This window comes from Mobula hypostoma, unplaced genomic scaffold, assembly GCF_963921235.1.
Source record: "Mobula hypostoma unplaced genomic scaffold, sMobHyp1.1 scaffold_56, whole genome shotgun sequence".
NCBI lineage: Eukaryota > Metazoa > Chordata > Chondrichthyes > Myliobatiformes > Myliobatidae > Mobula > Mobula hypostoma.
This window is the reverse complement of record NW_026948269.1, coordinates 15,639-261,128: the sequence shown is the minus strand read 5'-3', so window position 1 is coordinate 261,128 and position 245,490 is coordinate 15,639. Positions and strand designations below refer to the sequence as shown.

General features: G+C 47.9%; 5 protein-coding genes, 1 non-coding gene and 1 pseudogene across 10 annotated transcripts; 4 read left to right on the top strand and 3 right to left on the bottom strand.

Moving 5' to 3' along the window:
- Positions 1-21,134: 21,134 nt before the first annotated feature.
- LOC134342276 (zinc finger protein 214-like) lies at positions 21,135-21,752 on the bottom strand (the record flags this gene model as incomplete). The annotated part of the gene is made up of 1 exon (XM_063040244.1): positions 21,135-21,752. A coding segment is annotated over exon 1 (618 nt), but the record flags the coding sequence as incomplete, so codon positions are not given.
- Positions 21,753-48,247: 26,495 nt separating this feature from the next.
- Positions 48,248-51,011, top strand: LOC134342286 (zinc finger protein 239-like). The gene has a single exon (XM_063040259.1). It carries the CDS (start codon positions 48,650-48,652, stop codon positions 49,613-49,615), a length of 966 nt encoding a protein of 321 aa, XP_062896329.1. The 5' UTR covers positions 48,248-48,649; the 3' UTR covers positions 49,616-51,011.
- A 14,731-nt stretch (positions 51,012-65,742) lies between these two features.
- On the bottom strand, positions 65,743-79,618 carry LOC134342274 (zinc finger protein 420-like). The gene is made up of 3 exons (XM_063040242.1): positions 79,517-79,618; positions 78,443-78,605; positions 65,743-68,046 (listed from the first exon to the last, which is right to left on the bottom strand). Exon 3 carries the CDS (start codon positions 67,635-67,637, stop codon positions 65,994-65,996), a length of 1,644 nt encoding a protein of 547 aa, XP_062896312.1. The 5' UTR covers positions 67,638-68,046; positions 78,443-78,605; positions 79,517-79,618; the 3' UTR covers positions 65,743-65,993.
- A 9,874-nt stretch (positions 79,619-89,492) lies between these two features.
- Positions 89,493-176,091, top strand: LOC134342287 (zinc finger protein 850-like; annotated as a pseudogene).
- trnas-gcu (transfer RNA serine (anticodon GCU)) lies at positions 138,889-138,970 on the top strand. Its single transcript has one exon. It is a non-coding gene; the product is annotated as a tRNA-Ser (tRNA).
- LOC134342285 (NACHT, LRR and PYD domains-containing protein 3-like) lies at positions 142,705-167,577 on the top strand. 5 transcript variants are annotated; one of them, XM_063040257.1, is made up of 11 exons: positions 142,743-142,787; positions 146,286-146,350; positions 147,946-148,038; positions 149,126-149,292; positions 152,553-152,724; positions 152,823-152,888; positions 161,518-163,255; positions 164,854-164,940; positions 165,096-165,266; positions 165,421-165,588; positions 165,752-167,576. In XM_063040257.1, the coding sequence occupies exons 3-11, from the start codon at positions 147,978-147,980 to the stop codon at positions 165,837-165,839; spliced, it is 2,718 nt and encodes a 905-aa protein (XP_062896327.1). In that variant the 5' UTR covers positions 142,743-142,787; positions 146,286-146,350; positions 147,946-147,977; the 3' UTR covers positions 165,840-167,576. The 5 variants fall into 5 exon arrangements, with proteins under 5 accessions (XP_062896325.1, XP_062896327.1, XP_062896324.1 ...); XM_063040256.1 differs by lacking the exon at positions 142,743-142,787 and adding an exon at positions 143,004-143,259; XM_063040255.1 differs by lacking the exon at positions 146,286-146,350 and having other exon boundaries at positions 142,705-142,787.
- Positions 176,092-191,276: 15,185 nt separating the features above from the next.
- Positions 191,277-196,925, bottom strand: LOC134342275 (zinc finger protein 239-like). Its single transcript, XM_063040243.1, has 2 exons — positions 196,790-196,925; positions 191,277-191,860 (listed from the first exon to the last, which is right to left on the bottom strand). Exons 1-2 carry the CDS (start codon positions 196,811-196,813, stop codon positions 191,489-191,491), a joined length of 396 nt encoding a protein of 131 aa, XP_062896313.1. The 5' UTR covers positions 196,814-196,925; the 3' UTR covers positions 191,277-191,488.
- Between the last annotated feature and the right edge of the window lie 48,565 nt (positions 196,926-245,490).

Genomic DNA, 245,490 nt, shown 5'->3' with positions numbered 1-245,490 from the left:
ATTATATCCTGTTTATCTGAGTGAGTGATGATTAATTGCGAAATGCATAATGTTACAATTCTACGTGTAGTTTTGAAACAAGTAAATTATTATGAATATTATTATTGTGGTTGCATTTTTTTTCTTAGCTCAGGTTGGTAAATCCTGAGCTACAGGGATAACCTTGCACAGCCACTTCTCAGTTACAAGAATAGTCGTGTTGACTATTGTATTGTGGGTTTCTGAATATTTACATATGTACTGTTGTTTCACCTAATTGTTTAATGCCCTTATGTACTGACTTTCGGATGGCGTCATTTGTAGATATTGTTATTGAGACAATGCGTTACAAGGATTACCCGTTAGTAATAATGAGCATTTCAGCACAGAAAGAGAATTTGTATTTACTGACAAGTCACTTTATTTTCTCAACTAAAAATAAAGTTCCACAACCGAATATCTGTCTGCGCGCCTACTATTTCCCTGTCATTCCATGAACAGTCAAATAATGGTAAAGGTAATACCCTGGGGGGGGGGGGGGGGGAACGGTGCCTACGTTGGCTAGGTGTTCCCGATCTAATGTCCACGTATCCGACGTGGGGTTATTTTCTTCAACTGTCTCCGATTGTTCTTTCTCGGAGAGTTGTCACAGTTTTGCATTCGAAGATCCTTACTATTAAACAGTTTGTATCAGTTCAAACGCTACGTTTGAACGTCGTCTCGAGGTCATCTGCCTGACCTGGGTCACCTTCGTTTGGCCGTTGTCCAAGCCAGGATCTATTTATTGTCCTCTACCATAAGTGCTGACTGGTAATTTACGGCTTTTTGTTCGAAATCAGTTACCAAACCAGTAACCAGCCCGAATCCCTCAGAAGAGACACAGATCGCACCATTCACAAACCTGCGTGTTATATTATACAAAGGAATACCTCTCAAATAACTTATCCTTTGGAAATGATCTCCAGACCATCAGATTACCAGGAGCACTATTGTGTCCACCTCAAAACACTGACTCAGCCGAGCAAGACCAGTTCAGATAATGGAGGATACAGGTCAGCTTCTCAGAATAGCAGCCTCCATTCCTTCGACCTCTTGGCAAGAACAAAGACAATTGGCTTGTCTACTTCCGTTGTCCTTGATCCAATTGAACTCGCTGATTTGTATTTCTGGCTAACAACCGTCTGAACGGAGATAGGCCACCTGGAACAGATGTACTATAAACTAGATTTCGGAAAGGGGAGGCTGAATACACTTAGGGGGTATTCGCACTGCTCTTTCAGGAATAACTGGATTCTGCCGTGTTTCTTGAGAACTGAAAATCTGAAAATGTTACATCACTACGGAAGCAGAAGAAATGAAATTATCTGCCGCTTATCCTAACTTGAGAGGTTGGAAAGGTGTTGGAGTCTATTATTAAAAATGAGTTTTCAGAGAGATTGGAGGCACATGATAAAAATGGACCATAGTTGTCTAAAGGAAAAGTCTTGTCTGACAAACCTGTTGAGGAGTTAGTTGAGGAGTTAATGGGCAGGATAGACAAAGGAGAGTCAATGGATGTTGCTTATTTGTATTTTCAGAAGGACTTTGACAAGGTGCCCACATGCGGCTGCTCAACACGATAATAACCGATGGTATTACACGAAAGGTACTGGCTCGGATTGAGTATTGGCTGACTGGCAGAGAGTGGGAATAAAAGGATCCTTTTTTGGTTGACTAGTGGTGTTGCGAAGAGGTCGCTTTTGGGATGACTTATCTTCACGTTATATGTCAGTGACATGGATTATGGAATTGATAGCTTTCTAGCCAAATTTGCAGATTATACCAAGATAGGTGAAGGTTCAGTGTGACGGCAGAAGGAATTACACAGATTGTGGAATGAGCAAAGAGCTGAGAGATGGAATATGCATCAGGGAAGGATATTGTCATATAATTTTTCAGTTTGCAGACTACAGGAAGATAGGTGGAAGGGCAAGGTGTCTGCAGAAGGAATTAGTAAAATTGCGAGAATGGGAAAAGACCTAGGATATGGAAAGTAGTTAGGGAATGCATCGTCATGGAAATTGGCAGAACAAATTCAGCTGTGGATTATTTTTTAAACGGTGACAACATTCAAATATCAGAGGTCCAAATGAACTATGGAGTCCTCGTGCCGGATTCCCTGCATTTAAACTTGCAGACTGACACGGTGGTAAGGGAAGCAAATGTAATATTTTCATTCATTTTCAGAGGACTAGGATACAAATACAAGGATGTAATACTGATTCTTTGTCAGCCATTGGTCGGACCTCATTTGGAATATTGTGAGCAATTTGAAGAGAATCTAAGAGAAGATGTGCTTGCTTTGGAGAAGTTAGAGAGAAAGTTCACGCGAATCACCCCAGGAAAGAAAGGGTATACACTATACATCCTGAAATGCTTTGTTCTTCGCAAATCCCTGGGGATTGCAAAAATACTTGGGGATACGAATTGACAATAAGCTGGACTGGTCAAAGAACATTGAGGCTGTCTACAAGAAGGGTCAGAGTCGTCTCTATTTCCTGAGGAGACTGAGGTCCTTTAACATCTACCAGACGATGCTGAGGATGTTCTACGAGTATGTGGTGGCCAGTGCTATCATGTTTGCTGTTGTGTGCTGGGGCAGCAGGCTGAGGGTAGCAGACACCAACAGAATCAACAAACTCATTCGTAAGACCAGTGATGTTGTGGGGACGGAACTGGACTCTCTGACGGTGGTGTCTGAAAAGAGGATGATGTCCAAGTTGCATGCCATCTTGGACAATATCTCCCATCCACTACATAATGTACTGGATGGGCACAGGAGTACATTCAGCCGAGATGCAGCACAGAGCGTCATAGGAAGTCATTCCTGCCTGTGGCCATCAAACTTTACAACTCCTCCCATGGAGGGTCAGACACTCTGAGCCAATAGGCTGGTCCTGGACTTATTTCCTGGCATAATTTACATATTACTATTTAACTATTTATGGTTTTATTACTATTTAATTATTTATGGTGCAACTGTAACGAAAACCAATTTCCCCCGGGATCAATAAAGTATGACTATGACTATGACTATGATTATAAACATTCAGAAAAACAGAAAGGTGCTCCAAAGAATGAAGGACAGCTGAACATAAGAATCCCAAATTCCCCGCTCCCCAGCTCGCCCCTCCCGTGCGTAAACGGCAGCAAGCAACAATCCCCCCTCCCGCGACAGGCAAAAAAGCATCGGCACCGCCACAGCAAAGGCACAGACTTGCACTTACCCCAAAGACATCGCGTTTCACCCGGTATTTGACATATCACAGGTTCCCTCTCTCCCTAATATGGGAGAAGGTAGTGTCTCCTTTTTCCCAGCGAGCGGGGAGACACGACAAACAACTCGCCGGTTTACGGTGTTAAAAGTCCTTACGTCGCTTTTTTCGAGCTCCGTGCCTGAAGATTGCACAGATCTCGGGTCTTCGGGCCCACAGCAGTAGATTTTCCGACTCCCACAACGACACATGGGTCTCCTGCAGAGACACCGACCCTCGATCAGCCCATCTCCAGAGCCCCGAGATCTTGGCTTCCAAATCCGAGCCGGACTGTCAGGCCGAACCCTTGGCGCGCCGAAAAACAGCCAGTCCATAAACCCCAAGAACGGGCCGGCAATTCCTAAGAACCTTCTACAGGGGCACAACTGAGAGCACCCTGACTGGCTGCAGCACTGCCTGGTATGGGAACTGTACTTCCCTCAATCGCAGGAACCTGCAGAGAGTGGTGCGGACAGCCCAGCGCATCTGTAGGTGTGAATTTTCTCACTATTCAGGACATTTACAAAGACAGGTGCGTAAAAAGGGTCCAACGTATCACTGGGGACCCGAGTCACCCCAACTACAAACTATTCCAGCTGCTACTATGCGGGAAAAGTTACAGCAGCATAAAAGCCAGGACCAACAGTCTCCGGGTCAACTTCTTCCACCAGACTATCAGACTGATTAATTGATGGTGACGTAACTGTATTTCTATGTTATATTGACTGTCCTGTTGTACATACTATTTATTAAAAAATATTATAAATTGCACCTTACACATTTAGACGGAGGCGTTACGTAAAGATTTTTACTCCGGTATATGAAGGATGTAAACAATAAAGGCAATTCAATTCAATTTTTCTACATGTTTTTTTTTCCGCTGCCTTCATTTGTTTTTTAAAATTCTCGCAATCCTCTAACTTCCCATTAATTTTGATATTTAATACACAAGTATATCCTGCTTTTCTAAATGAGTGGCGATTAATTGCGAGATGCATAACGTGACAATTCTGTGTATAGTTATGAAACAGGCACATTATTATGCATATTATTTTTATTACATGTTTACTTTGACACCTATTTCTCAATTGCTACGATTTTCCGCACTATTATAATCGTGTATAGTATTGTGAAGTTCAGGAGATCTGCATGAATATCGTTTTGGTCTAATTGTTTAATGCAATAAAGAACTGACTTTCGGATGACGCTATTTGTACATATTACTATTGAGACAATGCGTGACAAGGATTACCCGTTAGTAATAATGATCAGTTCAGCACAAAGAGAGAATTTGTATTTACGAAGAAGTACCTTTAAAATCACGTGAATTTGCACAACCGAATAGCTACCTGCCCTCCCTTTTACAGTTGTTCTATCTTCGACTTCCCTTATCAGCCACGCTTCCCACGCCTGCCCTTTAGAATACTCCTTCACTCTGCTTTCCGATTTACCCGCAGAAACTCCAGCCATTGCTGTTCTGTCGTCAACCCTACTCGTTTCCCCTTGCCAGCAGCTTTGACCAGCTCCTCTCTCATGTCTCTGTTATTATCTTTATTCTACCGTCATACCGATATATCTCAGTTTAATTTCTCCCTCTCAAACTGCAGGGTGAATTCTGTCATATCGACTTCGGTCTTCCTCCCTTCTCCCACCACACACCTTCCATCCGTAGAAGATGCAAAAGCCGGAAAGTACTTTCCCCTCGAGTCAAGAACAACAGGATAGCCCTTTAATCTCCCCTCCTCTTTTAACCTTTCTGACTGACTGTCTCTCCCTCTCTCCCCGTTCTTTCACATTCTCTCTCGTTCTCTCCCTTTCCTACTACAATCTCATATCCACTGGGAAGACTGGCCCCTCGTGTCACCACCTTCCCCTCCCCTGTGCCCCCGAGATGACAGATCGTGCTCGAACCAACATTGGCCTTACACTCCCCATCGCCACTGCAGAAGATCATTTCCAAATGAATGATCGGCGACTATCTCTCTCTCTTCGTCTTCCCCACATTCGTTTCGGTTGCCCGGCCTGCTGAGTCTGTCGAGGATCTACCACCCATATACACCCGTGCTTTATTCGGAACCTGTCAGCAAACGGTCCGCCAGTTATTCTCCCCAACACCTCCCTTTCCCTCCGCGCTCTGCTGCTTCCTTTCGTTCTCCCGTCTGTTGGATGAGTGGCTACTCCGATCTCACTGAATCTCACCGATTAGTTTGTTCCGTCGAGCGGCGTCCTGTTCCCTTCACCGGCGTCACTGGACCTTTGTGCCAAGGGTGGAGCCTGCGAAGAACGAAGGTGCTGTCCGAGGGGGTGCAGAGTTAGTTTCCTCTCTCCTTTCTCTATGTCGCCTGCGCAAGCGTCCCTTCTCTCTCCAGTTCTCCACAACTTCTCTTCTTTCTCCTACTCACTCTCCTCTTCACTCCCTTCCCCATTCTGCACTCTCCCTCCCCTCTTTCACTGTTTCCTCCATGTATTTCTACGTGTCTCACACCAGTCTCTCCACCATCTCCCCCCATGACTGTCTTCCTCCCTCTGTCACTCCACCCTCCCTGTATTGGCCCCGGTGAAAACAGACAAGTCGGAAAGCCACCGTTCCCCGGAACAGGTTCCCAGGAATGATTCCCACATTGCGAGTATTGACTTAACCGGAAGAGTTCGGACAAGCCAGACTTTTATCCCCTGGGGGTGGGCAGAGTGAGGGGAGGGAGACCAAAAGGAAAGGAGGGGTGAGAGGGATGGAGAGGGAGAGTGGGCGGAAGAGGGAAAGAAAGGAGCGAGCGAAATGTGAGGGATCTAGAGAGGGAGTCGCAGGAGAGATGGGGAGAGAATCAGAATCTGAAATTGTATCGCATAACGTGATATTTATTGTTTTGCGGCAGCAGTACAGCGCAAAGGCATAAGACTACAATAAAGTACAAAAATAAATCGATAGTTCAAAATGGAATGAATAGGTAGTGTTCACGGGTTCACGGGCCTTTCGGGAATTTGATGACCGATGAGAATAAGCTGCTCCTGTTACACAGGCGTGGCCGTGGACGAACCCAAATGTAGAACAGGGCGCGGAGGCAGATTCGGGAGGCGTTATTGCCGTAGCAAACGTGGAATCGGTATCCAGGAGAGTCTTTGGTTTGGAGAGAATCCAGGAGCGATACTGCACTTAAAACTGACAGTCCTAAGAACCATGAAACGAGGTTACTCACACTGGAGTCGACCAACGAACTGACAGCACCTTTTTGTGATCACAGGGTCTTTATCCTGCATCTTCTGATGGAAAGCAGGTGTGTGTTAGGTAGTGGAACCTGGGAATGATTGGAAATTAAACGAGGGGATTGAGGCCCAATTTCTGCGCTAACGAGCAAGCAGGGGGGTTGTCATCAGGGACCCTGACAAATTCCCTTCCTCAACGGGAGCCTCCAGGCGATCCTCCAGGCCTGTCCGGATTGTCCCGGTGAAAGTCTTGGATGAGGGAAGGGTCTGGGATGAAGGAGCGAGCGACCCAGCAACGCTTTTCTGGACCGCACCCTTCCCACTCCACCAGGTAATGGAGACCCCTGCCCCGAAGGCCCACATCGAGTAGTAGTCGGACGGTGTATGCCGGATGGTTGTCGATGATACGGGCAGGTGGGGGAGTCTCAGCCGGGGGACACAAGGGGCTGACGGAAAAGGCGTTTAACTGGGAAGCATGAAAAGTCGGGTGCATGCGCGTAGATCTTGGCAGCTTTAGGCGGACCGCTGTGGGATTGATAACACTTTCGACCTTGAATGGTTCAGGAAGCGAGGGGCGATTTTCCTATTCTCGTTCCTGAGCGGTATTTCCTTGGAAGAAAGCCACACCATCTGCCCCGGTCGGTACTCAGGCGCTGGAGTCCGGTGTCGGTCGGCCGTCTTTTTATTGCGATTTGCTGATCTGAGTTGGGCCATGCGTGTCTCCTCCCAAACCTTAGGGCACCGATCGATATGGTCCTGAACCGACGGTACCGCATTCTGCTCCTCTTGCACGGGGAACAGCGGGGGTTGGTACCCCAGGGAGCACTCGAATGGAGAACTTCCAATGGGACAGCACACCAGAGAGTTGTGGGGCACTCAACCCACGGGACGTGGTCGCTCCAGGTCGACGGGCTCTTTGCCGTTACACAACGTAGCGTCACCTCCAAGTCCTGGTTGACCCGTTCCGTCTGCCCTTTCGTCTGTGGGTGGAAGCCGGATGACAAGCTGACCGATGCACCTAAGGCTTGACAGAAGGCCTATACCCTAGCACTACAGGGGCTTGAGGTGAACGAATGCGACTGAATCGTACCTCCTCCCGATGGTTGCCGGATAGGATCAAGGTCAGTGGCGGCGTACAGTGGGTCACCCGAGCCAGCAGTTTTCCGTCCGGGACCGGGCCTCCAGTGGGGTGGTTAGCAGCTCACGAGGTAGTCCGGCCTGGGTGGCTATCTCTTCGTCCAGCAGATTGCCCTCAGCACCGGAATCCACTAAAGCGGGTAGGGACAGGGACAGTTGTTGGTAATTCACGGTAGCCGGGATCTGCATCCGGGTCTGGGGGTGGGGGGCTGAAGGGAGTATCGTCCGGCTCACCAGGGCTCCCTTTTCACTGGTGAGCCTTCCCTTTTGGCCCGTGAAGACTGCTATCCCGGGAATGTCCTGGCTGGCCACAATAGTAACAATCCCCAGCTCTCCACCTCCGAAGTCGTTCGACCCGGGAGAGACGGTTCTGTCCCAGCTGCATCGGTTCCTCCCCCAGGGGGGTGGGGACGGTCGGAGTAGGAGCTACACTTGGAGCGGCTGGGTAAGGGAGGCTGGCTGAGAGTGATAAGGTGGACGGTGGGCTTCCCCGAGGAGCGGGGCGACTGGTTCTTTCTCTCAGCCGCTCTTAAAGTCTATTATCTAATCTAGTGGTTAGCGAGATCAGAGAGTCCAGACAATCCGGGTCGTCCTTCGTTGCCAGCTCATCCTTTTTCTTGTCCGAGGGACCCTGTCGAAACACCCCCTGTAGGGCCTCGTCATTCCACCCTCAGTCTGCGGCTAAGGTCCGGTACTCGATGGAGTACCTCGCTACGCTTCGCGAACCCTGACAGAGTCAGGAAGCGTTCAGCAGGGTCCTTACCGCGAATGGGTTGTTCGAAGACCTTCCTCATTTCAGCAACAAAGGAAGGGAAGGAGGAACAAACCTCTGGTCGACTATCCCATATCGCAGTTGCCCAAGCCAAGGCATCCCCTCATCACAGCCCCATGATGTACGCAAACTTGGATTTATCTGAAGTGCAGGTGCGTGGCTGTAGCTCAAAGACTAAGGAGCATTGAAACAGGAAGGCCCGGCACCTCCCTTGGTCCCCAGCGTAGGGTTCGGTCTCGGGTACGTATGGCTCTCGAGGGGACTGTGTTCCTGATCCCAGGGGCGACGCCATCCCAAGCTGTACGGTTTGGGTAGTTGTGGTTCTTGGAGGGGACGGAGAAAGGGAAGTGGAAACTCGGTCCACCTGCTCACTGACCTTCCGTACATTCGTGGACAAAGTCCGAAGGATTTCCGTGACCTCCCTAAGTAGCTGGACGTGGGCGCCCGGTAGGTAGCCCTGGCTGGCGAGGGCCTGTTGTACTGGATCCGTGTCCGCTGGGTTCATTGTAGCCAGTTTGTTCTGTTACACGGGCGTGGCGGTGGACGAACCCAAGTGCAGAACACGGGCGCGGAGGCGGAGTCGGGAGGCGTTATCGCCGAAGCGAGCGTGGAATCGGTTTTCAGGAGAATCTTTACCCGAAGTGTTGGGTTTGCAGAGAATTCAGGAGCGATGCTGGACTTAGCACTGATAGTCCTAAGAAAGACAGAAGACTGACTCTCATAGCTATCTGAACTATTCCTCTTCTCACCCTGTCGCTTGCAAAAATGCCATCCCCTTCTCGCAATTCCCCCGTATCCACCGCATCCGCTGTCAGGATGAGACTCTTCAGTCCTGGACGAGGGAGATGTCCTCCTTTTTTAAAGAAAGGGGCTTCCCTTCCTCCACTATCAACTCTGCTCTCAAACGCATCTTTCCAATTCACGCACATCTTGTTTCACTCCATCCTTCCGCTACCCCACTAGGAATAGGGTTCCCCTTGTCCTCACCTACCACCCCACCCGCCTCTGGGTGAAAAAAAATTACACTTCCTCCCTTACCAGCATTCAGGGCCCCAGACAGTCCTTCCAGGTGAGGCGACACTTCACCTGTGAGTCGGCTGGGGTGATATACTGCGTCCGGTGCTCCCGATGTGGCCTTTTATATATTGGTGAGACCCGACGCAGACTGGGAGACCGCTTTGCTGAACACCAACGCTCTGTCCGCCAGAGAAAGCAGGATCTCCCAGTGTCCACACATTTTAATTCCACATCCCATTCCCATTCTGACATGTCTATCAACGGCCTCCTCTACTGTAAAGATGAAGCCACTGTGAGGTTGGAGGAACAACACCTTATATTCCGTCTGGTAGCCTCCAACTTGATGGCATGAACATTCACTTCTCAAACTTCCGCTCATGCCCCACCTCCCCATCGTACCCCATCCGTCATTTATTTATATAAACATATTCTTTTTCTCTCTCTCCTTTTCCCCCTCTGTCCCTCTCACTATACCCCTTACCCATCCTCTGGGTTCCCCCTCCCCCCACAATTTTCTTTCTCCCTGGTCCTCCCGTCCCATGACCCTCTCAAATCCCTTTTGCCAATCAACTGTCCAGCTCTTGGCTACATCCCTCCCCCTCCTCTCTTCTCCTATCATTTTGGATCTCCCCCTCCCCTCCCACTTTCAAATCTCTTACTAGTTCTTCTTTCAGTTAGTCCTGACGAAGGGTCTCGGCCCGAAACGTCGACTGTACCTCTTCCTAGAGATGCTGCCTGGCCTGCTGCGTTCACCAGCAACTTTGATGTGTGTTGCTTGAATTTCCAGCATCTGCAGAATTCCTCGTGTTTGCTTTTATTTGTTCAACAGTTAACAAACATCTGTAATTGCAATCACACAACATTTAATAAAGCCTGTCGACTCCAAGACAAAAAGACGCAGAAAATAATGCATCGTGCACGAGGTAATATTCAACACAATTAAAATATGATGTCTCCACAACTCCAAGAATCCAACGACTTCCGAGATTTCTCACCTCCAATTTCTAACCAAGGATAGGATTCGGATTAAATGACCCCTTTGTTGTATAGTATCGGGGCGAATGATCCCCATTACACCGCGGCAGCAACAGATTGGTTCACTGTACTGGGACCACTGACACACCCACCTCCAGCCCGGAACTTAAAAACGCAAATAACAGGAATGCTGCAGATGCTGGAAATTCAAGCAACACACATAAAAGTTTCTGGTGAACGCAGCAGGCCAGGCAGAATCTCTAGGAAGAAGTGGAGTCGACGTTTCAGGCTAAGACCGTTCGGCCTGAAAGTTCTCGGCCTGAAACGTCGACTGCACTTCTTCCTAGAGATGCTGCCTGGCCTGCTGCGTTCACCAGCAACTTTTATGTGTCCAGCCCGGAACTACTGTCTTTACCGCCTTACTGAAGGAGTGAAGGTATATTCCTGTCGTGTAACACTCCCTTTATCATCTCACTCCTGCGCTTCCATCTTCTCCTGCCATAACCATCCATTTCACTCAGTCTCCATGCTTCAGTGTGTGCAAAGACGGAGGGATCGAACAGCAGCAACGACTTTCCAGATTGGTCGGTGTTGTTGGACACTGAAGTTCTAACCCAGATTTACAGTCAGACAGCCACAGGAAACCACTGCACAGAAACAGGGTCTCCAGCCCTTCAGGTCCGTGAGGAATTATTTAATCTGCCTACTCTCATCGACTGCACCCGGACCGTGGCCATCCATCTCCCTCTCATCCATGTACTTCTCCAATCATCTCTTAAACGTTGACATCAAAATCTCAATTACTGTTTGCGTTGGCAGCACTGTCTACACTCTGACGACCCTCTGGATGAAGAAGTTTCCCCTCATGTTTCCCTTAAACATTTCACATTTCACCGTTCACCCATGATCTCTAGTTGTATTCTCGCCCGACATCAGTGGAGAAAGCCCGCTTGCATTTACAGTCTCCATACACCTCATAATGTTGTATACCTCTATCAAATCTCCCCTCAGTCTTCTACCTGCTCGGGAATAAAGTGCTGACCTATATAACCTATCCTTCTAATTCAAAACGCCCAGTCCCGGCAATAGCCGTGTAATTTTTTTTCTTCATTCTTTCAAACCTAAATACATCTGCCTTGCAGGTAATTGAAACAAAACCGTACACAATATGCCAAATTCGGCCTCAATAAGTGCTTAAAAGGAACAGCAACATAACATCTCAACTTCTGTACTCAATATTTTGGTCTACGAAGGCTAATGTGCGAAAAAAAATAACGACCCTGTATAACTGTGCTGCAACTTTCGTTGAATTATTGATCTGCATTCCCAGATTCGTTTGTTCTTTCGTATTCCTCAGTGCCCTATTAGTCATTGTGTCAGACCAATCCGGGCTGGTCCCACCAAATGCAACATCTAACAATTGTCTGTGTTAAATCTCATCCGCTATTTTTTCAGCCCAGATTTCCAACTGGTCCAGATCCCGTTTCATGCTTCGGTATTCTTCCTCGCTATCAACTACACCCGTAATGTTGTTGTCATCGGCAAATTTGCTGATCAATTGACTGCATTATTATCCAGATCGTTGATATAGATGACCAATAACAACGGACACATCAGCGACCCCTGTGGCACTCCACACATCACGGGCCAACAGTCAGGCAGACAACCATCTATTACCACAATCTAGACTCCCCAACACAGCCAATGGCTAATCCAGTTAACTACCTCATCGTGAAAGTCATGCGACTGAACCTTCCCGAGCATCCTCCCATACAGAAACTTGCAAACTCCTTGATTTAGTCCCTGTAGACGGCATCCACTGCCCTTCCTTTCACTCCATTCCTGGTAACTACTCGTAAAGCTCTGTAAGGTTGGTTAGAATTGACCTACTACGGTCTGGCCCAGACTGACTATCGTTAATGTTCCTGTTTGTCCGTATACTTCCCTTCATACCCCATGACCAGCGTAGTCTGAACACCGAGGGCAATTCCTCATTACGTAAATCTTGACGAGTTCCCTCCGAGCAAAGCTATCGATATCATCCTGTGGCCGTCACTGACATTCATGGCCGATTGTTGTTAAATTCTCCCGCACATTATTATCAGGCGCATTGAGAGTAGTCTGGAAAAGGAGGGTGTCGTAGGTGTAAACAATTAATCGACTGGGCTTTAATAGCAAGATATTGCACACTAGATATAGCATAGAGCACAGAATATTACAGCACAGTACAACCCATCATCTCCCGTGGTTCTGATAGCCTTTCAACTATTTTAAATTCAATCTAACACAACCCTCCTGTATCTGAATCGGAACCAGATTTAATATCACAGGCATTTGTCGTCAAATTTGTTAACTTTTCGGTAGCAGCAAAATGAAATACATGATAAATTAATATAGAGAAAAAAAGAACTGAGTTACAGGTGGTGGAGGGAAAGAAGCTGTTCCTGAATTGCTGAGCGAGAGCTTTCAGGTTTCTGTATCTCCCTCCCGATGGTAACACTGTGCAGAGGGCAGTCCTGGTGGTGAGCAACTTTAATGATGGACGCCACTGTTACAAGGATCATCGCTTGTAATAATGATCAGTGAGGTACAGAGAATCTGTATTTACCAACAAGTAAATTCTACTATTTCAACTATAAAACACGTAGGTTCACACACTATCTACCTGTGTGCTTTCTACTAGAACCCTTGACACTCCACGAACAGTCAATGATGAGAAAAGCTATTACCCAGGACAGGAGTCCACGCTGGCCTCGTGATCCCAATGTCCACGTCTCCGTGGGGTCCTCCCTAGTCGCGATGGTTGGTCTCTGGCTGCTGGAGAGTTATCGCCCCTGTCTATTTGGAGCTCCTGAGTCTTATACTGCCCCTCACAAATTGAACCACTGGATCTCTATCTTGACCTACCTGGGTCACCTTCTTCCTGGTCATTGTACAGGGAACAACCAACATTGTTTCATGGCTCTGCGCATCCCAGCCTTGTGTATTTGGCTCTTTACATCCAGTTTAATGAGGCAGCCCAGACAGACAGAGGCAACCGAAAAAGACTACAGATTGCTTGTTTGGTAGGTCTGGCATTTTACATAAAAAAATAGCGACTCCTCTGTGAATGATCTCAGGTTTATTGTCCTGATTAGATTGTCCCAGAGTCAGGAGTCAGTTCAGAGTCCACGCCCTTTACATAACAAATGGCTGCTTGTTTAAGAATGGTCTCAGGTTTAACAGATCATCACCTGAAGCTTCCTGTGTCCACATTCACCCAGTGTCTTTCTCAGGTCAGCTGTCGTCCAAATGCTCCAGGGTGTATGCTCTGATTAGATTATCCAAGAGTCCAATTCAGAGTCCACGAACTGGGGGGAAACAGAGAGAACCGGTTTGTCTGCTTCCCTTGCCTTGATCAGACAGTAGTTTCTTCTGGCCAACAGGGTGTTTTATGATCCCTGCCATCCGCCATGGACAGTGTCTTTCTCGGGTCAGCTGTCGTCTGAATGCTCTAGGGTGGATGGTGGAGGGTTTTACAGAGATGGCGAGTGCTGTTGAGATCGGAGAGGTTTACAGAAATGGGGATTGATGTAGGGGTTGGAAGGGTTTTCTTTTTTCAATGTTAATTTTATTTGGATAAGGTATTTGCAAGTATTACACAAACTTTTTTACATATAAAACCTTTTCCATTTTTTATATATTTATATATTCCCAAGTACACACTGAGATGATATAAAAATACTTAGGCATTTAAACACATATTTATGTGCAGTTGTAATTCCACTCTATTAAACTAAATAATAATAATAGTTGTTAAGAAAAATAGTAATAATAGTGGTTGAATAATAATCTCCATATATCTCGTCTGGTCCATTTCTTTCTGGTCCAAAATATCATGTGTAACCCTATGTAGCTTCCTTCGTAGGTTTTTATGTTTGTTCCTACCCACAAACATACCTATCCAATCTCTGTGTACTTATTTACTTCATTTTATCATATTTTTTCTCAAATCTTTTTCTTTGTTTGTGTTAATTCCTCGTTTTCCAGAAATAGAATAGTGAACATTTGAACCAAGGGAGCTTACGTTAACACTATTACTATGTTGATAAGGAAAGCAGTATAAACCATTAGGAGAGTCATTTAAAATTCTGCTTGCTTTGGCGTTATAAATTCAATCCAATTATTCCAAATTTGAGATTTATTTTCTTTTTGAATTCTCAGAGAGTAAGATATCTTTTCCATTTTAAATATTTCCCAAATAATTTCATCCCAATCTTCTAAAGTAAGTGATGTTGGATTTAGCCACTTTTTGGTGATTGATTTCTTACTTGCCGCGAAAAGGGCCTGCAGCAGCTTTATACCTTCCTTCTGTTCCAAAAACAATGCATGTCCCAAACAGACAGTCTCAAAGTTCAGGGGTATCTGGGTCTTAAATACCTTAACTAATGTTCTGTGTATACCTTTCCAATATAAAGTTAATTTAGGGCAATCCCAAAAGATATGGAAATGATTTGCCTCCTTGGAGCCACACCTTCTCCAACACGCCACGTTTGTGTCTTTATATTTTTCTTGATATGGGGTCTTGAAGAATCTTATAATATTTTTCCAACGATGTTCTCTCCAAATCAAAGAGTTAGTCAAAGACCACCAAAAGCTACATATTTTCCCCAAGCCTCCTCTGAAAGTACCAACCCCGCTTCTTTCTCCCACTTCTCTTTAATATGAAATGTCTTTTCATTTTTGGTATGAGGGAGGGAATTGTGTAATCCAGAAAATGATTTACTTGGTATTGAGCTGTAAGCTGAATTCAGAATCTTGAAAAATTCTAATTCTGCTGTTGGTAAGTCTATATATCTACAATTCTGGTTAAAATGGTGTCGTACTTGAAGGTACCTAAAAAGTCATTGTGTTCTAGGCCATGTTTGTCCTGCAGGGATTGAAAACTTTGTAATACTTTTATGTGTGAATGAGAGGTAGGTTGTAAGATCTTTCTTTATCCATAGTTCAAATCTTTTATCTCCTCTGCTGGGAAGGAATTCGGTATCATAAGCACACCATCTGAAAAATTTTAACATGTTATTGATTCCACATGAATTCGCCACCTTCTGCCATACATTTAGTGTGACATTTATCCAGCTATTTTTAAATCTTTTCCAATTTGGCCATCAATCCTTTGTCAGCAATTGAGGCTTGTAGAGGAAAACTGTCGATCATTCCAAATTCTATTTCCTTCCACCAAGCCTTGTATTCCTTGTTACACCAACCTAACAGAGGGGTTCTCTGTGAAGCATAAAAATAATTTTTCAAGCAAGGAAGTGCAATACATCCTCCTTTCTTTCCTAACTGTAAGGTGTTAAATCGGGTTCTAGGTTTCTTTTCTTGCCAAATAAAACAGGAAATCCATTTGTCCCATTCCCTGAATTGATTATCGTCTACCTCCACAGGTAAAGTCCAGAAAAGGTAAAATAACCGAGGGAGAATAGTCATTTTTATGGCATTTATCCTTGAATTTAAACTATAGAAGGGGATAAGATTCCATCTATGTGGAAGGGTTTTCACAGATGGCGCGAGGTATTTGGAAGCTTCTCGATGACTGTGGAAATGTTCTTTACTTGTAGTACCAAAATGGCATTGTTGTCTGTAACAAAATAAAACCGGTATTGTATCAGAGTGTTTTGCTAATAATGTTCATGCAACATTATGCTGAGTGAACCTGAGAACCTGACTGTAGACAGCAGTCCCTACACTGTATTTCACCTGCCACTTCATTGTCTGTTCTCCAAACCTGTCCGAGTCCTTCATTAGACACCCGCTTAACTCTAAGCTACCTGCCCGGCTCCTATCTTTGTATTAACTGCAAAGTTGGTCACCAAGTCATCAATTCTGTCATCCCGATCGTTGATATCTAACACGAAAAGAAACAGACTCAATATTGACCCCAGCGGAATGCCATTATTTACTGGCAGCAAACAGAATAGGCTCACATTGTTCTGACTCTTTGCCTCCTGCCAGTAAACCAACCTTCGATTGATGGTCGTATCTTTCCTGTAATACCATGAGCTGAGATCTTGTTAAGCATGCTCATGTGAGCAAGAATTTGTTAAAGACCATCTGAAAATACAAACAAACAACATTCACTGCCTCTCCTTTGTCTATTCTCTCATCAAAGAATTCCAACAGATTTTCGAGACAAGATTTTTCCTCCAGGAAACCATGATGACTTTGGCCTACTTTATCGTGTGACAAGTACCCCGAAAAATTATCTTTAATGGACTCCAACCACTGAGGTCAGAAACTGTCATATAATTTCCTTTCTTCTGCTTTCCTCCCTGCTTAAAGAATGGAGTGTCATTTGCAACTTTCTAGTCCACCAGAACCATTTCCAAGTCTGGTGATTCTTGAAAGGTCATGACCCATTCTTTCAGATAGACACGAGGGGGAACGTCTTCCCTCAGAGGTGGTGAGAATATGGAATGGGCTGCCAGAGCAAGTGGCAGGGGCGATTTCAACATTTAAGCGAAGTTTGGACGGATGCATGGATGGTTGGGAATGGAGGTTGCTGGAACCAGGCAGATGAATAATTTGGCACAGACTAGATTGTAGTGTTCTATGACTTTAATGCCTTCACAATCTCTTCAGCTGGCATTTCTGAACCCTGGGGTGGACACTATCTGGTCCAGGAGTATTACCTATCTACAGGCCTTTCAGTTTCCAAAGCAAATTTTCCCCTTAGTAATAGTATCTATACCCACTTCTACCCCCGATACTCTTGAAATATTGACATTTTTTGGGGAAAAGAAGATGAGAAATGAGAGAAAGAAATGTAAGGGTGTCATAAGGAGGGGTGGCAGTGAACGGACCCAAGTGCAAGTCACAGACACTGAAGTACTAGGGACAGGACTGGGATACAGGGCAATGGCAAGGACATGGACGGGAAGACCAGGAACCTGGTATAGGACTTGACAAGAGAGCTAGGAGCCCGGGCTTGGTCTCCGAGCCAGAGACTGGACAAGGACCCAGTACCTGGGTCTTGCCTCTGGCTCGGACCCCAGAACCCGGCAAGGATGAGGCTTGGCAGGCAGGCAGGACGAGGCTGGAGTCTTCAGGCTTGAGGCTAGAGGCGATAGTTGGCAGGAGGCAGGAGGCTGGAGTCTTCAGACTTGAGGCTAAAGCCGAGGCTTGGCAGGAGGCAGGAGCATGGAGTCTTCAGGCTTGAGGCTAGAGGCTAGAGACTTGACTTGGCAAGAGGCTAGAGGCTAGAGACTTGGCTTGGCTTGGCTTGACAAGAGGCTAGAGGCTAGAGACTGGAGTCTTCAGGCTTGAGGCTACGCAGGAGGCTGGAGTGTTCAGGCTTGAGGCTAGGCAGGAGGTTGGAGTCTTCAGGAGAGGCGAGGCTGGAGGCAGGAGACTTGAGGCAAGGCGAGGCTGGAGTCTTCAGGCTTGAGGGTAGGTAGGTTCCTTCGGGGCAGGGCGCGGATCACCACCCGACGGAGGTATGGGACAGGAAGGGACAGAACCAACCGCAGGTAACAGGGAGATGGCCTGGCTTACCCGACGGAGGCAAGGGATAGGAAGCGACAGAACCAACCGCAGATAACGGCGAGACGGCCTGGCTTACCAGACGGAGGCAAGGGACAGGAAGGGAGCTAGGTACAGGGCGGCTCCAGGACAAGACTGCAGGGGAGACGAGGCGAGAGTTACCGGCAAGACAAGGCAGGGCTTTTGACGAGGAAACAGAAGGCAGAGCAAGGGATACAAGGAGTAAGGACAAGAACAATCCAGCAGCCACTCCTGGGTCTCTGAAGATATTCACGCAGCCAGCCCCAATGAGCATCAGCTCCCTCAATTAGAGCTCAACAAGAACAGAAACAGGTTAGATAGAAAAACCTGGAGCAAGGGTCGATGGACCAGACCGTGAACTGGAATACGGACTTCACGGACACGACCATGACAAAGGGCAGGGCGGGTGGGGAGGTGTGGAACGAAGTAAAATATCTCCTAAGAATCTATTTTCCTCAACGAAACGTATACTTTCAGAAAAATATCTTGGTCCCATTCCGAAATGGAACTTTACGAAGAAAAATAAGAACTGAAATGACAAATTTAGAAAACAGTATATACACTGAAACAGAGTTAGATCAACGCTACCTAGGACAGAAAGAGGACGAGGAATTATAGACATTAAAAACTTACACAACAGTCAGATAAAACTCCTAAATATATACTTTCTTCAAAAATAAGCAGGATTCATCACTCCATGCAAGCATATGCAATTGTGATATGAAGTACACACCAGAAAACTTAAATGAGCGGCCAACTCAGAAAAATGAATCATCAGTATTGAAGCAAATGTTAACCAGTGGAATGATTATGGCCCTCCATGGAAGACACCCCAATGATCTGAGCAGACCAGATGTTCGTCAAGGAAGCATCGAACGCCCGACTCAAAGTGGGAGATGTCTTCGCAGAAACAGAGGTTCCTTGCAGGAATACAGGACAGGGTGGTGAACATAAAAATTAACAAAAATGCATAAACGACTAACAAACAAGGTGATTAATGCAGAAAATGCCAAGAGAAACCATACACTATCCGAAACTTTCTGGGATCCTGCAGCAGTTTAACTCAATCTGATCATTTACAAAGGTACAATCAAGTGGCAAAGATCATTCACCAAACTCTTGCTTTAAGCTCATCAAAGACAACCATAACTTCATAAAGGCACCATAAATTCAAACCTGATCCAGTTTTAGAGCCAAAATGTTACAAATTATACATAATCAATAGATTATTGCAGATAGGACAATCCTTAAAACCATCGGAATATTGCAGGATAAACAAGCAGGAACAACTCCCTCAGTTGATAGAACTATTTCCAACACACACATGTCCCTCGACCAGTGGAGCACCTCACAACAGGCATTGTTTGTGTCCTCAGTCAAACAATGGGATTATTTTCTGTCAATAATCTTCCAAATGTTGCTACTCTGTCATTCATTGTCATGCCCCGCTGCTGATTCCCATCTCCTCATCATACACTCTTACCCCGACCATCGTCCAGATCCCCAAACTCTACCTGTGCAGATCCGCCTCTGGTTTCTGACCCTGCCTCGTTGAACATCCAACTGAAGGTTTCCCATTCTGATTTCAGTCTTTAGAGGACAGTACTGTTTTCTAAGAACCCTTTAGAAGCAGGGAAAATGACCCATAACGTGGAAATGAGTAGTGATTAAGGAAGTTAACTACCAATGTCATTCTTCCTCAGCCCAGAGATTTGAGGGGCGAAGAACATGTCAGACAGAACCGCAATCAGTTCGACTTCTTCAGTCTGCAGGAAATTTACGGAAACCTCTTCACCCACAGAGTGGTGACTGTTTGGAACCCATCACCACAGGGAGAGCGAGAGATGAACAACAGGGAGAGAGAGAGATGAACAACAGGGAGAGAGAGAGAGATGAACAACAGGGGAGGATTGAAAAGGACCATCGTGGAACAGAATCACTGGCAAGGTCCAGCCGGCCTGAGTTGACTCTCCACTGTACACTAGGTGTATTATAAATTCACTAAGTACTGGAGACAGAGTTTAAAATAAACATATTTATTTGTCTCAGATCCAGAATATTAAACTCCAATCCCATTAAAGGTGAATACGCAGCAGAAGAAACTCCTCCCATGCCCAGTGACCAGGGTGCAGAACTGGGTGTGGTGAGCACCAGCAATAATTGCAGAGTTCAGCACCGACAGTCACTCTCAAAATTGCATCAGCAACGGTGATGGACAAATATCCAGCTTGCAGCTCATGGAAACTTTCTCCCCAGTGTGAACCCGGTAGTGTGTCATAAGTGTAACACGCTGTAAGGTTTCACTGCTCATGTAACGACCTCTGTGCAGTGTTTCACTGCTGAGGTAATGGTTTCTCTGTAGCAACAATGTTTAGGTAACGACAAGAGATGACAGGGTTTTGGAGTGCGGTGCTATCCAATGACAGAAATGTTCTTCCTTGTGAGTCTGGAAGAGAGATTTTCATAGTCTTTTGCTGGGGAGAGATGAGAAGACGCGAATAGAGAGAGTGGGCCCATTTTCTTTCTTTTTCTCTTTTTGTTTACTTCACTAACCACATAGTCAAAGTAAGAATTATAAAGCTCAATTGTTTAATCGCATATTGCCTACTGTTTGTTATTTCGGGTACTGATTTGTAACAGGGGACACATCACGCAGCATCCACCCAAAAGGGATTTCTTAAGTTTGGCGGGCTGGGGGGCTGTCACCCCCTATATTAGGTTGCTAGCCGAAGCGAGAGTTATACAGGGTTCGATGACTGAGTGAATCGCTTCCCACATTCAGAGCATATAAACAGTCACTCCCCAGTGTGAACCTGGTAGTGTGTCACAAGGATAGATAACTGAATGAATCCTTCACCACATTCATAGCAGATGAACAGCCTCTCCCCAGTGTGAACTCAATGATGCACATTTGATTGACTTGGCTGAGAGAATCTCCTTCCAAAGTCTGAGCAGGTGATCGGCCTCTCTCCTGTGTGAACTCGCTGATGTCCCTTAAGTTGAGATGACGAAGTGAATCCTTTTCCACACTCTGAGCAGGTGAACAGCCTCTTCCCAGTGTGAACTGACTGGTGTCTCAGTAGTAGAGATGAAAAAGTGAATCCCTTCCCACAGACTGTGCAGGTTAATGGCCACTCCCCAGTATGAACTGACTGGTGTCTCAGTAGTTGAGATGACAAACTGAATCCCTTCCCACAGTCTGAGCAAGTGAATGGCCTCTCCCCAGTGTGAACTCGCTGATGTACCTTAAGTTGTGATGACGTAGTGAATCTTTTCCCACAGTCTGAGCAGGTGAATGGCCTCTCCCCTGTGTGAACTCGCTGATGTATCTTCAGATCGGATGACTGAGTGAATCCCTTCCCACAGTCTGAGCAGGTGAACGGCCTCTCCCCAGTGTGAACTGACTGGTGTCTCCGTAGTTGAGATGACAAAGGGAATCTTTTCCCACAGACTGAACATGTTAATGGCCTCTCCCCGGTATGAACTGACTGGTGTCTCAGCAGCTGATATGACTGAATGAATCCCTTCCCACATTCTGAGCAAGTGAATGGCCTCTCCCCTGTGTGAACTGACTGGTGTCTCAGTAGTTCAGATGAGCAAGTGAATCCCTTCCCACAGTTTGAGCAGGTGAACGGCCTCTCTCCAGTGTGAACTCTCTGATGTACCTTCAGGTTAGATGAGCAAGTGAATCCCTTCCCACAGACTGAGCAGGTGAATGGCCTCTCTCCAGTGTGAACTCGCTGATGTACCTTCAGTTTAGATGAGCAAGTGAATCCCTTCCCACAGTCCGAGCAGGTGAATGGCCTCTCTCCGGTGTGAACCGGCTGGTGAGGCATTAGGTCAGTTGACTGAGTGAATCCTTCCCCACAAATTCAGCAGATGACCAGCCTCTGCCCAGTGAGAACTGACTGGTGTGTCCACAGGTGGGAAGACCAACTGAATCCCTTCTCACCCACAGAACAGGTGAATGACCTTTTCCCAGTGTGAACTTGCTAATGTACCTTCATGAGATGACATTGCACCCCCACAGTCTGAAAAGGTGAACGGCCTCTCCCCTGTGTAAACTGACAGGCATGCCAATCGGTCAGATGATCAAATGAATCCCTCCTCACAGTCTGAGCAGGAAGGATGATCGAGTGAATCCCTTGCTCCACTTCTTATACACATGGACAGAGACAGCAAAACTAGCGTGCTGTGCTCGAGATTCCCGCAGATAAATTCCTTGTCATTTTTAACCTGAAAAAGAAAGAGTTATAAAATCCATCAATGCGTGAAGGACAACATTTCAGATGAGATCACTTGATTTGCCAAGGTGTGATCTGCTATCACACTGTTACAGTGTGGTTCAACACAAGTTGGAGAGAGAAATTATTTTCTAAATGGGCACAGTACGAGCATCTGGAATGACCATCAAACTCTCTGATGCTCTTCCTGTCTCTATGAGAATGGGGCATTTCTGCCGTCTCCAATCTGTGACCTGGCTCAGCTTGATACTCTCCATTGGTATTATTCCCTGTTCCCACTGAGCTGCATGGGTGCCTGGCCCGACAGTATCTGAAACACTCTCACACAAATAGCCTTTGTTGACGTGCAGCTGTTTTTTTTTTCATCTATTGTCAACTTAAAGTGCCACAGTTTTAAAGCCATGTAAACATTTCCTGCTCAGATGAATGGTTGGTCCGCACAGCTGTTAAAAAGAATTAAATGAATATTAGTATTATTTCAGGTTCTTGTCACAGAGTCATAGTAAAGTACAAAACAGAAGCATCTAGTTTGTGTTGAACTATTTAACCTGTCTACTCCCGTACCCCTACCACCCAGGTACCTATACAAACCTCTTCAATGTTGAACTGGAGCACGCGTGCAGTAGTTGGGCTCTCTGCTCATTCCACACTTGGATGACCGTTTGTGTGAAGAAGTTTCCCCTCATGTTCCCCTTAATGTTTCACCTTTCACCCTTAATCCAGGAACTCTAGTTGTATTCCTACCAAATCTCAGTGGAAAAAGCCAGCCTGCATTTACCCCATCTACATATAACCCTCATAATTTTGGTACCCCTCAATCTTCTACATTCCAAGGAAGGAAGCCCAGACCTGTTCAATCTCTCCTTATAACCCAAGTCCTCCAGACCTGGCAACATCCTTGCGAATTTTCTCTGGACTCTTTCAACTTTCCTTTCCAGTCTTTTTATTAATTTTCAAAAGTTTAAACATAAAAATAATATTGATAAACAGAGAATGGGATGACCTTATTGATAGCTAACATTTGCAAATATAAAATTGCTGATAGTACAAGTATGTTAGATCTCCCCAACTCTAAATATAATTGAACATGGTAAAAGATTGATGGAAAAAAAAACTAAAAAAAAACAAACTGGAAAAGAAAAAAAAACACACTAAATTAAGCTAAGCAAATCTAGACCAAACTAAACAAAATTAAAACAAAGTCCGGCTAACATATTACATTAGGTACAATCAGTAATGTTGTTAACTCCACTCTTCTATCTGTATATTTTTAGTTAAAAAAGGGATTTGAAAAAGGTCAAACTACATCATATAAAATGTTGAATAAATGATCTCCAAGTTTCTTCAAATTTAACCGAAGTCAATTTAGTAATAATAGTTTATTACTAACATCCTCAATCGAAAATCAATTAATTAAAACTAGGAGTCAGTTCTATATACATGGTGATAAATCTGGTAAATTGCTGGCCAATCGATTGGTCAAACTGCTTTGGTCAAACGTCAGGTTCTTGAGGTTCGTAAATGAGATGGTACCTTGACCGTTGACCATGATGAGATAAATAAATCCTTGTAAGAATTTTACCCTTCACTACACCAATCAGAATTTCCTGATGATTCTACTAAAATGCATGAATTTTTAAGGAAACTGAATTTCCCGAAATTATCATTCAATGAATGTTTGGTATTAGAAGCTCCCATTACTGAAGATGAAATTAGAAGTGTTATTTCTTCAGTGAATTCAGGTAAAGCACCTGGTACAGGTGGTTATACTATAAAAAATTTTAAATCCTTTTCTAATATTCTCTCACCTTGGCTATATAGAACTTTTAAGGATGCATTATCTAAAGGTAAACTACAACAATCCTTTTATGGCGCTACTATTTCTTAAATCTTAAAAAAGATAAAGACCCTACTGAATGTGTATCATATAGGCCTATATCCCTGTTGAATGTGGATTCCAAGATTTTTTTCTAAAATGTTAGCAGCTAGATTAGAGAAGGTATTGCCTCGAATTATTTCTGTTGATCAGACTGGATTCATTAAAAATCGTTATTCATTTTTTAATATTAGGAGACTAATGAATATTGCTTATACCCCTTCATCTAGAATTCCAGAATGTGTGATTTCACTAGATGCTGAGAAAGCGTTTGACAGAGTTGAGTGGACATATTGATTTACTGCGCTTGAGAAATTTAATTTTAGTTCGATATTTATATCTTGGATTAAATTAATATGTCTTACCCCTTCGGCGTCGGTATTTACCAATAATCAAAGATCTCCCTTTTTTCAGTTGTTTCGCGGCACCAGGCAAGGTTGTCCTCTTAGTCCACTGTTATTTGATATTGCTTTGGAAACTTTGGCCACTGCTGTTCGTGAATCATCTAATGTATTTGGTATCACTCGGGGGAATGAAATACATATTTTATTTATACATAACTTATTATACATATTATACATATGCTGATGATTTATTACTATATATCTCTAACCCCGAAAATTCTATTCCGGCAGTAATATCCTTGCTTGATCAGTTCAAGTAATTTTTCTGGCTACAAATTGAACCTGAATAAGAGTGAACTTCCCTTTAAATATGCAGGTTCCAATTTATAGATGTTCACCATTCAGATTGGCTACTGATTACTTTACTCATCTGGATGTTAAAATTACTAAGAAACATAACGATTTATTTAAGCATTTTTTTTATCTTTAATCCATCAGGTTAAAAAATTCTTTATTAAATGATCCCCATTGTCTCTATGAATGCTTGGTCGAATTAATGCTATTAAGATGATTGTCCTACCTAAATTTTTATACTTGTTTCAAGCATTACCAATTTTCATGTCTAAATCCTTTTTTTGATGTTTTAGATTCTAAAATTTCTTCATATATATGGCAAAATAAAAATCCTATATTAAGTAAAAAAATATTTACAGAAGTCTAAAAAGGATGGTGGTTTATCATTGCCGAAGTTTAGATTTTACTACTGGCCAATTACTGTTCGATATTTAATATTTTGGACACAAGATTTGGATATAACTTTGACCCCACAATGGGTAAACCTGGAATGTAAACCGTACAAGGGTTTTCTCTGACTTCCATTTTAGGGACTTCTCTTCCATTTGTTCTTTCTAAATTAAATAAACAAATAGTTAATCCAATAATTAGCATACGCTACGAATATGGTTTCAATTTTGTAAATTTTTTGGTTTGAACCAATTAATTTTATCAAACCCTATTACATCTAAATTTTTCTTTCAACCATCTGTTATAGATCAAGCTTTTTTGGTATGGAAAATGAAGGGTATATTAAGCTTTCGTGATTTATTTTTCGATTGCTGTTTCATGTCTTTTGAACAGTTATCTAATAAATATAATTTGCCTAGATCTCATTTTTTCAGATATTTACAAATTAGAAACTTTTAAAATACCAAGCTACCTACATTTCCAATTTCATATCTATTTGATATCATGGAAAAAATGGATTTATATTCTTATCAGAAGGCTTTAATAGCAATCATTTATGATTTGATTATGAAAATAAATTTAGGTATATCTGATAAAATTAAGACAGAATGGGACAGGGAACTTCAACTTGATTTACATACTGAAAAATGGGAAAAAATTTCAATTAGTTAACCTGTCCTCTCTATGTGCTAAACATACATTGATACATTTTAAAGTGGTACATAGGGATCATGTGTCTAAAGATAAATTAGCTCGTTTTTATTCTCATATAAGCCTTATTTGTGATACATGTCATTCTGAAGTTGCTTCCTGGACTCATATGTTCTGGTCTTGCCCTGTTTTGGATAAATATTGGAAAGATATCTTTGATATTATTTCCACAGTTTTGTGTATTGATTTACAACCTCACCCCATTACTGCAATTTTTATGTTACTTATCCCCTTCAGCCTGCCGGATGATTGCATTCCTTACATTAATGGCTAGAAGATATATCTTATTGAATTGGAAAGAGGTCAATCTTCCCACTACATTTCAATGGTTTTCTCAAACTATATGTTGTTTAAATTTAGAGAAAATCAGAAGTAGCACCTCTGATCCTTCGGTTAAACTTTCTTCTACATCCTCCTGTATGTTGGTGACCAAAACTGCACACAATACTCCAAATTAGGCCTCACAAATGTCTTCTACAAGGTCAACATAATATCCATCTCCAGTACTTAGTACTTCAGTTTATGAAGACCAATGTGCCAAAATCTTTCTTTCCGTCCCTATCGAACTGTGACACCACTTTCAGTGAAATATAAAACTGTATACCTGATAGAGGTATACAAGATATTAAGAGGAATAGATAGAGTGGACAGCCAGCGCCTCTTCCCCAGGGCACCACTGCTCAATACAAGAGGACATGGCTTTAAGGTAAGGGGTGGGAAGTTCAAGGGGGATATTAGAGGAAGGTTTTTTACTCAGAGTGTGGTTGGTGCATGGAATGCACTGCCTGAGTCAGTGGTGGATGCAGATACACTAGTGAAATTTAAGAGACTACTAGACAGGTATATGGAAGAATTTAGGATGGGGGGTTATATTGGAAGAAGGATTTAAGGGTCGGCACAACATTGTGGGACGAAGGGCCTGTACTGTGCTTTACTATTCTATGTTCTATGTATTCCCAGATTCATTTCTTCTACAACACATCTCAGTGCCCTACCAGTCACTGTGTAAGACCTATCCTAGTAGGTTCTACCAATGCACAACACCTCGCACTTGTCTGCATTAACATCCATTTTCCATTCCTCAACCCATTTTTCCAGCGGGTCCAGATCGCATTCCAAGCCATGTAGTCTTCCTCGCTGTCCACTACACCACCAATCTTGGTGTCATCCACAACTTTGCTGATCCAGTTAACCACACTATCATCCAGATTACTGATATAGATGACAAACAACAACAGGTCCAACACTGATCCCTATTGCACACCACTAGTCACAGGCCTCCAGTCAGAGAGGCAACCATCTGCTACCACAGTCTGGCTTCTCCCAAAGACAGTGTCTCATTCAATTTACTATCTCATCTTGAATGCTGAATGACTGAACCTTCTTGACCAACCTCCCATATGAGACTCTGTCAAGTGCCTTGATAAAGTCCATGTAGACAACATCCACTGCCTTGCCTTCATCCACTTTCCTGATAACTTCCTCGAGAGACTCTCGTTGGTTAGACATTTGTTAGACATGAACTACCATGCACAAAGCCAAGTTGCCTATCCTTCATCAGTCAACATCTATCCAAATACTTACACATCCGGTTCCTGCATATAAACTTTCAATAACCTTTCCCCTACTGATGTCAAGCTCACCAAAGTACAATTTCTTAGTTTACTTTCAGAGCCTTTCTTGAACAAAGGAACAACATTGGCTGTCCTACAATCCTCCAGTAGCTCACCTGTCACTAAGAATGATTTATATATCTGTGCTTGGGCCCTGACAATTTCTGCACTTGTCTTCCGCAGAGTCCCAGGGAACAACTTGTCAGGCCCTGCGGATTTATCCACGCTAATGTGCTTTAAGACAACAAACACCTCCACCTCTGTAATCTGTACAGGGTCCATGAAGTTGATGCTGCTTTGCCTCACTTCTACAGACCCTCTGACCATCTCCTGAGTAAATACAGGTGCAAAAATAATATTTAAAATCTCCCCATATATTTTGTCTCGTCATATGGATTAACATCCTGATCTTGAAGAGGATTAATTTTTTCCCTTGCAATCTTTTTGTTCTTAACATATCTGCAGAATCCCTGAGGATTCTCCTTCACCTTGTCTGCTGGGGCAACCTCATGCCCTCTATTATTTCTTTCATAAGTGTTCACTTGAATTTCCTGTATTTCTATTTGTTCCTATCTGCCTGTACCTGGTGTGCACCTCCTTTTTATTGACCAGGGAGATGAAGCACAAAGGGGTGATAGAGCTGCATGCTGGGAGGTGGGGGAAGGGGGAGTTAAACTAAAGTTGCAGGGGGAATGGAAGCATGAATAACAGAACAGATAGTGGAGGTGTTGTGGAGACAGATGTTGTTCAGTCCTCAGACAACGTCAGGAATGAAAAAGTTGAGCATGGTACAGTGAATATGCTCAATCCTGTATATTTCAATACAGGGAACACTGTAGGAAAGGCGGATGTGTTCACGGCATGGAACAACATTGGAATTATGACACTAGGATCTGGCAACTGTGTACTGGGACAGGCTGCTTTATGGCAAAGGTGTGCTTGGTTAATGGGAGGCCTTCAAAGCGAAATTTTGAGAGTACAATGCGGGTATGTGCTTGTCAGAATAAAAGGTAAAGTTAGAAATTGTATCTCTTGGTTTTCAAGAGATATTGAGACCCTGGTGAAGCACAAAATGGAGTTGCATAACAGGGATAGGCAGGTAGATTCTTATGGAGTATAAGAAATGCAAGAGAACAAGTAAGAAATATATCAGGATGGCTAAAAGAAGGCATGAGTTGTCCTCACAGAAAAGATGAAGGATAACCCTTAGGGATTCTACAAGTAGATTGAGAGCAAAGGGATTGCAAGGCACACAGTTGGTCCTCTGGAAGACCAGAATGGCAATCCACGTGTGGAAGCAAAGCAGATGGGGTAGATCTCAAATATTATTTTCATCTCTATTCACTGAGGAGATGGGTCTATGGGAGTGTGGAAAAGCGGCAATAAAATCGTGGACCATGTACAGATTAGATAAGAGGAGATGTTTGCCATTCTGAGGCAGATTAGGGTGGATAAATCTCCAGGGCATGACAAGGTGCTTCCTCGGACACTACGGGAGGCAAGTGCGGAAAATATTGGGGCCCTAGCATAGATAATTAAATCATCCTTTGTGATGGGGGAGTTATCAGAGGATTGTGGAAGAGCCAAAGTTATTTCGCTGTTCAACATAAAACATAGAAACCTACAGCATATTCCAGGCCATTCAGCCCACAATGTTGTGCCAACCACGTAACTTACTCGAGAAGCTGCCTAGAATTTCCCTAGCACATAGCCCTCTATTTTTCTAAGCTCCATGTACCTATCTAAGAGACTATTAAAAGACCCTATTGTATCTGCCTCGACAACCACTGCTGGCAGTGCATTCCACACAGCCACCACTCTCTGTAATAAAACATACCCATGACATCGCCTCGGTATCTATTTCCAAGCACCTTAAAACCGTGCCCTCTCCTGTTAGCCATTTGAACCCTGGGAAAAAAACCTCTGGCTATCCACACGATCAATGCCCCTCATTATGTTATACACCTAAAAAAGGCTGTAAACATAAACAATGAAATTATACATTGCTTTGAAGATTTGTCAGACGTACACAACAGTATAAGTGTATAGATAGGGTAAATGCAAGCAGTTTTCTCCACTGGGGTTGGGTGGGACTACAACCGTAGGTCATGGGGAAGTGGGGATGGTGAAAATTTAACGGGAACATGTGGAAAAGTTCTTTACTGAACTAGTCCTGAGAGTATGCAATGAGATGTCAGCACAAGTGGTGAACATGAGCTCGATTTCACCATTAAAAGAAGTTTGATAGGTACCTGGATGGTAGGGGTATGGAGGGCGATGGTCCCAGAGCAAGTGGTTGCATTAGACAGCTTAAATGTTTTTTTGGCATTGACTAGATGGGTCAAATAGCCTGTTTCTGTACTGAACTTGCGCCATGTTTCCATGACAGAGAAGCTGGACAAACTTGTTTGGAAGGGATACGGTAGGCGTGACAACGGAGCAGCAATGGTTGGCGTTTCTGGGAGCAATTCGGGAGCTGAGTGATAGATACATCCCAAAGAAGTGGAAGCAGTGGAAAGGCAGGACGACACAACCGTGGCTGAAATGAGAAGCCAAAGCCAACATCAAAGTCAAAGAGAGGGCAAATAATGAGCAAAAACTATTGGGAAGCTTTTAGAAACCAACAGAAGACGACCAAAAAAAAAAGTCAGATGAGCTCAGGGCGTGAAATGATGATATTATAGTCATTAATGAGTCTTGGTAGCACCTAACAGTGTGAGGCATTTAGAGGAAAAAAATAATTGGGGCCTCGACATCGCTTGAAAATCAAGTTTCCTTGCACCAGTAACCTTTCAACTTTTATTTTGACAGGCACATACAAACTGTACATCCTCAAAATTTCACTTCTGAAGGCCTCCCACTTACAAAGTACTCATTTGCCAGAAAACAGCCTGTCCCAATCCACACTTGTCAGATCCTTTCTGATACCGTCAAAATTGACCTTTCTCCAATTTAGAAACTCAACCCATGGTCCAGACCTCTCTTTTTCCATATTTACTTTGAATCTCATGGCATTATGATCACTAATTTCTGCCACCAGCCCTGGATCATTTCCTAACAGCTTACTGCACATTTCTACATCTAGTCCTTTTACAGTATGGGAGTCCCAGTCAATATATGGAAAGTTAAATCACTTACTGAATCAACCTTTGTTTCTTGGCATCGTCTGCAATCTCTCTACAAATTTGTTCCCCTAAATCCCTCAGACTGTTGGGTGCAAGCAAGTACCAATAATCCCCTGTCCTGAGCTCATCTGGCTTTCCTACGATGCTACTTGCATTGTGATATACACAGCTCAGCACATTCATCGCACCATGCTCAAACATTTGATTGCTGACTCTATCTGAGTTCTGAACAACATTTGACTGGTGTCAAGAAAATAAACTCTCCCTCATTGTCACAAAAACAAAGGAGCTGATTGTGGATGACAGGAGGAATGGAGACAGACTAACCCCTATTGACATCAGTGGCTCTGGGGTTGAGAGGGTGAACAGCTTTAAATTCCTCAGCATAAACATCACCAAGGATCTCACACTGTCTGTGCATACCGGCTGTGTTGTGAAAAGAGCACAACAGCTCCTCTTTCACCTCCGATGGTTGAAGAAGTTTGGGATGGGGCCCCAAATCCTCAGAATTTTCTACAGGGACACAACTGAGAGCATCTTGACTGGCTGCATCACTGCGTGGAATAGGAACTGCAGTTGTGAACTTCCCAATATTCAGGGCATTTACAGAGACAGGTGTGTAAAAAGGGCCCAAAGGATATTGGGGACCCGAATCACTACAACCACGAACGGTACCACAGCAAAAAGACCAACAGGTTCCGGGACATCATCCTCTACCAGGCCATCAGACTGATTAATTCATGCTGATACAATTGCATTTCTATGTTATAGTGACCGTCCTATGTACAAACTATTTCTTATAAATGACTATAAATTACACATTGCACATTTAGACAGAGACGTGATGTAAAGATTTCTACTCCTCATGTATAGGAAGGATGTATCTGATAAAGTCAATTCAATTCAATTCACCCTCTCCTCTATCTGTTCTCTCATTCTGGCTCCCATTCCCCCAAGAACTTATTTTAACCACATCACCCCCCTCCCCTCACACTAGCACTAGCAAGCCTTACCACTGGGATATTAGACCCCTCTTGTTCTGTTCCCCTTATTAACGAATCCCCTATCACCACCTTGACTTTCCTCTGCCAGGTAATCCCCCCCGCAACAGTTTCTGAAGTGGTCCACTTGTTGTTGTGTGGGATAGCAACAAGAGTACTCTGCAATGGCTATTTAACCTCATTCCCCTTCCTGACTCTCACCCAGTTTCCTGTGTCCTGCACCTTGGGTGTAACTCACCTCTCTTCATGTCATATCTATCACCCCCTCCAACTCCTGGATGATCCAGAATTCATCCATTTCAAGTTCCAACTCCTTAAAGTGCAGGGTTACAAGCTGCAGCTGGATGCACATCTTGTAGGTGAGGGCATCAGGGGCACTGGAGGTCTCCCCACCTTCCCACCAATGCCCCCTCTAATTTGTAATTACCAGTGTGCACATAAAACTTGTATTGTGTATTTTTTTTACCCAGTGACAAAATGTGCCCAGTGAATTTTATATAGAGAGGTGTTCGTTTTAATAGCTAGCAAATCACTATCAATAAGAACTTTGATCTTCTCTGGGTTTGATCAAGTTCATCTGCACTCTCACACAAACCCTGTAACAGGCCTATAGAGGGTATTGAAGGATTTTCTCACCAGAGCTTTTGCACACGTTCCATGTATGATTTGCTTGCCAAATGACGCTTAAAAAATCATATTTCCAAATATCACTCCACCTATTCCCACTTGCAAATTCTCCAGCAACTTTTGCATCACTGCAATGAACACAGGTAACACCAGTTTCTGTATTGTACGAGTGGTGATTGATAAGGTAGAATGAGATCTAAGGTACAGCTGTCATTACATGCACAACTCTTTGAGTGATTATGCAGAAAGTTTGAAGTTAATAACTCATCTCCTTCTACCTTAGGCCACGAACTTATCAATAACCCCTGCTGTCGACTACTTCTGCAGGTCCAAGACGCCGACTTCTACAAAGAAGGGATCGTATCCTCCACGACTGCTGGACTAAGTGTGTAAATGTAGGATGGGACTATGTAGAAAAATATATGTGCTAGGTTTTCTAAGGTTGACTCCTTCTAGGTCACAAACATATCAATCACCCCTCGGATGTAAATATTTCCCCTGAACCCTCCCCCAAGTGCCTGACGGTGGTGAACTCATTGATCGTAATACCAAAGAATATGAAGGGAAGGGCACATTTGTGATATGAAAGCTATTTTTCCCTCACGGTAAAGATGTTTGATATCATTATCTTCCCAGAGAGAATGAGTCAAAACTTGTCACTTTGCCCGGACCATTGGCCCCGCTTGCAGGGCAACAGTCTGCCGGTGTTTGCCCCCCAATGTGGTGAATCGCCACCACCGTGGGCTCAGACATTTCCACAGATGAGCCCCTCCTGTCCCCACCGGGACAAACATCCTGTCCGCCCCCTCTCTCACCGTCTTCATCCTTTCAATAAAATCCCCCTCTCCCTCCCCGGGGAACCGGCATCAAACCGACGGGCCGAGCGGTCTCCTCCTACCTCTCAGCGATACATCAGACTCCGGCCGCAGGAGACGCTTCACAAACGCCCCAACTTCCCTCGGAGGGAAATGGAAATAAATCAGAAAGCGGACATTTACTTTGGGATTTGTTCCGCTCTGATGAGGAGTTTGACTTTTGGGCGGCGAACGGAGTCAGCGGGGTAACGCCCTCTCTGCTGGTCCGCCTCCGCGACTGGTTGTAACCAGTGATTGACATCGCTTCGCACCAATGGGAATAGCGCAACTCCTGAATCCTCTGTTGACAGCGGTGGGGGAGGAGGATGGTCACGTGATTAGTAGCCCAGCCGTTAAACCGATAAAGCTCGAGCACAGCAGCGCGTGGGTGACGTAAGACACCGCGCACGTGAGGGCAGATCCCGGTGTGTGGAGCCCATGTGTGACGTCAGGCGCGTGGGTGCGCCTGTGTGACGTCACCTGTGGGGGAGCGCTCATATTTAAAAACACCTTAATGGACGTTTCTTATGATTTCAGTGGGACAACAACATTAATCACGGGTTTCATCACTGAATCCAGTGTTGTGAGATGTAAAGTCCCCAGTTATGTGTCCGGCTGTGCCGTGTTGTTGGTGGAGTGGGCAGCGTGGTGTTTGTCTCGATTCGGGTCACAACACCAGAATTGCCAGCGGGGTCCACACACAGTGTATTAGTGAACAGAAAACCTCTCGTCCCTGCAGTCTCTGTCTCCTGGTAAACTCAACACCCTGACAATGTGGACCATAGATACCCCTTCCTCTCAGAGTCAGGGAATCACTCAGACAGCTGATCAAAGAGAGGAATTATATTTATTGGTCATTAATGCTGCCCGGCCTGCTGAGTTCCGCCAGCATTTTGTTTGTGTTGCTCTGGATTTCCAGCATCTGCAAACCTGGTCATGTTTGTGATTTACCTCTCCGTTGTCACTCCCGCCTCCGGCACTGGTGGCGCTGCACGGACCTCCGGCCACTAGTGGCGCTTCCTTGACCTCCGGCCACCAGCGGCGATGTGCGGACCTCCGGCCACCAGCGGCGATGTGCAGACCTCCGGCCACTAGTGGCGCTGCAGTGACCTCCGGCCACCGGTGGCGCTGCGTGGACCTCCGGCCGCTGGTGGCGCTACGTGGATCTCCGGCCACAGGCGGCGATGTGCAGACCTCCAGCCACCGGCGGCGATGTGCAGACCTCCGGCCACCGGCGGCGATGTGCGGACCTCCGGCCACCGGCGGCGATGTACAGACCTCCGGCCACGGGTGGTGCCGCGGCGAATATCCTGCTGACCGTCGGCCCGGTGCCCATCACAGTTGTCGCCGGCGGTTCTGCTATCGGGGAGTTGAGTAATGGGGGTTTGTGTAAATCGGGGGTTTGCTGCAGTTGGAAAGGGCCGGGACCGAGTTCTGCCGGACGGCTGCAGACTCCGGGCTCTCCGGTCCCGCAGCCCCGGTTTTAGCTTTGCGCCCGAGCCCGGGCTGTGGGATCAGTTAGTTGTGGTTCCCAGGCTGGGAGGGGGTTTGGGGTGAAGGGGATCTGTCTGTGTGTGGGGGTAGAGGTTACGGGTGGACTGTGGGTGTGGGGTGAGTGGTCGGAAAGATGTGGGACCCCAGGCCTGAAAGGGGGCGGTTGTTAGAAAGTGGGATGTCCTTTCAGCAGGGGTGCAGTGCTAATGTTTTTAGGTGTCGGAGCTGACAAAATGCTTGTCATTTCCTATATCCCTTCTATCTATATATATGTCACACCCAGTTTGTGTACCTGCTGATTTCATGTACTGGGCAACTTCTGCCCCATTCGAGTAATGAACAGGTAAACAAATTGAGTGTGGTGTGTATATATATATCTTATTATATCAAAATCAGATTTATTATCACAGGCAATTGACGTGAAATTTGTTTGACTCAGCAACAGCAGTTCAATGCAATACATAAATACATATTCTGGCATAGATAATAAATAAATTAAAACATAATAAATAAAAAAAACTAAATCATTATGCATAATGAATAGATTGTTAAAACTGTGTAAAAACAGAAATGATGTATATTAAAAAGTGAGGTAGTGTCCAAAGCTTTCAAAGTCCATTCAGGAGTCGGATGGCAGAGGGGAAGAAGCTGTTCCTGAATAGCTGAGTGTGTGCCTTCAGGCTTCTGTATCTCCTGCCTGATGGTAACAGTGAGAAAAGGGCATGCCCTGGGTGCTAGAGGTCCTTTGTAATGGATGCTGCCTTTCTGAGACACAGCTCCCTGAAGATGTCCTGGATACTTTGTAGGCTAGTACCCAAGATGGAGCTGACTAGATTTACAACGTTCTGCAGCTTCTCATGGTCCTGTGCAGTCACCCCTCCGTACCAGACAGTGATGCAGCCTGTCAGAATGCTCCCCACGGTGCAACTATAGAAGATTTTGAGCTTGTTTGTTGTCATGCCAAATCGCTCCAAACTCCTAATAAAGTATAGCTGCTGTCTTACCTTCCTTATGACTACGTCAATATGCTGGGACAACCAACAGGAATTCTGCAGATGCTGGAAATTCAAGCAGCACACACCAAAGTTGCTGGTGAATGCAGCAGGCCAGGCAGCATCTGTAGGAAGAGGTACAGTTGACGTTACAGGCCGAGTCCTGACGAAGGGTCAACTTCAATATGCTGGGACCAGGTTAGATCCTCAGGGATCTTGATGCCCAGGAATTTAAAGCTACTCACTCTCTCTACTTATGATCACTCTATGATGATCGGTACGTGTTCCCTCGTCTTACTCTTCCTGAAGTCCACAATCAGCTCTTTCGTCTTACTGACATTGAGTGCCAGGTTGTTGCTGTGGCACCATTCCACTAGCTGGCATATCTCACTCCTGTACGCCCCCTCGTCACCACCTGAGATTCGAACAACAATGGTTGTATTGTCAGTAAATTTGTAAATGGTGTTTGAGCTGTGTCTGGCCACACAGTCATGTGTATACAGAGAGTAGAGCAGTGGGCTAAGCACACACCCCTGAGGTGTGCTAGTGTTGATCGTCAGTGAAGAGGATATGTTATTACCAATCCGCACAGACTGTGTTCTTCTGGTTAGGAAGATGAGAATACAATTACAGAGGCCCAGGTTCTACAACTTCTCAATTAGGATAGTGGGAATGATGGTGTTAAATGCGGAGCTGTAGTCGATGAACAGCGGCCTGACATAGGTGCTTGTGTTGTCCAGGTGGTCTAAAGCCGTGTGAAGAGCCATGGAGATTGCGTCTGCCGTTGACCTATTGTGACGACAGGCAAATTGCAGTGGGTCCAGGTCCTTGCTGAGGCGGGAGTTCATTTCAGTCATAACCAACCTCCCAAAGCATTTCATCACTGTCGATGTAAGTGCGACTGGGCAATAGTCCTTAAGGCAGCCCACATTCTTCTTCTTTGGCACTGGTATAATGGTAAACCAAGATGAAAGAAATATATCAATTCCAGAGCTCCACAGAAATATAGTGATAGTTAAAACATTCACAGGATTTTATCCTATCAGTACATTTCAATGTATAACTGGTACAATAAAACATATAATACTTAATTTAATAATATGACAAAGTATTACTCAGTTGCACTCACTAATTTATCGTAAAATATAATTATCAAGCGAGTAAAGAAAAGAACGGTAATCATGTATTTTACCATTTAAAAGTAATTACCTACTTACCAAATGGCACCAATGAGAAGTTTCGCAATAATTTCCACAAAGGGTCAGGCGTAATATGTGTTCGGGGGTCTGAAGCAACTCTTGTCCTGGTGTCATCTGCTGATCTGTGGTACTGCAGCCATGTTGTGACGTACGGCTCAGGATTCCACTGAACTAGAGGAGGTCTGTGTAGTTTAACAAACATAAGTGCTGATACATGATCGTGTTGTTGTTATTATCAAGTTGATGTGACTGAATCCTCTCTCACACTCAGCAGTACTAATAGGAATAACTTGTGAACAGCTCAGCAATGGGCGTAAATCTTGGGGGATGCGGAGTGCATGATCCTCCATGTAATCTCTGAAGGCATTTATTACAGAGGAAGAAGAAAGCTTAAACCTCTTACAGAAAGATGATATTGCAGCTTCTCCATAATTCTCCATCAGGCGGAGGGTACCGAAGCATCCGGGCTCACACGACAAGACAGCTTCTTCCCCCAAGCCATCAGACTCCTCAATACCCAGTCTAGACTGACATTCACATCATTTATTATTATATTGTATTTTGTCCGCTACTGTGCCTATTGATTTGTTTATAAATTATTGTACTGCCCTGAACTGTTTTTGCGCACTTTATGTAATCCTGTGCAGTTCTATAGTCTAGTACATGTTTTTATGTTGTTTTTACGTAGCCTAGGGTAGCCTTGTGCTGTCTCACATAGTCTAGTGTAGTTTTGTGTTGTTTTATGTAGCACCAGGGTCCTGGAGAAACGTTGTCTTGTTTTTACTATGTACTGTACCAGCGGTTTATGGTCGAAATGACAATAAAATATGACTTGACTTGAAAAAAAAATTAAGCGGTATTTCAGCAGGACAGTTATCTTTATCAAGGACACACATTTCATTTAGCAGGGAATTAATACATACTTTGAGGTTTAGAAGTTTGAGAACCTTTCAAGGATATTGCTGTGAACATAAGGTGCTGCAAATTGTTTATAGGACGAGTAAGAAACTGTCGATAATTAATGGAGACAATTTTGTTGTTGCTTGTTAAGGTAATTTCTCCACATTTCCCCTTTTCAACTGCCTCTTGAGTTTCTAGAGTTTTTGTACCAGGTTGGTCTTTCAGTCCATGCAGTTGGGTCAGTTTGTCTGCATAAACAGTCGTAGTAGTGCGTTTCTGTAAACACTCTGACAGTAAACCAAGTTCATGCAACGTGTAATACGTTAGAGCTCAGTCCAATAGAAACTGTTCTGAAGAATCTTTTCAACAGACCTTCACAGGTTTTTCTGTCACTCCCAGATCTTGTTTCATTCTTCATTGCTTTCTCAAAATGAAAACACAGTGCTTCATAATTTTGCCAGACTGCTGAAACTGTTCAAAACGAGCTAGCCACGCACCTGGTGCCCAGAACACAGCCTAGTTTGCAAATTTGTTGTTCTAGTTGACAGGCACATTCAGACAGTCCCTTTTGATTTAGAGGTGATCTACTGTAAACAGAGTACAATTTATCCATAAATGATTGAAAATGATTTATTCTATGAACTTCTCTCACTGAATCACCTACTGCAAGTTCTAATCTGTGATTAAGACCATGCCAATTTGTCACATCAGGGTAATGTTCCTTGAGAATTGTAGCAACACCAGATTTGACACCAGGCATTATGTTCTCCTGATCACTCGCAAATGCTACAAGGTTCTGTTTCAAGTAAGAGTCATCAAACCCATGGTTCTTGAGATAATTCAAAAGATGCTTAACAATAGTTGCAGCTTTCTGATCAGGCAGTTCAATTAGATCTAAATACATAAAATGGGGGTCACCTTCCTTATCACATTTCAAATAAACTATTCGGGCAGTCTTAATGCTCAGGATTGTTGATTCATCAATGAGAACAGAAAATTTGCCATTTTTTCTGCTTGATATGCTAGCAAATTTTCTTTTTCATGTTAATGGCTACTGTTGAAGTCAGAAGTTTACAGACACCATAGCCAAATACTCAGTTTTACACAATTCCTGACATTTAATCCAAGAAAGATTTTGAAGAAAGACTGGATGAACTGGGCTTGTACTGGTTGGAATTTAGAAGATTGTGGGGGGATCTGATTGAAACATATAAAATCCTAAAGAGATTGGACAGGCTAGATGCAGGAAGATTGTTCCCGATGTTGGGGAAGTCCAGAAAGAGGGGCCATAGTTTGAGGATAGAGGGGAAGCCTTTTAGGACCAAGATTAGGAAAAACTTCTTCACACAGAGAGTGGTGAATCTGTGGAATTCTCTGCCACAGGAAACAGTTGAGGCCAGTTCATTGGCTATGTTTAAGAGGGAGTTAGATATGGCCCTTGTGGCTACGGGGGTCAGGGGGTATGGAGGGAAGGCTGGGGCGGGGTTCTGAGTTGGATGATCAGCCATGATCATAATAAATGGCGGTGCAGGCTCGAAGGGCCGAATGGCCTACTCCTGCACCTATTTTCTATGTTTCTATGTAAAACATTCCCAGTCTTAGGTCAGTTAGGATCAGTACTTTATTTTAAGAATGTGAAATGTCAGAATAATAGTAGAGGGCGTAAAAGAGGTTTACCAGGATATTGTCTAGATTATAGGGCATGAGCTATAACGAGAGGTTGGACAAACTTGTGTTGTTTTCTCCAGAGCGGCGCAGGCTGGGGTGAGACTGGATGGACGTTTATAAGATTACGAGAGGAGTGGACAGAAGATATATTTTTCCTGGGGGTTGAACTGTCTTACACATTTAAGGTGAGAGGAGATGTGAGCAGCAAGTTTGTTTCTTTCCACAGAGTAGTGGGTAGCTGGAGTGCTCTGCCTGGGGTGATGGGAGACCCCACCAGTCACGTGATCCCCTTTGCCCCTCCCATTTAACCACAGATATAACAAGCTCTTCGCACATGCTCACAGTCTCCGGGTGGGCGATGTTTTCCTTTCCGCTCAGTGATGAAGTGGGTCGTCTGCAGGATCAGGAAAGTGTCCTCGACTCCTGGGTCGGGGTGCCGGGGGTCGGGATCACTGTCTGCGGGCCAAAGATATCATTTTCCCATCGGTGAGTATTGAGACCGATTCTGAGCGGTGAGTTCTAATGTTGGCCGTGAACCTTGAACTGAAGGCCTATTACTCACTTAGTACCCGGTTATCTGGGCTCCTCAAAAAATGTGTCGACTTCACTTAATCTGCATTGAACGATCCAAACCAGGAGCCCAGGCTGTCTATTTCCGCAGAATTGAAATGGGAGTCCCGCCCACAGGTCACGTGAGGCTGTTTACCGCAGATCTGCCCCGCCCTCCGCTTTGTGACGCAAGATCACGTGCTGTGTGCTACCGTCCCCGGATGGGTGGTAATGCTTCCTGCAAGTTGTGTTAGGGAAATCTGATGTTGGCCCCTGAGTCCTGTTAACTTCCCCTAACTCGCCTCGCTTCCTGAGGCTCCTCGCATTTGTCCTGAAGCTTTATGGCTGTCGTGTCTTCTCCCCGACTGGGGTGGGTGAGAAAGGAGAACGTCCCAGGTTTTGGGGATCTTTGATTTCACTGCCTGCTTTACCCAGGGACTGGGAAGTCTAGCGGCGAGAATGGTTTCTGTGATGTGCTGATCTGTATCCAAAGTTCTCTGCCGTTCCTCGCAGTCACGAGAAGAGTAGTTGCCATACAAAAGCATGAAGTGTCCGGATGGAAACTTTCTATGGTGTGTTGATAAAAATGTGGTGAGGGTCAAAGGGCATATGCCAAAATTCTTATTGTTTGTTCTAACTTTGACATTTTAGGATCTTTTATTCAGGAGTATGTACGATTAATTCAGTATCTGTGTATTGCTGGAGGACCATCAGTGATTGTCCTTGATCTCTTCTCCCACCTGGTTCCATCTGCTCATCCCTGCCCATCTTGTTCAAACTCTGTCCAGTCTCCGAACCCACTCCCCCACCCCACTTCAGTAATATGCATCAACCATCTGGGTCAACCTCAGTTCACCCTGTATCCCACCACCTCAATGTTATATATCAGCAATCTTTCTTCTAACCTTTGTCTTCATTGTGAAGTGTTCTTTTACACCTTTGGCCTCGCTGTGTTATTTCCAGAATCAGTTTTGTTAGCTGGAATGCCAGTGGGTCATCAGGTACCAGTTCTGTTGTGCATTGGTGTGGAGGTGCTAGTTTCTGAACTGTGACTGGCTGACAGACTGCAGCATTTTACTGGCAGCAAAGATTACTGGGAGAGTTGGTGCTTGGGCTACAATCCTGTGATCTACATTCCAGGCATATGGAACTGTTGGTGTTTTGGCTATGACTTTGGTTAGTGCTTCTACAGAGGGGGATGGATGGTCGTCCTTCTGCAATGAAGCAGAAATTTCGAGCTGCTGGACATTGATTGTGGGGAAATCCTGGATTGCACTACCCAGTCTGAGATGTGGGGATGATGTGTGAGTCTGTCAGGGTCGGTGAGTGGCAGATTCAGCTGTGTGACTCTGTGAGGTTGGGTCCTGGGATATCACAGTTTCTGATCCAGGTAAATTGGACCCGGGGTTCGAGCTGCCCGAGTGTATGAGGCGCTGAGTGAGTATTTCTGGTCTGTCATCAGATGTTTGTTTCTGGAGTTCCTTTGGAAGCAATGACTGCTAATCTGAGGAGAGGATGAGTTCCCATTCCATCCTCACAGGGAGAGGCTGCTCTGTGTTTGCATCAGTAAAAATAGACCAGTGTTCAAACAGTGTTTGGAAATTCCCCCTCACTGTCACCCATGTGTCAGGCAGTGGAAATCAAACAGAAACTCAAGATGCAGGAGATCTGCACTAAAACTGAAAATGTTTGAGGCCATTCTGACAAAACATTATTAACCTGAATCGCAAACAACAGGAATTCTGCAGATGCTGGAAATTCAAGCAACACACATCTAAGTTGCTGATGAATGCAGCAGGCCAGGCAGCATCTCCAGGAAGAGGTACAGTCGACATTTCAGGTCGAGACCCTTCGTCAGGTCAGTCCAGACGAAGGGTCTCGGCCTGAAACGTCGACTGTACCTCTTCCTAGAGATGCTGTCTGGCCTGCTGCGTTCACCAGCAACTTTGAGGTGTGTTGGTTAACCTGAATCATTAAGTTTGTTCCTCGCCCAACAGCTGTTCCTTACCTACTGAGTGTTTCTGGTAATTCCAGTTTTTTTTTATGAAACTCACTGGTTTATATTTCCTGAAATGAACCTGTTTTAACCTGGGAATGGAAATGGCTCATTCTGTGATAATAGAACAGTAAAGAATCCACAACTTTTCCCTGGTACCAATATGTCTGTTATTCCTGGAAATGTGTTCAGTACAGTTGTTGCTGACAAGGTTTACAAGAATAATCTCAGGAATGATCGGCTTTAAGTATTGTCACATACCCCGTGATGGGTTAAAGAACCAGCAGAAATGGAAAACACTTTGAAGTCCAGTATTGCTATTAACTAATATTATTTATAATAGTAACTATGCAATATGTAATATAAATGCAGCTATGTCAAACAGGTTAGCAATGAATATATATATAGGAATATATGAAAACCAAGCTTCTTCAAGTCTAGGGGTAAATAGATCGTCTTACAAGATGAGCAAAGTTCAGTTCAGTTCGTGGTATTGAGTTGAGTAGTGATGGAAAGAGAGAGAGAGGGAGAGATTTGAGTCTTCAGGTGAGCTGATGCTGTCGATCTTCCCGTTGTCCTCTGAAATCCTTTTGAAGTCACTGACTGTGACCACAACAAAGGGGGTCGTTCTTCTGTGGTGGAATTATCAACCCACGCGAGGGTTGGACACACAAATAGCTCCCCACCGGTCACACCCTTTTCACACTGCAAGAGCCACTGATCGATTCTCCAAAATCCACCTTTTCTATGGGCACAACAAAGCTCATTCAGTGTCCAAAACCATTGTGTCTGTAGGTCTATCATCTGACCTTCTATTTATCTCACCGCACTGAATACCAACTGCCTATCAAGTCGCTCATCCCTTCTCTCTGTAAGAGTACAGAAGCTGAGATTGTCCTTGCAAAAGTGTAAACATGCTGCCGAAAAACCATAACATCATCTCAAAGCAGTCTTCGTCTCTCTCTCTCCTTCTTTCTCTCTCTTTTAACAAGGTGTCTGGTGTTGAAAACCCCTCTATCTCTCTTTTCAAAAGCACAGTTCATAGGGGAAATTCATTTGATGGTTCTGGGCCTGTGCTCAATGGAGTTCAGAGGGACTGTGGGGGTGCTGGGGAGATGTACGGTTAAGTAAACCTACCGAATGCTGAAAAGCCTGGATACAGTGGACATGGAGAGGATGTTTCCATTAGATATTAATCTGACAGCACAGTCTCAGAATAAAGATGTTTCCCTTTAAAACTGAGGTGAGAGAATTTTTTTGGCGAAAAGCTGTCTGATGTGTGTGCGGGTTTCAGTTTACCAACCATTCCCTCCTTTCCCAGGTGTGTACAATTATGTTCCCATCATTAAAGGTTTGGTCTCCTGCGAAAGTGCTGTAACAGGCCACAAATCGCTCCCAATAGTCTGGTCCCGATTCCCCAGGCTTAGGTTTTTATTAAAGTACCTTAGTGATATCTACAGGTTGGTGGAGAGCCCTTTCCATTGCTTGAATTATCTGATCTGTCTGTTCATTCTCATTATGGTTTCCCGCCTGTAACTCCTGATAGGTTTGGTATCTCAATTCTGCCTTCTATTTCCGCCCCTCATCAGCTGAGAGAATCATGCAGCAGAGACTGAATAAATCTTGCGGGGTCACTTTAAGCATTTGTGTAGTACTGCGGACATACTGAGGAAACTGTGCTGGTTTTTCTTTTCTATGTGGGGCCTGATTCATGATCATTATCATTTCTTAAGGCTTCCAGGGTGCATACACAGGAATCACTGAGTGCTGTCCCTCCTCCTGCTCGTGGACTGGGCATCATTCGGGTCGGCAATTGTCTTTGTGGAGCCATTAACTGTGGGGTTTTATTGGATTCTTCCCTCCCTGTCTCGGAATAATCCTCGGTATTCCCTTTCTGGATCTCAGGGTATAGGGACCTCCCCTTCCCTGATGCCGCTGTTTTACCTGAGCTGCCACTGTATCTGAGTACTGTGAGGATTGGGGTTCGGGAGCACTGAGTGCACTTGGCCCCTGGTAAGGTGGGTGCCCACTCCTCATCACGGTGACTGCCCTCAAACAGGGTCGGTATGCCAGACATGTTTTCGGGATCCCTTGTTTCCCGATCAGTTCGAAGTTTAGTGTGACGTTCCTGCCCTTCTCTCCTATCTAGGCCAGCCTTGGTTTGCTTACGTTGTTTTTCCTGCTCTCGTTTTCAGCGCCCATCCACCTATTCACGCTCCGTTTTTAGTGTCTCCCAACCTTTGGCATTCCTTCTGCAGTACATACCTCTGTCCCTTTGTCACATGCATTATTCCTCCAACTTGCTAATAATATACTGTTCCACTTTACATCTGCCTTTTCCTTCCATTCCCTTTTCAACAGTTTCAACTTCTTTCCACAGTTCTTTTTCCATATCAAATTTACTGCTTTTTCTCATGAGGTAATATCCCACCACAGTCTGCTTGGCACTCCCGATATTGGGATCCTGTTTGTGACACCAAATGTTAAAGTTGAATCTGAATAAAACTCGGGAGACCAGCTTCTTATCTTCACCACAGTTTATTGCGCATTCTCCTGCAGGAGTTTGAGACCCAGTTGTCAAAGGGAAGGCACGTAAGCACTGCCACCAACTGACAAGTAGAATGAGTTAGTCAGGTTACAGCCGTATATTTATACATAGTAAGCCCTATACATTACTATTGGTAGATGTTATTTGAACTGGTACAGCCATCATCTCTGTTGGTGCAAAACTTAATTAATTAGATAAGAGAGTTCATTAAATCAAGGTTTTAGTTACAGAAGAATGTACCATCCAGTCCTTAACCGTTGTTCCCTTTGTAAGGCCCTGACTTAATTACAGACAGATGTTCATTCCTGTCCTTATCAGTGAGGCCTCCTCCCTTTACTCAAACGAGGGTACAATGTATAATGTTATCAACTAACGAAGGTAGAATGTGTAATATTATCAGCTCTCAGTCTGTCTCTCTGCAAGCTGCAGAGAACTGGTAATGAACATGTCTTAGCTAACTGCTGATGACAGAGTTTACTTCAGTTCAACATTCCTGTTCAGTCCCAATTATTCTTTTAGCCAGAGGTTACATAGCTTCGAAATGATTTTTTAATATATCCTCAATTCCTCAGGAGGATTCAGGGAAAATATTTATGTACGATACAGAAACTAGTGTTACCTGTGTGTATTGTGGTGATACAAAAGTTGCTGGAGAATTCACAAGTGGGAAGAAGTGGAATGATATTTGGAAATCTGACTTTTTAAAGTGTAATTTAGCAAGCAAACCACAGATGGACAATGTGCAAAAGCTCTGGTGAGAAACGACTTCATCACCGGTAACAGGCCTGCTACATAGTTTGTGTGAGAGTGCAGATGAACTCGATTGAACCCAGAGGAGATCAAAGTTCCTATCGACAGTGATTTGCTAGCTGTTAAAATGAATACCTCTCTATATAAAATTCACTGTGCACATGTTGTCACTGGGTAAAAAAATGCACGGTACAAGATTTATGTATACGCTGGTCATTAAAAAATTAGAGGGGACATTGGTGGGAAGGTGGGGAGACCTCCAGTGTCCCTGATGCCCTCACCTACAAGAAGTTCATCCAGCTGCAGCTTGTAACCCTGACCTTTAAGGAGTTGGAACTTGAAATGAATGAATTCCAGATCATCCAGGAGTTGGAGGGGGTGATAAATATGACATGAAGAGAGGTGAGTTGCACCCAAGGTGCAGGACACAGGAAACTGGGTGAGAGTCAGGAAGCGGAATGAGGTTAAATAGCCATCGCAGAGTACTCTTGTTGCTATCCCACACACCAACAGGTAGACCACTTTTGAAGCTTTTGGGGAAATTACCTGGCAGAAAAAATTCACAGGGAGGACAGCAGATTCATTAGTTAGGGGAACAGAACGAGAGGGGACTAATACCCAAGTGGTAAGGCTTGCTAGTGCTAGTGGGGGGAGGGGGTGATGTGGTTAAAATAGTTGTAGGGGGAATGGGAGCCAGAATGACAGAACAGGTAGTGGAGAGGGTGAATTCAATTGACTTTATTACATACATCCTTGATATACATGATGAGTAGAAATCTTTACGTTATGTCTCCGTCTAAATGTGTAATTTAGAGTCATTTATAATAAATAGTTTGTTCATAGGACATTCACTATAACATAGAATTGCAATTGTATCAGCATGAATTAATCAGACTGATGGCCTGGTGGAAGATGATGTCCCGGAGCCTGTTGGTCCTTTTGCTGTGGTACCATTTCCTGGATGGTAGCAGCAGGAACAGTTTGTGTTTGTGGTGAATTGGGTCCCCAATATCCTTTGGGCCCTTTTTACACCCCTGTCTCTGTAAATGTCCTGAATAGTGGGAAGTTCACATCTACAGATGCACTGGGCTGTCCGCACCACTCTCTGCAGGGTCCTACGATTAAGGGAAGTACAGTTCCCATACCAGGCAGTGATGCAGCCAGTCAGGATGCTCTCAATTGTGTCCCTTTAGGAGGTTCTTAGGATTTGGGGCCCAATCCCAGACTTCTTCAACCATCTGATGTGAAAGAGGTGTTGCTGTGCTCTTTTCAAAACACAGCCATGTGAGATCCTCGGTGATGTTTATGCCGAGGAACTTAAAGCTGTTCACCTCTCAACCCCAGATCCATTGATGTCAGTAGGAGTTACCCTGTCTCCAGTCCTCCTGTCGTCCACAATCAGCTCCTTTGTTTTTGTGACAACAATGAGGGAGAGGTTGTTTTCTTGACACCAGTCAGATGTTGTTCAGACCTCAGACAGAGTCAGCAATCAAATGGCTGAGCATGGTGCGATGAATGTGCTGAGCTGAGTATATCACAATGCAAGAAGCATCATAGGAAAGCCAGATGAGCTCAGGACAGGGAATTATGATGTTGTAGCCATTATTGGGATTTGGTTGCACCCAACAATCTGAGGGATTGAAAGGAACAAATTTGTAGAGAGATCGCAGACCATGCCAAGAAACAAAGGTTGATTCAGTAAGCGATTTAACTTTCTATATATTGACTGGGACTCCCATACTGTAAAAGGACTAGATGGGTTTGAGTTTGTTAAATGTGCCCTTAATCAGTACGTAGAACACCCGACATAGAAGTGTGCAATGAGCTGTTAGGAAATGATTCAGTGCTGGTGACAGAAATTAGTGATCATAATGCCGTGAGATTCAAAGTAAATATGGAAAAAGAGCGGTCTGGACCACGGGTTGAGATTCTAAATTGGAGAAAGGTCAATTTTGATGGTATCAGAAAGGATCTGACAAGTGTGGTTTTGGACAGGCTGTTTTTTGGCAAATGAGTACTTGGTATTTGTGAGGACTTCAGAAGTGAAATTTTGAGGGTGCAGCATTTGTATGGGCCTGCCAAATTAAAAGTTGAAAGGTAACTGGTGCAGGGAACCTTGGTTTTCAAGAGATATTGATGCCCTGGATATTTTGTTCCTCTAAATGCCTCAGACTGTTAGTCAATGCCGAAAAAACATTTAAGCTGTCTAATGCAACTACCTGCACCGGGACCATCGCCCTCCATACCCCCACCATCCAGGTACCTATCAAACTTCTTTTAAATGGTGAAACCAAGCTCATATTCACCACTTGTACTGGCATCTCATTCCACACTCTCACGACCATTTTAATAAAGAGCTTTTCCACATGTTCCCGTTAAATTTTCACCTTTTCCACATGTTCCCGTTAAATTTTCACCTTCCCCTCTTACCCATGACCTCTGGTTGACATCCCACCCAACATCAGTGGAAAAAGCCTGCTTGCATTTACCCTATCTATACCCTCATAATTTTGTATACTTCTAACAAATCCTCAAAGCAATGCATAATTTCCTTGTTTAAGTTTAGAGCCTTTTTAGGTGTATAAGATGATGAGGGGCATTGATGGTGTGGATAGCCAGAGGTTTTTTCCCAGGGCTGAAATGGCTAACACGAAGGGGCATAGTTTTAAGCTGCTTGGAAACAGATACCGAGGGGATGTCAGCGGTAAGTTTTTTTACACAGAGAGTGGTGGGTGTGTGGAATACACTGCCGGCTATTTGTGTGAGAGTGTTTCAATTACTGTGGGGCCAGACACCCATTCAGATCACTGAGAACGGGGAATAATACTAATGAAGAGAGTCAAACTGAGCCAGGTCACAGATTGGAGATGGCAGAAGTGCCCCATTCTTATAGAGACAGGCAGAGAATCAGAGAGTTTGATGGTCATTCCAGATACCAGCACTGTGCCCAGTTAGAAGATGATTTCTCTCTCCAACTTGGGTTGAACTTCACTGTAACAGTGTGATGCCAGATCACTCCTTGACAACTCAAGTGATCTCATCTGAAATGTTGTCCTACACCCATTGATGGATTTTGCAATTCTTTTTACAGGTTAAGAATGACCAGGAATTTGTCTACGGGAATCTTGAACACGACACGCCAGTTTTGCTGTCTCTGTCCAGATATTTAAGAAGTGGAGCAAGGCATTCACTTGATCATCCTTCCTGCTCAGACTGTGGGGAGGGATTCACTTGATCATCTGACCGACTGACATGCCCGTCATTTTACACAGGGGGGAACCCGTTCATCTGCTCAGACAGTGGGAATGAATCAGTCGGACATTTCAACTGAAGGTACATAAGCAAGTTTGCACTGGGACAAGGCCATTCACCTCTTCTGTGTGTGAGAAGGGATTCAGTCGGTCTTCTCACCTGTGGACACACCAGTCAGATCACACTGGGCAGAGGCTGTTCATCTGCTGAATTTCTGGGGAAGGATTCACTCAGTCATCTGACCTAATGGCTCACCCGCGAGTTCGCACTGGGGAGAGGCTATTCACCTGCTCAGACTGCGGGAGGGGATTCACTCGGTCATCCGACCTACTGGTACACAAGTCAGTTCACACTGGGGAGTGGCCATTCACCTGCGCAGACTGTGGGAAGGGATTCAGATCGTCATCTGAACTGAAGGTACATCAGCGAGTTCACACTGGAGAGAGGCCATTCACCTGCTCAGACTGCGGGAAGGGATTCACTCAGTCATCTCATCTGAAGGTACATCAGCGAGTTCACACTGGGGAGTGGTTGTTCACTTGCTCAGACTGTGGGAAGGGATTCACTTGCTCATCCCAACTGAAGGTACATCAGCGAGTTCACACTGGGGAGAGGCCATTCACCTGCTCAGTGTGTGGGAAGGGATTCATTCTGTCATCTTACCTACTGACACACCAGTCAGTTCACACTGGAGAGAGGCCATTCACCTGCTCAGACTGTGGGAAGGGATTCACTAAGTCATCTAATCTGAAGGATCATCAGAGAGTTCACACTGGAGAGAGGCCATTCACCTGCTCAGACTGTGGGAAGGGATTCATTCAGTCATCTAAACTGAAGGTACACCAGCGAGTTCACACTGGAGAGAGGCCATTCACCTGCTCAGTTTGTGGGAAAGGATTCACTCCGTCATCCGGGTTACAAGCACACCAGTCAGTTCACACTAGGGTGTGGCCATTAACCTGCTCAGACTGTGGGAAAGGATTCACTTTGTCATCTCAACTTAAGGTACATCAGCAAGTCCACAATGGGGACAGTCCGTTTACCTCCTCAGACTGTGGGAGTGGATTCACTCAGTCATCTAATCTGAAGGAACATCAGCGAGTTCACTCTGAGGAAAGGCCGTTCTCCTGCTCAGACTGTGGGAAGGGATTCACTCAGTCATCTGACCTTGTAATACAATACCGGGTTCACACTGGGAGAAACTTTCAATAAGCTGCATGCTGGATATTTATCCATCACCGTTGCTGATGCAATTTCGAGAGTGACTGTCGGTGCTGAACTCTGCAATTATTGCTGCTGCTCACCACACCCAGTTCTGCACCCTGGTCACTGGGCATGGGAGGAGTTTCATCTGCCGCATATTCACCTTTAATGGGACTGGAGTTTAATATTCTGGATCTGAGACAAATAAACCAGTTCTATTTTAAACACTGTCTATGGTACTTAGTGAACTTATAACACACCTGGTGTACAGTAGAGAGTCAACTCAGGCCGGTTGGACCCTGCCAGTGATTCAGTTCCACAACAGTCCTTTTAAATCCTCCCCTGTTGTTCACCTCTCGCTCTCCCTGTGTTTAATGGTTCCAAACAATCACCACTCTGTGGGTGAAGACGTTTCCCTTGAACTTTCTGCAGACTGAAGAAGTCGAGGAGAAGGGAATCATCAGTGGGGCGTGGCAATGAATGACCGAGTAACAACACTTGGAAGCTGATTGACAGAGAAAATCTTTCGGTTGTCTGACTGATGACACAAACAATACCCATGGTGAGGTGCTCCACTGGTCGAGGAACATGTGTGTGTTCGGGAACGTTTTAATCTATTGACTGTTGTGATTTTATTTTTCACATGTGTTATTTCTCTTCCTCCTTCTATCCAAGGTAGTGTTAATCTAAGTGGGTTTGAGTGTAAATAGACTTTTCTAAACTTTTCTAAAGTTCTTATTTATCTTTGTAAATTTTACTGATTGAAATGGGACCAAGATGTTTTTATATAAAAACAAATCAATGCCGGTATTGATGAAAGTGTTTATTGCCTTTGTTGTATTTGTTAACTATTGAGCTCTGTTTGGCAGGTTATTTTAAGGCCTTGAACTAAATTTTGTCAAAGGTTTTCCCTATTTTGACCTACTTTCTATTTTCTTTGCTTGTTGATATTCCAGATATGTGGGTATCAAGAGTCCCGATGAAGGGTCTTAGCCTGAAATGTTGATTCCCATCCATAGATGCTGCCTGACATGCTGAGCTCCTCCAGCAGTTTGTGTGTCGTTCTCTAGATTTCTAACATCTGCAGGTCCTCTTGTTTCCCAGATACTTATGTTTCTTGAAAGAACAAGCCAAGAACAAGCTGGTAGTGGTGTTGTGTGGATCTGTTGGTAAAATATTAAATAAAATTCTGGAAAGAGGTGGCATAGGGTTGGAAGGTGTAGAATCTGTGGGTAGAATTAAGGAATAGCAAATGTAATAAAAAAATCCCGGATGGGAATTGTATAGAGACCTCCAAACAGTAGTAAGTATGTGGTCCACAAATTACAATGGGAGATAGAAAATGCGTGCCAAAAGGGCAATGTTACAATAGTCATGGGGAATTGTCATGCAGGTGATGAGGAGAATTAGGATGGTGTTGGTCTCAAGAGGAGGAATTCCTAGAATGCCTACAAGGTGCTTTTTTAGAGCAGCTCGTGGTTGAGACCACTTGGGGATCAGCTATTTTGGATTGGGTGTTTTAATGAAGCGGAATTAATTAGGTCACTTAAGTTCAAAGAACCCTTAGGGGCAAGTGATCTTAACATGATCAAATTCACCATGACATTAGAGAAGGAGAAGCTAAAGACAGATGTGGAATAAAGTGAATTAGAGAGACCTGAGAGAAAAATTGGTCAAAATTGATTTGAAAAGTACATGGGCAGGGATGAAAACAGAGCAGCAATGGTTGGAATTTCTGGAATCAATTCGAAAGGCACGGGATAGACACATCACAAAGAGGAAGTAGTATTCCAAAGGTGAGGTGACAAAACCGTGGCTGATAAGGGAAATCAAAAACAACATAAAAACCAAAGAGGGGGCATGGAGCAAAAATTACTGGGAAGTTAGAGGATTGGGAAGCTTTTAAAACAACAACTGAATGCAATTAAAATAATTAAGTAGGAAAAGATCAGATACAGTGGTGAGCTAGCCAGTAATATTAAAGAGGATACCAAATTTTTCTTCAGGTACATATGGTGAAAAAGAGAGGTGGAAGTGGATATCGGACCACTGAAAAATGATGCTGGAGAGGTCGTAATGGGGTGGGGGTGCAAGGTGATGGCAGATGAACTGAATAAGTATTGTACATCACTCTTATCTGTCGAAGACACTGGCAGGAATATGGAAGTCCCAGATGTCAGTGGTCAGAATGTGTAAAGTTACTTTACTCGGGAGAAGGTTCTTGGGAAACAGAGATGGTCTGAAGGTAAATAGGTCACCTGGACCAGATGGTGAACACCCCAGAGATCTGAAAGAGGTGGCTGAAGAGATGTGGAGGCATTAGCAATGATGTTTCGAGAATCGTTAAGGAAATTATATCCTCAGAAGTTTTTTCCTTCACTACTCCCCCTCTCCCAGTTTCACCTATCACCTACCACTTATTCTACCCCTCTCACCCCCACACTTCTTCATCTGACGTCTCAGCTTTTATCCCCCAGTCCTGATGAAGGGTCTTGGCCCGAAATATCGACTGTTTACTATTTCCTATATATGCTGCCTGGCCTGCTAGGTTCCTCCAGCATCTTGTGTATGTGTTGCTTGGATTCCCAGCATCCACAGATTTTCTTCTGTTTCTGATAAAAACAAAAGTGGGGTCATATAATACAGCAGGAAAATGGTGGGAAGTTGAAGGATTGGAAAGCTTTTACTTAACCAACAGGAGACAACTGAAAACAACACACAGGAGAGACAAGATGAATAATTAAGATATGTGAGCCAATGATATCAAGTATCAAAAGTCCAGATATATAAAGAGTTAAAGGGAGGCAAGAGTTGATGAGTTGATGTTGTACCGCTGGAAGATGATGCTGGTGAGTCACTAATAGAGCAAAGAAATAGCGGCTGAATGTAATAAGTATTTTGTGTCAATCTTCACTCTGTAAGACTCGAGCACTATAAGACCCTAAGACACAGGAGCAGAATTAGGCCATTCAGCCCCATCGAGTCTGCTCTGCCGTTCTATCAAGGCTGATCCTGGTTCTCACTCAACCCCATGCACCTGCTTCCTCGGCATATCCTGTAATGCCCTGACTGATCAGCAAACTATTAGCTTCTGCCTTAAATGTACACACAGACTTGGCCCCCACCGATGCCTGTGTCAGAGAATTCCACAGATTCACTGCTCTCTGACTAAATAAAATCCTCCTTAACTACTCTAAAAGGTCGCTCCTCAGTTTTGAGGCTGTGCCCTCTGTTATGGCTACCCCCACCATACAAAAAGTCCTCTCCTCATCCACCCTATTCAGAGCTTTCCACATTCAGTGGGTTTCAGTGAGATTTACCACCCATCATCTGCATTTATTAAATATAGGTCAGTGCAGGGTACAGGCCCAAGGCTGGCAAACACTCCTCATATCTTAACCCCTCATTCCCGGAATCATCTTCTTGAACATCCTCTGGACTCTCTCCAACGACAACACACCTTTTCTGAGATATGGGTCCAAATAAGTGCGGCCTAAGTAGTGTTGTATACATTGTCAGCATTATCTCCTTGCTTATATTTTCTACTTCACTTTAAATGCCAGCATTGCATTTGCCTTCTCTACCACAGGCTCAACCTGTAAATTAACCTTCTGGGAGTCTTGCCTGAGGACTCGTATTTCCTTCTGTAGTTCTGTTGTTTGAACCTTCTCCCCAATCAGATAATAGTTCACTATTGTTCTTTTTGCCAAAATGCATTATCCAATATTGTATTTCATCTGCCAACTTTTTGCTGTTCTTCTAATTTGTCTGTGTCCTTCGACAATCGCATTGCTTCCTCAGCAGTACCGACGCCTCCACCTATCTTTGTATCATCCGCAAACCTTGCCAAAAAGCCATCAGTTCCATTATCCAAATGATTGACAAACAATGTGAAAAGTAGCAGACTGAATACTGACTCCTGAAGACCACTAGTCACTGCTAGCCAACCAGAAAAGGCTCCTTTTATTCCCACTTGCTGCCTCTTGACTGTCAGCCATTCCTCTATCCATGCCAGTATTTCTTCTGATTTTTATCCTGGTAAGCAGTCTCATGTGTGACACCTTATCAGATGCCTTCTGAAAATCCAAGTGAATGATATACACTGCCTCTCATTGGTCCATCCTGCTTATGACTTCCTCTAACAGATTTGTCTGGCAAGATTTCCCTGTACAGAAGCTATGCTGGCTTTGACTTATTTTATCATTAGTCTCCGAGTACCCCAAAACCTCATCTGTTATAATAGACTCAAACACTTTCCCAGCCACTGAGGTTAGTCTAACTGGACTATAATTTGCTTTCTTTTGCCTTCCTCCCTTTTCAAAGAGTGGATGACATTTGCAATCTTCCTGTCCTCCAGGACCATACCAGGATCAAGTGATTCTTGACAGGTCATGACCAATACATCTGTTATCTCTTCAGCAACCTCTCTCAGCACTCTGGGATGTAGTCCATCTGGGGCAGTTGACTTATCCACTTTAAGAAATTGAGTTTGACTGAGCTCATTTTCCTTTGTAATAGCAATGGCACTCACTCCTGCTCCCTGACACTTACGGATCTCTGGCACACTGCCAGTGTCTTCCACAGAGAAGACGGATGCAAAGTACCTATCAAGTTCATCTACCATCTCTTCCCCATTTCTACCCCATTAGCATCATTTTCCAGTGGTCCAATATAAACTCTCACCTCCCTTTCACAATTTTATAATGGTTTATATTATTGTCTAGTTTGCTCTCGTATTTCATCTTTCCCCTTCAAATAGCTTTTTTTTTTAGTTGCTTGTTGTTGGATTTTAAAAGCTACCCAATTATCTAACTTCCTAATCACTTTTGCTACCTGATATGCACTTTCCTTGACTTTTATACAGTCCTTAACTTCCTTTGTCAGCCACGGTAGCCTAGCCCCACTGTTTGAGAACTACTTCTGCGGGACATATCTGTTCAGTACATTATGAACTATTCCCGGAAACGTCAGCCATTTCTGCTCTGGCATCATCCCCACCGGTGTCCTTCTCCAATCCACCTGTGGAATCACCTCTCTCATGCCTCTGTAATTCCCTTTGTTCCATTGAGATACTATGCATGTGACCCATGCTCCTCTCTCACAAATTGCAGTAGGAATTCAATCATATTATAATCACTGCCTTGTAATGGTTCCTTGACACTAACCTCCCTAATAAGATCTGGATCATTACACGACACTCAATCTAAGATAGCAGTTCCCCGAGTAGGCTCAACCATCAGCTGCTCTAAAAACCCATTTCATAAGAACTCAATACATTCCCTCTCTTGGGATCTCACACAAATCTGACTTTCCCAATCCTCCTGCAGATTGAAGTCAATTGTGTCATTAAACTTGTGTCATAAATGCCTAACATTCAGGAGTATCTGGGGCAGAAGTGAGGATACATGCTTTTACCAAGGACAGGCGGTGTTTTGGAATCTGAAAGGCCTGAAGGTAGATAAGACTCCTGGACCGGAAGGTGAACACCCCGGGGTTCAGAAAGAGGTAGCTGAAGAGATTGTGAAGGCATTAGAATCATAGTACACCACAACACAGGAAAATGCCATTCGGCCAATCTAGTCTGTGCCAAAGTATTAATCTGCCGAGTTCCAACAACTTCCACCTGGACCATGGCCCTCCATATCCTTCTCATCCATGGACCAAAGCAAACTTCTCTTAAAGGTTGAAATCATCCCTGCCACTTGCTCTGGCAGCTGGTTGCACACTCTCCCTGCCTCTGATCAAATAATTTCCCCCTTAGTTTTCTGTTAAAGTAATGAGTCACTACTATCATGAATCACTGGATTTTGGAACAGTTCTGGCAGACCAGAAAGTTGCAAATGTCACTCCACTCTTTAAGAAGAGAAGGAGCCAGAAGAAAGAAAATTATAGGTCTGTTAGTTTGACCTCAGTGGTCAGGAATATGTTTGAGTGTATTAAGTGTGAAATTTTTGGGTACTGTAATTGGGGACGAATGATGATGGCAGTTATATACAGGACAAAGTCAGCAGGATTCCTTTAGAGGAAATTGCGTCAGACAAATCTTTTGGAATACTTTGAGGAAATAACAGGCAGGATAGATAAAGCAGAGGCAGTGCATGTTGGTTGCTTAGACTTTCAGATGATCTTTAACAAGGTACCCCATGCAAGGCCTATTGAGAAAGTAAGGAGGCATGGGATCCAAGAGGACATTGCTTTGTGGATTCAGAACTAGCTTGCCCACAGAAGGCAAAGGGTGGTTGTAGATGGGTCATATTCTGCATGGAGGTCGGTGACCAGTGGTGTGACTCAGGGATCTGTTCTGGGACCCCTACTCTTTATATAAATGCCCTGGATGAGGAAGTGGTAGGTTAGTAAATTTACTGATAACACAAAGGTTGGGGGTGTTGTGGATAGTGTGGAGGGCTGTCAGAGCTTACAGCGGGATATTGATAGGATGCAAAACTGGGCTGAGAAGTGGTAAATGGAGTTCAACACAAATAAATGTGAGGTAGTTCGTTTTGTTAGGCCAAATATGATGGCAGAATATAGCATTAATGGTGAGACTCTCGGCAACGTGGAGGATCACAGGGATCTTGGCGTCGAGTCCATAGGACACTCAAAGCTTCTACGCAGGTTCACTCTGTGGTAAAGAAGGCGTACAGTGCATTGGCCTTCCGTGGAATTGAATTTAGGAGCCGAGGGGTAATGTTGCAGGTTTATAGGAACCTGAACAGACCCCACTTGGAGTCCTGTGCTCAGTTCTGGTCGCCTCACTGCAGGAAGGATGTGAAAACCATTGAAAGAGTGCAGAGGGGATATACAAGTGTGTTGCCTGGATTGGGGAGCATACCTAATGAGAATAGGTTGAGTGACCTCTGCCTTTTCTCCTTGGAGCAACGGAGGATGGGAGGTGACCTGATAGAGCTGTATAAGATGATGAGAGGCATTGACCATATGGATAGTCAGGGGCTTTTTCCCAGAGCTGAAATGGCTGCCACAAGAGGACACAGGTTTAAGGTGCTGGAGAGTAGGTACAGAGGAGATGTCAGGGGTAAGTTTTTTCATGCAGAGTGGTGAGTACATGGAATGGGCTGCCAGCAACGGTGGTGGAGGCGGATACAATAGAGTCTTTTAAGAGACTTTTGGATAGGTACATGGAGCTTAGAGAGATAGAGGGCTATGGGTAACCCTAGGTAATTTCTAAAATAAGAACATATTCGGCACAGCATTGCGGGCCAAAGGGCTTCTATTCTACTGTAGTTTTTCTATGTTTCTAATTTCAATTCAACATTCCTCTGTCCTCACTGACAGGAACACTGAAACAGCAGGAGGTGGCCATTCAGCCCCTCAAACCATCAACAAGATGTTGGCTGCTCTCCCATCTCAGCTACATCTTTCTGTCCGATCCTCATTTCCTCGATCCCTCCGGTCTCCACCCATCTGCCGGCCTCTGTTTTATGTGAGGACGATCACCGACTATTCACCACCCTCTGTGGTGTGGATTTACAGACATTCACCACCCTCGGAGTGGAGACATTTCCCCTCATCTCAGTCCCGGACAGTCCACCCCCTTTTTCAGAGACTGGGATCCCTGGTTCAACCGGTAATGATGTTGTGCATTTCAATGTGTTCACCTCTCAGTCCTCGATTCTCTAAATGAAAGGGTTATCACATTTGATATTTCTTCATATGATGACCCCACCACTCCAGGGATCAGTCTGGCGAATCTTCATTGCACTCTCTATAACAAATACTCTCTAACCTCTTTGTTAACCCTCTATGGAATTAATTTCTATCTTCTGCAGCCCCGTGTTGCCCCAACCACTCACCTCCCACCCCTGTCACTATTTCCACCTTCCCACCTCCCCCTCACCTGGATCCACCTCTCACTCCCCAGCTCTTGCCCCATCCCCACCCCTCACCTCTTTTCTCGGACTATTTCCCGTCCACTCTCAGTCCAGAGGGAGGGTCTCGGCCCGAAATGTTGACGGTCCATTTCCCTCCACAGATGCTGCCCGACCCACTGAGTTCCTCCGGCAGTTTGTTCTTTGGTCTGTATAACCCGTGTTAGTGTGGGGAGCGGGATTTTACACCATATTCCCGGTGCAATCTCAACAAAACACAAATAATTGTCACTTTGCCCGGACCATTGGCCCCGCTTGCAGGGCAACAGTCTGCCGGTGTTTGCCCCCCAATGTGGTGAATCGCCACCACCGTGGGCTCAGACATTTCCACAGATGAGCCCCTCCTGTCCCCACCGGGACAAACATCCTGTCCGCCCCCTCTCTCACCGTCTTCATCCTTTCAATAAAATCCCCCTCTCCCTCCCCGGGGAACCAGCATCAAACCGACGGGCCGAGCGGTCTCCTCCTACCTCTCAGCGACGCATCAGACTCCGGCCGCAGGAGACGCTTCACAAACGCCCCAACTTCCCTCGGAGGGAAATGGAAATAAATCAGAAAGCGGACATTTACTTTGGGATTTGTTCCGCTTTGAAGGTGATTTCGAGCTTGAGCGGGAAACGGGGTCAGCGGGGTAACGCCCCCTCGGCTGGTCCGCCTCCGCGACTGGTTGTAATCCGTGATTGACATCGCTGTGCACCAGTTGGATTTAGGCAGCTCCTGAATCCTCAGTTGACAGCGGAGGGAAGGGGCTGATCACGTGATTAGCAGCCCAATCGTTAAACTGACCAAGCTCGCGCTCACCAGCGCGTGGGTGACGTAAGACACCGCGCACGTGAGGGCAGACCCTGGTGTGTCACGTTAGGCGCGTGGGTGCGCCTGTGTGACGTCACCTGTGGGGGAGCGCTGGTATTTAAAAACATCTGAATGGACGTTTCTTATGATTTCAGTGGGACAACAACATTAATCACGGGTTTCATCACCGAATCCAGTGCTGTGAGATGTAACGTCCCCTGTTGTGTGTCCGGCTGTGCCGCGTTGTTGGTGGAGTGGGCAGCGTGGTGTTTGTCTCGATTCGGGTCACAACACCAGAATTGCCAGCGGGGTCCACACACAGTGTATTAGTGAACAGAAAACCTCTCGTCCCTGCAGTCTCTGTCTCCTGGTAAACTCAACACCCTGACAATGTGAACCATAGATACGCTTTCTCTTTAAAGTCTGTTATTCATTCAGACAGCTGATCGCTGAGAGGAATTATATTTTCTGGTCATTGAAGTTCGCACAGATTCGTGTGTATGGATGTGATGCGGAGTTCGGGGGTGTCACTCTCTCCGTTGTCCAAACAGTCTTTGCAGCTGAGGCAGCAATTCACAATTTACTTCCTCTGACCTTTCATTCCTCTCACCTGCTTTTCACTTCTCCCTGGGTCTTCTCCTCCATCCCTTTCTCCTATTCTCTAATCTCCTCTGCTATTAGATGTTTTTACCTTCCTGCTTTTGAGGTTTCCCACCGACCTGGCTTCAACTATCACCTTCGTGCAAGCCTTTTCCTCAGCCGCCCAGTTTTTATTCAGATATTTCCCCTCTTCTTTCTCAGTCCTGAAGAAGGATCTCAACCGGAAACGTCGACTCTTTTCGATAGATGCTACCTGACCTTCAGCATTTTGTGAGAGTTGTTTTGGATTTCCCGCATATGCAGACTTCCTCGGGTTTGTGATTTACCTCTTAGTCGTCACTCCGGCCACCCGAGGCGCTGTGGAGACCTCCGGCTACCAGTGGCGCTGTGGAGACCTCCGACAACCAGCAGCGATGTGCAGACCTCCGAAACCGGCAGCGATGTGCAGACCTCCGGCTACCAGTGGCGCTGTGGAGACCTCCGACAACCAGTGGGACTATGGAGACCTCCGACAACCGACGGCGATGTGCAGACCTCCGGTCGCCCCTGGCGCTGTGGAGACCTCCGACAACCGGCGGCGATGTTCAGACCTCCGGCTACCAGTGGGGCTGTGGAGACCTCCGACAACCGGCGGCGATGTGCAGACCTCTGGCTACCAGTGGGGCTGTGGAGACCTCCGACAACCGGCGGCGATGTGCAGACCTCCGACACCCGGTGGCGATGCTCCGGCTACCGGAGGCGCTGCGGAGACCCCCGACAACCGACGGCGAGGTGCAGACCTCCGGCTACCAGTGGCGCTGTGGAGACCTCCGACAACCGGCGGCGATGTGCAGACCTCCGACACCCGGTGGCGATGTGCAGACCTCCGGCTACCAGTGGGGCTATGGAGACCTCCGACAACCGGCGGCGATGTGCAGACCTCCGGTCGTCCGTGGCGCTGTGGAGACCTCCGACAACCGGCGGCGATGTGCAGACCTCCGGCTACAAGTGGGGCAATGGAGACCTCCGACAACCGGCGGCGATCTGCAGACCTCCGGTCGCCCGTGGCGCTGTGGAGACCTCCGACAACTGGCGGCGATGTGCAGACCTCCGACACCCGGTGGCGATGTGCAGACCTCCGGCTACCAGTGGCGCTGTGGAGACCTCCGACAACCGGCGGCGATGTGCAGACCTCCGGCTACCAGTGGCGCTGTGGAGACCTCCGACAACCAGCAGCGATGTGCAGACCTCCGGCTACCAGTGGCGCTGTGGAGACCTCCGACAACCAGTGGGACTATGGAGACCTCCGACAACCGACGGCGATGTGCAGACCTCCGGTCGCCCGTGGCGCTGTGGAGACCTCCGACAACCGGCGGCGATGTGCAGACCTCCGGCTACCAGTGGGGCTGTGGAGACCTCCGACAACCGGCGGCGATGTGCAGACCTCCGACACCCGGTGGCGATGTGCTCCGGCTACCGGAGGCGCTGCGGAGACCCCCGACAACCGACGGCGAGGTGCAGACCTCCGGCTACCAGTGGCTCTGTGGAGACCTCCGACAACCGGCGGCGATGTGCAGACCTCCGACACCCGGTGGCGATGTGCAGACCTCCGGCTACCAGTGGCGCTGTTGTGACCTCCGACGACCAGCAGCGAGATGCAGATCTCCGGCTACCAGTGGGGCTGTGGAGACCTCCGACAACCGGCAGCGAGGTGCAGACCTCCGGCTACCAGTGGGGCTGTGGAGACCTCCGACAACCGGCGGCGATGTGCAGACCTCCGGGTACCAGTGGGGCTGTGGAGACCTCCGACAACCAGTGGGGCTATGGAGACCTCCGACAACCGACGGCGATGTGCAGACCTCCGGCTACCAGTGGGGCTATGGAGACCTCCGACAACCGACGGCGATGTGCAGACCTCCGGCTACCAGTGGGGCTATGGAGACCTCCGACAACCGACGGCGATGTGCAGACCTCCGGTCGCCCGTGGCGCTGTGGAGACCTCCGACAACCGGCGGCGATGTGCAGACCTCCGGCTACCAGTGGGGCTATGGAGACCTCCGACAACCGACGGCGATGTGCAGACCTCCGGCTACCAGTGGGGCTATGGAGACCTCCGACAACCGACGGCGATGTGCAGACCTCCGGTCGCCCGTGGCGCTGTGGAGACCTCCGACAACCGGCGGCGATGTGCAGACCTCCGGCTACCAGTGGGGCTATGGAGACCTCCGACAACCGGCGGCGATGTGCAGACCTCCGGTCGCCCGTGGCGCTGTGGAGACCTCCGACAACCGGCGGCGATGTGCAGACCTCCGGCTACCAGTGGCGCTGTGGAGACCTCCGACAAGCGGCGGCGATGTGCAGACCTCCGGCTACCAGTGGGGCTGTGGAGACCTCCGACAACCGGCGGCGATATGCAGACCTCCGACAGCCGGTGGCGATGCTCCGGCTACCGGATGCGCTGCGGAGACCTCCGACAACCGACGGCGAGGTGCAGACCTCCGGCTACCAGTGGCGCTGTGGAGACCTCCGACAACCGGCGGCGATGTGCAGACCTCCGACACTCGGTGGCGATGTGCAGTCCTCCGGCTACCAGTGTGGCTGTGGAGATTTCCGACAACCGGCGGCGATGTGCAGACCTCCGGCTACCAGTGGGGCTGTGGAGACCTCCGACAACCGGCGGCGATGTGCAGACCTCCTGCTACCACTGGGGCTGTGCAGACCTCCGACAACCGGCGGCGCTGTGCAGACCTCCGGCTACCAGTGGCGCTGTGGAGACCTCCGACAACCGACGGCGATGTGCAGACCTCCGGCTACCAGTGGGGCTGTGGAGACCTCCGACAACCAGCAGCGATGTGCAGACCTCCGGCTACCAGTGGCGCTGTGCAGACCTCCGGCTACCAGTGGCGCTGTGCAGACCTCCGGCTACCAGTGGCGCTGTGGAGACCTCCGACAACCAGTGGGGCTATGGAGACCTCCGACAACCGACGGCGATGCGCAGACCTCCGGTCGCCCGTGGCGCTGTGGAGACCTCCGACAACCGGCGGCGATGTGCAGACCTCCGGCTACCAGTGGGGCTGTGGAGACCTCCGACAACCGGCGGCGATGTGCAGACCTCCGACACCCGGTGGCGATGTGCAGACCTCCGGCTACCAGTGGCGCTGTGGAGACCTCCGACAACCAGCAGTGAGATGCAGATCTCCGGCTGCCAGTGGGGCTGTGGAGACCTCCGACAACCGGCGGCGATGTGCAGACCTCCGGCTACCAGTGGGGCTGTGGAGACCTCCGACAACCGGCGGCGATGTGCAGAACTCTGGCTACCAGTGGGGCTGTGGAGACCTCCGACAACCGGCGGCGATGTGCAGACCTCCGACACCCGGTGGCGACGTGCAGACCTCCGGCTACCAGTGGCGCTGTGGAGACCTCCGACAACCAGCAGTGAGATGCAGATCTCCGGCTGCCAGTGGGGCTGTGGAGACCTCCGACAACCGGCGGCGATGTGCAGAACTCTGGCTACCAGTGGGGCTGTGGAGACCTCCGACAACCGACGGCGATGTGCAGACCTCCGGTCGCCCGTGGCGCTGTGGAGACCTCCGACAACCGGCAGCGATGTGCAGACCTCCGACAACCGGCGGCGATGTGCAGACCTCCGGCTACCGGAGGCGCTGCGGAGACCTCCGACAACCGACGGCGATGTGCAGACCTCCGGGCGCCCGTGGCGCTGTGGCAAACTCCGAGCTTCCTGCTGGATGCAGGCGCAGTTCCGAGCCCAGGTGTCGCCGTGGCTCTCTGGTGAGAAAGGGGCTGATGTCGGGTTCGTGTAAATCGGGGGCCGGTTGCAGTGGAAAATCGTCGGGACCGAGCTCTCCGGTATCGTAGAACCATTGAACATTACAGCTGTGCCGAAACAATTTTCTGCCTAATCCCATTAACCCGCACCTGGACCATATCTCTCCATACACCTCTCATCCATGTACCTGTCCAAGTTTTTCTTAAATGTTAAAAGTGAGCCCGCATTTACCACTTCATCTGGCAGCTCATTCCAAACTCCCACCACTCTCTGTGTGAAGAACCCCCCCCCCCATATTCCCTTTAAACTTTTCCCCCTTCATCCTTAACCCATCTCCTCTGCTTTTTTTTTTCTCCCCTTGCCTCAGTGGAAAAAGCCTGCTTGTATTCACTCCATCTCTACCCACCATAATTTTATATACCTCTATCAAATCTCCACTCATTCTTCTACGCTCCAGGGAATAATGTCCTAACCTATTCAAACTTTCTCTGTAACTGAGTTTCTCAAGTCCCGGCAACATCCTTGTAAACCTTCTCTGCACTCTTTCAACCTTATTAATATCCTTCCTGTAATTTGGTGACCAAAACTGAACACAATACTCCAAATTTGGCCTCAGCAATGCGTTATACAACCTCACCATAACATTCCAACTCTAATACTCAATACTTTGATTTATAAAGGCCAATGTACCAAAAGCTCTCTTCGCCACTTTTAGGGAATTTTGTATCTGTATTCCCAGATCCCTCTGTTCTACTGCACTCCTCAGTACCCTACCATTTACCCTGTATGCTCTACCTTGGTTTGTCCTTCCAAAGTGCAATACCTCACGCTTGTCTGTATTAAACTCCATATGCCATTTTTCAGCCCATTTTCCCAGCTGGTCCAAATTCCTCTGCAAGCTTTGAAAACCTTCCTCACTGTCCACTACACGTCCAATCTTTGTATCATCAGCAAATTTGATCCAATTTTCTTTTGCCACATTTTCATCCAGATCATTGATATAGATGACAAATAACAATGGACCCTGCACTGATCCCTGTGGCACACCACTCATCACAGGCCTCCACCCTGAGAAGCAATTCTGTACTACCACTCTCTGGCTTCTTTCATTGACCCAATGTCTAATCCAATTTACTACCTCTCCATATATAGCTAGGAACTGGATCTTCCTAACTAACCTCCCATGCGGGACCTCGTCAAAGGCCTTACTGAAGTCCATGCAGACAACATCCACTGCCTTCCCTCCATCCACTTTTCTGGTAACCTCCTCTAAAAACTCTGATAGATTGGTTAAACATGACCTACCATGCACAAAGCCATGTTGACTCTCCTTCATAAGTCCCTGTCTATCCAAATACTTGTAGATCCTATCTCTTAGTACTACATAAAATAATTTACCTACTACTAACGTCAAACTTACTGGCCAATAATTTCCCGGATTACTTTTAGACCCTTTTTAAACAACAGAACAACATGAGCTATCCTCCAATCCTCCGGCACCTCACCCATAGATACCAAAATTTTAAATATATCTGCCAGATCCCCTGCAATTTCAACACTAGTCTCCTTCAAGTTCCGAGGGAATACCCTGCCAGGTCCTGGGGATTTAACTACTCCAATTTGCCTCAAGATAGCAAGCAGCTCCACCTCTTCAATCTGTATAGTTTCCATGACCTCATTACTTGTTTGCCTTATTTCCATAGACTCCATGCCAGTTTCCTTCTTAAATACAGGCACAAAAAAAACATTTAAGATCTCCCCCATTTCTTTTGGTTCCATACATAGCCAACCACTCTGATCTTCAAGAGGACCAATTTTATCCCTTATCACCCTTGCACTTTTTATACTCCTCAAGCATCTTATTTGCTCCCTGTTTCCTATACATGTCATACATCTCCATCTTCATCTTTATCAGAGTTCCAATATCCCTTGAGAACCAAGGTTCCTTATTCTTTTGCACTTTGCCTTTAATCTTGACAGGATCATACAAACTCTGCACTCTCAAAACTTCACCTTTGAAGGCCTCCCACTTACCAATCACATCCTTGCCAGAGGACAACCTGTCCCAATCCACACGTTTTAGATCCTTTCTCATTTCTTCAAATTTGGCCTTATTCCAGTTTAGAACCTCAACCCGATGACCAGATCTATTTTTATCCATGATCAAGTTGAAACTAATGGTGTTATGATCACTGGAACCAAAGTGTTCCCCTATACACACTTACGTCACCTGTCCTAACTCATTTCCTAATAGGAGATCTAATATTGCATCCTCCCTAGTTGGTACCTCTATATATTGATTCAGAAAACTTTCCTGAATACATTTTACAAACTCTAACCATCTAGACCTTAAACAGCATGGGAGACCCAATCAATATGTAAAATTAAAATCCCCTACTATCACTACTTTATGTTTCCTGCAGTTGTCTGCTATCTCTTTGCAGATATGCTCCTCCAATTCCCGCTGACTATTGGGTGGTCTATAATATAACCCCATTAATGTGGTCATACCTTTCCTGTTTCTCAGCTCCACTCACATGGCCCCTAATCTGTTCTGCCTGAGCTCTGCTGTAACATTTTCCCTGACTAGCAATGCCAACCTGCCACCCTTCATTCCTCTGCCTCTATCACGTCTGAAACATCGGAACCCTGGAACATTAAGCTGCCGGTCCCGACCCTCCTGCAGACAAGTTTCACTAATGGCTATAACGTCGTCATTCCATGTGTCAATCCATGCCCTCAGCTCATCTGCCTTCCCCACAATACTCTTTGATTGAAATAGACACACCTCAGAAGATTATTACCACTACACACAACTCTTCTATTTGTGACTCTGCATGAACTTTGGTTCCCATTGCCTTACAAATCTAGTTTAAACCCTCCCCAACAGCACTAAAAACCTCCGCGCAAGGATACCGGTCCCCTTGTAGTTCAGGTGTAACCCGCCTCTCTTGTACAGGTCCCACCTGCCCCAGAAGAGATCCCAATGATCCTGAAATCTGAAACCCTGCCCCCTACACCAGTTCCTCAGACTCAGTCAAAGTAAGAGTTAAAAATTTCAATCATTTAATCACATATTATGTACCGTTTGTTATTTCGGGGTACTGATTTGTAACAGTGGACACATCATGCAGCATCCACCCAAACGAGATTTCTTAAGTTTGGCCGGGCTGGGGGGCTATCATCCCCTATATTAAGCTGCTAGCTGAAGCAAGATTTACATAACGATAGATGACTGAGTGAATCCATTCCCACATTCACAGCAGGTGAACAGCCTCTCCCCAGTATGAACTCAGTGATGCACATTTGGTTGATTTGGCTGAGTGAATCTCTTCCCAATGTCTCAGCAGGTGATTGGCCTCTTTCCAGTGTGAACTGACTGGTGTCTCTGTAGTTGAGATGACCAAGTGAATCCCTTCCCACAGACTGAGCAGGTGAACGGCGTCTCCCCAGTGTGAATTCGCTGATGTACCTTCAGATTAGATGACACAGTGAATCCCTTCCCACAGTCCAAGCAGGTGAATGGCCGCTCCCTGGTGTGAACTCGTTGGTGTGTCATTAGGGTGGATGACCAAGTGAACCCCTTCCCACAGACTGAGCAGGTGAACGGTCTCTCCCCAGTGTGAACCCGCTGATGTTCCTTCAGTTTAGATGACCGAGTAAATCCCTTCCCACAGTCTGAGCAGGTGAACGGGCTCTCTCCATTGTGAACTGACTTGTGTACCAGCAGGTCAGATGACCGAGTGAATCCCTTCCCACAGTCTGAGCAGGTGAACGGTCTCTCTCCAGTGTGAACTGACTTGTGTACCAGTAGGTCAGATGACTGAGTGAATCCCTGCCCACAGTCTGAGCAGGTGAACGGCCTCTCACCGGAGTGAACACGCTGATGTACCTTCAGTTGAGATGACGAAGTGAATCCCTTCTGACAGACTGAGCAGGTGAACGGCCTCTCCCCAGTGTGAACACGTTGATGTACCTTAAGATCAGATGACGAAGTGAATCCTTTCCCACAGTCTGAGCAGGTGAACGGTCTCTCCCCAGTGTGAACTCGCTGATGTACCTTCAGTTGGGATGAGCAGGTGAACCCCTTCCCACAGACTGAGCAGGTGAATGGCCTCTCTCCAGTGTGAACTCTCTGATGTACCTTCAGTTGTGATGAGCAAGTGAATCCCTTCCCACAGTCTGAGCAGGTGAACGGCCGCTCCCCAGTGTGAACTGACTGGTGTCTCAAGAGGTGGGATGACCGAGTGAATCCCTTCCCGCAGTCTGAGCAGGTAAAGGGCCTCTCTCCAGTGTGAACTCTCTGATGTTCCTTCAGTTTAGATGACTGAGTGAATCCCCTCCCACACACTGAGCAGGTGAATGGCTTCTCCCCAGTGTGAATTGACTTGTGTACCAGTAGGTGGAATGACTCAATGAATCTCTTCCCACAGTCTGAGCAGGTGAACGGCCTCTCTCCAGTGTGAACTCGCTGATGTACCTTCAGTGTAGATAAGCAAGTGAATCCTTTCCCGCAGTCCGAGCAGGTGAACGGCCTCTCTCCAGTGTGAACTCGCTGATGTACCTTCAGTTGAGATGACCAAGTGAATCCCTTCCCACAGTCTGAGCAGGTGTACGGCCGCTCCCTAGTGTGAACTCGGTGATGTTCCCTCAGTTGAGATGAACAAGTGAATCCCCTCCCACAGTCCGAGCAGGTGAATGGCCGCTCCAAGGTGTGAACTCGCTGGTGTGCCATTAGGGTCGATGACTGAGTGAATCCTGTCCCACATTCTGAGCAGATGAATGGCCTCTCACCAGTGTGAATTCGCTGATGTACCTTTAGTTTAGATGAGCAAGTGAATCCCTTCCCACAGTCTGAGCAGCTGAATGGCTTCTCCCCAGTGTGAACTGACTTGTGTACCAGTAGTTCGGATGACTGAGTGAATCCCTTCCCGCAGTCTGAGCAGGTGAACGGCCGCTCCCCGGTGTGAATTCGCTGGTGAGCCATTAAGTCAGATGACCGAGTGAATCCTTCCCCAGAAATTCAGCTGATGAGCAGCCTCTGCCCAGTGTGAACTGACTGGTGTGTCCACAGGTGGGAAAACCAACTGAATCCCTTCTCACACACAGAACAGGTGAATGGCCTTGTCCCAGTGTGAACTTGCTGATGTACCTTCAGTTGAAATGACCGACTGAATCCATTCCCACTGTCTGAGCAGATGAATGGGTTCCCCCCCCGTGTAAAATGACGGGCATGTCAGTCGGTCAGATGATCGAGTGAATCCCTCCCCACAGTCTGAGCAGGAAGGATGATCGAGTGAATCCCTTGCTCCACTTCTTAAATATCTGGACAGAGACAGCAAAACTGGTGTGTTGTGTTCGAGATTCCCGTAGACAAATTCCTTGTCATTTTTAACCTGTAAAAAGATTTACAAAATCCATCAGTGGGTGAAAGACAACGTTTCAGATGAGATCACTTTAGTTGCCAAGGTGTGATCTGACATCACACTGTTACAGTGAAGTTCAACCCAAGTTGGAGAGAGAAATTATTTTCTCACTGGGCACAGTGCTGGTATCTGGAATGACCATCAAATTCTCTGATGCTCTTCCTGTCTCTATAAGAATGGAGCATTTCTGCCATCTCCAATCTGTGACCTGGCTCAGTCTGACTCTCTCCATTGGTATTATTCCCTGTTCCCACTGAGCTGCATGGGCTCCTGGCCCCACAGTAACTGAAACACTCTCACACAAATAGCTGGCAGTGCATTCCACGCACCCAGCACTCTCTGTGTAAAAAACTTAGCCTGACATCCCCTTGGTATTTATTTCCAAGCACCTTAAAACTATGCCCCCTCGTGTTAGCCATTTCAGCCTTTGGAAAAAAAACCTATGGCTATCCACACGATCAATGCCCCTCATCATCTTTTACACCTGAAAAAGGCTCTAAACATAAACAAGGAAATTATATGTTGCTTTGAGGATTTGTTGGAAGTATACAAAATTATGAGGGTATAGATAGGGTAAATGCAAGCAGCTTTTTCCACCAAAGTTGGGTGGGATGACAACCAGACGTCATGGGTACGTGGGGAAGGTGAAAATTTAACGGGAACATGTGGAAAAGCTCTTTACTGAAATGGCCGTGAGAGTGTGGAATGAGATGCCAACACAAGTGGTGAATATGTGCTCAGTTTCACCATTTAACAGAAGTTCGGATGGGAGCCTGGATGGTAAGGGTATGGAGGGCAATCATCCTGGTGCAGGTAGTTGCATTAGACAGCTTAAATGTTTTTTTCAGAATTGACTAGATGGGCCAAATAGCCTGTTTCTGTACTGAATTACTCCATGTTTCTGTGACAGAGAAGCTGGCCAAACTTGTTTGGAAGGGAAAAGGCAGGAGTGACAACGGAGCAGCAATGGCTGGAATTTCTGGGAGCAATTCGGGAGCTGAGTGATCGATACATCCCAAAGAAGTGGAAGAATTAGTGGAGGACACAACCATGGCTGAAATGAGAAGCCAAAGCCAACATAAAAAGCCAAAGAGAGGGCAAATAATGAGCAAAAACTATTGAGAAGCTTTTAGAAACCAACAGAAGACGACTAAAAAAAAAGTTAGATGAGCTCTGGGGTGGAATTATGATATTGGAGTCATTAATGAGTCTTTGTAGCACCCAACAGTCTGAGGCATTTAGAGGAACAAAATATCCAGGGCCTCAATTTCTCTTGAAAACCACGGTTCCCTGCACCAGTTGCCTTTCCACTTTTATTTTGGCAGGCACATACAAACTCTGCACCCTCGAAACTTCACTTCTGAAGGCCTCCCACTTACCAAGTACTCCTTTGCCAGAAAATGGCCTGTCCCAAACCACACTTGTCAGATCCCTTCTGATACCATCAAAATTGCCCTTTCTCATATTTAGAATCTCAACCCATTGTCCAGACCTCTCTTTTCTCATATTTACTTTGAATCTCATGGCATTATGATCACTAATTCCTGTTTTTACTCCCATATAAATCCTATTTGTGACAGATGTCACTTTGAGGTGGCTTCTTTGACTTATATGTTCTGAGCTCGCCCCTCTTGGAAAAATTCTGGAAAGATTTTTTTGATATTATTTTAACAGTTTTGCGTTTTGATTTACAACTCCATCCAATTATGGCAAGTTTTGGTTTGTCAATGACGGAACATAGATCTTTATCCTCTTCAGCTTGTCGGATAATCCCATTTGTTACATTAATGGCCAGAAGATCCATTTTATTAAATTGGAAAGAAACCAACCCCCCCCCCCCACCTACTACATTTCAATGGTTTTCCCAAACTATATCATGTTTAAATTTAGAAAAAATCAGAAGTGTCATGTTTGATCCTTCGGTTGATGACATTAATGAATGTATTCGATCCAATATATTGGTTCAACCTTGTTTTGTTCTGTTTGCTTTTTTTAGGGTTTAGCAATTAGTTCTATTTCTCTTTTTTTGTTTTTGGGGTTTTTTTGCAATATCATTTTCTTTTCATTTCTTTTTTCTTCATGATGAACTATATCGAGAGTTTGGAAGTCTATTACACTTGGACTATTTGTAGTATTTTTTGTATATGTTTAATAACAATAAGGTAATTCCAATCTTTGTATCACTATTGTTAATATGTTTATGAACTTGAAAATTAATAAAAAGATTAAAAAAGAAAAAAGATCACTAATTTCTGTCACCAACCCTGGATCATTTCCTAACAGCTTATTGCACACTTCAATGTCAGGAATTCTACGTACTGATTAAGAGCACATTTGACAAACTCTTCCCCCTTTTACAGTATGGGAGTCCCAGTCAATATATGGAAAGTTAAAATCACTTACTGAATCAACTTTTGTTTCTTGGCATGGTCTGCGATCTCTCTACAACTTTGTTCCTCTAAATCCCTCAGACTGTTGGGTGTAACCAAGTCCCAATAATGGCTACAATATCATAATTCCCTGCCTGAGCTCATCTGGCTTTCCTACGATGCTTCCTGCATTGTGATATACACAGCTCAGCACATTCATCGCACCATGCTCAACCATTTGATTGCTGACTCTATGTGAGGTCTGAACAACATCTGACTGGTGTCAAGAAAACAACCTCTCTCTCATTGTCACAAAAACAAAGGAGCTGATTGTGGACGACAGTAGGAATGGAGACAGGCTAACCCCTATTGTCATCAATGGAGCTGGGGTTGAGAGGGTGAACAGCTTTAAGTTCCTCGGCATAAATATCACCAAGGATCTCACATGGTCTGTACATACCGGCTGTGCTGTGAAAAGAGCACAACAGCACCGCCTTCACATCAGATGGTTGAAGAAGTTTGGGATGGGACCCCAAATCCTAAGAACTTTCTACATGGACACAAGTGAGAGCATCCTGACTGGCTGCATCACTGCCTGGTATGGGAACTGTACTTCCCTGAATCGCCGGAACCTGCAGAGAGTGGTGCAGACATCCCAGCACATCTGTAGATGTGAACTTCCCACTATTCAGGACATTTACAGAAATAGGTGTGTAAAAAGGGCCGAAAGGATATTGAGAGACCCAATTCACCACAAGCAAAAACTGTTCCTGCTGCTATCATCCAGGAAACGGTACCACAGCAAAGGACAAACAGGATCCAGGGTATCATCTTCCACCCGGCCATCAGACAGATTAATTCATGCTGATACAATTGCATTTTTATGTTACATGGACTGTCCTATGTACAAACTATTTATTATAAGTTACTATATTTAGACGGAGACGTAACGTAAAGATTTCTACTCCTCATGTATATGAAGGATGTATGTGATAAAGTCAATTCAATTCAATTCACCCTCTCCACTATCTGTTCTCTCAGTTTGGCTCCCATTCCTCCTACAACTTACTTTAACCACATCACCCCCTCCCCCCACGCGAGCACAAGCAAGCCTTACCACTGGGATATTACTCCTCTCTTGTTCTGTTCCCCTAACTAACGAATCCCCTATCACTGCCTTGACTTTCCTCTGCCAGGTAATCCCCCGCAACAGCTTCTAAAGTGGTCCAACTGTTGTTGTGCAGGTTAGCAACAAGAGTACTCTGCAATGGCTATTTAAACTCATTCTCCTTCCTGACTCTCACCCAGTATCATGTGTCCTGCACCTTGGGTGTAACTTACCTCTCTTCATGTTATATCTATCAACCCCTCCATCTCCTGGATGATCAGGAATTCATCCATTTCAAGTTCCAACTCCTTGAAGTGCAGGGTTACAAGCTGCAGCTGGATGCACATCTTGTAGGTGAGGGCATCAGGGATACTGGAGGTCTCTCCACCTTCCCACCAATGTCCTCTCTAATTTGTAATGACCAGTGTGCACTTAAATCTTGTACTGTGCATTTTTTTACCCAGTGACAACATGTGTACAGTGAATTTCATATAGAGACCCTGACGAAGGGTCTCGGCCCGAAACGTCGACTGTACCTCTTCCTAGAGATGCTGCCTGGCCTGCTGTGTTCACCAGCAACTTTGATGTGTGTTGGGTAAATTTATCTGATTGTTAATTGAGCAGGAGGCTTCATGCCGGGTAAATTACTAAGAGAACATGGGTCAATTGCAGTCGATTGACATGAGTGGGCCAGGAGCAGCCCTACACAGTATGTGTGAGAGTTTTCCAGACAAGGAAAAAGATTTGCGAATGTTGAGTGCAGCGCTGAATAAGAAATTGGGGGAACAAAATGTGGCCACTGGGTGGGGGGGGGGGGGAGGAACCTAGGATATTACCTCATGAGAACAAGCAGTAAATTCAATATGGAAAAAGAACTGTGGAAAGAAGTGGAAATTGTTAAAAAGGGAATGGAAAGAAAAGGCAGATGTAAAGTGGAGCAGTATATTATTAGCATGTTGGGGGAATGATGCATGTGACAAAGGGATAGAGGTATGTACTGGAGTAGGAACGCCAAAGGTTGGAGGACGCTAAAAGCAGAGCGTGAATAGGTGAATGGGGCCGAAAACAAGAGTAGAAAAAACAATGTAAGCAAACCAATGCCGCACTAGATAGGAGAGAAGGGTAGAAACATCAGTCTAAAGTTCGAACTGATAGGGAAACAAGGGATCCTGAAACCGTGTCTGGTATACCGACCCTATTTAAGGACAGTGACCGTGATGAACTGCCCACCCGAATGCTGCCCAATCCATGAGCAGGAGGAGGGACAGCCCTCTGTGATTCCTCTGTCTGCACCCTGGAAGCCTCAGGAAATGATAATGATCATGAATCAGGCCCCAGATAGAACAGAAAATCCAGCACAGTTTGTTCAGTATGTCCGCAGTACTACAGAAATGTACAATGCGACCCCGCAAGATTTATTCTGTCTCTGCTGCATGATTCCCTCAGCTGAGGAGGGGTGGAAATGGAAGGCAGAATTGAGATACCAAACCTATCAGGATTTACAGGCGGGAAACCCTAATAAGAATGAACAGACAGAATGGATCATTCAAGCCTTGGAGAGGGCTCTCCAACAACCTTCAAACATCACAAAAATACTTTAATGCAAACCTAAGCCTGGGGAATCGGGACAAGACTATTGGGCATGATTTGTGGCCTGCTACGGCACTTTCACAGGAGACCAAGCCTTTAATGATGGGAATCCGTCCCCCAGTTTAATGCCTTACTGCTCCAATGCTTACCAACTAAGTTAGCCAACATGATTAAAACAAATAACATGGATTAGACTGATAATGACCGAAATCGAATGCGACGAGCTTTGACATATTATTGGGACCCGGCTTTCAAATCCCGATCAACCCTGAAGGGAACTAATATTAAAAGTGAATATGTTAGCGGAAGAAGAACGCGAGCAAGCTATATCTGGGGATCAAAATGGGAACAAAAACCTACCAAGGGACAGGTGGGGACAACAACGTGTTCAGAAATTGACAAGCAAGGAAGCTTCCTAACATGAGTACCACCCCTCGGGAAGAGCCCAACATAATATTGCAATTTGCCGGAATTCCAATTCCGTTTATGATTGATATGGGGGCAACCACAACCACTCTCAATCAGGAAATAGTATCAGAAAAGAGATTCCAGCTATCAGATTCTACAATCACTCTGTCTGGGTTTGAAGGCACGGAACGTACGTATTCACGTACTCGGCCACTGAAAGTGGAATTCCAGGGGGACCCAGTGTGTGGTTTCATTTACAGTCACCACCAGTCAGGGGTGTAATCTAGCAGGGAGAGACTTGCTCTGTCCGTTGGAAGTTGAGATTCTATGCATGGACAAGGGTATCACCCTGGTACTAGCGAACAATCAACTGCTTCCCCAGTTTCCGCCCTCCCCAGTGGTGGGAACTTAATCTGAACTCCACTGCGTTTGAACCCCTTCTGCCAGCGGCCAACTCTCATGTGACTCTGTGCTATGACCCTACGGGGTGCTCAACTGAGGAAAGCCAATATTATGCACCCCTCGAGGGACAGACGTTCCCAGTCATGGTGATTGGAGAGGTCAAACCAAGAGAGGGCAGTGCATTACTTGCCGAAGTTCCGGATTTCCTTTGGCCACAGACAGGACTGGTGGTTCCCCATACCACCATTAGGGTTTGCCCTGGGTTCAAGCCAAAGAACCTAAGGTTCCTTGCCATCACCTTGACGAAACAAACCTCCAGCAGCAAGGGAGACTGGCAAGACTTGGCCACGGCCAACTCTGATACTGGAAGGAGTCGGAGGTGAAGACGGGACATCTGAAGACACTCTTTTAATATTGACTGAACTCAAGACTCATCTCTGGGCAATTTCCGGCCATGAAGTTGACCACACCAACTGCCCCCCTGTCCGGATCACCGTGAATGACAGACTTTCCCATCCATTCCGCAATACCCCCTCAAGACCGAGGCAACGTTTTATGAGGATGGAAGTTGTTTTGTGGATCCAGCAGGAAAACGATATTCTGGCTATGCGATAGTGACAGACAGTGAAATAGTTGAGCAGGCCTCTTTTGAAGCAGCTGTCTCCGCCCAGAAGGCTGAGCTGCTTGCTCTGACTCGTGTCTGTATCCTAGCAACAGACTAAAGTGTGAACATTTTCACAGACTCCCGTTATGCATTTGAAGTTGCACATGACTACGGGGCTCTCTGGGAACATGGGGATTCCTGATTCCTCTGGCCACCCCATTAGTAATGCCGCTCTACAGCTACCTCAAGTTTTGGCTATTACTAAATGTGCGGCCTACACCCGCATGTCCGACCTGGTCACTAAAGGCAATGCTTTAGCAGATAAGACAGCAAAAATTGCAGCAGAATCCTCGGTAGTTGTAGTTCCCTTGGATTCCCGTCAAGCAACCCTCCATGACTTAAGCAGGACAGGTTTGCCAGACATGCGGGAGGTACGTACTTTTCAGGGGGACGCCTCTGAGGAGGAGCGCAAACTGTGGTCCCAGGTGGGGTGCCAGAAAGACCCCGATCTAGGTTTTTGGATCAACCCAGTGGGACAGGTTTGTGTTCCTGCACAGTTTTTACCAATATCGGTCGATTATATACATAATTGTACACACCTAGCAAGGGAGGGAATGGTTGGTAACCTGTACCCTGCACACCAGGTACGACTCCCTTGACAGGTGGACCTATTTTATGTCTACAAGTTGATTATATTGAATTGCCTAGAGTACATTGCTATCGATACTGCTTAGTTATTATAGATGTGTTTAGTAGATGGATTGAAGCTATTTCAACTACTAATAATACTGTTATGACTGTTGTGAAGGTATTATTACAGGAAATATCTCCCAGGTACGGCCTGCCAGAGATGCTGAGCTCTGACAATGGCCTACACTTTGTGGCAAAAGTAAACAAAGGAGTATGTAACGAACTAGCTAACAAGCAACAATTCTACTGTGTACACCACCCACGGGCCGCTGGCATAGTGGAAACAGCCAATGGCACTCTGAAGAGTAAATTGGCCAAACTAACAGCAGAGACTGGACTCACTTGGTGAAGGTCCTACCGTTAGTCTTATTCCACATGAGGGTTACCCCACAGGGGGAAACAGGGTTGTCACCAGCTGAAATCATTTATGGACAGCCCATGAGGACACCCTGGGGACCAAGACCTTGTGTACCATTGCTCCCAGAAAGTCTACCAGCAAAATTGGATACGCATACCCTCGGGAAAGAAATGGGGAATTATATATGCCAACTAACCAAAATTTTCTAAGCATTACATTCACAGGTACGACAGGCTTACAAGGAAGAGAACTACCCCGCAGAGAGGAGTGACTATCCCACCATAGAACCTGGGAATTTTGTTCTGATTAAGAACTGGGATTGAGGGAAACTCTGACCTCGGTGGAGAGGACCATATCAGCTGTTACTGACCACTACCACGGCTCTGAAACTGAAGGCGCAATCTCGGTGGATACATCGAACAGACTACAAACATGTTACTGAAGGAACTGAGTAGTAGGACTCTCTCAGACTAAAGGAAAATGTCTTGGTTGATAGTGGTGTGATTAACCCCTCAGTTTCTTGCCGTGGACTGTCATTTTAGGAGAGAGTGCCTGAGTGACGTCAGCCGTCGGCTTTCTCGGCTCCTGTTTGAGAGAGAGAGAGTGAACTATTTGACTATACAGCATGTTTACATTGCATATGTGGATTTTGTTGGAGCATCCTGTGGCTACCACTTTTGTTAACCCTTAGCTGGTTTCGGGTGTGTTATGTGGTAACCACTTGTGAGAAGGGATATTCTGTGGAAATCACTGTCGGTAATACCTTGTGTGTTGGATCTGGATTGGGAAAACCTTGTCACAAGACAAGATCACAAAACAAAGGAGCAGAAGTAGGCCATTCAGCCCATCGAGTCTGCTCCGCCATGTAGTATCCACCCGTGTGTTCACCCTTGCCTGGTTGGTAGTTCCCTTTGAAGATGGTACCCCTGTGATAAGCTACTTTTGGTGATAATTCATATGTGGATTTGGGACAACGATGGATAAGACCTACGGCAACTGTTAGCCTGTTTTACCACTGTGGAATTCGACGTAATTGCCTTCTCTTGACATTCACCTTGGATTACAAATATCTCTCATCATTTATTCCGTGGATGAACTGAACTTTCATACTTTACCATCTAAAGGCTTTAAGCTTGGTATTCCCTGAGCTCAATGGTTTGGGAGTTATATTTACACATATCTATACTTATAACACTGTTAACTTTAGATTATCTTGCTTAAGTTGTTATATTATAAGTAGATACTAATAAAGATAGCGGTTTGAACATCAAAACCAGACTCCAGATGTCGTCTATTGCTGCTGGTTCATTTGAACCATTACGGGTACGTAACAGTGGTGTTCGTGTTTATGACTTTGAGAGGGCTCACCCCAGCATCTGGGGGCACCCATGTTAACACCTTTCTGTCTCTCTGTCACACCTATGCCAAACAGGTAGAACTAGGGGCACGCTAGGTTTGTGCCGAAATTCCCCAGCATAGTAAAACTATGATTCCAATGTCAGTAATCCTGCTCAACCAGAGTGAGGAACTCTCAGCCTGGGCTTTCTCAAAAAACACACGGGGAAGTGAGGTGAGGAACTGTGGTCCAGTCAGAGATGATTGTGGCTGTCAGTGTTTTGAGGGATGGTATCTCAGGCCCCCACCAAGTGGAAATTCCGATACTGGGAATCATGCATCCTGGCCATACTTGCAGGTGCCCAGCAGCGGAGAAGCTGAGACTGAGCGATTTTGGATGATCGCTTTTCTCTCCTATGGAGTAGCCAGGAATTCAGGAGAGATAATCAATTTGGCTACAGCACTTGAGGAGCTGGCCACAATACTGCAGGGGCCCTGACAGAAACACAGGCCCAAGTAACAGAAAAATCCAATGAAATGTTTGCAATCCGGCAAACAGTCCTACAGAATCGTATGGCTTCAGATTTTATCCTAGCTGAGAAAGGGGGAACCTGTGCTATTATTTACACAGAATGCTGCACCTATATCCCTGATGAGTCTACTAACATTACATCCCTCTCCGAGCACACTGCCAAGGAGATTGACAGTATCAACAAAGTAGGGCAGGATTTACACAGGTTCACCAAAGGATCAAAATTGTGGTCTTCGAAGGCCTGTCCGGTAATATGTGGGGCATGATATTGCATTATGCCCTGATAGTTGTACATATCATTGTAATAATTACTGTTGTAGGCTGTTTTTACCCACTGATGTCAATGCTGTACTCTATTAAACAATAGCAGTCTGTTTTTCTGAAAGAAACTGCTGATGATCAACAAATGTGCTAAGCCATGCTGAGCCATATTTCTTCTTGAGGGTAGCTAGCTAGGGTTTCAGGATGCTTATCTCCTTTTGCACTCATGCATAGAGATAGGACAGCTTCAGTCTGTTCTATGCGTGTAAGCCATTATGACTATTTTGTAATTAGGGGCTGTATAGTAAATAACTTTGGCTCCAGCCTGTCTTGTGTGGGGGGTATCTGGATGGATATACCTGTGGTGTAAGGGGAATTGTTAGTCAGTTAGTGGATTGGGCAGGACAGTCATAGACTGTTCCTGTTTGAGTGACTGACTGAGTAAGCCCCGGGTGCTTGGAATAAAGAGTTTGTACTTATACAGCCTCTGAGTGACTTTATCCGGATTCCAGTTCCACAGAATGGGAATTGTTTTAAAGGGCTGGGCTGCTGGAAACACATTACCAGACCTGGAGTGATTACAACTGGGTCTGACAGAGGCATAACTGGCTCTTCTGGGCACATTCAATCTCACTCCAACTATTTCCTACCTTCCTTTGTACAGGTATGTAATGTCTAAAGGACCAATGTTTGAGTAAATGTAACTCACCAAACTTTCTCCTGACTGAATCACTGGTTTCTCCAAATCAGAAGGATTCTCTCCAGTTGATGCTCTCAATCCTCGGGCTGGTTCAGTTGTTGTTGTTCCCTCGTCTTCAGTTGTGGTTTGATTCCAGTTGTGGGTTTTTCTTCCAATTAATGTCTCACTTTAACTTTAACATGAAAGATAATGAAGCACATTAACAATAAAAAGGAGAACCAAACATTTCTGCTTAATGTTACTAAGAACAAAACTCGCTGAAATTTAAACGTTGAAGGCAGATATAATGATCTCAGTGAACAGTCTTTTATTGTCCCTCACACATCACAAAACGATATGGGATAAGAAGGAGCCATCAGTCAGTCATGGTAAGACATCAGACACAGGAACAGAATTAGGTGATTCAATCCATCTGGTCTGCCCCACCACTCAACCATGGCTGATTTTTATTCCAACACCATATTCCTGCCTTCCTCCTGTAACCCTGGAGCTACTTAGCAATCATCTTTATACTGAAACTGTGCTGTCAGATCACAGACTCTATGTCTAATGGAAACATCTTCTCCATGTCCACTGTATCCAGGCTTTTCAGCATTCGGTAGGTTTACTTAACCATACATCCCCCCACCACCACCACCATCCCTCTGAACTCCATTGAGCACAGGACCAGAACCATCAAATGCTCCTCATACATAAAGCCGTTCATTCTTGAAATGCCGAGGGGTGATCGGTAAGTTCGTGGCCTGAGATGGAAGGAGTCAATTTTAGAAAACCTAGTAATTTTCAATTATCTGACACAGAAATACCACAAAAGTTATTAACTTCAAACTTTCTGCATAATCACTCAAACAGTTGAACTACACATGCATGTAACGAGAGCTGTATAACTCTAGGCCTTCTAACTTAGGCCACGAATTTATCATTCACCCCTCTTACAGCTCCGGCACCTAAAACATTGGCACTGCACCCCTGCTCCAGCCGTCCGGCAGAGCTCGGGCCCGGCCCTTTCCCAACAATACGACGGTCCCCTATTTACAGAACTACGGGAGTGAAATGGAAATAAATCAAAAAGCGGACATTTACTTGGAAGTTTGTTCCGCGCTGCCGGAGAGATCGTGACTGACGGGGGACGTTTCAGCGGGGTAACGCCCTCTCGGCCGGTCCGCCTCGGCAACTGGTTGTAACCAGTGATTGACATTGCTGTGCACCAATGGGAATAGCGCAGCTCCTGACTCCTCTGTTGACAGCGGTGAGGAAGAGGCTAGTCACGTGATTAGTAGCCCAGCCGTTAAACCGATAAAGCTCGAGCTCACCAGCGCGCGGGTGACGTAAGACACCGCGCACGTGAGGGCAGATCCCGGTGTGGGGGGGGGCCATGTGTGACGTCAGGCGCGTAGGAGCGCCTGTGTGACGTCACCTGTGGGGGAGCGCTCGTATTTAAAAACACCTGAGTGGACGTTTCTTATGATTTCAGTGGGACAACAACATTAATCACGGGTTTCATCACTGAATCCAGTGTTGTGAGATGTAAAGTCCCCTGTTATGTGTCCGGCTGTGCCGTGTTGTTGGTGGAGTGGGCAGCGTGGTGTTTGTCTCGATTCGGGTCACAACACCAGAATTGCCAGCGGGGTCCACACACAGTGTATTAGTGAACAGAAAACCTCTCGTCCCTGCAGTCTCTGTCTCCTGGTAAACTCAACACCCTGACAATGTGGATCATAGACACCCCTTCCTCTCAGAGTCAGGGAATCACTCAGACAGCTGATCAAAGAGAGGAATTATATTTAGCTCCTCCGCAGTTGTGCGGGGTCGGGTTGTTTTTATTTGGGAGGGGGGTCGATGTTATTGTTGCGTTTTGTGCGGAGAGACTTTTTTTAAGGTGCCGTTCTTTTTTTTATGCTGGGGGAGCTTGATGTTTCTCTCTGAACGGCGTTCATATTCTTCCTTTGTTCCGTGGCTCTCTGGAGAAGAACAAAAACTCAGAGTTGTATATGGATACCTGCTTTGATAATAAATTAACCTTTAAACCATCCGCTCCGAGCGGGACTTCCCGGTGTCCAAACATTTTCACTCCGATTCCCATTCCCGTTGCGACGTGTCAACCCATCGCCTCCTCTTGTGCCAAGATGAGGTCACCCTCAGGGTCCAGGATCAGCACCTTATCTTCCGTCTGAGTACCCTCCAACCTGATGGCATGAATATCGATTTCTCCTTCTGGTGAACAAATCTCCCCCTCACCTCTCCCTCCCACTCCCTCTCTTCCTCTCTGACTTTTCACGTCCTCTCACCTGCTGATCACTTCTCTCTGGATCCACTGCTCCATCCCTTTCTCCTATTCTCCACTCTCCTCTCCTATCAGATTCTGTTTTCTTCTGCTCTTGAGTTTTCCCACCTACCTGGCTTCACCTATCACCTTCCAGCTCGGCATTTCCTCGCCCGCCCCGATTTTATTCAAATATTCCCCCAATTCCATGTCCGTTCTGAAGGAGGGTTCAACTGGAAACGTCGACTCTTGACTCTTTTCTATAGATACTTATGTTACGTATCCCGCAACTGGGTTGCCAAACCAGCAGAAATGGATCACTCAGTTGGAGTCTGGACTACTAGAACTAAGAAAGTTTTATTAAAGAAACAAGCAACACAGTACTCTAATCAAAAGGATAATAAATGCAACAGTTCAGCAATGATAAACACACATGTACACAGAATTAAGATAACAGGATCAGTCAAGCTGTATGGTCGTCTAGGGGTAAATGACCAGTTTCAAAGTGACGCAAAGTTCAGTTCAGTTCGCAGTAATCACTGCCATGGGGGATGGACAGTGGGGGGAAGGAGAGAGAGAGCAAAACGAATGAATATTCAACACAGCTTCCACACAGACCTTCGCAGTCAGCTTTCGGGCGAGTCCTTTGTGATGTCATCTGAGGTCACCGACCGTGACCCCTCCGTTTCCAGATACGATCGTTTCTCTGGGGTGAACCTGGCACCCAGGCAAGGGTGGACACACACCAGGTTCCCGCTGATCGTGCCTTTCCACCCTGTGCGTCTATGGCTTGGTCCCGCGACCAGCCCTCCAAAACTTCCCACCGACTTGTGGGAGACGCACCGCTTCCAGGGTCTCGTTACCTCGGGGTGTCGTGTGTGTCTTGCCTTAGCGAACCTGTCCCTTTTTATTCTCCTGCTGGGGTATCGCCTGTCCATCACTTCAAACAGTTCAGGGTTCAAAGGGGGAGCCGATCTTGACAGCTCTCCTTCCGTTAAACTCTCCCGTCCCTTCATTAACATCTCCAAATGCTGCGCCATTGTTTTCCTTATCTCCCTTTCTCCTGAAGACAGGTGGCAGTCCAACTGCTGATCCCACTGGTGCCAGCACAGGACAGCTAACATCTTAATCCATGTGTATTCTCCTCACACTTCCCACCTTTAAGAATTTTTACCGGGGTAAAAATTACAAACATGAATACATTATTTGATACACACAAATATACATCTTCATCAGCTATTTGGCTAATACAGCGAATTTTAAGTTGTCAACGCCTGACAGACAGTCAGCAATCACATTTTCTGTTCCTTTTGTATGTCTTATTATTAATCCCTTAGACCAGGCTCCAATTTAGCAAACTTCATAGTGGCCGAAAACACTGATGAATTGCGATCAATGTAACCTCTCATTGGGTTTCGTCCCGGACCACAATAACAAGGGTCGTCCCATTCCGACTTAGTTTTCTCTCGCAAGGGCTTAGTAGGAGGGGGAGGGGTAGCAACCGCAGAGTTATTGCAAAACTTCCTGCAGTACCCCACCATCTCCAAGAGCCTTCCGAGGGCCCTCTTGTCTGTCGGGGTTGGGATGTCAGAGATAGCCCGCACCTTAGCTTGCATCGCTGCCAGCTGCCCCTGTGTCACCACAATTCCCAGATACGTGACCTTCGTGTGGCCGAACTCATTTTTTTCAAGGTTCACTATCAAGTTCGCTTCAGACAGCCGTATTACATCGCCGATAAACACCTCTGTGTTCGTTAGCCCTTTCGTCACTGAATTTTTCATTCTATAGGGCTATTGCTCACTAGGCTGACCTAGCGTAACAAATACCACCCAACGTCCCAGTTCTTTGCATCGCCTCGGGACAATCAAACACACGTGTGCGAGTCGTTTAATTACTTCTCCTAAAGAGTCGCTTTGTTCGGGGATTAAGGGACAGACCTTATCAGCAGAGCTGGCCAAAACAATAGCCTTCTCCCATCTGGTCGGTACCATACTCATCTTTTCAAAATGTTTTTTTTCTCTTATCAGGGGGACCCTAGCTTCATTGATTTCTGCGCTAACACCGACTAGGTTTGTTAGCATATCAAAAGCCTGTGACCGTCTCAGTTCCTGTCTGCCATAATCAATAACATTCTTCCAACTGTTCAGCCGGTAAACCTCTTTCGTGATTCCACCAACTGTTTCCTCCAGCACCGCAAAATGTCCACCGGGGGGGGGGGTACCTTGTGGGCCAGGTTAAAAATCTCATCCCCATAACTCTTTTGCACCACCCCCCATTCCTCATCGGCCGGTACTGTACTTGGTCTCCCTTTCTTCCTTAGCACTTCCTCCTCCACACAATAGCCGACTGGTTCCCTTTTTAATTCTGCGTCAGAGAGAGCTGTCTCCGCCAAAACCATCAGCCCCTCGTCTCGCTCCTGCGCCTGCACAAATTCTTTCCTGGCTAATGCTAAGTCTGTCTCAGCTCCCTCACTACCTCTTGTTTCACTACACTCCTTCTTCACACTTTCTACCCCCTTCTCGTACAAGGCTGGCAGTAACGTCTCAGCTAAATTTACTTCGGCAGTCCCGGGATGAACCTGTGAGTCCATGGGCGGGGTCTCAATGCTGGCAGGCTGACCTGTCAATCTCACGACTGGGAACACGATTCCCCCAGCGAGGTCATTACCGAGCAAGACTGCCACGCCTTTCATCGGTAATTCGGGCCTCACCCCGATCCTGACTAGTCCAGAGACCAAGTTGCTTTGTAGGTGTATCTGGTGCAAAGGGACTGACTCTGTCCCTTCCCCAACACCTTTGACCTCTACCTTCCCAGTCTGGGTCTCTGAGCTAAACTCTAATACACTCTTCAGTATTAGTGACTGACACGCTCCCGTGTCTCTCCAGATCCGCACTGGAACTGGTTTTAACCCCTCCTTCACTGACACCAGTCCGGCCGAGATAAACCTCTTGCGCCCTTCCTGGACTTTTTCAGACCTGTCCTTCCCTAGCGGTTCGCTTAACAGCTCGATACAGCCATTCAAAATTTCCGCTTTTCCTTTCCCCGTCTCCTTCCTTGGGGCAAAGCACCTGGACGCAAAGTGTCCGACTTTCCCACAATTATAACAGACGACCCCAGGAGACTTCCTACCAGACTGCTCCCGGTCTACCTTATCCTTCTCAGTAGTCCCCGGCTTACTTTCTGACTTTTCCGGCGGACTCTCCCCGCCGTCCTGACTACCCTTCTGGTAGCCTTTACTCGGGGCAAACTTCATTTTATGCATCAACGCATACTCATCCGCTAACTTAGCAGTTGCAGCTAACGTGGCTGCCTCTTTCTCATCGAGGTAGGGTCTCAAACCCTCAGGGACACAACCTTTAAACTGCTCAATCAGGATCAGCTGTAGCAATCTGTCATAATCCCCCTCTACCCCCTTCGAGGCGCACCAACGCTCACAATATATCTGCATCTCATGGGCAAACTCCAAATACGTGTGGTCCCACTGCTTCCTCGCATTCCGGAACCTCTGCCGGTATGCCTCCGGGACCAACTCATAAATCCTGAGGATGGCCTCTTTCACCACCTCATACCTCTGGGCATCTTCCGCGGACAAAGCTGAGTAAGCTTGTTGGGCTTTCCCTTTCAGTACGCTCTGAAGCAAAACAGCCCACTTATCCCTCGGCCAGTCCTGACTTGTAGCAACTTTTTCAAAATGGAGAAAGTACCGTTCCACATCGGTATCGTCAAATGGGGGAACCAGCCTAACCTCCTGGGTCGCCCGGAGCCCTCCACCTTGGTTCGGCACGGGCCCCTGCTCTGCCCTTATCTTTAACTTCTCCAGCTCAAATTCCCTTTCCCTCTGCCTCTCTCTCTCTTCTCGCTCCCATTCCCTCTCTTTCTCTTCTCGCTCCAACCAGAACTCGTGCTCGAGTCTCAGTTTTTCAATCTGTACCTGTACTGCGCCTCCAGCAGGTTTTTCAATAGACACCACCTCCAGCTCACCTTGGGGAAACACACCTTTAGATACATAGTGCTCTACGATAGCTCTGTGTATCTCCTCTCTCCTCATTGTCGACTTCACCTTAGCAAGATTCAACCGTTTGGCCACAGCTATCAATTCCGCTTTCCTGGCATCCTCTAATGCCTCCAAGGTCGGCGCCTTTATAAGTTCCTCAACCTCCATTTCTGCCGTTTGTCTTTTCTTTCTTTCGGGAATTTTAACCCAATCAATTTACTCCGTCCCAAATTTAGCGTTCAAAATCGCGGACGAGAGCCCCACTTATATTACGTACCCCGTAACTGGGTTGCCAAACCAGCAGAAATGGATCACTCAGTTGGAGTCTGGATTACTAGAACTAAGAAAGTTTTATTAAAGAAACAAGCAACACAGTAATCGAAAGGATAATAAATGCAACAGTTCAGCGATGATAAACACACATGTACACAGAATTAAGATAACAGGATCAATCAAACTCTATCGTTGTCTAGGGGTAAATGACCAGTTTCAAAGTGACGCAAAGTTCAGTTCAATTTAGTTCAGTTCAGTTCGCAGTAATCGCTGCCGTGGCGATGGACAGTGGGGGGAAGGAGAGAGAGAGCAAAACGAATGAATATTCAAGGTTTCCACACAGACCTTCGCAGTCAGCTTTCGGGCGAGTCCTTTGTGATGTCATCTGAGGTCACCGACCGTGACCCCTCCGTTTCCAGATACGATCGTTTCTCTGCGGTGAACCTGGCACCCAGGCAAGGGTGGACACACACCAGGTTCCCGCCGATCGTGCCTTTTCACCCTGAGCGTCTATGGCTTGATCCCGCGATCAGCCGTCCAAAAACTTCCCACCGACTTGTGAGAGACGCACCGCTTCCAGGGTCTCGTTACCTCGGGTGTCGTGTGTGTCTTGCCTTAGCGAACCTGTCCCTTTTTATCCCCCTGCTGGGGTATCGCCTGTCCATCACTTCAAACAGTTCAGGGTTCAAAGGGGGAGCCGATCTTGACAGCTCTCCTTCCGTTAAACTCTCCTGTCCCTTCATTAACATCTCCAAATGCTGCACCATTGTTTTCCTTATCTCTCTTTCTCCTGAAGACAGGTGGCAGACCAACTGCTGATCCCACTGGTGCCAGCACAGGACAGCTAACATCTTAATCTCTGTGTATTCTCGTCACACTGTCAGTTCACCAGCGCTTGAATGCCGCCGATCCTTGAATGTGGAGGTGGAGATGCTGGAGAAGACAGCGCCCCACTCGCTACAAGGAGAGTCCGATCACGTGTCCATGTCCGTGATCTGATTGGATACATCGCCATGACGTTATAGCAGTGTGATGTCATTCACTGGCTCTCACTTTGGAAGGGATTCAGTCGGCCATTGCAGATCCATCCTCCCGCCACCCCACTAGGAATAGGGTTCCCCTTGTCCTTATTTACCACCCCACCAGCCTCTGGGTCCAAAATATAATTCTCCTTAAGTTCCGCCACCTCCAACGGGATCCCACCTCTAAGCACATCTTTCCCTCTCCCCTCTCTCTGCTTTCCGCAGGGATCGCTCCCTACGCGACTTCCTTGTCCATTCGTCCCCCCGCCCCCCACATCCCTCCCCACCTATCTCCCTCCTGGCACTTATCCTTGTAAGCGGAACAAGTGCTACACATGCCCTTACACTTCCTCCCTCACTACCATTCAGGGAACTAGATAGTCCTTCCAGGTGAGGCGACACTTCACCTGTGAGTCAGCTGGGGTGATATACTGCGTCCGGTGCTCCCGATACAGCCTTCTACATATTGGCGAGACCCGACGCAGACTGGGAGACCGTTTCACTGAACACCTACCCACTGTCCCCCAGAGAAAGCAGGATCTCCCAGTGGCCACACATTTTAATTCCATGTCCCATTCCCATTCTGACATGTCTATCCACGGTCTCCTCTACTGTCTAGAAGAAGCCCCACTCAGGTTGGAAGAACAACACCTTATATTCCTTCTGGGTAGCCTCCAACCTGATGGCATGAACATCGACTTCTCTAACTTCCGCTAATGCCCCACCTCCCCTCCCCGTACCCCATCCGTTATTTATTTATATACTCACATTCTTTTTCTCTCTCTTCTTTTTCTCCCTCTGTTCCTCTAACTATACTCCTTCCCCATCCTCCTGGTTCGCCCCCCGCGTCCCCCTTTCTTTCTCCCTGTGCCTCCTGTCCCATGATCCTCTCGTATCCCCTTTTGCCAATCACCTGTCCAGCTCTTGGCTCCATCCCTCCCCCTCCTGTCTTCTCCTATCATTTCTGATCTCCCCCTCCCCCTCCCACTTCCAAATCTCTTATTAGCTCTTCTTTCAGTTAGTCATGATGAAGGGTCTCGGCCCGAAACGTCGACTGTACCTCTTCCCAGAGATGTTACCTGGCCTGCTGCGTTCATCAGCAACTTTTATGCGTGTTGCTTGAAATTCCAGCATCTGCAGATTTCTTCGTGTTTGCAGATACACCAACAGCTTCGCACTGGGAAGCGGCCGTTCACCTGCTCCTTGTGAACGAAGAGACTCATTCAGTTAACCCACCTTGTGATGCTCCGGTGAGTTCACTATATGCAGAGGCCAAATTTCTGTCCGGAGTGAGCAAAGAGTTTTACTCGATCATCCCATCTGCTGCAGCACCAGAAACTTCACATCAGAGAAGTTCAAATCAGCTCCGTGTTAAATGTTTAACCATCACGGTGAATAAACAAATTCCCCTTTTTAACTGTGTGGAAACATTAGACAGACTGAGCTTCTGTTTTGGAACCTCAGAAGGAAACTTAACTGAACTGTTGTCATTTCTGAGGAATGCAGATAAATGGAAAAGGCTTCAATCTCGCATTACGATCTGCGGTAACTGGGATCAGGTGACCGGTGGGGGGTCTCCCATAACAATATCAGAATCAGGTTTAATAGCACCAGCATCTGTCATGACATTCGTTGTCTCTGCGGCAGCAGTAGAACCTAATTCATAACAATAGATTTTCTCACCTATGTATCACAATAATATACATATTATATTATTAAATTATAAAAATAGTGCAAAACTAAAAATTAAAAAAAATGTAGTAAACTCTTAGTTGTGTGGAAATTCTGGAGCAAAGCTTAACCAAACTGTACACATTTATGAGAAGCTCAGAAAAATAGAAAAGGCTAAATTCTCATATGAATGGCTCTGTGTTAAAAGTTTAATCAACATGGTGACTGGAGGCAGCTGCAGGTTCATGAGGGGCTGTTACTGTCAGATTCTGCTGTTCTTGCGGCTGCTCGTCGCTCCCAGGACTGAACCCTGGTCACTGAGCATTGGAGGAGTCTGTTCTGCTGATGTTAGCCTTAAAGTAGTCTGGTGTTTAATATTGCGGATCTCTGAAAGATAAATCAGTTCTATATCAAATCCCGCGTCTCAGGTACATACTGTATCTACCACACTCACAATGTACACGAGAGAGGCCACTCAGCCCATCTGGTCCCTGCCCATGTTTCTGTTCCATATCAGTATATCAAAATCTATCCCTGCCGTTCACCTCTCACTCTCCCTGTGATGACAGGTTGCAACCAGTCACCACTCCATGGGAGAAGAGATTTCCCTTGAATTTCAGAGAATCATAGAAATCTACAGCACGTTACAGACCCTTTGGCCCACAGCCTTGTGTCGACCATGTAACTTACTTTAGAAACTGTCTAGAATTACCCTACTGCATAGCCCTCTATTTTCCCGAGCTCCGTGTATCTGAGAGTCTCTTAAAAAACCCTATTGTATCCGCCTCTACCATCGTCGATGGCAGTGCATTCCACACACACACTAATCCTTGTTTTAAAAAAAAACTTAACTCTGAATCTCCTCTGTGCCTACTTTCAAGCAGCTTAAACCTGTGCCCTCTCGTGTTAGCCGTTTCAGCCCTGGGAAAAAGCCTCTGGCTATCCACACGACCAATGCCTCTCATCATCTTATACACCTGCATGAATTTCCTGCATGATTATCTCCAGGCTGAATAAGACGATGTGCTCACTGTGGTTTTGACGTTCTTCAAGGCTCTGGACGAAGTTGGTTAAACTCCTTCCCCGCTCTTTCCAACGTTTTGTGTCATTTTCACTAATTTCAAAGGACTGTGCTTCAGACAGCTGGGTTGTTGCAATGCGCCTCTCAAGCCTGACAGCAGACTAGCGAATGAATCTTCGATAGAGCGGAGTCAGAAAGAGTTGGCAGTGTGAGTCAGGGCTTTGGGGCTGCAGAGAATGATGGGGTCTAGAGTTTATGAGGAGGAGGAGAAATCAGACCAGCAGGATAAGGCTACAAATGAAAGATCAGAAACACTTGGAAACTGGTTGAATGAAAAAAAAGGTGGTTAATTTCTGCAAATTACTGGTGGAAATCAACAGATCAGGCAGCAAGTGTGAAGAGGAATAAATAGACAACGTTAAGGCCGAACTCCTTCAGTATGCTTAGCCTGTGAACTCCGCTGCTTATTTGCTGCCTGAACTGCATTGTGTGTGTGTGTGCGTCTCTGTATTTCCAGCAACTGCAGAATCTCTTGCATTTGTAAGAGGATTGTACTTTGGCATTAGATACACGGAATACCTGTTGATATTGAGCAAATCGTTTATGGGAGCCGCTTTCTGTGTTAAGACAGCTACTGAGTACTCTACACAAAAAAAAACTGAAGTCTGGACATGGAACGAGTGCTTGCCCAAACTTTTAATGGCACCGTGATTACCGAGAAAGCTCTGCATAACAATTTTCGCCGTTGCCGAAGCACCGATCAAATGCGCAGGCGTCAGGGTTCATGTTGGTTCCCGATATCGCGCATGCGCGCAGTACACCAAAGGCCTCCGAAAATCGGATCCAGGTGAGAGACGGTTTGCTGGTGGGGTTTTCAACACCGAATTCAGGATAATTACTGTGAGCTCCGGACACCGTGACCCGCGATCCCGGGACAGTCCTGTTCTCTTCCCTCTCTCTCAGCCCCACGATCCGTACACGGACCCCGGGGAGCTTCCGGCTGATGAGGGAATGGGAACCGATGGATCTCTCAGACAGAGCTGAGCTCCAGCTGTCTAAATACAAGGATTGGGAACTCGGAGAAACGGAACAAATCTTTTAAATCACCTTTGTTCTACCTCCTATCACAAACGAGAGAAAATCTGCAGATGTTGAAAATCCAAGCAACACACACGAATTGCTGGAGGAATTCAGCATTAGTACTGTTCCTTAGATGCTGCCTGGCCTGCTGAGTTCCTCCAGCATTTTGTGTGTGTTGCTCCTTCTACCTGCTCTTGTTCTGGACTTTTCTACTCGTGAGAACACGTTTTGACCCATTCTGTATGGGTACATAATTATATCAAACACCTTTGTCCTGGGCAACAAGTAGCTTTCACATCACAAATGTGCCGGACAGACTACTGCCTTTCCTTTCATATTCATTGGCATTGCCATCAATAAACTCAGCGCCGTCAGTCACCTGGGGGGAGGGTTCAGGGGAAATATTTATGTACGATACAGAAACTGTGTGTATTGTGGTGATGCAAAAGTTGCTGGAAAATTTGCAAGTGGGAAGAAGTGGAGTGATATTTGGAAATCTGACTTTTAAAAGTGTCATTTAGCAAGCAAATCAGATATGGATGGTGTGCAAAAGCTGGAGTGAGAACATTCTTCCTAACCCTCCATAGGCCTGCTACGTAGGTTGTATGAGAATGCAGATGAACTTGATCAAACCCAGAGGATATCAAAGTTCTTATTGACAGTGATTTACTAGCTGTTAAAATGAATACCTCTATTTAAAGTTCAGTGTGCACATATTGTTGTCACTGGGTAAAAATTGCACAGCCCAAGATTTTTTGGCATACTGCTCATTACAAATTAGAGGGGACATTGTTGGGAAGGTGGGGAGACCTCCAGTGTCCTTGACACCCTCACCTGCAAGATGTGCATCCAGCTGCAGCTTGTAACCCTGTACGTTAGGGAGTTTGAGCTGGAAATGGATGAATTACAGATCATTTGGGAGTTGGAGGGGGTGATGGATATGACATGAAGAGAGGTGAGTTACACCCAAGGTGCAGGACACAGGAAACTGGGTGAGAGTCAGGAAGGGGAATGAGGTCAAATAGCCATCGCTGAGTACTCTTGTTGCTATCCCACACAACAACAGGTAGACCACTTTAGAAACTGTTCGGGGGGATTACCTAGCAGAGGAATGTCAAAGGGCTGATAGGGGATTTGTTAGTTAGGGAATTAAAACTAGCAGAGGTCTAATATACTAGTGGTAAGGCTTGCTAGTTAGTGCTAGTGTGTGGCAGGGGGTGATGGTTAAATTAAAGTTGCAGTCGGGATTGGAGCCGGAATGTCAGAACAGATGGTGGAGAGGGTGAATTGAAATGACTTGTATCCTTAATATACACGAGGAGTAGAAATCTTTACATTAATTCTCCATCTAAATGTGCAATGTGTAATTTCTAGTAATTTATAATAAATAGTTCAGTCATTATAACATAGAAATACAATTGCATCAGTATGAATTAATCAGTCTGATGGCCTGGTGGAAGTAGCTGTCCAGGAGTCTGTTGGGCCTGGCTTTTATGCTGCGGTTCCATTTCCTGGAGGGTAGCAGCTGGAACAGTTTGTGGTTGGGGTGACTCGGATCCCCAATGATCCTTCGGGCCTTTATACGCACCTGTCTTTGTAAATGTCCTGAATAGTGGAAAGTTCATATCTACAGATGCTCTGGGCTGTCTGCACCACTCTCTTCAGGTTCCTGCGATTGAGGGAAGTACAGATCCCATACCAGGCAGTGATGCAGCCGGTCAGGATGCTCTCAATTGTGTCCCTGTAGAAAATTCTTAGGATTTGGGATCCCATCTCAAATTTCTTCAAGCTTCTGAGGTGGAAGAGGTACACAGCCACATACCACACAGCTGGTGTGCACAGACCAGATGAGATTCTCGGTGACGTTCATGCCGAGAAACGTAAAGCTGTTTCCTCTCTCAACTCCAGATCCATTGATGCCTCCATTCCTTCTGTAGTCCACAACCAGTTCCTTTGTTTTTGTGACATTGAGGGAGAGGTTGCTTTCTTTACACCCAGACAGATGTTGTTCAGACAAAGTCAGCAATCAAAAGGTTGAGCATGGTGTGATGAATGTGCAGAGCTGTGTATATCACAATGCAAGAAGCATCGTAGGAAATCCAGATGAGCTCAGGACATGGAAGCATGATATTGTAGCCATTACTGGGACTTGGTTGCATCCAACAGTCTGAGGGATTTAGAGGAACAAATTTGTAGACAGATTGCAGACTATGCCAAGAAATATGTGTTGATATAGTAAGTGATTTTAACTTTCCAAATATTGACCGGGTCTCCCATACTGGAAAAGGGCTATCTGGGGTAGAGTTTGTCAAATGTGTCCATCATCAACATGTCGAATTCCCAATGTAGAAGTGTGCAATAAGCTATTAAGAAATGATCCAGGGCTAGTGACAGAAATTAGTGTATGCGAACACTTTGTATCTGGTAATCATAATGCCATGAGATTCAAACTAAATATGGTAAAAGAGAGGTCTGGACCACGGGTTGAGATTCTAAATAGGGGAAAGGTCAATTTTGATGGCATCAGAAAGGATCTGACAAGTGTATTTTGGGAAAAGCTGTTTTCTGTCAAAGGTGTACTTGGTAAGTGGGAGGCCTTCAGAAGTGGAATAGTGAATGTGTAGAGTTTACATGAGCATGCCAAATTAAAGAGAGAATATCTTTATTGTCATTGTTGTGGAGCAATGAAACACAGTTTAGCAGCTCAACGTTTTGCAGCATGACAAAGAATAAATACATAAAATAAACTCTAAAACCTCAGGAATGCAGTCCAAAATTAATAATATATGGATGGGGGGGTAGGACTATTGCACACCTGCCAGTCCTGGAAGTGTGATGCATTTAGCTGCTGCAGTCTTGGGGGGGGGGGGGGGGAGGGCAGGAGAAGGGAAGGGGGTGTTATACATTTCACTGCTTGTGGGTAGAAGCTGTTAAGGAGTCTCTTTGTTTTCGTCCTTAATGCTCTGTATCTCTTCCCAGAAGGGAGAGGGGAAAACAGGTGATGTCCAGGATGAGTAGGATCCTTTGAAATACAAGTAGCCTTCTTTTGAAGTCTGCCAGTATAAATGTCTCTGAGGGAGGGTAATGTTGTGCCAATAACCCACTCTGCTACCCTCACCACCCACTGCAAATCCTTCCTGTTGTGTTCTGTGCAGCTGGCAAACCACACTGCACAGCAAAGTTGAAAGGTAACTGGTGCAGGGAACCTTGGTTTTCAAGAGATACTGAGACCCCGGAGATCTTGTTCCTCTAAATTCCTCAGACTGCTGGGTGCTACCAAGACTCATTAATGACTGCAAATCATAAATCAATGCCCTGAGCCTATCTGATTTTTTTTTTAGTTGTCTTCTGTTGGTTTTAAAAACTTTCCAGTAGTTTTTGTTGTATTATTTGCCCTCTCTTTGGCTTTTATGTTGGCGTTGGCTTTGGCTTCTCATTTCAGCCACGGTTGTGTCCTCCTGCCTTTCCAATGCTTCCACTTATTTGGGATGTATCTATCACTCACCTCCCGAGTTGCTCCCAGAAACTCCAGCTATTGCTGCTCCATCATTATTCCTACCAATTTCCCCTTCCAATCAAGTTTGGCCAGCTTCTCTGTCAAAGAAGCATGGCGAAATTCTGTGCAGAAACAGGCCATTTGTCCCCTCTAGACAATGATGAAAACATTTAAGCTGTCTAATGCAACCACCTGCACTGGGACCATCACCCTCCATACCCCTACCATCAAGGTACCTATCCCAGATTCTCTTAAATGATGAAATTGATCTGGTATGAATCACTGGTGCTGGCATCTCATTCCACACTGTCACAAACATTTCAGTGAAGAGTTTTCCCAAACATTCCCCTTAAATTTTCACCTTCACCACTTACCCATGACCACTGGTTATAGTCCCACCCAACCTCAGTGGAAAAAGCCTGCTTGCATTTACCCTCGTAATTGTGTAGACGTTGAACAAATCCTCAAAGCAATGTATAATTTCCTTGTTTATGTTCAGAGACTTTTTTACGTGTATAAAATGATGAGGAGCATTGATCGTGTGGATAGCCAGAGACTTTTTCCCAGGGCTGAAATGGCTTACACGAGGGGGCCCAGTTTTAAGGTGCTTGAAAATGTGTATCAAGGGGATGTCAGAGGTAAGTTTTTCACACAGAGAGTGGTGGGTAAGTAGAATGTACTGCCAGCAATGGTGGTAGAGGTGGATACAATAGGATCTTTTAAGAGACTCTTCGATAGGTACATGGAGCTTAGGAAAACAGAGGGCTATGCATTAGGGAAATTCGAGGCAGTTTCTAGAGTAAGTTACATGGTCGGCACAACTTTGTGGCCTGAAGGCTCTGTAATATGTTGCAGATTTCTATGTTCTATGTCAAACAGCGAAACAACATTGGCTGTTCTCCAATCCTCTGGTTCCTCCCCCTGTCACCAAGGATGATTTAATTATCTCTGCTAGGGGCCCCGACAATTTCTGCACTTACCTCCCGTAGGGTCCGAGGGAGCGCCTTGTCATGCCCTGGAGATTTATCCACCCTAATCTGCCTCAGGATGACAAACATCTCCTCTTATTTAATCTGTACAGTGTCCATGATGTTACTGCTGCTTTCCCACACTTCGATAGACTCTGTGCCCATCTCCTGAGTAAATAGAGATGATCTTCCCCGTCTGCTTTGGTTCCAAACATGGATTACCATTCTGGTCTTCCAGAGGACCAACATTGTCCCTTGCAATACTTTTGTTCTTAATCTATCTCTGGAATCCCTTAGGATTATCCTACATCTTTTATGTGAGGGAAAACTCATGCCTTCTTTTAGACATCCTGATTTATTTCTTATGTGTTCTCTTGCTTTTCTTATACTCCATAAGAACCTGCCTGCCTATGCCTTTTATGCAACTCCGTTTTGTGCTTCACCAAGGTTTCAATATCTCTTGAAAACCAAGAGATACAGTTTCTATCTTTACCTTTTATTCTGACAAGCACATACCCACTTTGTACTTCCAAAACTTCACTTTGAAGGCCTCCCATTTACCAAGCACACCTTTGCCATAAAGCAGCCTGTCCCAGTCCACAGTTGCCAGATCCGAGTGTCATAATTCCAGGTGTTGATCCATGCCCTGAACACATCCACCTTTCCTACGCTGCTCCCTGTATTGAAATATACAGGGCTCAGCATATTCACTGCACCATGCTCAACTTTTTCATTCCTGACTTTGTCTGAGAACAGAACAACATCTGTCTCCACAACCCCTCCACTATCTGTTCTGTTATTCAGGCTCCCATTCACCCTGCAACTTTGGTTTAAACATCCCCCCCTACCCCCGCCTCTGGACATGCAGCTCTATCACCCCTTTGGCTTTCATCTCCCCAATCAATAAAAAGGAGGTGCATACCAGGTACAGGAAGAGAGGAACAAATGGGGAACTTATGAAGTTCGAGCCACAGCTGTGGCAGCATGTTAGTGTCCTTGAGCAAGGCACTTAACCACACATTGCTCTAGTGTCTGTGCAAGGAGTGGTGCCCCACACAGACTTCCAACCTGCGTCTTGTAAGGCATGAAAATGCCCAATGCAGGCCTCTCATGGTCTGAGTCGACGTTTCTTCCTTCCTTCCTATGAAGTACAGGAAATTCAAGTGAACATTTATGAAAAAAATAAAAGAAAGCATGAGGTTGCCCCAGCAGACAACGTTTAGGAGACTCCTCAGGGATTCTGCAGACATGTTAAGAGCAAAAACGTTGCAAGGGAAAATATTAATCCTCTGGAAGATCAGAATGATAATCCATATGAGGAGACAACATAGATGGGGGAGATTTTTTTTTGCATCCGTATTTACACAGGAGATGGACACAGTCTATAGAAGTGAGGCAAAGCAGCATCAACTTCATGGACCCTGTACAGATTACAGAGGTGGATGTGTTTGCTGTCTTAAGGCAAATTACCATGGATAAATCCCCAGGGCCTGACAAGGTCTTCCGTGGGACCCTGTGGAAGACAGGTGCAGAAATTTTCAAGGCCAAAGCACAGTTACTTAAATCATCCTTAGTGACAGGTGAGGGACTGGAGGATTGGAGGACAGCCAATGTTGTTCCGCTGATCAAGGCAGGCTCTGAAAGTAAACTAAGAAATTGTATGTTGGTGAGCTTGACATCAGTAGTGGGAAAGTTATTGGAATGTATGTGCAGGAACCAGATATATAAGTATTTGGATAGATGTGGACTGATTAAGGATAGACAGCATTGCTTTGTACATCGTAGGTCATGTCTAACCAATCTTATAGAGTCTCTCGAGGAAGTTATCAGGAAAGTGGATGAACTCAAGGCAGTGGATGTTGTCTACATGGACTTCAGCAAGGCACTTGACAAAGTCTCATATGGGAGGTTGGTCAAGAAGGTTCAGTCACTCAGCATTCACGATGAGATAGTAAATTGAATGAGACACTGTCTTTGGGAGAAGCCAGACTGTGGTAGCAGATGGTTGCCTCTCTGACTGGAGGCCTGTGACTAGTGGTGTGCCACAGGGATCAGTGTTGGATCTGTTGTTGTTTGTCATCTATATCAGTAATCTGGATGATAGTGTGGTTAACTGGATCAGCAAATTTGTGGCTGACACCAAGATTGGTGGTGTAGTGGTCAGCGAGGAAGAGTATCATGGCTTGCAGTGAGATCTGGACCAGCTGGGAAAATGGTTTGTTAAATGGAAAATAGAATTTAATGCAGACAAGGGTGAGTTGTTGCACTTCAGTATGACCTACCAAGGGAGATCTTTCACAGTGACTGGTCGGGCACAGAGGAGTCTTGTAGAAGGAAGGGATCTGGGAGTACAAGTCCTTAATTCACTGAAAGAGGTATCACAGTAAGATAGAGATGGAAAGAAAGATTTCAGCCCATTGGCCTTCATGAACCAAAGTACTGACAACAGTAGATGGATGTTATATTGACTTATAGAAGACATTGCTGAGGCCTAATTTGGAATATTGTGTGTAGTTTTGGTTACCTACCTACAGGAAAGATGTAAAAGAGGTTCAGCGAGTACAGAGAAAATTCACAAGGATGTTGTCAGGTCTGGAGGACTTGGGTTATAAGGAAAGTTTGAACAGGTTAGGACTTCATTCCTTGGAATGTAGGAGATTGAGGGGAGATTTGATTGTGATAGAGGTAAATGCAAGCTGGCTTTCTCCACTAAGATTGGGTGGGTCTACAACCAGAGGCCATGGGTTAAGGGTGAAAGGTGAAACATTAAGGGGAACATGAGGGGAAACTTCTTCACGCAGATGGCAACCTGGGTGTGGAATAAGCAGCCAGCACAAGTGGTGCATGTGAGCTCAATTTCAACATTTAAGAGGTTTCTATAGGTACCTGGATGGTAGAGGTATGGGAGTGGGCAGTTTAAATACTTCAGCACAAGCTAGGTGGCCCAAAGGATCCTGTTTCTGTGTTGTATTTTTCTACAAGAACCTGAAATAATAGAATAAATACACTCTATGTCCTTTTAACAGCTGTGTGGACCAACCATTCATCTGAGCAGGAATTTTTTATATGGCGTTAAAAATGTGGCACTTTAAGTTAATAACACATAAAAGAAAATCCCAGCTGCACGTCAAGAAACACTATTTGCATGAGACTGTTTTAGTTACTCTGGGGTCAGGCACCCATGCAGCTTAGCAGGAACAGGGAATAATACCAATGGAGAGAGTCAAACTGACCTAAGGCACAAATTGGAGACGGCAAAATGCCCCATTCTTACAGAGACAGGAAGAGCATCAGGGAATTGATGGTCATTCCAGATACCAGCACTGTGCCCAGTTAGAAGATAATTTCTCTCTTCAACTTGGGTTGAACTTCACTAACAGTAATACCAGATCAAACCTTGGCAACTCAAGTCGTCTCATCTGATATGTTGTCCTACACCCATTGATGGATTTTGTAAATTTTTTTACAGGTTAAACACAAGAAGGAATTGTCTACAGGAATCTCAAACACGGCGCGCCAGTTTTGCTGTCTGTCTAGATATTTAAGAAGTGGAGCAAGGGATTCAATCAACCATCCTTCCTGCTCAGACTGTGGGGAGGGATTGACTCGGTCATTTGACCAACTGGCATGCCAGTCGTTTTACACGGGGAGAGGCCATTCACCTGCTCAGACAGTGGAAATGGATTCACTCGGTCATCTCAGTTGAGGGTCATCAGCAAGATCACACTGTGCAAGGCCATTCATCTGTTTTGTGTGTGAGAAAACATTCAGTCGGTCATCCCACCTGTGGACACACCAATCGGAGGCTGGTCATCTGCTCAATTTCTGGTAAAGGATTCACTCGGTCATCTGACCTAATGTTACACCAGCGAGTTCACGCAGAAGAGAAACCATTCTCCTGCTCAGCCTGTGGGAAGGGATTCACACTGTAATCCACCCTACAGAGTCACCAGCGCGTTCACACTGGGGAGAAGCTGTTCACCTGCTCAGTCTGTGGGAAGGGATTCACTTTTTCATCTAGCCTAATGGCTTACCAGTGAATTCACACCAGGGAGCAGCCATTCACCTGCTCGGACTGTGGGAAGAGATTCACATTGTCATCTCAACTACTGACACATCAGCGAGTTCACACTGGGGAGAAGCCGTTCACCTGCTCAGTCTGTGAGAAGAGATTCACTGATTCATCCACCCTACAGAAACACCATCGAGTTCACACTGGGGAGAAGCCATTCACCTGCTCAGTCTGTGGGAAGGAATTCACTCACTCATCCAACCTGCAGAGTCACCAGCGAGTTCACACTGGGGAGAAGCCGTTCACCTGCTCAGAATGTGGGAAGGGATTCACTCAGTCATCTGACCTAATGGCTCGCCAGCGAGTTCACACTGGGGAGCAGCCGTTCACCTGCTCGGACTGTGGAAAGGGATTCACTTTGTCATCCACCCTACTGAGACACCAGCGAGTCCACACTGGGGAGAAGCCGTTCACCTGCTCAGTCTGTGGGAAGGGATTCACTCAGTCATCCACCCTACAGAGTCACCAGCGAGTTCACACTGGGGAGAAGCCATTCACCTGCTCAGAATGTGGGAAGGGATTCACTCGGTCATCTACCCTACAGAGTCATCAGCGAGTTCACACTGGGGAGAAGCCGTTCACCTGCTCAGTCTGTGGGAAGGGATTCACTGATTCATCCACCCTACAGAGTCACCAGCGAGTTCACACTGGGGAGAAGCCGTTCACCTGCTCAGTCTGTGGGAAGCGATTCACTCACTCATCCACCCTACAGAGACACCAACGAGTTCACACTGGGGAGAAGCCGTTCAGCTGCTCAGAATGTGGGAAAGGATTCACTCGGTCATCCGAACTACTGGCACATCAGTCAGTTCACAGTGGGGAGTGGCCATTCACCTGCTCAGAGTGTGGGAAAGGATTCACCAATTCATCCCACCTACAGAGACACCAGGGAGTTCACACTGGGGAGAAGCCGTTCACCTGCTCAGAATGCGGTAAAGGATTCACTCAATCTTCCAAACTACTGGCACACCAGTCAGTTCACACTGGGGAGTGGCCGTTGTTATGAATCCCTTGGTTTTGTTTGCTATGGACATTCATTTTAAGAGAGAGAGAGAGAGATTAAGAAGGTGAATCAATCTGACTTATAGCTTGTTTACATTGCTCGCAGCTTGTTTAGTTTTAACTGAGGACACAGACACTCAGAGTCAGACAGAGACGAAGGAGGTAAAATGGAAGGATTGAAACAAAGGAACTAGTGGCCAAGGGTCACTGTTTAGAACTTTCCTATGCCCACAAGGGTGGGTTAACTATTGATTCAGTGAACATCGAATGTGTGTTTGTCACCTCTTTTGAACTATAGGAGTGGATCGGATTTGGGGTATCCTGTGAAGACCACTTATGTGTTAACCCTTGCCTGCATGTGATGTGGGAATTTACTTGAAGATGATACCCCTTGTGACAAGTCACTTTTGGTGATAATTCCTATGTGGATTTGGAACAACGACGGATAAAATCTACAGCGACTGTTCTCTTGTTTTACCACCATGGAACCTGTGGAATTCGACATGATTCCCTCCTCTGGACATTCACCCTGGATCACAAATATCTCTCTCTCATCACCTATTCCATGGATGAATTGAACTTTCATACTTTATCATCTCAAGACCCTAAGCCTTGTTTCCCCTGAGTTCAATAGTTTGGGAGTAATATTTACACACATATATACACGTTACACTGTTAACTTTTGTTTATCTTGCTTAAGTTATTATTTATAAGTAGACACTAATAAAGATAGTGGTTTTCACATCAAAACCAGACTCCAGTCTATTGCTGCTGGTTTGTTTCTAAAGCATTAGGGTTCGTAACAAAATTAGGGCCTGTGTCTGGGATATGAACAAATTTGGGGGCATATTGATGGATTAATTATCAATTTCATTGGGGAAATCCCTTTTGATTTATTTGTGTGTGGAAAATCATCAGCAATGGATGTTGATAGATTTCTGGAAGCACCAACCTCTGAGGCATTAGAGGATGCCGGAAAGATTGAGTTGTTGAGTATTGCTAAAAGGTTAAAATTTGCTAAGGTGAAATCGACAACAAGGAGGGCACAGATGCAGAGGACAATAGCTGAACATTATGTATATGAGGGTGTGTTTAAAGTGGAAGAGTTGGAGGTGTTTCCTGAAAGTAAACTTAGTGAGCTTGAGGTCCCGTACAAGTTAGAAAAATTAAATATGGAGGCTGCGGAAAGGCAGAGGCAGTTTGAGGCTAGAGAGGCAGAAAATCAGAGGGAGGAAGCAGAAAGACAGACAGAGGCTGTTCGAGCTGGAAAAGATAAGAGAGATTGCAGCAAAGGGGTCTAGCATTACACTCTGGAAATAAGTTTGAGTCGAGTCGGCGTTAAATTGGTATCTCCATTTGATGAGGCAGTGGTTGATAAATACTTCCAGCATTTTGAGAAGTTTGCTCAGAGTATAAAGTGGCCAAAAGAGGGTTGGCCTATTCTCTTACAAAGTGTAATTCAGGGGAAGGCTCAGCAAGCCTATTCTGCTTTGACAGTTGATGAAGCAGCTGATGATGACATAGTGAAACAGGCTGGGCTGAAAGCTTACGAGTTGGTCCCAGAAGCACACAGGCAAAAGTTTAGAAATTTGAGGAAATCTCTGAACCAGACTTGTATGGAATTTGCTTATGAGAAGTTTGTGTGTTTTGACCACTGGCGCATATATAAAAATGTAAATGATGATTTTAACAGCTTGAAAGAGTTGGTTTTAATTGAAGAATTCAAAAGGTGCGACCCTGATGACATAAAGACATATTTAGATGAAAAGGATGCTGCCACTTTGCAGGAGTCTGCTAGATTCACAGATGAGTTTGCTTTAACTTATAACTCATGAGTTTACCCCGAATAAGAGCTTCCAAAAGAGTAGCAGGGATAACCAGGGTAAACCAGAAATTAATGCTGGAACTAATAACTAGGGTAAGGATGAAAGGAAGCAGTTGAAGGAGAAATATTCTGGTCTTACTTGTTACAATTGTAAGAAAGCTGGTCATATGATGTCTAATTTTTCCCATCCTGAAGCAGAAAAAGGAAAAGGAGGCAGTTCCAAATGCCTGTGATCAGTATGTTGAAGCACCTATAAACCCACATTCATTCTGTTGAGGGTCAGTTAAGGACTGAGAGGTCTGACTGAGTTTAGAAGGTATTCAATCATTTTATGTCAGATGGGTTTGTATTAGTAAAGGAAGGGTCAACCCCAGTACCTATGAAAATTCTTTGAGATACTGGGGCTTCTCAGTCACTTATATTAGACAGTGTTCTAAAATTTGGTGATGAGACTGACATAGGTGAGGTAAATCTTATGAAAGGCATTGGGGGCGGCATGGTTTCTGTGCCATTGCACAGGGTAACTTCAGTCAGGGTTGGTTTCAGGACCTGTTAAGATAGGATTATGCTGCAGTTTACCGGTGAGAGATGTTACATTGCTGTTAGGAAATTACCTGGCAGATGGTAAAGTTGTTCCTGCAGTGCAGTTGACAACTAAGCCAACCACTGACGACCCACAGATGGATTTTAACATTTATCCTTCCTGTGCAGTAACTCGAAGTATGGCTAAAAAGTCTGCTAACGCAGACAGCTCTGTGCAGCATGATTTTGATACCCATGACAGCCAAAATCGGGATTCAGGGTATGATGACATGTCAGGGACTTTTCTGCCTTCATTGTTTCAACAGAATTCAGGTAGTAAGTCTTCTGAGAAAGATTTATCCCTGTCTCGGAAGGAGTTTATAGCAGAACAGAACCAAGACCCTGAGACTGAAGCTTTAAAAGAAACAGCTTTCTCAGATAATGAGACTAAGAAAGTGCCAGTTGGCTATTATTTCAAGGATGGAGTGTTAATGAGGAAGTGGAGGCCACCTGCTATACCTGTGAGTGAGGAATGGGCAATTGTTCACCAAGTTGTCCCTAAAGTTTATAGGACTAAAATTTTAGCTTTGGCCCACAGTATGCCCTGAGGTGGCCATTTCAGAGTGAATAAAACTGTAAACAGGATTATGAAACAATTTTACTGGCCTAATTTGAGGAAAGATGTTGTGATCTTTTGCAGAACCTGTCACACTTATCAATTTGTGGGTAAACCTAATCAGGTCACCCCAGTGGCCCCACTCCAGCCTATACCTGCATTCGGTGAACCCTTTTCCAAAGTTATAGTGGATTGTGTTGGCCCATTGCCAAAGACTGAATCTGGCCATCAGTATTTGCTAACTATTATGTGTACTGCATCCAGATTCCCAGAAGCAATAACTCTCAGAAATATTAAAACTAAAACTGTGGTGAAAGCTCTTAACAGATTTTTTACTTTATTTGGTTTACCTAAAGAAATCCAGTCTGATCAAGGAAGTAATATTACACCTGGATTGTTCCAGCAGGTATTTTATGAACTGGGAGCTAAACAAATGACATTGTCTGAGAACCATCCGGAACCACAATGGGGTTTAGAAACATTTCCTTCTACCCTCTAAACAATGATTAAGACATACCGTGTTGAAAATGGAAAAGACTGGGATGAAGGAATACATTTGCTTTTGTTCGCAGTAAGAGAGTCGGTACAGGAATTACTGGGCTTTAGTCCTTTTGAACTTGTATTTGGTCATAGAGTGAGGGGAACGTTGGCCTTGTTAAAGGAACAGTGGTTTGATGAGGATGTACTTGTTAACTTGTTAGACAATGTTTTGAAGTTCAAAAATAAAGTACACCAAGCCTGTAGTCTAGCGAGACAAAACTTAAAGATTTCTCAAAACAAAATGAAGTGTTGGTTTAATAAGTGGACTTGCAAAAGAAAATGTCAGGGTGGGGGATTAGGTGCTTGCCCTATTTCCAATGTTGACAAATCCACTTCAGGCAAAATTCAATGGACCATATGGAATAGTTTTTCAAAGTAATGATGTAAATTATGTTATTAAAACACCCGACCAACGTAAACTAACACAGGTGGTACACATAAATATGATAAAGCCTTATTGGACAAGCAGGCACCATCTGTGTGTGTTGTCAAAATATATGAATCTGGCAACCCTGAGAATGAAACAATTGACTCGTCTAAGGCTACGTCTACACTAGACCGGTTAAATCCGTAACCAAAGCTTTTTCTCTTCGTTTTGACCCTCTGTCCACACTGAAACGGTGTTTTCCTCCCTCGAAAACAGAGATTTTGTACAACGCCCTCCAGAGTGTGTAAATTTGAAAACGCCGATTGTGCAGTGCAGTGTGGACGGGCTAAACAGATATTTTTGAAAACGCTGTCATGACGTGCCGGAACAGATGGCGGCAGTGTGGCATTTCATTGTTTTCTTGAACGCAACCCCCCACACAACCTAACAATTTCAGAACAGACAGAAACAATACTGAAGCCAGAAGAGTTAGAAATGTACTTACCTAATACTTTGACCCATAGCTTACTGAATAAATAAGTATACTAACTTTGCCCTGTTTTCTGTCCTTGCTTGTGTGAAGGTAGTTTACCTATTTATGCAAGTACTTCTTTGACAATAGATGTGTAATGGCCCAATGTAACATTGTATGGAGATACAAGATAACACTGATGCAGACATGTTTTATACATTTAACAAGGCGCTTTATTTGTCACGGACCCTTCTGGCAATCCCCCACCTTACTATTTACCTCAGGAATTGGGCTTCAATCCCCTCGTTTAATTTCTAATCATTCTCAGGTTCCACTACCTACACACACCTGCTCTCCATCAGAAAATGCAGGATAAAGGAAGGATGTGGAAGCATTGGAAAGAGTACAGAGGAGATTTACCAGGATGCTGCCTGGTTTTGAAAGTATGCATTATGGTCAGAGATTAAGGGAGCTAGGACTTTACTCTTTGGAGAGAAGGAGGATGAGAGGAGACATGATAGAGGTGTACAAGATAATAAGAGGAATAGATAGAGAGGATAGCCAGCGCCTCTTCCCCAGGGCACCACTGCTCAATACAAGAGGACATGGCTTTAAGGTAAGGGGTGGAAAGTTCAAGGGGGATATTAGAGGAAGGTTTTTTACTCAGAGAGTGGTTGGTGCGTGGAATGCACTGCCTGAGTCAGTGGTGGAGGCAGATACACTAGTGAAGTTTAAGAGACTACTAGACAGGTATATGGAGGAATTTAAGGTGGGGGCTTATATGGGAGGCAGGGTTTGAGGGTCGGCACAACATTGTGGGCCGAAGGACCTGTACTGTGCTGTACTATTAAAATGTTCTATGTTCTAAAGACCCTGTGATCACAACAAGGAGCTGCCAGTTCATTGGTCGACTCTGGTGTGAGAATCCGCATTTCATGGTTCTTAGTTCATTAGTTCTAAGTCCAGCATCGCTCCTGGATTCTCTCCAAACCCAAGACTTCAACTAAAGACTGTCCTGGAAACCGATTCCATGCTCGCTATGGCGATAATGCCTTCCGACTGCCCCTGTGCCCGTGTTCTGCATTTGGGTTCGTCCACCGCCACACTTGTGTAACGTGATTAATGTATTGCTTCTGCAAACAGTCAATAGATGCAATTATCACCTTTGCCCAGTAACTCGTTCTATTGCACATGTTAAATACAGAAAAAAATAATACACAAAGACATGGCCAAGGTAAAGGCAAACAAATGAGGTAACAGCAAATTTCACTTTTGCCCGGTAACAAGCCTTATTGCATTTAGTTGTAGCTGTCATCCCTTACATCGGTGAAGAGACTATGGCTGCAGAAAATGTTTCTGGACAAATGCGCACCAAGTACACCTTTTCCTCTCCGCTTGTTTTCTGTGTGTCTTGCGCATGCCCAGAAGGAGGAGATTCACCCAAGTATCCATTCTAATGTGGACAGAGATATTTTGAAAATCGCCTGGTGTGGACGTCTATTGTTTTTATGCCAAACCGACGTTTTCAAAATTATCCAGTCTAGTGTGGACGTAGCCTGAGACTTTTTACAAGCCAAACATGGTCCCAGTTAGGCTAATGAACTCAGTTGTTCTAGAAAACATTGATAACAAGTTGGCTCATCCGCAGCCAAAGCAAGAACAACAGCTGAAGGAATTAATTCTGAAGTTTATAGATTTATTTCCCGATGTTCCCAAGCAAACCACGGTCGCAGTACATGACGTAGATATTGGTCAAGCCAAACCGACTAAACAACACCCATATCACATGAACGTAGAAAAGTGTAAATTGGCTGAGCAACACATTGTATATATGCTGAAAAATGGTATTTTTAGGCCTTCAGAATCAGATTGGAGCTCACCCTGTGTTATAGTGCCCAAACCTGATGGTAGTGTTAGATTTTGCACTGATTATAGGAAGGTAAATGCAGTAACAAAAACGGATGCCTATTCTATCCCTAGGGTGGATGATTGCATCGATAAGGTTGGAAAAGCTAAATTTCTTACAAAGATTGATCTGTTGAAAGGGTATTGGTATGTTCCATTGACAGACAGAGGTAGAGAAATTTCTGCATTTGTGACAGCTTCTGGGTTGTATGAATACAATGTTTTGCCATTTGGAATGAAAAAATGCTCCAGAAACATTCCAGAGAATGATTGATTCTGTAATTCAAGGGTTAGAACACGCAGTTGCCTATATTGGTGACTTAGTCACAGGGAGTGACATTTGGGAAGAGCATACCTCTGCAGTAGAAAAGCTGTTTGACAGGCTTTCCCAGGCCAACCTTACAGTTAACTTAGCTAAGAGTGAATTTGGCCATGCCACTGTGACCTATCTTGGCTATGTAGTAGGTCAAGGCAAGTTGGCACCTGTTCAGGCAATTTCTGAAGTTCCTATTCCAACTGGTAAGAAGCCTCTTAGAAGGTTTCTGGGAATGGTTGGATATTATCATAAGTTCTGTAAGAACTTTGTAGATATCGCTCCTCCTCTGACTAATCTCCTGAAGAAGAGTGAAAAGTTTGTCTGGACCGAGCCTTGGCAGGAGGCATTTGATCGATTGAAAGTTATTATTTGACATTAGGCCAATCAATGTAGTGTCATCAGCAAATTTAATTAGCAGATTGGAGCTGTGGGTGGCGACGCAAGTCATGGGTATAAAGAGAGTAAAGGAGGGGGCCAAGGAGACAACCCTGCTGGATATGAGTCCTGAGGGTCAGAGAGACAGAGGTGAGGGAGTCCACTCTTACCACCTGCCGGCAATCTGACAGGAAGTCCAGGATCCAGCTACACAAGGCAGGGTGAAGGCCGAGGTCTCTGAGCTTCTTGTCGATACTTCATGCCTTCGTACGGCTACTGCTCTGCCCATGACTGCAAGGAACTGCAGAGAGCTTTGGGGAACAGAGAACATCAGAGAAACAAGCCTCCCCTCCATGGACTCTCCCTACACTTCCCCTGCGTCGGAAAAGCAGGCCATGTACTCAAAGATCCTCACAACCGGCACATTCTTGCTGCAAACCCGCTCCCCCATCGGGGAAGAGATACAAAAACCTTAAAGCCCGTACCACCAGGCTCAAGGACGGCTTCCTGTCTGCCGTTATAAGCCAAATGAATGGTCTCCAGTCCGATAAAATGGACTCGACCTCACAATGTAACTCACCGTGACCCTGCACCATATGTCTATCTGCACTGCACTTTCTCTGCAGCCATAATGCTTGGTTACAGTTATTGTTTTGTCATATATCAGCTCAATGTACTGTCGTAATGTATCAATCTGTGTGGATGGTATGTCAGGCAAGATTTACACTGTAGCTCAGTATGTGCTGATAACAAACAAATTCCCCATTTTAATTGTGTGGAAATATTAGACAGACTGAGCTGCTTTGGAGCCACAGAAGGAAATTTAATTGTTGTCATTTCTGAAGAATGCAAACAAATGGAAAAGGCTTCAATCTCACATTACGATCTGCGGTAACTGGGATCAGGTGACCGGTGGTGGATCTCCCATACCAATTATCAGAATCAGGTTTAATAGCACTGGCATATGTCATGAAATTCGTTGTCTCTGCGGCAGCAGTAGAACCTAATTCATAATAATAGATTTTAACAATTGTGATTTAAAATAAGAATATATATATATATATATTAAATAGTTAAATTATGTAAGTAGTACAACATAAAAAAATGTAATAAACTATTTTAATTGTGTGGAGCTATTTGACTGACTGGGTTGTTGCATTGGAAATTCTGGAGTGAAGCTCCAGTACAACTAAAGTGTACACATTTATGAGAAGCTCAGATAAATAGAAAAGGCTAAGTTCTCACATAAATTGATCATACACCCAGAAACATTGGCTGCACTTCAGCAGGTAAAAACAGTGGAATGAAACATGATGAAAATTTTGCAGATAAAAACATATTGTCCACCCACGAGAGGACGTGACAGATCCGGATCTCACTGCCTTGTCTGAATGGGCGAAAGGTGAAGCTACAGGGACACGTAGAGCAGTGACCGGCAGATGCTGCAGATCTGCGGGAAAACGTGAACAGGAAACGGGATCAGGTAATGGGTGGATGGTCTCCCACCTGAACCGGTGACTCTGCTCCTTGCCCCTCACATGCTGTCCGACCCATCCGCTGCATTTCCCACATTATTCCATATTTACAACAAATACATAGTTACGTTTTCTCTCCATATATTCTCTGTCCCTTTCCCTCCACCTCCAGGTCATAGAGTCACGGGCTCGATTCCCATCCCGATCCAACACACAATTCAGACCCAAACAGGAAATGTGCAGGTTTCATTTAAATCAGTCCATGTTTATAAACACTCATTTCTATTCACATTCCTCCAGCCTCACTGGACAGCAACACTGAGAAACAGCAGGAGGTGGCCATTCAGCCCCTCGAACCATCAACAAGATGGCGGCTGCTCTCCCATCTCAGCCACATGTTTCTGCCTGATCCTCATTTCCTCGATCCCTTCGGTCTCCACACATCTGCCGGCCTCTGTTTTATGTGAGGACGATCACTGAGTCTTCACCACCCTCTATGGTGTGGATTTACAGACATTCACCACCCTCGGAGTGGAGACATTTCCCCTCATCTCAGTCCCGGACAGTCCACCCCCTTTTTCAGAGACTGGGATCCCTGGTTCAACCGGTAATGATGTTGTGCATTTCAATGTGATCACCTCTCAGTCCTCGATTCTCTAAATGAAAGGGTTATCACATTTGATATTTCTTCATATGATGACCCCACCACTCCAGGGATCAGTCTGGCGAATCTTCATTGCACTCTCTATAACAAATACTCTCTAACCTCTTTGTTAACCCTCTATGGAATTAATTTCCATCTTCTGCAGCCCCGTGTTGCCCCAAACACTCACCTCCCACCCCTGTCACTATTTCCACCTTCCCACCTCCCCCTCACCTGGATCCACCTCTCACTCCCCAGCTCTTGCCCCATCCCCACCCCTCACCTCTTTTCTCTGACTATTTCCCGTCCACTCTCAGTCCAGAGGGAGGGTCTCGGCCCGAAATGTTGACGGTCCATTTCCCTCCACAGATGCTGCCCGACCCACTGAGTTCCTCCGGCAGTTTGTTCTTTGGTCTGTATAACCCGTGTTAGTGTGGGGAGCGGGATTTTACACCATATTCCCGGTACAATCTCAACAAAACACAAATAATTGTCACTTTGCCCGGACCATTGGCCCCGCTTGCAGGGCAACAGTCTGCCGGTGTTTGCCCCCCAATGTGGTGAATCCCTCTGCTCGCCACCACCGTGGGCTCAGACATTTCCACAGATGAGCCCCTCCTGTCCCCACCGGGACAAACATCCTGTCCGCCCCCTCTCTCACCGTCTTCATCCTTTCAATAAAATCCCCCTCTCCCTCCCCGGGGAACCGGCATCAAACCGACGGGCCGAGCGGTCTCCTCCTACCTCTCAGCGATACATCAGACTCCGGCCGCAGGAGACGCTTCACAAACGCCCCAACTTCCCTCGGAGGGAAAGAGATAGAATTCGGGACATTTTCTTTAAGATTTTTTTCCGCTTTAACGGGCAGGTCGAACGACAGCAGGAGACGGGGTAACGCCCACTCGGCTGGTCCGCCTCCACTATTGGTTGTAACCAGTGATTGACATCGCTTCGCACCAATGGGAATAGCGCAGCTCTGCAATCAGTTCAATTCCTCTGTTGACTGTTCGGGGGGGGGGAGGGCGTGGCTCGTGCTCGGTAGCTCAGCCGTTAAACCGAAAAAGCTCGAGCACAGCAGCGCGTGTGTGACGTAAGGCACCGTGCTCGTGACAGCAGATGCAGATCCGGGGAGACCATGGGTGACGTCAGGCGCGTGGGGGTGGGGCTGATGTGTGACGTCACGTGAGGGGGAGCTCTTCAGTTTTAAAACACCTTTTGTTGGGTCCGATCTGGAACAACAAAATTAAATTCGGGTTTCATCGGGACCGGATCCGGTGTTGTGAGATGTGTCCGGCTGTGCCGTGTTGTTGGTGGAGTGGGCAGCGGGGTGTTTGTCTCCGGGCTCTCCTCAGCCCCGGTTTTCACTTTGCGACCGAGCCCGGGCCGTGGATCAATTCCTTGTGGTTGTGCAGGGGGTTTGGGGCGAAGGGACAGTCTGTCTGTCTGTGTGGGTCGGGGTTATGAGTGGGTGTGGGTGTGGGTCCCGGGACAAATTAACTTGTAAACACCGGACCATCTGGTGAATTGGATCAGACAGCTTCGCTCGCCTGTCCTTTCAGGAAACAACAATTCTCTCTTCATATTAATGACTGTCTAAACTTGCTGTGAACAAGATTCTGTGTTACAAGATTGTGAGTTACAGAGTCCAGGACAGCTGTCACCGTCATGGGCTGCGAGTGCAGACAGGGATTGGGGTCACTGAGCTGTGCATCAGAGAAGGACACGGGTTTGTACAGCCTCCTGTGGGGTAGAAATGTCCACACGGTGAATTCGGATCTGCTGGCACATCGGGAGTCTGAAAGGGAAAGGGAATAGGGAAGGGGCTGAGCAGAGAGTTGTAACAGGGGAACCTGTTCAGGGGTGGAGGGGTACAGGAGCTGTCTGATAGATCGTTTTAATTGTTTTTTATAATCTGACAGATGGTGACTGAGGAAGAAGCTTGTTGACGGAGGATACCCGGAGGCGAGCAGCTCAGACACGGAATCAGGAATTGAATTGAATTGACTTTATTTCTTACATCCATCAGGAGTAAAAATCTTTACGTTACGTCTCCATCTAAATGTGCAACGTGCAATCATAGTAATTTATAATAGTTTATAATAAATAAAACAGACAATGTAATATAGAGTACACTCAAATCAGCGTGAGTTCATCAGTCTGATGGCCTGGTGGAAGAAGCTGTCCCGGAGCCTGTTGGTCCTGGCTTTTATGTTGCGGTACCGCTTCCCGGATGGTATCAGGAGAGTGACAGTGATGTGATTTCCTGTGTCACGGGTACAGACAGTCGTCTCAAGTGAGGGGTTTGTGTGGAGATGCAGCTTCCCTGGAGGTGGAGGAAAGAGGACACACCAACAGGTGGAACCAGCTGTGGGAAGACATGGTTTGTCAGGTCTGACGATGAGCTGAATGTACCATAACCTTCAGACTGAATCAGAAAACCATTCTGAGGGTATTTGAAATGTCAGAAGCAGGGGAGATGTGATCACATGTGCAGAGGGCAGAGGTCGTGTCTCCATCAGACCCTCGGTCAGATGGTTCAAGTTACAATGTGCAGGGATGAAAGCACAGTGTTTGGGGCCAGATTTAATCACTGATTCTGACACAGTGAGAGGGTTAGTTTTGCCATAAGGAGGCAACATTAATGGAAGAAGAGACAAGAACTTCATCAATTCTACACTGGTCCCATTTATCAGCACTTGGTTCATAGCTGACTGTATCTCGGCAGTTTCTTTCTTTCTTTTCAAATCTGTTTATTATTATTATATTATTCAAAAATAACACAGGTACATCAAAGTAAGCAAAAGCAACCAATTTGTATGTTACCTCGACAGAAACAGATATTCAGAGTGGTGACAAAGGGGTTCAGTCTGGTTTATTTCAGGTTGGAGAGGGGTGTGGAGTTTTGAAATCAATGCCGTGCGGTGTCACCATCGTTAATTTGTCATGTCCGGAGTGGTGGATCACACAGCACGGAAACAGGCCTTTGGCCGGCCGTACCTGTTCTGACCATCCACTCACTGTCTACACTGGTCCCATTTATCAGCACTCGGTTCATAGCCGACTGTATCTCGGCAGTTTCAATGCTCACGCACTTCGTAAATGTTGTGAAGGGACCTACCTCCACCACCACCTGGGGCAGTGTGTTCCAGATTTCAGCTACCCTCTGAGTGAAAAATCTCTTCCTCAGATCCCTCTAAACCTCTTCGTCCTCTTTAAATCTGTGCCCTCTGATCAGTGACACCTCTGTCCCAGGATCGTGGCCGACATGGGCATCAGTGAGGCCTTTGACAAGGTTCAGCATGGTAAGTTGCTGTGGAAAGTTAGATCACATGGGATCCAGGGAGAGCTGGCTAACTGGATGCACAGTTGTCTTGATGGTAGGAAACAGAGAGTGATGGTGGGAGGCTGTTTATTGGACTCATGGCCCGGCCCAGTGGGGTTCCCCAGGGTTACAACCCATTGCTATCACTATTCATTGATATTTACTTATATTTGCATTTACACAGTTTGTTGAATTCTATGCTCTACTTGATCTTTCATTGATCCTGTTACTATTCTATCGATTTGCTAAGTGTTCCTGTAGGAAAAAGTATCTCAGGGTTGTATGTGGTGACATATGTACTCTGATAATAAAATTTACTTTGAACTTTGAACATTGCTACTTATCATCTCGATCAATAATTTGGTTGCGAATGTACAGGGTATGGATGGTAGGTTTGCAGCAAGTAAGTTTAGACAAGTACTTTTTCTGAAAGATATTAAGTATAAACTCTCCGCTCTGTTTCCCTCTCCGCACTCGACCACCCCCTCCCCTTACAGTCTTCCCTCTCACCCCCACATTGGACATAAGTTCAGGGTGAAAGTGAATTCTTTTAGGGGAGTCTGAAGGGGAATTCTTCACTCAGAGGTTGGTGGAAGTGTGGAATGAGCTGCCTGTGGAATGAGCTGCCAGCGGAAGAGGTGGATGTGGGTTCGATTTAGACACTAAAGAGACATTTGGGTGATGACATCGATGGGAGGTGTATGGAGGCTATGGTGCAGGTAGATGGAAATAGGCAGTAAAAACATAAACAGGTCAGCATTGACTAGAAGGGCCGAAAGGCCTGTTTCAGTGCTGCTGGGTTCTGTGACTCTAATAATATTCTGATCTGTAATTTTCACAGTCAGTGCTTTGCTGCTAATGACTGAACCCAGAAATTTACCCAAGCAAGAATTGAAAGACTCTTAGCTGGTGACAAAAAGCGTTTACAAGCTGTGATACTTGCCAAAGGGGGTGTTCCTAAGTACTGACCATGCAGGTTGCCCAAACTTTTGCTTCGGGCCCTTTTCCTTTTTCATTATTTTGAAACTGTAAAAGGTGGAAATAAAAATGTAATCCTGCTTAAAATATTAAAGAAATGTGCTATATTTAACTTTGTGCCTTTTGGAAATCAGGTCATCTTTTACTCGCTTAGCTATTCACAGTAACAGAAATTTTGACCAGGGGTGCCCAAACATTTACATGCCACTGTATATATCCTGTGCCTTCCGAATTGCTTCCAGAAATTCCTGCCATTGCTGCTCTGTTTTCATCCTGCCCATGTTCTTTTCAAATCAATTTTGACCAATTTTTCTTTCATACCTCTCTAATTCTCTTTATTTCACATCTGACTTTAGCTTCTGCTTCTCCAATGTCAGGGTGAATTTGATCATATTAAGATCACTTCCCCTAAGGGTTCTTTGAACTGAAGTGACCTAATTAAATCTGGATCATTACAACACCCAATCCAGAATAACTGATCCCCAAGTGGGCTCAACCACGAGCTGCACTAAAAAAGCATCTTGTAGGCATTCTAGGAATTCCTCCTCTTGAGACCAACACCATCCTAATTTTCCTAATCACCTGCATGACAATCCCCCATGACTATTGTAACATTGCCCTTTTGGCACGCATTTTCTATCTCCCATTGTAATTTGTGGACCACTTACTTACTACAGATTGGATGTCTCTATACAATTCCCATCAGGGATTTTTTTTTTACGTTTGTTGTTCCTTAATTCTACCCACAGATTCTACATCTTCCAACCCTATGCTACCTCTTTCTAATGATTTTATTTAATATTTTACAAACACAGCCACAGAATGCCACTACCGGCTTGTTCTTTCAAGAAGCATGCAAGTATCTGGGAAACAAGAGGACCTGCAGATGCTAGAAATCCAGAGAACTACACACAAAGTGCTGGAGGAGCTCAGCATGTCAGGCAGCATCTATGGATGGGAATCATCAGTTCGGGCCAAGACCCTTCATCGGGACTCTTGATACCCACATACCTGGAATATCCACAAGCAAGGAAAATAGAAAGTAGTGCAAAATAGGGAAAACCTTTGACAAAATTTCTTTCAAGGCTTTAAAAAACCTGCCAAACAGAGTTCAAAGTTAACAAGTACAACAAAGGCAATAAACACTTGCATCAATACCAACATTGACTTTTTTATGTAAAAATATCTTTGTCCCATTTCAATCAGTAAAATTTACAAAGATAAATAACTTTAGAAGACTTTACAAAAGACTATTTACACTCAAACACACTTAGATTAACATTACCTTGGACAGAATAAGGTAGAGAAATAAGACACTTGAAAAAAAAATCACACAACAGAAAGTATATATTTTCATCAAAAATGAACAGAATTCAGCACTCCATTCTCAATCGTGGTAAAAAATACAGAGCAGAAAACTTAAATGAGAGGCCAACTCAGAAAAATGAATCACCACTATGGAAGAAAACATTAACCAGTGGAATGAGTATGACCTTCCATGGGAGACATCCCAATGATCTGAGCAGACGAGATGGTGACAAGGAAGCATCGAGCACCTGACTGAGAGTTGGAGAACTCTTCCCAGAAACAGAGGGGGTCCCAGCAGAAATACAGGACAAGGTGGTTAACAAAAGGAAAAAAAAAATCAAAAATACAGGAAATATAAATAAACAAGGCAGTAAGTGCAGGAAGTGCCAAGAGAAACCAGACACAATCCAACACATTCCAGGGTCCTGCAGCAGTTTAATTCAATTTAATCACTTACAAAGGTGCAATCAAGTGGCAAATATCATTCACCAAAATCATGCTTTAAAATACAAACTCATGAATTCCCTCCATCACTTCATAAAGCCACCATAAATTCAAGCCAGATCCAGTTTTAGAGTCAAAATCTTACAAATTATATGATAATCAATACATTATTTCAGATAGGACAATCCATAATAACCATCTGGATATAATATTACAGGATAAACAAGCAGGAACAACTCCCTCAATAGATAAAACCATTCCCAACACACACATGTTCCTCGACCAGTGGAGCACCTCACCACAGGTATTGTTTGTGTCATCAGTCAGACAACCCAAAGATTTTCTCTGTCAATCAGCTTCCAAATGTCGCTACTCTGTCCTTCGTTGCCACACCCCGCTGCTGATTCCCTTCTCCTCATCATACGTTCTTACCCCGACCATCGTCCAGAGCCCCAAACTCTGCCCTGTGCAGACCCGCCTCTGGTTTCTGACCCTGCTTCATTGAACATCCCACTAATGGTTTCCCATTCTGCTTTCAGTCTTTAGAGGACAGTGGTGTTTTCTAACAACCCTTTAGAAGCAGGGAAAATGACCCATAATGTGGAAATGAGTAGTGATTAAGGAGGTTAACTACCAATGTTATTCTTCCTCAGTCCAGAGATTAGAGGGGCGAAGAACATCTCAGACAGAACTGCAGTCAGCTCGACTTCTTCAGTCTGCAGAGAGTTCAAGGGAAACCTCTTCACCCACAGAGTGGTGACTGTTTGGAAACCATCACCACAGGGGGAGTGAGAGATGAACAACAGGGGAGGATTTAAAGGACTGTCGTGAAACAGAATCACTGGCAGGGTCCAGCCGGCCTGAGTTGACTCTTTACTGTACGCTTCGTGTGTTATAAATTCACCAAGTATCGGAGACAGAATTTAAAATAGAACTGATTTATTTGTCTCAGATCCAGAATATTAAACTCCAGTTCCATAAAGGTGAATATGTAGCAGAAGAAACTCCTCCCATGCCCAGTGACCAGGGTGCAGAACTGGGTGTGGTGAGCACCAGCAATAATTGCAGAGTTCAGCACCGACAGTCACTCTCAAAATTGCATTCAGCAATGGTGATGGACAAATATCCAGCATGCAGCTTATTGAAACTTTCTCCCCAGTATGAACCCGGTAGTGTGTCACAAGTGTAACACGCTGTAAGGTTTCACTGCTCATGTAACGGCCTCTGAGCAATGTTTCACTGCTGAGGTAATGGTTTCTCTGTAGCAGCAATGTTTAGGTTACGACTACAGATAACAGGGTTTTGGAGTGCGGGGCTATCCAATGAGAGAAATGTTCTTCCTTGTGAGTCTGGAAGAGAGATTTCATGGTCTTTTGCTGGGGAGGGATGAGAAGACGTGAATGGAGAGAGTGGGCCCATTTTCCTTTTTTTTTGTTTTCTTTACTAACCCTACAGTCAAAGTAAGAATTTTAAATCTCATTCCTTTAATCACATATTGTGTACTGTTTGTTATTTTGGGGTACTGATTTGTAACGGGGACACATCACGCAGCATCCACCCAAACAAGATTTCTTAACTTGTCTGGGCTGGGAGACTATCACCCCCTATATTAAGCTGCTAGCCAAAGCCAGAGTTACATAAGGTTAGATTACTGAGTGAATCGCTTCCCACATTCACAGCAGGTGAACAGCCTCTCCCCAGTGTGAACTCAATGATGTACATTTGATTGATTTGGCTGACAGAATCCCTCCCCAAAGATTGAGCAGGTGATCGGCCTCTACCCAGTGTGAACTCGCTGGTGTCTCTGTAGTTGGGATGACCAAGTGAATGCCTTCCTACACACGGAGCAGGTGAATGGCCTCTCCCTTGTGTGAACTCGCTGGTGGCTCAGTAGTTGAGAAAACCGAGGGAATCCCTTCCCACACACTGAGCAGATGAACGACCGCCCCCCAGTGTGAAGTAACTGGTGTTCTTGAAGGTGGGATGACTGATAGAATCCTTTCCCACAGTCTGAACAGGTGAATGGCCTCTCCCCAGTGTGAACTCGCTGATGTACCTTCAGATGAGACGAGAAAGTGAATCCCTTCCCACAGACTGAGCAGGTGAACGGCCATTTCCCAGTGTGGTCTGACTGGTGTCTCAGTAGCTGAGATGACTCAGTGAATCCCTTCCCGCACTCTGAACAGATGAATGGCCTCTCCCCAGTGTGAACTCTCTGATGTACCTTCAGTTTAGATGACTGAGTGAATGCCTTCCCACAGTCTGAGCAGGTGAATGGCCTCTCCCCAGTGTGAACTCGCTGATGTAACTTCAGTTTAGATGACTGAGGGAATCCTTTCCCACAGTCTGAGCAGGTGAACGGCCTCTCCCCAGGGTGAACTGACTTGTGTGCCATTAGGGTGGATGACTGAGTGAATCCCTTCCCATAGTCTGAGCAGGTGAACGGCGTCTCTCCAGTGTGAACTCGCTGATGTACCTTCAGTTGAAATGACCAACTGAATCCATTCCCTCTGTCTGAGCAATGTGTAAAATGACAAGCATGCCAGTCAGTCAGATGATCGAGTGAATCCTTTGCTCCACTTCTTAAATATCTGGACAGAGACAGCAAAACTGGCGCGTTGTGCTCGAGATTGCTGTAGACAAATTCTTTGTTGTGTTTAACCTGTAAAAAAGATTTACAAAATCCATCAGTGCGTGAAGGGCAACATTTCAGATGAGATCACTTGAGTTGTCAAGGTGTGAACTGACATCAAACTGTTAAAGTGAGGGTCAACACCAGTTGGAGAGAGAAATCATCTTCTAACTGGGCACAGTGCTGGTGTCTGGAATGACCATCAAATTCTCTGATGCTCTTCCTGTCTCCATAAGAATGGGGCATTTCTGCCGTCTCCAATCTGTGACCTGGCTCAGTTTGACTCTCTCCATTGGTATTATTCCCTGTTCCCACTGAGCTGCATGGGTTCCTGGCCCCACAGTAGCTGAAACACTCAAATGCAAAATAGCCAGCAGGCATTCCACGCACCCACCACTCTCTGTGTAAAAAAACTTACCCCTGACATCTATTTCCAAGCACCTTAAAGTTATGCCCCCTCATGTTAGCCATTTCAGCCCTGGGATAGAAACCTCTGGCTATCCAAACGATCAATGTCCCTGATCATCTTATACATCTAAAAAAGGTTCTAACCATAAACAAGGAAATTATACATTGCTTTGAGGATTTGTTAGAAGTATACAAAATTATGAGGGTATAGATAGGGTAAATGCAAACAGCTTTTTCCACTGAAGTTGGGTGGGATGACAACCAGAGGTCATGGGTAAGTGGGGAAGGTGAAACTTTAATGGGAACATTTGGAAAAGCTCTTTACTGAAATGGTCGTGAGAGTGTGGAATGAGATGTCCGCACAAGTGGCGAATATGAGCTCGGTTTCACCATTTCAAAGACGTTTGGATGGAAGACTGGATGGTAGGGGTACGGAGGGTGATGGTCCCGGTGCAGGTAATTGCATTAGACAACTTAAATGTTATTTTGGCATTGACTAGATGGGCCAAATAGCTTGTTTCCGTACTGAACTTCTCCATGTTTCTATGACAGAGAAGCTGGCCAAACTTGTTTGGAAGGGAAAAGGTAGAAAATGGAGCAGCAATGGCTGGAGTTTCTGGCAGCAATTCTGGAACTGAGTGATCGATACATCCCAAAGAAGTGAAAGCATTAGAAAGGCAGGAGGACACAACCGTGGCTGAAATGAGAAGCCAAAGCCAACATAAAAGCCAAAGAGAGGGCAAAAAATAGAGCAAAAACTATTGAGAAGCTTTCAGAAACCAACAGCAGACGACTAAAGAAAACGTCAGATGAGCTCAGGGGGTGGAATTATGATATTGTATTCATTAATTAGTCTTGGTAGCACCCAACAGTCTGAGGCATTTAGAGGAACAAAATATCTGGGGTCTCAAGATCGCTTGAAAACCAAGGTTCCCTGCACCAGTTACCTTTCAACTTTTATTTTGGCAGGCACATACAAACTCCACACACTCAAAATTTCACTTCTGAAGGCCTCCCACTTACTAAGTACTCCTTTGCCAGAAAACAGCCTGTCCCAAACCACACTTGTCAGATCCTTTCTGATACCATCAAAATTGACCTTTCTCCAATTTAGAATCTCAACCCGTGGTCCAGACCTCTCTTTTCCATTTTTACATCGAATTTCATGGCATTATGATCACTAATTTCTGTCACCAGCCCTGGATCATTTCCTAAAAGCTTATTGCACACTTCTACATCGGGAATTCTACGTACTGATTAAGGGCACATTTGACTATCTTTACCCCATCTAGTCCTTTTACATTATGGGAGTCCCAGTCAATATATGGAATGTTAAAATCAGTTGCTGAATCAACCTTTGATTCTTGGCATCGTCTGCAATCTCTCTACAAATTTGTTCCTCTACATCCCTCAGACTGTTGGGTGCAACCAAGTCCCAATAATTGCTACAGTATCATAATTCCCTGTCCTGAGCTCATCTGGCTTTCCTACGATGTTTCTTGCATTGTGATATATACAGCTCAGCACATTCATCGCACCATGCTCAATCATTTGATTGCTGACTCTATCTGAGGTCTGAACAACATCTGACTGGTGTCAAGAAAACAACCTCTCCCTCATTGTCACAAAAACAAAGGAGCTGATTGTGGACAACAGGAGGAATGGAGACAGGCTAACCTCTATTGGCATCAAGGGATTTGTGGTTGAGAGGGTGAACAGCTTAAGTTCCTTGGCAGAAACATCACCAAGGATCTCACATGGTCTGTCCATACCGGCTGTGTTGTGAACAAAAGCACAATAGCAACTCTTTCACTTCAGACGGTTAAAAAAGTTTGGGATGGAGCCCCGAATCCTAAGAACTTTCTACAGGGACACAATTGAGAGCATCCTGACTGGCTGCATCACTGCCTAGTATGGGAACTGTACTTCCCTCAATTGCAGGAACCTGCAGAGAGTGGTGTGGACAGCCCAGTGCATCTGTAGATGTGAACTTCCCACTATTCAGGACACTTACAGTGACAGGTGTGTCGAAAGGGCCCAAAGGATATTGTGGACCCGAATCACCACAACCACAAACTGTTCCTGCTGCTACCGTCCAGGAAATGGTATCACAGCAAAAGGACCAACAGGCTCCAGGACATCATCTTCTACCAGGCCATCAGACTGATTAATTCATGCTGATACAATTGCATTTCTGTGTTATATTGACTGTCCTATGTATAAACTATTTATAATAAATTACACATTGCACATTTAGACGGAGACATAACATAAAGATTTCCACTCCTCATGTAGAGGAAGGATGTATGTAATAAAGTCAATTCAATTCAATTCACCCTCTCCACTATCTGTTCTGTCATTCTGGCTCCCTTTCCCTCTACAATTTATATTAACCACCTCACCCCCTCTCCCAGACTAGCACTAGCAAGCCTTACCACTGGGATATTAGTCCCCTCTTGTTCTGTAACCCTAACTAACAAATCCCCTATCAGCCCTTTGACTTTCCTCTGCCAGGTAATTCCTCCCCCCCCCCCCCACCGCAACAGTTTCTAAAGTGGTCCACCTCTTGTTGTTTGGGGTGGCCACAAGAGTACTCTGTGATGGCTATTTAAACTCATTCCCCTTCCTGACTCTCACCCAGTTTCCTGTGTCCTGCACCTTGGGCGTAACTCACCTCTCTTCATGTCATATCTATCACCCCCTCCAACTCCTGGATGATCCGGAATTTATCCATTTCATGTTCAACTCCTTAAAGTGCAGGGTTACAAGCTGCATCTGGATGCACATCTTGTAGGTGAGGGCATCAGGGACACTGGAGGTCTCCCCACCTTCCCACCAATGTCCCCTCTAATTTGTAATGACCAGTGTGCACATAAATCTTGTACTGTGCATTTTTCACCCAGTGACAACATGCACACAGTTAATTTTATATAGAGAGGTATTCACTTGAGCAGCTAGTAAATCACTGTTGATAGGAACTGTAATTTTGTCTGGGTATGATCGAGTTCATCTGCACTCTCACACAACCTATGTAGCAGGCTTGTAACGGGTAATGAATGACTTTCTCACCAGAGCTTTTGCATATTGTCCATATGTGGTTTGCTTGCTAAATTACGCTTTAAAAAGTCAGATTTCAAAATATCACTCCACTTCTTCCCACTTGCAAATTCTCCAGCAACTTTTGCATCACCGCAATACACACAGGTAATACCAGTTTCTGTATTGTACATAAATATTTCCCCTGAACCCTTCCCCAGATGACTGACAGTGGGAAGCTCATTGATGGTAATGCCAATGAATATAAAGGGAAGCGCAGTAGTCTGTCCCATTGGAGTCTGGTACATTTGTGATGTGAAAGCTATTTGTTGCCCAGGGCAAAGGTGTTTGATATCATTATCTCCACAGAGTGAATGGGTCAAAACATGTCCTCACGGGTAGAAAGGTCCAGAACAAGAGGAGGTAGAACAAGCAACACACACAAAATGCTGGAGGAACTCAGCAGGCCAGGCAGCATCTATGGAAAAGTGTACAAATGCTGAATTCCGGCATTTTGTGTGTGTTGCTTGCATTTCCAGCATCTGCAGATTTTCTCTTGTTTGTGATCGGAGGGAGAACAAAGGTGATTTTCTCCAACAGCTGATGTAAAAGATTTTGTTCCCTTTCTCCGAGTTCCCAATCCTTGCATTTTGACAGCTGGAGCTCAGCTCTGTCTGAGAGATCCATCGGTTCCCTTTCCCTCATCAGTCGGAAGCTCCCCGGGGCCCGTGTACGGATCGTGGGGCTGAGAGAGAGGGAAGAGAGTAGGACTGTCCCGAGATTGCGGACACGGTGTTCGTATCTCAAAACAAATGCCCCTCAGTCGGTGTTAAAAAGGCTCCCCCCTGAGATTCTCTCTGACCTGCGTCCAATTTCCGCCAAGGCCGTTTGAATACTGTGCGCATGCGCGATATTCGGGACCATCCGCAGCCTGACGCCTGCGCATTCGATCGATGTTTCAGCGACAGCGAGAATTGTTACGCAGCGCTTTTTGGGTAATCACGGTGCCATTTAAAGTTTCTGCAAGCACCTATTCCATATCCATACACTTTTTCTTTTGTGTGTAGAAAACTCAGCAGCTCTTTTAACGCAGAAAGCAGCTCCCATAAAATAATACAATTAATAACAGCAAACTTTCCGTGTGTTTAATGCCACAGTAGAACCTTCTTAAAAATGCAGATATAAAACACAAGAGATTCTGCTGTTGTGGAAATGTAGACACATTCACAGAAAATGCTGCAGGAACTCGGCAGATCAGGCAGCAAGTAAGCAGAGGAGTGCACAGTCTAGATATGCTGAAGGGGCTCGGCCTAAATGTTGTCTCCTCTCCACATTTGCTGCCTGATCTGTTGATTTCCACCAGTATTTTGAAGAAATTAACCACTTTTTTTTCGATCAACCAGTTTCCAATGTGACAGGATCCTGCATTACCCCTATGAACTGTATTTCGAAAAGAGAGAGAGAGAGAGAGAGAGAGTTATTTAACACCAACAGCTTGTTTGTAAAAGAGAGAGAGGCAAAGACAAACGGTTGGACTGTCACCTTAAGGCAATGAAAGTAACTTTGGATTTCTACTGAGTTGGAGTTGGAGACAGCACCAAGCAGCTCGTAAGTTGCCATTGTGACCGAAGGAAGCGCTATTTAATGGACACCCGATGTTATGATTTTAGGCAGGTTGCTGATGCTTTCTTCAAGGATTTTTGCCTGTTTGCATTTCTTTCACAGAGAGAGAGGAAGGAGGGATTATTTGAATGACAGTTGATGCTCAGCACGGGAAGATAAAATAGATATCAGATGATAGACCTGAGACACAGGTTCTGGACATTGAATGAGCATTGTTGTGCCCGCATGAAAAGTAGGTTTTGGAGGATTGATCTTTCGTTCTTGCAGTGAAAAGAGGAAAGGGGATGGCTGGTGGGGAGTTGTCCATGTGTCCACCCTCACCTGGGGGATAGCTCCACCACAGAAAACCGGTCCCCTTTGTTAAATTCACTGTCGGTGACTTTTAAAGGATTTCAAAGGAAAACTAGAAGATCGACGGCGTCAGCTCACTTGAAGACTCAAATCTCTCCCTCTCTCTCTGTCATGTCATTACTCAACTCAATACCACAAACTGAAACTGAATTGAACTGAACTTTACTCATCATTGTAAGGCTGTATCTTTTAACCCTAGACTTAAATAAGCTGCGTTTTTCATACAGGGTGACTTGGATAGGTTAGGTGAATGGGAAAATTCATGGCAGATGCAATTTAATGTGAATAAATGTGAGGTTTTTCCACTTTGGTGGCAAGAATAGGAAAACAGATTATTATCTGAATGGTGGCCGATTAGGAAAAGGGGAGGTGCAACGAGACCTGGGTGTCATTGTACACCAGTCATTGAAACTGGGCATGCAGGTACAGCAGGCGGTGAAAAAGGCGAATGGTATGCTGGCATTTATAGCGAGAGGATTCGAGTACAGGAGCAGGGAGGTACTACTGCAGTTGTACAAGGCCTTGGTGAGACCACACCTGGAGTATTGTGTGCAGTTTTGGTCCCCTAATCTGAGGAAAGACATTCTTGCCATAGAGGGAGTACAAAGAAGGTTCACCAGATTGATTCCTGGGATGGCAGGACTTTCATATGATGAAAGACTGTATCGACTAGGCTTATACCCGCTGGAATTTAGAAGATTGAGGGGGGATCTTATTGAAACGTACAAAATCCGAAAGGGATTGGACAGGCTAGATATAGGAAGATTGTTCCCGATTTAGGGGAAGTCCAGAACGAGGGGTCACAGTTTGAGGTTAAAGGGGAAACCTTTTAGGACCGAAATGAGGAAAAACTTCTTCACACAGAGAGTGGTGAATCTGTGGAATTCTCTGCCATAGGAAACAGTTGAGGTCAGTTCATTGGCAATATTTAAGTGGGAGTTAGATATGGCCCTTGTGGCTAAAGGGATCAGGGGGTATGGAGGAAAGGCAGGTACAGGGTTCTGAGTTGGATGATCAGCCATGATCATAGTGGATGGCAGTGCAGGCTCGAGGGGCCGAATGGCCTACTTCTGCACCTATTTTCTATGTTTTTATGTCTCTATATTTCCATACTTACTGATTTACTTACTTATATAATATATAATCATTGCAAACTTGTTTGATTTATTTACATTTATATTACTGTGTTGCGTAGTTAGCAATAAATATTATTCATTAATAGCAATACTGGACTCCTCAGTGTTTTCCACCTCTGCTGGTTGTTTACCCATCACAGAGTACGTGACAGAAATTGGCGCCTGCATCCGCGATATGAACAAATTGGTCGAGAGGCTGGTTTGAATTGATTGGGGGAAATCCCTTTTGATTTTGCTGTGTGGAAAAGCAGCAGAAATGGATGTTAGTGTTGAGAATTTTCTGTTGGAACCAATCCCGGAAGGGTTGGATGATGCTACGAGGGCCGTGCTGTTGGGAATTGCTCTAAAGTTAAAACTAAAGCTGACCACTAAGATGAGGAGACCTCAGATGCGGACGGTAATAGCCCAGCATTATATAGATAAGGGAACGTTTGATGAGGTGGCGTTAGAGTTGTTCGTGGAAGGTGAATCTGCTGAGGATGAGCTTCAGCTTCTGTTGGAAATATTAAGAATGGAGCATGAATTGAAATTAAAACAGTTCAAGAGAGAGGCAGAAAGACAGAGACAGCTCGAGAGGGAGAAATGGCAACAAGAAGATCACGTGGCAGACAAGCAGAGGCGGTTCCAGCTGGAAGGGATAGAGAGGTTGCAGCAAAGAGGTTCAGTGTCGGACCCTGATATTTTTTACAGCTCGGAAGGGCTTGTTTTGTGTGAGGGCATACCCAGATGCAGAAGCGGTTCGAGCTGGAAAGGATAGAGAGGTGGCAGCAAAGAGGTTTAGTGTCGGACCCTGATAATTTTTACAGCTCGGAAGGGCTTGTTTTGTGTGAGGGCATACCCAGATGCAGAAGCGGTTCGAGCTGGAAAGGATAGAGAGGTTGCAGCAAAGAGGTTTAGTGTCGGACCCTGATAATTTCTACAGCTCGGAAGGGCTTGTTTTGTGTGAGGGCATACCCAGATGCAGAAGCGGTTCGAGCTGGAAAGGATAGAGAGGTTGCAGCAAAGAGGTTTAGTGTCGGACCCTGATAATTTTTACAGCTCGGAAGGGCTTGTTTTGTGTGAGGGCATACCCAGATGCAGAGGATGCCGCTACTTTTACTTTATACTTTATTATCGCCAAACAATTGATACCAGAACGTGCGATCATCATAGCGATATTTGATTCTGTGCTCCCCGCTTCCTGGATTACAAATCGATAGTTAATATTAAAAAATTCAAATTATAAATAATAAATAGAAAATATAAAAATAGAAAGTAAGGTAGTGCAAAAAAACCGAGGTGCAGTTCCGGATATTTGGAGGGTACGGCCCAGATCTGTGTCAGGATCCGTTCAGCAGTCTTATCACAGTTGGAAAGAAGCTGTTCCCAAATCTGGCCGTACCAGTCTTCAAGCTCCTGAGCCTTCTCCAGGAGGGACTAGGGACGAAAAGTGTGTTGGCTGGGTGGGTCGTTCCTTGATTACCCTGCTACCCTGCAGGGGTTTGATAAGAGAGCAGACAAGGAAGTTTTAACCCACGAGGTTGAGTTTACTTCAGGAAAGTGATTGCCAGAGAACAGCTGTGAGGTTCGGGTGACCTTGAATTTGAAACTGGGACAAGTGGTGACAGCCCAGAAGAGGCAGCTGTTCTGATTGAATGTGTTCAGATTGTGGAGGTACCTGTGAGTTCACAGGAGTCTTAAACTTGTGTTAAAGCTCAGTTGAAGTCGGAGGTGTCTGACTTGGTTGGAAAGGAATGCAGTTTCTGTGTGTCAGATGATCTTGGTTCAGTGAATAAGGGGTTAACCTTGATACCAGTGGAATGTGAGGATTTTCAGTCACTTGTATCAGACCGTGTTTTAAAAGTTGGTGAAGAGGTAGAAATTGATGAGGTCAGTGTCACTGGAAATAATGGCAAAAGTGCCGTTCCTGGACTTCTGGATAAAGTGCTAGAAAAGGTTGGATTGGTTGCGCGACCTTTGACCCTGTTTGCAGGTCAAAGGCCTGCTGAGAAAGGATGTGCTACTCTGTTGAATTTTGTTTGAACATTTGAACACCTGCTAGGTCATGCTGTTATTCAGGGTGATGTTATGGAAGCAAGTCGAAGGGAAGGTCGTAATCAGATGGGTGGATTGTTTGGTCTCTTCCGTAATGTATACATGGTTCTCATAAGCCTGATGATGGTGCTGAGTTTAGTAAACAATGGAGGCATGTTGACACCTCTCCAAGGTAAGGTTGATATGGCTGTTCAGCTGACGAGCAGAGCTGCTGTTGGAGCCTATGATAGCAAAACCACAGGTTTAAAGTATGATAATGTGACACAGACTTTTCTACCATCCATATTTCAGCAGGACTTAGAGGGTAGTAAGGCTGAGAAGAGTAAGGTGTATGAGAAAGGTTTGTCTTTATTGAGGAAGGAATTTACAGAGGAACAGAAGCGAGATTCTGGAATATTGGCTTTAAGGGAGATAGCTCTCACAGGAGAGGAGGTTCAGAGAAAGTCAATAGGATATTACCTTAAAGATGGGGTGTTGATGAGGAGGTGGAGACCAGCCACAGTGCCTGCAAGTCACGTGGTGGTTTTGAAAGTTTATAGGGCTGAAATTTTAAACATGGCTTACAGTATGCCTTTAGGTGGACCTCGTGGAGTGAGAGAGAAAGTGAACAGGATTATGAAGAAATTTTACTGGTCTAGTTTAATAAAGGATGTTGTGAATTTTAACAGGACTGACCATACCTGTCAAGTTGAGGGGAAATCTAATCAGGTTATTCAGGTAACACTACTTAAACTGATATCTGCTTTTAGTGAACTTTTTCCTAGGGTCATAGTGGATTGTGTAGGCCCATTGTCAAAGACTGCAGCTGGTTATCAATATGGGTTAACAATTGTGTGTGCTGTGTCTAGGTCCCCTGTAGCAGTGCCTTTTGAAAACACGGAGGCCAAGTCTGTGGTAAAAGCATTCAGTAAGTTTTACACACTGGTAGGTTTGCCCAAAGAAATTCAATTTGACCAGGGCAGTGACTTTACTTTGAGAACATTCCAGGGGATAGTTAGAGAATTGGAAGCTAAGCACATGGTGTCATTTACATATCACACAGTGTCCAAGGGAGCCTTGGAACGACTCAACTCAACTCTTAAGACCTTTGACCCTACTCAGAGAACTATGGTCTGATTTAGAAAAATGTGTCAGTGTGTTCAAGTATGTTTTCAAACTCTGGAAGAGATTTAGTAAGCTTTGTGTCCTTGCAAAGGAAAGTTTACAAAATGGTCGAAACAAAATAGGACATCTGTTTGCTAGAATTGCAGCTGGGAGAATTGTTATGGAACAAAATGCAGTCATGGAATCTGATAATGGAGTGGAAAAACATGTTTATCCACTAAATCTAGTCTCACCAAAATGTCAGAATTCCATTGTTTTGGAAAATATTACTGATAAGGTCCATCAGTTGGACCCAAAACCGCAAAAACAAGTAAAAGCACTGATTGGTATTTTGAAATGATGCGCAGGTGCAGTGCATCACGTCATTATAAATTCAGCCCAGCCTTTGAAACGGCATCTTCACAGTGAGAACTTTGAGAAAAGTAAAATGGTTGAAGAAGAAATTAGAAACAGGAAAGAAGAAGGAAAGAGAATGGATGACTGTATTGATAGAGAGGGGAAGGCTAAATACCTTATAATGATTGACTTGTTAAAAGGATGCTGGGGTGTTCCTTTAACAGAGAAGGCTAAAGAGATATCAGCATTTGTGACACTATCTACACTGTATGAATACAATCTTTTACACTTCGGGATGAAAAATGCTCCAGGGACATTTCAAAGAATTTCCAATTCTGTGATTGGGGGGTTAGAAAGCATAGGGGTTTATATCAATGATTTAATGGTCTGGAATGACACATGGGAAAAGCATATTGCAGCTGTAGAGAAACTGTTTGAGAGACTTTCCAAAACCAATCTTACCATGAACCTTGATGAGAGTGAGGTTAATCATGCTACTGTTATTTATCTTGGCTACGTAGTAGGCCAATGCCAACTGGCTCCTGTACAGGCCAAGGGAAGCTATTGCTGAAGTTCCTGTTCTGGCTTTGAGAAGGTTTTTAGGAATGGTTAGGTATTATTGTAAGTTATGTAAGAACTTTGCTGACATCGTCCTCCCCCTAACAAAACCCTTAGGGAAGAGTGAAAGATTTGTATAGAATGACCTTTGCCAGGAGACATTTGAACGTCTGAACACCATCCTGTGTAATCATCCTGTGCTCAAAACACCTGTTTTCTCAAAGCAATTTTCTATAGCAACGGACGCTAGTGATGAAGCTGCTGGGGCAGTACTGTTACAGAAGGGTGTGGATGACATTGAACATCCAGTAGTTTATTTCACAAAGACACTTAATGTACAGCAGAAAAATTATTCAACTCTTGAAAATGAATTATTAGCACTTATTCTGATCTGACAACATTTTGCGGTCTATGTGCAGAGGCCTTGAAATCTATCTGTTGCCCAGAGACCACTTGTTGTTTACATGGGTTATAATCTGTGGGTGTTTCTAATTAAGATGAAAGATAAGAATAGAGGGTTGTTAAATTGGAGACTGATATTGTAGGAAGGTGACTTAAAAATCAAACATGTGAAAGGTACTGACAATATTATAACTGATTAGTTATCCAGATATTAAGTTGCAAATTATGCACATTTTTGCTGTGTTATCTGATAATTTAACCTGTATTGTTGCAAACTCTGTAATTTACATTTAGTCAAAAAATCGTCTTCGTCATCTTTTTCTCCGAGGAAGGGGAGCGTGACGGAATCCTGAAGCATCCCTATGAACTGTGCTTTTGAAAAGAGAGCGAGACAGTTATTTAACACCGACATGTTGCTTTGGAAAGAGAGAGAAAGAGAGAGAGAGACGATGACTAACTGTTGGACTGCCACTTTAAGAACTGGTTAACTTTTGGATTTCTACTGAGTCGGAGACAGCGCCGAGCAGCTAGTAAGTTGCTATGGTGACCAAAGGCCGCGTTATTTAATGGACACTCGATGTTACGATTTTCGGCAGGTTGTTGGCACTTCTCAAGGACAGTTCGCCTGCTTGTGCATTTCTTCACAGACATAGGAAGGAGGAGTTATTTGAATGACAGTTGATGCTCAGCCCGGGAACATAAAATAGGAGGTCAGATGATAGACCTCAGACACATGTTCTGGACATTGAATGAGCATTGTTGTGCCCGCAAGAAAAGTGGGTTTTGGAGGATCGATCAGGCGGATCCATCCATCGGTCTTGCAATGGAAGGAGGAAAAGGGTTGACTGGTGGGGAGTTGTCCATGTGCCCACCGTCACCTGGGGGATAGCTCCACCACAGAAAACTGATCCCCTTTGTTGAAGTCACAGTCGGTGACTTTTAAAGGATTTCGAAGCACAGCAAGAAGATCGACGGCATCAGCTCACCTGAAGACTCAGATCTCTCCCTCTCTCTCTCCATCGCTATTCAACTCAATACCACGAACTGAACTGCACTGAGCTGAACTTTACCCATCATCGTAAGACTGTATCTTTTTTAACTTAAAGAAGTTTGTTTTTTCATACATATATTTCCACACCTACTGATATACTTACATATAGAATCATTGCTAACCTGTTTGATTTATCTACATTTATATTACTGTATTGAGTAGTTACTAATAAATATTACTAGTTTATAGCAATACTAGACTCCAAAGTGTTTTCCATCTCTGCTGGTTCTTTATTCCCGTCACGGGGTTCGTGACACCAAGCATCCCTTTGATATAAGGAACCCATCCTAATCGACATCACACCTGCTACAGATCCTTTACGATGCAATGGAACCTGGTCGTTCTCCAATTTTCGGATCTCGAACTGAGCACCAATCCAGTCGTTCTTCAAGCTAATGACAGTAAGATCATCGGGCACATGTTTTCTCGTACACACACTTCTGCCACCTGCCCTGTCTCATTCCCTAAGAGGGGGGCCGGTATCTCGCTCTCTCTAGTTGGGACTGCTATATATTTTTTTAGAAAACTTACTTGAACATATTATGCAAAGTTTACCCCTTCCAACAATTTACAGTATCCGAGACGCATTCATCACGTGGAAAATTAAAATTATCTTCAATCACAACCTTATTTCCCTTTCAACTATCGGAAATTTCTGCAATTTTTTTTCCTCTAAATCCCGCTGATCTTTGATACAATCTGAAAAAAACATGATCATGAGTTAGTTTGTATTCTGTCCTTCTCATATAGACTCGTTATAGAAGCCCTCGAAGTGGTCCTGCATGAGCACTGTTATGGCATATTCCATGACGAGTAACGGCACCATTTCCCTCATAAATATCCACCTCCATTCGTTATGAAACAATAGAACCTCGGAACAGTGAACTTCGAGCTCTGCCCTCTTGCATGTAATTGTCACTAATGATCGCACATCAGAATCCACGTGCTGATCCAACATATAATATCACTGCCTTATCAACAGTACTCATTGTACTGAAATAGAGGCAACTCAGAATATTTGTCCCACAATGCGCAAATCTTCGGTCATGTCTTTGCATGTAGGCCTAAACCCTACTTTCCCCACAACTAATTCACCAGCTATCCTGGCACACGGGTTTCCATATTTCTGCAGCTTTCGTTCAAATGTCCATGAGTAGGACCGGAAACCTTTACTGCAAGGATAATGGTCCCAATGCAGTGGATGTGCAATCTGTCTCCGTTGGAAATGTCCTAGCTTCATTGGAGGAGACTCCAATGATCCAAACCTCTGTAGTTCTCTCTCCTGCACTATCTCCCGAGCCACGTGCTAAACTGTGTTATGTTCATATTCCGAGCGTCTGGGGCATTTGGCATGGTTACAGATCCCGAGATAATCAACCTTGAGGTCTGGTCGCCCAATATATCACCTAACAACCTAAACTCACTTTGCAGGACATGGTCACACTCTCTGCCCGTAGCATTGATACCCCCAGGGACCACGACCTCATGCTGCTCGCCCACTCCCGTTCCCACTTAAGAATGCTATGGACATTATCCAAGATTTCTCCCACACTGGTAAGTCTGGAGGTTTATGATCTTCGAATATCGTTCTCGTTCACAGAACCCGTCTGTCCCTATAAACATTGAATCCCCTGTCTTTACTATCTGTCTGTTTCCATTCTGTTCTGTGTCGGTGAGTCAGACCCGGCGGCTTTGTTTTGCTAGGACGTCACTCCTCACAGTATCCGATGTGATACACTTGTTATTAAGGGGAAGGTTCCCATGGGTTCTCTGTTCTGGTTGCCGATCCTATTTCCATCCCATGATGATCACACACTTCTTCGTCCCCTGCGCCGCAGATGTGTTGTCCTTCTCTGCTTTCAGTTGATCTCTGTAAATCTCTGCCAAAGTTAATGACCACATACTTTTCTACCTGAATACCCTATCGATCACCCTACGGCTGTTTCCTGGTCTGCTCTGTTGATTTGAACACTGTCCTTCTGCTTCAGGGAACACGTCTCTCGCTTATTCTGAGGTCATAGCAGAGTCACAACCCTGCCCAACAATGTGCTCAAGAACTTCTTGAACGCCTACTTCGCATTCGCCTCTGCCATCACCAGCCATACTCGGTAATAACCAGTATCTCTTAATAGACCTTTGAAATTACCTCCTCTAAAATACATGATCTCTGATGATACGCAGTTCAACGCTGCCAAATTAATACTGACTCACAGTTCTACCTATGCCTCTCATAATCTCATGAATCTTTCTCAAAATCCACTCAGTTTTCGCAGTACCAAACATAGCAACTGATTTTATCCAAACTCCTCGATAGCACATGCCTTCTAATTCAGGCATCATCTGCTTCATTATGAGAGCCTCCACATACTTACTGAGATGGAGCGACCAGACCTAAATGCAATACTCAACTGCCACCTCACTGGAACTTTATAAAGACACATCATAAACTCCCAATCTTTGGATGGTCAATTCTTTCACTAACAATGACAAATATCCCACATGCCTTCTTTACTACCCTGTCTACATGTGTAGACATTTTCATGGCAGTATGAACTTCGATACCAATATGGGTCTTCGTGTAAACATTGTTCAATGTCTCGACACGAACATTATGCTGCCTCTTTGTATTTTGTGTCGGAAGGTGCAAATGGTCATAATTGAACTGATTAAATTCCGTCCTGCCGAAGGGCCTCAGCACACACTGAATGCTGGAGCATCTATAGTACCATCTGTGGAAACCAATAGTGGGTGTCTCCAGCATTCAGTGTGTGCTGAGTGTGAAATGTTGCACCTTCTTTAGAAAGTGCAAGGAGACGATACACTATTAAGGGCAAGTTCATTGCAGAAGTTGCCGGGGGCCCTTGCAGAGATATTTAAATCATCCTTAGCGACAAGAGAGATGCCCGCGGATTGGAGGATAACCAATATTGTTCCACAATCTAAGAAATAATCTAAACATAAACCAGAACGTTCTAGGTCTGTTATCAGTTGTCGGAAAGTTATTGGAAGGTATTCTGAGGGACTGGATATATAAGTATTTGAATAGGCATGGACTTCGTTCGTGGTAGGTAAGGTATAACCATGTATAATCAGTCCATGTCTGTCCAAATTCTGACTAGGGATCAGTGCTAGGTCCGTTCTTATTTGTCATCTATATCAATGATCTAGATGATAATGTGGCCACAGCGAGGAAGGTTATCATAGCTCACAAAGGGAACTGGATCATCTGGGAAAAAAATGGGCTGAAAATGGCAGATGGAATGTAATGCAGACATGTGCGAAGTATTGCACTTTGGTAGCACCATCCAAGGAAGGTCTTTTAAAGTGAACGGTCCAGTACTGAGGAGTGTGGTAGGACAAAGTGATCTGGGTATACAGATCTATAATTCGTTGAAAGTGAAGGCAAAGTAGTTAGGATCGTAAATATAGTTTTTTTTTTGCAAATTCGGTTTCATAAATCAATGTATTGATTTATGCAATGTAAGAAAAAATCCTAGAAGATATCATCTGCACTCACTTGAAATGATTCTGTCATCACCATAAAGCGGTGAGCTAGATTGCAGTACCGTTTAGCATTGCACCGTGACGTTGCAATATAACGACTCAACATTTCAGTTCTAGGCCCAGAATTACAGACACAATCATGTCGCCAATCTTCTTCATCGCGCAGTTAATCATCTCTCATAGAAAGGGCAACCTTCGTGGAACTATAGTATTGGCATTCCTCGGTGCAAACAATTTACTCTGTGTATTTACTGCTTACGTTACTGGAAGCTCCAAAATTCATTACCGCTAATTTGTTCGAATTAAATTCCATCTGCTAGTGCTCCAAATTTACAACATATCCATGGGGAATTCTATGCAATACTCCACTGAGTTTCAGATTGGAGTCCATTCGTGAATTTGCTATTTATTATGTTAATTAAAAATCTGGGATTGAACGCAGAGCAGAATTTTCGATATTGATTGTCAAGATCAGACGCCAAACATTGATCAGTAGGGCGACCCGTGAGCTACCTATTGCTGATAGGGAAACGATCACTCAGTTTGTCCGCTCAGTTTCTATAGATAGCTCTTTGTGATTTTCGATGCTTCTTCATGGAAGAAAATGTATAACAGTGAGTTATGAACTGTAATTTAATCCGCGATTTATGCCGAGTGTGGATTGCTAGGTCCTTGTCTCCCAGTCTGCGTGTCTCCCCATCCTCTCGCGGCCGTGGTCGATCCACTCCACAGGCCTTGTTTCATCCTCGTCAATAGGCCATATAATCTATTGCGTGTAAACATCAAATTTTAAACTTTCCTTCCTGAGGCGCAACAATCAGGCTTCCAGAGAAATGGGTGGTAACCGATAAATATAATGAACAGAAACTCGGTCTATCTCAGTTCCTTCCGTATCCACCTGACACAGAATGCAAGAAACTGTGATACTTCACAAAGGAATAGGATTAGTGAATACATGCGAAACACGGAAAAGGCGATGAATCGCCAGTCCTGAAACCGAGTTTCGATCTGAAACGCCGACGTTCCTTTTTCCCTCTACGGATGCTGCTCTATCCGAGTCCTCGACGTGATTGTGTGCTGCTGTGGAAAACTTGACCGTGGCCGGGGTATTGCGTCGGACAGCAGGCCTAGTACTGCACGGAGTGCAAGCAAGGTACCAGGCGGTAACCTCCATTTGCACTGGAGAAGCGAGTGTACCTCTGAGTGCAGAGACAATTCAAAATAGATTTTACAAACAAGACATAAAGCACTGAACGGGTGTAAAGGACGATATAATGGTGGGGGGATAATGGTCGGAGAGTTAGAGATTCACGGCCTTTAAAACGTCAAAGTATGCTTTTCCAAAGAATCAGTGTCTCTCATTTGGAAGGCGCTGCCTAATAATGTGATGGAGATAGATTCACCAGGAGTCTTTGAAGGCAACTACATACGCAGATCATATTGCGATTAGATGGAGCTTTGGAAACGGGGCAGGGAGCAGAGATATCCAGTCTGCTCATAGAGTTGTCAGCGCATAGAAGGTAGGGCAAGTGACCATAATTCAGTCGCGATCAGTGATTAGTCACTTCCCAAAACCTGACCCTTTCTCTTTTTAGAATCGTTTCTCCATTCATAATCAGGACAATTTCACTTTATCGTCTTGGTAATAGCGGGTTTAGCTTATTGTAGAGTTCTACTGCCGACAGGAGACCCGTGAAATGTCGCACGAGAGGCAGCGTCTCAAGCATTGACATTTATCCAGTCCGGAGGGGGTGTGCGCTCAGTTAGATAACTGTGTATGTGTGTGTGTGTGCGTGTGTGTGTGTGTGTGTGGTTGGGGGGGGGGGTGTTGTTAGTAATCTGCGTTGCTGCATGTATAAAAGGTGCTAGTGGGAGAGTGGGTCTGGGTTGCTGAACGACGGGGTTTACAGGGATCTGATGGGGTCTGAGGGAGCGGCTTATGTGGAGTTATGGGGCCAGAGAATCGATAGGCCCTGTTTCGCTGGAGGTGCTGGTGTGGTGTTGGTGGAGAGGTATGGGAACCGTTTCAGGTCTGGCGGGTGACATCCGGGCTGAGTGTGTGGGCGAATGTGGTGTACGAGAGTGGTGTGTGGTCAATGTCAGACGCCCAGGAACTGTGGAGTCTGTTGGGGTGGTATGGGCGCGGTGTAAACTGATGTGGAAGAGGGTACTCAGAGAGAATATGCGAGGTGTGTCGTTATTGGAAAAGTGGAGAGCTGGGGGTCAGTGAGAAATAATCGACAGGTTGTGTGGCCATTACTCTGTATAAACTGCAGTGATGGTGTGTGATTACTGAGGACGTGGAAATATGTGACGTCATTGGGGGGGGTTCGTGGATGTGGTGTGGCGCTAGTTGTAATGTGGGAAAAGTGTGGCGTCAGCAGGAACTAGTGGGGTGTTAGAAGGTGGAGGAATTATGTTGTCAGAGATAACATATGGGAAGTTGTGTGACCAGTCGAGGTTGGTGTGGAATTGTGGGGTCATTGGGAATTGTGGTTATGAGTGGGCATTAATAGGGAAGTGTTGGGACTGTGTTCCGCTGGGGAGGAGTGGTTTCAATGGAGCTGTTCCAATTGTTTTGGGCCAGAGGAAGCTGGCAGGGAGGTGGCGGCCGTGGAGGCTGGTGGGAGGTGGAGGCTGGTCGAAAGTGGAGGTCGTGGAGGCAAGGTGGGTAAGTGAATCCGTGGAGGCCGGTGGGAGGTGGATTTAGTGGGAACCGGTAGGCGCACGTTGGGGTCAGTGGGAAATGTATCCTGATGTGTGTGTTTAGCAGACGAACTGCTGAGAGAGCTGGTCAATGGAGGGACTGCGCAATCAGGGTTAATGGGGGGCCGTGGCTGCAGGGGTGCATGCTGCTGGATCTGATGAGAACACTGGGGAAAGCTGATAGAAATGATCAGATTCATTACCATACGTTGATCGGGAAGAAGTGGATTTAGGAGCAGGGTTCAGTGATGTAGTGTGTGATCTTTGGGTATGTGTAAAACGTGTGGGATGTCCCTGATTTCAATGCGAAGGCGCTGTCATGATGGAATGAGCTCACTAGGATTTGTGTGGGAGGTTTCGGCACAGCAGGATGGGCTGTTGGGAAGACGCGAGGTAATGAGAAAGGGTGGGTTCAATTACAGAGCATGGTGAAGGGGTATAGTCAGCGGTGGAGATTTGTGAAGAGACCCGTTTCAATGGGTACAGCTAGTGCTAAATCGGTAGGTAAATTGATGAGGCTAATGGAGGAGCTAATCTGTCTCTGGAGGCCTGTATGATGCTGAAGGCGCGGTCAGTCAGTATGGCCACTTGGAACCATGCGAAGTCAGTTAGAGAGAGTGGTGCACGAGGTCTGTTTTATTATGGGGAGTCAAAATATAACAGGGAGCTATCATCAGCGCTGAATTTAACATAGAACATAGAATAGTACAGCACAGTACAGGCCCTTCGGCCCACAATATTATGCCGACCCTCAAACCCTGCCTCCCATATAAGCCCCCACCTTAGATTCCTCCATATACCTGTCTAGTAGTCTCTTAAACTTCACTAGTGTATCTGCCTCCACCACTGACTCAGGCAGCGCATTCCACGCACCAACCACTCTCTGAGTGAAAAACCTTCCTCTAATATCCCCCTTGAAATTCCCACCCCTTACCTTAAAGCCATGTCCTCTGGTATTGAGTAGTGGTGCCCTGGGGAAGAGGCGCTGGCTATCCACTCTATCTATTCCTCTTATTATCTTGTACACCTCTATCATGTCTCCTCTCATTCTCCTTCTCTCCAAAGACTAAAGCCTTAGTTCCCCTAATCTCTGATCATAATGCATACTTTCTAAACCAGGCAGCATCCTGGTAAATCTCCTCTGTACCCTTTCCAATGCTTCCACATCCTTCCTATAGTGAGGTCACCAGAACTGGACACAGTACTCCAAGTGTGGCCTGACCAGAGTTTTATAGAGCTGCATCATTACATCATGGCTCTTAAACGCTATCCCTCGACTTATGAAAGCTAACACCCCATAAGCTTTCTTAATTACCCTATCCACCTGTGAGGCAACTTTCAGGGATCTGTGGACATGTACCCCCAGATTCCTCTGCTCCTCCACACTACCAAGTATCCTGCCATTTACTTTGTACTCTGTCTTGGAGTTTGTCCTTCCAAAGTGTACCACCTCACACTTCTCCGGGTTGAACTCCATCTGCCACTTCTCAGCCCACTTCTGCATCCTATCAATGTCCCTCTGCAATCTTTGACAATCCTCTACACTATCTACAACACCACCAACCTTTGTGTCGTCTGCAAACTTGCCAACCCACCCTTCTACCCCCACATCCAGGTCGTTAATACAAATCATGAAAAGTAGAGGTCCCAGAACAGATCCTTGTGGGACACCACTCGTCACAATGGGGACACTACTAGTCACAATTTCATCTGTCATATTCCCCGTTAGTCCGATAACCTTCCTAAATATCACAGTTATGTTCCTCCAAACTTTTCCCGCTCCATCTACTTTGTCTCTGCCCCTCAAATTTTCATAAAACTCTGACAAATTCCTTCACAGTTTTTCATCTTCCAGGGATAATCTAACCCTCGCTCCAATCTTTCCATATCACCGAAATGTAATGTTCTTAGTATTCAATCACAAACAAGCGAAAATATGCAGATGCTGGAAATCTGAGCAACACACACAAAATGCTGACGGAACTCAGCAGGCCAGGCAGCATCTCTGGAAAAAAAAGTACAGTCGACGTTTCGGCAGGACTTAAACCTCGGCTGTACTCTTTCTGACAAATTCCTTCACAGTTTTTCATCTTCCAGGGATAATCAACCCTCGCTCCAATCTTTCCATATCACCGAAATGTAATGTTCTTAGTATTCAATCACAAACAAGCGAAAATATGCAGATGCTGGAAATCTGAGCAACACACACAAAATGCTGACGGAACTCAGCAGGCCAGGCAGCATCTCTGGAAAAAAAAGTACAGTCGACGTTTCGGCAGGACTTAAACCTCGGCTGTACTCTTATACCTGGCTCGAGGGGTCGAATGGCCTACTCCTGCACCTATTGTCAATTGTCTATTGACAGGTACATTTCATTTGGGACTTTGGGAAATCTCAGCTGTGCAAACCTACAGGCCGGTCTGCTCCGGTCCAACAACAACATAACGGCTTTCACTGCCAACTGATGTTTACAAGTGAACCGTTCACTTCATTTACCATTGGGATTTGATATCGTTGCCGCCCGTGTTGGCGATCCGCACCAAGTAAAAGGAGGAAACGGATTGAGAGGTTGAACAATGGCGATTGTAGAACAAGGCACCGGAAACATGACTGCAGGAGAGCGACCGACTCCGGAAAATCTGGATTTAATTCGTTTCATCTGTCTTCAGTGCCGCAGGAGTTCCATTGGTAATAATGACTGTTATACATCCTCCAGGTTTGCTCAACTTCTGTCCGTTTTAATCTGCGAAAACTGTATAATGGAATTGGTTTACATGTATTGGCAGCACACTAACACTCCCTAATTCCAAATACTACCCCTGCGGATAAAACTATTGAGTGGGTCTCCATGACCACTGACGGATCTTTTGCTCAAGTTGTTGTATTTTTAATGGGGATTCTTCGCTGACTGACATTTAGCGCCATCGGATCATTTTGCAGCTCTATAGGACCTGACAAAGGGTCTCGGCCTGAAACGTCGAATGCACCTCTTCCTAGAGATGCTGCCTGGCCTGCTGCGTTCACCAGCAACTTTTATGTGTGTTGCTTGAATTTCCAGCATCTGCAGAATTCCTGTTGTTTGCCATGTGAATGTGTCGGGTAAGCGTTAGGATGTTCGGATCTGCGGCTGCGCACAGCCGGGCGTGCCCTTCAGCGCGTCATAATGTGGTAGCTATCGCGTTATTGCATTTGCCCAAAACACGGAAAATCGTCATTCCGAACCAGATGGCAAATTCTTATAATATCTGTTTACGAAATCGAGCAATATGATAACAAAGCTATTGAAATTTTATTTAATACAACATAAATTTATCTCATTTTACAACTCAAAACATTCACAGTTTCTCCGAGTTACAGAGCACGGATTCCATACTTATGCCACAGCAAGTCAATAGCATTTAAGGTGCCTGCATTAGTTATTACCATGTTTCCCGTGCTTGGCACAAATCTCTCTAAACTTTTCTTATCCACGTCCATGAATTCTGTTAAGTACGGCGAGCAAAGTTAATTGACATAGAATCTGAACACAAATGTTTTGACGATACGTAGAGTCTGTAAGTGCTCTGAAGAAATTCAGAACTTAGAAACAAGAGAGAGTAGAGCAGACGAGGTGGCCGAGAGGTTAAGGCGATGGACTGCTAATCCATTGTGCTCTGCACGCGTGGGCTCGAATCCCATCCTCGTCGCGACATGTTTATCTGGGAGACTCTTTGTTGAATCTGTCACTTTAAAACATCCAAGCTTCAACTTCTGTCACAGGGACGCCAGACGGTTTGTTATATAAGTAATGAAAAGCAATATTCATCATTAGTTTACCGCCAAATTTGGCCTCAGTGCCACAAGATATACTGTAGGAGCAGGATTAGGCTATTCATCTCATCGATGTTTCTCCGCTATTGCATCACGGCTGAGGCCTCACCTTGAGTATTGTGAACAGTTTTTGGTCCCCCATCTCAGAAAATATGTACTAGCTTTGGAGAGAATCAAGAGGAAATTCACGAGGATGATTCCAGGAATGAAAGGGTTATCATACGAGAAACATTTGATGGCTCCAGGACTGTACTCGCTAGAATTTAGAAGGATGGGAGGGAGATCTAATTGAAACTATTCGAATGTTGAAAGGCCTAGACAGAGTAGATGTGGAAAAGATGATTCCCATGGTGGGGGAGTCTAGGACAAGAGGGCACAGCGTCAGGATAGAGGAGCGCCCTTTCAAAACAGAGATGCGTAGAGATTTCTTCAGCCAAAGGGTGGTGAATTTGTGGAATTTATTGCCACATCCAGCTGTGGAGGCCAGGTCGATGGGTATACTTAAGGCAGAGGTTGGTAGGTTTCTGACTGGACATGGCATCAAAGGATACGGGGAGAAGGATGGGGACTGGAGTTCATGAGGAGAGAAAAAAAGGATCAGCCATGATTGAATGGCGGAGCAGAGTCGATGGGCCAGATGGCCTAATTCTGCTTCTATGTCTTATAGTCCTGTGGTCATACATATTATCAGTCTCAACCCGTTTCCCTTGCCTTCTCCTCGTCACATTTGACAACCTTATTACCTGTCCACCTCCTCAACCGCGGCTTTAAGTGTGCCCAATTACTTGTCATTCACGGCTACCCGTGGCAATAAATTCCACAAACCCATAACTTTAAGCTACAGAATCTGCTTCTCTAAAGGGACGTCCTTATCTGAGGTTGTGCCTTCTGGCCCTCGACTCTAGCACTACATCAAAAGCCTCTCCAGGTCCATTCTAACTCGACCTGTCAATATTCGATAGATTTCAATGAGATCCCCGACTCATTCTTCCAAATTCCAGCGACCAAAGCCCACGGTCCTAAAATATTCCTCGTACATAACTCTTTTATTCCGGGCATCATTATCGTGACCGCCCTCTGGACTCTGTCCAATGCCGGCACATCCGTTTTAGATAAAGACCCGAACCGTTCACCATATTCCAACTGCGGTCCCACCGAAACCTTATAAAGGCTCAGCATTACATATCCGTTTTTATTTTCTAGTTCTCTCAAAATAAATGCTGACACTGCATTTACCTTTCTTATATCTGTCTCAAACTGGCAATTAACCTCTAGAGAATCCCGCACTAGGCCTCTGAACTCCTGTTACACCTCTTCTTTTCTGATTTGTCCCGATCAGAAAATAGCCATAATCAGAAAAAAGGGATACGAGAGGATCATGGGACAGGATGTCCGGGAAGAAAGACAAGGGGGGGTTGTATCCCTTTTGCCTATCATCTGTCCAGCTCTTGGCTCCATCCCTCCCCCTCCTGTCTTCTCCCATCATTTTGGATCTCCCCCTCCCCCTCTAACTTTCAAATCCCTTACTCACTCTTCCTTCAGTTAGTCCTGACGAAGGGTCTCGGCCTGAAACATCGACTGCACCTCTTCCTAGAGATGCTGCCTGGCCTGCTGCGTTCACCAGCAACTTTTATGTGTGTTGCTTGAATTTCCAGCATCAGCAGAATTCCTGTTGTTTGCGTTTTTAAAATCTACGTTTGGATTGTCTGCAAATTTGGACGCAAAAGCACCAGTTTCATCAACCGGATTCGTTGACATATGATTCCCTAATTCCGACTAGTCACTGGCAGCCGACCAGAAAAAAAATTCCCCTTTATTCTCACTGTCTGCCTCCACCCAGTCAGCCATTCGTCTATCTATGGCGGTATCTTTACTGTATTATGAGGAACGTTTATCTTTTTTTAGCAGACTCCTGTGCTTCACTTTGTCAACGACTTTCTGAAAATCCAAGTAAACAACATTCAGTGACTCTCCTTTGTTTATTCTGCTCCAATTTATCTCTCAATATGTCTCGTTCCGCACTCCACAGACCCTCGATGGACAAGGGAGGGAACTGCATCAGGCAGGCACAGGAGAGGGCGCGCTGAGGTCATAGTTCAGCTTCGGAAAGTGACTAAGAGGTCAAACGCCCTGCTCTGAATTCAATAAAACAGCAGCCAGACCTGAGAAATAAGTGACCCAGTGAATTTAATGTCCCTAGTCTTTCCATCACTTACTGAAGGGATGCATCTATCAGTTAAATATGTGGATGCAAATTCATCCGCGGGAAATGGCCGTGATGTCGTATGATTGGTGCTGTGATTTGGTTACCTACTGTTTCCAGTAAGAACGGTCATCTGAAGGGGAAGGGCGCGGCTATGTTGCTGTCGCCTTTGACCGGTAGTTATCTCTGGGAAGTGTAATCTCGGCACAGGTGCTACTTTGCCGATTACTGTAATGGTACAACTGGGTGCAACTATTGAAGACAGTTTTATTATCGGGCTGACTCTGATACCAGTGCGGCTCCAGGCAGCTGGGCCAAAGTTAAAACCAGGAGAGGGAAAATGTCTTGTGTTCAAAAGGGGAAAAAATGAAAAATGTATAATAGTTCATGATATTTCACAGCGTCCTTCCTTCTGCTGCCTCTGTGTAATACGTCCACAGCGGACTTCGCCCTGAGCTGTGACTGGAGTTTATAGAGTGACAACAAACTGGTCCCAAGCTGAAGAATAAATCGAAGCGCCGACACCAACCGAATCGAACCAACTGCAGGTTGCGATTCCTCTCTGCAGTAGACAATTTTTCTAGAGAAAACGTGGCCACTGCTATGGTGCTCTGAATTAATAATTTTTTGACTCGGAACACATGTTACAAAGACTCATTGATGTAAAATGAGTATTTCCGTGTTTGCAGAAAAGCGTGATGAAACAGGGTGTATCGTAAAGGGTGAAGTTCAGGTTATGAGTGTGTTATTATCTGAAGGTGTGTTTACCTACTGTTAGGGTCCATAAAATTTTAACGAGTTTATTCGCAGAAGCAGGTCTAAGGCCGCTGATACCACAGAACACATTGACAGATGAAAGATCCAGCTAATTTTATGTTCAGGAGTCTTCTATCGACCACTGACGCAGAACAGTAAGTGTATGTATAAAATAAATTAGACATCAGGCAAATTCACAGGCGAGAATGGTCGTAATTTGATGTGATTGCTGCTATGATATGGTAACGTGTTTCCAGTGTGTGAGTAGTAAAGTGAAGGAGAAGGGGTTTCTTAATCTGCTGTCGACTTTGACCCGTAGCTATCTGGGAGAGATGGTAATCTCGGCATGTTTCTCCCCAACTGGCCCATTATTCCAATAGACCACCATCAGACAACTGCTAAAGCTGGCTTTATAAACGGGCTAACTTTAAGATCAGCGCAAGTCTACGCGATGGGAGAGCAGTTAAGACTGGAGAAAGGAAGGATCCAGTGTTCATAAAAAATATACACATTCCAAAGGCAAAATATATGATCACACCTAACAGAGTTCTTCCTTCTGCGGTGCCTGTGCAGTAAACGCAGCGGTCTTTGCCCTGCGCTGTCACTGGAGTTTATAGTCTGGCAATAAACTGGGTCCAGGGTGAATAATAAATCAGAGCGCCGACACCAACCGAATGGAACCGGGATGTGGGTTGTGATTCCTCTCTGGAGCAGATCAAATTTTCCAGTGAAAGGTACTCATTGAAATTGTGCACTGCCGTTGTAGCTCGGGTTGGAACCATATGTTAGAAATACGCATTCAAGCGATAAAAATGCTTTAACATAAGCGTTGTGAAACCGTATGTGGCGTTACGTGCTGAAAAGTGTGCTGTTTAGGTTTATGAGCGTGTTATCAACTGATCCTTGCTCAGGGTGTGTTCCCTTACACTTAGAGCACATAAAATTCAGCTCAAACACGAGGAAATCTGCAGATGCTGAAAATTCAAGCAACACACATCGAAGTTTCTGCTGAACGCAGCAGCCAAGCAGCATCTCTAGGAAGAGGTACAGTCGACGTTTCAGGCCGGGAGCCTTCGTCAGGACTAACTGAAGAAGGAGCTAGTAAGAGATTTGAAAGTGGGAGGGGGAGGGGGATATCCAAAAAGTTCCAAAATAAAATTCAGCTGCTTCGATACGCTGGGACCAGACTCGGGAGTTGAGCACAAGGTAGGAACAGAGACTATACGGGGAAAAATCACGGTGTTTCAATACGCCCACTCGTCACGGCAATCCGTCTAGTGTTACTACCAGATCAATGCGGTCTCTAAAATTGCATGGCTTTATGGATCTGTTTTTTTTTGTATGCGTAATTTTTTTTTTTAGCAATGACAGGATACAGCAGGTAATGGTATTTAATATAAATTTTCTCCAAGTGAATTCACTGGCTGTTGATAAAAACATACCGAAGTGCAGACACAGTGGGCGCTTTATTATGTTCGTTCTGTACCTAATGAAGTGGAAACTGAGTCTATGTTCGGGACCTTCTGCTACTGTTGCTCGTCCAGTTCAATGCTCGGTATGTTACCCGTTCAGTGATGCTGCACTGCACACTACTTTTATAACGTGTGCATATTTGATTTGCTGCTGCTTTCCTATCAGACGGAATCAGTCTGGCCAATCCCCTTGATCTCTCTCATTAGAGCGGGTTCTCGCCCAGATAACTGCCGGTTTCCTATCAGACTGAATCAGTCTGGCCAATCCCCTTGATCTCTCTCATTAGAGTGGGTTCTCGCCCAGATAACTGCCGGTTTCCTATCAGACTGAATCAGTCAGAGCAGTTCCCTTGATCTCTCTCATTAGAGCGGGTTCTCGCCCACAGAACTGCCGGTTTCCGCCTGGCCGGTCTCCCTGATCTCTCTCATTAGGGCGATGTTCTCGCACACTCGATTTGTTTTTTTTTTTGGCTTTTGTTTTTTGCACGATTCTCTGTAAACGGAACAATTTGTGCGTGAATGTCCCAGGAGCTGAATAGTTTCTGAGATATTGGCACCAACAATCCTCCCACGGTCAAAGACGCTTGGATCACTTTTGTTCCCCATCTTGAAGTTTCCCCTGAACACCCTTCTTACGTATTGACCATGCCTGCATGTTTTTATGTTTTGAGCTGCTGCCACATGGATCGCATTGACGAGCTGGTATACATATCCACCGAATAGAGTGGCTAATGGTTGTATTTCCTATTCAGACAGCCCTCCCCTATCCCGAATATGAACATTTATGAGATCTGGACCTAATTATTCCCGATGCCCCTGTTTTCAAAAACATAGCCAATTAACGGTCCAATTCTGTGCGAGGCGTCGCGGCATTAAACCATAAAATATAGGAGAAGAAGTGGGCCATTCGGCCCCTCGATTCTGCTCCGCCATTCAATCGTGCGCTTCTCCACTTCATCCACTCACGCCCACTCCCCCGCTTTCACCCCAAACCCTTTAATGCCCTGGCTAATCAGGAACCTGTCTATCTCTGCCTTAAATACACCCAGTGACTTGGCCTCCACAGCCGCTTGTGGATTTCCACAGATTTACCACCCTCTGATTAAAGTAATGTCTCTGCATTCCAGTTCTAAAAGGACGTCCTTTAATCCTGAAGTCGTGCCCTCTTGTCCTAGCATCCCCCACAATGGGAAATAACTTTGTCATATCTAATCTTTTCAGTCCTTTTAACATTTGGAATGTTTCTATGAGATCCCCCCTCATTCTCCTGAACTCCAGGGAATACAGCCCAAGAGATGTCAGACGTTCCTCCTACAGTAACCCTCTCATTCCTCGAATCATTCTAGTGAATCTTTTCTGAACCCTGTTCAATGTCAGTATATCCTCTCTATAATAAGAAGCCCAGAATTGCACAATACTCCAAGTGTGGTCTTACGATTGCCTTATAGAGCCTCAACATCACATCCCGGCTCTTATATTCTATACCTCTAGAAATGAATGCCAGCATTGCATTCGCCTTCTTCACAACCGACTCAACCTTCAGGTTAACCTTTCTGGCATCTTGCAGCACAAGGACTCCCAAGTTCTTGGCATCTCTGCATTTTAATGCTTTCCCCATCTAAATAACAGTCTGCCCGTTTATTTCTTCCACCAAAGTGCATGATCATACACCTTCCAACATTGGATTTCATTTGCCAATTCTTTGCCTATTCCCCTAAACTATCTAAGTCTCTCTGCATGCTCTCTGTTTCCTCAACATAACCCACTCCTCCGTCTATCTTTGTACCATCGGCAAATTTAGCCACAAATGACAATAAAAGAGGACTGCGTGTCCTCATAATCTAATCTAATCTAAATCTCTTAATACCATCGTCTAAATCATTGACATACATCGTATAAAGTAACGGTCCCAAAACCGACCCTGTGAACTCCACCGGTAACCGGCAGCCAGCCAGAAATGGTTCCCTTTATTTCCACTCTTTGCTTTCTGCCGACCAGCCAGTGCTCCATCCATACTAGTAATTTCCCTGTAATCCCATGGGCTTTTATCTTGCTAAGCAGCCTCATGTGCGGCACCTTATCAAAGGCCTGCTGAAAATCCAAGTACACCATTTCTACTGCATCTCCTTTGTATACACTGCTTATAAATTCTTCAAAGAATTGCAGTACGTTTGTCAGGCAGGATATTCCTTTCAGGAAACGATGCTGGCGTTGGCCTATCTTGTCATGTGGCTCCAGGTACGCCGTAATCTCATCACTAACAATCGATTCCAACAACTGCCCAACCACTGATATCAGGCTAACAGGTCCATTTTTTCCTTTCTGCTGCCTCTCACCCTTGTTAGTTAGCGGAGTAACATTTGCAATTTTCCAGTCATCCGGTACAATGCCAGAATCTATCGATTCTTGAAAGATCATCGTAAACGCCACCACAATCGCTGGAGCTACTTTCTTCAGAACCCGTGGGTGCACTCCATCGGGTCCAGGAGATTTATCCACCCTCAGACCATTAAGTCTCCTGAGTACCGTCTCAGTCGTAAATTTCACTGCACAAACCTCACTTCCCTGACACTCTTGAATGTCCGGTGTACTGCTGACGTCCCGGTGAATTAATCTGAGCGCATTAATCCGATCATAACCGAATACAGTAAATGCTTGGGGTACAGGGTGGGGGCGGGATGGTGGGCGGAGAAGCGTGTCGACTGATAAAGCCGTCTTATTGTTTCTGATTATCAAGTGGAAGTAATATTTACTCCGCAGAGCACATTTACCCACTAAAACAATAACGAACTCAAAGAGATCCGAATCGGGAGACCCAGTACAAGGTAGGTTACTGAGAAATATATAGTTCAGTCACAAAACAAGCGATCTGAGAATGTTGGAAATCCAGCGCAACACACACAAAACTGAGCAGGTCAAGCAGCACCTCGGGAGAAGAATAAGTAATCGACGTCCGGATCAAACGTCTCGGATCTGAAACGTCGACCGTAATATTCCTCTCCATAGAAGCTGCCTTATCTGCTCAATTCTTCCAGAAGTTTGTGTGTGCTGCTCTCTTACTTTCGGTGAAGGTATTGCTATGAAATACAGTCATTTCACAGATGCACGCAACTGTTCAATAAGCTTCAGATATTGCCCAATTGTTGTCCGGATAACTAAGAAACACGTGGCCTTAAATGTATTATTTCTCTGTTCGGTTTCATTGTCTGCGAGCTACAAGGAGAGTTATTCACAGTAAGCAACACCACCACAACCATACCAAGTCCGCACGGCACCCCTATCCCCAGACCGCGTGTCGTCCCGATCCCCAGGTCTGTGATTTTATCAAGGTCTGGTGACTGCCACTCGGCAGTCAAAGTGTCATCTCGGGTGCAGACCCAATGAAACGAGATAAGGGACGCATCGAGGTTATGCTCCATGCTGTTATTTTCGTACTCTATCTAATAAAACATTGAAAATTGTCGCATTAGGGAAATAGAATGGTATTCCAATAGTCTTGCTTAATTTTGCAGGATTTTTTTTACAGTCAATTGACGAAATTCTTATCCATTAAATAATTAAAATAAATCTTCGATGAGGGAAATGTGAAACGTAAACAGAGTATACTGGAAATGTTCAGCAGATTGGGGAACAGCTGTGGACAGGCTCAATTCTGATTATGGTCCCTCGACCTGAAAACAATATATACAATGCCTGTCTTGTTGAATAATTGCCGCATTTAAAATTATTTTGAAGATTTTTTGTAAAACTTGCTGTATTGGATGTAACGATCCAGTGGTCACCAGATGATATGCTCCAATAAATCCTGACAGCAATTTAGGCGCTGACCCCTGCCGGTGAAAATATAGTGGTTTAAGGCAAGACGTCGCGATGCTGTACACGGGCTTTTCCATATTGCCTGAAACAAGATATGTAGTCTTGCCAGTGACGTCAATACTTCGTAATTTAAAAAAAAATGGAAGGAGACTCTGAGAATCAGGTGCGATGGAGAAACGTGTACAATTTGGCGAAGTGAGGAATAGATGTGCCAAGGTCAGCAGAGGTGTTTGAGCACTCGCTGTTGTACTAGATGTCCATTGATCACCATAGCGCCACTAGTGGTCGGAGGGCACAAGCTGTATGTGCTCCCTGCTCAGGACCTCCAACCCGCATTGACGTTCAGTTGACTTGACAAGCCGGTGTGACATCTCACTCTTGCTCCATGCCACGGGATTGCCTGGAAAAGCACGGGCATCTCATCCAGTAATCCGGCCATAAAGTATATTCCAGGAGTTGTCTGGGTGTGTGCAGGATCAAGCCATATCATGATTTCATTGGGAAGGACTATATTTTTGGCAGTATGTTGTTCTATACAAATATCAGCTATTTCCTTTATACCTAAATTAATACCTGACCCTACTCTTGATTTTGTTTCTTGCAGAGAACCGGAATCTGTTAACATCCGTCTTCACAATGGCTGATGGAGCCGACGAGGGACGAGACTCAGTGGCGTCAACATCAGAAAAACACCCGGGTACGCAGCCGTCCTGTCATTTCCACCAAAGTGGCCAATCGTATATTTGTTATTCGTACTGTATCTGCTAGGTATTTCTCAACTTCGTAGACAAATTTAAATCTGTCGCAGCCTGTCTCTTCGATTCTCGCCTTCCATCCAGATTTACGTCATACAGAAACATGGAGATGTTTCATTTATTTCCCTCGTGGAAATAGCCGTTCTGAATAGCTCGGGTCCTGGCATTGATTCCGGTGGTACCACTCCTCACTCATTGCCATTCGGAAAACAATCAATTTATGCCTAGTCTATGTAATTCGACCAACAAATTCGTGTCCGTATCATTACTTTATCCGCAACCCCTCGTGGTTTACGCTTGCCTGATAATCTGTAATGTGTGATTTTACTGAAAATCCTAATATTCTACATTCGCTGGTCTCGCCTTATATATTCTGCTAGTTGCATCAGCAAAAGTATTCCAAGGGTTTCAGCCAGTGTGACTTATGTTTCACAAAGCATTGTTGAATTTGTTAGGTCTTTTGAATTTTCTCCTGATACAGCTTCTACAATGGCCGAGAATTGTTCACATCACTGATGTCAGACTAAGCAGAATACTGTTCCTAATCTTCGTTTTAACTTTTACTTTCACAAACCTGTTTAATGTTAACTACCTCAAACCATTCAGCTCAAGAAGTGGGAAATGCAGGTGGGGTTAATGAGAATTGAAATATTTTGAAGCCGATCTAAGGTGTAACTGCACGCAATACTCCAAACAAGACCTCACGAACGACTCATACAGCTCCAATCTCTCTACTCAGTAGCTAGGTTAATAAAATTCAATGTTCCAGGGCTCTCTTTAATACCCTGTCTCCGCGTGACGCCACTATCAATTAATTAAATTCCTTGGAGTTGCATCTATATTTCTCAGTGCCATGTCTTTCGCTGTGTAAGTCCTTCCCTGATTTGTGCTTCAAAATGGTCACACCTGTGTGTGTCTATTTCTGATTTTGTTTGGTAACATGGTGCACCGACCTTAGGGTGTAGATAGAAAGGTGTTGAGCAATAAAGGTTCGATAATGTCTTCAGTTTCCTTCGCTTCGCTTCACAGGTCCGAGCTCAGTAATCACCGAGCTCCTGGCAACCTGGAGCGATTTCAAGCTTCTGCAGTTGATTGACTTCTACCGGGACAGGCTGGAGCAGGCGATGGAAGGAGTGGTGCACGGAATGAGCCTGGCGTTAACGTTCGAGAATCAGTTAACTGAAGAGGAACATCGGGTAAGTGAGCGAGAGAACGGGTTTGAATGTTCACACATCATAGGTGTCCGAAATATGACTCACCAGATATTAAAGTAGATAAATGTACAACTGGGAAATAAATACTGAATATACAGTGGCATGCAAAAGTTTGGGCACCCTTGGTCAAAATTTCTGTTACTGTGAATAGTTAAACGAGTAAAAGGTGACCTGATTTCCAAAAGGCATAAAGTTAAAGATAACACATTTCTTTAATATTTTAAGCAAGTCTTTTTTTTTAATTTCCATCTTTTACAGTTTTAAAATGACAAAAAAGGAAAAGGGCCCGAAGCAAATGTTTGGGCACCCTGCATGGTCAGTACTCAGTAACACCCCTTTTGGCAAATATCACATAATGTAAACGCTTTCTGTAGCCAGCTAAGGGTCTTTTAACTCTTGTTTGGGGGATTTTCGCCCATTCGTCCTTGCAAAAGGCTTCTAGTTTTCTGATTTCTTGGTCCGCCTTGCGTGCCCTGCTCTTCTGACGTCTATCGACAGATTTTCGATGACATTTAGGTCGGGGGACTGAGAGGGCCATGACAAAACCTTCAGCTTGCGCCTCTTCAGGTAGTCCATTTTGTATTTTTGAGGATGTTTTCCAGGATCATTATCCTGTTGTAGAAGACAGACGGTGTGATGTTTGCTTCCAGAATTTTGCCGGTATTTAATTGAATTCATTCTTCCCTGTACCAGTGAAACGTTTCCCGTGCCACTGGCTGCAACACAAGCCCAAAGCATGATCGATCCACCCCTGTGCTTAACAGTTGGAGAGGTGTTCTTTTCATGAAACTCTGCACCCTTTTTTCTCCAAACATACCTTTGCTCATTGCGGCCAAAAAGTTCTATTTCAACTTCATGTTTCCAAAATACACTAGGCTTGTTTAGATGTTCCTTTGCAAACTTCTGACGCTGAATTTTGTCGACGCAGAAAAGGTTATGTTCTGATGACTCTTCCATGAAGGTCATATTTGTGCAGGTGTCGCTGCACAGTAAAACAGTACACCACCACTCCAGAGTCTGCAAAACTTTTCTCAAGGTCTTTTCCAGTCAAACTGGGTTTTGATTTGCCTTTCTAACAATCCTACGAGCAGTTCTCTCGAAAGCTTTCTTCGTCTTCCAGACCTCAACTTGACCTCCACCGTTCCTGTTAACTGCCATTTCTTAATTACATTATGAACTGAGGAAACGGCTACCTGAAAACGCTTTACTATCTTCTTATAGCCTTCTCCTGCTTTGTGGGCATCATTTATTTTAATTTTCAGAGCGCTAGGCAGCTGCTTTGAGGAGCCCATGTCTGCTGATTGTTGGGACAAGGTTTGAAGATTCCGGGTATTTATAAAGCTTTGAAATTTGCATCACCTGGCATTTCCCAACGATGATTGTGAACAATCCATAGCCCTAGCAAGCTAATTAAGGTCTGAGACGTTATCTGAGAGCTCAAATCTCTTGGGGTGCCCAAATTTTTACATGATGCTCCTTTCCTTTTTTTTTCACACTAAAATTGTACAAAACAAAAATAATACACTAATCTTGTTTAAAATGTTGAAAATAATGTTTCATCTTTACTATTCACCATTCAGGGCCCCAAACAGTCCTTCCAGGTGAGGCATCACTTCACCTGTGAGTCGACTGGGGTGATATACTGCGTCCGGTGCTCCCGATGTGGCCTTTTGTATATTGGTGAGACCCGACGCAGACTGGGAGACCACTTTGCTGAACATCTACGCTCTGTCCGCCAGAGAAAGCAGGATCTCCCAGTGGCCACACATTTTAATTCCACATCCCATTCCCATTCTGACATGTCTATCCACGGCCTCCTCTACTGTAAAAATGAAGCCACACTCAGGTTGGAGGAACAAAACCTTATATTCCGTCTGGGTAGCCTCCAACCTGATGGCATGAACATCGACTTCTCTAACTTCCGCTAAGGCCCCACCTCCCCCTCGTACCCCATCTGTTACTCATTTTTATGCACACATTCTTTCTCTCACTCTCCTTTTTCTCCCTCTGTCCCTCTGAATATACCTCTTGCCCATCCTCTGGGTCATCCCCCCCCCCTTGTCTTTCTTCCCGGATCTCCTGTCCCATGATCCTCTCGTATCCCCTTTTGCCTATCACCTGTCCAGCTCTCGGCTCTATCCCTCCCCCTCCTGTCTTCTCCTATCATTTTGCATCTCCCCCTCCCCCTCCAGCTTTCAAATCCCTTACTCACTCTTCCTTCAGTTAGTCCTGACGAAGGGTCTCGGCCTGAAACGTCGACTGCGCCTCTTCCTATAGATGCTGCTTGGCCTGCTGCGTTCACCAGCAACTTTGATGTATGTTGCTTGAATTTCCAGCATCTGCAGAATTCCTGTTGTTTTCATCTTTACTTCATGTCTTTTGGAGATCATCTCATTTTGTACTGACTTAACGATTCACAATAACAGAAATTTTGAACAGGGGTGCCCAAATTTTGCATGCCCTGTACAATCACAAAATTATGAATCTGCACCAATGACAGAAGAGGGGTGAAAATATCCCCCGGACTGGTGGGTGATTGCTCATTTTCACAGCGAGGGAAGCGGGTAACTGTTGTATAGGCTTAACATAATGGAGATTAAATAGAAATATGATACGATATTTCGGTTTAGGATGATCGCAGAGCGTGACCGTAGGATTTCAGTGAAAACCTGGGCATCATCTGTGGGTGTCACAGGAGCTCGACAGTGTTCTCTTTTGGGTGGAGGTGCTTGTGTTATAATTTGTAACTGCAAACTGTGTCATTCGCGGTATACTACCATGTTGCGATGTTGTGATGTAAGCACTGAAAAAACGCCACCAAAAAAGGCAATGGAAATACAGTAGGTGCCAGCCGCCGTCATTTTGGACACTGGCAGACTTAGAAGATTAATTGCATCATCTTTTCTGTAACTTCTCTGAGACTGAACACGTGTTATAAAAAAAAGCTTCTTGACTTCTTTGTTCATCTGCTTTATGATAAATCATATTTTATGATTTCTTCTTGTCAAATCTGATGAGGAATTATTTATGGGTTGGAGTCATTGTAACAAAGCTGTCACAGACCAACCAGGATCTCATTGACTGGTGGGCCAGTCCCCTCTCTGTGCTCTGCTCTGAATGTACAGCCCATCTCCAGAGAGGATCGGCAACCGGCCGTGTGATCCCGATAAAGGGCACATCGTTTACTTCGCATTCTCTGTGAATCTGGCAGTCCCCAATATGTTCATTTCTACACCTCACAGAAATTCTCTGATCTCGCTGATAAGGGAGAGTTGGCGGATGGTTCAAAACTCCTCTTGAGCCTGGTGATTGAGAGAGGCTCCCGCGCCCGGAGGGTGATGTGGGAATCGTTTGTGAAAATGCGGAATGGCGTCCCAAAGTTGGACAAAATACTTAAAGAAATACAGGAATATGGTAAGAAATGGTAGAGATTAATCTCAATTCGGATTCAAACAATGCACACTTTATAATTCAACACATCTGATTTCACCAAATTGTTTAAAATTAAACAGGTTGTGCACCGTACGAGCGATCAGATCCCGCTCAAGGTTTACGGGAGATCCCCAGTGAGCTGAAAGGTAGGTGAAGAAAAATGCTGTTTCCACCAACCGCTGATACTTGTGCAGAACGGTTATATTGATGAGCCACGGAGGTTTGACCAGGTAAATGTTGTCACTGTGACACAGTACAAATTAAGGCACATAGAGACATTGTCTCCTGGAGGAAGAGTTTTCAAAGGACATAATGAGGAACGGGGCTGAGAGTCGGGACTTGAGGAAAGGGGTGGCTCCTCTCTGGTGCCTGGAACTACAGCTGCTTCCACCGGGGTCAGAGCAGGCAAAGGAGCAATCCGGTGGAGGGGAAATCTGGGAAACCTCGGCACCCCAAAAGGTCAAAACCTCACCCTACCTGCCTCTCTCCCCCTTCCCCACTGCCGAACATCCCTCATCCTAAATCATTTCTCTAAACTCCGTCAGTCCCCACAGATCATCAGTTCTTCGAGTTGGACATCGATTGAAGTTCTAGCCACAGAATACCAGTAACAGCTTCCCTTTAAATAACAGAACAGGTCATACTCCAACTAACCTGTCCAATCCCGCCCCCGAAACAATGGGAAGTCCATCAGGAGACAGTGGAGGTGAGGGGAGTGTGGGGCGGGGGGCAGTGGGGGTTGCAAAATCCACAGAACTGAAATTCATGTCTGCCTGTGGTGTGCAATGGAAACTGTGGACGGCTAAGAGCTGTCAATTAGGTCAGAGAAACCCAGTGTTGTGTTAATGCGACGAGAAAGGTGAGAGGAACTGAGGAAATCGATTAAAAAAAATGAGATAAATTAAATTGTACCAGAGTGATGAGAAGCTCACTTCATCCATAAGCACATTGCATCTGTGAAAATGGAGCCTTGGGCAGTGCAAGTGCTCTGAGTCCGAAAAGGTTCATATTCACAGACAGTGTTGTATCACCCAACTGCACATCTAACAGAGGAGAGGGCGAAGGAAAGACAGATATTGCAACAGTTGTTAATCTTACAGTAGCCAATGTTGTATCTCAGTATTCGAAAGTCTTCATCAGAAACATATGGAATCCCCGCCAGTGTCCTGGTTCAGCATCTCTCATGTCCAAGAACAAATTCCAAATATGTTATTGTTCTTATAGGACCTGAGATAGGCTAATTAGGAATTTTAGAAAGACCTCACACTTCCGTAATTATTGTTTTGGTCCATATTCTGCCACCAAAACCCTTCAGTTTCCTTGCACCACTGACTTAGTATATCTCTACAAATTGCCTGCAAAATTATTCTTCAATGTTCTTCATGCTGCTTGCCAAGGGAACAGATACAGCTGTAGAATTCTCACACCGACTTAGAAACATAGATACATAGAAAACCTGCAGCACAATGCAGGCCCATCGGCCCTCAATGCTGCGCCTAACATTGAGTAATGTCAGTTACTTCAGAAATTACCTATGTTTACGCATAGCCCTCTATTTTTCGAAGCTCTATTCAGGAGTCTGTTAAAAGACGCTATCGTATCCGTCTCCACCACCGGCAGATCATTCCAAGCACTCACCACTCTCTGCGTAAAAAACTTACCCCTGACATCTCCTTTTTACCTACTTCCAAGCACCTTAAAACTGTGCCCTGTCATGCTATCCATTTCAACCCTGGGAAAAAGCCTCTGACTATCCACAGGATCAGTGCCTCTCATTATTTTACACCTCTATCAGGTCACCTCTCATCCTCCAGGGAGAAAAGGCCGAGTTCACTCAACCTGTTCTCAAAATGCATGCTCCCTAATCCAGGCAACATCCTTGTAAATCCCCTCTGCACCCTTTCTATATTTTCCATATCCTTCCTGTACTGAGGTGACCAGAACTGAGCACAGTATTCTAGGTGGGGTCTGACCAGAGTCCTATGTAGCCGTAACATTACATCTCGATTCTTAAACTCAGTCCCACGGTTGATGAAGGCCAATGCACCGTTTACCTTCTTAATTACAGAGTCAACCTGCGCAGCAGCTTTGAGTGTACTATGGACTCGGTTCCCATAATCCTTCCGGTCCTCCACACTGCCAAAAGTCTTACCATTGATATTATATTTTGCCATCATATTTGACCTACCAATATAAACCACCTCACGCTTATCTGGATTAAACTCCATCTGTCACCCTCCGCCCAATTTTGCATCCTATCGATGTCCCGCTGTAATCTCTGACAGCCCTCCACACTATCCACAACTCTCCCAAGCTTTGTGTCATCAGCAAATTTATTAATCCATTACTCCACTTCCTCGTCCATGTCAATTATAAAATTCATGAACTGAAGGGAACCCCGAACAGATCCCTGAGTCATCGACCTCCATGCAGAATATGAACCACCTACAACCACAATTTGCCTTCTGTGGGCAAGCCAGTTCTAGATTCACAAAGCAATGTCCCCTTGGGTCGTATAACTTCACACTTTCTCAATAAGCCTTGCATAGGGTACCATGTCAAAAGCCTTGCTAAAATCCATTATACTGTACATCTGCTGCTCTACCTTCATCAATGTGTTTAGTCACATCCTCAAAAAAAAATCAATCAGGCTCGTAAGGCACGACATGCCTTTGATAAAACAATGCTCACTATTCGTAATCATATTATGCCTCTCCGAATGTTCATAAATCCTGTCTCTCAGTGTCTTTTCCATCAGCCTACCAATTCCTGAAGTAAGATTCACTGGTCTATAATTTCCGGTGCAATCTCTACTCCCTTTCTTGAATAAGGGAACAACATCTACAAACCTACAATCCACTGGAACCTCTCCTGTCACCATTGATGATGCATTGATAGTTGCCAGAGGCTCATCAATCTCCTCCGTCGCCTCCCGTAGTAACCTGGGGTGCATCTCGTCTGGTCCCGGAGACTTATCCAAATTGATGCTTTCCAAAAGCTCCAGCACATCCTCTTTCTTCATGTCTGTATGCTCGCCAAGATCTTTTTCCGTAGTGAATACTGAAGCAAAGTATTTACTAGGAACCTCTGCTATCTCTTCCGGTTCCATACTCACTTTTCCACTGTCACACTTGATTGGTCCTATGCTCTCTTATCATCTTGCTCTTCACATACTTGTAGAATGCCTTGGGTGGTTTCCTTAATCTTGCCTGCCAAGGCCTTCTCATGGCCCCTTCTGGCTCTCCTAATTTCATCCTTAAGCGCCTTCCTGGTAGCCTTATAATCTTCTAGGTCTCTATCATTGCCTAGATGTTTGAACCTTCCGTAAGCTTTTCTTTTCCTCTTGACAAGATTTTCAACAGCTTTTGTACACCACGGTTCCTGTACCCTGCGCACCTATGCAGAATGCCACGCAAATATCCCCTGAACGTTTGCCATATTTCTGCCATACATTTCCCTGAGAACATCTGTTCCCAATTTATGATTCCAAGTTCCTGCCCAATTACTTCATATTTCTCCTCACTCCTAACGTGTCTGTTCCTACCCCGCTCTAATGCTATGGTAAAGGAGACAGAATTGTGATAACTATCTCCAAAATGCTATTCCACTGAGAGATCTGACACTTGACCAGGTTCATTTCCCAATACCAGATCAAGTACAGCTTCTCCTCTTGTAGGCTTATCTACATATTATATCAGGAAACCTTCCTGAATACACCTAGCAAACTCCACCTCATCTGAAGCCCTTGCTCCAGGGTGATTCCAATCAATATTTTGGAAATTAAAATCTCCCGCCACGCCAACCCGGTTATTCTTGCATCTTTCCAGAATCTGTTTCCCCATCTGCTGCTCGATGTCCATATTACTATTGGGTGGTCGATAAAAAAAAAACGCCCAGTAGAGTTATTGACCTCTTCCTGTTTATAACTTCCACCCACAGAGAATCAGTAGGCAATCCCTGCATAACTTCCTCCTTTCCTGCAACCGTGACATTACCTTTGATCAGCAGTGCCACCACGCCCACCCCTTTTGTCTTCCTCCCTGTTCTTTCTGAAACACCTAAATCCTGGCACTCTAGGTAACCACTTCTGAACATAGAAGATAGGTGCAGGAGTAGGCCATTCGGCTCTTCGAGCCTGCACCGCCATTTATTATGATCATGGCTGATCATCCAACTCAGAACCCCGCCCCAGCCTTCCCTCCATACCCCCTGATCCCCGTAGCCACAAGGGCCATACCTGGCTCCCTCTTAAATATAGCCAATGAACTGGCCTCAACAGTTTCCTGTGGCAGAGAATTCCACAGATTCACCACTCTCTGTGTGAAGAAGTTTTTCCTAATCTCAGTCCTAAAAGGCTTCCCCTTTATCCTCAAACTGTGACCCCTTGTTCTGGACTTCCGCAACATCAGGAACAATCTTCCTGCATTTAGCCTGTCCAATCCCTTTAGGATTTTATACGTTTCAATCAGATCCCCCCTCAATCTTCTAAATTCCAACGAGTACAAGCCCAGTTCATCCAGTCTTTCTTCATATGAAAGTCCTGCCATCCCAGGAATCAATCTGGTGAACCTTCTTTGTACTCCCTCTATGGCAAGGATGTCTTTCCTCAGATTAGGGGACCAAAACTGAACACAATACTCCAGGTGTGGTCTCACCAAGGCCTTGTACAATTGCAGTAGTACCTCCCTGCTCCTGTACTCGAATCCTCTCGCTATAAATGCCAGCATACCATTCGCCTTTTTCACCGCCTGCTGTACCTGCATGCCCACTTTCAGTGACTGTAATAGATGTCATGCAATAGATACTCCCCTGGATCTTTGAAGAACAACTTCTCTACTAGTTTGCCATTCTGTAATCTAACTGTTTATACAATCCATGCTTTCCTACGTTCCCTGTCTCACTCGAATACGTTGAATGAATGACTACTGAGAAAACATGCCTGCATCGTTTAGCGCCAGATCACCGCTGTTTTCCTCAGAACTCTCAACTCTCTAAGAAGATGATATAAGCGGTATTTGCTGGCCCCGGATACATGGTGAAGACTAAAATGTCATTTTCAAGATCCTTTACACAATAAACCCCTATGTACAGTATACCTGTTATTTGGAAACCCCACACACCCCTGGCAGGATCCTAATGCGCTGTGAAACCCTGCACATCTCTGGCAGGGTACTGACACACCGCTGGACACCACACACCCCTGGCAGGGGCTGACACGCTGCGAGACTCCACAAGCCTCTTGCCGTCTACCTACACGCTGCGAGATGCCATACACTCCTGCCAGAGCCGTCACACAATGTGAAACCCTTTACCTACTTTACAAGGCTCTGGCACACACCTGTCAGGATCCTGACGTACCGTCAGGTTTCACATTCTTCAGGTGTACTTTCACTGCAAGTAACTTTCCCACACCTCATCCAGACCCGGTCCTACATTGACATCGGCTATCTCTTATTTCAGGACGGGCTCGGGATTCAGTGGGAGAGGTTTCGGGATCAATGAAGACAACTCAAGTTCTGAGATGGTTATGAATAAGGAGAGGTCTGCAATTTAGGTGATACACAGGGTGGGGATGTTAAATTGGGGAAGGCAGATTAAATGGTAGAAGTCAGGTGAGGAGCAACTGTTACAGGGCAAATCTCCATCTGGTGAGAGTCGATATATATCAGCTGATCAGAATTTCGAACCGGCATGTTCCAAAGAGGATTAGAGCCGAGTTTGTCACCGTCCCGTGACCGTGACGGGAAATGTTGTAAATTTAGTCTGCAAATGAAATATATGGTTTCTGAAGCTGAGGTGTGACAATGAGTAATGGAGAGCGAAAAAGAGTCTCAAAGAGTCCAGTGGGGTATCGTCGTGGCTATCCCTCGAGGTCGAGGATGATGGTCTTCATTCTGAAGAAGTGGCCCCCAGAGCGAAGACGCTTGTGCGTGAATTTGTTTAACGAATACTTGATGTTGCACTCCAAGAAGCACACGATACTTCACAAATCAAACAACTGATTCCAATGGCGTGGAAACCACGACGATTGGAGCTGGTGGATTTGTTTCAGCCTTCATCCGCCTTCACACCTGTTGAGTGGGGTATAGATCAGTTGCAGGGGCGGGTGGGCAAATAGCAGATGGAGTTTAATCCAGAAAAGTGTGCGGGTATGGGGGATGTTTAAAGTAGCTGGCAGACGCTAACATCATTGAGGTGCAGAGGGAGTTTGTTGTCAATGTCTGTAGCTCGCTAGGTGTGACAACACAGGTACATGAAGAAGATACCATCACATTGTTCACTTCATTGTACGGAGCACTAAGTCTATCGAAGCTTTAGGTTACAGATGTATGAAACTTTGGTTTGGCTGCACTTGGAGAATTGGTTCAATTCTGTCAGTCCATTACAGGAAGAATCTGGAGAACTCGGAGAGGGCGCAGGAGAGTTTTACCAGATGCTACCGGGATTGGAAATAATCCTGCTTTTCAAAATTTTAGTTTGATTTGAATAATAGATCTGTAGCATCCACTCTCTCCCTTTCTCCAGAGCAGTGGTGTGCCTTGGGGATCTGTTGTGGGATCCCTACTGTTCGTGATTTTTATAAATGATCTGGATGAGGAAGTGGAGGGATGGGTTAGGAAATTTGCTGACGACACGAAGCTTGAGGGTGTAGTGAATAGTGTGAAGGGCTGTCAGAGGTTACAACGAGACATTGATGGGATGCAAAGCTGGGCTGAGAAGTGGCAAATGGAGTTTAACCCAGATAAGTGTGAGATGGTTTATTTTCTTAGGGCAAATATGATGGCAGAATATAGCATTAATGGTAAGATTCTTGGAAGTGTGGAGGATCAGAGGGATCTTGGGGTCCGAGTTCATAGGACACTCAAAGCTGCAACGCAAGTTGACTCTGTGGTTAAGAAGGCATATGGTGCGTTGGCCTTCATCAGTTGTGGGATTGAGTTTAAGAACCAAGATGTAATATTACAGCTATACAGGACAGTGGTAAGAGCCCACTTGGAGTACTGTACTCAATTCTGGTCGCCTCAGTACAGGAAGGACGTGGAAACCATAGAAAAGGTGCAGAGGAGATTTACAAAGATGTTTCCTAGATTGGGTAGAATGACTTACAGTATGAGTGTGCTCGGACTTGTTTCCTTGGAGCGACGGAGGATGAGAAGTGACCTGATAGAGGTGTACAAGATAATGAGAGGCATTGATCGAGTGGATAGTCAAAGGCTTTTCCCCAGGGCTGAAATGGCTAGCACGAGAGCACATAGTTTTAAGGTGCTTGGAAGTAGGTACAGAGGAGATGTCAGGGGTAAGTTTTCTTTCGCAGAGAGTGGTGAGTGCGTGGAGTGGACTGCCGGCGACGTTAGTGGAAGCAGAAACGGTAGGGTCTTCTAAGACACTCCTGGATGGCTACATGGAGCTGAGAAAAGTAGAGGGCTATGGATAAAGCCTAGGTAATTCTAAGGTAGTGACATGTTCGGCACAGCATTGTTTCCTGAAGAGTCTGTATTGTTCTCTAGGTTTTCTATGTTTCTATGTTTCTATGTTTTTATTCTCCCTGTCCTGCTGAGTATTTCCCATGTATACTGTTTAGTGGACATGAGACTGCAGATCTGCAGGCCCAGACATTCTTCTGGATGATCTCAGTGAGTTGTCCAGCATCCGTGGTATAGTAGGGTGAATAAATTATTTATGTTTGATTAGAAACTCTGATTGTCTGAGTCAGCTTTGCGAGACCTTGATAACTGACCCCCACCACCCCTACAACGTTGCTGATCGACATGCAGTAGGTTTCTTTTGTTTTATTCTGTTACGTACCCCGTAACCTGCCAAACCAGCAGAAATGGACCACTTAGTTGGAGTCTGGTTTAACAGAAATTAATAAAGTTTTATTAAAGAAATAACTAACACAGTACTCTAATCGTAAGGATGCAAATGAAACAGGTTAGCAATGATAATACACACGTGTACACAGAACTAGGGTAACAGGAATCAGCCAAGCTCTATCGCAGTCTAGGGGTAAAATGATCAGTCTCAAGTGACGCAGAGTTCAGTTCAGCTGAGTACAGTTTGCAGTAATCGCTGTTGTGCCGTTGGAGAGAGAGAGAGAATGCAAATTTTGATTCAAACAGACCTTTGATGTTCTTCGCAGTTAGCTTTCGGGCGAACCCTTTTATGTCTTCTGTGGTCACCGACTGTGATCCCTCCGTTCCGGATACGACTGTTCTTCCGCGGTGAACCGGGCACCCAGGCAAGGGCGGACACACGCACCAGGTTCCCGCCGATCGTTCCTTTTCACCCTGTCAGTCTATGGTCGGTTCCCTCGAACCAGACCTCCAACTTTAACCAACTTGTGGAGGCACACCACTCTTCCAGAGTCTCGTTATCTCGTGATCTCGTGGTGTGGGTCGTGCCTTAGCGAACCTGTTCTTTTTATCCCCCTGCTGGGATATCGCCTGTCCATCAAACTTCAAACAGTTCAGGTTCAAAGCAATCGGTCTGTCAATATCTGAAATGTGTTTCTTTCTCGTTAATCTCGCTCTTCTCTCTTATTAGCATTTTGAATGTTTCTCCATTGTTCCCCTTATCTCTCTCATCAGCATCAATCTTCTGATAACTTGGTTTTTCGTCACAATTCTGATTCACTGCAACCAAATTTACGTTAGTGTATGAACATATTCTGATAAATTAAATTGATACAAGAGCTTTGTGCTGCACTATTTGTTGTTTACTAAGTTCTGAGTTCAGGCGTCTAACATTTTGACTCTTTCTTTGTTCCCATGGAAGATGTTCAACAGAAACACAAGGAGACTCTGCGGTTACAAACTGAAACACTGAGAGTGAACACGATCCTGATGACGGAGAAGGTGAATGTTTTCCAGCTGGTTGATCGATACGCTGAGCTCACGGTCATTTCTACTATTCGTGATCGGAGACTGGTGGAACACGAGCTGCTGGCGAGAGGCAGAGACCACGAGGAGTGGAGAAAACAACATCTCCACAGAGAGCTGGAAAAACTCCGGACTGATCAGTTGTTCCAGAGCAGCTTTTCCCAAAGTAAATGCAAATCTGGGAGTTCGGCAGCATTGGCTGGAGTCCCGGGCATCGGGAAAACAACAATGGTGCAAAAGATTGTTTATGACTGGGCCACGGGGAAAATATACCAACAATTCCAGTTTGTCTTCAGTTTCAAATTCAGGGATTTAAACTCCATTAACTGCAGAATAAACCTGAGGGAACTTATTTTGGATCAGTATCCTTACTTTGGGAATTTCCTGAGAGAGGTTTGGAAAAACCCAAAGGGATTGCTGTTTATATTCGATGGCTTGGATGAATTCAAACATAAAATCGATTTTGCTGACAGTCGGAGAGATACAGAACCTCAGCACAAGTGCCCAGATCCCGAGTGGTGGTGTGAAGTGTCGGATATTGTGTACAGTTTAATCCAGCACAAGCTGCTCCCAGGGTGTTCAGTGCTGGTGACCACCCGCCCCACAGCATTACATTTATTAGAAAAGGCAGAAATTAATGCCTGGGCTGAAATCCTGGGATTTGTCGATGAAGAACGGAAGGGATATTTCATCAGGCATTTTGAAGATAAGACGGTAGCAGAAGCTGTTTTCAAGCACGTGGAGGAGAACAAGATCCTGTACACCATGAGCTACAACCCCTCCTACTGCTGGATCCTCGCTCTGGCACTGGGACCCTTCTTCGCAAAAAGTGACAGGGACCCACAGCGAGTTCCCAAGACCATAACCCAACTCTATTCCTACTATATTTACAACATCCTGAAAAACCACGGCCGTGAGATCGAGAACCCCCGTGCCGTGTTACTCAGGGTTGGTCAGATGGCCTTCAGAGGTGTGTTTGACAAGAAGATTGTATTTACAAATGGAGATTTAATCAACTACAATCTGAAGCCTTCCCAATTCTTGTCTGGGTTCTTGATGGAGCTTTTGGAGAGAGAGGATGCTCCCCGATGTGTGGTGTACACATTCCCACACCTCACCATCCAGGAGTTTGTAGCGGCAGTCGCACAGTTCCTGAATCCGCATCCCGGGGATATCCTGAAATTCCTCACTGAAGCCCACAACACTACAGATGGCCGATTTGAGGTGTTTCTCCGTTTTGTTGCTGGCCTCTCCTCTCCAATGACAGCTCGGGGCCTGGAGGAGTTTCTGGGACCATTTCCCCGTCAAACAACCTGCTGGGTGATTGACTGGGTGAGGGAGGAGGTTAAACACCAGAGTGGAAACACGAGGAGTGAAGCTGGTAAAAGGAGCCTCCTGAACACACTGCACTACCTGTTTGAGTCTCAGAATCGTGGGCTGGCTCAGGCCGCACTGGAATCTGTGGAAACACTTTCATTCAGTAGAATGACACTGACCCCGATTGACTGCGCGGTCCTGTCTCATGTCATCGGACTCTGTGATACAATAAAACATATCGACCTAATTGGCTGCCACATTCAGTGTGAAGGAATCCAGCGGCTGGTACCTGGGCTGCACAAATGCCAGGAGTTGGGGTAACTTCACTTATTTCTCAGTCTGATCTGTGAAAGTATTTCATTATTTTGTTTTAACGTAAAGGTAAAGCAGATTGAGTTTTTGTGACAAATTAATAGGCGATCGGTCAGTAAATCAAGAACGGGAGTGCCCTGTGGTTTCATGTATAGAGATGTTGGAGACTTCAGATGAGCGAACAATGGCCGTTGGTTTAATGGTAGTAAATCACACGAATGGCCGTGTTTCTCGCTCCCTGTGACAGGTCCATTGACAATGTTCCTTCTCACTGACATCGACACCGACACTGACTGCAGCAGGTGTGACGGATCTGCGCACCCTCTTCCCGATGAAGTACAAGAGAGGGTCAGAGGAATGTCCCAGTGAGAGGGAGAGAAATACCCCTGAGATTATCCTTCCCAACCCCTCTCCCCGCGTATGACTATCATGATCACTCCAACAGTGTGACTTTGTTCACTGCTAGATACCCAACACTCATGTGGCTATCACCTCTTCCAATTGTGGGGTTCAATTCTGACCAACCCTCCCCGTGCGATCTACGTCTGCATCACATCCCCTTGTGGAATCTCGCTTCCCCATCTGTCTTCCTCCTATGGGATCTCTCTTCTTCATCCCCCTTTCCTCCTATGGGATTTCTCTTCCCCATTCCCTTTCCTCCTATGGGATCTGTCTTTGCCATATCCTCTTCATCTTGTGGGATGGCTCTTTACCTATCTTCCTTCATTGTGGGATCTCGCTTCCCTATCCCACTTCCTCCTCTGGGATCTATCCTCTGCATACATTTTTCCTCCTGTGGGATCTTTCTTCTCCATTCTCCTTCCTCCTGTGGTAATTATCCACTCCATCCGCCTTCCTCCTGTGGCATCTGTCTTCCACATCCCCCTTCCTCCTGTGGGATTTCTTTTCTCCATTCCCCGTCCTCCCATGGAATCCCTCTTCTCCACCCCCGTCGTCCTGCGGGGATATCTCTTTCCCATCTCCCTTCCTTCTGTGGCATCTTTCTTCTCTATTCCTCTTCCCTCCCGTGGTATCTCTATTCCACATCCCCCTTCCTCCTGTGGGATTTCTTTTCTCCATTCCCCGTCCTCCCATGGAATCCCTCTTCTCCACCCCCGTTGTCCTGTGGGGATATCTCTTTGCCATCTCCCTTCCTTCTGTGGCATCTTTCTTCTCTATTCCCCTTCCCTCCCGTGGTATCTCTATTCCCCATCTCCCTTCCTCCTGTGGGATTACTCTGCCTATCCCTTTTCCCCTGGCGGGCTTTTCTTCCGCCATCTCCCATGGACACGTTCTCATCCACAACTCTTCCTCCCTGTGGGACTTTTTCCAGCCCTTCAACGCTGCAGTTTTCTACCATCTAGTCAGGATTCTTTTTTCCAAACGTCGGGGAATGAGACAGAATATAGAAAGTCTACAGAGTCACACCGACAGGCCAAATTACTAACATTCGGAGCTGGGCAGTGAGGGACATTGACAGTCATGTGAATTGGTCAGTGATTTTCTGAAGGGTTTAATGTTTCCTGAAATACCGGGTGAGAGGAATTCCCTCAGAACCACTGTCTGAATCAATTTGTTCATCAATTTGTCTATTTGTGTTTAGACTTGGGATGAATAAACTGGGAGATTCAGGAGTGAAACTGCTGTCTGCAGCTCTGAGGAATCGAGAGTGTAAAATACAGACACTATGGTAAGTGCAAGACTGGGATATTGCGGTTATAGTCACTGGGTATCTGACACTGAACATTAAGGTGATCAGTAATTGTATTACTGATAAACACTGGGAATTTCTACCGTCTCCTGTCTCTCTGTGGCCTTTACCCACACTCTCCCTTTCATCCACAGGCTGAGCAATGTCGGTCTCACAGATTCTGGTGCCGAGCATCTTGCCTCCGCTCTCAGTACAAACCCTTCACTGACGGAGCTGAACCTGAATGAAAATGAACTAGGAGATTCAGGAGTGAAACTGGTGTCTGAGGCTCTGACGAACTCGGAGTGTAAAATGCAGAAACTGTGGTAAGTGTAAGACTGTGGGAGATTGTGTTTACAGTCACTGGGTGTCTGACGCTGAAGATTAATGTGATCAGTAATTCTTTATTGGTAAACATTCGAGATTCATAGCGTCCACTGTCTCTCGGTGTCCTTCACCCTCACTCTCTCTCATCTCCAGGTTGTACAAGGTCGGTCTCACTGATGCTGGTGTCGATGATCTCGTCTCCGCTCTCAGTGCAACCCATTCACTGGCAGAGCTGGATCTAGGATCAAACTCGCTCACAGATCAATCTGTCCCCGCTCTTCGCCGCCTCATACTGGCCCTCCCGAGTCTGGAGCGGATCTGGTGAGTGATTGCGTTCATATTCAATGTCATAAAATATCCGCGGATCCGCCGGGTGTCCGCTTGTGTTTGTCTGTGAATGTTGTTGAAACATTAACCCTAGTCCTCTGTTGCTGACACTGTTGTGTAATCTGTTATTTCCTCTTCATTCTTCCATCTGTTTCAGGCTGTGGAACAATCGGATCAGTTGGACCGGGGAAGAGGAACTGAAGTCTCTGCAGGAGCTCAGATCCGGACTGAGTCTGATACTGTGAACATCTGAATGTGTGCACATCCCCACCCACAGTTTGACAGACTCTCCGCCCACCCCCTCCCCCGCGCCTTTAATGGCCGCGTGACAGATTTAATTCCCAAAGTTTCTAACGGACCCCGTCTCCAGCAGCGCGCTCTGTGACGTCAGAGTCAGTTCCAGAGGACGTAATTCCACCTCCGGATCAGCGGAACAGCCTCCGATGTATGTTCAGTTCGGAGAGCTCCCCCAAGCGATGCCCTGGGTAATTACACAGACAGTAAGAGCCCGGAGGCAGTGCTCATGGGACACCAGTCCCGGGATGGGGTAATCCGGGGAGTGAATCCTTTTGCTCACTTTGCTGAGGACGGTACATTCCGCAGTGTGGCCGAAATAATAATGTTAAATTGACAAATACCCGCAACCTCAAATTGAAAAACAAACCGTACCTCACATGTCCTTTAGAATTATCCCCATCTGATCTTAAATTCATGGCCCGTTCTACTTGAAATTTCAACCCTGAAGAAAAGATACTGTCTGTCTTGTATATCTGTGCCGCTCATAAACTCAGAAACATCAGTCAGATCTACTCTCAGCCTCCTCCGCTCTAGAAAAAACAGTCGCAGTTTGTCTAAACTCCCGTCATCGCGCATGCCCTCTAATCCAGGTAGCATCCTGGTTAATGTTTTCAGTATCCTCTACAAAGACTCGACATCCTTCCTCTAGTGGGGCCACCAGAGTAAATGCATTACTCCGGGTGCGACCACACTTTGTTAAGCTCTCCACCTTTCTTGTAATACCATGAGCACTTACCTTATTAAGCAGCCTTATGTGCCGCACCTTATCAAATGTCTGAAAATCCAAATAAACAATAACCACTAACTCTCCTTTGTCTGTATTTGCTGTTATTTCCTCAAAAACTGCATCAGGAAAGAGAGATTTCCCTCCCAACCACAATCTCCTGTCTTATCTCCGTATCCTTTCATGCTCTGACTAATCAAGATTCTATCAACCTCTGCCTTAAATATAACGGATAACCTGTCCTCCTTAGCCATCTGTGGCAAAGTATTTCACATATTCTCCACGCTCTGAGTAAATACATTCCTCCTCATCGTTCTAGGTTGACTTCCTCCAGCCCCCTCTATTAGGAGGCTGTGTTTTCTGCTCTCAGACCTCTTCCATTCACCTCCATATCATGAGAAACATCCTCTCTGCATCCACTCTATCCCAGCCCCCTCTATTAGGAGGCTGTGTTTTCTGGTCTCAGACCTCTTCCATCCACCTCCATATCATGAGAAACATCCTCTCTGCATCCACTCTATCCCAGCCCCCTCTATTAGGAGGCTGTGTTTTCTGGTCTCAGACCTCTTCCATATCCACCTCCCTATCATGAGAAACATCCTGTCTGCATCCACTCTATCCCAGCCCCCTCTATTAGGAGGCTGTGTTTTCTGGTCTCAGACCTCTTCCAAAAGCACACGGTATTGGGGGTAAGGTATTGGTGTGGGTGGAGAATTGGTTAGCAGACAGGAAGCAAAGAGTGGGAATAAACGGGACCTTTTCAGAATGGCAGGCGGTGACTAGTGGGGTACCGCAAGGCTCAGTGCTGGGACCCCAGTTGTTTACAATATATATTAATGACTTGGATGAGGGAATTAAATGCAGCATCTCCAAGTTTGCGGATGACACGAAGCTGGGTGGCAGTGTTAGCAGTGAGGAGGATGCTAAGAGGATGCAGGGTGACTTGGATAGGTTGGGTGAGTGGGCAAACTCATGGCAGATGCAATTTAATGTGGATAAATGTGAAGTTATCCACTTTGGTGGCAAAAATAGGAAAACAGATTATTATCTGAATGGTGGCCGATTAGGAAAAGGGGAGGTGCAACGAGACCTGGGTGTCATTATACACCAGTCATTGAAAGTGGGCATGCAGGTACAGCAGGCGGTGAAAAAGGCGAATGGTATGCTGGCATTTATAGCGAGAGGATTCGAGTACAGGAGCAGGGAGGTACTACTGCAGTTGTACAGGGCCTTGGTGAGACCACACCTGGAGTATTGTGTGCAGTTTTGGTCCCCTAATCTGAGGAAAGACATCCTTGCCATAGAGGGAGTACAAAGAAGGTTCACCAGATTGATTCCTGGGATGGCAGGTCTTTCATATGAAGAAAGACTGGATGAACTGGGCTTGTACTCGTTGGAATTTAGAAGATTGAGGGGGGATCTGATTGAAACGTATAAGATCCTAAAGGGATTGGACAGGCTAGATGCGGGAAGATTGTTCCCGATGTTGGGGAGGTCTAGAACGAGGGGTCACAGTTTGAGGATAGAGGGGAAGCCTTTTAGGACCGAGGTTAGGAAAAACTTCTTCACACAGAGAGTGGTGAATCTGTGGAATTCTCTGCCACAGCAAACTGTTGAGGCCAGTTCATTAGCTATGTTTAAAAGGAAGTTAGATATGGCCCTTGTGGCTACAGGGGTCAGGGGGTATGGAGGGAAGGCTGGGTTCTGAGTTGGATGATCAGCCATGATCATAATAAATGGCGGTGCAGGCTCGAAGGGCCGAATGGCCTACTCCTGCACCTATTTTCTATGTTTCTATGTTTCTATGTATCAAATCCCGTGTCTCAGGTACTTGCTGTATCTACCACACTCACGATGTACACTAGAGAGGCCACTCGGCCCATCTGGTCCGTGCCTATGTTTATGTTCCATATCAGTATATCAATATCTATCCCTGCCGTACCCCCTCACTCTCTCTGTGATGACAGGTTGCAACCAGTCACCATTCCGTGGGATTGGAGATTCCCCTTGAATTTCATAGAATCATAGAAACCTACAGCACATTACAGACCCTTTGGCCCACAATGTTGTGCCGACCATGTAACTTACTCTAGAAACTGTCTAGAATTATCCTATCACATAGCTCTTCTATTTTCCTAATCTCCATGTACCTATCTAAGAATCTCTTAAAAGACCCTATTGTATATGCCTCTACCACCGTTGCTGGCAGTGCATTTCACACACACACCACACTTTGTTTAATAAACTTAGCTCTGACATCTCCTCTATACCTACTTCCAAGCAGCTTAAACCTATTCCCCCTCGTGTTAGCCTTTTCAGCCCTGGGAAAAAGCCTCTGGCTATCCACACGGCCAATGCCTCTCATCCTCTTATACACCTGCATGAATTTCCTGCATGATTTTCTCCAGGCTGAATAAGACGATGAGCTCACTGTGGTTTTGACGTTCTTCAGGGCTCTGGACTAAGTTGGTTAAGCTTCTTCTTCCCTGCTCTTTTCAACTTTTTGGGGTCATTTTCACTAATTTCAAACGACTGTGCCGTCGACAGCTGGGTTGTTTCAATGTACTGCTAAAGTCTGACAGCAGACTAGCGAGTGAATCTTCGATGGAGCAGAGTCAGAAACCAATGAGTTGCCAGCCTGAGTCAGGGCTTTGGGGCTCCGGAAAGAGATGCGGCCTAGAGTTTACAAGAAGGAGGAAGAAGAGGAATCAGACCAGCAGGATGTGCCTACAAATGAAAGATCAAAAACATCTGGAAACTGGTTGATAAAAAAAATGGTTAATTTCTGCAAAATACTGGTGGAAATCAACAGATCAGGCAGCCAATGTGGAGAGGAACAAATAAACAACGTTTAGGCCGAGCCCCTACAGCACGCCTAGACTGTGTACTCTGCTTAGTTGCTGCCTGAACTGCAGAGTTCTTCCAGCATTTTATATGTATGTGTCTACACTTCCAGCAACAGCAGAATCTCCTGTGTTTTATATCTGCATTTGTAAGAACGTTCTACTTTGGCATTAAACACGCGGAACGTTTGCTGATATTAAGTGTATTGTTTTATTGGAGCTGCTTTCTGCGTTAAAAGTGGTGAAAAGTTTTCTACACACAAAATCTGAAGTATGTAATTGAAGCGGTGCTTGCGGAAACTTTCAGTAGCACCGTGATAAACCTGAAAGCTCTGCGTTACAACTCTCACCGTCGCTGAAGCACCGATCGAATGCGCAGGCGTCAGGGTTGCGGATGGTCCCGAATATCACGCATGCGCAGTACACATGAGGCCTCGGATATCGCTGCCGGTGAGTGTTTCTCCGTGAGACCGTTTTCACTACCGACTGAGGGGCAATTGCTGTGACATCCGGAAACTGTGACCCGTAATCCCGGGACAGTCCTGCTCTCGTCCCTCTCTCTCAGCCCCACGATCCCTGCACGGACCCCGGGGAGCTTCCGGCTGATGAGGGAATGGGAACCGATGGATCTCTCAGACAGAGCTGAGCTCCAGCTATCTAAATGCAAGGATTAGGAACTCGGAGACAGGGAACAAAATCTTTTACATCACCAGTTGAGAAAATCACCTTTGTTCTACCTCCAGTCACAGACAAGAGAAAATCTGCGGATGCTGGAAATGCAAGCAACACACACAAAATGCCGGAATTCAGCATTTGTACACTTTTCCATAGATGCTGCCTGGCCTGCTGAGTTCCTCCAGCATTTTGTGTGTGTTGCTTGTTCTATCTCCTCTTGTTCTGGACCTTTCTACCCCTGAGAACATGTTTTGACCCATTCACTCTGGGTACATAATGATATCAAACACCTTTGCCCTGGTCAAGAAATAGCTTTTACATCACAAATGTGCCAGACTCCAGTGAGACAGACTACTGTGTTTCCCTTTATATTCATCGGCATTGCCATCAATGAGTTCACCACCGTCAGTCACCTGGGGGAGGGTTCAGGGGAAATATTTATGTACAATACAGAAACTGGTGTTACCTGTGTGTATTGTGGTGATGCAAAAGTTGCTGGAGAATTTGCAGCTGGGAAGAGGTGGAGTGATATTTGGAAATTTGACTTTTTTAAGTGTAATTTAGCAAGCAAACCACATATGGACAATGTGCAAAAGCTCTGGTAAGAAAATACTTCATTACCCGTTACAGGCCTGCTACATATGTTGTGTGAGAGTGCAGATGAACTCGATCAAACCAAGAGGAGATTAAAGTTTCTATCGACAGTGATTTGCTAGCTGTTAAAATGAATACCTCTCTATATAAAATTCAGTGTGCACATGTTGTCACTGGGTGGAAAAATGCACAGTACAAGATTTTTGTGCACGCTGGTTGTTACAAATTAGAGGGGACATTGGTGGGAAGGTGGGGAGAACTCCAGTGTACCTGATGCCCTCTCCTACAAGATGTGCATCCAGCTGCAGCTTGTAACCCTGCACTTTGAGGAGTTGGAACTTGAAATGGATGAATTCCGGATCATCCAGGAGTTGGAGGGGGTGATAGATATGACATGAAGAGAGGTGAGTTACACCCAAGGTGCAGGACACAGGAAACTGGATGAGAGTCAGGAAGAGGAATGAGGTGAAATAACCATCACAGAGTTCTCTTGTGTTCATCCCGCAGAACAATGGTGGACCACTTTAGAAACTGTTGGGGGGTTACCTGGCAGAGAAAAGTCAAAGGGGTGATAGGGGATTCGTTAATTAGGGGAACAGAACAAGAGAGGACTAATATCCTAGTGGTAAGGCTTGCTAGAGCTAGTGTGGGGGAGTGATGTGGTTAAAATAAGTTGCAGGAGAATGGGAGCTAGAATGACAGATCAGACAGTGGAGAGGGTGAATTGAAATGAATTGATTTTATTACATACATCCTTCAAATACATGAGCAGCAGAAATCTTTATGTTATGTCTCCGTATAAATGTGCAATTTGTAATTTATAGTAATTTATAATAAATAGTTTGTACATAGGACAGTCTATATAACAGAGAAATCAATTAATCAGTCTGCAGCCTGGTAGAAGATGATGTCCTGGAGCCTCTTGGTCCTTTTGCTGTGGTACCATTTCCTGGATGGTAGCAGCAGGAACAGTTTGTCATTGTGGTGAATTGGGTACCCAGTATCATTTGGGCCCTTTTTACACCCCTGTCTCTGTAGATGTCCTGAATCGTGGGAAGTTCACATCTACAGATGATCTGGGCTGTCCGCACCACTCTCTGCGGGTTCCTGCGATTAAGGGAAGTACAGTTCCCATACCAGGCAGTGATGCAGCCAGTCAGGATGCTCTCAATTGTGTCCCTGTAGAAAGTTCTTAGGATTTGGGGCCCATCCAAAACTTCTTCAACTGTCTGAGTTGAAAGAGGTGCTGTTTTTTTTTTCACAACACAGCCGGTATGTACAGACCATGTGAGATCCTTGGTGATGTTTATGCCAAGGAACTTAAAGCTGTTCACCCTCTCAGCCCCAGATCCATTGATGTCAATAGGGGTTAGCCTGTCTCCATTCCTCCTGTCATCCACAATCAGCTCATTTGTTTTTGTGACAATGAGGGAGAGGTTGTTTTCTTGACACCAGTCAGATGTTGTTCAGACCCCAGATAGAATAAGTAATCAACTGGTTGAGCATGGTGTGATGAATGTGCTGAGCTGAGTATATCACAATGCAAGAAGCATCATAGAAAAGCCAGATGAGCTCAGGACAGGGAATTATGATATTGTAGCCATTATTAGAACTCGGTTGCACCCAACAGTCTGAGGGATTTAGAGGAACAAATTTGTAGAGAGATCACAAAACATGCCAAGAACAAAAGTTGATTCAGTAAGTGATCTTAACTTTCCATATATTGACTGGGACTCCCATATTGTAAAAGGACTAGATGGGATAGTTTGTCAAATGTGCCCTTAATCAGTACGTAGAATTCCTGATGTAGAAGTTGGAGAAAGGTCAATCTTGATGGTATCAGAAAGGATCTGACAAGTGTGGTTTGGGGCAGGCTGTTTTCTGGCAAAGAAGTACTTGGTAAGTGGGAGGCCTTCAGAAGTGGAATTTTGAGTGAGTAGAGTTTGTATGAGCCTGTCAAAATAAAAGGTGAAAGGTAACTGGTGCAGGGAACCTTGGTTTTCATGAGATATTCAGGCCTGGGATATTTTGTTCCTCTAAAATGCCTCAGACTGTTGGGTGCTTCCAAGACTCATTAATGACTACAATATCATAATTCCACGCCCTGAGCTCATCTGACTTGTTTTTAGTCGTCTTCTGTTAGTTTCTAAAAGCTTCCCTGTTAGTGTTTGCTCTTTTGTTTGCCCTCTCTTTGTCTTTTATATTGGCTTTAGCTTCTCATTTCAGCCACGGTTGTGTCCTCCTGCCTTTCCAATGCTTCCGCTTCTTTGGGATGTATCGATCACTCAGCTTCCAAATTGCTCCCAGAAACTCCAGCCATTGCTGCTCCGTTGTCACTCCTACCTTTTCCCTTCCAAACAAGTTTGTCCAGCTTCTCTGTCATGGAAACATGGAGAAGTTCAGTATGGAAACAGGCTATTTGGCTGATCTCGTCAATGCTGAAAAAACATTTAAGCTGTCTAATGCACCAATCTGCACCAGGACCATCGCCCTCCATACCCCACCATCCAGGCTCCCATCCAAACTTCTTTTAATGGTGAAATCGAGCTTATATTCACCACTTGTGCTGGCATCTCATTCCACACTCTCATGACCATTTCAGTAAAGAGCTTTTCCACATGTTCCCATTAAATTTTCACCTTCCCCACTGACCCATGACCTCTGGTTGTCATCCCACCCAACCTCTGTGGAAAAAGCTGCTTGCATTTACCCTATCTATACCCTCATACTGTTATGTACGTCTAACAAATCCCAAAGTAATATGTAATTTCCTTTTTTAGGTGTATAAGATGATGAGGGGTATTGATCATGTGAGTAGTCAGAGGTTTTTTCCCCCAGGGCTGAAATGGCTAACACAATGGGGGGCATAGTTTTAAGGTGCTTGGAAATAGATACCGAGTGGATGTCAGGGGTAAGTTTTTTTTTACACAGAGAGTAGTGGGTGTGTGGAATGCACTGCCAGCTATTTGCATGAGAGTGTTTCAGTTAATGTGGGGCCAGACACCCTTGCAGCTAAGCAGGAACAGGGAATAATACCAATGGAGAGAGTCAAACTGAGACAGGTAACAGACTGGAGACAGTAGAAATGCCCCATTCTTATAGAGACAGGAAGAGCATCAGAGAGTTTGATGGTCATTCCAGATACCAGCACTGTGCCCGGTTAGAAGATGATTTCTCTCTCCAACTTGGGTTGAACTTCACTGTAACAGTGTGATGCCAGATCACACCTTGACAACTCAAGTGATCTCACCTGAAATTCTGTCCTTCACCCATTGATGGATTTTGTAAATCTTTTTACAGGTTAAAAACGACAAGGAATTTGTCTAAGGGAATCTTGAGAACAACATGCTAGTTTTGCTGTCTCTGTCCAGATATTTAAGAAGTGGAGCAAGGGATTCACTCGATCATCCTTCCTGCTCAGACTGTGGGAATGGATTCACTCGGTCATCTCAAGTGAAGGTACATCAGCAAGTTCACACTGGACAAGGCCATGCACCTGTTCTGTGTGTGAGAAAGGATTCAGTTGGACATCCCACCTGTGGTCACACCAGTCAGTTCACACTGGGCAGAGGCTGGTCATCTGCTGAATTTTTGGGGAAGGATTCACTCGGTCATCTGACCTAATGGCTCAACAGCGAGTTCACACCGGGGAGCGGCCGTTCACCTGCTCGGACTGTGGGAAGGGATTCACTTACTCATCTAAACTGAAGGTACATCAGCGATTTCACACTGGAGAGCGGCCGTTCATCTGCTCAGTGTGTGGGAAGGGATTCACTTGCTCATCTAACCTGAAGGAACATCAGCGAGTTCACACTGGAGAGAGGCCATTCACCTGCTCAGACTGTGGGAAGGGATTCATTCAATCATCTGACCTACTGGCACACCAGCGAGTTCACACTGGGGAGAGGCCATTCACCTGCTCAGACTGCGGGAAGAGATTCACTCAGTCATCCACCCTACAGAGACACCAGCGTGTTCACACTGGGGAGAAGCCGTTCACCTGCTCAGAATGTGGGAAGGGATTTACTCAGTTATCCACCCTACAGAGACACCAGCGTTTTCACACTGGGGAGAAGCCGTTCACCTGCTCAGTCTGTGGGAAGGGATTCACTCAGTCATCCAACCTACTGAGTCATCAGCGAGCTCACACTGGGGAGAAGCCATTCACCTGCTCAGAATGTGGGAAAGGATTCACACAGTTATCCCACCTACAGAGTCACCAGCGAGTTCACACTGGGGAGAAGCCATTCACCTGCTCAGTCTGTGGGAAGAGATTCACTCAGTCATCCCACCTACAGAGTCATCAGCGAGTTCACACTGGGGAGAAGCCATTCACCTGCTCAGAATGAGGGAAAGGATTCACTTAGTCATCCAAACTACTGGCACACCAGTCAGTTCACAGTGGGGAATGGCCATTCACCTGCTCAGACTGTGGGAAGAGATTCACTCAGTCATTCAATCTACTGAGTCATCAGCGAGTTCACACTGGGGAGAAGCCATTCACCTGCTCAGAATGTGGGAAGGGATTCACTCACTGATCCCAACTACTGGCGCACCAGTCAGTCCACACAGGAGAGACCGTTCACCTGCTGTGAATGTGGGAAATGATTCATATGGTCATCTCATGTACAGAGACACCAGCGAGTTCACACTGGGTCGAGGCCATTCACTAGTTCAGACATTGGCAAGAGCTTCTCTCAGCCTTCTCAATCAAATGTGCATCATTGAGTTCTCACTGGGTAGAGGCCGTTCACCTGCTGTGAATGTGGGGAGGGATTCACTCAGTAATCTAACCTTGTGACACACTACTGGGTTCACACTGGGGAGAAAGTTTCAATTAACTGCATGCCAGATATTTGTCCATCACCGTTGCTGATGCAATTTCGAGAGTGACTGTCGGTGCTGAACTCTGCAATTATTGCTGGTGCTCACCACACCCAGTTCTGCACCCTGGTCACTGGGCATGGGAGGAGTTTCAACTGCCGCATATTCACCTTTAATGGGACTGGAGTTTAATATTCTGGATCTGGGACAAATAAATCAGTTCTATTTTATACTCTGTCTCCGGTACTTAGTGAATTTATAGCAAAACTAGTGTACAGCAGAGAGTCATCTCAGGCTGGCTGGACCCTGCCAGTGATTCTGTTCCATGACAGTCCTTTTCAATCCTCCCCTGTTGTTCACCTCTTGCTCTCCCTGTGGTGATGCGTTCCAAACAGTCACCAACCTGTGGGTTCCCCTTGAATGTTCTGAAGACTAAAGAAGTCAAGTTGACTGCAAGTCTCTCTGACGTGTTCTTCTTCCCTCAAATCTTTGGGCTGAGGATGAATAAAATTGGTAATTAACCTCCTTATTCATGGCTCATTTCCGTATTATGGGTGATTTTCCCTGCTTCTAAAGGGTTAACATAGAAACATTAAAAACCTGCAGCACAATACAGGCCCTTCAGCCCACAAAGTTGTGCCGAACATGTTCCTCCCTAAGAAATTACTAAGGTTACCCATAGCCCTCTATTTTTCTAAGCTCCATGTAACTATCTAAAAGTCTCTTAGAAGACCCTATCGTATCCGCCTCCACCACCGTCGCTGGCAGCCCATTCCACTCACACACCACTCTCTGAGTAAAAACTTACCCCTGACATCTCCTCTGTACCTACTCCCCAGCATCTTAAACCTGTGTCCTCTTGTGGCAACCATGTCAGCCCTGGGAAAAAGCCTCTGACTATCTGCATGATCAATGCCTCTCATCATCTTCTACACCTCTATCTGTTTACCTCTCATCCTCCGTCTCTGCTAGGAGAAAAGGCCGAGTTCAATCAACCTGTTTTCATAAGGCATACTCCCCCAATCCATGCAACATCCTTGTAAATCTCATCTGCACCCTTTCTATGGTTTCCATATCCTTCCTGCAGTGAGGCGACTGGAACTGAGCACAGTACTCCAAGTGGGTTCTGACCTGGGTCCTATATATCTGCAACATTACCTCCCAGCTCCTAAATTCAATCCCACGATTGATGAAGGCCATTACACCATAACAGAGTCAACCTGCGTAGCAGCTTTGAGCATTCTATGGACTTGGACCCCAATATCCTTCTGAACCTCCACACTGTCAAGAGTCTTACCATTAATGCTACATTCTGCCATCATATTTGACCAACCAAAATGAACCACTTCACACTTATCTGGGTTGAACTCCATCTGCCACTTCTCAGCCCATCAATGTCTCGCTGTAACCTCTGACAGCCCTACACACTATCCTTAACACCTCCAACCTTTGTGTCATCAGCAAACCTACTAACCCATCCCTTCAATTCCTCATCCAGGTTACTTCTAAATATCACGAAGAGTAAGGGTCCGAACAGATAACTGAGGCACTCCACTGGTCACCGACTCCTAGTTGCACCCAACTGGGGATCAGCATTTCTGGATTTGGTGTTGTGCAATGACCGGAATGAGATCACTTAAGGTAAAAGAACCCTGAGGGGAAAGCGATCATAATATAATTGAATTCATCCTGAAATTTGAGAGGGAGAAGCTAAGTACAACCGCGGAATAAGGACAATTACAGAGGCATGAGAGAAGAATTGGCCAAATTTGATCGGAAAAAAAAATACACTGGCAGGGATGACAACAAACCATTAATGGCTGTAATTTTTGGAAGCAATTCGGAAGACACAGGATATATACATTCCAAAAAGGAAGAACTATTCTAAAGACAACATCATACAACCTTGGTGAATGAGAAGGCAAAGCCAACATAAAAGCCAAAAGGAGGGCAGATAACAGAGCAAAAATTGGTGGGAAGTTGGATGATTGGGAAGCTTTTCTATACCAACAGGAGGCAACTTAAAAAGTAATTACGAAAGAAAAGATGGAATATGAAGCAAGCTAGTTACATTAAGGCTGATACCAAATGTTTCTTCAGATACATAAAGTGTAAAACAGAGGCAAGAGTGGGTATCGGACCAGGGGAAAAGAGGCGTGGGGAGTATGGGGTGTGTAGTAATGGGGGACAAGGAGCTGGTGTGTGAACTGAATAAGTACTTTGTATCAGTCTTCATTGTGGAAGCAACCAGAGGGATAGTGGAAGTCCAGATGTTTGTGGTTAGACGTGTGTGAAGTTGCCGTTACTCGAGAGAAGGCTCCTGGGAAACAGAACAGTCTGAAGGTAAATAGATCGCCTGGACCAGATGGTATACATCCCAGAGTTCTGGAAGAGGTGCCTGAAGAGATTATGGAGATATTAGTAAAGATGATTTAAGAATCAGTGAAGTCTGGTATGGTTCTGGAAGACTGCAAACTTGGAAATGTCACTGCACTATTCAAGAAGGGAGAGAGAAGAATGGAAATTTTAGGATAGTTAGTCTGACCTCACTGTTTGGGTAGACATCAGAGACGGTTGTTGGGAATGTGTTTGCTGGGCACTTCGAGGCACATGATAAAATCGGCCTTCAGCATGTTTGCCTCAAGGGAAAATCTTGCCTGAAAAGTGTGTTGAAATTCTTTGGATTTATTGAAGTGGTAATAACCAAGATAGACAAATGAGAATCTGTTCATGATGTGCACCTAATCTTCCAGAAGGTCTTTGACAAGGTGCCACACATGAGGCTGGTTAACAAGTTATGAACCCACGATATTACAGGAAAGATTATTGCATGGATAAAACAGTGGCTGTTTGGCAGGATGCAAAGGATAGTAATAAAGGGGACGTTTTCTGGTTGGCTGCCGGTGACTAGTGATGTCTACAGGACTTGGATGGCAGAATTGGTAGCTTTATTGCAAAGTTTGCTAATGATATCAAGATAGCTGGAGGGCCAGGTAGTTTTGAAGAAGCAGAGAGGCTATAAAAGGACTTCGACGATTAGAGGAATAGGTGTAAATGAACAGATGGAATACCGTGTCGGGGAGTGTATAGTCATGCACATTGGGAAAAATAAATACTGGGGTACGCTATTTTCCAAATATTCTAAACTTGGGAGCACTTGTGCAGGATTGCCTAAAGGATAATTTGTAGGTTGAGTCAGCAGTGAGGAAGACAAATGCGATTTTAGCATTCATTTCAAGAGGACGAGAATATAAAACAGGAATTTAATGCTGAGGCTTTGTAGAGCATTGGTGAGACCTCACCTAGAATATTGTCAGCAGTTTTTGGCCCCTTAGAGAGGATAGGCTGACACTGGAATGAGTTTACGAAAATCACTCCAGGATTGAATGTATTGCCATATGAAGAGTGTTTGATGACTCTGGGCCTGTGTCACTGGAATTCAAAAAATGAAGGGTGATATAATTGAAACCTATCGAATGTTGAAATCCTCAATAGACAGATGTGTCCCACGGTGGGTGAGTCTAGGAACAGAGGAAACAGTTTCAGAACAGAGGGGCGTCCTTTTGGAACGAAGATGAGATTAGACAGAGGGTGGTGAATCTGTGAAATTCGTTGCCACGGGCATTTCTGGAGACCAAGACTTTACGTCCAGTGATCGTCCATCACCCTATAATAACTGCTTGAAGATGAACAGAAATATAAATTCAGACTGCTTGTCTCACGTAGGGATTTGAAGAAACAACAAATTAACCTTTATTGAATATAATGTGTTCAATTGCTTAATGGAGCTGATGCTTCAACTAAGTTAAACATATTTTGTTTATGATTTTCATTTGTACTCAGTGTTTGAGGATTCTCACTTAAGCGTCCCACAATAATTCGCCAGCATTGATGGATTCCAGTTGCCCTGTCAACTTTTCTCCATGACCGTGATGTCCTGGTGAATCCTTTCACCATGTTCATCACTAACAGCACCAAGACTTGCAGGGAAAAAGTCTAAATGGGAATGCAGAAAATGAATCTTTAGTGACATGTTGCATTTCATGGTTTTATATGCTTGAAGCATGCTTTCAAACAGCTGCATGTAGCTTGGTGCTCTGTAGATGCCGAAAAAAATTTCAGCAACGTCCATGTGATTTTCTCCAGACCCAGCCGAAGTTCTTCAAATTGCCTGTCATTGATGACCTGTTTGATTTGTGGACCAACAAAAAGGCTTTCCTTAATCTTGGCATCAGTTATTCTGGGAAGCATCTGTCTCAAATTTCAAAATCCTTCATAGAAGTTTTTGTGCCTGGTGACAGCAAAATCCATCCTTACAGTCCTGAGCCCAATAATTATTACTGAAACCTGTCCTGCCGTGCAGCAGCCACGCCGCCTAAGTATGCCCAAGCATGCCTGGAGAAGATAAGAAACTTTCCAGCTTACGTTGTAGGCAACATTTTAATTGAGTTGAATTATGAATTGAAATAATAGACATATGCTTATTAAAAAATGGTGTGTGATAGGGAAATTTCATGGTGATTTTCTTGATCAGTAGCCCAGAATTCAAAAGATACACCTAAAGGTATTCAGGAAGCAAAATCTTTGTTATCCAGTGTAATGGATCGGTCGTAATATAATTGTCAGACTGACTCTAAAACGGGATCAGGCGTGTGTTTATAGTAATCTGTGGTGTCTTAAAGCAAGATTTTGGTGAATGATGCTTGCCACTTGATGGCGCCTGTGTAAGTAACTAGATTGAAATTAATTGTTGTTGGAGACTCTAATGTTTCTCGTTTCAATTGGCAGATTCTGCTTTGGAGCCCGAGAGAGGCACAACACACTTCGTCTTGAACTTGTTAGTCTTTTAATGTGCATTTTTGTTATTTTTGTGTCAACTGCCTGGTCCTGTATTGACACAAGAAACCACTCAGTTAATGGGAAAAGGTCTCCAGCTTTGAGCCTGATGTTGGACGCTTTCCTCGTTTACTCACATCGTGGGGATCTCATCCATGGACAATTACACTCATCTATTGGCTAACTATTTTTTTCAATAGCAGTGTTTCCCAGCTTATTTCACCCGGAGTGCCGTGGGTCAAGGCGAACTGTCGAGCACCCTCGTTGCTAATTTATGCATCCCCAACAACGTTTGTTACGTTGGTATGGTTGGACGAGATTGCCGAGTGTCAGACGCGTTGTGATGACGAATGCTCACGGCCTGCAGTGCTAGGATTCTTCCTGTGACCCAGCGCCACATCCTTTTTTGGAAGTGCCTGTTCTACTAACGGTCGGTCAGGTCTGGTGCCTCAAGATAGAGCAGATTACCGCCCCACCAAGAATCTTGAACGCCCCCCTGGCAAGTGTTATTTGCTCCTAAAGCCATCTTAGGACATGTAACTGCCCCCAGAGGGAATCACTGCTCTACAGTGATGATTTCTTCATCTCTCTGGGTTGGCCTTTCATTTCAGTTCAGTATAGCACATGCTCGCACCGTGTTGGATCCTGCTTTCGTTGATGAAAATACATCCTTTGAAGAGTAACTGTGAGTGGGACAGACGGAACAGAACTCCCTCAACACTGAGTGTGCGCAGCTCCCTCAACATCTTGCTCCCTCCTCTCTCCATAGTGCGCTCACTTTATCTGTCACTCCTTTCCTCCCTACCCCTCACCCTCCTCTCACTCCTCAGCACACCATCCTGTTTCTCTCCTCCGTCTTCTCTTACTCTCCCCTTCCTCCTCTCCTCCTCTCCGCTCACACTTTTACACCCGTTCCGTCTACCTCACCTCCCTCTCTTACTCCGCTCACCTCAACTTTCCGTCACTCACTTCTCTTCTCCCCTTTCTGTCTACAAACCCCCACCGTCCTCACCCGCTCCCCACCTCTCCCAACCATGACAGACCGACACTGAATCTCGGCCCGTGTTCACACCAGGATAGCACCCCGTCCCATGTCACAATGTGCGATGGTGACAGAGACACAATTGTCGACAAGGCAACCAGCCTTGGTGTTCTGTCTGGACATCCGAACTCACTGACATTCGGAGTCGGATGAAGCAGACACTGAGGGAGAGAGAACCAAGGGGAAGAGGGAGACTGGTTGAGGGAGAGTGAGCGGGACAGACTGAGGAGAGATGGGAGGGAAGTGTCCGAGGCGAGAAACAGAGGGGAGAGAGACGGCGGCGACAACCAGTGAGGGGAGAGAATGGCGGGAAGTGAGATGGACGTGGGTGAGAAATAAATCGGGAGCGAGTGAGGGGGCAGAGAGTGGCGTTGGAGGGAATGACGGAGGAGAGAGATTGGAGGGAATATGGGAGGGAAGAGAGATGGGCAGTGGGAGTTAAACGGGGATGGAAACTAGAGATTGAGATGGTGGGAGATAAACGAGGGTAAGAGACGGACTATTAGATATCTCTGTAGATCAGTAGGAGAGAAACGAAGAGGGATCGAAAGGGCCGTTCATTTTAAATTGAGACATATGGAAATTATTGGAATTCTAAATCTTCCTTGTAATTTATTTTAGGATCAGTGAAGTGTCTATCTATCTATCTAGCTGAGTTGAATGTACGTTTTTCCTAAGATTCGCTGCCCCGAGGGCATGAAGGCAGGTGTCTGCGTACATTTGAGGTGGAGATAGAGGGGGATGGGCATAGAAGCATAGATCAGACACAGTCGTGTTGAATAAACATATTACCACAAGATTTCCTGCTCATCTCCCTTCTGAATTGATTTCCCTGTAGTCTGGGGGTGTGCCCCCGGTCCTGGGCTCTGCCGTAAGGGAAACATCCTGTCCACATCCTCTCTATCTCGGCTTTTCAGTATTCGGGAACTTCCCCTTCTAAACTCCAGCGGGAACAGGCACAAAAACACCAAATACCATGAGCTGTGGTCTTGTTAATCAACCTCATGTGCAGCACCTTGTTTGTTAAAGACCATCTGAAAATCCAAACAAACAACATTCACCGCCGTTCTTATTTCACCAAAGAATTCCAACAGATTTATCTGGGAATATTTCTCCCGAGGAAAACCATGACGACTTTGGCCGTACTTTATCATCCGCTCCAAGTACCCTGAAACCTCATCGTTAATGGACTCTAACATCTTCCCAACTACCGAGGTCAGACTAACTGTCCTGTAATTTCATTTCTTATGCCTCCCTCCCCTCTTAAAGAATGGAGAGGCATTTGCAACTTTTTAGTCCGCCATAACCATTCCCAAATCTAGTGATTCTTCAAAGATCGTGGCTCATTCTTTAAGAGGAAAATGAAGGAGAGCTTCTTCACTCAGAGGTGGTGATATTGTGGAATGGGCTGCAAGAGCAAGTGACCGGTTGGATTTCAACATTTAAGAGAAGTTTGGATGGGTTCATGGATGAGAGGGATATGGGGGAATATGGTCACGGTGGAGGTTGCTGGAATTCGGCAGATTGATGGGTTGACACAGACTAGATTGGCCGTATGGCATTATTCTGTGCTGTAGTGCTCTATGACCCAAATGTCTGCACAAACTCTTCAGCTAACTGTTTCTAAACCCTTGAATGTACACCATTTGTCCTGGAGACTTGCCTGCCTTCTGTCATAATGGAGGAGCTGGGGCGGACCCAAATACAGGTCACAAACACGTTTTGTAGGGTTAACTAAATTGATTTTATTATTCGTTGTAGGAAGAGCAAAACGGAAGCAGGAATAAGCGTAATGGACATGTCACAAAGGGGCCGATGGGAACGGACGTAAATGGAAGACACAGACACTGAAGTACAAGGAACAGGACTTGATTAGAGTAGGGACGTGACAGGATACAGGCAAGAAGCAGGGACAAGAACGCAGACTTGGGCTACGGAAAGCGGGACCAAGACTAGAAACCATGGACTAGGAGACAAGGCTTCGACTCCGAGCCCGAGACTGGACAAAGACCCAGAACCTGGGTCTTGCCTCGGGCTCGGACTCCAGAACCAGGCAAGGACATGACATGGCTTCAGAGCAGGACAAAGCTGGGGTCTAGAGGCCTGAGCTTGGAGACAGGCTGGGGTCCTGGGTCTTGAGCTTGGCTGCAGGCTGGAGTCCTGGGCCTCGAGCTTGGCTGCAGGCTGGGGTCCTGGGCCTTGAGCGCGGCTGCAGGCTGGGGTCCTGGGTCCTGGGTCCTGAGCTTGGATGCAGGCTGGGGTCTTGAGCTTGGCTGCAGGCTGGGGTCTTGGGTCTTCGAGTCTTGTGTTCTTGGAGCTTGGCTTGGGATCTTCGAGGCTTGTGCTCTAGGAGCTTGGCTTGGGATCTTCGAGGCTTGTGTTCTTGGAGCTTGGGTTGGGATCTTCGAGGCTTGTGTTCTAGGAGCTTGGCTTGGGATCTTCGAGGCTTGTGTTCTTGGAGCTTGGCTTGGGATCTTCGAGGCTTGTGTTCTAGGAGCTTGGCCTGGGATCTTCGAGTCTTGTGTTCTTGGAGCTTGGCCTGGGATCTTCGAGGCTTGTGCTCTAGGAGCTTGGCTTGGGATCTTCGAGGCTTGTGTTCTTGGAGCTTGGCCTGGGATCTTCGAGGCTTGTGCTCTAGGAGCTTGGCTTGGGATCTTCGAGGCTTGTGTTCTTGGAGCTTGGGTTGGGATCTTCGAGGTTTGGGTTCTTGGAGCTTGGCTTGGGATCTTCAAGGCTTGCGTTCTTGGAGCTTGGCTTGGGATCTTCGAGGGTTGGATTCTTGGAGCTTCTCCTGAGCAGGATGTGGAACTCCTGGGCAGGACGTGGAACTTCACCCTACGGAGGCAAGGACAGGGAGGGACGGAACCAACCGCAGGGTAACGGCAATTACAGCCTGGCTTTCCCAACAGAGGCAAGGACAGGAAAGGAGCTCAATCCGGGGTGGCTCTGATCTCATGGCAGCCAGCAACCTTGGCTGGCTACAGAAACGGCCAAATCCATACCACGATGACTGCTCTGACCAGTGGCAACAAGGCTCCATGAAGCTGTGGTCCTCCAACCAGGCCTATAGATCATGAATGGTTTCACTCGCCTTCCATCAGCAGGTTGCTCCAAGGGGGACTGACGAGACAAACCAGCAGACCACACTCAACCCCAAGGATACTTATATTCCAAGCCTAAAGATGGGAATCAGGTGCCTATGATTAACTCAACCAAACGAGGGCCAGCTGGAAGACCCGGAGTCCTGAGTCCACGGACCGGACCCTGAACCGGAATGCGGACTTCACGGACCGGACCATGACAACACAAGGACTCAGGCCCTGGACTAGGCTGGGACTCAGGGTCTGGGCTGGGACTCGGTGTCTTCCTCACTGCCGACTCAACCTACAAATTATCCTTTAAGGAATCCTGCACAAGTGCTGCCAAATTTAGACTATTTGGAAAATAGTGTATTCGGTATTTCTTTCCCCAATGTGCATGGCTATACACTTCCCGACACTGTATTCCATCTGCTTCATTTACGCCCTTTCCTCTAATCACCAAAGTCCTTTTATAGCCTCTCTGCTTCCTCAAAACTACCTGGCCCTTCAGCTCTCTTGATACGATCGGCAAACTTTGCAATAAAGCTATTAATTCTGTCATCCAAGTCCTGTGGAACATCACTAGTCACCGGCAGCCAACCAGAAAATGTCCCCTTATTACTATCCTTTGCATCTTCCAATCAGCCACTGTTTTATCCATGCAATAATCTTTCCCGTGTCAAGTGACCAGTAACAATGAATATAGAATTGAGTCAGGTTTTATAAAAACAAACAAACATTTTATTAAACTCTGCTCAAAAGTAGCGAAATGTATTTTAACGACTAACTTAACCGGAAGTTAACTGCTGTACGGCAACTCTGAAACAGTTCTTAAAAGGGTAATTGCGAAAACAGTTCTTAAAGTGGTAAATTCGAACCCAGTTCTTAGAATAGTAAATTCAAAAGTCCGAGAGATTTATACAGTCAGTTAGGAGAGACTTTCCTAAAGTAAAGAATTCCTCGAGGACATGACATTACTGCTGATCCCAGCCGGAACCTGCCTTGTCCGCAGGATTCGCGGCAACGGAAATAAAATGGTTTAAAGGAACTGACCTTTTCCTCTGGAGAATAGATACTGCACAATTCTTCCTGCTTTAGCAGAGGATATGTCAGATGCAGGTCACTATTTCTTGAACGAAGATTCAATAAAGGTCGATCCTCTCCAATATAGCCAAACGACATCAGCTTTACTTGACTCTGTGAGTTCCTATATTTTAGTAAGGTCTTCACTCTCCAATACTACTTACAATAGAAAGTAGACCTCCACTTTAGAGGGAAACTAAACGAATATGCAGCATAACGGAGTATCTGACGAATTAAATAACAAACTAAACTTAAAACTCAACTTGAAAAACTATCTACATCGCACCAGAGGTTTCCCTTTATATACCTGGTGAGAACATGTCATCACGTGACCTCACATTGGTGGGAAAATTACATCATGTTATCTCCACAAGATGATTACATCATGCTCATCACATACTTAATTACATCATAGAAACCATAGAAACTACAGCACAGAAACAGGCCTTTTGGCCCTTCTTGGCTGTGCCGAACCATTTTCTGCCTAGTCCCACTGACCTGCACACGGACCATATCCCTCCATACACCTCCCATCCATGTATCTGTCCAATTTATTCTTAAATGTTAAAAAAGAACCCGCATTTACCACCTCGTCTGGCAGCTCATGCCATACTCCCACCACTCTCTGTGTGAAGAAGCCCCCGCTAATGCTCCCTTTAAACTTTTCCCCCCTCACCCTTAACCCATGTCCTCCGGTTTTTTTCTCCCCTTGCCTCAGTGGAAAAAGCCTGCTTGCATTCACTCTATCTATACCCATCATAATTTTATATACCTCTATCAAATCTCCCCTCATTCTTCTACGCTCCAGGGTATAAAGTCCTAACCTATTCAACCTTTCTCTGTAACTGTGTTTCTCAAGTCCTGGCAACATCCTTGTAAACCTTCTCTGCACTCTTTCAACCTTATTTATATCCTTCCTGTAATTTGGTGACCAAAACTGAACACAATACTCCAGATTCGGCCTCACCAATGCCTTATACAACCTCATCATAACATTCCAGCTCTTATACTCAATACTTTGATTAATAAAGGCCAATGTACCAAAAGCTCTCTTTACGACCCTATCTACTTGTGACACTACTTTCAGGGAATTTTGTATCTGTATTCCCAGATCCCTCTGTTCCACTGCACTCTTCAGTGCCTTACCATTAACCCTATATATTCTACCTTGGTTTGTCCTTCCAACGTGCAATACCTCACACTTGTCTGTATTAAACTCCATCTGCCATTTTTCAGCCCATTTTTCCATCTGGTCCAAGTCCCTCTGCAGGCTCTGAAAACCTTCCTCACTGTCTACTACACCTCCAATCTTTGTATCATTGTATCATCATGGTCATAAGACAGTCACAAGATACCCATGAGGTATGCAACACCTGTTATATCATGGGCTCATAACTTGTTAACCAGCCTCATGTGTGGCACCTTTTCAAACACCCTCTGAAAGTCCAGGTGCACATCATCAACCGATTCTCCTTTGTCTATCTTGCTTATTACCACTTCAATAAATTCAAAGAATTTCAACACACTTTTCAGGCAAGATTTTCCCTTGAGGTAAACATGCTGAAGGACTATTTTATCATGTGCCTCGAAGTGCCCTGAAAACACATCTCCAACAACCGACACTAATATCTACCCAAACAGGGAGGTCAGACTAACTATCCTAAAACTTCCGTTCTTCTATTTCTCTCCCTTCTTGAATAGCAGAGTGACATTTCCAAATTTGGAGTCTTCCGCAACCATATCAGACTTGATTGATTCTTGAAACATCATTACTAATAGCTCTACAATCTCTTCGGCCGCCTCTTGCAGAAATCTGGGATGTACACCATCTGGTCCAGGTATCTATTTACCTTCAGACCATTCTGTTTCCCAGGAACCTTCTCTCGAGTAATGGCAACTTCACACACTTCTGACCACAGACATCTGGACTTCCACCTTTCCGTTGGTTGCTTCCACAATGAAGACTGATATGAAGTGCTAATTCAGTTCACCCGCCATCTCCTTGTCCCCTATTACTACTCACCCCACCCTCCCCAGGCATCGGTTCCCCTGGTTCGATATCCACTCTTGCCTCTCTTTTACACTTTATGTATCTGAAGAAAACATTTGGTATCATCTTTGATGTAATTAGCTAGCTTCATATTCCATCTTTTCTTTCTTAATTAATTTTTTAGCTGCCTCTTGTTGGTATAGAAAAGTTTCCCAATCATCTAACTTCCCACCAATTTTTGCTCAGTTATCTGCCTTCTCTTTAGCTTTTACGTTGGCTTTGCCTTCTCATCAGCCGTGGTTGTATGATGTCTTTAGAATAGTTCTTCCTTTCTGGAATGTATATATCCTGTGCCTTCAGAATTGCTCCCGTAATTACAGCCACTGATGCTTTGTCGTCATCCCTGCCAGTGTTTTTCTCCCGATCAAATTTGGCCAATTCCTCTCTCATGCCTCTGTAATTGTCCTTATTCCACAGTTGTACTGATACATCTCACTTTAGCTTCTCCCTCTCAAATTTCAGGATGAATTCAATTATATTATGATCACTTTCCCCTCAGGGTTCTTTTACCTCAAGTGTTCTAATTCCGTTCATTGCACAACACCAAATCCAGAAATGCTGATTCCCAGCTGGGCACAACCAGGAGGTCGGTGACCAGTGGAGTGCCTCAGTTATCTGTTCGGACCCTTACTCTTCGTGATTTTTAGAACTAACCTGGATGAGGAATTGAAGGGATGGGTTAGTAAGTTTGCTGATGACGCAGAGGTTGGGGGTGTTGTGGAGAGTGTGGAGGCCTGTCAGAGGTTACAGTGGGACATTAATAGGATGCAAAACTGGGCTGAGAAGTGGCAGATGGAGTTCAACCCAGACAAGTGTGAAATGGTTCATTTTGGTAGGTCAAATATGATGACAGAATGTAGTATCAATGGTAAGACTCTTGGCATTGTGGAGGATCAGAGGGATCTTGGGGTCCAAGTCAATAGGACGCTCAAAGCAGCTGCACAGGTGGACTCTGTGGTTAAGAAGGCATATGGTGTATTGGCCTTCATCAATCGTGGAATTGAATTTCAGAGCCGAGAGGTAAAGTTGCAGCTATATTGGACCTTGGTCAAAACCCACTTGGAGTACTGTGCTCAGTTCTGGTCACCTCACTACAGGAAAGATGTGGAAACAAAAGAAAGAGTGCAGAGGAGATTTATAGGGATGTCGCCTGGATTGGGGAGCATGCCTTATGAAAACAGGTTGACTGAACTCGGCCTTTTCTCCTTAGAGCGAAGGAAGATGAGAGGTGACCTGACAGAGGTGTAAAAGATGATGAGAGCCATTGATTGTGTGGATAGTCATGGGCTTTTCCCCAGGCCTGAAATGGCTGCCACAAGATGGCACAGGGAGTAGGTACAAAGCTTGGGAGTCGGTACAGAGGAGATGTCAGGGGTAAGATTTGTACGCAGAGAGTGGTGAGGGCGTGAAATGGGCTGCCGGCAACAGTGGGGGAGGCGGACACTATAGGGTATTTTAAAGAGACTTTTGGATTGGTACATGGAGCTTAGAAACAGTTATGGGTAACCCTAGTAATTTCTAAGGTAGGGGCATGTTCGGCACAACTTTGTGGGCTGAAGGGCCTGTATTGTGCTGTACGTTATTCTATGTTAACACTTCAGAAGCAGGGAAAATGACCCATAATGTGGAAATGAGCCATGAATAAGGAGGTTAACTACCAATGTCATTCTTCCTCAGCCCAGAGATTTGAGGAATGAAGAACAGGTCAGATAGAACTGCCTCAACTTGACTTCTTCAGTCTGCAGAAAATTCAAGGGGAACCTCTTCACCCACAGAGTGGAGACTTTTGGAACCCATCACCACAGGGAGAGCGAGAGGGGAACAACAGGGGAGGATTGAAAAGGACTGTCATGGAACAGAATCACTGGCAGGGTCCAGCCGGCCTGAGTTGACTCTTTACTGTACACAGGGTGTGTTATAAATTCACCAAGTACCGGAGACAGAGTTTACAATAGAACTGATTTATTTGTCTCAGATCCAGAATATTAAACTCCAGTCCCATTAAAGGTGAATGTGTAGCAGAAGAAACTCCTCCCATGCCCAGTGACCAGGGTTTCAGGTTTCAGGTTTATTATCACCGGCATTTTAAGTGAAATTTGTTGATTTAGCAGCAGCAGTTCAATGCAATACATATTTTGGCATAGATAATAATAATGATACATAAATTAAAACATAGTAAATAAACAAGTAAATCAAATATGCATAATGAATACATTAAAATGTGTAAAAACACGAATGCTGCATATTAAAAAAGTGTCCAAAGCTTTCAAAGTCCATTCAGGAATCGGACGGCAGAAGGGAAGAAGCTGTTCCTGAATCGCTGAGTGTGTGCCTTCAGGCTTCTGTATCTCCCACCTGATGGCAACAGTGAGAAAAGGGCATGCCCTGGGTGCTGATGGTGCAGAACTGGGTGTGGTGACCAGCAGCAGTAATTGCAGCGTTCAGCACCAACAGTCACTCTCGAAATTGCATTCAGCAACGGTGATGGACAAATATCCAGTATGCAGCGTACTGAAACTTCCTCCCCAGTGTGAACCCTGTAGTGTGTCACAAGTGTAGTTTACTGAGCGAATCCCTTCCAACATTCACAGCAGTGTATGGCCTTTCCCCAGTGCGAACTCAATGATGCACATTTGGTGGAGATGGCTGAGAGAATCTCTTCCCAATGTCTGAGCAGGTGAATGGCCTCGACCCAGTGTGAACTGACTGGTGTCTCTGTAGGCTGGATGACCGAGAGAATCTCTTCCCACAGACTGAGCAGTTGAACGGCCTCTCCCCAGTGTGAATTCGCTGGTGTGTCAGTAGGTGAGATGACGAAGTGAATCTCTTCCCACAGTCTGAGCAGGTGAATGGCCTCTCCACAGTGTGAACTGACTGGTGTCTCTGTAGGCTGGATGACTCAGTGAATCCCTTCCCACAGTCTGAGCAGGTGAACGGCCTCTCCACAGTGTGAACTCGCTGATGACTCTGTACGTGGGATGACCGAGTGAATCCCTTCCCACAGTCTGAGCAGGTGAACGGCCTCTCCCCAGTGTGAACTCGCTGATGTAACTTCAGTTCATATGACCGAGTGAATCCCTTCCCACATTCTGAGCAGGTGAACGGCTTCTCCCCAGTGTGAACTCGCTGGTGTCTCTGTAGGTGGGATGACTGAGTGAATTCCTTCCCACATTCTGAGCAGGTGAACAGCCCCTCTCCGGTGTGAACTCGCTGATGACTCTGTAGGTAGGATGACCGAGTGAATCTCTTCCCACAGTCTGAGCAGGTGAATGGCCTCTCCCCTGTGTGAACTTGCTGGTGACTCTGTAGCTGGGATGAGCAAGTGAATCCCTTCCCACAGTCTGAGCAGGTGAACGGCTTCTCTCCAGTGTGAACTCGCTGATGTACCTTCAGATTAGATGAGCAAGTGAATCCCTTCCCACAGTCTGAGCAGGTGAACGGCCTCTCTCCAGTGTGAACTCGCTGATGACTCTGTAGGTAGGATGACCGAGTGAATCTCTTCCCACAGTCTGAGCAGGTGAACGGCTTCTCCCCAGTGTGAACTCGCTGGTGACTCTGTAGGTAGGATGACCGAGTGAATCCCTTCCCACAGTCTGAGCAGGTGAACGGCCTCTCTCCAGTGTGAACTCGCTGATGTACCTTCAGATTAGATGAGAAAGAGAATCCCTTCCCGCATTCTAAGCAGGTGAATGGCCACTCCCCTGTGTGAACTGACTGGTGTGCCAGTAGTTTGGATGACCGAGTGAATCCTTTCCCACAGTCCGAGCAGGTGAATGGTCACTCCCCAGTGTGAACTTGCTGGTGAGCCATTAGGTCAGATGACCGAGTGAATCCTTCCCCAGAAATTCAGCAGATGACCAGCCTCTTCCCAGTGTGAACTGACTGGTGTGTCCACAGGTGGGATGACCAACTGAATTCCTTCTCACACACAGAACAGGTAAATGGCCTTGTCCCAGTGTGAACTTGCTGACGTACATTCAGTTGAGATGACTGAGGGAATCCATTCCCACTGTCTGAGCAGGTGAATGGCCTTTTCCCTGTGTAAAATGACGGGCATGCCAGTTGGTCAGATGATCGAGTAAATCCCTCCCCACAGTCTGAGCAGGAAGGATGATCGAGTGAATCCCTTGCTCCACTTCTTAAATATCTGGACAGAGACAGAAAAACTGGCGTGTTGTGTTCGAGATTCCTGTAGATAGATTCCTTGTCGTTTTTAACCTGTATAAACATTTACAAAATCCATCAGTGGGTGAAGGACAACATTTCCCACCAGATCACTTTAGTCACCAAGGAGTGATCTGACATCACAGTTACAGTGAGGGTCAACCCAAGTTGGAGAGAGAAATCATCTTCTAACTTCTGTCCCTATCTAACTGTGATACTACGTTCAGTGAAATATAGACCTGTATTCCCAGATCCCCTTCTTCTACAACACTCCTCAGTGCCCTACCAGTCACTGAGTACAGCCTATGTCCTATCAAAAAGCAACACCCCACACTTGTCTGCGTTAAATTCCATTTTTTGGTTTCACAACCCATTTTTCCAGCTGGTCCAGATTGCACTACAAGCCATGTAGTCTTCCCCGCTGTCCACTACACCACCAATCTTGGTGTCATCCATGAATTTGCTGATCCGGTTAACCATGTTATCATCCAGGTTACTGATATAGATGACAAACAACAACAGATCCAGCACTGATCCCTGTGGCACACCACTAGTCACAGGCTTCCAGTCTGCTACCACAGTCTGGCTTCTCCCAAAGACAGTGTCTCATTCAATTTACTATCTCATCTTGAATGTTGAGTGACTGAACCTTCTTGACCAACCTCCCATATGAGACTTTGTCAAGTGCTTTGCTAAAGTCCATGTAGACAACATCCACTGCCTTGCCTTCATCCACTTTCCTGATAACATCCTCGAGAGACTCTCGTTGGTTAGACATTTGTTAGACATGAACTACCCTGCACAAAGCCAAGTTGCCTATCCTTCATCAGTCAACATCTATCCAAATACTTACACATCCGGTTCCTGCATATAAACTTCCAATAACTTTTCCCCTACTGATGTCAAGCTCACCAATGTACAATTTCTTAGTTTACTTTCAGAGCCTTTCTTGAACAGCGGAACAACATTGGCTGTCCTACAATCCTCCAGTACCTCACCTGTCACTAAGAATGATTTATATATCTGTGCTTGGGCCCTGACAATTTCTGCACTTGTCTTCCGCAGAGTCCCAGGGAACAACTTGTCAGGCCCTGGGGATTTATCCACGCTAATGTGCTTTAAGACAACAAACACCTTCACCTCTGTAATCTGTACAGGGTCCATGAAGTTGATGCTGCTTTGCCTCACTTCTACAGACCCTGTGACCATCTCCTGAGTAAATACAGGTGCAAAAATAATATTTAAAATCTCCCCATATATTTTGTCTCCTCATATGGATTAACATCCTGATCTTGAAGAAGATTAATTTTTTTCCCTTGCAATCTTTTTGCTCTTAACATATCTGCAGAATCCCTGAGGATTCTCCTTCACCTTGTCTGCTGGGGCAACCTCTGCCTTCTTTTATTTCTTTCATAAGTGTTGACTTGAATTTCCTGTATTTCAATTTGTTCCTATTTGCCTGTACCTGGTATGCACCTCCTTTTTATTGACCAGGGAGATGAAGCACAAAGGGGTGATAGAGCTGCATGCTGGGAGGTGGGGGAAGGGGGAGTTAAACTAAAGTTTCAGGGGGAATGGAAGCATGAATAACAGAACAGATAGTGGAGGTGTTGTGGAGACATATGTTGTTCAGTCCTCAGACAACGTCAGGAATGAAAAAGTTGAGCATGGTGCAGTGAATATGCTCAATCCTGTATATTTCAATACAGGGAGCAGCGTAGGAAAGGTGGATGTGTTCACGGCATGGATCAACACTGGAATTATGACACTAGGATCTGGAAACTGTGTACTGGGACAGGCTGCTTTATGGCAAAGGTGTGCTTGGTTAATGGGAGGCCTTCAAAGCGAAATTTTGAGAGTACAATGCGGGTATGTGCTGTCAGAATAAAGGGTAAAGTTAGAAACTGTATCTCTTGGTTTTCAAGAGATATTGAGACCCTGGTGAAGCACAAAATGGAGTTGCATAACAGGGATAGGCAGGTAGATTCTTATGGAGTATAAGAAATGCAACAGAACAAGTAAGAAATAAATCAGGATGGCTAAAAGAAGGCATGAGTTGCCCTCGCAGAAAAGATGAAGGATAACCCTCAGGGGTTCTACAGATAGATTGAGAGCAAAAGGATTGCAAGGCACACAGTTGGTCCTCTGGAAGACCAGAATGGCAATCCACGTGTGGAGCAAAGCAGATGGGGTAGATCTCAAATATTATTTTCATCTCTATTTACTCAGGAGATGGGTCTATGGGAGTGTGGAAAAGCGGCATTAAATTCCTTTTTCTGTTTTTCAACGCATTTTTCCAGCTGGTCCAGATCACACTGCAAGCTATGATAGTCTTCCTCACTGTCTACTACACCCCCAGCCTTGGTGTCTGCCACAAATTTCCTGATACAGCTGACCATGTTATCATCCAGATATCTGAAATAGTTGACAAACAGCAACAGATCCAGCACTGATCCCTATTGCACACCACTAGTCACAGGCTTCCAGTCAGAGAGTCAACCATCTGCTACCACAGTCTGGCTTCTCCCAAAGAAAGTGTCTCATTCAATTTACTATCTCATCTTGAATGCTGAATGACTGAACCTTCTTGACCAACCTCCCATATGAGACTTTGTCAAGTGCCTTGCTAAAGTCCATGTAGACAACATCCACTGCCTTGCCTTCATCCACTTTCCTGATAACATCCTCGAGAGACTCTATAAGATTGGTTAGACATGACCTACCGTGCACAACGCCATGCTGTCTATCCTTAATCAGTCCACATCTATCCAAATACTTATATATCTGGTTCCTGCACATACATTCCAATAACTTTCCCAGTACTGATGTCAAGCTCACCAACGTACAATTTCTTAGTTTACTTTCAGAGCCTTTCTTGAACAGCAGAATAACACTGGCTGTCCTCCAATCCTCCAGTACCTCACCTGTCACTAAGGATGATTTATATATCTGTGCTTGGGCCCTGACAATTTCTGCACTTGTCTTCCACAGGGTCCCAGGGAACAACTTGTCAGGCCCTGGGGATTTATCCATGGTAATTTGCCTTAAGACAGCAAACACCTCCACCTCTGTAATCTGTACAGGGTCCATGAAGTTGATGCAGCTTTGCCTCACTTCTATAGACTCTGTGTCCATCTCCTGAGTAAATACGGATGCAAAAAAAATCTCCCCCATCTATGTTGTCTCCTCATATGGATTACCATCTGATCTTCCAGAGGATTAATATTTTCCCTTGCAACGTTTTTGCTCTTAACATGTCTGCAGAATCCCTGAGGATTCTCCTTCACCTTGTCTGCTGGGGCAACCTCATGCCTTCTTTTATTTCTTTCATAAGTGTTCACTTGAATTTCCTGTACTTCATAGGAAGGAAGGAAGGAACGTCGACTCAGACCATGAGAGGCCTGCGTCGGGCATTTTCATGCCTTACAAGGCGCAGGTTGGAAGTCTGTGTGGGGCCCCACTCCTCACACAGACACTAGAGCAATGTGTGGTTAAGTGCCTTGCTCAAGGACACAAACACGCTGCCACAGCTGAGGCTCGAACTTCATAAGTTCCCCATTTGTTCCTATTTTCCTGTACCTGGTATGCACCTCCTTTTTATTGATCGGGGAGATGAAAGCCAAAGGGGTGATAGAGCTGCATGTCGAGAGGTGGGGGGTAGGGGGGATGTTTAAACTAAAGTTGCAGGGTGAATGGGAGCCTGAATAACAGAACAGATAGTGGAGGGGTTGTGGAGACAGATGTTGTTCTGTCCTCAGACAAAGCCAGGAATGAAAAAGTTGAGCATGGTGCAGTGAATATGCTGAGCCCTATATATTTCAATACAGGGAGCAGCGTAGGAAAGGCGGATGTGTTCAGGGCATGGATCAACACCTGGAATTATGACACTGGGATCTGGCAACTGTGGACTGGGACAGGCTGCTTTGTGGCAAAGGTGTGCTTGGTAAATGGGAGGCCTTCAAAGTGAAATTTTGGAAGTACAAAGCGGGTATGTGCTTGTCAGAATAAAACGTAAAGTTAGAAACTGTAGGGAATCTTGGTTTTCAAGAGATATTGAGACCCTGGTGAAGCACAAAATGGAGTTGTATAACAGGGATAGGCAGGCAGGTTCTTATGGAGTATAAGAAAAGCAAGAGAACACATAAGAAATATGTTAGTCCTGACGAAGGGTCTCAGCCTGAAACATCGACTGTACCTCTTCCTAGAGATGCTGCCTGGCCTGCTACGTTCACCAGCAACTTTTATGTGTGTTGCTTGAATTTCCAGCATCTGCAGAATTCCTGTTGTTTACATAAGAAATAAATCAGGATGTCTAAAAGAAGGCATGAGTTTGCCCTCACAAAAAACATATACGAGAATCCTAAGAGATTCCAGAGATAGATTAAGAACAAAAGTATTGCAAAGGACAATGTTAGCCCTCTGAAAGACCCGGTAATCCATGTTTGGAACCAAAGCAGATGGGGAAGATCATCTCTATTTACTCAGGAGATGGGCACAGAGTCTATCGAAGTGTGGGAAAGCGGCATTAACATCGTGGACCCTGTACAGATTAAAGAAGAGGGGATGTTTGCTATCCTGAGGCAGATTAGGGTGGATAAATCTCCAGGGCATGACAAGGTGCTCCCTCGGACCCTACGGGAGGCAAGTGCAGAAATTGTCGGGGCCCCTAGTAGAGACAATTAAATCATCCTTGGTGACAGGGGGAGGAACCAGAGGATTGGAGAACAGCCAATGTTGTTTCGCTGTTTAACATAGAACATAGAAATCTACAACATATTACAGAGCCTTCAGGCCACAAAGTTGTGCCAACCATGTAACCTACTCTGGAAACTGCGTAGAGTTTCCATAACGCAAAGCCCTCTGTTTTCCTAAGCTCCATGTACCTATCGAAGAGTCACTTAAAAGATCCTATTGTATCCACCTCTACCACCATTACTGGCAGTGCATTCCACTTACCCACCACTCTCTGTGAGAAAAACTTACCTCTGACATCCCCTTGATACACATTTTCAAGCACCTTAAAACTGTGCCCCCTCGTGTTAGCCATTTCAGCCCTGGGAAAAAGTCTCTGGCTATCCACACGATCAATGCTCCTCATCATCTTATACAAGTAAAAAAGGCTCTGAACATAAACAAGGAAATTATACATTGCTTTGAGGATTTGTTCAAATTATACACAATTACGAGGGTAAATGCAAGCAGGCTTTTTCCACTGAGGTCATGGGTAAGTGGTGAAGGTGAAAATTTAAGGGGAATATGTGGGAAAACTCTTCACTGAAATGGTTGTGACAGTGTGGAATGAGATGCCAGCACAAGTGGTTCATGCCAGATCAATTTCATCATTTAAGAGAAGCTGGGATAGGTACCTTGATGGTAGGGGTATGGAGGGCGATGGTCCCGGTGCAGGGGGTTGCATTAGACAGCCTAAATGTTATCATCATTGTCTAGAGGGGACAAATGGCCTGTTTCTGCACAGAATTTCTCCATGTTTCTATGACAGAGAAGCTGGCCAAACTTGATTGGAAGGGGAAACTGGTAGGAATAACGATGGAGCAGCAATGGCTGGAGTTTCTGGGAGCAACTCGGGAGGCGCATGGTAGATACATCCCAAAGAAGTGGAAGCATTGAAAGGCAGGAGGACACAGCCGTGGCTGAAATGAGAAGCCAAAGCCAATGCCAATATAAAAGCCAAAGAGAGGGCAAATAATACAACAAAAACTACTGGAAAGTTTTTAAAACCAACAGAAGACAACTAAAAAAAAAATCAGATATGCTCAGGACATTGATTTATGATTTGCAGTCATTAATGAGTCTTGGTAGCACCCAACAGTCTGAGGAATTTAGAGGAACAAGATCTCCGGGGCCTCAATATCTCTTGAAAATCAAGGATCCCTGCACCAGTTACCTTTCAACTTTTAATTTGGCAGGCTCATATAAACTCTACACATTCAATATTCCACTTCTGAAGGCCTCCCACTTACCAAGTACACCTTTGACAGAAAACAGCCTGTCCCAATCCACACTTGTCAGATCCTTTCTGATACCATCAAAATTGACCTTTGTGCAATTTAGACCATAAGACCATAAGACAAAGGAGCAGAAGTCGGCCATTCGGCCCATCGAGTCTGCTCTGCCATTTTATCATGAGCTGATCCATTCTCCTATTTAGTCCCACTCCCCCGCCTTCTCACCATAACCTTTGATGCCCTGGCTACTCAGATACCTATCAATCTCTGCCTTAAATACACCCAATGACTTGGCCTCCACTGCTGCCCGTGGCAACAAATTCCATAGATTCACCACCCTCTGACTAAAAAAATTTCTTCGCATTTCTGTTCTGAAAGGGCGCCCTTCAATCCTTAAGTCGTGCCCTCTCGTACTAGACTCCCCCATCATGGGAAACAACTTTGCCACATCCACTCTGTCCATGCCTTTTAACATTCAAAATGTTTCTATGAGGCCTCCCCTCATTCTTCTAAACTCCAAGGAATACAGTCCAAGAGCGGACAAACGTTCCTCATATGTTAACCCTCTCATTCTTGGAATCATTCTAGTGAATCTTCTCTGTACCCTCTCCAACGTCAGCACATCCTTTCTTAAATAAGGAGACCAAAACTGCCCACAGTACTCCAAGTGAGGTCTCACCAGCGCCTTATAGAGCCTCAACATCACATCCCTGCTCCTATACTCTATTCCTCTAGAAATGAATGCCAACATTGCATTCGCCTTCTTCACCACTGACTCAACCTGCAGGTTAACTTTAAGGGTATCCTGTACGAGGACTCCCAAGAATCTCAACCTGTGGTCCAGACCTCTCTTTTTCCATATTGACTTGGAATCTCATGGCATTATGATCACCAGATACAAAGTGTTCCCATACACTAATTTTTGTCACCAGCCCTGGATCATTTCCTAATAGCTTTTTGCACACTTCTACATTGGGAATTCTACATGTTGATTAAGGACACATTTGACAAACTCTACCCCAGATAGTCCTTTTCCAGTATGGTCGACCCAGTCAATATTTGTAAAGTTAAAATCACTTACTATATCAACACATGTTTCTTGGCATAGTCTGCAATCTCTCTACAAATTTGTTCCTCTAAATCCCTCAGACTGTTGGATGCAACCAAGTCCCAGTAATGGCTACAATATCATGATTCCCTGTCCTGAGCTCATCTGGCTTTCCTACGATGCTTCTTGCATTGTGATATACACAGCTCAGCACATTCATCGCACCATGCTCAACCTTTTGATTGCTGACTTTGTCTGAACAACATCTGTCTGGGTGTCAAGAAAGCACCCTCTCCCTCAATGTCACAAAAACAAGGGAACTGGTTGTGGACTACAGAAGGAATGGAGGCATCAATGGATCTGGAGTTGAGAGAGGAAACAGCTTTACGTTTCTCGGCATGAACATCACTGAGGATCTCATCTGGTCTGTGCACACCGGCTGTGTGGTATGTGGCTGTGTACCTCTTCCACCTCAGAAGCTTGAAGAAGTTTGGGATGGGGTCCCAAATCCTAAGAATTTTCTACAGGGACACAATTGAGAGCATCCTGACCGGCTGCATCACTGCCTGGTATGGGATCTGTACTTCCCTCAATCGCAGGAACCTGAAGAGAGTGGTGCAGACAGCCCAGAGCATCTGTAGATATGAACTTTCCACTATTCAGGACATTTACAAAGACAGGTGCGTATAAAGGCCCGAAGGATCATTGGGGATCCAAGTCACCCCAACCACAAACTGTTCCAGCTGCTGCCCTCCAGGAAATGGAACCGCAGCATAAAAGCCAGGCCCAACAGGCTCCTGGACAGCTACTTCCACCAGGCCATCAGACTGATTAATTCATACTGATGCAATTGTATTTCTATGTTATAATGACTGAACTATTTATTATAAATCACTAGAAATTACACATTGCACATTTAGATGGAGAAGCAATGTAAAGATTTCTACTCCTCATGTATATTAAGGATACAAGTCATTTCAATTCACCCTCTCCACCATCTGTTCTCACATTCTGGCTCCAATCCCGACTGCAACTTTAATTTAACCATCACCCCCTGCCACACACTAGCACTAACTAGCAAGCTTTACCACTAGGATATTAGACCTCTGCTAGTTTTAATTCCCTAACTAACCAATCCCCTATCAGCCCTTTGACATTCCTCTGCTAGGTACACCCCCCCTAACAGTTTCTGAAGTGGTCCACCTGTTGTTGTGTGGGATAGCAACAAGAGTACTCAGCAATGGCTATTTAACCTCATTCCCCTTCCTGACTCTCACCCAGTTTCCTGTGCCCTGCACCTTGGGTGCAACTCACTTCTCTTCATGTCATATCCATCACCCCCTCCAACTCCCAAATGATCTGGAATTCATCCATTTCCAGCTCAAACTCCCTAACGTGCAGGGTTACAAGCTGCAGCTGGATGCACACTTAGCAGGTGAGGGTGTCAAGGACACTGGAAGTCTCCCCACCTTCCCACCAATGTCCCATCTAATATTTGTAATGAGCCGTGTGCCAAAAAATCTTGGGCTATGCAATTTTTACCCAGTGACAACAATATGTGCACACTGAACTTTAAATAGAGGTATTCATTTTAACAGCTAGTAAATCACTGTCAGTAAGACCTTTAGTACCCTCTGGGTTTGATCAAGTTCATCTGCATTCTCACACAACCTATGTAGCAGGCCTGTGGAGGGTTAGGAAGAATTTTCTCACTCCAGCTTTTGCACACTGTCCATATCTGATTTGCTTGCTAAATGACACTTTAAAAAGTCAGATTTCCAAATATCACTCCACTTCCACCCACTTGTAGATTCTCCAGCAACTTTTGCATCACCACAATGCACACAGGTAACACCAGTTTCTGTATTGTACATAAATATTTACCCTGAACCCTCGCCCCAGGTGACTGACGGTGCTGAACTCATTGATGGTAATGCCAATGAATATGAAGAGAAGGGCAGTAGTCTGTCTCATTGGAGTCTGGCACATTTGTGATGTGAAAGCTACTGTTGCCCAGGGCAAAGGTGTTTGATATCATTACGTACCTATAGAGAATGGGTCAAAACATGTTCCCACGGGTAGAAAAGTCCAGAACAAGAGCAGGTAGAACAAGCAACACACACAAAATGCTGGAGGAACTCAGCAGGCCAGGCAGCATCTAAGGAACAGTACTAATGCTGAATTCCTGCATTTCGTGTGTGTTGCTTGGATTTCCAGCATCTGCAGATTTTCTCTCGTTTGTTTTTGGAGGTAGAACAAAGGTGATTTTCTCAACAGCTGATGTAAAATATTTTGTTCCCTTTCTCCGAGTTCCCAATCCTTGCATTTAGACAGCTGGAGCTCAGCTCTGTCTGAGAGATCCATCGGTTCCCATTCCCTCAGCAGCCGGAATCTCCCCGGGGTCCGTGTACGGATGGTGAGGCTGAGAGAGAGGGAAGAGATCAGGACTGTCCCGGGATTGCGGGTCACGGTGTCCGGAGTCACAGTCATTGTCCCGAAGTCAGTGTTACTCTTACCTGCAACCGAACATCCACGGCCTCTTGTGCACTGCGCGCATGCGTGATATTTGTTGACGTCATCAAACTCGACGCTTGCGCATTTGATCGGTGCTTCGGAGACGGAGAATTTTCTTTACGCGGGCCTTTCTGGGTAATCAAGGTGCCATTAACAGTTTAGGCAAACACCGGTTCCATGTCCATACCTCAGTTCTTATTTGTATAGAAAACTCAGCAGCTGTTTTAACGGAGAAAGCGGCTCCCATTAACAATATACTGAATATCAACGTATATCTAATGCCAAAGTACAACCCTCTTACAAATGCAGATATAAAACACAAGAGATTCTGCAGTTGCTGGAAATACGGAGACGCACACACTCAAAATGCTGGACGAACTCTGCAGTTCAGGCAACAACTAAGCAGAGGAGTACAGAGTCTAGGCATTCTGAAGCGGCTCGGCTCAAACGTTGTCTATTTATTACTCTCCATATCTGCTGCCTGATCTGTTGATTTCCACCAGTATTTTGCAGAAATTACCACCTTTTTTTTTCGATCAACCAATTTCCAGATGTTTCTGATCTTTCATTTGTAGTCACATCCTGCTGGTCTGACTCCTCTTCTTCCTCCTCCTTGTAAACTCTAGGTCCCATCTCTTTCTGGAGCCCCAAAGCTGTGACTCAGGCTGGTAACTCTTTGGTTTCTGACCCTGCTCCATCGAAGATTCACTCGCTAGTCTACTGTCAGACCTTAGAGACGCATTGCAACAACCCAGCTGTCTGAGGCAGAGTCCTTTGAAACTAGCTGGTGCATTCAGAATTGGCTTTTGTCCGCAGAAGGCAGATGATAATTATGCATATGACCAGTGGTGACGTGCAGGGATCTCTTCTGTGATCCCCTGTTTTTAGTGTTTTTTTTATAGATGATTAGTTCGAGGAAGTGGAAGAGTGGAATTTGTAAGTTTGCAGATGACATGGAGATTGCTAGAATTGTGGTTAGTGTAGAAGGTTGTCGTAGAATCACTCCACACTTTACCGTGTTGAACTCCATCTGGCACTTCTCATCCCTGTTCTGCATCCTGTTACAGGACATTGACAGGATGCAGAACAGGGATGAGAAGTGCCGGGTGGGGTTCAACACAGTAAAGTGTGGAGTGATTCACTTTGGAAGGACAAATTTGACGGCGCTCCTTCCATCCACTGGCCTGCAGGTCACCCTTGGGCAAGGTGTGGCGCCTACTTAGCACAACCATGGGATCAGGCTGATCTTATGAGCAGCCGGTGAATGTCACAGGTTCCTCTAATGTGTCCACTGACAGCGGACAGGCAGTCTCTGAAGAGTATTGATAATGGCTGAGGTCCCACATCTTGTAAAGACACTGGCCAGAAGGCGGCAACGGCAAACCACCTCAGTAGAAATATTTGCTGAGCAATCACGGTCATGGAAAGGCCACAATCACCTATATCATGCGACACAGTACACGACGAACTAACAGAAAAATATAAACTGGGACCTGCTGACTGTAAGTGATTTAGATGGAGCAGAATTTGTTAGGTGCATCTTAATGCAACATGTGTATTGTCCAACAAGTGGAAGGCCTACACTGCATCGGGGGTTGGATAATGAGCCCGACCAGCTGACTGAACAGTGAACACAACACCTCCCACCCCCGTCACTATTTCCACCTTCCCACCTCCCCCCTCACCTGGATCCACCTCTTACTCCCCAGCTCTTGCCCCATCCCCACCCCTCACCTCTTTTCTCTGACTATTTCCCGTCCACTCTCAGTCCAGAGGGAGGGTCTCGGCCCGAAATGTTGACGGTCCATTTCCCTCCACAGATGCTGCCCGACCCACTGAGTTCCTCCGGCAGTTTGTTCTTTGGTCTGTATAACCCGTGTTAGTGTGGGGAGCGGGATTTTACACCATATTCCCGGTACAATCTCAACAAAGCACAAATAATTGTCACTTTGCCCAGACCATTGGCCCCGCTTGCAGGGCAACAGTCTGTCGGTGTTTGCCCCCCCAATGTGGTGAATCGCCACCACCGTGGGCTCAGACATTTCCACAGATGAGCCCCTCCTGTCCCCACCGGGACAAACATCCTGTCCGCCCCCTCTCTCACCGTCTTCATCCTTTCAATAAAATCCCCCCTCTCCCTCCTTCTTCTGCCGGGATCACACCCTCACACCCACCCCGGGGAGCCGGAATCTCCGATGGGCCGAGTGGTCTCATCCTACCCCTCAGCGAAACATCAGACTCCTGCCGCAGAAGACGCTTCACAATTTTTTTTTTCCAAAAATAACTTTATTTTGTAATATTTCTGAATAAAGTATATTTACAAAAAAAAAATTCGTTGACTCTGTCCTTATTCCATAAATAAAGTTATTTACAATAAATCATGTGTTGACTCTCAGTCCTTATTCAAAATAAAGATGTTTACAATAAATCATTCGTTGACTCTCAAACCTTAGTCAAGAATAAAACTTATTTACAATAAAAAGTCAGCCGTTGACTCTCATTTCTTTATTGAAGTTCCTTTACAGTCCATACCTTTCCACATTTCCAGCCACTCCTGTGGCACTATGTTTTTTTTTATCTATCCACACCGCTGATGAAGGGTATACTGCCCACCCGACCCCTCCCACTCCCACGGCTGATGAACCTTAAACTGTGGTCCTTCCCCACCAGGCCCTTGCGGTGGCTGGACCGAGTTTCAGTGCATCCCTCAGCACGTACTCCTGCAGTCGAGAATGTGCCAGTCGGCAGCATTCTCCCATGTGCTGGTAGATCATCAAGTTTCGGGCCGACCAAAGAGCGTCTTTCACCGAGTTGATGATCTGCCAGCAGCACCGGATGTTGGTCTCCGTGTGCGTCCCCAGGAACAGCCCGTAGATCAGGAGTCCTCTGTTACACAGCTGCTGGGGATGTAACGTGACACTAGCCCGTCCATCCTCCTCCACACCCTCTTTGTGAAATGACAGTGTGTGAAGAGGTGGGTCACAGACTCCTCCTCACTGCAGTCCTCCCATGGGCAGTGGGGTGTGGAGACGACGTCCCGGGCGTACAGGAGGGCTCTGACTGGGAGGGCCCCTCTCACCGCCAGCCAGGCGAGGTCTTGGTGCCTGTTGGTGAGGTCTGGCAATGAGGCATTTTGCCAGATGAACTGGACGGTCTGCTCAGGGAATCACCCCACTGTGTCCATCACGTCCTTCTCCTGCAGTGCCTGCAGGACATTATGTGCCGACCACTGCTTGATGGCACTGTGGTCAAAGGCGTTCTCCTGGAAGAACTTTTCTAAGAAGCACAGGTATGGCGGAAACGACCAGCTGACTGGGGCGTTGCGCGGGACTGGGGCCAGAACCATCTTCGTAGCCAGGGCGACAGGTAGAACCTGGGCACATAGTGGTATTTGGTGCCCACATACCTGGGTTCTACACACAACCTGATGCAGCCCCACACGAAGCTGGCCATCAGGGTGAGGGCAACATTGGGGACGTTCTTGCCCCCGTTGTCCAGGGATTTGTGCATGACGGTCCGTCTCGCCCGCTCCATCTTGGATCCCCAGACGAATCTGAAGACAGCTCGGGTGATTTCAGAGCTGTAGGACCGGGGGACGGGCCACACCTGCGCCAAGTACAGCAGCCCTGAGAGCACCTCACACCTGATGACCAGATTCTGGCCCGTTATCGACAGGGAGCGCCCTCCCCACAGTCCCAGTTTCTGTTTCACCTTGGCAGTCCGCTCCTGCCAGTTCTTGTTGCACGCCTCGGCCCCTCCGAATCAGATCCCCAACACCTTCACGTGGTCAGACCTGATGGTGAAGGGGACGCTGGATCGGTCGGGCCAGTTGCCGAAGAGCATGGCTTCGCTCTTCGTGCGGTTGATCCTGGCCCCCGACGCTAGCTCGAACTGTTCGCAGACGCCAATCAACCTGCGAACTGACCTCGGATCAGAGCAGAAGACGGTGACGTCGTCCATGTACAGGGAGGTTTTCACTTGGGTCCCTCCACTGCCTGGCAGCGTCACCCCTCTTATGCCCTCATCCCTCCTGATGGCTTCCGCAAAGGGTTCAATTCAGCAGACGGACAAGACAGGGGAGAGGGGACTGCCCTGCCTGGCTCCAGACCTGATGGGGAAGCTGTCTGTTTCCCGCCCGTTGACCTGGACTGCACTACAGATGTCTGTGTCGAGCAGTCTGATCCAATTCCGGATTTCCTCCCCAAATCCCATTTTGGAGAGCACGGCTGCCATGTACGTGTGCGATATCCTGTCGAAGGCTTTCTCCTGGTCCAAGCTGACCTCCGGCACATCAGCGATGGTGTCCCCCCAGCAGCGCGAGGCTGTCCGAGATCTTCCTGCCCAGTACAGCACAGGTTTGGCCCGGGTGGATCGCCTGTCCCAGAGCAGACTCGACCCTGTTGGTGATAGCCTTGGACAGGATCTTGTCGTCCACATTCAGGAGAGTGATGGGTCTCCAATTTCTAATGTCCTCCCTTTCCCCCTTCTGCTTGTAGATGAGGGTGGTGATGCCCTTCCTCATGGACTCTGACATGCTGCCGGCCAGAAGCATAGCGTTGTACACTTCCAGCATGGTTTGGGAAAACCATTGAAATGTAGTGGGGCGTTGGTCTGTGACTCCTATTTTCTAACACACAACCACTGATCCCAACCCCTATTAAGGTCATGGGAAGGAAGCTGAACATTGAACCCTTCACCCTAGTGACATCAGCAAGCTGATTGACGAGGGGTTGATGAGGCCGAAACCCAGGAGTATGTGATGGACAATGTAGAGGGAGTTTTACTCTGTCTGACCCCGGGAATGTGAGATGGGAGAGTGTGGAGGGAGCTTCACTATATATCTAATTGTTGCAGTGTGTGATGGTATTGTGTAGAGGCATCTTCACTGTGTCTGACACCGGTAATGTGTGATGGGGCCTGTAGAAAGAGCTTCACTCTGTCTGACCCCGGGAGTGTGTGATGGCATAGTGTGCAGGGAGCCGTACCCCATGTCTAACCCTTAGGAGTGTGTGATTGGACATTGCAGAGGGAGCTTCACTGTGTGTCTGATTTCGGGAGTGTGTGATCGGACTGTGTAGAATCAGGAGTTCCCAACCTGGGTCCAGGGACCCCTCAGTTAATGGGAGAGGTCCATGGCAGAGAAAAGCTGGGAATCGCTGGTAAAGGGAGCTTTACTGTCTGAGTGTGGGAGTGTGATTGGAGACAACTTTACCGTCACTGAGATATCAACCCACCAGAGGGAGGGAAGACCCGGACACCCACTCACCCAAACAGGGACGGGGAGGCACGGATGCTGGGGCATCAATATCAATTACTCTATATTTTAGTAACCGGTGAGCTTCCAGATCTCTCCATCATTGATCAGGGAGCCCCGCCACCGCGGAATAATCGCGCTTAGTCCTCACCGGGAATCCCGCCAACCGCGCGAGATTTTATATATATATATCTCCCACACTCCCTCTCTCCCTCCCTCCCTCCCACCCCCTCTCCCTCCCTCCTTCCCCCCTCCCTCCCTCCCCACTCCCTCCCTACCACCCACCCCCCCTCCTATCTCCCACCCTCCCTCTCTCCCTCCCTCCCCCGCTCCCTCCCTCCCTCCCCCTCCGCTCCCCCCTCATTCCCTCCTTCGCTCCCCCCTCCACCCTCTCCCTCCCCCCTCCTTCTCTCCTCCCTCCCTCCCCCTCTCCTCCCTCCCCCCCTCTCACTCCCTCCCTCCCACCTCCCCCACTCCCTCCCCCTCCCCCTCTCCCTCCCTCCCTCCCCCTCTCCCTCCCTCACTCCATCCCTCCCCCTCTCCCTCCCTCCCTCCCTCCCTCCCCCTCTCTCCCTCCCTCCCCCTCTCCCTCCCCCCTCTCCCTCCCTCCCTCCCACCCTCTCCCCTCCCCCCTCCCCTCTCCCTCCCTCCTTCCCTCCCCTCCACACTCTCCCTCCCCCTCCACCCTCTCACTCCTCCTCCTTCTCTCCTCCCTCCTTCTCTCCTCCCTCCACCTCCTTCTCTCCTCCATCCCTCCCCCTCCTTCTCTCCTCCCTCCCCCTCCCACTCTCCTCCCTCCCTCCCCCTCATTCTCTGCTCCCTCCCTCCCCCTCATTCTCTCATCCCTCCTTCTATCCTCCCTCCCCCTCCTTCTCTCCTCCCTCCCTCCCCCTCCTCTCCTCCATCCCCCTCCTTCTCTCCTCCCTCCCTCCCCCTCCTTCTCTCTCTCTCTCTCTCTCTCTCTCTCTCTCTCTCTCTCTCTCTCTCTCACACGCAAATCCCGGAATCCCGCCAACAGCAACAGCTCTGTCCCTCCGCGCGAGCTCCAATCTCTCTCCCTCATTGGTCGGGAATTCCTGTCGGTTGCGCGAGCTGCGCTTTGCGGTTTTCATCCGTCTGGAAAACTCCGCTCAGATTGACCGAGTCTGAGGTGAGGGAGTGTAGGGTGTTTAGTGAGGGTCTCGGGGGAGGGAGAGAGTCTGAGGTGAGGGAGTGTCCGGTGTTTAGTGAGGGTCTCGGGGGGAGGGAGAGAGTCTGAGGTGAGGGTGTGTTCGGTGTTTAGTGAGGGTCTCGGGGGAGGGAGAGAGTCTGAGGTGAGGGAGTGTCCGGTGTTTAGTGAGGGTCTCGGGGGAGGGAGAGAGTCTGGGGTGAGGGAGTGTCCGGTGTTTAGTGAGGGTCTCGGGGGAGGGAGAGAGTCTGAGGTGAGGGAGTGTCCGGTGTTTAGTGAGGGTCTCGGGGGAGGGAGAGAGTCTGGGGTGAGGGAGTGTCCGGTGTTTAGTGAGGGTCTCGGGGGAGGGAGAGAGTCTGAGGTGAGGGAGTGTCCGGTGTTTAGTGAGGGTCTCGGGGGGAGGGAGAGAGTCTGAGGTGAGGGTGTGTTCGGTGTTTAGTGAGGGTCTCGGGGGAGGGAGAGAGTCTGAGGTGAGGGAGTGTCCGGTGTTTAGTGAGGGTCTCGGGGGAGGGAGAGAGTCTGAGGTGAGGGAGTGTCCGGTGTTTAGTGAGGGTCTCGGGGGAGGGAGAGAGTCTGAGGTGAGGGAGTGTCCGGTGTTTAGTGAGGGTCTCGGGGGAGGGAGAGAGTCTGAGGTGAGGGAGTGTCCGGTGTTTAGTGAGGGTCTCGGGGGAAGGGAGAGAGTCTGAGGTGAGGGAGTGTCCGGTGTTTAGTGAGGGTCTCGGGGGAGGGAGAGAGTCTGAGGTGAGGGAGTGTCCGGTGTTTAGTGAGGGTCTCGGGGGAGGGAGAGAGTCTGAGGTGAGGGAGTGTCCGGTGTTTAATGAGGGTCTCGGGGGGAGGGAGAGAGTCTGAGGGGAGGGAGTGTCCGGTGTTTAGTGAGGGTCTCGGGGGAGGGAGAGAGTCTGAGGTGAGGGAGTGTCTGGTGTTTAGTGAGGGTCTCGGGGGAGGGAGAGAGTCTGAGGTGAGGAGTGTCCGGTGTTTAGTGAGGGTCTCGGGGGAGGGAGAGAGTCTGAGGTGAGGGAGTGTCCGGTGTTTAGTGAGGGTCTCGGGGGAGGGAGAGAGTCTGAGGTGAGGGAGTTTCCGGTGTTTAGTGAGGGTCTCGGGGGAGGGAGAGAGTCTGAGGTGAGGGAGTGTCCGGTGTTTAGTGAGGGTCTCGGGGGAGGGAGAGAGTCTGAGGTGAGGGAGTGTCTGGTGTTTAGTGAGGGTCTCGGGGGAAGGAGAGAGTCTGAGGTGAGGGAGTGTCCGGTGTTTAGTGAGGGTCTCGGGGGAGGGAGAGAGTCTGAGGTGAGGGAGTGTCCGGTGTTTAGTGAGGGTATCGGGGGTGGGAGAGAGTCTGAGGTGAGGGAGTGTCCGGTGTTCAGTGAGGGTCTTGGGGGAGGGAGAGAGTCTGAGGTGAGGGAGTGTCCGGTGTTTAGTGAGGGTCTTGGGGGAGGGAGAGAGTCTGAGGTGAGGGAGTGTCCGGTGTTTAGTGAGGGTCTCGGGGGAGGGAGAGAGTCTGAGGTGAGGGAGTGTCCGGTGTTTAGTGAGGGTCTCGGGGGAGGGAGAGAGTCTGAGGTGAGGGAGTGTCCGGTGTTTAGTGAGGGTCTCGGGGGAGGGAGAGAGTCTGAGGTGAGGGAGTGTCCGGTGTTTAGTGAGGGTCTCGGGGGAGGGAGAGACTCTGAGGTGAGGGAGTGTCCGGTGTTTAGTGAGGGTCTCGGGAGAGGGAGAGAGTCTGAGGTGAGGGAGTGTCCGGTGTTTAGTGAGGGTCTCGGGGGAGGGAGAGAGTCTGAGGTGAGGGAGTGTCCGGTGTTTAGTGAGGGTCTCGGGGGGAGTGAGAGAGTCTGAGGTGAGGGTGTGTCCGGTGTTTAGTGAGGGTCTCGGGGGGAGGGATGAGTCTGAGGTGAGGGAGTGTCCGGTGTTTAGTGAGGGTCTGGGGGAAGGAGAGAGTCTGAGGTGAGGGAGTGTCCGGTGTTTAGTGAGGGTCTCGGGGGAGGGAGAGAGTCTGAGGTGAGGGAGTGTCCGGTGTTTAGTGAGGGTCTCGGGGGAGGGAGAGAGTCTGAGGTGAGGGAGTGTCCGGTGTTTAGTGAGGGTCTCGGGGGAGGGAGAGAGTCTGAGGTGAGGGAGTGTCCGGTGTTTAGTGAGGGTCTCGGGGGAGGGAGAGAGTCTGAGGTGAGGGAGTGTCCGGTGTTTAGTGAGGGTCTCGGGGGAGGGAGAGAGTCTGAGGTGAGGGAGTGTCCGGTGTTTAGTGAGGGTCTCGGGGGAGGGAGAGAGTCTGAGGTGAGGGAGTGTCCGGTGTTTAGTGAGGGTCTCGGGGGGAGGGATGAGTCTGAGGTGAGGGAGTGTCCGGTGTTTAGTGAGGGTCTGGGGGAAGGAGAGAGTCTGAGGTGAGGGAGTGTCCGGTGTTTAGTGAGGGTCTCGGGGGAGGGAGAGAGTCTGAGGTGAGGGAGTGTCCGGTGTTTAGTGAGGGTCTCGGGGGAGGGAGAGAGTCTGAGGTGAGGGAGTGTCCGGTGTTTAGTGAGGGTCTCGGGGGAGGGAGAGAGTCTGAGGTGAGGGAGTGTCCGGTGTTTAGTGAGGGTCTCGGGGGAGGGAGAGAGTCTGAGGTGAGGGAGTGTCCGGTGTTTAGTGAGGGTCTCGGGGGGAGGGATGAGTCTGAGGTGAGGGAGTGTCCGGTGTTTAGTGAGGGTCTCGGGGGAGGGAGAGAGTCTGAGGTGAGGGAGTGTCCGGTGTTTAGTGAGGGTCTCGGGGGAGGGAGAGAGTCTGAGGTGAGGGAGTGTCCGGTGTTTAGTGAGGGTCTCTGGGGGAGGGAGAGAGTCTGAGGTGAGGGAGTGTCCGGTGTTTAGTGAGGGTCTCGGGGGAGGGAGAGAGTCTGAGGTGAGGGAGTGTCCGGTGTTTAATGAGGGTCTCGGGGGGAGGGAGAGAGTCTGAGGGGAGGGAGTGTCCGGTGTTTAGTGAGGGTCTCGGGGGAGGGAGAGAGTCTGAGGTGAGGGAGTGTCTGCTGTTTAGTGAGGGTCTCGGGGGAGGGAGAGAGTCTGAGGTGAGGAGTGTCCGGTGTTTAGTGAGGGTCTCGGGGGAGGGAGAGAGTCTGAGGTGAGGGAGTGTCCGGTGTTTAGTGAGGGTCTCGGGGGAGGGAGAGAGTCTGAGGTGAGGGAGTTTCCGGTGTTTAGTGAGGGTCTCGGGGGAGGGAGAGAGTCTGAGGTGAGGGAGTGTCCGGTGTTTAGTGAGGGTCTCGGGGGAGGGAGAGAGTCTGAGGTGAGGGAGTGTCTGGTGTTTAGTGAGGGTCTCGGGGGAAGGAGAGAGTCTGAGGTGAGGGAGTGTCCGGTGTTTAGTGAGGGTCTCGGGGGAGGGAGAGAGTCTGAGGTGAGGGAGTGTCCGGTGTTTAGTGAGGGTATCGGGGGTGGGAGAGAGTCTGAGGTGAGGGAGTGTCCGGTGTTCAGTGAGGGTCTTGGGGGAGGGAGAGAGTCTGAGGTGAGGGAGTGTCCGGTGTTTAGTGAGGGTCTTGGGGGAGGGAGAGAGTCTGAGGTGAGGGAGTGTCCGGTGTTTAGTGAGGGTCTCGGGGGAGGGAGAGAGTCTGAGGTGAGGGAGTGTCCGGTGTTTAGTGAGGGTCTCGGGGGAGGGAGAGAGTCTGAGGTGAGGGAGTGTCCGGTGTTTAGTGAGGGTCTCGGGGGAGGGAGAGAGTCTGAGGTGAGGGAGTGTCCGGTGTTTAGTGAGGGTCTCGGGGGAGGGAGAGACTCTGAGGTGAGGGAGTGTCCGGTGTTTAGTGAGGGTCTCGGGGGAGGTAGAGAGTCTGAGGTGAGGGAGTGTCCGGTGTTTAGTGAGGGTCTCGGGGGAGGGAGAGAGTCTGAGGTGAGGGAGTGTCCGGTGTTTAGTGAGGGTCTCGGGGGGAGTGAGAGAGTCTGAGGTGAGGGTGTGTCCGGTGTTTAGTGAGGGTCTCGGGGGGTGGTATGAGTCTGAGGTGAGGGAGTGTCCGGTGTTTAGTGAGGGTCTGGGGGAAGGAGAGAGTCTGAGGGTGAGGGAGTGTCCGGTGTTTAGTGAGGGTCTCGGGGGAGGGAGAGAGTCTGAGGTGAGGGAGTGTCCGGTGTTTAGTGAGGGTCTCGGGGGAGGGAGAGAGTCTGAGGTGAGGGAGTGTCCGGTGTTTAGTGAGGGTCTCGGGGGAGGGAGAGAGTCTGAGGTGAGGGAGTGTCCGGTGTTTAGTGAGGGTCTCGGGGGAGGGAGAGAGTCTGAGGTGAGGGAGTGTCCGGTGTTTAGTGAGGGTCTCGGGGGAGGGAGAGAGTCTGAGGTGAGGGAGTGTCCGGTGTTTAGTGAGGGTCTCGGGGGAGGGAGAGAGTCTGAGGTGAGGGAGTGTCCGGTGTTTAGTGAGGGTCTCGGGGGGAGGGATGAGTCTGAGGTGAGGGAGTGTCCGGTGTTTAGTGAGGGTCTGGGGGAAGGAGAGAGTCTGAGGTGAGGGAGTGTCCGGTGTTTAGTGAGGGTCTCGGGGGAGGGAGAGAGTCTGAGGTGAGGGAGTGTCCGGTGTTTAGTGAGGGTCTCGGGGGAGGGAGAGAGTCTGAGGTGAGGGAGTGTCCGGTGTTTAGTGAGGGTCTCGGGGGAGGGAGAGAGTCTGAGGTGAGGGAGTGTCCGGTGTTTAGTGAGGGTCTCGGGGGAGGGAGAGAGTCTGAGGTGAGGGAGTGTCCGGTGTTTAGTGAGGGTCTCGGGGGAGGGAGAGAGTCTGAGGTGAGGGAGTGTCCGGTGTTTAGTGAGGGTCTCGGGGGGAGGGATGAGTCTGAGGTGAGGGAGTGTCCGGTGTTTAGTGAGGGTCTCGGGGGAGGGAGAGAGTCTGAGGTGAGGGAGTGTCCGGTGTTTAGTGAGGGTCTCGGGGGAGGGAGAGAGTCTGAGGTGAGGGAGTGTCCGGTGTTTAGTGAGGGTCTCGGGGGAGGGAGAGAGTCTGAGGTGAGGGAGTGTCCGGTGTTTAGTGAGGGTCTCGGGGGAGGGAGACAGTCTGAGGTGAGGGAGTGTCCGGTGTTTAGTGAGGGTCTCGGGGGAGGGAGAGAGTCTGAGGGGAGGGAGTGTCCGGTGTTTAGTGAGGGTCTCGGGAGAGGGAGAGAGTCTGAGGTGAGGGAGTGTCCGGTGTTTAGTGAGGGTCTCGGGGGAGGGAGAGAGTCTGAGGTGAGGGAGTGTCCGCTGTTTAGTGAGGGTCTCGGGAGAGGGAGACAGTCTGAGGTGAGGGAGTGTCCGGTGTTTAGTGAGGGTCTCGGGGGAGGGAGACAGTCTGAGGTGAGGGAGTGTCCGGTGTTTAGTGAGGGTCTCGGCGGAGGGAGAGAGTCTGAGGTGAGGGAGTGTCCGGTGTTTAGTGAGGGTCTCGGGGGAGGGAGAGAGTCTGAGGTGAGGGAGTGTCCGGTGTTTAGTGAGGGTCTCGGGGGAGGGAGAGAGTCTGAGGTGAGGGAGTGTCCGGTGTTTAGTGAGGGTCTTGGGGGAGGGAGAGAGTCTGAGGTGAGGGAGTGTCCGGTGTTTAGTGAGGGTCTCGGGGGGAGGGAGAGAGTCTGAGGTGAGGGAGTGTCCGGTGTTTAGTGAGGGTCTCGGGGGAGGGAGAGAGTCTGAGGTGAGGGAGTGTCCGGTGTTTAGTGAGGGTCTCGGGGGGAGGGAGAGAGTCTGAGGTGAGGGAGTGTCCGGTGTTTAGTGAGGGTCTCGGGGGGAGGGAGAGAGTCTGAGGTGAGGGAGTGTCCGGTGTTTAGTGAGGGTCTCGGGGGAGGGAGAGAGTCTGAGGTGAGGGAGTGTCCGGTGTTTAGTGAGGGTCTCGGGGGGAGGGAGAGAGTCTGAGGTGAGGGAGTGTCCGGTGTTTAGTGAGGGTCTCGGGGGAGGGAGAGAGTCTGAGGTGAGGGAGTGTCCGGTGTTTAGTGAGGGTCTCGGGGGAGGGAGAGAGTCTGAGGTGAGGGAGTGTCCGGTGTTTAGTGAGGGTCTTGGGGGAGGGAGAGAGTCTGAGGTGAGGGAGTGTCCGGTGTTTAGTGAGGGTCTCGGGGGGAGGGAGAGAGTCTGAGGTGAGGGAGTGTCCGGTGTTTAGTGAAGGTCTCGGGGGAGGGAGAGAGTCTGAGGTGAGGGAGTGTCCGGTGTTTAGTGAGGGTCTCGGGGGAGGGAGAGAGTCTGAGGTGAGGGAGTGTCCGGTGTGTAGTGAGGGTCTCGGGGGAGGGAGAGAGTCTGTGGTGAGGGAGTGTCCGGTGTTTAGTGAGGGTCTCGGGGGAGGGAGAGAGTCTGAGGAGAGGGAGTGTCCGGTGTTTAGTGAGGGTCTCGGGGGAGGGAGAGAGTCTGAGGGGAGGGAGTGTCCGGTGTTTAGTGAGGGTCTCGGGGGAGGGAGAGAGTCTGAGGTCAGGGAGTGTCCGGTGTTTAGTGAGGGTCTCTGGGGAGGGAGAGAGTCTGAGGTGAGGGAGTGTCCGGTGTTTAGTGAGGGTCTCGGGAGAGGGAGAGAGTCTGAGGTGAGGGAGTGTCCGGTGTTTAGTGAGGGTCTCGGGGGGGGGGTCGGAGAGAGTCTGAGGTGAGGGAGTGTCCGGTGTTTAGTGAGGGTCTCGGGGGTGGGAGAGAGTCTGAGGTGAGGGAGTGTCCGGTGTTTAGTGAGGGTCCCGGGGAGTAAGAGAGCTGAGGTGAGGGAGTGTCCGGTGTTTAGTGAGGGTCTCGGGGGAGGGAGAGAGTCTGAGGTGAGGGAGTGTCCGGTGTTTAGTGAGGGTCTCGGGGGAGGGAGAGAGTCTGAGGTGAGTGAGTGTCCGGTGTTTAGTGAGGGTCTCGGGGGAGGGAGGGAGTCTGAGGTGAGGGAGTGTACGGTGTTTAGTGAGGGTCTCGGGGGAGCGAAAGTGTCTGAGGTGAGGGAGTGTCTGGTGTTTAGTGAGGGTGTCGGGGGAGGGAGAGAGTCTGAGGTGAGGGAGTGTCAGGTGTTTAGTGAGGGTCTCAGGGGAGGGAGACAGTCTGAGGTGAGGGAGTGTCCGGTGTTTAGTGAGGGTCTCGGGGAGGGAGAGAGTCTGAGGTGAGGGAGTGTCCGGTGTTCAGTGAGGGTCTCGGGGGAGGGAGAGAGTCTGAGGTGAGGGAGTGTCCGGTGTTTAGTGAGGGTCTCGGTGGAGGGAGAGTCTGAGGTGAGGGAGTGTCCGGTGTTTAGTGAGGGTCTCGGGGGAGGGAGAGAGTCTGAGGTGAGGGAGTGTCCGGTGTTTAGTGAGGGTCTCGGGGGAGGGAGAGAGTCTGAGGTGAGGGAGTGTCCGGTGTTTAGTGAGGGTCTCGGGGGAGGGAGAGAGTTTGAGGTGAGGGAGTGTCCAGTGTTTAGTGAGGGTCTCGGGGAGGGAGAGAGTCTGAGGTGAGGGAGTGTCCGGTGTTTAGTGAGGGTCTTGGGGGAGGGAGAGAGTCTGAGGTGAGGGAGTGTCCGGTGTTTAGTGAGGGTCTCGGGGGAGGGAGAGAGTCTGAGATGAGGGAGTGTCCGGTGTTTAGTGAGGGTCTCGGGGGTAGGGAGAGAGTCTGAGGTGAGGGAGTGTCCGGTGTTTAGTGAGGGTATTGGAGGAGGGAGAGAGTCTGAGGTGAGGGAGTGTCCGGTGTTTAGTGAGGGTCTCGGGGGAGGGAGAGAGTCTGAGGTGAGGGAGTGTCCGGTGTTTAGTGAGGGTCTCGGGGGAGGGAGAGAGTCTGAGGTGAGGGAGTGTCCTGTGTTTAGTGAGAGTCTCGGGGGAGGGAGACAGTCTGAGGTGAGGGAGTGTCCCGTGTTTAGTGAGGGTCTCGGGGGAGGGAGACAGTCTGAGGTGAGGGAGTGTCCGGTGTTTAGTGAGGGTCTCGGGGGAGGGAGAGAGTCTGAGGGGAGGGAGTGTCTGGTGTTTAGTGAGGGTCTCGGGAGAGGGAGAGAGTCTGAGGTGAGGGAGTGTCCGGTGTTTAGTGAGGGTCTCGGGGGAGGGAGAGAGTCTGAGGTGAGGGAGTGTCCGCTGTTTAGTGAGGGTCTCGGGGGAGGGAGACAGTCTGAGGTGAGGGAGTGTCCGGTGTTTAGTGAGGGTCTCGGGGGAGGGAGACAGTCTGAGGTGAGGGAGTGTCCGGTGTTTAGTGAGGGTCTCGGGGGAGGGAGAGAGTCTGAGGTGAGGGAGTGTCCGGTGTTTAGTGAGGGTCTTGGGGGAGGGAGAGAGTCTGAGGTGAGGGAGTGTCCGGTGTTTAGTGAGGGTCTCGGGGGGAGGGAGAGAGTCTGAGGTGAGGGAGTGTCCGGTGTTTAGTGAAGGTCTCGGGGGAGGGAGAGAGTCTGAGGTGAGGGAGTGTCCGGTGTTTAGTGAGGGTCTCGGGGGAGGGAGAGAGTCTGAGGTGAGGGAGTGTCCGGTGTGTAGTGAGGGTCTCGGGGGAGGGAGAGAGTCTGTGGTGAGGGAGTGTCCGGTGTTTAGTGAGGGTCTCGGGGGAGGGAGAGAGTCTGAGGAGAGGGAGTGTCCGGTGTTTAGTGAGGGTCTCGGGGGAGGGAGAGAGTCTGAGGGGAGGGAGTGTCCGGTGTTTAGTGAGGGTCTCGGGGGAGGGAGAGAGTCTGAGGTAAGGGAGTGTCCGGTGTATAGTGAGGGTCTCTGGGGAGGGAGAGAGTCCGAGGTGAGGGAGTGTCCGGTGTTTAGTGAGGGTCTCGGGAGAGGGAGAGAGTCTGAGGTGAGGGAGTGTCCGGTGTTTAGTGAGGGTCTCGGGGTGGGGGGTGGGAGAGAGTCTGAGGTGAGGGAGTGTCCGGTGTTTAGTGAGGGTCTCGGGGGTGGGAGAGAGTCTGAGGTGAGGGAGTGTCCGGTGTTTAGTGAGGGTCCCGGGGAGTAAGAGAGTCTGAGGTGAGGGAGTGTCCGGTGTTTAGTGAGGGTCTCGGGGGAGGGAGAGAGTCTGAGGTGAGGGAGTGTCCGGTGTTTAGTGAGGGTCTCGGGGGAGGGAGAGAGTCTGAGGTGAGTGAGTGTCCGGTGTTTAGTGAGGGTCTCGGGGGAGGGAGGGAGTCTGAGGTGAGGGAGTGTACGGTGTTTAGTGAGGGTCTCGGGGGAGCGAAAGTGTCTGAGGTGAGGGAGTGTCTGGTGTTTAGTGAGGGTGTCGGGGGAGGGAGAGATTCTGAGGTGAGGGAGTGTCCGGTGTTTAGTGAGGGTCTCAGGGGAGGGAGACAGTCTGAGGTGAGGGAGTGTCCGGTGTTTAGTGAGGGTCTCGGGGAGGGAGAGAGTCTGAGGTGAGGGAGTGTCCGGTGTTCAGTGAGGGTCTCGGGGGAGGGAGAGAGTCTGAGGTGAGGGAGTGTCCGGTGTTTAGTGAGGGTCTCGGTGGAGGGAGAGTCTGAGGTGAGGGAGTGTCCGGTGTTTAGTGAGGGTCTCGGGGGAGGGAGAGAGTCTGAGGTGAGGGAGTGTCCGGTGTTTAGTGAGGGTCTCGGGGGAGGGAGAGAGTCTGAGGTGAGGGAGTGTCCGGTGTTTAGTGAGGGTCTCGGGGGAGGGAGAGAGTTTGAGGTGAGGGAGTGTCCGGTGTTTAGTGAGGGTCTCGGGGAGGGAGAGAGTCTGAGGTGAGGGAGTGTCCGGTGTTTAGTGAGGGTCTCGGGGGACGGAGAGAGTCTGAGGTGAGGGAGTGTCCGCTGTTTAGTGAGGGTCTCGGGGGAGGGAGAGAGTCTGAGGTGAGGGAGTGTCCGGTGTTTAGTGAGGGTCCCGGGGGAGGGAGAGAGTCTGAGGTGAGGGAGTGTCCGGTGTTTAGTGAGGGTCTCGGGGGAGGGAGAGAGTCTGAGGTGAGGGAGTGTCCGGTGTTTAGTGAGGGTCTCGGGGGAGGGAGAGAGTCTGAGGTGAGGGAGTGTCCGGTGTTTAGTGAGGGTCTCGGGGGAGGGAGAGAGTCTGAGGTGAGGGAGTGTCCGGTGTTTAGTGATGGTCTCGGGGGAGGGAGAGAGTCTGAGGTGAGGGAGTGTCCGGTGTTTAGTGAGGGTCTCGGGGGGAGGGAGAGAGTCTGAGGTGAGGGAGTGTCCGGTGTTTAGTGAGGGTCTCGGGGGGAAGGAGAGAGTCTGAGGTGAGGGAGTGTGCGGTGTTTAGTGAGGGTCTCGGGGGAGGGAGAGAGTCTGAGGTGAGGGAGTGTCCGGTGTTTAGTGAGGGTCTCGGGGGAGAGAGAGAGTCTGAGGTGAGGGAGTGTCCGGTGTTTAGTGAGGGTCTCGGGGAGGGAGAGAGTCTGAGGTGAGGGAGTGTCCGGTGTTCAGTGAGGGTCTCGGGGGAGGGAGAGAGTCTGAGGTGAGGGAGTGTCCGGTGTTTAGTGAGGGTCTCGGTGGAGGGAGAGTCTGAGGTGAGGGAGTGTCCGGTGTTTAGTGAGGGTCTCGGGGGTGGGAGAGAGTCTGAGGTGAGGGAGTGTCCGGTGTTTAGTGAGGGTCTCGGGGGAGGGAGAGAGTCTGAGGTGAGGGAGTGTCCGGTGTTTAGTGAGGGTCTCGGGGGAGGGAGAGAGTCTGAGGTGAGGGAGTGTCCGGTGTTTAGTGTGGGTCTCGGGAGAGGGAGAGAGTCTGAGGTGAGGGAGTGTCCGGTGTTTAGTGAGGGTCTCGGGGGAGGGACAGAGTTTGAGGTGAGGGAGTGTCCGGAGTTTAGTGAGGGTCTCGGGGAGGGAGAGAGTCTGAGGTGAGGGAGTGTCCGGTATTTAGTGAGGGTCTCGGGGGAGGGAGAGAGTCTGAGGTGAGGGAGTGTCCGGTGTTTTGTGAGGGTCTCGGGGGAGGGAGAGAGTCTGAGGTGAGGGAGTGTCCGGTGTTTAGTGAGGGTCTCGGGGGACGGAGAGAGTCTGAGGTGAGGGAGTGTCCGGTGTTTAGTGAGGGTCTCGGGGGAGGGAGAGAGTCTGAGGTGAGGGAGTGTCCGGTGTTTAGTGAGGGTCCCGGGGGAGGGAGAGAGTCTGAGGTGAGGGAGTGTCCGGTGTTTAGTGAGGGTCTCGGGGGAGGGAGAGAGTCTGAGGTGAGGGAGTGTCCAGTGTTTAGTGAGGGTCTCGGGGGAGGGAGAGAGTCTGAGGTGAGGGAGTGTCCGGTGTTTAGTGAGGGTCTCGGGGGAGGGAGAGAGTCTGAGGTGAGGGAGTGTCCGGTGTTTAGTGAGGGTCTCGGGGGAGGGAGAGAGTCTGAGATGAGGGAGTGCCGGTGTTTAGTGAGGGTCTCGGGGGAAGGGAGAGAGTCTGAGGTGAGGGAGTGTCCGGTGTTTAGTGAGGGTATTGGAGGAGGGAGAGAGTCTGAGGTGAGGGAGTGTCCGGTGTTTAGTGAGGGTCTCGGGGGAGGGAGAGAGTCTGAGGTGAGGGAGAGTCCGGTGTTTAGTGAGGGTCTCGGGGGAGGGAGAGAGTCTGAGGTGAGGGAGTGTCCTGTGTTTAGTGAGAGTCTCGGGGGAGGGAGACAGTCTGAGGTGAGGGAGTGTCCCGTGTTTAGTGAGGGTCTCGGGGGAGGGAGACAGTCTGAGGTGAGGGAGTGTCCGGTGTTTAGTGAGGGTCTCGGGGGAGGGAGAGAGTCTGAGGGGAGGGAGTGTCCGGTGTTTAGTGAGGGTCTCGGGAGAGGGAGAGAGTCTGAGGTGAGGGAGTGTCCGGTGTTTAGTGAGGGTCTCGGGGGAGGGAGAGAGTCTGAGGTGAGGGAGTGTCCGCTGTTTAGTGAGGGTCTCGGGGGAGGGAGACAGTCTGAGGTGAGGGAGTGTCCGGTGTTTAGTGAGGGTCTCGGGGGAGGGAGACAGTCTGAGGTGAGGGAGTGTCCGGTGTTTAGTGAGGGTCTCGGCGGAGGGAGAGAGTCTGAGGTGAGGGAGTGTCCGGTGTTTAGTGAGGGTCTTGGGGGAGGGAGAGAGTCTGAGGTGAGGGAGTGTCCGGTGTTTAGTGAGGGTCTCGGGGGGAGGGAGAGAGTCTGAGGTGAGGGAGTGTCCGGTGTTTAGTGAAGGTCTCGGGGGAGGGAGAGAGTCTGAGGTGAGGGAGTGTCCGGTGTTTAGTGAGGGTCTCGGGGGAGGGAGAGAGTCTGAGGTGAGGGAGTGTCCGGTGTGTAGTGAGGGTCTCGGGGGAGGGAGAGAGTCTGTGGTGAGGGAGTGTCCGGTGTTTAGTGAGGGTCTCGGGGGAGGGAGAGAGTCTGAGGAGAGGGAGTGTCCGGTGTTTAGTGAGGGTCTCGGGGGAGGGAGAGAGTCTGAGGGGAGGGAGTGTCCGGTGTTTAGTGAGGGTCTCGGGGGAGGGAGAGAGTCTGAGGTGAGGGAGTGTCCGGTGTTTAGTGAGGGTCTCTGGGGAGGGAGAGAGTCCGAGGTGAGGGAGTGTCCGGTGTTTAGTGAGGGTCTCGGGAGAGGGAGAGAGTCTGAGGTGAGGGAGTGTCCGGTGTTTAGTGAGGGTCTCGGGGTGGGGGGTGGGAGAGAGTCTGAGGTGAGGGAGTGTCCGGTGTTTAGTGAGGGTCTCGGGGGTGGGAGAGAGTCTGAGGTGAGGGAGTGTCCGGTGTTTAGTGAGGGTCCCGGGGAGTAAGAGAGCTGAGGTGAGGGAGTGTCCGGTGTTTAGTGAGGGTCTCGGGGGAGGGAAAGAGTCTGAGGTGAGGGAGTGTCCGGTGTTTAGTGAGGGTCTCGGGGGAGGGAGAGAGTCTGAGGTGAGTGAGTGTCCGGTGTTTAGTGAGGGTCTCGGGGGAGGGAGGGAGTCTGAGGTGAGGGAGTGTACGGTGTTTAGTGAGGGTCTCGGGGGAGCGAAAGTGTCTGAGGTGAGGGAGTGTCTGGTGTTTAGTGAGGGTGTCGGGGGAGGGAGAGAGTCTGAGGTGAGGGAGTGTCCGGTGTTTAGTGAGGGTCTCAGGGGAGGGAGACAGTCTGAGGTGAGGGAGTGTCCGGTGTTTAGTGAGGGTCTCGGGGAGGGAGAGAGTCTGAGGTGAGGGAGTGTCCGGTGTTAAGTGAGGGTCTCGGGGGAGGGAGAGAGTCTGAGGTGAGGGAGTGTCCGGTGTTTAGTGAGGGTCTCGGTGGAGGGAGAGTCTGAGGTGAGGGAGTGTCCGGTGTTTAGTGAGGGTCTCGGGGGAGGGAGAGAGTCTGAGGTGAGGGAGTGTCCGGTGTTTAGTGAGGGTCTCGGGGGAGGGAGAGAGTCTGAGGTGAGGGAGTGTCCGGTGTTTAGTGAGGGTCTCGGTGGAGGGAGAGAGTTTGAGGTGAGGGAGTGTCCGGTGTTTAGTGAGGGTCTCGGGGAGGGAGAGAGTCTGAGGTGAGGGAGTGTCCGGTGTTTAGTGAGGGTCTCGGGGGACGGAGAGAGTCTGAGGTGAGGGAGTGTCCGCTGTTTAGTGAGGGTCTCGGGGGAGGGAGAGAGTCTGAGGTGAGGGAGTGTCCGGTGTTTAGTGAGGGTCCCGGGGGAGGGAGAGAGTCTGAGGTGAGGGAGTGTCCGGTGTTTAGTGAGGGTCTCGGGGGAGGGAGAGAGTCTGAGGTGAGGGAGTGTCCGGTGTTTAGTGAGGGTCTCGGGGGAGGGAGAGAGTCTGAGGTGAGGGAGTGTCCGGTGTTTAGTGAGGGTCTCGGGGGAGGGAGAGAGTCTGAGGTGAGGGAGTGTCCGGTGTTTAGTGATGGTCTCGGGGGAGGGAGAGAGTCTGAGGTGAGGGAGTGTCCGGTGTTTAGTGAGGGTCTCGGGGGGAGGGAGAGAGTCTGAGGTGAGGGAGTGTCCGGTGTTTAGTGAGGGTCTCGGGGGGAAGGAGAGAGTCTGAGGTGAGGGAGTGTGCGGTGTTTAGTGAGGGTCTCGGGGGAGGGAGAGAGTCTGAGGTGAGGGAGTGTCCGGTGTTTAGTGAGGGTCTCGGGGGAGAGAGAGAGTCTGAGGTGAGGGAGTGTCCGGTGTTTAGTGAGGGTCTCGGGGAGGGAGAGAGTCTGAGGTGAGGGAGTGTCCGGTGTTCAGTGAGGGTCTCGGGGGAGGGAGAGAGTCTGAGGTGAGGGAGTGTCCGGTGTTTAGTGAGGGTCTCGGTGGAGGGAGAGTCTGAGGTGAGGGAGTGTCCGGTGTTTAGTGAGGGTCTCGGGGGTGGGAGAGAGTCTGAGGTGAGGGAGTGTCCGGTGTTTAGTGAGGGTCTCGGGGGAAGGAGAGAGTCTGAGGTGAGGGAGTGTCCGGTGTTTAGTGAGGGTCCCGTGGGAGGGAGAGAGTCTGAGGTGAGGGAGTGTCCGGTGTTTAGTGTGGGTCTCGGGAGAGGGAGAGAGTCTGAGGTGAGGGAGTGTCCGGTGTTTAGTGAGGGTCTCGGGGGAGGGACAGAGTTTGAGGTGAGGGAGTGTCCGGAGTTTAGTGAGGGTCTCGGGGAGGGAGAGAGTCTGAGGTGAGGGAGTGTCCGGTATTTAGTGAGGGTCTCGGGGGAGGGAGAGAGTCTGAGGTGAGGGAGTGTCCGGTGTTTTGTGAGGGTCTCGGGGGAGGGAGAGAGTCTGAGGTGAGGGAGTGTCCGGTGTTTAGTGAGGGTCTCGGGGGACGGAGAGAGTCTGAGGTGAGGGAGTGTCCGGTGTTTAGTGAGGGTCTCGGGGGATGGAGAGAGTCTGAGGTGAGGGAGTGTCCGGTGTTTAGTGAGGGTCCCGGGGGAGGGAGAGAGTCTGAGGTGAGGGAGTGTCCGGTGTTTAGTGAGGGTCTCGGGGGAGGGAGAGAGTCTGAGGTGAGGGAGTGTCCAGTGTTTAGTGAGGGTCTCGGGGGAGGGAGAGAGTCTGAGGTGAGGGAGTGTCCGGTGTTTAGTGAGGGTCTCGGGGGAGGGAGAGAGTCTGAGGTGAGGGAGTGTCCGGTGTTTAGTGATGGTCTCGGGGGAGGGAGAGAGTCTGAGGTGAGGGAGTGTCCGGTGTTTAGTGAGGGTCTCGGGGGAGGGAGAGTGTCTGAGGTGAGGGAGTGTCCGGTGTTTAGTGAGGGTCTCGGGGGAGGGAGAGAGTCTGAGGTGAGGGAGGGTCCGGTGTTTAGTGAGGGTCTCGGGGGAGGGAGAGTGTCTGAGGTGAGGGAGTGTCCGGTGTTTAGTGAGGGTCTCGGGGGGAAGGAGAGAGTCTGAGGTGAGGGAGTGTGCGGTGTTTAGTGAGGGTCTCGGGGGAGGGAGAGAGTCTGAGGTGAGGGAGTGTCCGGTGTTTAGTGAGGGTCTCGGGGGAGAGAGAGAGTCTGAGGTGAGGGAGTGTCCGGTGTTTAGTGAGGGTCTCGGGGAGGGAGAGAGTCTGAGGTGAGGGAGTGTCCAGTGTTCAGTGAGGGTCTCGGGGGAGGGAGAGAGTCTGAGGTGAGGGAGTGTCCGGTGTTTAGTGAGGGTCTCGGTGGAGGGAGAGTCTGAGGTGAGGGAGTGTCCGGTGTTTAGTGAGGGTCTCGGGGGAGGGAGAGATTCTGAGGTGAGGGAGTGTCCGGTGTTTAGTGAGGGTCTCGGGGGAGGGAGAGAGTCTGAGGTGAGGGAGTGTCCGGTGTTTAGTGAGGGTCTCGGGGGAGGGAGAGAGTCTGAGGTGAGGGAGTGTCCGGTGTTTAGTGTGGGTCTCGGGAGAGGGAGAGAGTCTGAGGTGAGGGAGTGTCCGGTGTTTAGTGAGGGTCTCGGGGGAGGGAGAGAGTTTGAGGTGAGGGAGTGTCCGGAGTTTAGTGAGGGTCTCGGGGAGGGAGAGAGTCTGAGGTGAGGGAGTGTCCGGTATTTAGTGAGGGTCTCGGGGGAGGGAGAGAGTCTGAGGTGAGGGAGTGTCCGGTGTTTTGTGAGGGTCTCGGGGGAGGGAGAGAGTCTGAGGTGAGGGAGTGTCCGGTGTTTAGTGAGGGTCTCGGGGGAGGGAGAGAGTCTGAGGTGAGGGAGTGTCCGGTGTTTAGTGAGGGTCTCGGGGGAGGGAGAGAGTCTGAGGTGAGGGAGTGTCCGGTGTTTAGTGAGTGTCTCGGGGGAGGGAGAGAGTCTGAGGTGAGGGAGTGTCCGGTGTTTAGTGAGGGTCTCGGGGGAGGGAGAGAGTCTGAGGTGAGTGAGTGTCCGGTGTTTAGTGAAGGTCTCGGGGGAGGGAGAGTGTCTGAGGTGAGGGAGTGTCTGGTGTTTAGTGAGGGTCTCGGGGGAGGGAGAGAGTCTGAGGTGAGGGAGTGTCCGGTGTTTAGTGAGGGTCTCGGGGGGAGGGAGAGAGTCGGAGGTGAGGGAGTGTCCGGTGTTTAGTGAGGGTCTCGGGGGGAAGGAGAGAGTCTGAGGTGAGGGAGTGTCCGGTGTTTAGTGAGGGTCTCGGGGGAGGGAGAGAGTCTGAGGTGAGGGAGTGTCCGGTGTTTAGTGAGGGTCTCGGGGGAGGGAGGGAGTCTGAGGTGAGGGAGTGTCCGGTGTTTAGTGAGGGTCTCGGGGGAGGGAGAGAGTCTGAGGTGAGGGAGTGTCTGGTGTTTAGTGAGGGTCTCGGGGGATGGAGAGAGTCTGAGGTGAGGGAGTGTCCGGTGTTTAGTGAGGGTCTCGGGGGGAGGGAGAGAGTCTGAGGTGAGGGAGTGTCCGGTGTTTAGTTAGGGTCTTGGGGGAGGGAGAATGTCTGAGGTGAGGGAGTGTCCGGTGTTCAGTGAGGGTCTCGGGGAAGGGAGAGAGTCTGAGGGGAGGGAGTGTCCGGTGTTTAGTGAGGGTCTCGGGGGAGGGAGAGAGTCTGAGGTGAGGGAGTGTCCGGTGTTTAGTGAGTGTCTCGGGGGAGGGAGAGAGTCTGAGGGGAGGGAGTGTCCGGTGTTTAGTGAGGGTCTCGGGGGACGGAGAGAGTCTGAGGTGAGGGAGTGTCCGGTGTTTAGTGAGGGTCTCGGGGGACGGAGAGAGTCTGAGGTGAGGAGTGTTCGGTGTTTAGTGAGGGTCTCGGGGGAGGGAGAGAGTCTGAGGTGAGGGAGTGTCCGGTGTTTAGTGAGGGTCTCGGGGGATGGAGAGAGTCTGAGGGGAGGGAGTGTCCGGTGTTTAGTGAGGGTCTCGGGGGAGTGAGAGAGTCTGAGGTGAGGGAGTGTCCGGTGTTTAGTGATGGTCTCGGGGGAGGGAGAGAGTCTGAGGTGAGGGAGTGTCCGGTGTTTAGTGAGGGTCTCGGGGGAGGGAGTGAGTCTGAGGTGAGGGAGTGTCCGGTGTTTAGTGAGGGTCTCGGGGGAGGGAGAGAGTCTGAGGTGATGGAGTGTCCGGTGTTTAGTGAGGGTCTCGGGGGAGGGAGAGAGTCTCAGGTGAAGGAGTGTCCGGTGTTTAGTGAGGGTCTCGGGGGAGGGAGAGAGTCTGAGGTGAGGGAGTGTCCGGTGTTTAGTGAGGGTCTCGGGGGGAGGAAGAGAGTCTGAGGTGAGGGAGTGTCCGGTGTTTAGTGAGGGTCTCGGGGGGAAGGAGAGAGTCTGAGGTGAGGGAGTGTGCGGTGTTTAGTGAGGGTCTCGGGGGAGGGAGAGAGTCTGAGGTGAGGGAGTGTCCGGTGTTTAGTGAGTGTCTCGGGGGACGGAGAGAGTCTGAGGTGAGGGAGTGTCCGGTGTTTAGTGAGGGTCTCGGGGGAGGGAGAGAGTCTGAGGTGAGGGAGTGTCCGGTGTTTAGTGAGGGTCTCGGGGGAGGGAGAGTGTCTGAGGTGAGGGAGTGTCTGGTGTTTAGTGAGGGTCTCGGGGGAGGGAGAGAGTCTGAGGTGAGGGAGTGTCCGGTGTTTAGTGAGGGTCTCGGGGGGAGGGAGAGAGTCTGAGGTGAGGGAGTGTCCGGTGTTTAGTGAGGGTCTCGGGGGGAAGGAGAGAGTCTGAGGTGAGGGAGTGTCCGGTGTTTAGCGAGGGTCTCGGGGGAGGGAGAGAATCTGAGGTGAGGGAGTGTCCGGTGTTTAGTGAGGGTCTCGGGGGAGGGAGGGAGTCTGAGGTGAGGGAGTGTCCGGTGTTTAGTGAGGGTGTCGGGGGAGGGTGAGAGTCTGAGGTGAGGGAGTGTCTGGTGTTTAGTGAGGGTCTCGGGGGATGGAGAGAGTCTGAGGTGAGGGAGTGTCCGGTGTTTAGTGAGGGTCTCGGGGGAGGGAGAGATCCTGAGGTGAGGGAGTGTCCGGTGTTTAGTGAGGGTCTCGGGGGGAGGGAGAGAGTCTGAGGTGAGGGAGTGTCCGGTGTTTAGTGAGGGTCTCGGGGGGAAGGAGAGAGTCTGAGGTGAGGGAGTGTCCGGTGTTTAGTGAGGGTCTCGGGGGAGGGAGAGAATCTGAGGTGAGGGAGTGTCCGGTGTTTAGTGAGGGTCTCGGGGGAGGGAGGGAGTCTGAGGTGAGGGAGTGTCCGGTGTTTAGTGAGGGTCTCGGGGGAGGGTGAGAGTCTGAGGTGAGGGAGTGTCTGGTGTTTAGTGAGGGTCTCGGGGGATGGAGAGAGTCTGAGGTGAGGGAGTGTCCAGTGTTTAGTGAGGGTCTGGGGGGGAGGGAGAGAGTCTGAGGTGAGGGAGTGTCCGGTGTTTAGTGAGGGTCTCGGGGGGAGGGAGAGAGTCTGAGGTGAGGGAGTGTCCGGTGTTTAGTTAGGGTCTTGGGGGAGGGAGAATGTCTGAGGTGAGGGAGTGTCCGGTGTTCAGTGAGGGTCTCGGGGAAGGGAGAGAGTCTGAGGTGAGGGAGTGTCCGGTGTTTAGTGAGGGTCTCGGGGGAGGGAGAGAGTCTGAGGTGAGGGAGTGTCCGGTGTTTAGTGAGTGTCTCGGGGGAGGGAGAGAGTCTGAGGGGAGGGAGTGTCCGGTGTTTAGTGAGGGTCTCTGGGGACGGAGAGAGTCTGAGGTGAGGGAGTGTCCGGTGTTTAGTGAGGGTCTCGGGGGAGGGAGAGAGTCTGAGGTGAGGAGTGTTCGGTGTTTAGTGAGGGTCTCGGGGGAGGGAGAGAGTCTGAGGTGAGGGAGTGTCCGGTGTTTAGTGAGGGTCTCGGGGGAGGGAGAGAGTCTGAGGGGAGGGAGTGTCCGGTGTTTAGTGAGGGTCTCGGGGGAGTGAGAGAGTCTGAGGTGAGGGAGTGTCCGGTGTTCAGTGATGGTCTCGGGGGAGGGAGAGAGTCTGAGGTGAGGGAGTGTCCGGTGTTTAGTGAGGGTCTCGGGGGAGGGAGTGAGTCTGAGGTGAGGGAGTGTCCGGTGTTTAGTGAGGGTCTCGGGGGAGGGAGAGAGTCTGAGGTGATGGAGTGTCCGGTGTTTAGTGAGGGTCTCGGGGGAGGGAGAGAGTCTGAGGTGAAGGAGTGTCCAGTGTTTAGTGAGGGTCTCGGGGGAGGGAGAGAGTCTGAGGTGAAGGAGTGTCCGGTGTTTAATGAGGGTCTCGGGGGAGGGAGAGAGTCTGAGGTGAGGGAGTGTCCGGTGTTTAGTGAGGGTCTCGGGGGACGGAGAGAGTCTGAGGTGAGGGAGTGTCCGGTGTTTAGTGAGGGTCTCGGGGGACGGAGAGAGTCTGAGGTGAGGGAGTGTCAGGTGTTTAGTGAGGGTCTCGGGGGAGGGAGAGAGTCTGAGGTGAGGGAGTGTCCGGTGTTTAGTGAGGGTCTCGGGGGAGGGAGAGAGTCTGAGGTGAGGGAGTGTCCGGTGTTCAGTGAGGGTCTCGGGGGAGGGAGAGAGTCTGAGGTGAGGGAGTGTCCGGTGTTTAGTGAGCGTCTCGGGGGAGGGAGAGAGTCTGAGGTGAGGGAGTGTCCGGTGTTTAGTGAGCGTCTCGGGGGAGGGAGAGAGTCTGAGGTGAGGGAGTGTCCGGTGTTTAGTGAGGGTCTCGGGGGAGGGAGAGAGTCTGAGGTGACGGAGTGTCCGGAGTTTAGTTAGGGTCTTGGGGGAGGGAGAATGTCTGAGGTGAGGGAGTGTCCGGTGTTCAGTGAGGGTCTCGGGGGAGGGAGAGAGTCTGAGGTGAGGGAGTGTCCGGTGTTTAGTGAGTGTCTCGGGGGAGGGAGAGAGTCTGAGGGGAGGGAGTGTCCGGTGTTTAGTGAGGGTCTCGGGGGACGGAGAGAGTCTGAGGTGAGGGAGTGTCCGGTGTTTAGTGAGGGACTCGGGGGAGGGAGAGAGTCTGAGGTGAGGAGTGTTCGGTGTTCAGTGAGGGTCTCGGGGGAGGGAGAGAGTCTGAGGTGAGGGAGTGTCCGGTGTTTAGTGAGGGTCTCGGGGGAGGGAGAGAGTCTGAGGGGAGGGAGTGTCCGGTGTTTAGTGAGGGTCTCGGGGGAGTGAGAGAGTCTGAGGTGAGGGAGTGTCCGGTGTTTAGTGATGGTCTCGGGGGAGGGAGAGAGTCTGAGGTGAGGGAGTGTCCGGTGTTTAGTGAGGGTCTCGGGGGAGGGAGTGAGTCTGAGGTGAGGGAGTGTCCGGTGTTTAGTGAGGGTCTCGGGGGATGGAGAGAGTCTGAGGTGATGGAGTGTCCGGTGTTTAGTGAGGGTCTCGGGGGAGGGAGAGAGTCTGAGGTGAGGGAGTGTCCGGTGTTTAGTGAGCGTCTCGGGGGAGGGAGAGAGTCTGAGGTGAGGGAGTGTCCGGTGTTTAGTGAGGGTCTCGGGGGAGGGAGAGAGTCTGAGGTGAGGGAGTGTCCGGAGTTTAGTTAGGGTCTTGGGGGATGGAGAATGTCTGAGGTGAGGGAGTGTCCAGTGTTCAGTGAGGGTCTCGGGGGAGGGAGAGAGTCTGAGGTGAGGGAGTGTCCGGTGTTTAGTGAGTGTCTCGGGGGAGGGAGAGAGTCTGAGGGGAGGGAGTGTCCGGTGTTTAGTGAGGGTCTCGGGGGACGGAGAGAGTCTGAGGTGAGGGAGTGTCCGGTGTTTAGTGAGGGTCTCGGGGGAGGGAGAGAGTCTGAGGTGAGGAGTGTTCGGTGTTCAGTGAGGGTCTCGGGGGAGGGAGAGAGTCTGAGGTGAGGGAGTGTCCGGTGTTTAGTGAGGGTCTCGGGGGAGGGAGAGAGTCTGAGGGGAGGGAGTGTCCTGTGTTTAGTGAGGGTCTCGGGGGAGTGAGAGAGTCTGAGGTGAGGGAGTGTCCGGTGTTTAGTGATGGTCTCGGGGGAGGGAGAGAGTCTGAGGTGAGGGAGTGTCCGGTGTTTAGTGAGGGTCTCGGGGGAGGGAGTGAGTCTGAGGTGAGGGAGTGTCCGGTGTTTAGTGAGGGTCTCGGGGGATGGAGAGAGTCTGAGGTGATGGAGTGTCCGGTGTTTAGTGAGGGTCTCGGGGGAGGGAGAGAGTCTGAGGTGAAGGAGTGTCCGGTGTTTAGTGAGGGTCTCGGGGGAGGGAGAGAGTCTGAGGTGAAGGAGTGTCCGGTGTTTAATGAGGGTCTCGGGGGAGGGAGAGAGTCTGAGGTGAGGGAGTGTCCGGTGTTTAGTGAGGGTCTCGGGGGACGGAGAGAGTCTGAGGTGAGGGAGTGTCCGGTGTTTAGTGAGGGTCTCGGGGGAGGGAGAGAGTCTGAGGTGAGGGAGTGTCCGGTGTTTAGTGAGGGTCTCGGGGGAGGGAGAGAGTCTGACGTGAGGGAGTGTCCGGTCTTTAGTGAGGGTCTCGGGGGAGGGAGAGAGTCTGAGGTGAGGGAGTGTCCGGTGTTTAGTGAGAGTCTCGGGGGAGGGAGAGAGTCTGAGGTGAGGGAGTGTCCGGTGTTTAGTGAGGGTATTGGAGGAGGGAGAGAGTCTGAGGTGAGGGAGTGTCCGGTGTTTAGTGAGGGTCTCGGGGGAGGGAGAGAGTCTGAGGTGAGTGAGAGTCCGGTGTTTAGTGAGGGTCTCGGGGGAGGGAGAGAGTCTGAGGGGAGGGAGTGTCCGGTGTTTAGTGAGGGTCTCGGGGGAGTGAGAGAGTCTGAGGTGAGGGAGTGTCCGGTGTTTAGTGATGGTCTCGGGGGAGGGAGAGAGTCTGTGAGGGAGTGTCCGGTGTTTAGTGAGGGTCTCGGGGGAGGGAGTGAGTCTGAGGTGAGGGAGTGTCCGGTGTTTAGTGAGGGTCTCGGGGGATGGAGAGAGTCTGAGGTGATGGAGTGTCCGGTGTTTAGTGAGGGTCTCGGGGGAGGGAGAGAGTCTGAGGTGAAGGAGTGTCCGGTGTTTAGTGAGGGTCTCGGGGGAGGGAGAGAGTCTGAGGTGAAGGAGTGTCCGGTGTTTAATGAGGGTCTCGGGGGAGGGAGAGAGTCTGAGGTGAGGGAGTGTCCGGTGTTTAGTGAGGGTCTCGGGGGACGGAGAGAGTCTGAGGTGAGGGAGTGTCCGGTGTTTAGTGAGGGTCTCGGGGGAGGGAGAGAGTCTGAGGTGAGGGAGTGTCCGGTGTTTAGTGAGGGTCTCGGGGGAGGGAGAGAGTCTGAGGTGAGGGAGTGTCCGGTCTTTAGTGGGGGTCTCGGGGGAGGGAGAGAGTCTGAGGTGAGGGAGTGTCCGGTGTTTAGTGAGAGTCTCGGGGGAGGGAGAGAGTCTGAGGTGAGGGAGTGTCCGGTGTTTAGTGAGGGTATTGGAGGAGGGAGAGAGTCTGAGGTGAGGGAGTGTCCGGTGTTTAGTGAGGGTCTCGGGGGAGGGAGAGAGTCTGAGGTGAGTGAGAGTCCGGTGTTTAGTGAGGGTCTCGGGGGAGGGAGAGAGTCTGAGGTGAGGGAGTGTCCTGTGTTTAGTGAGAGTCTCGGGGGAGGGAGACAGTCTGAGGTGAGGGAGTGTCCGGTGTTTAGTGAGGGTCTCGGGGGGAGGGAGAGAGTCTGAGGTGAGGGAGTGTCCGGTGTTTAGTGAAGGTCTCGGGGGAGGGAGAGAGTCTGAGCTGAGGGAGTGTCCGGTGTTTAGTGAGGGTCTCGGGGGAGGGAGAGAGTCTGAGGTGAGGGAGTGTCCGGTGTGTAGTGAGGGTCTCGGGGGAGGGAGAGAGTCTGTGGTGAGGGAGTGTCCGGTGTTTAGTGAGGGTCTCGGGGGAGGGAGAGAGTCTGAGGAGAGGGAGTGTCCGGTGTTTAGTGAGGGTCTCGGGGGAGGGAGAGAGTCTGAGGGGAGGGAGTGTCCGTGTTTAGTGAGGGTCTCGGGGGAGGGAGAGAGTCTGAGGTGAGGGAGTGTCCGGTGTTTAGTGAGGGTCTCTGGGGAGGGAGAGAGTCTGAGGTGAGGGAGTGTCCGGTGTTTAGTGAGGGTCTCGGGAGAGGGAGAGAGTCTGAGGTGAGGGAGTGTCCGGTGTTTAGTGAGGGTCTCGGGGGGGGCGGTGGGAGAGAGTCTGAGGTGAGGGAGTGTCCGGTGTTTAGTGAGGGTCTCGGGGGTGGGAGAGAGTCTGAGGTGAGGGAGTGTCCGGTGTTTAGTGAGGGTCCCGGGGAGTAAGAGAGTCTGAGGTGAGGGAGTGTCCGGTGTTTAGTGAGGGTCTCGGGGGAGGGAGAGAGTCTGAGGTGAGGGAGTGTCCGGTGTTTTGTGAGGGTCTCGGGGGAGGGAGAGAGTCTGAGGTGAGGGAGTGTCCGGTGTTTAGTGAGGGTCTCGGGGGAGGGAGAGAGTCTGAGGTGAGGGAGTGTACGGTGTTTAGTGAGGGTCTCGGGGGAGCGAAAGTGTCTGAGGTGAGGGAGAGTCTGGTGTTTAGTGAGGGTGTCGGGGGAGGGAGAGAGTCTGAGGTGAGGGAGTGTCCGGTGTTTAGTGAGGGTCTCAGGGGAGGGAGAGAGTCTGAGGTGAGGGAGTGTCCGGTGTTTAGTGAGGGTCTCGGGGAGGGAGAGAGTCTGAGGTGAGGGAGTGTCCGGTGTTCAGTGAGGGTCTCGGGGGAGGGAGAGAGTCTGAGGTGAGGGAGTGTCCGGTGTTTAGTGAGGGTCTCGGTGGAGGGAGAGTCTGAGGTGAGGGAGTGTCCGGTGTTTAGTGAGGGTCTCGGGGGAGGGAGAGAGTCTGAGGTGAGGGAGTGTCCGGTGTTTAGTGAGGGTCTCGGGGGAGGGAGAGAGTCTGAGGTGAGGGAGTGTCCGGTGTTTAGTGAGGGTCTCGGGGGAGGGAGAGAGTTTGAGGTGAGGGAGTGTCCGGTGTTTAGTGAGGGTCTCGGGGAGGGAGAGAGTCTGAGGTGAGGGAGTGTCCGGTGTTTAGTGAGGGTCTCGGGGGACGGAGAGAGTCTGAGGTGAGGGAGTGTCCGGTGTTTAGTGAGGGTCTCGGGGGAGGGAGAGAGTCTGAGGTGAGGGAGTGTCCGGTGTTTAGTGAGGGTCCCGGGGGAGGGAGAGAGTCTGAGGTGAGGGAGTGTCCGGTGTTTAGTGAGGGTCTCGGGGGAGGGAGAGAGTCTGAGGTGAGGGAGTGTCCGGTGTTTAGTGAGGGTCTCGGGGGAGGGAGAGAGTCTGAGGTGAGGGAGTGTCCGGTGTTTAGTGAGGGTCTCGGGGGAGCGAGAGAGTCTGAGGTGAGGGAGTGTCCGGTGTTTAGTGATGGTCTCGGGGGAGGGAGAGAGTCTGAGGTGAGGGAGTGTCCGGTGTTTAGTGAGGGTCTCGGGGGAGGGAGAGTGTCTGAGGTGAGGGAGTGTCCGGTGTTTAGTGAGGGTCTCGGGGGAGGGAGAGAGTCTGAGGTGAGGGAGTGTCCGGTGTTTAGTGAGGGTCTCGGGGGAGGGAGAGTGTCTGAGGTGAGGGAGTGTCTGGTGTTTAGTGAGGGTCTCGGGGGAGGGAGAGAGTCTGAGGTGAGGGAGTGTCCGGTGTTTAGTGAGGGTCTCGGGGGGAGGGAGAGAGTCTGAGGTGAGGGAGTGTCCGGTGTTTAGTGAGTGTCTCGGGGGGAAGGAGAGAGTCTGAGGTGAGGGAGTGTCCGGTGTTTAGTGAGGGTGTCGGGGGAGGGAGAGAGTCTGAGGTGAGGGAGTGTCCGGTGTTTAGTGAGGGTATTGGAGGAGGGAGAGAGTCTGAGGTGAGGGAGTGTCCGGTGTTTAGTGAGGGTCTCGGGGGAGGGAGAGAGTCTGAGGTGAGGGAGAGTCCGGTGTTTAGTGAGGGTCTCGGGGGAGGGAGAGAGTCTGAGGTGAGGGAGTGTCCTGTGTTTAGTGAGAGTCTCGGGGGAGGGAGACAGTCTGAGGTGAGGGAGTGTCCCGTGTTTAGTGAGGGTCTCGGGGGAGGGAGACAGTCTGAGGTGAGGGAGTGTCCGGTGTTTAGTGAGGGTCTCGGGGGAGGGAGAGAGTCTGAGGGGAGGGAGTGTCCGGTGTTTAGTGAGGGTCTCGGGAGAGGGAGAGAGTCTGAGGTGAGGGAGTGTCCGGTGTTTAGTGAGGGTCTCGGGGGAGGGAGAGAGTCTGAGGTGAGGGAGTGTCCGCTGTTTAGTGAGGGTCTCGGGGGAGGGAGACAGTCTGAGGTGAGGGAGTGTCCGGTGTTTAGTGAGGGTCTCGGGGGAGGGAGACAGTCTGAGGTGAGGGAGTGTCCGGTGTTTAGTGAGGGTCTCGGCGGAGGGAGAGAGTCTGAGGTGAGGGAGTGTCCGGTGTTTAGTGAGGGTCTTGGGGGAGGGAGAGAGTCTGAGGTGAGGGAGTGTCCGGTGTTTAGTGAGGGTCTCGGGGGGAGGGAGAGAGTCTGAGGTGAGGGAGTGTCCGGTGTTTAGTGAAGGTCTCGGGGGAGGGAGAGAGTCTGAGGTGAGGGAGTGTCCGGTGTTTAGTGAGGGTCTCGGGGGAGGGAGAGAGTCTGAGGTGAGGGAGTGTCCGGTGTGTAGTGAGGGTCTCGGGGGAGGGAGAGAGTCTGTGGTGAGGGAGTGTCCGGTGTTTAGTGAGGGTCTCGGGGGAGGGAGAGAGTCTGAGGAGAGGGAGTGTCCGGTGTTTAGTGAGGGTCTCGGGGGAGGGAGAGAGTCTGAGGGGAGGGAGTGTCCGGTGTTTAGTGAGGGTCTCGGGGGAGGGAGAGAGTCTGAGGTGAGGGAGTGTCCGGTGTTTAGTGAGGGTCTCGGGGGAGGGAGAGAGTCCGAGGTGAGGGAGTGTCCGGTGTTTAGTGAGGGTCTCGGGAGAGGGAGAGAGTCTGAGGTGAGGGAGTGTCCGGTGTTTAGTGAGGGTCTCGGGGTGGGGGGTGGGAGAGAGTCTGAGGTGAGGGAGTGTCCGGTGTTTAGTGAGGGTCTCGGGGGTGGGAGAGAGTCTGAGGTGAGGGAGTGTCCGGTGTTTAGTGAGGGTCCCGGGGAGTAAGAGAGCTGAGGTGAGGGAGTGTCCGGTGTTTAGTGAGGGTCTCGGGGGAGGGAAAGAGTCTGAGGTGAGGGAGTGTCCGGTGTTTAGTGAGGGTCTCGGGGGAGGGAGAGAGTCTGAGGTGAGTGAGTGTCCGGTGTTTAGTGAGGGTCTCGGGGGAGGGAGGGAGTCTGAGGTGAGGGAGTGTACGGTGTTTAGTGAGGGTCTCGGGGGAGCGAAAGTGTCTGAGGTGAGGGAGTGTCTGGTGTTTAGTGAGGGTGTCGGGGGAGGGAGAGAGTCTGAGGTGAGGGAGTGTCCGGTGTTTAGTGAGGGTCTCAGGGGAGGGAGACAGTCTGAGGTGAGGGAGTGTCCGGTGTTTAGTGAGGGTCTCGGGGAGGGAGAGAGTCTGAGGTGAGGGAGTGTCCGGTGTTCAGTGAGGGTCTCGGGGGAGGGAGAGAGTCTGAGGTGAGGGAGTGTCCGGTGTTTAGTGAGGGTCTCGGTGGAGGGAGAGTCTGAGGTGAGGGAGTGTCCGGTGTTTAGTGAGGGTCTCGGGGGAGGGAGAGAGTCTGAGGTGAGGGAGTGTCCGGTGTTTAGTGAGGGTCTCGGGGGAGGGAGAGAGTCTGAGGTGAGGGAGTGTCCGGTGTTTAGTGAGGGTCTCGGGGGAGGGAGAGAGTATGAGGTGAGGGAGTGTCCGGTGTTTAGTGAGGGTCTCGGGGAGGGAGAGAGTCTGAGGTGAGGGAGTGTCCGGTGTTTAGTGAGGGTCTCGGGGGACGGAGAGAGTCTGAGGTGAGGGAGTGTCCGCTGTTTAGTGAGGGTCTCGGGGGAGGGAGAGAGTCTGAGGTGAGGGAGTGTCCGGTGTTTAGTGAGGGTCCCGGGGGAGGGAGAGAGTCTGAGGTGAGGGAGTGTCCGGTGTTTAGTGAGGGTCTCGGGGGAGGGAGAGAGTCTGAGGTGAGGGAGTGTCCGGTGTTTAGTGAGGGTCTCGGGGGAGGGAGAGAGTCTGAGGTGAGGGAGTGTCCGGTGTTTAGTGAGGGTCTCGGGGGAGGGAGAGAGTCTGAGGTGAGGGAGTGTCCGGTGTTTAGTGATGGTCTCGGGGGAGGGAGAGAGTCTGAGGTGAGGGAGTGTCCGGTGTTTAGTGAGGGTCTCGGGGGGAGGGAGAGAGTCTGAGGTGAGGGAGTGTCCGGTGTTTAGTGAGGGTCTCGGGGGGAAGGAGAGAGTCTGAGGTGAGGGAGTGTGCGGTGTTTAGTGAGGGTCTCGGGGGAGGGAGAGAGTCTGAGGTGAGGGAGTGTCCGGTGTTTAGTGAGGGTCTCGGGGGAGAGAGAGAGTCTGAGGTGAGGGAGTGTCCGGTGTTTAGTGAGGGTCTCGGGGAGGGAGAGAGTCTGAGGTGAGGGAGTGTCCGGTGTTCAGTGAGGGTCTCGGGGGAGGGAGAGAGTCTGAGGTGAGGGAGTGTCCGGTGTTTAGTGAGGGTCTCGGTGGAGGGAGAGTCTGAGGTGAGGGAGTGTCCGGTGTTTAGTGAGGGTCTCGGGGGTGGGAGAGAGTCTGAGGTGAGGGAGTGTCCGGTGTTTAGTGAGGGTCTCGGGGGAGGGAGAGAGTCTGAGGTGAGGGAGTGTCCGGTGTTTAGTGAGGGTCTCGTGGGAGGGAGAGAGTCTGAGGTGAGGGAGTGTCCGGTGTTTAGTGTGGGTCTCGGGAGAGGGAGAGAGTCTGAGGTGAGGGAGTGTCCGGTGTTTAGTGAGGGTCTCGGGGGAGGGACAGAGTTTGAGGTGAGGGAGTGTCCGGAGTTTAGTGAGGGTCTCGGGGAGGGAGAGAGTCTGAGGTGAGGGAGTGTCCGGTATTTAGTGAGGGTCTCGGGGGAGGGAGAGAGTCTGAGGTGAGGGTGTGTCCGGTGTTTTGTGAGGGTCTCGGGGGAGGGAGAGAGTCTGAGGTGAGGGAGTGTCCGGTGTTTAGTGAGGGTCTCGGGGGACGGAGAGAGTCTGAGGTGAGGGAGTGTCCGGTGTTTAGTGAGGGTCTCGGGGGAGGGAGAGAGTCTGAGGTGAGGGAGTGTCCGGTGTTTAGTCAGGGTCCCGGGGGAGGGAGAGAGTCTGAGGTGAGGGAGTGTCCGGTGTTTAGTGAGGGTCTCGGGGGAGGGAGAGAGTCTGAGGTGAGGGAGTGTCCAGTGTTTAGTGAGGGTCTCGGGGGAGGGAGAGAGTCTGAGGTGAGGGAGTGTCCGGTGTTTAGTGAGGGTCTCGGGGGAGGGAGAGAGTCTGAGGTGAGGGAGTGTCCGGTGTTTAGTGATGGTCTCGGGGGAGGGAGAGAGTCTGAGGTGAGGGAGTGTCCGGTGTTTAGTGAGGGTCTCGGGGGAGGGAGAGTGTCTGAGGTGAGGGAGTGTCCGGTGTTTAGTGAGGGTCTCGGGGGAGGGAGAGAGTCTGAGGTGAGGGAGGGTCCGGTGTTTAGTGAGGGTCTCGGGGGAGGGAGAGTGTCTGAGGTGAGGGAGTGTCCGGTGTTTAGTGAGGGTCTCGGGGGGAAGGAGAGAGTCTGAGGTGAGGGAGTGTGCGGTGTTTAGTGAGGGTCTCGGGGGAGGGAGAGAGTCTGAGGTGAGGGAGTGTCCGGTGTTTAGTGAGGGTCTCGGGGGAGAGAGAGAGTCTGAGGTGAGGGAGTGTCCGGTGTTTAGTGAGGGTCTCGGGGAGGGAGAGAGTCTGAGGTGAGGGAGTGTCCGGTGTTCAGTGAGGGTCTCGGGGGAGGGAGAGAGTCTGAGGTGAGGGAGTGTCCGGTGTTTAGTGAGGGTCTCGGTGGAGGGAGAGTCTGAGGTGAGGGAGTGTCCGGTGTTTAGTGAGGGTCTCGGGGGAGGGAGAGATTCTGAGGTGAGGGAGTGTCCGGTGTTTAGTGAGGGTCTCGGGGGAGGGAGAGAGTCTGAGGTGAGGGAGTGTCCGGGGTTTAGTGAGGGTCTCGGGGGAGGGAGAGAGTCTGAGGTGAGGGAGTGTCCGGTGTTTAGTGTGGGTCTCGGGAGAGGGAGAGAGTCTGAGGTGAGGGAGTGTCCGGTGTTTAGTGAGGGTCTCGGGGGAGGGAGAGAGTTTGAGGTGAGGGAGTGTCCGGAGTTTAGTGAGGGTCTCGGGGAGGGAGAGAGTCTGAGGTGAGGGAGTGTCCGGTATTTAGTGAGGGTCTCGGGGGAGGGAGAGAGTCTGAGGTGAGGGAGTGTCCGGTGTTTTGTGAGGGTCTCGGGGGAGGGAGAGAGTCTGAGGTGAGGGAGTGTCCGGTGTTTAGTGAGGGTCTCGGGGGAGGGAGAGAGTCTGAGGTGAGGGAGTGTCCGGTGTTTAGTGAGGGTCTCGGGGGAGGGAGAGAGTCTGAGGTGAGGGAGTGTCCGGTGTTTAGTGAGTGTCTCGGGGGAGGGAGAGAGTCTGAGGTGAGGGAGTGTCCGGTGTTTAGTGAGGGTCTCGGGGGAGGGAGAGAGTCTGAGGTGAGGGAGTGTCCGGTGTTTAGTGAAGGTCTCGGGGGAGGGAGAGTGTCTGAGGTGAGGGAGTGTCTGGTGTTTAGTGAGGGTCTCGGGGGAGGGAGAGAGTCTGAGGTGAGGGAGTGTCCGGTGTTTAGTGAGGGTCTCGGGGGGAGGGAGAGAGTCGGAGGTGAGGGAGTGTCCGGTGTTTAGTGAGGGTCTCGGGGGGAAGGAGAGAGTCTGAGGTGAGGGAGTGTCCGGTGTTTAGTGAGGGTCTCGGGGGAGGGAGAGAGTCTGAGGTGAGGGAGTGTCCGGTGTTTAGTGAGGGTCTCGGGGGAGGGAGGGAGTCTGAGGTGAGGGAGTGTCCGGTGTTTAGTGAGGGTCTCGGGGGAGGGAGAGAGTCTGAGGTGAGGGAGTGTCTGGTGTTTAGTGAGGGTCTCGGGGGATGGAGAGAGTCTGAGGTGAGTGAGTGTCCGGTGTTTAGTGAGGGTCTCGGGGGGAGGGAGAGAGTCTGAGGTGAGGGAGTGTCCGGTGTTTAGTTAGGGTCTTGGGGGAGGGAGAATGTCTGAGGTGAGGGAGTGTCCGGTGTTCAGTGAGGGTCTCGGGGAAGGGAGAGAGTCTGAGGGGAGGGAGTGTCCGGTGTTTAGTGAGGGTCTCGGGGGAGGGAGAGAGTCTGAGGTGAGGGAGTGTCCGGTGTTTAGTGAGTGTCTCGGGGGAGGGAGAGAGTCTGAGGGGAGGGAGTGTCCGGTGTTTAGTGAGGGTCTCGGGGGACGGAGAGAGTCTGAGGTGAGGGAGTGTCCGGTGTTTAGTGAGGGTCTCGGGGGACGGAGAGAGTCTGAGGTGAGGAGTGTTCGGTGTTTAGTGAGGGTCTCGGGGGAGGGAGAGAGTCTGAGGTGAGGGAGTGTCCGGTGTTTAGTGAGGGTCTCGGGGGATGGAGAGAGTCTGAGGGGAGGGAGTGTCCGGTGTTTAGTGAGGGTCTCGGGGGAGTGAGAGAGTCTGAGGTGAGGGAGTGTCCGGTGTTTAGTGATGGTCTCGGGGGAGGGAGAGAGTCTGAGGTGAGGGAGTGTCCGGTGTTTAGTGAGGGTCTCGGGGGAGGGAGTGAGTCTGAGGTGAGGGAGTGTCCGGTGTTTAGTGAGGGTCTCGGGGGAGGGAGAGAGTCTGAGGTGATGGAGTGTCCGGTGTTTAGTGAGGGTCTCGGGGGAGGGAGAGAGTCTCAGGTGAAGGAGTGTCCGGTGTTTAGTGAGGGTCTCGGGGGAGGGAGAGAGTCTGAGGTGAGGGAGTGTCCGGTGTTTAGTGAGGGTCTCGGGGGGAGGAAGAGAGTCTGAGGTGAGGGAGTGTCCGGTGTTTAGTGAGGGTCTCGGGGGGAAGGAGAGAGTCTGAGGTGAGGGAGTGTGCGGTGTTTAGTGAGGGTCTCGGGGGAGGGAGAGAGTCTGAGGTGAGGGAGTGTCCGGTGTTTAGTGAGTGTCTCGGGGGACGGAGAGAGTCTGAGGTGAGGGAGTGTCCGGTGTTTAGTGAGGGTCTCGGGGGAGGGAGAGAGTCTGAGGTGAGGGAGTGTCCGGTGTTTAGTGAGGGTCTCGGGGGAGGGAGAGTGTCTGAGGTGAGGGAGTGTCTGGTATTTAGTGAGGGTTTCGGGGGAGGGAGAGAGTCTGAGGTGAGGGAGTGTCCGGTGTTTAGTGAGGGTCTCGGGGGGAGGGAGAGAGTCTGAGGTGAGGGAGTGTCCGGTGTTTAGTGAGGGTCTCGGGGGGAAGGAGAGAGTCTGAGGTGAGGGAGTGTCCGGTGTTTAGCGAGGGTCTCGGGGGAGGGAGAGAATCTGAGGTGAGGGAGTGTCCGGTGTTTAGTGAGGGTCTCGGGGGAGGGAGGGAGTCTGTGGTGAGGGAGTGTCCGGTGTTTAGTGAGGGTGTCGGGGGAGGGTGAGAGTCTGAGGTGAGGGAGTGTCTGGTGTTTAGTGAGGGTCTCGGGGGATGGAGAGAGTCTGAGGTGAGGGAGTGTCCGGTGTTTAGTGAGGGTCTCGGGGGAGGGAGAGATCCTGAGGTGAGGGAGTGTCCGGTGTTTAGTGAGGGTCTCGGGGGGAGGGAGAGAGTCTGAGGTGAGGGAGTGTCCGGTGTTTAGTGAGGGTCTCGGGGGGAAGGAGAGAGTCTGAGGTGAGGGAGTGTCCGGTGTTTAGTGAGGGTCTCGGGGGAGGGAGAGAATCTGAGGTGAGGGAGTGTCCGGTGTTTAGAGAGGGCCTCGGGGGAGGGAGGGAGTCTGAGGTGAGGGAGTGTCCGGTGTTTAGTGAGGGTCTCGGGGGAGGGTGAGAGTCTGAGGTGAGGGAGTGTCTGGTGTTTAGTGAGGGTCTCGGGGGAGGGAGAGAGTCTGAGGTGAGGGAGTGTCCAGTGTTTAGTGAGGGTCTGGGGGAGGGAGAGAGTCTGAGGTGAGGGAGTGTCCGGTGTTTAGTGAGGGTCTCGGGGGGAGGGAGAGAGTCTGAGGTGAGGGAGTGTCCGGTGTTTAGTTAGGGTCTTGGGGGAGGGAGAATGTCTGAGGTGAGGGAGTGTCCGGTGTTCAGTGAGGGTCTCGGGGAAGGGAGAGAGTCTGAGGTGAGGGAGTGTCCGGTGTTTAGTGAGGGTCTCGGGGGAGGGAGAGAGTCTGAGGTGAGGGAGTGTCCGGTGTTTAGTGAGTGTCTCGGGGGAGGGAGAGAGTCTGAGGGGAGGGAGTGTCCGGTGTTTAGTGAGGGTCTCGGGGGACGGAGAGAGTCTGAGGTGAGGGAGTGTCCGGTGTTTAGTGAGGGTCTCGGGGGAGGGAGAGAGTCTGAGGTGAGGAGTGTTCGGTGTTTAGTGAGGGTCTCGGGGGAGGGAGAGAGTCTGAGGTGAGGCAGTGTCGGGTGTTTAGTGAGGGTCTCGGGGGAGGGAGAGAGTCTGAGGGGAGGGAGTGTCCGGTGTTTAGTGAGGGTCTCGGGGGAGTGAGAGAGTCTGAGGTGAGGGAGTGTCCGGTGTTCAGTGATGGTCTCGGGGGAGGGAGAGAGTCTGAGGTGAGGGAGTGTCCGGTGTTTAGTGAGGGTCTCGGGGGAGGGAGTGAGTCTGAGGTGAGGGAGTGTCCGGTGTTTAGTGAGGGTCTCGGGGGAGGGAGAGAGTCTGAGGTGATGGAGTGTCCGGTGTTTAGTGAGGGTCTCGGGGGAGGGAGAGAGTCTGAGGTGAAGGAGTGTCCAGTGTTTAGTGAGGGTCTCGGGGGAGGGAGAGAGTCTGAGGTGAAGGAGTGTCCGGTGTTTAATGAGGGTCTCGGGGGAGGGAGAGAGTCTGAGGTGAGGGAGTGTCCGGTGTTTAGTGAGGGTCTCGGGGGACGGAGAGAGTCTGAGGTGAGGGAGTGTCCGGTGTTTAGTGAGGGTCTCGGGGGACGGAGAGAGTCTGAGGTGAGGGAGTGTCAGGTGTTTAGTGAGGGTCTCGGGGGAGGGAGAGAGTCTGAGGTGAGGGAGTGTCCGGTGTTTAGTGAGGGTCTCGGGGGAGGGAGAGAGTCTGAGGTGAGGGAGTGTCCGGTGTTCAGTGAGGGTCTCGGGGGAGGGAGAGAGTCTGAGGTGAGGGAGTGTCCGGTGTTTAGTGAGCGTCTCGGGGGAGGGAGAGAGTCTGAGGTGAGGGAGTGTCCGGTGTTTAGTGAGCGTCTCGGGGGAGGGAGAGAGTCTGAGGTGAGGGAGTGTCCGGTGTTTAGTGAGGGTCTCGGGGGAGGGAGAGAGTCTGAGGTGACGGAGTGTCCGGAGTTTAGTTAGGGTCTTGGGGGAGGGAGAATGTCTGAGGTGAGGGAGTGTCCGGTGTTCAGTGAGGGTCTCGGGGGAGGGAGAGAGTCTGAGGTGAGGGAGTGTCCGGTGTTTAGTGAGTGTCTCGGGGGAGGGAGAGAGTCTGAGGGGAGGGAGTGTCCGGTGTTTAGTGAGGGTCTCGGGGGACGGAGAGAGTCTGAGGTGAGGGAGTGTCCGGTGTTTAGTGAGGGACTCGGGGGAGGGAGAGAGTCTGAGGTGAGGAGTGTTCGGTGTTCAGTGAGGGTCTCGGGGGAGGGAGAGAGTCTGAGGTGAGGGAGTGTCCGGTGTTTAGTGAGGGTCTCGGGGGAGGGAGAGAGTCTGAGGGGAGGGAGTGTCCGGTGTTTAGTGAGGGTCTCGGGGGAGTGAGAGAGTCTGAGGTGAGGGAGTGTCCGGTGTTTAGTGATGGTCTCGGGGGAGGGAGAGAGTCTGAGGTGAGGGAGTGTCCGGTGTTTAGTGAGGGTCTCGGGGGAGGGAGTGAGTCTGAGGTGAGGGAGTGTCCGGTGTTTAGTGAGGGTCTCGGGGGATGGAGAGAGTCTGAGGTGATGGAGTGTCCGGTGTTTAGTGAGGGTCTCGGGGGAGGGAGAGAGTCTGAGGTGAGGGAGTGTCCGGTGTTTAGTGAGCGTCTCGGGGGAGGGAGAGAGTCTGAGGTGAGGGAGTGTCCGGTGTTTAGTGAGGGTCTCGGGGGAGGGAGAGAGTCTGAGGTGAGGGAGTGTCCGGAGTTTAGTTAGGGTCTTGGGGGATGGAGAATGTCTGAGGTGAGGGAGTGTCCAGTGTTCAGTGAGGGTCTCGGGGGAGGGAGAGAGTCTGAGGTGAGGGAGTGTCCGGTGTTTAGTGAGTGTCTCGGGGGAGGGAGAGAGTCTGAGGGGAGGGAGTGTCCGGTGTTTAGTGAGGGTCTCGGGGGACGGAGAGAGTCTGAGGTGAGGGAGTGTCCGGTGTTTAGTGAGGGTCTCGGGGGAGGGAGAGAGTCTGAGGTGAGGAGTGTTCGGTGTTCAGTGAGGGTCTCGGGGGAGGGAGAGAGTCTGAGGTGAGGGAGTGTCCGGTGTTTAGTGAGGGTCTCGGGGGAGGGAGAGAGTCTGAGGGGAGGGAGTGTCCGGTGTTTAGTGAGGGTCTCGGGGGAGTGAGAGAGTCTGAGGTGAGGGAGTGTCCGGTGTTTAGTGATGGTCTCGGGGGAGGGAGAGAGTCTGAGGTGAGGGAGTGTCCGGTGTTTAGTGAGGGTCTCGGGGGAGGGAGTGAGTCTGAGGTGAGGGAGTGTCCGGTGTTTAGTGAGGGTCTCGGGGGATGGAGAGAGTCTGAGGTGATGGAGTGTCCGGTGTTTAGTGAGGGTCTCGGGGGAGGGAGAGAGTCTGAGGTGAAGGAGTGTCCGGTGTTTAGTGAGGGTCTCGGGGGAGGGAGAGAGTCTGAGGTGAAGGAGTGTCCGGTGTTTAATGAGGGTCTCGGGGGAGGGAGAGAGTCTGAGGTGAGGGAGTGTCCGGTGTTTAGTGAGGGTCTCGGGGGAGGGAGAGAGTCTGAGGTGAGGGAGTGTCCGGTGTTTAGTGAGGGTCTCGGGGGAGGGAGAGTGTCTGAGGTGAGGGAGTGTCTGGTATTTAGTGAGGGTTTCGGGGGAGGGAGAGAGTCTGAGGTGAGGGAGTGTCCGGTGTTTAGTGAGGGTCTCGGGGGGAGGGAGAGAGTCTGAGGTGAGGGAGTGTCCGGTGTTTAGTGAGGGTCTCGGGGGGAAGGAGAGAGTCTGAGGTGAGGGAGTGTCCGGTGTTTAGCGAGGGTCTCGGGGGAGGGAGAGAATCTGAGGTGAGGGAGTGTCCGGTGTTTAGTGAGGGTCTCGGGGGAGGGAGGGAGTCTGAGGTGAGGGAGTGTCCGGTGTTTAGTGAGGGTGTCGGGGGAGGGTGAGAGTCTGAGGTGAGGGAGTGTCTGGTGTTTAGTGAGGGTCTCGGGGGATGGAGAGAGTCTGAGGTGAGGGAGTGTCCGGTGTTTAGTGAGGGTCTCGGGGGAGGGAGAGATCCTGAGGTGAGGGAGTGTCCGGTGTTTAGTGAGGGTCTCGGGGGGAGGGAGAGAGTCTGAGGTGAGGGAGTGTCCGGTGTTTAGTGAGGGTCTCGGGGGGAAGGAGAGAGTCTGAGGTGAGGGAGTGTCCGGTGTTTAGTGAGGGTCTCGGGGGAGGGAGAGAATCTGAGGTGAGGGAGTGTCCGGTGTTTAGTGAGGGCCTCGGGGGAGGGAGGGAGTCTGAGGTGAGGGAGTGTCCGGTGTTTAGTGAGGGTCTCGGGGGAGGGTGAGAGTCTGAGGTGAGGGAGTGTCTGGTGTTTAGTGAGGGTCTCGGGGGATGGAGAGAGTCTGAGGTGAGGGAGTGTCCAGTGTTTAGTGAGGGTCTGGGGGGGAGGGAGAGAGTCTGAGGTGAGGGAGTGTCCGGTGTTTAGTGAGGGTCTCGGGGGGAGGGAGAGAGTCTGAGGTGAGGGAGTGTCCGGTGTTTAGTTAGGGTCTTGGGGGAGGGAGAATGTCTGAGGTGAGGGAGTGTCCGGTGTTCAGTGAGGGTCTCGGGGAAGGGAGAGAGTCTGAGGTGAGGGAGTGTCCGGTGTTTAGTGAGGGTCTCGGGGGAGGGAGAGAGTCTGAGGTGAGGGAGTGTCCGGTGTTTAGTGAGTGTCTCGGGGGAGGGAGAGAGTCTGAGGGGAGGGAGTGTCCGGTGTTTAGTGAGGGTCTCGGGGGACGGAGAGAGTCTGAGGTGAGGGAGTGTCCGGTGTTCAGTGATGGTCTCGGGGGAGGGAGAGAGTCTGAGGTGAGGGAGTGTCCGGTGTTTAGTGAGGGTCTCGGGGGAGGGAGTGAGTCTGAGGTGAGGGAGTGTCCGGTGTTTAGTGAGGGTCTCGGGGGAGGGAGAGAGTCTGAGGTGATGGAGTGTCCGGTGTTTAGTGAGGGTCTCGGGGGAGGGAGAGAGTCTGAGGTGAAGGAGTGTCCAGTGTTTAGTGAGGGTCTCGGGGGAGGGAGAGAGTCTGAGGTGAAGGAGTGTCCGGTGTTTAATGAGGGTCTCGGGGGAGGGAGAGAGTCTGAGGTGAGGGAGTGTCCGGTGTTTAGTGAGGGTCTCGGGGGACGGAGAGAGTCTGAGGTGAGGGAGTGTCCGGTGTTTAGTGAGGGTCTCGGGGGACGGAGAGAGTCTGAGGTGAGGGAGTGTCAGGTGTTTAGTGAGGGTCTCGGGGGAGGGAGAGAGTCTGAGGTGAGGGAGTGTCCGGTGTTTAGTGAGGGTCTCGGGGGAGGGAGAGAGTCTGAGGTGAGGGAGTGTCCGGTGTTCAGTGAGGGTCTCGGGGGAGGGAGAGAGTCTGAGGTGAGGGAGTGTCCGGTGTTTAGTGAGCGTCTCGGGGGAGGGAGAGAGTCTGAGGTGAGGGAGTGTCCGGTGTTTAGTGAGCGTCTCGGGGGAGGGAGAGAGTCTGAGGTGAGGGAGTGTCCGGTGTTTAGTGAGGGTCTCGGGGGAGGGAGAGAGTCTGAGGTGACGGAGTGTCCGGAGTTTAGTTAGGGTCTTGGGGGAGGGAGAATGTCTGAGGTGAGGGAGTGTCCGGTGTTCAGTGAGGGTCTCGGGGGAGGGAGAGAGTCTGAGGTGAGGGAGTGTCCGGTGTTTAGTGAGTGTCTCGGGGGAGGGAGAGAGTCTGAGGGGAGGGAGTGTCCGGTGTTTAGTGAGGGTCTCGGGGGACGGAGAGAGTCTGAGGTGAGGGAGTGTCCGGTGTTTAGTGAGGGACTCGGGGGAGGGAGAGAGTCTGAGGTGAGGAGTGTTCGGTGTTCAGTGAGGGTCTCGGGGGAGGGAGAGAGTCTGAGGTGAGGGAGTGTCCGGTGTTTAGTGAGGGTCTCGGGGGAGGGAGAGAGTCTGAGGGGAGGGAGTGTCCGGTGTTTAGTGAGGGTCTCGGGGGAGTGAGAGAGTCTGAGGTGAGGGAGTGTCCGGTGTTTAGTGATGGTCTCGGGGGAGGGAGAGAGTCTGAGGTGAGGGAGTGTCCGGTGTTTAGTGAGGGTCTCGGGGGAGGGAGTGAGTCTGAGGTGAGGGAGTGTCCGGTGTTTAGTGAGGGTCTCGGGGGATGGAGAGAGTCTGAGGTGATGGAGTGTCCGGTGTTTAGTGAGGGTCTCGGGGGAGGGAGAGAGTCTGAGGTGAGGGAGTGTCCGGTGTTTAGTGAGCGTCTCGGGGGAGGGAGAGAGTCTGAGGTGAGGGAGTGTCCGGTGTTTAGTGAGGGTCTCGGGGGAGGGAGAGAGTCTGAGGTGAGGGAGTGTCCGGAGTTTAGTTAGGGTCTTGGGGGATGGAGAATGTCTGAGGTGAGGGAGTGTCCAGTGTTCAGTGAGGGTCTCGGGGGAGGGAGAGAGTCTGAGGTGAGGGAGTGTCCGGTGTTTAGTGAGTGTCTCGGGGGAGGGAGAGAGTCTGAGGGGAGGGAGTGTCCGGTGTTTAGTGAGGGTCTCGGGGGACGGAGAGAGTCTGAGGTGAGGGAGTGTCCGGTGTTTAGTGAGGGTCTCGGGGGAGGGAGAGAGTCTGAGGTGAGGAGTGTTCGGTGTTCAGTGAGGGTCTCGGGGGAGGGAGAGAGTCTGAGGTGAGGGAGTGTCCGGTGTTTAGTGAGGGTCTCGGGGGAGGGAGAGAGTCTGAGGGGAGGGAGTGTCCGGTGTTTAGTGAGGGTCTCGGGGGAGTGAGAGAGTCTGAGGTGAGGGAGTGTCCGGTGTTTAGTGATGGTCTCGGGGGAGGGAGAGAGTCTGAGGTGAGGGAGTGTCCGGTGTTTAGTGAGGGTCTCGGGGGAGGGAGTGAGTCTGAGGTGAGGGAGTGTCCGGTGTTTAGTGAGGGTCTCGGGGGATGGAGAGAGTCTGAGGTGATGGAGTGTCCGGTGTTTAGTGAGGGTCTCGGGGGAGGGAGAGAGTCTGAGGTGAAGGAGTGTCCGGTGTTTAGTGAGGGTCTCGGGGGAGGGAGAGAGTCTGAGGTGAAGGAGTGTCCGGTGTTTAATGAGGGTCTCGGGGGAGGGAG

Bases quoted from the DNA above. Each gene is read 5' to 3' on its own strand.
- LOC134342275 (XM_063040243.1), bottom strand. From the start codon at position 196,813: ATGTGTATCAAGGGGATGTCAGAG. The intron at 191,861-196,789 runs GTAAGTTTTTCT...ATGTTTATACAG, and splicing joins GTATCAAGGGGATGTCAGAG to GTTAAAAACGACAAGGAATC.
- LOC134342286 (XM_063040259.1), top strand. From the start codon at position 48,650: ATGGCTCACCCGCGAGTTCGCACTGGGGAGAGGCTATTCACCTGCTCA.
- LOC134342285 (XM_063040254.1), top strand. From the start codon at position 143,025: ATGCTGAAAATTCAAGCAACACACATCGAAGTTTCTGCTGAACGCAGC. The intron at 149,293-152,552 runs GTAAGTGAGCGA...TACACCTCACAG, and splicing joins TAACTGAAGAGGAACATCGG to AAATTCTCTGATCTCGCTGA. The intron at 152,725-152,822 runs GTAAGAAATGGT...AAAATTAAACAG, and splicing joins TAAAGAAATACAGGAATATG to GTTGTGCACCGTACGAGCGA.
- LOC134342274 (XM_063040242.1), bottom strand. From the start codon at position 67,637: ATGGCTCACCAGCGAATTCACACCGGGGAGCGGCCGTTCACCTGCTCA.